The sequence below is a fragment of the Gopherus flavomarginatus genome, chromosome 6 (genome assembly GCF_025201925.1).
Source record: "Gopherus flavomarginatus isolate rGopFla2 chromosome 6, rGopFla2.mat.asm, whole genome shotgun sequence".
NCBI lineage: Eukaryota > Metazoa > Chordata > Testudines > Testudinidae > Gopherus > Gopherus flavomarginatus.
Window position 1 is genome coordinate 121,703,465 of NC_066622.1, and position 288,358 is coordinate 121,991,822.

General features: G+C 40.5%; 1 protein-coding gene across 10 annotated transcripts; it reads left to right on the forward strand.

The window, feature by feature from the left end:
• Nucleotides 1-625: 625 nt before the first annotated feature.
• Nucleotides 626-136,425, forward strand: FGFR2 (fibroblast growth factor receptor 2). Of its 10 annotated transcripts, none has more exons than XM_050958964.1 (18): nucleotides 626-648; nucleotides 38,715-38,972; nucleotides 53,371-53,631; nucleotides 54,366-54,440; nucleotides 62,067-62,236; nucleotides 71,281-71,404; nucleotides 92,570-92,760; nucleotides 95,370-95,514; nucleotides 98,163-98,365; nucleotides 115,302-115,453; nucleotides 119,716-119,837; nucleotides 120,489-120,599; nucleotides 121,406-121,596; nucleotides 125,868-125,990; nucleotides 127,552-127,622; nucleotides 130,082-130,219; nucleotides 132,081-132,186; nucleotides 134,920-136,425. In XM_050958964.1, exons 2-18 carry the CDS (start codon nucleotides 38,798-38,800, stop codon nucleotides 135,082-135,084), a joined length of 2,523 nt encoding a protein of 840 aa, XP_050814921.1. In that variant the 5' UTR covers nucleotides 626-648; nucleotides 38,715-38,797; the 3' UTR covers nucleotides 135,085-136,425. The 10 variants fall into 10 exon arrangements, with proteins under 10 accessions (XP_050814921.1, XP_050814926.1, XP_050814927.1 ...); XM_050958969.1 differs by lacking the exons at nucleotides 626-648; nucleotides 95,370-95,514 and adding exons at nucleotides 33,321-33,795; nucleotides 93,624-93,762; XM_050958970.1 differs by lacking the exons at nucleotides 626-648; nucleotides 95,370-95,514 and adding exons at nucleotides 33,321-33,795; nucleotides 93,624-93,762 and having other exon boundaries at nucleotides 98,163-98,359.
• The last annotated feature ends 151,933 nt before the right edge of the window (nucleotides 136,426-288,358 follow it).

Consider the following 288,358-nt stretch of genomic DNA (forward strand, 5'->3'; position numbering starts at 1 on the left):
AAATTATGCCAGCTATATTTAGGTGCTGAAATATGCATTTAGGAGCCTAACAGTAGTCAGATTTGAAGCTGTTGATCTTCAGAGTATATATTTCTTACACATGCACTCATTGGCATAGGAATGTCTATGTAGATAATGGATTTTAAATGCACTCCATTGGCATAATGGAAAGGGGTGGGGGAAGCAACAAAAATAGCATTCAAATGTGGTTGAAAGAATGAAAGGTCTGATAGTTCAGAGTGCACAATCCATCTCGGAGGGCTAGAAGTTGTATGCCATTTTAAAAAGCTTACTATTTATTGACACACTTCCATCAGTCTGGAACAGCTTGAGTTTTTCCTGTCTTCTCATCAGTCTGGTAAAATGACTAATTTGAATCCTGGAGAATGTGCTTTACCTTCTCCCCTCTTCGTTACACTTGGTCTTGATTTCTGTCTATCTTAGGTTTTTATGCTTTCCAGTCTCAATTCTACCTGATTTATAGCTGGACTGTTTGTAACAGGGTGGTCTGTCCCCTTTAAGGACATGGGAGAAAGCTCATAAAGTTTACTGTTTATGATCTCTTCCAGATTAATCATTGGCCAATTGTTTTTTGTCCAGATTCTGTGTGCGTTGGACATTTGCAAACCACATGATGGCTGCATCCAGGTGAGATGAAAAAAGACAGAGCTGGGTGTCAACATATTGATGGCACTATCATTCTTATTACCTCCCAATCTCCCCTAGTGGCTTCCCAGGGACCCAAAAGGTCTAACAGTATAGTTCAGAGGTGGGAGGAGCAGTTTCCAAAATGTACTCTATGGGATTGCATTGGAAGGAAGGTACGGAACCTTTCCAAGGGTCAGCACTGGCATAGTCCTCAGTAATCTTAATAGTACTGTATGATTAGTGGAACTGCAGGCTACTGAAATGTCAGCAAGAATTGGTGTCAATCTATCACTCTGAGGGAAATGTTGAAGCCTGCAGTTAATGCTCTTCCCATGCCATAATTTGGTGAAGTCTGACTGGAAAATGAGGCAAACAGATGCTTTTATAGCTGATCTGGCATTGGGAAGGTAGATGCCTGCTGTCTTGTTTTATCATTAAGAGCCAGATTCTGACACCCTTATGCCAAAAGATTAACACTTTGTTCCACATGCAGTGCCATTGAAATCAACGGGACTATGCATGGGTAAACTGCTATGCAGTGCAAGTAAGGGTACTAGAATGTCTTTCTAAGGGTATATTGACTGAAAAATAAGATTGCTGGAGAGAGGGGAAGGGGAGACAGGAAGAGCAGACAGCTGATCTTTGAATGCTCCATGTATTTGTCTAATGAGAGTAATAAAGTTGGATGAGCCCGTCAGTTCAGGGTTGATGACTGCAGCGATTTCCAGGTATTCTGTTTTCTTTTGTGAGTCAATGTAAGTTGATGGCACATTGAAATTACTTTTTAAAGTGGATGAGTTGGGTGTGCAGTCTCATCAGCTATCTAACATATCAGGCAAAGACATCACAGGTTTAACTGAAGCCTCAGTCAATTTGTGATTCTTGCAGTAGACTATTTTGTTTCTTCTAAACCTGTTAATATGCTTGTTTTTAGATTTAGATGAAGGCTACTATTTATTTTATTTTATTTTTATTTTATTTTTCTGGTGATGCCTGAAATATGTTAGGTGTGTTTCAGACCAAAATGAAGGCATGGTCCCTGCCCTGAGGATCTTACAATAAAGAGGCAAAGGTTAGGATGAAGGAGTACAACGTATAGTAGAGTGTCCATGTAGTGCTTGGCTGTATCTTCAACTAGTAATGGTTAGTCGGCTAAATTTCCTTTGCAGCCCAGCAAAAGTGGATCTTTGAGAGGGACTTAAATACAGCAATGGTAGGGGCCTAGTTGATTAACTCAAGCCTCAGGGAGCAACATAAAGGAATTAATGAAGTGAGAAGTTGACAGATGGATGGATGAGGCAGGTGAAGGAATGGACGAGGAGAGGGATGTGGTTGTAGAGTATGAATCTATTAATATGTGAAAGGGCTTGAATGTAAATGTTGATATGAAAAATAAGTAATTTCAAATCTATTTACCATTAGGATGTCAAAATCTTAAGGGGTTGTGTTCAACATTCCATCCACAAAAGACCAGTTATTCTTACCTAACTGTAATGTATAGTCAGAGGGAGCTTTAGACATAGCTCTGATAGGTGAGCACATGGAGTATCACATTTCTGGAAGGAGCTCTGCTGAAAGGAGAAGCCATTAAATACTCAGAAGATGTTTGTGCTCTGAGCAGCCTTATCCAGTTCTCACTGAAGTGAATAGAAACTCTCCCCTGTACTTTAATGAGAGTTGGATCAGTTTTGTATTCCCAGAAGCAGTGGCAGGATGGTGGCAGTTGGAAGACTGATTTCTTGTTCTTACAGGGTGGAGGAGAAAACTGTGGGAAGAGAGAGAGAAGGGAAAGTCGAAGGGGTGAGTTGGAGAGGATGGAGATGGTGGCCATGACCTAGCAAATGGGGAAGGGTCCAAGATGGGTGGATCTGCTTGGTTGGCTTGATGGGGCATAATGGTAGCCAAGAAAAGTCACCATATAAAGCTGGTCTTCCTGATCACATTTTTACAATGTTACTTCAACTGTGATGTTTAGTTCTGCTGCTAGTGGTCTTGAATTTTCTGGATGTTATTTCTGCTAAAATCTGAATGGTTCCTCTAGCTGCTGTAATGGATGTGTCATATACTTGAAGGAATAGTATTGTCTTCCAGTGGAGCTATTAAAAAGAGTAACAAAGTGACACCAGTTTTGATGTGAGTCTGAATTGCAGATAGCAACAAAGAGATGGGCTGACAGGTGAAAATCCTTCTCCTTGATCTCACTGAGCTTGTCTTCAGTGCTTTTGGGTTTAAGATACCAAAATAGTTAATTTTGATGACATTTCTGTGGTCAAACTGAGAGCACTGACACCTAGCAGTTGCTCATTTGATGTGTAAGCAAGCATCTTTTTGCAGTGCATGTGTGGAATGGTGCAGTCCTGTTAATTAACTGTTGGCGTTTATTTTGGAAACTGTTAATGGCTTTGTCTGCACACTTATTCCCTACACTCAGAAATACTGCAAACTGTTATTGTGACCTTTTGTACTGAGTCACTACGACATGAAGCTGTTTCAGAAGGAGGTAGCATTTGGTACTCTGCCAAATTCCTCTGGATACCCAGCAGCTTCTGCCAAAGCCTCCAGACCATCTGCTCAGAGATGGGATGATGTTACTTGATGGCTGGAATCAGTAAGATGAGTAATTGGCATGCAGAAATATTTGAATTTGCCTATAACTACAGTGAGTACTAGTTACAACAAAGTAGGTGAGCTGCTTCGGTCCATTGTGACATTTCTATAATAGAATCCTAAAAGTTAGAGATGGAGAAGACTTGTTAATTCATCCAGTCATTTCTCTGAAAATGCAGGACTTGTCCCTACAATTCATTTTCTAGACTTTGGCGCAGTCTCGTTTTAAAAGCCACGAGAAATAGGGCTTCCATCATTGCACTTGGAAGATTGTTTCACAGGTTAACAGTTTTTTCACTGGAACTCTCTCCCCCTCTACTTTACAGCATAATTTTTTCTTAATTTTTTTCTCATTACTCTTATCTAGTCCTCAATGACATTTTTAAGGAAGTCACCCACTGTCGAACTACCTCTGGTGTAGCTCTACTAGTGGTAGCTCTGCTGGAAATGCCAGTGAAAATGGTTTCACTGCCATGTTTTGTGGACTGGCTGAGAAGAAGTGGAAAGATTTAGAGATGGTGTGGGGGTAGTGGAAGAGAAGTCAGAGATGGTTCCCAGGTTAATGGTCTAAGTGACTGGAAAGATGGTGGTATTGTCATCAGTGACAGGACTGACCAGTTTAGGAGGGATAGTCAGGAATTCAGTTTTGTCCATTTCAGGTTGAAGTTAACAGGGGATGCTGGAGAAACATCTGAGATGTGGTAGGGGGTGGTGGGAGACAGTTCAGGGTGGAGATGTGGGATTTGGTAGAAAGGTGAGTCATCTGCAATACAGATAGTAGCTGATGCTGTATGACCAAATGAGATAACCCAGAGAGAGTAAAGGGAAAAGAGGGTAGGGATGAGGGTTGGATCCCTCTTGGGAAAGGAAGGAGGAGGATTCCCTGAAAGAGATGCTGAAGGAACAATCAGAGGTAATAGGGAGAATAAAGGACAGAATCACTGATGTGCGTTGCCAGTGCAAGTGCCCCCTCCTGCAGTGTTGGGAAGGCAGGTCGCAATCCTGCCCTTAGAGATTTATGCCTGTTCTACAGTTGTGTACTCTAAAATGGGCCACATTTTTACTGCACAGTAAAAATAAAATAACCAGAAAGAATAATGAAAATTTCTTCAAATCATGAGGTTCTGAAATGCAACGTAGTTCATTTGAGTACCATCTTGTTGAGGTTAGCTCAGAGACTGACTAGTCATTACAACACGAGTTTCTCTGTTGGATGATGTAGCATATGAGTTGAAGATACTAATTTAGTAGAAAGAGTTAGGTGTGTGGTTCTAAATGAGTGTGGCTGCTCGTTTGTCATGGAAAGTGTGAATTCCATGCTCCTTTGTGTCAACTCTCAACTTTTACTGCAGACTCTATTTTTTAACTATAGTTTCATGATTTATGTCATTTTCACTGACGATTCTATGCCTTTCCTTAAAAATAATCATAACAAAATCACAGACCTATATTCCTAAAGGTTACACATAATGAACTGTACATGTAGTTGCTGGAGATTACTGTTCCTGAGTCTCCAGTCGCGGAGGTGTCATAACCACACCATTCCTAGAAATATGCTAAGTCAGTTTATAGTGGAACACAGACATTTTGTTCTGGGACAGTTTGCCTTACTCTCTTAGTACGTATGGAACTGGAAAAACATAAGATGCCAAAAGGAGATGGGGCGCAGGGTTCATAAAAAGGAGAAACCACCGCGAAGAAGGAGGAGCAATGGAAGACCTCACAGTGTTTTTGCACTTTTTAGACTCTTTTAAACAAAGCTGCTAAAAATTAAATGTTAAATATTAATTTTCCTAGGCAAAACAAACTATGTAAACTGCCTTTTGTTCTTTACTTTGGCACTGAGCTTCAAATAGAGCATACCATGCTGCCTTCTTAAACTAACCCAAAACAATTAGCGCTAATTGACTTTTAGGCTTTCGTAGCATTGGATTCTGTGCAAGTTCCCTGCTTCCAGTAATAAGAAAAGCTTAGTTATATGAAATATAATTTATGAGAGGAAAACCAAAATATGAAGACACACTTACTGAAGGTCCTACGTGGTTTTCACTTGGTAAAATATGTAACCTTAAACCAGCCATTAAAAGAGAGGGGAAAATAGTATTTGTGGCTTTCATGATATGTCTTTTTGGTTCTTGCATATTATAATGTATAAAAGTAACTCATATTTCAATGAGGAGCCATTTTAGAACGAATTAAGTTTATTATTAGCTGTCTAGCCTAGTTTGTTTGATTTGAACTGCAATTAGGGGGATGAGGGCATACTTGACATTTCTATTGAGGTAGAATGTCTAAAGCAATGCCAGTTTGGGATCCATTATAGGAAGCTAGTAAAATCCTCTCAGTATGCTTATGAACAAGAATAGCAACTTTTCATAAACTTACAAAGCATGTAACCGCGTTGGCCACATGTGCTCCATTTCTTTTTAATAATTCTTGTTGTAAAAATGCAATTTTAGGTTGTCATAGGTATGAGAAAATGCAATTTCCACATTCACGTTACACAGCAGTGTCCATTTGTATTCTCTCTCCTAAGGATTATCTGTCCACATGTATACAAAAGAGAGAAAGAATCCTATCTTCAGTTGACTCAGAGCCATGTTGGTAGCAGCATGATACTGAGAGGTTTTTTATTTCTGTGCCTGAATACATAATAAAGGAGAATGGAAGAGGAGGCCCACAGTGAGTGATTTTGCCCTGTGCGATCTTGGACAAGTCATTTAGACCCTGATCCAGCCCAGTATTTGTACACATGCATATATCTATCCCTATTCAAAAATAGAACAGGCATACTTGTGGCACCTTAGAGACTAACAAATTTATTTGAGCATAAGCTTTTGTGGTATGCAAGCTTCTTCAGATGCATAGAATGGAACATAGTAAAGAGATTATATACACATACAGAATGTGAAAAGGTGAAAGTAGCCATATCAACTTTAAGAGGCTAATTAATTAAGATGAGCAATTATCTGCAGGAGAAAAAAAGCTTTTGTGGTGATAATCAAGATGGCCCATTTCAGACAGTTGGCAAGATATGTGAGGCAATGACTTCAGTTGGATTTAAGCATGTACTTAATGATAATGTTAATCTTAATCTTAAATAAGTGCTCTGTTGAACTGAGGCCTTAACTTCTCTGGGCTTTCATTTCCTCATATGTAAAACATGGGTAATGATCCCTGCTCACCTTTCTGGAGTGCTTTGATGTCTAAAGATAAAAACTGTCTCCAGGTATAAAGTATTATTAATTATATGCAGCAAACAAACTGTATTTCTCCTCCTGGATTTCCCAGTGTCTCCTGTCTTCTATGAATGAGATTTTGCCATCCTTGCCTATGTTGAGTAGCATCTTTTTAGTAGTCCCAATGAAGTCAGTGGGACTAGGCATGGAGTAATGTACGACTCAAAGGGTTTCAGACTATGTCCCTGTGACAGGGTGCTGGCTAAGGAAATCAGAGCCAGGCCACTGTCATGCCAGCTCCAATCAAGAGCTGGCTGAGTAAGTCCAGGCCTGACTGGTGAACGGGGAACTGGCAGGAAAGAAGCCAGAGGGAAGAAGGAAAGGGAGGAGCATGGGGGGCGGGTATAGTAGGCACAGGAAAGCATTGCCTTCCCAAAGAGCCTGACATGTGCCCCCATGCTCCACCCCTAAGCCCCATCCTGCCTGCTGTTCCCTGCAGTGCACCCCTGCAGCCATGCCACCCAGCCTCCCGGTGCTGGGGCCACACTGCCTGCCCAGCGCTGGGGCCGGGGCTGCTCCAACTGCGCCACCTGCCTGGGGCTGGAGGCGCTCTGGCCAAGCCACCTGTCCAACACTAGGGCTGGCATCTCGGTTGGGGGATGCCTTCAGGGGAAACTGGGGAATGCTGGCTGGGGTTCGGGCCCAGCGGCGTGGTCCGGGGAGGCTAGGGGTAGGGGGTGAGGGTTGGGGGCGCTAACCTGGGGCAGGGGCCAGTGGTCCCAGTGGGGGCTGGGCTCTGGTGGGTGTGGAAGGGGTGGGGCTGGGGGAGGCTAGCTTCCCCAAGCCAGGAGTTGACCCACTGGCCATGGGGAGGAGCCAGAGAATTAGAGGGAGTTGTGAGCTCTTCTCTGCTGGCTGCAGGAGCTAGCAGTCCTTGAGGCTGTAATACTGAAGCTGTTTGTAGCTAGAAGGTGGTGGGAAAGTGTATTGTGAATAAAGAGCATGGGTGACTGCACCAATGCAGAGGGCTCTGTCTGGTTTGTGGGTGCAGCAGGGGCAGAAGCCTGGGGGCCACACAATGCTCTCTGGCAGTCCCAAATGTCCCTTTCTTTTATATTATAAGATCTTTGGGGGCAGGGACTATTTATTTCCAAGTTTTATGATATGGACACCTGTCCACTAGGAACTGGGATTTCGCACAGAAGCAATCAAATGGCGGCTAAGCATCTATGTAGCATAAAGTAATACCTCATGGAAACGTGAAGCAATTTTTCCTGTTAATTTAACACTAAATTAAAGTAGGAGGCGTATCTTCATACAACAGGGCAACACAGTGAAAGAAATAAAGTGGGCCAGATTTTCTAGTTAGTTGCTGGCCTCTATGTACCTTTGTGACCCAGCCACAAATATCCAGCAGAGGATTATTGTGGCATGGGGAACTCCCTCTTGGTGCACCTGTGCTGTAACTGGGTCTTCTAGCGTATGGAGCAGAGAGAGGGTGTGGTGGAGCTCTCATGCACCATGGCAATTCTCAATCGCCAGGGGTCCATTAGGGATTCTCAGCTGCTGGCGGAAGTTAAAGCTGTCAAGCAGTAGCTCTAAAAGACTTTGGGCCAGGGATTGTGCAGGAGAGAACCCAGCCCAATATCTGAAATGATGAATATGTGACTAGGATGTTATTCTGTAAGTTAGTGATTCGATGGCTGTATCTATTGCTCATTCATCAGTATTAGTCAGACTCTTTCTATATTGCTGCCCATCCTCATTTCTGGATTGATATGAGCTACAAGGTGTTTAGGGCATATAGCTGAGCAAACTAGATATTAGGCTGAATCTTAAGGCATGGCTGAATTGCAGAGAGATGTGTCCAAAGATGGCCTGAAGCTCGCTCACCTATGCAAACTTCTGGTCCTACTACAGCTCTATCCCCATGCTGCGTTTGAAGTAGCCCTCAGCCTTCTCTAACTTACACTGGCTGCAAACAGCTACAAGGGACTGAAAATTCAGCCAAGGATTAGTGTGGCAGGGGTTGTTTTGTCCACCCCCTTTTCCCTTGCTGTGCTGACAGCAGGAGTGGTATTAGAGCTCCTTCAGGGGCTCCATGCTAGAAGATCACACTTTCACCTGGGTATTCAAGTAATGGGCACCCCATGTTAGGACACATTTGGACAATTGGAGAGAGGAGAGCAACAAACATGATAAAAGATTTTAAAAACCTGACCTATGAGAAAAGGTTTAAAAAAAGGCCTTGGCATGTTTAGTCTTGAGAAAAGAAGCCTGACAGGGGACCGGATAAGAGTCTCCAGATATATTAAGGGCTGTTATAAAGAGAAATGTGTTCAATTGATCCCCATGTCCACTGAAGGTAGGACAAAAAATTAATGGGCTTAACGTGCAGCAAAGGAGGTTTAGGTAGATAGCAGGAAAAACTTTTAACTAAGCACTGGAATGGACTTCCTAGGGAGGTTGTGGAATCCCCATCATTGGAGATTTTTAAGAAAAGATTGGACAAACACCTGTCAGAAATGGTCTAGATTTACTTGGTCCTGCCTCAGCCTAGACTAAATGACCTCTTGGGGTCCCTGCCAGCCCTACATTTCTATGATTTGTGATCAGGGCTGGCTCCAGCTTTTTTGCCACCCCAAGCGGCGGGAGAAAAAACCCAAAACCAAACAAACTCGATTGAGCTCCCGCTGAAGTGCCACCAAAGAAGAAGAGTATATGTGCCACCTGTGTATATGTTGAAGAATGAGGAGTTGAAACATACTTTCCTATAGGACAATGGACGAAGCTGGTAAGCTGAGAACATTTATAAAGTGGCCACAGTGTTGTATTAAAGTCTGAATTTTGAATATGAAATTTAAGCGAACTGGTCTGACTTCAGAACACAAATAGCAAGATTTATCTGAATTTTTGTAGCACACCCAGTAAATTAGGGTTCTTAAGCACTGTTAATTATTTTCCTGTTGTTTAGCAACTATCAGTTTGTTTCCTAGCTGACTGGAGAATCCCAAAAGTATTCCTACTTTCTATAGCCACACAATTTTGATGGAAAAAGGACCGAATACTCCCATGCACAATCACTGTAAATTCCTGCTTGCATTCCTTCACCTAAGTCCACACCGTCAAGTCTGTCTGGTATTTTTAAGGTACCTGCTGTCACTCTTATCTCAATGCCAAGAGAGGCTGGAAGTATTTGGGTCTTCATATAATACCTCATTCTTAATGCATGCTGCTAGCTGTACTTTTTCTTGGTCCTGAACTTCAGATGGGATGACCAATATTTTACTATTTATTTATTGGTTTGCTGTCTGGAGGGAAACCAGACCATCCGGAATATGCAGCCCAGGTAATTTGAGGATTCAATTTTCCATAAACAGAATTATGTTTAGAGTTGCTACTTCAAGAGTATTCCCAGCTTTGCTTTGCCTTGCTTTTCTTTATTGCTTTTCCTGGGTTTTCTAAATGACTGAATCCTTCCCCTAAGGGCTTCAGAAATTTTAGCTTGTATGTCACTTTCAGTCTCCATTTCAGTACTATCTACTCATTTTCAGTTTGCAAGTTTTAGTCTGTGTTCAATTTTCCTCAAGTGCAGGAAGCTTTCCAGAGCCCATCTGGTTCTCTTGAGATATTATTTATTATTTGTAATCCTGTAGTGCCTAGTAGTTCTTGTCTTGGACCAGTACCCAATTTGGACCAGGAGCTGTGCAAATACAGAACAAAAAAAAAGGTCTCTGCCCCAAAGAGCTTACAATCTAACTATAAGGTATTGCAGTTCATCTGTAGCCATTCCTTAAGAATGGCTTGTCTGCTGGATTTTGAGTCAAAGTTTTCCAAACAACTGAAGATAAATGCTTGGAATGGAGGTGCCAAACTGGCCTTCACTATAGCATTGATTCACTGCCAGAGCTCTCTTTAGTAAGTGTCCGATGAGGTTAAGAGTGAAGAAATGGTGTGAAATCATGGTCCTATTGAAGTTACTTGCAAAACTCCTACTGACTTCAACAGAGCCAGGATTTCATTCACAGTATTTTAACAGTACAGAAATGCTACATGGGGGATAGTTTTTAATATAGAGCAGCAGTGGTGGGTCCTTGCCCTTCAAATGTGTTCAGTTTTAAGTATTTTTTCCAGTAACTTTAGGGCATTTGGGGAGATGGCATAGGATTTCGTTTTATGTCTGGAAAATGCCTCGCCTTTGTGGGCACTATGAGAAATAAAAAATCATCTCTCTTCAGTTGCTGTTTGGGAAAAGCCAACACGATGCAAACAGGATCAGACCCACAGTGAAGTCAGTGGCAAAACTCCCTTTGACTTCACGAGGGGGCTGGACTGTGTCCTGTATCATCCTGGGAGACATTTGTCTTCTGTTTTAAAAATAAAATAAAAAAAATGAATGACAAGAATGATGAATAGCATGAGTTTTAAAAATGCTTTGTGGTTCAAATGGGGCCTGCTCAAAACCCCACTAAAGTCAATGGAAAGCACATGTTCAGCTTTTCCTTGGTTTGTCTAAAATTGTGTATATATTTAATTTTTTAGCAGTTTTTATACCAATTCATTAATTAGTGCCCTTGGAATGCATTTTCAGCCAAAGGCAATACCGGTGCTATAATTTAGCACTATCTCTCATGTATTCTGCTCTTTGTTACTAATATACTGAGAGCACATAGCAACTAGGAAAACTTTTATTCATATCCCACTAATGTGTCTGTATTTTCTTCCACAACACCCTCCCTGAACTAATTCATACAGCTACTACCCCTCTTGGCCTTCAGATACTGCTGCTATGTTGTCCACAATAAATAGCCAACAAATTATGAAAGCACTTCAGGGCCAGGACTGTCTTTCTGTGGCTTGTACAGAATCAAGCATAACAGAGCCCTGAGCCTGAAGAGGATATCTGGGTGTTACTGCTCTACAAAGAAAATAGTATGGGTGATATATAACTTTACCAGTTCTTTGATCCTTTCAGAAATTCAGATCTGTGCTTTTACGGCCCGTAGCAGAGCGAGAGGGAATTCTGTAACTGATAAAATATGTTGTGGATATGAAATGTAATGGAGGAAAAGGTGACTATTGTAAAACATTTGCCCCAAACGAAAGAGAATGGAGGGCCTGAGCATTAGGTGTTGGAGCACAAAAACCCTTTATGTGAATTGTTCAAATCCAGCCCAAGGTCAGAAATGACTTTTCATTTGTTTCTACCTGATGGCCATTTGGTAGCTCATGTGAACTAACTTTGATGACCTCCTTCCAGTTCCCAGTAGGCAAGGGTCTAATACACAACAGTGGGCTGTTGAAAGGCTAAGGACTGATTGAATATGGTGGGTTAGTTACCCTCTTACACCGAGAGGCATCTCAGTCTGTGTTGAGAGAGGTTGGTATGGCAATGTGGAGAGGTTGGTTCTTTCTGCTGTCCAAGTTGTATCAGATCTCTGGATAACAAGAAAATAAAAACAAGTTTCTAGGGCTTTCAAAAAAGCAGCTTTCACAAGCACTAAACTCTTGTGAAATTATAAGGAAACCCCTCCAAATCCCCCAGAAACATTATGAGTAGCATTGAAAAAGAAAAAGGGATGATTAATATGCCCATCATAATGCAAAAGGCATAGAGAATACAGCCTCCTGAGAAATTGATTGCTTACAATTTTCAAAAGAACTTGCTAGAAGCCACAATGTGTTTTGGAAGGAACAGGGATCATATTTCAGCCTTGGATTTTAGACACACATTGTGACACCCTGTGGCAGACATGCCAGGAACTTCATTCCATAAATCACATTTCTTGAAAAGGAGGCCTCTGTGCTCAGTAGTAGCAGCAGCAGTATTTGTTTCTTCTTTTTCTTGGCTGCCTCACTTGGAAGTGATGTAAAGATTTAACCCTCGTCAGGAGAACCTGCAGAGACATAATGTAGTATGTGAGAGCTCCAACTTTTGCCTTGTTAAATGAATCTTAGTCCATATAAACACCCCCTGGAAAAAAAATAAACGCTGATGGTGCTGCAAAATGGGTGTGCTGTTTTCATTTAGTTTTTTGGCAGCATTTTTAACAAGAACATTTTTGTGACTCTCAAACCAGACCCATCATCTTGGATGGACGACAGTGGCAATAAAAACATCACACATTTTATTCCAAATGCAGGTTTTGTTAGAAACGTCTTACCAGATAAGGAGAAATAATGGACAAGAATATTTATTCCTTTGCTCAGAAATGAGTGAGTTCTAAATCAGGATTCTGTCTTTACCTGCACCCTTGTTTAAGTTCTTGGGTTCCTGGGTTTGTTTTTCATTGTATGCCCCTTTCCTCAAAGTGGTGCTTTTCCTTTTCTTTAATTGTGTTATAGAACTCTTTGGAACTAGACACATTCTTTACCTGGCCTTTTTGTTCTGAAGTGTCTGAAGTTTAGTATGTTTTTTCCTCACAAGCTGAAAATGTTTCTCCATTCTTTTGTGTTTGTATTTAAACCATGTGAGCTGTGGCAACCAATGGAATACTCCTGTGTTTAAAGTTACACATGTGCGTAATTAAGTGCTATGCTGGAATAGGGGATATATGCCCCGTTAACCTAATGTAGAGCACTGCCACATCACTGGTTCTTTTATGAAAGAGAATGATGATCTCACCACAGGGTGGCATCTAGAATGGCAGTTATAGTATAGTGTCTGCAGAGGAAAGTGCTTTCAGTCAGCCACTGAGAATTAAAAAAGCTCTTTGCTGTCAGATACGTTTTCGATCAAAGTTCATTTTGAATCACATTCTTCAAGTATTTTAAAGAAATCAAGTACAACTGCTGATGACATTGCTTATTAAATAAAGTGGAATCCTTTAAATGCATCATTCAAATGTATAGTGAAGTGAGAGATCATGTAAGGTGCTGGATTGACAGTCTGACAATTGAAAGCCTCTGTTTATTTGTGGAACAGCACAGGCAGCTGCAGGTTAAACTGCCCTGCATTTCTGCAGCAATGTGTTTCACCTGGGACTGGAGATCCATCATATAGGAGAGTGCAGCCGTTCAGTTTCCGTACCTATTCATTCCCTGGCCGCCCTTGAGAAAGATCATCAGGGGTGTCAATTTGTACCAATTTTGCTGCCCCACGATGTTGCTATCTGTCCGCTAGAAACTGCAATGTGAGACTGCAAACTTATTGAATGATGTAGGCATGACCTGGAATATAACATCGTTTGACTATTGACCTGGACTGGATTCAAAGGGTATGTCTATGCAGTAACTGGGAGGTGTCATTCCCTCTGTGGGAACAACATACAAGTGCTAGCTCTGCTTGAGAGAACACCTAAAAATAGCGATACACAGTGGTGTCCAGATTTTGGGCAGCTCTTCGGCCCATAGGGCAGTCTTGGGAGGCTGCTAAAGTATGCCACAGGCCTCCTCTTCCCCTGGGGAAGCCCAGGAACAGGAGGGCATAAAGATGTGCCCCTCTCCCCAGGTGCTGGGACTTCTGTGCTGCACCACTTAGAGGTACAACACATCATATCACCTAGTATCTCTACCAATCCCTACAACCATTTGGTCTCTTGAATTATGTCTCATTTCCCCCACAAATGGCTGTCTTCACGCTCTGCGACATCAGGCCAAGAAATACATCTTTTTAACGTTTAAAGTAACATCGACCAGAAATTGTGGAAATCTTGATGTTGTAGCTGCCTCAGGCAGACCCAAACCATGTTTGTGTTATATTGTTTGATAACAAAGAGCAGAGCATGGAAATGAAAGGCAGCTTCCATGCAACAGGTGTGCTTACAACCTTGTCCCCCACTTTCTGTGTTTTAAACACAAGTATGCCGGCACTAAGACCCTGGCCACATTGGGGCTAATTCCCCTTTCCAGCAATCAGTAGCCTGCCATTATTGTAGCGTAATTGGTATATAATACTAGTGCAGACAAGGAAAGATGCAATTTGTGCTTAAGACAGCTTCAGCAAGAAATTATCTCTGTGGGTACAAATCTCATCTCTCTTTGTCCGCATTAGGATTTTGCGCTAGTACATCTGCATGGCGGCTGGAATTGAAGCAAATACCTTGTTGTAGTCGAGACTTAACCCTCCAAATTCTACCTCTTTCTGCACAGAAACCCCGAGGCCAGCCCTTCCAAAAGCCATCCCAATAATATTTTGCACTTCTCACCGTTCACCCATTTCTTCATATGTTAATGACCGAATAACTGTGTTGTAAATTTGATTGCTATGACAAACAAAAGGAAAGAAATGAAAAGTGTTGTTTTGCTGAGCATTACTTGGTGACGTGCAGTCTCAAGGCACTCAGTGAGTTAACTCTGCATTATGATATCATTTCTGAGCTACAAGTCTGCCTCTTTGTGAATGCCACCCACACAAAAAGAGAGAACTGGCAAGCAGCAACATGTATAAGACACCTAGACACACCTATTGAAGCAATGCTTTGCCTGATATAGTATTTGACATTCATTTAGCCTTTGCCTATTCAGTGGAAAAAAGCAAACAGGTATTGTAGAGTTTGTTTTCAAATTTTATTTGTGAAACACCATAGACATTCTGTGAATTGCAATGCATGCACTATCATGGAAAGAGCATCTTCGTAGCACATTTTCCTGCAGGTTCCTAACTGCGTACAATACATCATTCTGCATACTAGGCTTCTGGTGGAAACAGCTGTTGCATGTATATGCTATGCTGAGCTGCTTGCAGCATTTGTGTTTTGCCCAAGTGTTTTGATTTAATGTTTCTTTACTTATACTATGCTTCGTTTTATTTGCTGAGCAGTGGAAGATGTGACAGTGGTTTTCAATGCAAGTTCCAGATGGAAGGCTCTTATAGCAAAGGCTGGTATGAGCACAGTACTGGGAGCCAGGAACTACCAAATTCTAGTTCTGACACTGTAGCCAATTTGCTGCATGGCCTCAGAAAAATCACAACCCCAGTGTCTGTTTCCTGATCTGTCAAATAGGAATAAGGGCTGGTCTATGCTGGAATTTTGCATTGCCATAGCTAGGTCTCTCAGGAGTGGAAAAATCAACCTAACTTCCAGTGTAGACAGTGCTAGGGCGATGGAAGAATTTTTCTGTTGACCTGGCTACCACCTCGTGGGAGGAGTTCTCCCATTGCTGTTGTTAATCCACCTCTCCATTGCTGTACTGCACGTCTACACCGAAGTGTTGCAGCGGCACAGCTGCAGCTCTGCCACGTTTAGTGGTTGAAGTGTAGACATACCCTAAGACTAACCTACCTCACAAGGATGTTGGATGATGTAATGGAAGAAGAAAAGTACTCCAGAAGTGCTAAGTGCTATAGTTATATTATTCTGTAGACATCACAATGTAGAGGGTGAACAGTATTTTGGAAAGCAATGACTGGGATATAGAGTCATGGCAGATAACCAGCTGAACATGAGCTACAATTGTGATGCGGTAACTAAGAGAGCAAATGCAGTTCTTGGGTGTATAAGCAGGGGAATATCAATCAGAAGTAGAGAGGAGATATTTCTTCTTTATATAGTCTTAGTGAGACCATTACTGGAATACTATGTCCAGCTCTGGTGTCATGTTAAAAGGGTATTGAGAAATTGGAAAGGATTCAGAAAAGAGCTACAAGGATGATTTGGCGTCTGCAAGCCTACCTTACAATGAGAACTAAAGAAGTTCAGTATATTTTACTTACCTGAGACAAAGTTGATTTGATCATGGTCAATGAGTCTACACAGGGAAGAGATTTCTGATTATAATGGGATCTTTAATCAAGCAGACTGAGGCATAACAAGATCCAAAGGCCGAAGCTAGACAAGTACAAACCAAACATGCCAAACCCATGAAAAATGCAGAAATTGGGATTATTTTTGGCTTAATTGGCTTATGAGTTGCTTGTTGGCTAGTTTTTGGCTTGTAGCTTGTTCCTTCTTTGGCTTGTTGTAACTTGTTGCTTCTTTTTGTTTTTGATCGGCTCCCGGCAAGCAGGGGTAAGGAGGGGGAGAGAGTCAGGGGTACACAGCTGGCGGGATCTAGTCACGTAGAGTGTTGGAGTTCTTAGAGACTGGCTTGTTTTGGCCTTGTTTTGAAATGAGATTAGCTTGATTTTTGGCTTATTGTGAAAGTCAGGCTGCTTATTTACTGCGTGAAAGTTGGCAACCGTGGTACGGACTAAAAATAAGGTGCACATTTTTAACAGTAAGGTTAATTAACCAATGGGACAATTTTCCTAGCCATGTTGTGGATTCTCCATTGCTTGAAGTGTTTAAATTGAGACTAGATATCTTTCTAAAAGATCTCTCCTACCTCACCCAGAAGTTATGGGCTGAATGCAGTAGTTAATGTGAAAATCTATGTCTCGGGTTATGCTGGAGGACGCACTACGTGATCAAAATGGCCCTTCTGACTTCAGTGGTTTAGATAATGGCATAGAGAGTTCACTTATAAAGTTTGTGGATGATACCAAGCTGGGAGGGATTGCGAGTGCTTTGGAGGATAGGATTAAAATTCAAAATGATCTGGACAAACTGGAGAAATGATTTGAAGTAAATAGGATGAAATTAAATAAGGACAAATGCAAAGTGCTCCACTTTGGGAAGGAACAATAAATTGCACACACACAAAATGGGAAATGACTTCCTAGGAAGGAGTACTGCAGAAAGGGAACTGGGAGTCATAGTGGATCACAAGTTAAATATGAGTGAACAGTGTAACACTGTTGCAAAAAAAAGCAAATATCATTCTGGGATGTATTAGCAGGAGTAATGTAAGTAAGACACGAGAAGTAATTCTTCCACTCTACTCCATGCTGATTAGGCCTCAACTGGAGTATTGTGTCCAGTTCTTGGCACTACATTTCAGGAAAGATGTGGACAAATTGGAGAAAGTCCAGATAAGAGCAACAAAAATAATTAAAGGTCTAGAAAACAAGACCTATGAGAGAAGATTGAAAAAACTGGGTTTGTTTAGTCTGGAGAAGAGAAGACTGAGAGGGGACATAACAGTTTTCAAGTACATAAAAGGTTGTTACAAGGAGGAGGGAGAAGTATTGTTCTCCTTAACCTCTGATGATAGAACAAGAAGGAATGGACTTAAATTGTAGGAAGGCAGTTCAGGTTGGACCTTAGGAAAAACTTCCTACCATCAGGGTGGTTAAGCATTGGAATAAATTACCTAGGGAGGTTGTCCATCTCCATCATTGGAGATTTTTAAGAGCAGGTTGGACAAACACCTGTCAGGGATGGTCTAGATAATACTTAGTCCTCCCATGAGTGCAGGGGACTGGACTATGAAAATCGATGGAATAGTATGTTTTAGATGTTATACTGAAATACCATCTACCATAGTGGTTTGATTATTTTTTGAGGGTCTAATTAAATCCCCCTACATGTAGAAAATGTGTAAATCAGTGTTTAGGGTGAAAAATAAAATAAACTTTTCAAATTATCTGTGGTGATCTTCCTTCCCTACCCATTTCCCCCAACAAACTTGCTGTGAAATTAAATTGCCTCAATTTAGAAGGCATTAAATACAAGCTTTTCTAGACTTTTTTGCAATCCTTTGGTTCCATCTTTTACATGTCAGGTTGGGTGTCTTTATGGTATCATGCCAGGTGGTAGTTTGCCAGGGAATACCATAGATGAAATTGTATAGTGTAATATACTCCAGAACTTCATTCTACTCACTTTCTGCTCACTTAAAATAGTATTTGCAGTCACGGAAAGTGGAGTTTTATTATGAAAATGAGAAAAATTATCCATGTGTTTAAGTATTTGAAGAAAGCAAAATGATTTAATGATTGCTACTGCAGGTTCTTTAGGGGGCAAATGTTTTATTTCCCCAACTGTCTATGTAGTGCCATGTCATATACAATTCTTTTAAAGGCCAGATCTTGGCCTCCACCATGGCTGCTATAATGTATGCTTCACTGACCCGTACAGGCTTCCCTCAGCATGAGGGAATTCTCCAGGTGGCACAGGAGCTCCTTCACTGCTTACCACCTCATTCTCCAGCAATCACTAGCTACCAGAATGGCCTTCTGGAGGTGCAAACAGCTTAAGGATTGGTTAGGGTAGCTCTGAGCAGGATTGAAAATGTCTAAAAGTATCATTCTGTAGATTGTTGACTGAAAATCGTGACTCGTTCATTATAGAAATCTAGCTATTATATTAACCTTTGATATAATCACTGTTCCTTCTGTTGGTTTCCCTCTTCTAGGGGTGATTATCACCTTGATGAGCCTTGGTCTATATTTTTGGTTTTCCTATAGGAACCCCCCCAAAAAAGAAAATGCTATTTAAAATGGGTCACTTTTCTCTGTTACTAATGACAGCAGTGAGTGAATGTATACATGAGCTGTGAATTGTCACACTTAATTGGGTTGTAAATGAATGATCCATGTTTTAATACTCTGGCAGATAAGAAATTGCTTTCTGGAAATCTATATGGTGGTTCTTGCATTTCCCAGGATGAAGATTCTTAAGTTTATTTCTTCTCCCAAATGGTACTGAGTAATCCTTCAACACTTTTCCCCTCTGACTAGACTAGTCAGACTTACTCTTGCTAAATTGGAGAGGGTCCAGAGAAGAGCAACAAGAATGATTAAAGGTCTTGAGAACATGACCTATGAAGGAAGGCTGAAGGAATTGGGTTTGTTTAGTTTGGAAAAGAGAAGACTGAGAGGGGACATGATAGCAGTTTTCAGGTATCTAAAAGGGTGTCATCAGGAGGAGGGAGAAAACTTGTTCACCTTAGCCTCCAATGATAGAACAAGAAGAAATGGGCTTAAACTGCAGCAAGGGAGATTTAGGTTGGACATTAGGAAAAAGTTCCTAACTGTCAGGGTAGTTAAACACTGGAATAGATTGCCTAGGGAAGTTGTGGAATCTCCATCTCTGGAGATATTTAAGAGTAGGTTAGATAAATGTCTATTAGGGATGGTCTAGACAATATTTGGTCCTGCCATGAGGGCAGGGGACTGGACTTGATGACCTCTCGAGGTCCCTTCCAGTCCTGAAGTCTATGAGTCTATGCTTAAAACATATTATTGAACATATTATAGGGGACATTGCTATTTGCTAACTGTAAGTGTCAAACAAGTATTTTGTCTCAAGTATTTTGACTTAAACTTGGGGGGGAGGGAGAAAGGGGAGGGATCAATACGATCAAGTCAAAAGCAAGTTCTCACAGATAATGAACTAGTACACTGGTAGTGAATATATGAAAATGAGTCTCTGACTTAGAATCAGGCTTAAAAGCCAAGGTCTTAGAAGGTTATCTAATCCAATGCTGGATTGTTCCTCACTGCATAGAGAAGAACCTCAGAAATGCACCCTATATTATGAAATCATGAGCCAAATCCCACTGAAGAAGACGACAGACTTTCAAAAACTGACGAAGTTTGAAATAAATTAAAATTTTCTACCAAAAAAAAATCATTTTGGGAAAAAGAGGCCATTTTCTGCTGAAAAATGTTTGAAGGAATTTTTTTTCTCCTGCTCTACCTCTACCTCCCAAAGGAATGAGCTGCACAGCTGTGAGAGAAGAATTTACCTTGAAGAATCTTTCTTGAGGGTGTGCAAGCCAGCAAGGCTTGACTCTGATCACAGGTCGATGTTCAGAGTTGGCAACTGGAACAAGGTATCTTTCTATTTTGTCAACAAAGCACATTTGATATGGAAGCCCATAATGGCATTGTTAGAGTGAGATCTCAGGAAAGAGCTACATATTGAGCAGGGAGGATAGCTATTGGAGCAGATGGGCACTGAGGTACATGAGGAATCTCAAAATGTACATTTAGGAATGTACAGCTTTTTTGTTTTGCTAGAGCAGATATTATATTTGTCTTATACAAGTATAGGCCATTTTTAAAATTGCTTTTTGCTAACCTGCTTCACTGAGTATACCCAGTAAATTATTTAATAAAACAAGCCTTTATTTTGTTATTCTTATACCCACTGTCCCTCCTCCATTTTTCAAGCTTGTACTCACTGCAAAATGAGTTTGCAAAGTGAGCAGTGTCTTCCATTTCTGCTGACAAACAGTACAACAATTCTTGAGCACTGCAGTTTCCTCATTACTTTTTTTTGTAGGTCAGCACTGTAACTTTTTACATATAAAAAAAAATGACAGTCCAATGTAATATATTGATAGCTGACTTTGCCTTACAAACTTAAATCTTCCCTTGCAGGGACAATACCGACTTGAATGGTTTGAAATTGACTAATTAAAAACAAAACAAACTGGGAGTGCTCTATAAATAGTGGTATATCCTGATTTTTTGTTAAATTATATTCTTTTAAATATTTTTTCCTGCTCCCTTCTTAATGTTTATGGGGGGTGGGATGGTTTCAGAAGGGGAAGAACTAACTAAAATCTGGATCCTGCAAAGAAAAACACACAGGAATAACCTTAGTCACATGCTTAAATATTGGTAGGACTAGACCTTTAGCTCATTGGAGAATCTATGCAGGTGTAGGTACACTACAGAGTACCTACACCTGCAATCCTGGCATAGTACAGTCCTTGCAGGGTCCCAGAGCTCAGGCTTCAGCCTGAGCCTGAACTCTACACAGCAATTTTCCAGCCTGAGCCCCGTTAGCCTGAGTCAGCTGACCTTGGTCAGCTGCAGGTCTTTTATCCCTGTGTAGACATACCCTGAGTACCTCAGTTCCCCACCTGTACAATGAGGTAACAGCACTTTCCAATCTAACAGGGAGAGTTTTAAAGATTGTTGATTGCTCTGATACTGCAGTGATGGGGTGCTATACATACCGTATCTAGAGATAATTGAATTCTAACTATCCCTCTTCGAACACATACATGACTGGCATTATTTACTGCACAACCAGGCCCTTCAGATCTGTGGGTGAACCAAAGTCAAATGTTACAATTTGAACAGCAGTTAATTATACTTAACGACCTTGGACCGTCTTGGGCCCCAAAAAGGCAAGTGCGTCTATTTCATCTAATCTAAACCACCAGCACCATCCCTCCCCCCTCTCTGCCTCGCTGCTACCTGCGCCTAAACATGCTGTACATTACTCTTCTGCAGAAATTAATTTCAAATTGTTTTAACCTCTCTGGGACTTCAAAGGGATTTCTATCTGTGTTCACTCCAGCAAGCAGGGTGTATCCTCGCAAACTTCATGTGACAGCAGAGCATAGGTAGGTGGGAATTTGTCAGGGGGTTGCAGGTGCCTCACCATTCTGTCTGAATATGGAGACATCGTACAGCTAGTGAGATCTCCAGAATATCGTTGCAAAAGGCTGCAAATGAAGGGCAAGATTCTGGAGCTGTTGCTTGTATTTTGCCTTTTTAATTCTTGAGTATTAAGACACTACTCAGTGTCAGCAACAGTAGCATAATCTGGACCCAAAATCTTTAAAATAGAGGTTCTCAAGGTTTTTTATTGCACGGACCACATCTTAATATATCATGTCTTGTGGATCTGCCTCCACTCCCACTCATGAGCATCACAGAGAGGAGCAGCTCTTATTGCCTCACTCACATCAGGGCACCTTGTGTACCTCATTTAATAGGAGAGCATGGGAATCTAGCTGTAGAAAGAAGGTGAGATTATCTGGGTTGCCAGCACAACCCAGTGGAGTTCTGGAGTGTTTGGGTCTCAGAATTACTCCCAGAATTACTGGTGTTCCAGTGCATTCCCTTTTATAACCCCAGCACTAGCGATGACACAGCCATGGCTTACATGGAAAAAGGACACTAGGAAAGTACTGAATGGATTTGTAGCTGTTTTTAAATGCAATTTAGCAGCTGGAAACAAGGAGAGGCAGCACCATGTGGCTAGCCAGTTCTCCACAGAGCATCAGCAAGCACTTTGCCGGCCAGTCCACAGGCTATAGTCTGAGAATGGATGATTTGGGGGGGACCCTCTGCAGACACCCTCACAACAGAAAGCCTCCCTCCACTCGGACCCTCTCTGTCCCCACTGAAGATGTCAGAGGGCATGTCTGCACTAGAAATGTAAGTTGGCCCATGTCCAGGCTACCCCCTACAGGAGCTCTTCCACTGACTTAAGAGGAGTAGTGTGGGGGGCTGAAACCTGGGCTCTGAGCTCCACATAGAACTCCCCACCAGGAGCCTGGCTGCCCCCCAGACTCTCAGCTCCCTGCTTCCGGGAGCCCAGCTGTCCCCCTGAGCTGTTGACCCCCTGCTCCCCGCCACAGCCAGGCTCCCGGCTGTGAGCTCTATACCTGGAGTCTGGGAGTCTCCGAGCAGCCTCCAGACTGCACCTGCTCAGCTTCCCACTCCCAGCTCTGAGCTGGGCTGCACCTGCCTGGCTCACCATTCCCAGCCAGGCTGTGCCCTGGGCTCCCCGCTCCCCACAGTTTGTCAACTGGCTGCATCGAGGCTCTCACTCACCGCAGGGAGCCTGGTGGCTGCACTGATGCTCCCTGATGGGAGCACAGGAGCTGCCTGGACTCTGGACTCGGAGCTTTCTGCCAGGAGCCAGCTGCAGCAGGGAGTCAGGAGCCTCTGGGCAGCAGCTCGGCTGGGAGCAGCTGGGCTAGGAGCCAGGAATGGGAAGCTAGGGGGCAGCCAGGCTCTGAGTGGGGAGGAGGGCAGGCACAGCCCGGCTGGGAATGGGGAACCAAGGAGTAGCCGGGCTTTAGCTGGAGCCTCCCACCAGCCCCAGTGACAGCCTGGCTTTCTTGTCAATTTCACAGCATCAGCAGGAGCAAGGCTGTAGTGTGTACACGGACATAAACCAGTAGACATTAGCTGCCTTATGTCAATCTAAATCTGTAGTGTAGACCAACCAGAGTGTCTTTCCCTGGGCAAATCACCTAGCCTCTTTGTGCTTCAGTTCCCAATCTGTAAAATGGGCATAATAATGCTTCCCTACCTCACAGGGATCCTATTGGGTTCCAGGTCATACCTCACAAGGGTGTTGGGAGGATAAATATGTTGCTTTCCCCCTTCTACTCTCAAGTCCCCATGTCACAGCCACTATGCTGCAGAGAGTGTCTCTATTTACTGGAAATCAGAGGTGTTTTTTAACAAGCTGGAAGGGGATCTGTCACAGTTTAAAAAAAAAAAAGAGAGAGCGAGAGAGAGAGAAAATGTGACCTCAGTCCATTCTTTTGAAAAGGGGACTTTATAGATTTAAGACTTCTCTTGTTCCATTCTTTAAGTTACTGAAGTCACTTTATTTTGAAGTTGGAGCTTGAAGCATTTTAGGCTAATTTTAAGATTTGCTGCGCTTAACTCTTCCACCCAACTAAATTTGTAAAAATTAGTGTCAGTGTTAGAAACCTTAATCTGCTTTTTCTTTAGACATCTCTTAATCCAAAAATGAAACAGTTAGTCAAATTGTTCTTCAGGAACTGAAATGTCTGGGGGGAGAGGGAGAAGCAAGAATTTTTAATCTACTGAAAAGCTTGTGGCTTGTGACACTGAAGTTGAGTTCTGGTGGGGCGGGGGGAGGATTCAGTCAAGCAGCACTCCTCGTGTTTATTTGTAAAATGTTTGAGTGAATGTGTGTCTCTGGATGTTTAGAGATTGGCAGCACTGCAAAATTAAGTTTATTTATTCACAAGATATGTATCATACAAACAGCTGCAAATGGCTTCCCCTCACCACTCAGCTAATGTGTACAACTTTGATAGGGACCACCCTATCTGTGGCTAAGAGGTAGTGGAGTCTCTTTGCAGGTTTGTTTACTGGTTTATATTGAGAAGACAATACCAGTTATAATGGCTTTTTGTGCTGACTGCTATCTAACAAGAATCATATTGCTATGCTTATTAGTTCTATAAAGCAACAGGGGAAGTAAGTACTTGTAGCCATGCAGTAGTAAGAAGCTTCCTAAGAATGACTGACTGATACCAGATGCTCAGCTGCTGTGAATTGGTGAACAAATCAATGGAGCTATGTTGATTTGCACCAGCTGAGGATCTGGCCATCAGGCTTTTCTGCAGCACCTGTCACAGTAATAGCTAAGCAGTAGTAGGAAATCTGGTCATGTGCTACACTGAATAAAACATAGTGGTAGCTATCATTCAATGTACTGAAAAGATTCCTCAATGAATGAATTAGCAATGGTGTTACTTGTGACTGGACACCTGGATTTTGGAAGAGATCTACAAATGTTTTCCTTTGGCAGTTTTGTTCCCATCCCAACCCCACTTCTCTTAAAGGAGGATCTCAGACAGGTAGTGGATCTGTCAGTTTTTTAGATGTGAAAGATCGTGGGGATTTTTCTCTGGAATTCTCTCTGTTCTTGGTACCCGAGAAATGGAGAAGTTTTTTTGCCTACATCCTAGGTATAAAATATTAGTGGGCCCTATTTTCTTGTTCTCCAGTAAAACCTGTCAGAGAGCTCAAAAGAGATGGAAGTTACAGCAAGATTTTCCTTTGGGAATTTTCCCTAATTGCTTCATCGGGAAGATGAGGTTTGCCCCGTTCCCTCGCTTCCCCTGCAGAACAAGCTGTTGGGCTGGCCTGACTCCAAACCCAATGGATCCCGCAGGAAGCCCTCAGGAGAACTGAATTATTGTGCAGAAGCCCATGTTTCAATGCAACATGCTGGCTTCATTACGGCTTTGATGCAAGCACCTCCAGGTGTGTCCTTTTGTTATTCGTTACCATTCACCCCAGCCCACCTGCTCCTTCCCAGACTGCCCACTTTTTCTGTGACCCATGCTCAGACCAGCACATAGCCCCCTGCTTGGGAAGTATGTGGTTGCTGAGACTCCTTCTTGCCTGGGGGTGAGGAGTTCCATGTGTTGAGGGTCCTCTCTCTGTGTGGATTTTGGACCCTGTGTTACTATTTTTCCTGTTTCAGAATAGTAGAGAATAATAGGGGTCCTGTCCTGTCCTGGAGTTGAAGGAAGCATTTTTCCATTTTACAGTGAATCCTCTAGCAGACATTTTATCTGATCCTTGATGTGAAGGGTCAAATACTGTCCCTTGTAGCCTCCAAACAAGAGGAGCCAAACCTGTCATTCCTTCCTGCCAACCCCTCCTTCTCTCCCACCCTGAGAATCTCACTTCTGAGATCTCAAGGCAATTTGTACACAATGACAGCTAAATTGCAAAGCAAAGGGACACCACCACCACAGTGACTGACATCAGGGCTTTATGTCTATGTAAATACAATTTCTAAAGTGCAAATGAATTGGTTGTTGCTGACTGGTACTTGCAGTTATTATTCTCTATTTGATTTGGGGTCATAGGCTAGGATAGTGTCACTTCTTACCAGTAAATTATATTTTTCCTCTAGAGGCTTAGAATCACCAATACAGCTACCCTGCTTTAATCTGTATTTTCTTCTACAATTTTCCCCCCGCCCCCTAGTTTTCTCTTCTGTTGTACAGAGAGTTTGTCTTTCTGGAGATTGCAGCAGTTTTTGATGAAGAGGTGTCAGCTTCTCTGTTCTCCAGAATTTAATAGGTAATGGGTTTCTGCATACTGAATGGGTGGGAGAGCTGATTTTTCAGGGAATAGCTTGGTGCATGTAAGGCTTCAAGGGAATATAATTTACCAGCCCTTTTCCTTGCTTCAGTTCCTACTCCTGTATAAATGTTTAGTTAGACCATCATGTTTTGATCCTCTGTGCACCGTGAAGAACTCTTATTAGCTGAAATAGTCTCTGCAGTCCAAAGTTTCTTATTTCTCTCTGCTTCTCTAGTTCTTGACTTAACATCTGTTTATTTTTATGGATCTCTAGTCCTTCACTTTCCTGGATGGCTAAAAACACAAATTAACCACTCTATATTTTTTTGTTTCCCTTATTTAGATTTAATTGGAATAAATATCCTATTAAATATTGGCAGGATAATTTAAAACATTTACTTATTTTCTTCAGTAGATTTTCTGTCTGTCTGTGGGCTAGCAGTTGGATGGGCTCTTCGTACTACTGGTCTGCAGCATAAAATATTTTGAGAAGCATAGAGACTGGAGGAGACTGGGATGTTGGGAGGGGAGCTGGTTCATGAGATGATTTCCCACTTACACAGTGGTCCAATGACTGAAACAACCGGAAAACTCTTGACACAGGATACTGCTGAACTTCCAACTGAGTGCCATGCTGGCAAGTTACCAAGAGTCTGAGGGTTGTCCTTGGATCTAGTCTGAGAAGCACTCTGTGTTGAGTGTCTAATTTGTCTAGTCCCACCTTACATGTCTCAGCATGTTCTTCTTCATCTTAATTAGATTGATTTTATCTGTTGACAACTCTTGGTGTGATCTGTGATTGATGGCTGAAGGCAAAATACTCAATGGCAAAGAGAGGAGTGCAAGTTGGGATAAGCCATTGCTATGCTCCACAACTTCATGCTAAAGTTGGCACTGACTGGATCCATCTGACAACTTTCTGTTATAGGATTCCAATCAGAATTCCTTAGGGTTTCCACATACTCTTAATAGATTTCTCAAAGTCAACAGCTTGTGTGCTACTTACTGTTGCTCTTAGCATTGATGATTATTTCAGATCTAATGATCGCCAGGTCTGAGGCTTGCCACCTGAATCCTTCCCAGGCATGAGATGGAAGGCATGGGCACACACCAGGCTCTGCCATCCCTGTCTGTCATGCTTTTTGCTGGAATGCATACCTTGATCTGTTTCTGTAACTTTGCTTTCTAAGAGGATAGGTAGTTGGCTGATCGCTGCCCCCCTCTGATCTGGAGGACCAGTGGGCCACTTGCATTTGGTCCCTACTCTTTGACCTGGCCAGCCTGGGTGGCACTTCCAGGAGTTAAAACTCCCACCAGTATACTTCTCAGGGTCACTAGAACATGTTAGCCTTCCTGCCATGACAAAGTGCAGCCCCTAGGGAAGGAAAAGCTTGCCATATTGAACTGAATTTTTAAAATTCCCTTAATTGAGGATTAAGCCCAAAGTACACTCTGACAGCCCTGCCCTTGTTAATCTAGTGTTGCGTACTGTGGTCATCAGATAACTCCATACTTGCAGTGTTGGATGTAGAATCTTTGGCTCCAAAAACACAGGCCTGAACTTGGTGAGCTAAAAAAGAAGTGGGTGTATCTCAAAGGAATGTCTGTATATGTGAGCTAATCTGAAATATTCCTTCCACTAGAGGGCAGTGTTACACACCTACCAACATCCATACCTTTTACTACAGAAGCAGTGGTAAAAGAGTCCTGCCCTTCCTGCAGCAACACATACACCTCTAATTTTTTTTTGCATAACTGTCATTCCAATGAATATCTAATTACATTCCCCTGAAATCAAGCTTCTAGCCTGCTTACTTGTATCTACTATGTGAAACATTTCCTGGTCTATTTTACTTTGTGGTCATGGAATCTGTTGAACTATTCGTCTGTCTATCGGGCCCTCATAGCCAGAGTTTTAGCACCTCACAACTGTTATTAAATTGTAACCCCTCTGAATCACTGAATGTACCAGTATTATTCATTAAAAGATTGAGAAGATGGTTAGGTCCTAAAGTTACCTGCTGTCTCATAAGCGGTCTCCTCAGAGTATTGCATCAATAACAGAATATTTATTGGTGTTTACACTGAGCTTTGGTGCAACTTTAAAATATAAACTGCAATGACCTTGTAGTCAGTACTGAAGGACAGTAGTGCATGTGCCCTATGAGTGGAGACTGTGTATATTTGTTTACACAAGATTCCATAATAAAGTGAGGATTTTATTTTATTGAATATTTGTACTATGGGTAGTGCCTAGAAGCTCCATTGTGCTAGGTAGTGTATAAACACATAATAAAAGTTGAAGTGTCTCCAATTTAAACAGACTAGACAGACAAAGGGTGGGAGAAAAGAAGGCTCTATTCTCTATTATCCCCATTAGCCAGGTGAGGACCTGAGTCTCAGAGAGATTCAGGCCATGTCTAAAGCAGTACTGCTACAGTAGCGCCATAGTAAAGATGCTTCCTACATTGATGGAAGGGGATTTTCCATTGATGTAGGTAATCCACCTATTTCAAGAGGCAGTAGCTAGGTCGATGGACGAATTCTTCCACTGACCTAGCTGTTTCTATGCCCAGGGCACAACATTTTTCACAGCCCTGAGCAACATAGGTCGGTCAAGCTAATTTTTAATTCTAGACCAGGCCTAAGTCCAAGGTCGCACAAGACACCTGAGACCTCGAGTTTCTTAATGTAGATCTAGACTACAGCAACAGAAGGGGCTTTTCCATAAGAGTAGGCAAGCCACATTCCCAAATGACAGTAGCTAGATTAATGGAAGCATCCTTTCATTAGCCTAGCGGTGTCTATACCAGGAGTTAGGCTGGCATAGCTATGGCACTTTTATACCTCGGAGCACAGCTATATTGACCTAAATTTTTAGTGTAAATCACTACACCCTTCTTCCTCTTTAAATTTGTCATGCAACAAAGTTATACAAATAATTTTTTAAAATAATTCTGGAATCCTTTAGGTAAAATAAATATACAATATTCAGCAGTTGTCAAGGAAGGTTACATGATTTACAATCTAAAGAATGTATAGCCAGACAGCATCTAGCACAATGGAGCTCTGATCCTTGGCTGAGGTCAGTTGGCATTATAGTGAATGCAGATAAGAAATGATCATTTGTTTTTGTCCAAACTGTCTTAATGCATTAGCTAAAATAATTGTATTTCTCTTAGTAGACTCTGCTGTGGCATAATGAAAATGGAGCAGACCAAAAATTGAAAGGTATAAGCAATTACATTGCCACAAACCGTAGTTTAAAGAAAAACGGGTCTTACTGTTGCTGGATGCTTAGTATAGCTTTATCTTCTTGTGAATGGCAAGCTGGAAAACTCTGACTATGCTCTTGGCATAACCTGCTATTGCATGATAATTTGATACCCAGTCCATTTCATGCTTTGATGTGTAATGACTGGTTCTCCTGGCATTAAAATAAAGAAATTCTTACCACAATTTTTCAGCTGTCCAGCATCTTTATTGATGTTGCAGTCTAATAATTTCAGCCTTATGATGGGCATTGTCATTTAAAGAACAGCTTTAATGATAATCATTTATATCATTTGAAGTGACTTCCATCCCAAAGTATCTTAGAAAACGTATATAGCAATCACTTCACTTACCATTGGAAAAAGAAGGCTGAAGAATGCTGAGGCCAAGATATTAAAAAATGGATGCTTGAGGTTGGGTTCTCAAATCCATACTTAGGCATCTAAAGAAGCTGCTATATTTGCAAAGGTGCTGAGCACCAAAAATGTCCATAGATGTCAGTGGAAGATGCAACTCTCACTGAAGCTGATGGAAGTTGTAGGTGCTTTGAAAAACAGGCATATTATTTAGGTGCTTAAATATGGATTTCGAGGCCTAATTTTAGGTTATATTTAAAACAAATCTTGGCCCAAATGTCTAATAGTGCACAGCATTATTAGACAACATTTTAAGACAAGACGTGAACAACTTACCCAAATTGGAGAAATGGTACGTGGGCAGATTGTAATAGCTGGAGTTGGCCCAGGATACTCACTTAACTGGAACTAACATTCCTACTCATTTGAAAACTGCCACAGGAACTTTTAGGATTAAAGTGGTCCATTTTTAGGTCCTAAGGGCTGTAGTTAGACCACATTTGATGATAGATAGCTTGTAGAGTGTAACTGCATTACTTTTCAAAGTTGGGGTGAGATTTTCAAAGGACCTGAGGGAGTTAGGTGCCCAATTCACATTAGCCTTCAATGGAAGTTGGGCACCTAACTGCCTTTTGGCCTTTGAATGTGAAGGTGTATGGAACCTGTGTTTTGGCTCATCCTGTTATGAACGGTGGAAACCAGGACCAGGTTCAAGTTTAAGTTCAGATCCTAGTTTCCCTAATGTCTGAGTGGCGTTCAGATCTAGAGCTTGGACTCAACTCGTCTCTAATTACAGTTGTGCTTTCATCTGGAATTTGAATCTGAATGTTAATTATATCAATGGCTATTTATGAAGTGGAGAAACAGGGAGGCGGATGACTGAAGTGACAAAGATTTCAGAACACTGAAAGATTCAATTTAACTTTCTCCCTCCTTCCTCCGTTCCTCCCTCCCGCTCCCCTACTCTGCAACTTCCTTCAGTCCATATGCTAGGAGACAGTACAGTTCATGCTTTTGAAACTTATGGTGCAAAGGAGTATTGATGTCCTCATTTTCCTCCTTTTCTATTGAGGTATCATTACCAGGATGTAAGAGCTTTTGAAAAACCGAGTGACTACTCAAGACACTTTCTAAAGGGGCAAGAAAAGGAAAGAAAATAGAACTCGGCAGGGGGTAGAAAGATTCTGAATGTGTGCCTCTTCTGACTTTTCTTTTGCTGGAAACCTGGAGCTGTTGTTCCTATTTCAGCTCAAACTGTCTTTTAGTTGTTGATGGCTTTACTGCTCTTGCTCCTGAACCTCAACAGATTGGGGCTTATTTACCTATTCACACTCCACTGAGGAACCTCGTTAATATGCTTATTAGCCACATCATTCTCCTGCCACAGGGTTGACAAAAAAGATTCCAGCCACTTTGAGAGAGAGAGAGAGAGAGAGGGGTGTGTGTGTGTGGGAGGAGAATTGTAAGGAGATTATGCTTCCATTCAGCAGCCTAACTGGTGTGAAAGGCTCCCTGGGCCCACTGAAATCACTTGAAGCCTAAATATGATGACAGAATTGATTTTTTTTTTTAATTTTACACATGCTTTTGCTTTTCTCAGGTTGAAAAGTTTTGCTATAGTGGGCCAGCTTGCAAATTGACTCATTTAAGAGAATAGGGTGCTGTTGATAGATAGCTGCCGTCTTTTCATCCCTCCCCAAAATAAATTCTGAGACCTGTTTCCGGACATAAAAACAGATGTCCTTATCTGTCATTTTCAGTGGAATGCTTCCTTTTCGTTCTTTCAGAATATGCAAAGGTATTGATGAATGGCGAAACTGCCGTTTCCTGTGTTGCCCAATAATTTATGTGAGAATGCGCTGAGTGTTTTCAATGGGCAATGGACATGCTTGGAGCTGGAGAAATTGGATCTTGACTGTGACATCTCGGCTTCTCAATTAGATCATTCCAATGTCCATTACTTTAGGGAGAAAATTAAGAATTCCAATCAATTACAAACTTGTCACCATCCCTTCCATAGCTTGTCTTAATGATGGTGACAAGGTAAAAATACTTCCTGGGAGACCTGTACATATAGTTGTGAACATCTGAAAATGAGTTTCTGATGTCTCAAAGTATGTGAACAGAGAGATACTGTGTTGTGTGTTCACAGTCTTCAAAGAGCCCATTTGTCAACATTGCATGCAGCTTAGAAAATGTGCGGTAGCGCTGTGCTTAAATAAGCTAATATTAAATTGATCAACGCTCTAATTTAATTTGAGGCAACTACTGCATATTGATCTTGTTGTCAAGCTGATTCCACAGAACAGGCATTACAGAGAATCCATATGAATAACCTTTTTGTTGTTAGTATTTATTTTAGTAGCAGTTTAAGATGTTTGAATTATGCATTGTTGTTAAATCTGTGTGTCCAGGCAAATAACTTCTGCTGAACTATTTGATCAGACTCTTCTTTTTTAGAAATCAGGAGTGCATTTCTTAAAGGGGCACTGTCAGTGAAAACCAGATGCTAATGTTATGTTTCATACAACAAGGCTTTGCAAAATCTAAGGTTGATTATTTATTTATTTTGTTGTGGTAGCTCCCAAAGGCCCCAGTCAGGATTTAGGAGCCCATTATGGGAGAGGCTATACACACAGGTAGATGCAGTTCCTGTCCCCCAAACTTTCTCAATATAAAGTTTTCCATTTATTTTCCTAATTCGCTTTTTTGTTTGAATTTAAACCTTCCTCTGCAGTGTTAGCAACCCAGACTTTTCACACTGTGCTAGTGCATGACAGCCAGAAAGTGAAAGTGACAAAAAGTAGGACTGAAATTAACAGGTCTGTTTTCCTTGGCCAGACTGAGCAAACGAAGTTCATAAACAAACAGCACCAATGGTGGAAAAATACATTTTTTTTTTTACAATTTTCAGTTTTAACCATCAGAAGTGTTCTTGAAAACATAAGTAATGATATTTGTTCAGTGTTATTTTAATGGGTGATGCTAAAAAGTGCTGAAATTGCAAGGGTTGATAGTCCTATGCAAGCTACCTATTTTACTGCTTATTTAGAATACCCCTCAAAGCTCAAATCTTGACATTTAATATGGCTGTTTTTGTGCAAGATTGTTTTCCCATGAAAAGTTAGGGTCCGAAGGTCAGCAAAACCCTTCAGCACGTGCTTAGCTTGAAACAGGTGTCACTGCCCATCGCCTTCAATGAGAGAAGGAGAGCACGTGATACAGTGCGTTGCTGAATCGGGACCTAGCTGGATAATTTTTTTTTTTTAAAAATCAGCTTTTACCCATAAGCTTTCACCTGTGTCTTTTTCACTCTCTTCTTCCCAAGTGCATAAATTCTCCCAGTAATATTATACGTTATGATGGATAGTCCCGGTACAATTCAATACTATTTAGAGCTTGATCTAATTGTCAACTTTCTGTGGACTTCACTGGGTCAGGATCAGTCCCTGTATGAAACAATTAGAAGAGGTTAGGTAGTTTTAAAAAATATCCTAGTATTTTAAACGCGATCGGTTTCCAGCATGAGCTGGGGGAGGACTCGCCTCGCAGACAGTGAGCAGCAGCACAGGAGCCTGTAAGTTTCTTTCTGTGCAGATTTTTAAGGGGGATTTTCTCCCTGCTCATTTATTTGTGCCACTTGGAGGCGTTTTCAGAGAGAATGCTCTAAAAGAGAGAGGGAGGCAGAGAAATCCCCGCTCCGAGTCCCTGTGCATCGAAGGGGGAAGAGTCTGCAGAGTTAAACATTGCCTGGGACGGCTGTGATTGGCAGAGGAAAGTGGAACTGTCCAGGAAATGGCTCGAGTTTCAACGAGGGGGGAGTGACCAGGGGAGGGAGGAAGGGGAGAGAGAGGAGTGTGTAGGGGGAGGAAAAAAAAGGTTTGTAGACTTGACAAAGCTTTAGAGATTACAACCGGAATTCTGAATGGAGTGGACCTGGACCTAGGACTTTTTTAAAAAATCCCAGCTATGCTGTTCTGTTGGATGGAAGTTACTCTTCCCTTTCCCCAAGGCTGGATCTCCTCTCTGAGCCCCTAACTGGAGAAGTGAAGGAAAGAAAGTTTTGCTGATGATTAAATCGAAGCTTATTTCGTTTTAATCTTTTTTTTAAAAATCTCTTTTCTCCCGGCAACTTGCGTGCGAATTGCGCGGCTCAGGCGCGCCTGTCCCACAGCCTGGGTTTGCCACCGAGGGTCCGAGCGCCTGAATGTGGAATAACCAAGGCACGATTGTTTTTCTTTGGAGAAGTTTCCCCCCCAAGGGAGCCTGTCTTCGTTACTTTGATTCATCCTCCGCGCACGCCTGCTGCAGGGGGAAAGCAGATCGCTTACTCGGAGCCTTTTCATTCAAGGTAATTGCACCAGTGGTGGGTGGAGGAAATAGCGCCTTAACGGAGAGGGATTGGGGTCGCAAGGACTCGAAACGCAGCAAGGACGGACTCCGTGGCTCCGGATCCCTTTTCCATCTCTAGCGTGTCCCCTCCCCTTTTATTTTTACTTACAAACGGTCCATGGGCCCCATCCACTCCTGCCTTGCACCCTGTGCAGTCCTGTCCACACCAGCGCAAACCGCTGCGCCGTTCCCACTGACAATAGCTCTGCGCTGGTGACAAGCCGGGCAGCGGCGAATCTGGCTCTGCCCTAGACTCTCAGGAACATGGAGTTCTGGGGGTATCTGCAGACACTCCCTCCCCATCTTAGCCAGCCTGATCTCAGCCCTGCGGGTTTATTTAACGAGGGTGTCTTTTGTTTTGGATTGAGGGAACTGAGGCCAAGCACCTAGAGAAAAAGTCCAATGGAGGGACCCCCCCGCCCGAAGAAGAGGCTTGATTTTGAATCTTTGATCATTTTCGTACAGTGGCCTTTGGCTGTGAGCGCCCGGTAGAGCGTCAGTGAAAATGCGCATCCCTCATGTATCATTTCTGCTACTACAAGTAAAATAAAAGAGATTACCTCATCCACTCCAAGGCTGCATTTTTTGTCTTTATTGCATGTGGACCTGGTCATCTTTGCTGTTAATTACAGGGAAGCCTGACAAACGTTAACACTCCCTTATTGTTTCTATACAGGCTTTATTCCTTGCAATTGAATGCCATTTTTCACACCCAATTCATAGAAATCCACTTCTTAGTATTCAGCGGTTACAACAGGATCTAAATTGGCAGGCCTATCAGTAAATCATTATCATACTGTTAATTAAAGGGGAGCTAATCTTTGGGGGGCAAAATAGAGTACTGGCTTGCAGTAAAAGTGGGGCTAAGTCTTCCAGACCCCTAACAAGTTAAAGCTTGTGTGGCAGTTTTTTAAACCTGTCTGGCTGTAGAAGGCCACAGTGTAAAATCAACACATGGAATCTTTTAGCAATAGTTGCAACAATCTGTGTCAATGGAGAGAAGAATTTTGCATGGAGCTTAGTGAAAATGTGGAGCAAAAGTTATTAAAATCAAAAGTACAAGAGGTTCCTCATCTAGCCAGGCATGATTTAGCTACTTTTTCGTGTTTTTTTTAAGCGATACATAATTTCCCCTTCTTAATGAAATATATATTTAAATGTAAAACTGCCCTTTCAAACGGTGCCTTATTATGAGTTTGGTGTGAAACGCTATCAAACATTTAAAACCTCATTGTCTCCTTTGTACCAAATCCCTGTAAATCTTCCACTAGCCTTTACTCATTTTCATCTGAAAAGCCTGTCTGAGCTGAATAGACAGCAATCAGTAGCCTCTGTACCTCTCTCCCTCTCTGGAATGTCAATTAAAATGCAGCTTCCCCCCACCCCCGGTGGCAAAAGACTCGAGAAAAACAGGATAGTCCAGGAAAGTAAATGAAAAGTTCAAACAATGAAGTACCACCGAAACTGCTAGCCAATTCCCATTAGTCCTCTAGGATTCATGTTTAATAGCTGTGATACTCAGATCTACTTACAGCCTGAATTGAGATGAGTCTTATTTCTATATAATGTATATGACATTAGCTCAATTATACTGTCACTTTTTAACTGCTATACAGCTCATTCCCAGCTGATAGTCATATGATTTTCTGGAAGGAGAGATCCATACTTGATTCAGATTTTGGTATCCCCTGATGCCTAGCTGTTATAGTGTGCAATGTATTGATTTGGATAACATGCTCTGTACAAATTGCAATCTCTCTGGGAAGTGATAAACATCATATACACAACAATGGGACGAGATTAAAAAGAGCTCCGGCGATGGAATTTAATTAAAGCCACTGCTGAACAAGTACTCTGTGTGTGTGTGTGTGTGTTTAAAGTTGAACTACAGCTTGGAGGAATTTGGTTGTGCTCCCAACCCAGGTTGTTTTCCCATGCTTGTCAGTTGGGCAAAGAAATTTGGGCAGGTATGTGACGAGGTGAAAATTGACTTGATGAGCGGGTGGCAAGGAGAGCGATCAATCATTGGAGGCTGACAACTCCTCCCCAAAGTGTAGGCTGAGAAGAGAGACAGAGTTCCCTTTCAAGGGGAAAAATAAACACTACGTGTGGCTTTCACTGAGTCTGAGACTCCAGGAGGGATTATGGTATTGTAGTCAGGAAGCCAGAATTGTAGAGGCCAAAAGCATGCTGGGGCTGTGTTCCAAACATTGAGCTAGAGGTACATAATTATCCAGAGTAGGAGGTCTTTCCAAATTCTGAAGAATTGTCCACCAGCAACAGTGGCAATTGAAGTATGAAAAGAATTTGGTTTCATTTCATTTTTTTCAGGCGGGGAGGACTGCTTTGAGATGGGGGATTCTTGAACGGCTTTAACATTTTTTTGGTACCTGACATGTTGCAATGCAGATTGCTTAATGCCTGGATGCAAATCTCTGATTTCAGCTTTGCTGTTAAATTGTAAGAGAGATCTGCTGCATTTTAAACCTGCCTTTGCACCACAGATTAAGAGAGCCTATTGTCTCCTGGCAAATGTTCAGATGCAGAGACCATGCTAATACTCAGGTGTGAAGGAGTCTTGACAGAAGCCTAGTGTTGCTGGACCGAAGAATGTTTATGATGAGAGCAGGAATAATTTATACACTTTAAAACCTTTTCAGGGGTTTAATGTAGCCTAAAAATCTGTAATGATTAAAATGTGACCAGAGTTAAATTATATTCCAGACCTGTTTTAAATACATTTAACATTTTAATGTGATATGTTTTCTTTCTTGCAATGATAGTTTACTTGCCTGTGATTATAGTTTACATTTCTATATACCCTTTAATCAAGTTCAAATAAGTCTTTATAGAAATTTAGTAAATTAGCCTCACAACCATCCTGTTAAGTCATTAAGTATTGTACCCATTTTACACATGGGTAAACTCACAAAGAAGTGAGTCAAATGGCAGAGTTAGGAAGAGAGCCAAGGTACAGTATTCTGGTTCCTGTGCTCTAATTGCTAGACAGTCAGAGACAAAAGTTACTTGAGCTGGTAGCAAATTCACTCCTGCTTTGCTAGTACTTATTTAAACATTTTTTTCAGATCCTCTTTACAATCATTCCTTGCAGTGATCTAGTGTTTGTTTCATTGAAGGTTTAATGACAGCTGTTACAATATACATTATGAAAACTCATGCAATGTTTAAATTTCATTTCACAGAGTATGGATGTGCATGAGATAAGGAGAAAAAAAGCTGTGGCTTGAAACATCATGTGTTAATTAGCAAAAAGTATCCTGCAATTACATTTTTAAAACGTTTAATACATTTCTGCATCTGAAACCTGAATTACTCTGTGTAGTATCTGAAGGGGCAGAAAATATGATATCAACATTTTCCCCATTTAAGGCAGGATGGTTGGTTTTATGCATTATATAGCTGAAACAGGATATCTGAAGACTGACAGATTCTGAATGAACCCAGTAATACTTATTAAAGGATGAATCCATATGTCAAACTGTTTAAATGCTGAAGAACCAGGGTGCTGAATTTGTTATGGATAGATGTTTTGGAGAAAGTTCCAGTTTAAAAAAAAATATTGGAGGATGGGAATGGGAAGAAGAGAGAGAGGGACAATGAAAAAGGAATTTCTACCTTTTTCATTGTCCCTACCACCACTGAAATTTCAGTTAGGACTTAATACAACTAAGATTAGTCATTAGCCAGGTCACACAGATCAGAATTAATGATGCAGTTACTTGATTTATTCATTCCCTGAGGAGTAGTCTTTGTGTGTTTGGGGGCAGGGGATGGAGGGAGAAGAGAGAAGTTTGTGTCTGGTCCAGTTGTTAAGCAACTCTGTGTTGGTGCCGGCATTTTGATCCATGCCTCCTGATACGTCATTGTGGTGATTACCAGGTCCATTGTGGGAGCTGCAAGTTTCCTTGGCACTCCATTTTTTCCAGTACATTGGTGTTTCATAAAGGGTGCTCTTCATCCTTTTAAGTGGCTTGTTTTAAAAAGATTGAAATAAGCTTATTTTTCTTGCCTATATAACGTCTACTAATGCACATCTATATTCTGTCTCAAGGAAGTCTTTCTAGATACCTGTGTATATATGTACAGTCTGTGTATATATGTATATTTATATGTATACTTTGTGTGTAAACAAATAGAAATGGTAGATCATGTGTGATCTCTAGCAGAAATGTATTTTTGTGGCAAACATTATTCAGATTTTTATTTTCCAAAACATAGTGAAGTTAGCAAGTGCAGCTGCAAAAACTGGACCATTTTAATTGTCCCAGTCATGCAGACATTTGCACTGACAGTGAAGTTAATGCAGAAGAATGTAAATATACAGGAGAGTTGGAATCCCAAACATAAAATAAAATCTCAAGGAAGATCTAAGTAGAAATACAGTATTTTAAAACTTTTTGCCATTATTGGTTTGTTTTAAAACTTAGCTGACCCAACCGCTATATAGGTGGGGGACCAAAAGGCCATGCAAACTCAAACATATGTTCAAACAATAGCAAGAATAGAATTTGTATAATTGTGGTAATTTTCTAGCATTAAGGGTTATGCGTCTGCACATGTGTGCCTTTTGTATTTCTTAGCAAGCTGTATGTTTTTCTGTGATTAAAATAGTTCTTTAAATATGTGCTGAGAAACAATTTTGTGAAATCAAGAAGGGCTTGGTTATGCCCGAGGTGATGATGGAAACTGTTAACAGAAAATGAAAAATCACTCACTTTTCTCATGCTTTCAAAGCTGTAAAACTATTTCCCCCCCCCCCCCCCCCACATCCCTCCACCCCTTGGGTTTTTGTGAAGATTTTCAACTGGCATTCAAGATGATTTCACTGACACTGCTAAATCTCTCTCTTCCCTACAGCAGCAGCAACAGTTTCAAGTGAGAAGCTTTTTATCAAGGCTGAAGGCACTGCTTTCAGCCCATGCTTGTGTAGAAGTGTTCAGATGGGATTAAAGTCCACATGGATATATGGAAAAGGACCAGGAACTGGCACTAAAAAGATGGTCAGCTGCAACTCGGGTTGCCTTATATGCCTGGTGGTGGTCGCCATGGCCGGACTGTCTGTGGCTCGGCCATCATACAATTCAGTTGTTCAAGACACCACTTTGGAACCTGAAGGTAAGGCACTCTAGAATACTTCAGCTTCAAAATAAGTTATCGGTAATTTGAAATGGTGCCTGAAATATAACTACATTAGTTTATTTGCCCAGATAAACATAGGGAAAGTGTCAGGTTAGTCCAGAAATAGTTTCATGTATTCTAATTCTCTCCCTTCCAAATATGGGCTCCGATCCGGCAAACCTGCATATACTAAACTTTATGCAGGTGAGTTGTGTCAGTGACTTCACTGGGACCTTCACTCATGTGTAGTGTTAAGCACGTGAGTATATGATTGCAGGAATGGGTCTGTGGTTTCCTTTATGAGAATTCATCTCCTAGCTGAATGGAGCCACTGTGTTTGTACACATCTGTTACACATTCTGAGCTTTTATTTATATGTATATATAAAAGTAGCATAAATGTTTTTAAAAAATCCCATTTATTTTTCATCATTTGTGCTGATTATGTAATTTTGCAGTTCACTCTGCTAGGAGAATGAAAACGGGTTACTCAGTTTTATTTTTGTTTATGGTCAGTTTCCGTTATTGTTTCTAATGCCCCAGCACAAACTCTGGAGTGTCTGGTCTGCAAATCCTACGGGGGAATGCTTAAATCCAGAGTGTATGTGTGTGTGCGTGTGTGGGATTTGCAAACCAGACACTCCAGAGTTTGTGCTAATATATTTAGTTTGTGTTATAGTGTTATATAGTTATTTAGTTATATATAGTCTGGATTTAAGCATTCCCCTGTAGGATTTGCAAACTACACACTCCAGAGTTTGCGCTAATATATTTAGTTTGTGTTCATACATTAATTCCAGTGAAAACAAAGAGTAATGGGAACATTTCTATTAATAGTATATTTGATACAAACAAGTTCTTATAAAATCTAATATTTTCAGTGTAAATGTATCAGATACTATTTCTTTAGGGATATCCTTGTGCCAAACTGCTTTATTTGTTGAATTTTAAGAAGGTGTTTTTATTATAACATGTTTATTGTATTTTAAGTATATTTTTGTTATGCTGTACAGCACCCTCAGTGGCCCCCTAAGCACCTCAATAGGGATGGTTCTTTCTTAATAAAGTTATCTTGTAATACACTGCACTGATACATTTCTAATAACTGGGCTGTCAAACCAGTGTTTTCAAAATAATTGTGTATTGGCCACTTCCTATTCCACAAGCATTGTTTGAATAATTTGGCCTCTGTCTGTTATATTGTTCACATACAAGAATACAGCTTTGGTTTTCTTCAATGTATTTTAGTGCCGAACTTATTTGTTTCAACCCATTATGTCTAAAAATAGGTTTCACCAGTTAGTGAATTTTAAAAATAAATTCCTAGTACATTCTTATAGAAAAGTGAGGTTGAATTATTTAGCTCTAAGTGCTCTCCCCTTGTGTACATTCATAAAATATTAACAAAGTATTGTAATATTGAAGTCTGTCATCGAAGTCTGTCATCAATAGAGATTATTGGTAGCAAAGTAATTTTGCTCACGGTAATATGAAAATTAAAAAAAAAAAAGGGCCAGACTCTCATCACTGCTTAATGGACCTGTTTGTTTAATAGCCCACTAGGTGCTTTCTTGAATTTTTGGGAGCATGACAAAATCATGAATGATTCTGCTTTCACGTCTGCTGTTTATGGCAAGGCCTTATGGTTTTAGGGTTAATGCAGCAGGAATGTGATTTCATTGCAGGGCAGTATAGGAAGAAGACAAATGTTTTCATCTTACGGTCGTCATCATTTTTCAGTTTTCTAGGGAAGAAATAACCATTATTTTTATTTTAAACTTTCAAATCTAAAATATGTTGCCTACAAAATGAGTATCCACTGGGTGAAATCTGGATCTTATCAGAGTGTAAATTATTGAAAAGAATATCACTTACAATAAAACAATTTCAGATGTGAGAACACTGAATTACTTCCAGCAAAGCGAAAATAGGCTTTTGAATTAATGGCATAATAGCTTTCATGTTGCAGAATAGAGGGAACTGTATGAGATTATATTGGAGATTTGAGAAACAAAAACTCCTTTTTGCTTATTTCCAATATATCTTGGCACTTTGGGAGCTATCTCAGTCTGTTTATAAAGCAACTGGCTCACTGGGGCTCGATTCTGACTGTGGCCTCTAGGCAGTACTGTAATAAATAATATTTACACAGTAGACTACATCTATCAAAAGCAAGCCATTTTATCTTACAGTGTCATGTATACACACTAAGGGCCCGATCCTGCCAGCAGAGTGCTGGAACAATTTGGTAGTGGGGGTGCTGAGAGCTATTGAACTGAACAGTAAACCATGTATATGAGGTAAGCCACTTCAGGCTAGGGGATGCGGCCGTACTCCCAGCAGACCTAGTTCCAGCACCTCTGCCTGCCAACACTTACTGCTGATTGGAGTGCGTCCTACCGCAAGTCCTAGTAAGAACTAACATTAGCAGTGTTTGCAGCAGCAGAATGTTAAGGACTCATTTTAAGCCTGCTTGTGTGTCTATAGAATTATACCCAGCACTAAACGTTACAGGGGAGTAGTTCTGAGCAAGGGGGGGTAACACAATCTCCACTTTCGAATGATTGTGATATTTAGAAATAAGTCTATTCGACAGCATATAATGGAGTTCTTCTGTTATTGCACACTCACACTATGCAGTCTTTTGATTGTAGCCAGCACTTAAAATGCAGGGGTGGGGGGAAGTTGACCGCACACACAGGGTTACTTTGTGAACTGAATAATTAGTTTAGACACAATTTGATAAAGGGCAAGCTAACCCTTGACCTTCCCTCACCCAAGTTGTCTGTTATGAAGCCTGCTGGCTAGCTAATTTAGTCCCCGCCATGCAGGACTTTAACACTGCGCTCTGTATAGCCAGACTCACTATTTCCACCTTTTCCTCACAAATTCAGGAACAATTGTTTTTAATTTTGCTCTGTTTTTAAAGCCCTAGTTTAAACTCTCCATAAGGCACAGCCCAGTTCCAAGCCCTGTGAAAAACACAATAGTTTAAAATGAGTCTTAAAGTATACTCAAGAGAGTCAAGGGAGTAGCAGGGTATACAATCTCTTCAGATGGGTATCACCTGGGGTGGTTATGCTTATGTTAGACACACAAGTGACTAATAATTTGTCATTTGATATTTAACTCAGTAACAGGTATTCACTGATAGTAAATGAATGTAAATACCAGCTGGTGCAATTAAATACCTAAAGCCGTTCATTAATATCTGTAAAGTGTTTCATAATGCACTGGCAAAGAACTGTGCTTAATGTTACTGTCACTTGATTAATACAGTCCAATCACAATTAAATCAAGTAGCACAATCCAATCTAAGTCAGAATTCTTTTCATCACTGCTACCCAACCTTGATTCGCCTGTGGAGGGACCGACATCGGAAATGAAAAGAAGAACAAATAAAAATAAAAAATGAGTTAAAGTCCCCTATTATGCAGGTTGTGAGGGGAATCCAGCAGAAGAACATATTTTAACGTAGCTTTTATTTTTTTCCCTGTGTGAAATCCTCTTCTTATGCTCAGGATTGCAGGAGGTATTCCAGAATGCATAATTTTGTGACACTACAAATACTATTAGTAGCACTGAAACTTTTGGTATGAGTCAAGTCACAGAATGATGCATTTTGGGATGCTTTCTTATCTAAAGAAATAAGAGAATTTCAGAGGGAAGAAAATGAGTTCCAATTTTTCCCTTTTAAATTTTATGCCTGATAGGTGCAAATAAATCTCTGTTTTAAACTCAGTTTTCACCTGAGTTGTGCATAGTGTAACTATAGCACGTTAGAGCAAAATTGCATCTATTTCACTCAGCCCCAGTGGTATGGCAGCTCACCGGGTAAGAAGCACATGTCAGCATGAATAAACTATAATTAAGAGAAAAAAAGGCAATTGGTATTTCTGAGACGAGTGTGCAAGTGGCCATGTTGTGTTTATGTGACACCTTCTGAAACACTCACAGTCATGAAAATGAGCTCCAATATTTAAAGAACAGGTTTAATTTTTAAATATAAGCCATTAGCTTTGACTTCTGTTAAACAATACTAAAGCAGTTTAGAAAATGGTCTGATGGCCTCTTACACTTGAACTCTATGAAAGTCTCACACATATTCTCTAATCACCATGGGTTCTGTTGCTCTGGGAACCCCGGCACCCTGAGTCTTGATTCATATCCTGGGATCTAGTAAGATGATCCTCAGACTCCATGTGTGTGTGCGCCAGCTTGCCACTCCTGAAGTATTGTATTTTTTGGTTGGTTATGGTTACATGGTTCTTGCTCCCAATTTAAAGGCATTGTGGAACGGCATGAAGCGTCAGAATCCTCCTTCCTACTCCTCCTCAACACAGAGAAAGGAGACCAGCTACATGATGTACAGAGATGTGCCCTGTTTGTGAATAGTACTGGGGGATTCCTTTAGGTCCCTGTGCTAGGGATTATGGGATGGCCTAGCATCTTCTCTAAAGGTTATCTTATTTCACTGCAACCTTTGGACCTTTAAAAAGACCAACTTAGTTTTAGTTTTAATCTGCTTCTCTGAGCTCCAAGAAGGATAGTTAAAATTACACTTCAGCATGGCTACAAAGATTTTCTCCTCTGCCAGTGAATTCAGATTGGTGGTCGGTAGGTGATAGGACACTACAAAATACTTCAGTTTGGTCTGCATGCTTTGTAAAAGGCAAGACACTATAGATACGTGAACAAAAATAATTTTGACTTGATAAAACTTTGAGCCATTTATAGTGAAAGTCATGGACATTGAGGTCTTGTCCCCATTAAAGGATTAAACGGTGGTAATAACAGCCCATGGGTTCTTTTTAGTATGGCTCCAAGAAAATCCAATGGCTGGAAGCTGAGCTCAGAAAAATTCAAATTGAAATTACGATGCAAATTTTTAACTGTGGTAATGAACCACTGGAAAAGATTTATCAAGGGATGTGGTAAATTCTCTATGAGAAGTATTCTTTACAGCAAGATTTAGCTATGCTCTAGTTCAACAGCAAGTTCTGAAGCAAGCCTGTTATACAAGAAGTCACACTAGATGATCATGAACATCCATTTTGGACTTAAATCTATGAACCTTAGCATGGATAAGGCCTAAATCTACAGGCATGTGCGTATTAAACTGCTGTATTGATCACACACTAGCATGTGTTAAAACTTCAGCACATCAGCTATATTTGCATTTTTTTCAAAGTATCAGAAACAATTGCACATCGTAGGCTAATTTGCTACATTTTAAATCCTGTCCCTTTTTTATAATCTTGGGGTTTACTTTTTGGTTTTTAGTTTTTTCTGGGCCAAAAACCTTTCAGACTGGTTGAGTTCTTTTTTTTTCTTTAACATATGACTTAAAAACTAAAACAATTCAATGGATGTGCATTTTTCTAATTTTAAAATAGTTACTCCTCAGTAGAGAACTTGTAACTACATTTTAGCCCATACTTAAATTTGTACAGGCAAGATACAAACTCATTAAGACAGAGTTTGCAGTTGTGTCAGGATTTTTATTGAAACTATGTGAGGTTGTAATATATATGAGACAATGGGCTATTATAGCACTGCAATAATAAATGTGGCATGATTTGTAATGAATATTTTCTACACCTAGGTTTCCAACTTCAGTAGAAATAGCTGAATCCTCTGCCTTCTATATACAAATACACAAAGATTAATATTTGCTTAAAATAAATGTTTAGTTTGGAAACAGACGGAAATATAAAGAAAATACTTAACTGTACTCTAGTGCCTTAGTGAATCACCACTCCCTTCTGGTCAGGCTGAGCCTTGCACTGTGTCCTCTCAGCCCAGCTGGGTGCTTAGTCGGCCCTTTTGGTTTGAATCTATACAGTAGCACATCCTTGGGATAAGGACGTTAACTTCTATACCTCTGTGCAAGGGCCTCCCCTTATATATAGTGGGGGGCATGCTGGCTGGTCCTTGCCTTCAAGGATCTTGGAGGCCCCCTTTGATCCTAACTTTCTGTTAAAGGGGAGTTAAGGTGACCCAGGCCCATCCACTGCACTGTCTGCAGCTCAGGGCCGTTAAACCAGGCAGGCAGAATCAATCCTCAGCAATTCTCCTGCTGTGCCCATAGCTCCTGCTTACGTCTAGGCTTCTTCAAATACATTTGCAAGTCTTCACTCACCACTGAAATGCAGATACTTCTGTAATACATTCAGGATTAACATGCAGGTCTTGTTGTAAATCTATAGCACATCACTGCTATGTGGTAGATACAGCATCTTAAGTTAGCAATTAAAGAAAAAATTGACCCAATTCACTAATATTACCTACTGCCAAGGAGAGAGTTCTGGGACAGGGAATCACTTTGATATTTATTTATATTGTATTAAAAATATCCATGCCTTTTAAAATAACTCTGGGACAATCAAGCTGTGCAGATATCTAGACTGTGTAACTGCCTCCTCCTGTTACCTCATCTTCCCTTCCCCCAAGGGCTATTGTTTGTTACTCTCACTGGTTGCATCTTGTTTTAAATTCAGTCCTGACCCTGCTTTGAGAGCTGCAAAGACAGATCCCTATGCTCAGAGCCCCATTGAAGCCCCTGGGGCTGTGCACAGGTGGAGGTGTCTGATCACATGCAGTACATTGCAGGATCAGAATGTGGACTATAAGTTCTCTGGATAAGGAACTATCTTCCTGTGTGCTAATACAGTTCTAGCATATTGGGACCCTGATCCTGACTGGGTCCTCTAGGTACTACAGCGATATGAATACAGATATATGATACCAGGCTTTAATGCCGATTAACCAAAGTAGTTATATTTGATTAAAAGGCCTATGCTGACAGCCTTAGGTAGCATGTCAGGAAAGGGAATGCTCTGAAAAAACAGCCCATCTGGGGAGTAAAGTGGGAGGTAGAAAGACTAGTTTACAGATGCTGCGGCTTAAAATACTTAAAGCAGTGGTTCTCAAACTTTTTTTTTCGCAGACCACTTGAAAATTGCTGAGGGTCTCGGCGAACCACTTAATGATCTTTCCAAATGTTGTCTGTACTGTTAGCTAACTATTATAAAACACTTTGGATAAAAGTGCTATATAAAAAAATTAATAGTTAAATTTTTTTTGTTCTAGAAATAAATAGCACACAACTCATATTTTAATGTCAGTAGTGTTACCTTTCTAATGTGATCGATGTGCCCTCTCTCCCCCACCGCAGCAGCCCCCGAGCTGGAGCTGGGAAGGAGGAGGGTCTCTGCCCTGCCACAGCAGCCACAGAGCTGGGGCCAGGAAGGAGGGCTGGAATTGGAAAGGGTTCAGAAAAGGGCCACAAAAATTATTAGGGATATAGAACGGCTTCCATATGAGAAGAGATTAATAAGACTGGGACTTTTCAGCTTGGAAAAGAGGTGCCTAAGGGGGGGATATGATAGAATTCTATCAAATCATGAGTGGTATAAAGAAAGCAAATAAGAAAGTGTTATTTACTCCTCATAATACAAGAACAAGGTGCCACCAAATGAAATTAATAGGTAGCAGGTTTAAAACAAGCAGAAGAAAGTATTTTTTCATGCAATGCACTGTCAACCTCTGGAACTCCTTGCCAGAGGGTGTTGTGAAGGCAAATACTATAACGAGGTTCAAAAGGGAGCTAGATAGATTCATGGAAGAAGGTCCATCAACAGCTATTAGCCACGATGGGTGGGAATGGTGTAACTAGCCTCTGTTTGCCAGAAGCTGGGATTAGTTGACAGGGCATGGATCACTTGATGATAACCTGTCTGTTCATTCCCTTTGGGGCACCTGCCATTGGCCATTGTTAGAGGGCAAGGTACTGGGCTTGATGGTCCTTTGGTCTGACCCAGTATGGCCATTCTTATGTTAGGATAACAATCTACTAGTGTGTCTAGCTAATGGAGTTATTACTTTGGCTCCAATGATAGGGATCTGTACTCTGGAGCTGAAGGTCATAGGTTCAAGTCCTGCTGATGACATGTCGTTTGGTCACCATAACTGCTGTATAATTAAAGGATACTTAATAATGTAACTGGTGTGACTCACAAGAACACGCAGTGCATAGCTAAACCCAGGAACATGTAAGACTTGGCATTTCCCATGTGTATGGTGTACTCTTGCAGCCATAACTCAAGGGTCACTTCTGTGGTAAGGTTCTTTCTACTGCAGTAAGGTGGACTGTGAATGCTGGGTGAAATTCTCACTCCCTGTGCAAAGTCTGAACAAATAAGCTTTCTCAGGGGACCAACGCAGAGGTTCTGTGAGATGCAGCCATCACTCTCCAACCGGAAGGCAGGACCATGTGACACTGAGGCAGCCACTTTGCAACCACCAGTCCAGTGCCTGAAATAGTTTCTGTGTCCCACTATGCCCTCCCTCATCCTTTTGTAGGATTTGTAGCTAGATACTCTGTGTAGTTTGGCCACACTCCATTACTTCATTGCCTCCCCAAGAGCCTGCTAGGGCATCCTGTGCAGTGGGCCACCCTGTACCGTAATGCCATCACCTGCAGAGCGCTCTGGAGTTCCTTTGCAATACGCTTCATGTTGTCTCGAGCAGTGGAATGGTGTCATCTCTGTTGTATTCTGTCGCCTCCTTAGCCGCGTCGGGAGAAATATGACTTTCACACATGGTGAATAAGAATCCTTGGTAATCAGCTCTTTTACAGAAATTGCAGTTATTTATTTTAAATGCTCTATTCTGCCACACACGATCTACATCCTGGTATTCACTGCCACGACTAAATAGAGCTGAAAGTAGCTGTCTGCAGGAGTATGCAGCATTACTTCTCTCATATTGATAACCAACCGGTTTCCAACCAGTATTACTTGAAATCGAAGTAATCACACAGGGATTCATTTTAGGTGTGTTTCTGAGGCTTTCCTCTTTGCTAGTAGGATCTTCAAATGTTGGAACACTTTGCTATTTCTCCATCTTTTTTTTTTTTTTAAAGTCCTCAGTGCTTAGGAAAACAAGTCAGTGCCGGGTAATATTTTCCCCTTCCCATGATGATGATGGGAAATATTTCTACTGGAGGAGATTCATTTTTTTTTCTCCCTGTCCTAGTGTGTGTAGCATGTGAGAGACATTATTATGGTCCTGTAGGCTCATACTGTAATTACTCACTGTTGCTGTAAAGTATACACTCATTGGAGTATGAGGCGTACAGAACATGACATCATAACTTAACTTGTTTTGCAAGTTTCCTCCACAAGGGCAGAGTAACTTTTCCTTTTGAAATGGCTTCCTAATGTGTATTTTTCATCTCAGAGCTACACTTTTTTTCTTCTTATCTCATTGGTGGTACAGCCCTGCACACCTCAGACTAGCTGAGAAGCCCACTTCTTTATAGACTAAAGATCAAAGGGTTAAAGGATGCCAGAAAATAATCCCTCAATTTATGGGAATCTGTTTCTTAACATATTTTGTAAATGAGGCTATGATTTGAAATACAGTAGTACAAGTAATTTTGTTCAGTAGTTTCTTTGAAAGAGAACTGGAATTTGTCACACTTTTCTTCCGTCTGTAACTATCAGAATGAAGTCCAGTTCCCACTCTTTGGTGCTATTTATTTTTTAAAAACTTTTGCTTCTGATTGTACTGACATATTAATAATTTCTTTTTGAGGAAAAAATTAGTCTTTGTGGTGGAAGGGGGGAAGAGAGAGAGACACAGACAGGATAGGGTGGGATAGCTCAAAGGTTTGAGCATTGGCCTGCTAAACCCAAGGTTGTGAGTTCAGTCCTTGAGGGGGCCATTTGGGGATCTGGGGCAAAAATCTGTCTGGGGATTGATTCTGCTTTGAGCAGGGGGTTGGACTAGATGACCTTCTGAGGTCCCCTCCAACCCTGATATTCTATGACTGCAATGTATTTGGAAAATAAAATATGGCAACAGAACAGCTGGAGAAGTCTAGCTGGTGCCTGGCCTAAGGTTTTGAAAAAAGACTGGGACATGGATGAGAGCTAGCTGGCTAAAGCTCAATCCAGACAAGACTGAAGAGGTTCTGGTAGGTTAGGGGAGGCAAGTGGAAGATGTGGCAAGAATGATCCCCGCACTATTAAGTGAAGGGTGGTGGTGGTGCCCACCCTTTGTGAACTGTGCTTCTTGATCTTTACCTGCTGCCTGTTGGTTTCCGGAGTGCTAAAGTTTTGTTTTTGACCTACGAAGCCCAAATGGTTTGGGACTTTCAATGCCTTATTAGTGTCATAGATTCCAAGGCCAGAAGGGATTACTGTGGTCATCTAGACTGACCTCCATAGAGCCTGGACAATTCCTAGAGCTTATCTTTTAGAAGAACATCTAATATTGATTTTAAAATTGCCAGTGTTGTCGAATCCATCGTGACCCTTGGTTAAGTTCTTCCAATGGTTACTTACTCTGTTAAAAATGTGCACGTTATTTCCAGTTTGAACTCGTCTAGCTTCAACTTCCAGCCAAGTTGGCTCTTTATATCTTTCTCTGTTAGATTAGCCTTAGGATAGCCACTCTTCTCATCCCATAATGACACAGCCCACCTCTCCCCAGTTTAAAAGAGAGGGGGCTGGCAGCAGAGTCTTCTCTGTGAGGGTCTAGCAACCTTGCAACCAGCCTCTCTGATTCATCACTGCAGGCTGGGTCTTTGTGCTGCAGAGAGTGGGAGAGTCTTGACTGGGGGGGAGGGGGATAAGGCTTTTGTGAAGGTGGAGAGCTTTTGGGGAATCTTTGCTGGGACTTATTTTTTTTTTTTTTGGGGGGGTAGGATCTGTTGTTAGCTAATGATTATCTTGTTTAACTCTAAGTAGGATATCCACATTCTTAGCTTGTTAATATTTTAATAAATTTAGAAAACATAATAAAATGCATATATAAATCTCTTGTTTAGATTGGTCATGCCATAAATGGAAATGCTGTTTAGAATATAATTGAATTCATAGTAATATGAAAATGAGCTGTGGGAATTTCCATAGTCCTCTCTTCTGGCCACTTGGCTCTTAAGCAAACAGCATTTACACCATTTGTTCAGGATGGTCGGTTGGCATAAACCATGCTGAGAGACATGGGGAGGGCGGGGTTGGGGGGAAAGACACCCAAGCCTGTTTGTCAAACATTTATCCCAGAGGTGCCCTGTTTTGCAAGGGACTCCCCCTTCCTTTTTCCCCAGCTATGTTGTCATGGATGTGTTCACGCACAGGTCCTTCTTTTCACGTCTGACCTTAAAATATTGATGTAACTGTCAGTAGATGAGTGACGTGAATGTAAAAGAAAAGGAGTCTCTTTTTCAAGAATTAAGAATTGAACTGCACTTCGAAATCCTTAAAAAAAATTTTTTTTTCGAGGGTGGAAGGACAGATAGTTACATTGCTTAATGCAGCACTGGAGGTGCTCAGATACCACGGTGATAGGGGTGATATAAGAACCCGAGTACTATAAGATACAAAGAGTGTTTGGCTGAATCCGTGTTCCACACCCGATTGAGTAAATTGTCAACTTACAAACTTGGCCTTAGGGGCCAAATTGGGCCCATATACTATGGAGCTGTGTTGGAGGGAGGTGCCACCCTCTGCAATTGTGAAGATTTCCTTGATGGTGGGGAGTCATAGCCTTGCCTTTTCCTCACCCCTTTTGGGGTGCCAAATGTCTGGTAGTATTGAGCCGGCCTTGTGCTTGAGGGAACTATAAAGGCTGCAGCTGAGGCAAACTCCAGGATGCAGGCACAAGAGAAGCCAAAGTTCCTTATGCCCTTGTGCACCCATATGAGGTTGGGTTGCAGGAACAGCCCCAATGTGGGCCTAAGGGCCAGCATTAATGGGGTTACACAATGTATGAGTGCAGAAATTGGCCCTGTATTCCTCGCTCTAAATCTCATCTGACTGTAAAAATATTTATTAACTGGGTGCAGAGTACTTGGAGAGGAGGGTAATTTTGTAGACTACTGTAGTTGGCGGGAACAGTTGAAACCTGTTGACCTTTCACTATGAAACTATTGGACAGGATAGTGCTTCAGTGTCCCACCTATTCCCTGTTTGCATTTGGGCACCAATTCAACACCCAAACTGGAAAAGTTTTATAGGCAAACATTATAAAAAGTGGCAGTCTTAAGTGCTGCTATAAACACAAAGCCTTACCTGAAATAGCTCACTCCTTCCAAACACTGCGTATTTCACGACAACTCTTGGTGCTTTACCTGTCTGCAGATGATATTAATAGAGAATAATGCACTAGGTCAAGGATTACTAATTTGAACAGCTCAGTATATGAGCTGACCATTCTTTGTTGGCTTACTAGTAATTTTTCTTTTAGAGCTGTGGTTAAATATGACTTTTGACTTGTGCTGAAAGATTAAGTAGGATAGCCATTTAAAAAGAATTCATTTAGGGATGGAGTTTGAATATGGTTTATCTTTCATGGCATGCAATCACAGCTGGAGTAATCTGTATGGGGAGACATTGCAATGGGATCCAGAAAGCCCGGACTGTTTGCTATCTTGAACTGTTCAGTAAAAAAACCCTGTAACAGAGAAAGGGAAGGCTGAATAATGTTATCAACACCTATATTGGCATTTTAAAAATTTAAACAAAGTCATTTTTAAAGACGTCTGTAAATTGTTGGCATAGAGTAATTCAGTAAAAGAAATTTACTGTGAAGATAGGGCCCACTACAGAAGCTACAGAGAAATCCGTCAACTCTTGTACTGCAGAATAAATTTGTCATCTTGTTTGTTTTGCAATTTCAGGTAACTTATAAAAAATCTTTGGCACTAGGAGGTGAGTTTTCTAGTTTTCTTGGGTTTAATCTTTACTGATATGAAATATATGTAGAAACCACTTGTCCTCCATCTGGAGATCACTTTAGTAATAGCACTATTTGGTGCACTATGTATAACCTGTATAATGGGTCCATGGAATTCTTAATATGCTAGCAAGACTAAAGTGGGTGAGATAAAGTGAGTTTGTAAAAAGTGTCAGGCAGTATTATAGCTCTTTGAAGACTTTGGCTAAAGACTGTTGTTCCCAGAAGTAAGAGTTGACATCACCTGTTTTAAGATGATGCTTGGCTCCCAACTACAAAGTATGTATATTTTATGTATACATATAGGCATACTGCATACTTGGTGTTTGCATGTTGAAGGATATTTGTTGGGGTTCTTAGGAGCTGGAGAGCAGCTGCTCCACATGACACACCCTCCTCAGTATCCATGATGCTCCCCTTCTTTGCTTGCGATTCCGCTCTGGAGAAAAGGAGGAGGAGTACAAGTGTGGAGGAGAGTAGACTGTGGCTACATAACTGCTTCTGGGAGGAGCCCATGGGTACAGAGGGACCAACTCCCTATGCAAATTCCTCCATACAATGAAGCCTTGGGCTTTGTGGGTTTCTAATTCTCATGCTCTAGGTCTCACAAGAACAGGAATCTGTCCCACTTGAGGGGGAAATACTGACGTAACTGTGAAGTGAATTTTCAGTGTTCTTTTGGGTTTTATTTTGGGAGAAGATGATTTCTCTCATAAATATAGAAAAACAATTTGCATATCAAATTTGTTTTAAGAAAACAGCTGCTGAAGTTCTTGTGAAGATATCCTGGTACAGTAAGGGAACAGAAGGGTGAACTGTCTGATCTTGAGTTTGAAAGCTTCACTCACATGTCACTAGGTGTCCACATTCTACTCAGGAGAGAGCGTGAAATAAGAACTGGAGAGAACCAATTCAATGGAAAAAAAATGACTATAAGCTGGAGCAGAGAATGGGCAGTATGGAAAACAAATATAGAAAGTCTGAAAAAGGAGCAGAGAGGTGCCAGAGAGAGGGGATAAATTAGTCATGTATGCTGTGTATAAGCAACGGATTTATGCCAGCTTAGATTTTGTTCTTGTATCACCTTATCACTATTCAGAACCTCTCAGGTAGAAAAATGTTTTGTTTCTATTTCTAAAATGAATGTCTCTTGGGGAAAATATTGATTCATTTAAGTACAGGGATGAAGTAAATGTCCTCAATTTTGAATTAGTTTTGAGAGTCACCTCCCCTCCCCAAAATTGCCTTGAGATCTTCAGAATCTCAGACTCTGAGACATTCACCTGTCCAGAATTAGAATAGTTTGTAGGCAGCTTTTGGTTAACACACAATAAGAATGTTACAGGATTAACATACAATAAGAAACAGTTGTGTGATGTGCCTCTTCATAATCACACGCAAAGCTGTCCCAATGAAGAGAGGAAGGACCACTGCTGCTTTGGCAGGGACTTCCTTTGTGGTTTACTTTTCACAAGTAAAATGTGCTCCATAACTGCATGCCTTTCAATTTTATGAAACAGGTTGCTGGGAGAATCTGATAATTAAACATTTTCTTAACTTAATTTCTGTGGATGAAAGGGACCTTCACTGACTTTTGTTGGCAATTCTCTCCTTTCCCTTTGTCTTTTTCCTCCTTCCTTCCACTTTTGCAGAGCCACCAACCAAATACCAAATCTCTCAGCCAGATGTGTACTCAGCACTTCCAGGCGATCCACTTAAGTTACGTTGTCAGTTGAAAGATGCCATCATTTGGACTAAAGATGGAGTCCAGTTGGGGCCTAATAATAGAACAGTGATTAGTGGGGAATACTTGCAAATTAAAGATGCTGCACCCAGAGATTCGGGCCTCTATGCTTGCACTGCTGTTAGGACTACAGAAAGTGATACTCTATACTTCATTGTAAATATTACAGGTGAGTGAGCTGAACACAGATCTTTCATGTAGTAGTAATTTTCAGTATTAAAAGTGCTATATGAAACTACATTCTGTTCTAATTTGAAGAAGTCCAGTGAGACACAGAGTAGGATACACAGAATAGCCTTTCATATAGTGAAGTTTCTAATATTTTCCCCTTGAGCCAGATCCTGAAAAGGTGTAAATTGGCATAATACTTCATTTACTTCAATGGCCCTATGCTGATTTACACCAGCTGAAGATGTGACCCTTTGCTTTATGTGTAAATTAGTGGATTAGATTACACAGAGTGACCACAATGATAAAACTGGCTGTGTAATGTATTTAAATGATATGATTTTATATGAGAAGTATAAGCATATCCTAGAACCAACCACGCAGTTCTGCATGTTGCTGTGTTACCTGCATCCTATAATCTGTCTAGTGACAAATCATTCCTGAGACAATTAGAGATTTTAAGAAGAAAAGAATCATAATTGGAAAGAAGGAGATTTTCTGTAATTAGCAGCCTTGCTTTGAAATCTTTACAGCAATTTCAGGATTATTACTCAGTTTTAATAGGTTTTTCAAGAATAATACATATTTTATGATAGGGTTTGCTGCTCATTTAACTTCTGCACATTTAAAGAAAATCTAATCCAGATGTACCTTGTTTAGGTGTTCTAAAGTGTAGGAAATTGTGTGTGCTACAAAATGCATCGTATAAAAGATATGATCATCTTTAATATGCAGATACTCTTTCATCTGGAGATGATGAAGATGACAATGATGGCTCAGAGGATTTTGTGAATGACAACAACCATATGAGTAAGTAACAACTGGCTGCTGGAGGTGACTGGCAGGATCCATGTGGAAAGTAGTTGCTTTCTAACCTTTTGCACTGTCAACTACTTGGCTTCTTGGCTCTTAAATGCATGTGATATCAAATAGCAATAACTTTTCCCAACTGTTTTCTCTGTATAACGTATTTCATGACTCTGGAACATGAAAATAAACTAACATCGTTGCATACCCAGTTTGTTTTACTGGTCTGTTCTTTCTATCTTAGCTTATCATTAACTTTTTAGTAGTTTTCCTTCTTCCTAAATTAAAGTTAACCATTTTTGTGTTATGGAGTCCAATTTGTAAACTATCATCCTCTTTCACTTTCTGCTCTTGTGTCTGATTTGAAGTTTAAAGAAAAATAATCTGTTTGAGAATGAGTTAATTAAAAGGTGGTTTGGAACTATTTTTAACTGAACCTTAATGGACCAAATCCTGCAGCCTTTACTCAGGCAGAAGTTCTACTGGAAATAATTAATGGACTTGGAGACAATGGGATTTATTCCTGGAGTGAGGACTGCAGGATTTGATCCCATAGAAAGCACTTTCTCTAATTAGTCCAACTAAACTTGAACATTTATGCTACTCAGTTAATGTGAAAGTGGGTTAAGAGAATCTGAAACCTATGTGGACATTAAACTTCCTTCCCTTTTGGTCATTTAGAGAGTTATTAATATGGCCTAAATGGATCAATCACTAGGAGCAAAAATATATTCATACTGATATCTTATGTGGCTTCACGGAATTATTATCAAAGCCTTGTGGATTACTGGTAGTGTGCCATTGTGCACACTTTTGTAATATCACTGACTTAAAGAACATACACTGTTACATTTCACATTAACTTACTTAAAGATCATGCATTAGAGGTGTCATATTGTTACAGTATGAAGCAGTCAAGCAGTACATTCATTCTTCAGGCTGCTTTGTAATTAGCTCTCCCTTGGCATATAATACGCTGTGAAACGTTAGATGCTATTTAAATTATATAATTTCTTAGCTGACTGTTTGGCCCCTGCCATCTGTCAGTGCGATTAACCCAGTCTAATTCACAGGTGCATCTTAAAGTGGCCGAGATTAAGCAGCTCTAGGCTGCATTGACAAAGGAATGTGGTGGCAAGGATAACTGACAAGTTTGGAAAAGAGACATTTCCTTTAAAAACAGAGTTTCATAGTCAAAGCTGGTGAATATAGCAAATGCATGAGAGCATAATTCTGTGTTGCGTGTTTTAGGGAACGTCCATATTTAAACTACCATCTTCAAGTTTGTTTTACACTTGCTGAAAAGATTTTTGTGGCATTTTTTAACAAGTTAGTCAATACAGTGGAGCTTCTGAACCACACTAATAACTGTGGGAGAGACATTTGATGGAATGAATTTCGTGAATGACTAAAGTCAGCAAAGAGGCAAAGTCCAGACTGCTGCCTCACAAAAGTGCTTTGTTTGCTTATTTAACAAGTTTAATTTACTACTATTATTTATATGTTCTGTAGTGTATTTTGCCACAGTAGTGACATTCTTGTAATATGAGTCTTCATTGTAGGCCACTGCTAACTCTGCTGAGAAGAGGGAGAAAGACCGATGATTTTAGGATGTCCAGATTAGCAAGGTTCATTTGCATTCTTGCTGCTCAAAATGACACTGATGATGTAACCTTAGACTTTGCATATTAAAAACTCATTTTGTGTAGCAAAATAAAAGTTTTTTTAATTTTTAGGTGTAAACACAAAGAAACAGAATCTGTGATAAGACAGACAACTGTTAGAGTTCTCTTTAATAAGGTTTTCACAAACTGCTCTGCCGGCCTGCAAATGGAAGCTCTAGAAAGACACTTCTCCTAGGTCGTCTTCCTGGTTCTTGCAAGGGTGGGGAAGGAAATGGCTGCAGCGCCTTCTCAGGAAACCAAACCTTGGCATTCTCAATCCTGGATGCTTAGAAATAAAGCAAACATTTTATGTGGTTTTATTCACTACTTTTAAAAAATGTCTTTTAAAATACTATTTATACGTTTCTTTGGTTACAAATATATTTTGTATGGCCAAAGTTTTCAAATGAAGCCACCTAAATCTGTAGATAAATGCAGCCTTATTTCAAAGGTGCCAAGAACACACAACTCCCCTTGCCGTTCGTGGGTGCTGCAAGTGCTCAGCAGCTTTGAAACCAGGCTGCTTTTATGTAGGTGACTAAACATGGATTTAGGAGCATAAATGTAGGCAACAAAGTTTGATCATTTTGGCCTATGTGCATTTTTTTAAGTGAAGGGCATGCGTAGCGTATATCATTCTGTGTTTGGTATCCTTACATGTTGACAGATATTTGAACTGTCAGAAAACAGTGGGGTAGATTTGTCCCAGACAGTCTCCTAAATGGGTTTCTATTGCTTCCAGCATTTGTTTAAGTGATTAGTGGCGCTGGGCTGAATGTACTAGAAAATAAAATCCTCTCTCCACGGAATAGCTTTGGTGGCAGTTCAAGCTTCCCCATCACTGACCTGACAGTCTGCCTCCATCCTGGTTTTGAGGGCCACCTCTAAGGGCTACAAGGCTATTGGTCACAGATGCTGATTCTGGGCCCAGTCTTGCAAGTCATAAAATGCCTCCTACATGGTGCTGAGCATCCTCAGCTTCTCTTGGCCTCAATGGGAGTGCATTGCCACCATTTGCTGCTTGGTCACATCATGTTTTAGCTCTTTGTGCTCATTGCTGAGAATGCTGACGTGAGTATCAGTTGGAATGATTTGTGTGATGTGGATGCTTGTCCACAAATAACTGGACTGAGGCCCCCAACTGTCATTTCACATGGACCACTGAACGACCATCAGGCAGGTCACTTCTAACTTGGACTGAATTCTAATATATGAAAGGCATCATATCCCAACGTAGTCCTGTGAACATCCAGTTCCTCCCTCTCCATCTCCTTTTAAACCATTTCCTTTCAGTTAAATAGTAATATATTGGCATAATGAGTGTTTGTTTTAAAACAACCTGTATTTAAACCTGAAGTCTTCCTTTTGAAACTTGAAGAATATCCAGAAGCATAAGCCATATAGTTATAAGCTATGTCTGTCTATAGGGTGATAAGTGATAAAAAGGTGCAAACAATCAAACTGCAGAGAATAGAAACCCTCTCAAGGGAGCAGTGAAAATTGGATGTCTAGTAGAAGTGGTCTTTAAGTAAAGGTCAAATTCAATTGCGCTGGAAACCTTCGGGATACTTTGAGGTGGTCACTTAAAGCGGGGTGTTACCTGCTGGAGGTAGTTTTTAGACAAGCTTCAGTGCAGTTGACGTCTTTTATATTTGTGTTTATTGGATACTTTTTGTAGGACTTTGCAAATCCTGAAGCAAAAGGGTCCTCTACATTGTCTAATTTCAAGTTTGCATGTTTGGGATTTGCCTGATTAGCTTTAATATGTCTGTAGTCAAGGGCAGAGCAGGTCAGCAGAATATTTTCTTAGCTAACATGACTTCTAAAAGTAATCAGTAATTCTCACCAGTTCATCTGTGAACTTTAAACTGATGTACTGTAACTACCTGTATGCATTTAAGTGTCTAGTTAGCAAAGATCATATGTGATCAGTATCGTTCATAAAAAGATCCTGCGGAAGTATTAACGTATTGAGTCTTGGTTTTAGTAGATCTGTGTAGAAGTGCGGACTCACCCCTGCAGCGCCTCCTGCTGGTGACTTCCGGGAATTAACTCGATTTCCAGCCCGGAGCACCCTTTGCAGGCCAGTGATCCACTACTGCTTGGACCCCCATGTCCCTCTCTGGACTCTGGTGCCCTGTTAACTGGGATGCTGCCCCATGGCAGTAACCCCTTTCCCTCAGGTCTCCCCTCCCCAGGAAACCCCCACCCACTATCCCATCCTCACCTCAGTATATAGCGACTGCCATTCATTGTCTAGCCCCCACGCCCTGGGGCAGACTGCAGCATCAGCCTATTCATCACTGGCAAGGTTGGGTTTGGACCCGCTGACTTTGCCTACCCCTGAGCTGCCCTCTGTAACCCCCAGTACCTGTTGGCCTTATACTAGGCCAGGCTTTTCAGGCTGGAGCTCCCCAGCTCCTCTGCCTTTCCCTAGCCCTGCTCCACTCAGGTACCCTGTCTCTAGCTCCTTGCAGCCAGACCCTTCTTCTTCTACAGGCAGAGGGAGACTGCCTGGACTTCTGGCTCACAGCCTTTTATAGGGGCCAGCTGGGTCTGACTGGGGCATGGCCCCAGCTTAGCCTACTTTCCCTCAATCAGCCCAGGCTTCTTGCCCCAGCCACAGCCCTCCCCTGGACTGCTTTAAGCCCCGAAGGGCAGGAGCGGGTAACCACTCTGCTACAATCTGGTTAAAATTATTTTTCCGTAAACTAGTAAAAAGCACAATTGGTCAGAAGTTAATCTAGAAAGGAAGAAAAGCTGCCTTTTTCTTTGATAATTTCTTCTCCTTAATAAACCAAAACAAAATGAAGATGGATATTACAGGTCTGTAAATGCTTCTGTCTCTTTCTTTTTATTTCTGGTTTAAAAAAAAATTGGCATGTTGCTAAAATATTTCTCAATGATTGTCTAAGGAAATACCTTTGAAGGATTGATTATTAACACGAAAACATATGTCTTAGTGCAGTAGAAATATACTAATTAACTAGAAATCTAATTGCCCAAACCGGCATTGTTTTTGGGACCCTTCTTCCAACTAAGGTCTGGATCCTGATTGCCTTGGTTCCACTGTGCTGGGAGGAATATTCTGCAGACAAGCCTCCCAGGAGGACTCAGTCCAGCCCAGTAAATTGTGACATGACAATATGGAAGGGGGAGGAGAGTCTGCAATTATGGGGTTCCACTGGGTAGCTGCAAACCTTCTGCGCACACGAACATGCACCCGCTCTCTCATGTTGTATGCTTGAGTCAGTGCAGGCCGTGGACTTGACTACAGCCCATGTGTAATCATTAGGCTTGGCAGAATTTGATTTTTACTTTTGATAATTTCGATGGATCATATTAATATTTATTTTGAATCTTTTTCCTTTTTATTGATTTTAAAATTTTCACAGTTGCAGAAATTATCGGGAGGTTAGACAATAATTATTTAATGACAGTAGATGCTGTGGTTCAAACACTCAAAGCTTTACAACTGTTAAAACACAAATTTTGAACATCACATCAAAAAATACAAAGTAAATATCCTTAAAACAAACTCTGATAAACTCTCAAGCAGATGCTTATTTTTAAAAGTTGATTATTTTCGATGGAAATATTTTTTCATTGGTTTGTGTGTGTGAAATCAGTGTTTCCTGACATTTACCAGTAAAAATTGAATCCTTCCAAGTCTAGTTATAGTATTGGCATGTGAAGCTGCTGGGTTGGTGCTACACACATGGTAGGAAGGACTGCATGCACTCAGCTCTCTGTAGGTACTCAGATATCTCAGTGAGGAGCCCAGAATAAATAAATGGCCAGGTAGGTAAGTGGATTGCTTGTGAAAATCAAGTTTAATCTGACTTCAGGAATCATGGATTTGGCCCAGTGAGCATATCTGTTTGATCACATTGCGCAACCTTGTTGAATATGTTTAATGGTGTGGAGAAAATATTCTTTTTATGTATTAGTACTTTAATGTAATTCTCCTTTTGCTTGATGTAGTTTTAATGTAATTCACTTTTTGGTAAATGAAGTAAATTCCTTTAGTCTTACGACTTCAATTTGTTGAAGGAGCCTTTGGTGTATAAGGGAAATACTGTTTTTAGCGGATAATTTTAATGGTGTTTTCCTCTGCATCTTTATTCACTTTGGATCATTTAGCAATTTCTTGGTCCTGCAGTTTAATTCCAAATACTTACATGTTACCTGATCTTATGTTTCAACTACATGTGCAAATTTACTTTGCTTTTCTAGTTCATTAATTTTAACACTAATTGCTTCTGCAGGCTAAAAAAACCCCACTTATCGTATCTAGCATCATTTTAAGACTTGCTTTTGGAATGTTTTTCTTTATGGAGGAGAGGTTGTTAAATAAATTATTTCTCTATTTCTGTCCAGTTGTATTTTTATTTTGATGGGGGGGGAGGTCACAGGATTTCTGAGCTTTTACCAATTGTAAAAAGTGCTATAAATATTTGAAGAATGGAAGAGTTTATTTATAGTGGAGTGCTAGACTGTTAATGAAGGAAATGAAGCAGGGCTGTGAGAAGTGGAATTATTTTTCTAGACCCCTTTAGTCCTAAAAATTCCATGCTAATCTGATTGATTTCAGGAAGAAGCCATTGTAAAATAAATTAATATTTCCTACTGTTAAACAGCTATTGATTTTTTTTTAAACAGGTAAGGTGGCTTAATTAAAACTGTGTTATGAAACCACTATGCAGTTTAGCCCAAGTGGTACACACTCTGCTTGCGACAACTAGATCTAGTGTAATAGAGATGTTAGGGCAGTTCAAAATGGAGTTGAACTGACAGTGTGTGGGAAACTGGTACTGTGCATGGCTTATATAGACAGTGCTAATAGACCTCCATGAGTCATGGGCATCAGCTATTATCTATTTATCTATGCGTGTGTGTGTGTGTGTATATATATATAAAAAAACATGTAATTTTTTTTCCAAACGCCGCATTCACAGGGTAAAAACAGACTGGTTTCAATTTTTTTTATCACATTTATGATTTTGGTACATGATATATTAAGGGCCCACTTTTTAGACACCAGAAGCCATCTTGCACATATGCACATATCACATTTATTTATGTGTGTGAGCGCTGACTGTAACTACAGATGGAAATGAGTATCTGGAGGTCTAAACATCCATTTGAGTGCAGTAATGATAGTCATCCATGTAAATGTAGGCTTGCAGATATGTGAGCATTTTTGTACAACCACATTGGGCTTTTCTATCCACTGAAGTTTTGGTCTGAAGGATCTTGACAAACTCATGACAATGAAGAAATCCAAAGGTTGCAACTTTGTCCTTGTATCATCCATTTTTTAAAAATCAGGTAACCTTTAATACAGATGCTGCCAAATTGTGGCTGAATGCTGCACACTCTTCTTCCCATCCCCTCCCCTTCCCCCCCCCCCCCCAAAAAAAAAAAAAAAGGCCATGTCCTGATGAGAAAGCAATTTTGCTGACTTGAGTCTGGCTCTCCTCCAAATCCATAGTGAGACCACCACTCTGCAAACCCTACACAGCAGAGTGTTCTTGGACAGGGTCTGCCTCTTGCTATTGGTGTACTTGACTGATTTGGCCACCCGCATCTTCTCAGATAATTCATATTCCTGACATGGGAAGTTCTGTTAACTGAGCTGTGGCCAGTCAAAACACATATGCAAAAATGAATTGAGTCCAAATTTGCCCTTTGGCATGTAATGTCTCCCACTTTTAGATCCTTGTAACTTCTGAGACTTGGTGAAGTAAATTAGAGGTATAGTTCTCTTAACCATAGTGAGTCAGCAGCAGAACTGTGATTAGAAGTCAGAAGCATGTGGCCCCCACTCATGTGCTAATTCTAAACGACACTGTCTCCCACCGACAATTCTTGCAAAGCCAAAAATGAAAACTTCTGGCAGTGGGAAGGGAGCTCAGAACAGTTTGTAGATACTTATTGTTGAATATTTAATTTTTGGAAACAGGAGCGCCCTACTGGACACACACTGACAAAATGGAGAAAAGATTACATGCAGTCCCAGCAGCTAACACTGTCAAATTTCGTTGCCCGGCTATGGGAAACCCAACACCAACCATGCGATGGTTAAAGAATGGAAAAGAATTTAAACAAGAGCATCGCATTGGTGGATACAAGGTAAGATTGCATTTTATTATATTGCCATTTCTCATCTGCAGTATGGGTCTGATCCAAAGCCTATTAAAGTCAATAGAAAATCTTTCAAAGGACTTTAGATCAGGCTTTGAATCACAAAAAGTGTTCTAAAGAAAATTAGTTCATCTTGCCTTTTTTCTGTCTATTTTGGCCATTATTGAGCTTGCAAGCTCAGTTTTAAAACTTTTTTTTTTTTTAACAGATTCAGTCTCAGAGAATATAAATATATTTGAAGATACTTTTGAGGGCTTATTTGGAAAACTAAGAGAAAAATAACTTTGCAGAACATGTTTTTTACAGATCAGATCTTAGCAGCCCAAGCTTTCACCTCTAGTATCCTGGAATATTCAGTGGCATTGTTAAATACAACAAACTACATTGGTGATTACGGAGAGTTTAATGAACGAAGGGTCGGAAGTCAAAAGTTATTATTTTCTGTGGAGTTTATGGTCTGTGAAACTGAAATGGGAAGCAGAGTTTGAGGGAAAGTAACAGCAATTAGTTACTTACTTACAAGGCTTTGTTTGAATTTTAAATAGTTTAAGATAAGAAGTTTCAGTCTCAACTAGTAGTTACTGATTAAAAGGGAGGTTTAAGGGGGCCAGGTAGTGCACTGGTATAGTGCACTAACCTTTAACCTCTGGAGCAGGTCAGATCAGAAGTCAGAATTTGGTCAGGGTATCCTAGCCTTTGTTGAACATGAATTTGTTCCTACACCGGATTGAATGTGTTTGAGGGGAAGTGTCTGTGCAAGAATCATAATTTCCACCTTGCCCCACAGCTCCAGGCCAGCTCTAATCCAGCATGGCATCTGCCACAGCCATGCTGCCACTGACTTCCTCAGACACTTCTAGAAATCCCACCCCGGCAGAAGAGTTTCCAGACATGCGCAGGAGGCAGTAGTCTACATTATGGCAGAATCCTTGTCTCCTCCCACTCCCGCCAAATCTATATACTGGGACTGCACAGTAGGGTCTTTAACGAATGGGAGGATCATGGCATTTGCCTTTAGCTAGTCTCTTCTCCCCTGCCTTCAAAAAAAAAAAAAAAAAAGCAAAGAAAAAAAGTTGTGATCTGCACACATAAGCAGATGGGAGCATAGAGGAAGCCTTCATTATGGGTGTATTTACAGGTAGACTTATGTAAGGAGTTTACTCGTCCTTAGCACAATCTGTATCCAATTCACGTCAGCATCTCCAGACAAGCTTCTGAAAATTGCTTTGATAAGGAAATGTCTTCATGGATGCAGAGACTTTCTTGAGCATCTAATTAGATTGTTTCATATTTCTTGAGTTGAGAAGTGAATATATTGATTTTGAGTCGTAAAACTTCTGAATTCAGTTTGATTTATGAAATTTAGTGTAAGTAAGCGTACAGCATAACAATGCCAAGGAATGTGGTAAATACTTGTTTCACTTTCTCAGGTTTTTTCCTCCTTTGTCCTCTGGATTCATCATTTAAGGTATTTTTTCCTAAGAATTGAGAGAGATTAGCTTAGCTTTTTGTCCTGGCATTTCATTCTTCTCCTACTTTGTACCTAACACTGTAGCACTTTTTATTTGAGGATCCCAAAGCACTTTCACACATATGAAATAGCTGAGAGAAATTAAATTACTTACTCAAGGTGACACACTGAGATAGGGCTCGTATACATTACCCACAGGATCAGATATTCTAGACATGATAAATTGACCACCGAGCACTCTCCTCTTGACTCTGGTACTCCACCAGAGTGAGAGGCGCGGGCGGAGTCAACGGGGGAGCATCAGCTGTCAACTCACTGCAGTGAAGACACTGTGGTGAGTAGATCTAAGTATGTCGACTTCATCTATGTTGTTCACTTAGCTGAAGTTGTGTAACTTAGATCGATTCCCCGCCCCCCATGTAGACCAGACATTAGAGGCAGAGCCCTGACTAGACAACAAGAGCCCAGATGCCCAGCTCCCTGCTCTAACCACAATGTACTTCTTCCCTACTCAGATTGATGTAATCTTATTACTGCTTTACAGGCTAAAAGATTAAGGTGCTTTGTCTTGAAATGCCCTGCTGTAGCAAGCACGCATATTGCCTCACATGCTGTTGAGTCAGATCATCCCTATTGCAAAAATTTGTTTCCCAGGGCTAAGGAAGTCAGATTCTAGGCTCCCCTTTTTCTTTTCTACCCAGATACCTGTAGAAGGTATCAGTTTTTCCAGTATTTGCATTTCCACAGAGTTAACTCCCAGAAAATTTCCCTAAACAAACATTGTTTCTTCAAGAGTTTTCAATCTGATTTGCTTACTCCATAAATTACTGTTCCTTATTAGTGTACACTTGGCAACACCTTCTGTCTTTCATAGTACTATAGTGTGTTAGTGAATAGGCTATAATTCGGTGGTTTACACCTTTCTTAGAGTTGTTAGAAACTGAAGCCAACTAAGAAACAATTAATCCTGTCTTGGAGCATAACAGTAGCCGTTTTTCAGTACTAACATTGCCATTGTTTGAACACTTTGCTCCATGTGAGGGGGGGGACATAGATATCTAGCCTAAAAATATTAAGTGGGGTCAATTAAATTTTGATCACGTGTATAAAAATATATGTAAAAAATGCATATATACCACCCACCCACACAAATCACAAACACGTATTTTTGAAGCTGATGTAAGACAAAATAAAGTATATTCCTATAAGCTTAAATCATAAAATATCCTACCCATTTTAAGATTAACAGAAGGAAAAAGAGGGCAGTATTATGATTTCTCATAGCAAGCATATATCAAATAAATGCCTCCAGATCATTTCATATTCATCATTGTCCTTCAGTAACCAGTCTTCCTACTTGCCATAATTATCTTAGCCTAGATTATGACTGTGGTCCTAGTAAGCAGAGTAAATTGTGCTGCAAGATTGTGTTACAGTAGAAGTCAAAGCAGATTTTTGGGAGGTATTACACATTTATTCAAAATAATTCCTCGAATCAGAAAAACTTTGTGCTCTACCAACAAATAAGGCTTGGTATGCACTTTGCAACCTCAGTATGAATAATTAAGTAGGGCAGGAAGACATTTAAGACATGACTTTTTTTTTTTTTTAATATATATATTGCTCCATATTCAGCCAGGCATGGCAGCATCTTATGCTGACGTTAGTAAATTGGATTGTATGTAAAGTCTTTCGGGGGCTAAAGTACGTAAAAGCTTTCTGCTGTAGAATTTCCTATGCCAAGGTATCCAGAAAGACTTAACTGATCTAGAATGGTTAGAAGAGAACTTCTGCATCCACCATTGCTACTTGACATGACAGTCTGTGCTTTCTTTCTTCTGGCAGAGCCAATAATCTACACAGATATAAAGAGCAGACAAGAGGAAGGAAAATGTAAAATTGTTTACTGATCCTCCATTCCTCCCCACATGCTTCTTTTTCCTCCCCTCTTGAACTAAGGAAACTATTCTCTTTTCTTTTTGTTCTTGTTATCGCAATCAGATAGCAGTATCTAGTACTTTGTTCATCTGAGGTGTGTGGTGAGTCAGTTTTCACTCAAGCCTGATAGCAGAATGGGTATCTGTGTGAAGGGAGGTAGGCTCCAGAAGGGAATTCCTCCACAGTGAGTAACTTTGCTTTTAAACACCTGGAAATATAACCTTTTATGGTTTTCATTATATCCTCAGAGTTCATATATCAAAGAAAAATGGCCCCTTACTTTTCCAAGCCTTTTTGATCCCCTCTGCCCCTCTGAAATGACTATGGTATTTGCTAGGTCATTTGAAGAGATTTTGTAATTTCTCAGTGTGTACTTTAAAAAGAAAATATACTCTGTGTGAGATCACAAGACCCTTTACTTTTCTGTACACCACCCAGAAAGCAAATTTACTTCTATCTGTTGTTACTGTTTAAGTATTAACAGGTGTTTGTTTTCACCACTGCGTTTTGATAAACTACATCACCACAGCCCTTTTCACACATTTAAGTTCAGCTTGGGTAAATATAGGATAAACAAATAGTTTTAAAACTGTAAGAACTGAAAGAGTATATAGTTTTTGCATGTACCTTTTTGCATTAGCTCTGTGGTACTGAGTATCAGTAGCACAGAAATTGTAAAATACCTTCATGCTATACTATTGATGCATGACTCATTGATCGGTTTCTGATACAGAGCCATGTTAGTTTCAGGGGTTTGGTTCAGACTCCCCTTTAATATTTACATTGTATTTTATTTTTAATCTGTGTATCTGAAACCCCATAAATTTTGGAAGGGTTTAGAATCCCAGTCCAAAACTTAAGTTGCTGACTGGACATCATCTTTATAGTGGGGGCAAACCAAATCCCCAGATCTGAACACTAGGGAGGGGTAAAGTGCTTTGAAATCTGGATCTGAATTTTGTGGCTTTGGTACTAGTCTGAATTCACATCCTATATGAGGAGGTAAAGAAACACAATATGTTTCAGCAATTTAGCTGATCCCTGGAACTCATTGAGGGGCTAAAAAAATTTTATGCTAATGAGTCATCTCAGTTATGTGTCAGCTCTAGTCATGGAAGGGGTTGTTATTAGAACATGGCAAAAACCTATTGAGGGAGCAAGTTTACTCTAAAAAAAAAAACAAAAAACCAAAAGAACATTTGCCTGTTTTCGCAGTCTGGCAAGCATAGTGCAAGTGTAATGAAGAATATAGGGCTTGTCTTTGTGAACAATTTAATTGTGTAGTCACCACTATTGTCTTTTCTCTCTTCTATTTAGTTTCTCTGCTCAATACTTTCAGGGGAAGATAAGCAACTTAAACGATGCTTTCATCTTTTTAGGGCTCAGTGCTCATTTTTCTACCCCTCTGTTTCCCTCCGACACACAGCTGTCTGCTCTCATTTTCACCATGTTACAGCAAACATCGTCTTAATGTTAAATATTTCTCTCAATTTTGTTTTTCAGTGGAAAATTGGATTTTTGACTAACCATTTTTTTCTGTAAAATGACTGCATTTTGCAGATGATTTTGACTTTTTTGTTCAATAAACTAAATACCCCCAAACTGAAAAGCTTTTGATTCAGAAAGGCTGCCGCAGTGCCTCATGGGAGTTGTAGTTCAGTTGGCTCATGCCTCCTATTTAATTTATGGGCTGGATTCATCAGCCAGACTACATCCCTTATGATGCACCATGGCTAGGACCTCCCATGAGGCACGTTAGCAGCATGGCTGAATAGAAGTTTTTGATTTTAATTTTTTTTGCTGAAAACTCAATATTTTCTGTGTATATATGAGTGTGTGTGTCGGGGGGGGAGGGAGCTCATTTTCTGACCAGCTCTACTTAATATTACTTTTGGTTCTATCAGCATTGAAGCAGTTTAGATTTCCTATTAACATAAAGGTGAATTTGTATGGTTTTGATATGGTGCCTTGTGAGATTCTATTTAAAAAAATTGAACTGGCTGTAATAGGACTAGGACATGAATCAAAAACTTGCTGACAGACTGAGCAAAAATAGTACTTCACTGATTTGGTTAGAGTGCTATTGGGAGTCATGCAAGGGTCACTGTTGGATCCTATTTTCATTAATGGTATTGTAAAGAAAATAGAAAAAAATTGATGTTAAGGTAAGGGGAGCTGTAAACACTTGAGCATAGGAAGAAAGTAAATGCAACCTGGAAAAATGCAAGGTGGTGTATGTGGGAGGAAAATACTGCAAAACATGGCTATAAAATGAATAGATGATGCTTGGAAAGCAAAAATACCAAGATAAAACTAAACTGAGTGATGGATCATAAATTATAGACATCGGCTCGCAGTGAGGTCTGGTTGCAAAACATTACAGGCCAGGATGTGATAATCCTTCTGTATACAGCTGCAATTCCAGAGTGTTTGTTTGGAATATTGGGGTACCCCAGGTCAAGAAAAGGCCTTGATAAACTGGATAAAGTGAAGGACAGTAAAGCTGGTATGCTGAAATAACTTGAAGGGACTCAAAGAGAGCTTTATGTTGGCATCACTAGAAATAGTAGGGTGATAATGGACAAGGAAATATTGAGGGTGGACAGTGTAAAAAAAAAAAAAGTTTCCCTAGCTAAAGATTAATAAACGGTGTATGGAATGTTCTTCCAAAGAGAGTTACCAAATCTTTGTTGCTGGAGTTATTCATATTCAGTGGTACAATTCACCCCTGTGAAGGCCAGCACAAGGCTTGTGTCCTACATAAGACCCACATAGGCCCGATTTTAAGTGGAAATTAAGTGCTGTTTAGATCTTGATCTGGCCTCCTCCACAGGGGCCAGTTTCATTCCCTGGTCGCCTTAGCTCTCAGATTAAGATAGGTTACCTAAGAGTGTGTCAAATTTTCTCACCTTCTAGTGTAACAGTGTACAGCACTCAGTAACAAAGTGGGACCACCTCAGAATCATGGCTGACCTGTTAGATTCTAGGGATGATTATAGTTAACCATTCAGGTCAGTAATCTTCATCAGGAGAAATGTCCATCAATGCAGGAGAATAGCTTTCCCCATTCCATTTACAACATGGAGGCAGTGACCCAACAAGATAAATCAAGTTAGCAGCCAAAAATTTGATTCCGTGACAAGATATCATAAATGCTTTGGGCATCTACAGCAACTGATTAGTTTAACTTAAAGAGGCTTGAATTGTGTGTCTAATCTGGAGATACAATATCTCTCCCCTCTGGGATATGAGAGGATATTTCCACTGTTGCTTTTTTATACTGACATCAGTTACATTCACGTTGTAGCTATAAGCCTGATTTTCCTATCAAAAGTTACATAATTGATGGTATTTTCTTCCCAAATTAATTATTTGAATAGGTGTTTGTTTTGTGGACCCACAATCTGTTTGTCCTGTTTTGATATCATCTAGGCTAAAAATTCTTGGTCTATTCTGGGAAATAATCCTAAAAATATAACTTGGAAAGGCAAAAAGCAACGTTTCATGTTTCTTCCTCCCAATAGAGGCCATGAAGTAGTAAAGCATCCAGGATGAATGGTAATTGCCAACATTATTTATTGGCAATATGACAGTAATATTCTTCCGACCCCAGAAACATAATGTGCAAACTGCTAAGCAGCGTAAAAATAGAATATAATATTTATTATAAACTCTTGATACTATGAAAAATTTGTAAATACTTAAGAGAACGTTATTCATATAGAACAAATTAACAATTTTGCATAGAGCCAGCACAGAACCTATAGCAAAGTAACTGTTGTAGGTGTAGCAGCATGTCTGCAAGGTTTGAATTTCACTTGTAGGGGCAAATACTGAGCAGGCTTCATTGCCCATGGTAGTAGGCTCTAAGTACTTTTCCACTGCACTGGCAGATTAAAACAGCAGAGAACCAATGCGTGGGCACTCCATGTTCCCTGAACCTTGTGGAGCAGAGCTCCAAGGTAGTTCTGTGCACAGCACAGGTTGTAGGGGGAAATCTGGGCAGGCCCAGCATGTGGTCACTATATCTATACGTTTTATGAATCCAGAGACCTCAACCCCCACCTGTATGGGAGCAGCAACAGCTGTCCAGATGCATGCTGGTCACTGTAAGCAAGGACTGAAGATTCTGGTCCCATACTCTGTGGCATTTCTGAGTGGTTTGGTTAGTGTCCAGGCCATTCACATAGACTTGGACTTTCTTCCAGGATTTGGCCTTTTTAAAGCACATAACCAAAGCGACTATTTCCTGGTAGATAATAAGTAGCTGTGAAGGTACAAGGCAAGACAAAGAGTCCTTGACTGAGCTGATAGGTCACTTATATAAAATGCCTGAACCCTGGAGGCCATTGGTGCTGTCACCAACTTGAAAGAGCAGAAAGATATAAAGAAAACAAAATACCTTTTCATGTGCTTTAAAGGGCAAAGCTAAACTGTATGGCACCATGGGTACAGTATTGACAACACTAATCTCTTCCTGACAGATGAAGACCAGTATAATAACCGAAAGGAAAGTAGGATTTCATACCTACATATTTTCACTTGAGTCCTTACTAAGCTTCTTTTCTGCTGTATAGTATCTGACAGTATCGCTGTAACCCCTAAAAGTTATTCTTGAACACAAAATTGTGGAAGGGAGAAATCACTGTTTTCCATTTTCCATTTTGCATGATTAAAATTACTCAAATTCATGTTTACAGCACTTGACTTTTCTAAGCATGGCAGGTGAGGCAGGTGGAGGTTGTTGGGGGTCCTGGGTAGTGAAGGGCAGACCTTGGATATAATTTTCATGATATATTTATAGATCTTAGAATTGAACAGAAATGTAATCACTCAATCTAAAAGTCAGAAAGTTTTTGAGTTTATCTAACTATATGGTAATTTCACAATACCACTTTGAGGTTTTTTTTAATTCCAGCGTAATTTCCTTTTTTACCTTCCAAAAGTTGTCATTGCAACATTCAGATGGATTTATATTTTATATCAGACAGGAATTTTTAGAACTGTTTTCTTGAAAAGATTCTCTGTTGATATAAATTAGATTCCTAGAATAATAGATCTACTTGAGTATGAATGTTGCACTTTGGTTTTTTGTTTTGCTCTATAACAACTCTGTATATGTAATGCTATGATCAGTGGGCTATAGAGCCTTTGATATCACTGGAAAAATCCAGCCCGGGCTGCTAAAGTGAGACAGCCAATACCATCAGATAACTGTTGGAGGCAGATGTGAAAATGTCTTGGTAATCTAAATTCAGTTTCTAGTGGACTGGTGTCTATGTCATAAAACCATAATCTGAACTGGTACTAATTGTGGCACCCTTGTTGTCAGTTGAAATAGAATGGCTGAGGACTGAATGTGCATTGAAGACTATTTTTCCAACTTAAGGGTGAAGTATCTTGGTAAAGGAGGATGTGGCAGCATTCACTGCTATTGCCTATGCTGAAGCTGCTCTGTGCATAAATAAAGGATTTTGGTCTCCGGAAATGACAATCCAGCACTGCCGTGGCTTTTTAAAGCATTTGTGTAATGGAAACAAATATCTTCCTTTTATGTGGGAAAGACAAGTACAAAATTGTGCTATCAACTTTTAAAAACACTCTCTTATTGAAATCCTATCAGGTACGAAACCAGCATTGGAGTCTCATTATGGAGAGTGTAGTCCCATCTGACAAAGGAAATTATACTTGTATAGTGGAAAATGAATATGGATCCATCAATCACACGTATCACCTAGATGTTGTCGGTGAGTAAAATTCTGTCAGCTACAAGAATTTTTTTTAAAGTAATGGCTTAATTTTATTTCTTTATTTAAAACTAAATGTAATGGATATTTTTAAATTAATTTTAAGGATGGTTTTAGGGTTGGATATAAGAATGTAACTTCTGTTCTTTGAGGCTATTTCTGCTGCCTTGCAACTACAGCAAAACCACACTGATCACACACCTTATACATAAATTCTCTCTCGCACACACTTATACTCACACAACAGTTTCCTTGCGTCTCAGCAAAGATGTGGTACCCAAGTGTATGAGGTCTTATATTATGAATTTATTATTGTTATACAATATGCTACAGTAGACTTACAAGTGCATTATAAAGTGTAAATAATTCAAATCTCACTGCATTTGTCAGAATTGTCACATGGTTCTCTGAACTACTGTAATTATAGCTGAAAAAAAATCTTCCTGTAAAGGGTCAGATCCTAATCTCTGTTACACCTGTGTAACTCTAGAGTGTTGGACCTGAAGTCAGTATAATTAATCTGGATTTACACTTGTGTAATGAGATCAGAATTTGGTCTGTGAAGTGCTGATATCATTTATTGAAACATAAAGGATAAATGTTGTGAAATCATTTAGCTGATGGAGAATTTTTTTTTTTGAAAATTCTTGTCAGTACTAAGGCCTTCATTTAGGAGAGCACTTAAGCATATGCTTCACTTTAATCATGTGCTTACGGCTTACTGACTTCAATAGGATCGAAGCACATGCTTAAGTGCTTTGTTTAATTAGGACCTAGAATCTCAGGACCCAATTCCGCCACACATACTCATTCTGAGTAGTACATACTTAAGTAAGTAATGGTACTCAACATGACTATGGTGATAGAACTGGGTCCTTAGTTTCTAACATACGTGAAAGTAGCTCATGCTCACACTACATGGTGAAAATGATGTGGCCATCTGAAGCTTGGTGAATAAAACCACTGATCATTCAGCACTGAAAAGTAACTTTGGGCAATTGCAGGCCAGTTCTGACTAGAGACAGGTGGTCTGTTCCATCTCCTGTTAAATCAACAGGAGTCTTAGCATTGACTTTGGATAGGGATCAGACCAGCAGTGACCCATTTTTGTCATTTCTATATTCATTCATTGTATTTATACAAATAATAGTGCACCCATCACATTTTCTCTGGTTACCTGTAAGTGAATTAATAAAAAGCAATGCTGCGTTTAGATCACAACTGTCCAAATCTGCAAAAAATTCAACCCTGCATTCAGCTGTGAATACAAATGCTTTCCAAGAATACTTTGAGGGTGAGATTTTCTAAAGCATCACGAGGGTTTAGGAACATATCCTGTTGATGTGGGGACTTTTGAATTTCCCACCCTGAGAGAACAGAGGAGCTTCACACCTCTTCAACAAACTTGACCTATCCGACCAATAGAGACAGAGAATGCCCTCGAATGAAGATGTCCTTCTCCCAGACATTTAAATTTAAAAAATTAGTTAATCTGAGCTGTTTAGCAGAACACTGCTGTAGCTTTGGTTCATATGAAGGGAGATGCAGTTTCTTATGGAGCTAAGACCCAAACAAATGTCGGGCCTTTTACAGCACTAGCAACACTTCGTAGTCTGCATAGAGAGCACATTCATACAGTTGAGGTGAGCTAACTTAGGGACAAAGCCATTTTTGTTTGAACACTTGTTTAAACAAAGTTTATTGAGGGTGCAGCACCAACGGCTGCCAGGAATTGTAGTAAATTGTATTACACATGGCTCCATCCTTTGCAGACCAGCTGGTGGAAGGGTGCAGTCGAACCACATTAGCTCACCAGGGAATGCTAGCAAAGTAAGAACAGAGTGGTACTGATTTCTGTAGTGATTTTCTTTTCCCTTCAAGTCCTGGCTTTGTTCCGCTTTGCTTGAGGTTACAAAATGTTTGTAGCAAGTCAAGGGGGGAAAAAAAGGACCCTTTTAAAACGCCTGGAATTTTCTTAGCTGAAGTGAAACTGATTAAAAGGCGCCAAAACTGGCCAGTTTCACATTGACTGTGAACCCTTTCACCCAGTTCTCTAGCAAATGTGTTCACCATGGATAATGCTGTCACTTGAGTAAATATTTGCCAGAAACCCCTTACCTCCTCTCCCCTTTAAGCCTTTTCTGAATGTCATGCATTCAGGAATATTATGCAGAAGTTTATTTTTCCTGGCAGTAAATCACAGTGGCCTGCATGAATGAATGGAATGGTAACAAGGATTATGTCATTTATATAAATGTCTATTCCTTTCCTATAGAGAAGCAGAAAAGTAAATAATGAAGCCAAGATTTCAAAAAGTGATTAGTGATTTTTTGGTGCCTCCATGTTTAGGTATTCACTTGAGACACCTCATTTCAGATGATGAGGGCTCAGCACTTTCTGAACACCAGGCCCCTTTCATGTGACTCAGATTGGGCACCCAAAATCAATAGTTACTTTTGAAAGTGGCAGTTCATGTTTTTTGGAAGCTAGACATTTTAGCATTTAAAGTGTGCATATTCATGTTAGTCCCCAATAACTCTGTGTGTGTGTGTGTGTGTGTGTGTGTGTGTGTGTGTGTAAAATGTTTTTTGGGGGATATATGTAACTGCCACATTTCTAGTTTGACATAAAGTCCTATATGTGCATGTACAGACAGACGTTTGATTCAATGTCTGCTGAAGCCACTATGAGTCTTTGAATTGATTAGGACATTGGATTAGGACCCTTGGTTGAATGCATGTGGATGGGATTGTTGGAAGGGAGTCAGGCAGATTTCTGTGGCTGCTGAGGTACTGAAAGCCACCGCTGAGTGTGGTGCTTGGGCAGGAGGCAGAGTGGAGGACTGAATTAAGCCAAGCATAGAAGGTGACCTCTGTCAGCCCTTCTCTATTGTATTGGTGTATTTCTACGGAAGTTTGGTTTGTTCTATTCTGCTGTATACATTTTCAGCTCTCATAGGGTTAAGGAGGGTTGTGGATGTGTGTTGAGAGTCAGTCATACTCCTTGGTATGTTTAGCCATTGGTGATCACCTCTCACAAACTTCAGACCATAATTTTCGGCCAGGTTGTAAGCTCAGAATGTTTGAAAACTGTCAGCTGAAACTCTTTTGAAATAGATTTTCCTAAATGGTTGAACTGGTTCCAGAGTTGATTTTTGGTGTAAGTCATAAGGAATAGTATTAAACATGGCACTCTATTGTAATAAAACGAGCAGCTGACTGTACGGTGTACTGTAGAGAAACCTCTGATTATGTCACACTTTTGGGAGGTATCCCAGCAAAATTCATGCCAAATAATGACACAATGCTAATTGGGAATATCCATTATTACGCGAATCAAATAACTTTCCAAACCCTGAAACCTTTTCACACATAGAAGCCCAGAGCCAGCAGAGGATGAGAGGTTTTCAGTCAAAATGTAGGTGTGAAGTATAGTCATTTTTACTTGTAATTACTTGGAAGAACGTTATAAAATAAGGACTCAGTTGGCTCGGACATTCTCATTCAAATTTACAAACCTGGCACACAGTCAGACTGAATTTCTTACAGCAAGTGGGAATAGAAATAAAAGTAGCGAATTATTAGCCATCCATATATCACAAAAGACTTGGCCATATTTACAATGATAACTTCTAACTGTACAGTAGAGCTGGTCAGGAAACTTTGATGGACAATGTGATTCTTGAAATGTTTTGTGATGCCCCACCTCTACAAATTTTTTACCAGCTCTAATGCAATTCACATCACTGCAGAGGGTCGAGCAAACAGAACAGACACCACATTAGCTTTCACAATGGGACTTAAGTGGTCCCTGGGCTTTGGGTTGGTCTTTTGCCAGTGGGTGAATTTCACCCTGAGAAAATTAGGTTGCAGTATCAGCAGATGCTGAGGATTTATTACAGGCCTGACACATTTTTTAAAAGTTCTAGTATAGCTCAGTTGTTTTACACACACACCTTTTCAACCATCCATCTCACCTTGTAAATCAGGAAGTGTGTTTTCTGGAAACCAGTGCTCTTTCATCTCTGTGTCTCCCACTCTACTGTCTTCACCAGAGCACCAGAAAAACATCAGTGAAAGAGTTAGTTGTATTGTCAAAGGGCTATCATCTTTTATGATCTTCAAGCATTAAATAAAACCCTACATGGTACTTAATGTTACCACAGAGGCGGGAGAAGGCGTTAACATCATGTAAAAAGTGACTCTGCTTATTTTTGTTGATGGCAACAAAAAGTTGAGTCCTGAGGTTTGATAGTGGACACAGAGCTGTATCTCTGGGACTCCATGGCCTGTGGGAAGGATTCCATGCCCCTAGAGATCTCGCAAAACTCCCTGTATAAATCACTATGTTGAGCCTTATCTAGAGGAGAATAATTATATACTTATTTATTATGGTAATGCTTAGAGCCCCAAACAAGATCAAAGATTCACTGTGCTAGGCATCATATGTACAAATAGTAAGAGTTGACAACTGAAATACGTAAAGGATGGAAGAAAGGAAGTATTATCATCCCAGTTTTATAGATTGAGAACTGAGGCACAGAGAGAAATTAATTTACCCTAGGTCTCACAGGAAGCCTGTGGGAAGCCAGGAATTGAATCCAGTTCCAAGTCTCCTAGTCCAGTGCCTTCAATTATAAGACTATCCTTCATTCTTGTAAATTTTAGCTCATCAGCTGTTACTAGAGTTCAGGTGAATTACCTTTTTATTCTGCTGTATTTAATTGCAGGTAGAAACTTTTATTTATAGGAAGCTCACAAAACAGATGCCTTCCATGTACAAAGTCATTCCGTCTAAAGGGAGAATGATTGGAAATTACAGTTATCACGTACCAGTTGTATGTAGCAAATTCAGACTATAGAAAGCAACGTGGGAACACAGCAGCGCTGGGGCTTTTATATAATTACATTGTCATTATCACCAGGGTGTAGCTTGGGTAGCAGTTACTCTCTTTAAGTATGGAAATAATTTTACAACTAATTGAATTTATATTTTAACAGAAAAAAAGAGAGATTCACTGAACATTCAGGCTGTAGGTTGCAATTTGTCCTATGTAATGTAATTATCTAGGGAACCAAAGATTGGTTAGGTTTCAGTTTAAGTGCTTGACATTACCTCATCTACCGGGTGTTATAAGCAGCTAACAACTGATCAACATCCTCAAAGAATGTGTAGGAAGACTATGCCGTTTACTATAAAATTAATAGAATTTGTCAAAAACACTTTTGTTTTTTTTTAAAGGTACTATTGCAACCTGTTTAGCTGGTTATTAATCAGTCCTGAATTATCCAGTTGGCTCATACTTGTGGTTCAGTTTTTGTTTAATAGAATATAAATAGAAATGCAGTTGAGTACCTTTAGCTCTACTCTATTACTGTAATTACTATTTTCAGATGAAAATGGTGGCAGAATAACTTCTCCATGAGGAGCCATTTAAAGGGTTCTGTTAAACACTGTTCTGCTTAAAACCCTTTGCCCTGATCCTGCAAAGACTTATGCCTGTGAGTAGTCCCATTGTTTGATGTGTGTAAAGTTACATACTGAAGTCTTTGCGGGATTAGACCTCTTATTTTTTGAAGCAAATTTTCTTAACTATGTTACGTTATTAGACCATAGAAGATTCTAAATAGCCAATCTGCTTTTCACTGTTGATGATTGTTTTCTTTTTTGTATTTCTCTTTCGGAATGAGAATGAACTTCACTTTTGTTTATAGTCAGGTTCACTTTCAGGTTCTAGTGTGCTGTAATGTTGCAAAAAACACTGCAAGGGTTTTGTTTTTTTTTGTTTTGTTCCTTTTTAAAGAGGCATATTTCCATTTTGTTGTTTCTAAATTCAGGGAAACCTATCCATTGATCTTAGATTTTGTAAACACCTACTTTTCAGAACCTAAGGGCCCATATCCCTTCAATTTTTATTACTTTTAAATTTAGTATTCAGTTTATATGTAGGAGCAATAATGACTTAAATTGTCTAAATTTATAGCTTCCCCTCTGTATCATCCATGTCTGGCAGGAGTTAAATGTATTACAACCAAGGTAAAGGTATTACAACCCAAGCCCAAACTTGCATTTTTGGCAGACATGAATGAAAGTTATTGACTAGATCTTTACATGAGCATGCTTCAGCTTGACATATTCACCTGAGTGCATGCAGCCTGGGACATGATGGGACAGAGACTGAAAGAATGAAGGAATACATACTGCCCTCCGGTATTTGGTTAAAATGAGAAGGAAAGAAGGTTTTATTCACTGTGCTCATAAGCCTGACTGTGGACTTTACACTCAGCATTGGGCTTTTGGCAACACATGTACAACTCTGAGAAGAAATTACACAGATTGTTCACTGCTTGAGGCTGTGTGCTTCACTGTTGAGAATAAAGACTGGGGTGTGATGGTTCAGCAAAGGGAAAGCGAATTGATCTTCGCCCGTCCCCCATCAGCTCCTATTAATAAAGTAAAAATATTCCAAAACTGTAGTTTTATAGCATTGAAGCTTCTGATTTCATTGGAGTAGTCTGGCTAAATGATATTTTATGAACATATATTAGCATCATTACTTCATCTGTTGAGTGAATGCTGAATTTGTCACATTTGAAATGCTTTCTGCTGAATCTTTTGTGAGATGCCTGGCCTCCTTGTTCCACTTCCTGTTTTCTTACCATCTCAAGATAGGTATTTCTTTTTGGTTTGAGGAATGATGAACAGGACATTATTGCAGCTCTTGTGCAGATTATTATCTTTAATCTTGCCTTTTAGTTCATCCAGCTTCACACTCACAGAACTTCAAGTAGAAGTTTGCAAGAGTTGTCTGAAAATACCAATAAACATTTATCCCTAGATGTGCGTTTGGCACTTGCTGAAGTACATTTGTGTAATCAGTTTCTTTGTGACCCTCCATTCCACAGACTTATCTACATAAGAGGTTTATGAGTTTTCTTCTGTGTCCAGCAATGAGTCTGCTATTAGTGCTTTAACTCAAATCACGGGGCGCTCACAATTTTAGCTCTGAAGGTCCCAGGATTCAACTCCTTCTTTTGGTCCATGTGCATTTGTTTACACGAGTACATTATTATATTGCAGTTTATCCACACCTTCATAATTAAAGCTATCAGGAGAAAGAGTTGGTGCTCCATCTTTCTAAGGGTATGGCTACATTTGGAATTTCAAAGCGCTGCCGCGGCAGCTCTGCGGGAGTGCTGCTGCGGCAGTGCTTTGAAGTGTGAGTGTAGTCAGAGCGGCAGCGCTGGGAGAGAGCTCTCCCAGCGCTGCATGTAAACCACATCCCTTACGGGTGTAGCGTGCAGCGCTGGGAGCCGCGCTCCCAGCGCTGCTGCCCTGATTACACTGACGCTTTACAGCGCTGTATCTTGCAGCGCTCAGGGGGGTGTATTTTCACACCCCAGTTGCAGCGCTGTAAAGTGTGAGTGTAGCCAAGCCCTAAGGCAGATGAGTTAAGTACCATGCAGTTTAATGGGTGAGATCTCTTGGATGAGATGTGGAATTCTGTGGGCACTGCAAAGACACTAAAGATATAAAAGGAGGTTTTCCCTGGAAGCCTTCATGCAAATAGCACTCTGCACAACAGGGAGTAGAGGGGACATGTGCCTTTTACTCCAGATGTGGCTGCATTTCAAAAGTGTTGAGGATTTAAAGTCATTAGATTAGATCATCATTGGATTGCTACCATTCCCAAGGTGCTTTAGTAGCAGGTGCTGCATTTTAAGCATGGAAGTACAGTTAAAGCTGGTTTAATTAAACTTTTAAAGCCCCATTTTAATAGCCCTATTAAAAACCATAGTTTGTGAAGAATTTTGGGATTTTTAGGAGGAGAAATGCTCTATAAAGAAAAATTGATTTTTCCCCCAGATTGCTCTTTGAAATATTTCATCCATTCAGGTCTACTGAAGAACAACATTGTTAGTGTTAGAAGTAGAGCTGAATGGAAAACTTATAATGACTGACTACTTGTATGTTTTTCTTTTTGCAAAATGTTGGCAAGCAGATTGCAAAGTTCTCAAATGTATTAGTTATTGGAAATTATTTCTCACCTTCACAAATTATTCTGTCATAACAATAGCCCATGAACAACTTGCTACAAATAGTCTTGTCATAAACAGATAAGAAAAGTTAATAGCACAGAAGTACTTTATATCTCTTTGACTATAGAGGGTTAACAAGTTCAGTGAGCCTGGCTGTCTCCTGACCACAGGACCAATCAGAGGACAGGATACTTTCAAATCTTGAGGGAGGGAAGTTTTTGTGTGTGCTGTTAGAATTTGGTTGTTGTTCACTCTGGGGGCTCAGAGGGATCAGACGTGCAACCAGGTTTCTCTCCAATCTCTCCAATACAGGCTCTTATAAGTTCAGACTAGTGAGTACTAGGTAGATAAAGCGAGTTAGGCTTATGGTTGTTTTCTTTATTTGCAAATGTGTATTTGGCTGAAAGGAGTTCAAATTGGTATTTTTGCTGAAAAGATTTTAATTTGTACTTGTATACTTAGGCTGGGAGGGTGTTCCCAGTGTCTATAACTGAAAGACCCTGTACCTATTCCATTTTAAATTTACAAAGATAATTTTTACTGTTTTTCCTTCTTCAATTAAAAGCTTTCCTTGTTTAAGAACCTAATTGTTTTTTTTTATTCTGGTGAGACCCCAGGGGACTGGGTCTGGATTCACCAGGGAATTGGTGGGGAGAAAGGAGGGAAGAGGGAGAGAGAGGCTGATTTCTCTCTGTGCCAGGATTACTTTCTCTCAGGAAGAGTCTGGGAGGGGGAAAGAGAAGGAGGGAGGAAGGTGAATTGTCCTCTCTGTTTTGTAATTCAAGGAGTTTGACTCACACAGTGATCTTCCAAGGTAATCCAGGGAGGGGAAGCCTGGGAGAGACAACGGTGGGGGAAAGGGTTTACTTTCCTTGTGTTGAGATCCAGAGGGTCTGGGTCTTGGGGGTCCCCGGGCAAGGTTTTGGGGGGACCAGAGTGTACCAGGCACTGGAATTCCTGATTGGTGGCAGCGCTACAGGTTCTAAGCTGGTATTGAGCTTAGAGGAATTCATGCTGGTACCCCATCTTTTGGACGCTAAGGTTCAGAGTAGGGGATTGTACCATGACAAGTCTCTATTTAAATTTTAAAATTCACACTGTTGGTTAGTGCTGTGAGCTAGCTGGTATTGTTTCTCTTCTCTGGTTGGATGAGGCACATTAGTAACCAACGCAACTTAAATTTCAAATGTCAGTTTCAAGTATAAATTTGTTTTCAGTGACTATTTGAGCATTTGATCTTAACTTTTTTTTTTTTGGCTGGGTATTTGTGCTAATATAGGTACTTGGGTTTGAATATATGCAGAATACTTCCATGTCCACATTCACTTTCAAATTCAAACAAACAACTTTTTTCTGCTCTTCACTCAGCTCTACTGAGATGGCATTTCCATCAAATACACTTGACCAGGAGGATGGAGATGATGCTTCTGAACTTCAGGGGAGGAACGTGTACATCTGTCAATTAATGAGCACCTCTAGCATGAGGAATGTAGTTTGTTTGGGTTATTTTTTCGTAAACTCGTAAACAATTGATAGATGTTCAGGTGACTGGAAATAGCTCTGGTGCTTTTTCATGCATCTGGTTACATGTGAAAGCTATGCTGTCCTGCCCATTAGAATGCTTATGTTAAAAGTCAGACAAATCTAGAAGGGAGATTAATAGCTGAAGAAGATTACATGGGAGATTTGTCTTTGGTACATCTATAGTATGTAACAAAGACTTTGTATTTCTTTGGTACATGCTTTGTCTTTGGTACATCTATAGTATGTTTGGGCCCAGACACGGCCAGCTTAAATGTTTTCTATTAAAGCTGCTTCAGTTTTGTTTGTTGAAGCAGTGGAGTTAAGTTAAAGGTGATGAAAAAATACATGTTTGCAGTTGGCCCATCTAGGAGCTGCTGTGCCTTCCCTGATGAGCCACTAGGAACTGTGGACATTTCGCACTTTTCGGGATCTGATCCAATATTTGGAACAGACTATAGATACCACAGTGCAGTACAGTAAGAAGCGGGAGAAATGTGGAAACGTAAAAGAACTCAAAGAGTTTTAGTGGTATTTTCCTGTCTACTTTGAAGGCAGTCACATTTCAGGGAAGGGAGAGTGTGGAGATAGAAAACATGGTGGAGCCACACTAATAATAATTAATACTTTGCATTAAATCTCACAATACCCATGTGAGTTAGGAAAATACTATTATCATCATTTTACTGATGGGGAAACTGAGTCACAGAAAGGTGGTGGTTTGCCAGAGTTCTACAGCAAATCTTTGGCAGAGTCATATATAGAACCCAGCCCTGTGCTTTCTCCACAAGACACTCCCTTCATCTCCACCATCATTGCCATTATTAAGTGGTTGCGTGCTGACTGGGGGCTCACTGCTACCCACAACACAGAACACAAGGAGCTCCCCCAAGGAGCTTAACGAAACATCTGGAAATGGTCTGGACAGTAACATTTTCCCCACTTTCCAGCCTTGTCCATGAGAAGTTACATGCTGCTTTTCACATTCTCTTGAAGTTTTTTAGAAGAAGCAAATCAGAAGTAATTTCAGTGGAAAGCTTGTCATTGTTCTGCTTCAAATGAGGTATTTCTCCTTTGCTCAGATGTGTATAAAGCTGTTGCTTATGCATATAGCCTATCAGGGATACCACATGTGAACTCCTAGGCGTAGTAGGGCAGACGTGAGTCTTTTTCCAGCTAAGACACTCCTTCACTCTGGCAAGGCTGATGAAATGCGTACTGTGGCAGACTAACAATAGGGTGTTGCACTAAGGATAGTCTAATATTAAGTATTACCTTGTGTTGACAACTTAGCATTTCAAACAAGAACATTCATGTTGCATGCTTCAGTTCTTGACTATGTCTTGACCTGTCTTTTTTTTTTAAAACCCTCTGTTACACTCATGATTTAAAAGAACAGAAAATATTTAATTTTGATATGACTTTTATAAGGCCCTGATCCAAAGCCTGTTGAAATCAGTGAGAATTTTTCCCCTGACTTCACTCAGCCCTTATAAAAGCGACATTTTTCCATGTAATGTCAAGTTCCACTTTATTTTGCTACAGCTGTCTTATCCCCACCCTGCAGGGAGCTAGTGAAGTTTTAGGGCTTAATCCTGAAAAAGTTTAGGCACATGGTTAATTGTATGCACCTGAGCAGTCCTTTAGGAGTCAATGGGAGTACTCAGGTGCATACAACTAAGCACATGCATAAGGATTTGCATGACTGAGTCCTTAGTCTTAATTCCCCTTCATGCCCTTACATGTCAGGGCTCCCACCTGGAATAAATCTTGAGAGTTGCAAGCACTGACCAGAGTCTTACATTTAAAAAAAAAAAATGCTTCACTGACTGCTTGAAAAAACACAGCAAGGTGCTGGAAGGTCTATGGTAGGTGTTGCTATTTACACTGAGCCACCACAATTAAATCTAAACACACAGGGTGACATCAGTGGGAGTTTTGTCCACATAGAGAGTGCCAAAGAGGGATCAATATTTCAAGTCTGAGGCGAAAAGTAAAAGGAAGAACAAAAGAGTTGAACACGAGTCATTTTTGTAAAGGGTAGAAAGGTATTGTCATTTTCTCAACTGACCTAGATGTGATTACTTTTAAACCCGGAAGACAGTTTTCAGATGGCACAAAGAAACACGATGATAAATACTTTACTGCATACAGTATATCAAGTGCTCCAAGTTTTTGTAATGACATTATATATTTTAAAACTATAATTGTTTAAAAATCACAGGTAACCCCAGTGAAGCCGTTCAAGCTTTTCTTAAAGTTGTGAGTCTCATAATGTTACCTAGAACTCTTATTCAGGAATCAACTTTAGAGGAACAGTACTGCCCCTAACTCTACAGTGTGGTATTCCAGTTTTATGCCAGTGTTAACTCCATTAGCTAGTGTCAAACCAGAGTACTTCAGTGGATGGTTAGGCCCTGAAATTAGAAATGTCAAAGCAGTGAAACAGCAGCAGAAAGAAACACCCCAGTCTTACAAAACTGGAGCCACTAAACTTTTGCTAGGTTGGAGGAACAAAGAAGATGGTGAAGAAAACGTAGAATAAAGACTTTAGTCTCTGTCAGCACCTACATGGGTAGACCTCTGTGCCTGCATGAAGCCTCTGACTTCATTAGGGCTTCTCGAAGCACAGGGGTCCACCCACATGGAAACAGTTGTGGGATTGGGGTCTTAGGTATTACCTCTTCAAGGAGCGTTGAGCTGATCAGAAATGTTGTATACAGAGAAAAGAGAAGAATATGATCAGAGGATGGAAGGCACATGTTTCTCTAAAAACTTAACAAAACAATAATTACATAATAAAAACATCTTCTAACAAGTCCATACTTATCGTAACTCATAAGAAACTGTTGCTGAACAGTTAAGCTGTTTGAATAATTAGTAAAAATGTATTGAGGAACAATTATTTTATCATAGATGCCAACACTGGTAACAAATTATATGACCAGCTCTGATTAACTAAATTGGTCCAAACCATAATCCATTGTGCAAAATCCGTAGTCCATTCTGCTTATGAGTTGCCTGTGAGTAAACAGCTCTATGGCAGGGATATTCTTTCCAGTGTTGGAAGGTAATATTTTCTTTAGTTTACCATGTGGTTCTCTCCAGTTTAAATTACAGAGTGAATGATTATTTTATATATAAAGATAGAGCATTACAGTTCATCAGAGCTTCTGAATTGGGTATAAACAGAATGCAGTGCTTTGTGAAATGAGAGAAACCAAACTGATACACTGCTGGTCGAAACTACTCAATCCGTGGTTCAGTGTGTATATATACATAATATATGACATTAAGTACTAGAAGTACTTGCCTACACCTGCTTAGTTGTCGCTAGTCTCCTGAAGCAGCAGCCATCCCTCAGCTTTACTTCTGCACATTATTGAGCAAGTGCAATGGAACGAATAGTGTTTTCCTTCTAGCATTTCAATGACACAGGTCCCCATGAAGCATTGCTTAGTTCTGGAGTCAGGAAATTTAGGCATGGATTGCCACTGTATGAGCATACACTGAGGGAGGAAATCTCTGTGGACACTCTGGCCTGGTCTACACTACGCGTTTATACCGAATTTAGCAGCGTTAAACCGAATTAACCCTGCACCAGTCCACACAACGAAGCCCTTTATTTCGATATAAAGGGCTCTTAATATCAATATCTGTACTCCTCCCCGATGAGGAGAGTAGCACTCAAATTGGTATTGCCATTTTGGATTAGGGTTAGTGTGGCTGCAATTCGACGGTATTGGCTTCCGGGAGCTATCCCACAGTGCACCATTGTGACCGCTCTGGACAGCAATCTAGAGTCGGATGCACTGACCAGGTAGACATGAAAAGCCCCGTGGACTTTGAATTTCATTTCCTTTTTGCTCAGAAAGGAGCACTGATCAGCGTGGGCTCTATGGGAGATACTGGATCTGATCGCTTTATGGGGAGACAAATCTGTTCTATCAGAGCTCTGTTCAAGAAGTCAAAATGCCAAAAATCTCCAGAGAGAGGCCACAGCAGGGACTCAACACAGGGCTGCGTGACAAGCATAACGGAAAGCCAAAGAATCAAATGGATGCTCATGGAGGGAGGGAGGAAGAGGGGGACTGAGGACTCCAGCTATCCACAGTCCCCGCAGTCTCCAAAAAGCATTTGCATTCTTGGCTGAGCCCCCAGTGCCTGAAGGGTCAAAAGCATTGTCCCGGGTGGTTCACGGTATATGTCGTCAATTTACCCCACTCCCTCCATGAAAGAAAAGGCAAACAAATCATTTCTCGCCTTTTTTCAGTGTCACCGTATGTCTACTGTATGCTGCTGGTAGACGCGGTGCTGAACAGCAGCATCCTCTCCTCTTCCTTTCCTGATGGTAGACAGTACAAAAGGCTTGGAAACCGTTCTCATCATCCCGTGACTGCTCCTGGCTGGCCTCGGTGAGGTCGGCTGGGGGCACCTGGGCAAAAATGGGAATGACTCATGGTCATTCCCAGCAGATGATGCAAAAGGATTGAAAACTGTCCTCTTCATAGCAACTGGGGGCTGAGCTCCTCACCCCCCCCCCCTTCATGTCTAATGATGATTCTGTATTGCCTGGACTATCATAGCAGCGGGAGGCTGCCTCCCCCTCATTTTATCTCACTAAAAAGTCAGTGTTTCTTATTCCTGCATTCTTTATTACTTCATCACACAAATGGGGGGACACTGCCATGGTAGCCCAGGAGGGGTGTGGGAGGAGAGAAGCAACTGGTAGGGTTGTTGCATGGGCACCCCCTAGAATGGCATGCAGCTCATCATTTCTGCGGGATATCTGGGGCTCTGACCCGGAGTGGCTGTGCTCTGGTTCTCTAGTACACTTGCCCCATATTCTAGGCAGGACTGACTCTATTTTTAGACAAAACATAAAGAAAGGAATAACCTGGGGAGTCATTCCCATTTTTGTCCATGCGTCCCCGGCCGACCTCAGCGAGGCCAGCCAGGAGCACCCATGACAACAGCAGACGATACAAAAGGATTGATAACTGTCATTGCCAATTTCCAATTGCAGATGGTGCAAAAGGATTGATAACCATCGTCACCAGTTTCCAATTGCAGACTGTGATATAGGACTGGTAACTGTCTCTGCTACCTTGCAAAGGCAAATGAATGCTGCTGTGTAGCACTGCAGTACCGCCTCTGTCAGCGGCATCCAGTACACATACAGTGACAGTGACAAAAGGCTAAACAGGCTCCATGGTTGCCATGCTATGGCGTCTGCCAGGGCAATCCAGGGAAAAAGGGCGCGAAATGATTGTCTGCCTTTGCTTTCATGGAGGAATGAGTGATGACATTTACGCAGAATCACCCGCGACACTGTTTTGGCCCCATCGTGCATTCAGATCTCAACCCAGAATTCCAATGGGTGGGCGAGACTGCGGGAACTATGGGATAACTATGGGATAGCTACACACAATGCAGCGCTCCAGAAATCCGCTAGCCTCGGTACATGGACGCATACCGCCGAATTAATGTGCTTAGTTGGCCGCGTGCACTCGACTTTATACAATCTGTTTTAAAAAAAACGGTTTCTGTAAAATCGGAATAATCCCGTAGTGTAGACATACCCTCTGAAGTTTCTCTTAATCATCTTGCTAGTTTGATCCCTCCTATGTCACTCTACCTAGGAATATACAGCCCGTGATCCTGCAGATCAACTTGAGTGCAGCTGGGGACACAGGGCCATCTGAACTCTCCACTGTGGCTGGAACTCCCATGGCCATAGCTTCCCTCAGAGCCCTACTTGAAAGAAGATTCCCCAATCTGCTGGAACAGAGAAGGCTCCAGCAACAATTAATGCAGCCTGAGGCTTCATTAATTTTTGGACAGATTTACCATTGATAGCTGATGTGTTTGGCGATGGACAGTGGACGTCTCCCGTGGCCTTTCTTTTTCATCCCTTTCCTTCACATCCCTGGGGCCCTCTACAGCATCCAGAGTGAGGGGCATAGAGGTGTGGAAATTTGGATGAAAACAGCACCATTCACATGCACCAACCAGCAAATCTGTCCCTGGTGGATCTCCAACCTTCCTCTTGGCCTTTAGAAACTCTTCTGAAAATTCATCAGACCAAGTGAATTGTAGTCATATATCTTAGGGACTCTTTAAACAAAGCTTTCTAATGTCAGTTTTGAGTGCAGAAGATAGGCAACTAGCTTCTGAAAATGAACTGTTAATCAGAATTAATATTTTAAACTATAGCAATAGAGAATTAAAATGATCAGAGGAAACAAGTGCCCACATCACAAAAACTCTGTCAAAGTTGGCAATAAATAGCATGTTTGTTACAAGGTTGGAAAATGAAAGACGGCTAATGAATTCAAGACCAAACATGAGTTTAGGGAGATCCTTGAAAAGGCAGTGAACTAATGTTCTTCTGCAACTTGTAATTAGCAAGCCACATTTAGCAGGTGACTGATCTTACTGAAAATAAAGGTGCTTACATAATGGTGCTGATAATGGCGGGAGCTTTGAGTATCACTCACTCTTGCAGACTCATCTCAATAGCTGCTGCTGAGAAGCTGCAGAGGTACTCACTCCATTGCATGTCCAGGAAAGGAAGAGGCTCCAGCACAGTTAGGGTGACCAGGCAGCAAATGTGAAAAATTGGGATGGGGGTGGGGGGTAATAGGAGCCTATATAAGAAAAAGACCCAAAAAATGGGACTGCTCCTATAAAATCAAGACATCTGGTTACCCTAAGCACAGTCATCTGAAGGGGCAGCTATCTGCAGGACAGATCCTGTATCTGTTGCTCTGTAGAGGGAAGAGATCCGGTGTCCTTCCATCCCCCTCCAACCCCACACCCAGAGCCTCAGGTTCTGCCGGGTCTGGGAGATCTCATTTCCTAACCAACTGCCTTCCAAAGTGATGCTCTGCAGGAAACTCCATAAGGTATATCTCGTGGACTTTTCTGAACTTCCTGGCTCCCTTCTGCAGATTTCTCTGCTGGAGGAAGGCAATCTGACCTGATGCTTTAATGTTAATAGGTTCAGTAATGCATCTGTTAAAATATGACCCTTTCTTATAAATTTGTGGATATTTTTGTTTGTTTCCAAATTGTTTACAATCTCCATCATTTCAGATCTCAGTTCTATTATTCACTTCTATTTAGGCAATCCAACAAACTGGGCAGGGGAAAACAAACTGAACATATTTATATATTGGTATGTAATTTAGATATCTTAACTTTGAAGTAAGGCATTACCTACACTGATGATCATTGTGGCTCTGCCTCTTGTAAAGGAAGTGATTGAACTCTAGTGAATGATTGACTCTTTAGATGTTGACCAGAAACCTACTACTTTGGAAGGAGGAATAGGCTGTTCTTTCTTTCTTTCTTTTTTTTTAACTCTGAGTTACTTATTGCCACATTCTCTTCAGTTACTGAGAATGAGCCATACTTTCTGTTTGTAAAATATTACAGTGTTTGACTTCAAGAGGAATTAGAAGGAAAGTAAAATTTAACATGCTCTTGCTCAAATTTATATTTTTCTAGCATTGGATTTCCCTAGTTCCAGATCATTTTAGAGAAAAATGTATTTTATTATTTCAAAGCGATGTAATGTGAGTTGCTAAAAAACACTTTAAGAAAGCAGAGTTGGTCTTTGAAATACCCTGTAGACCTGAATTTTCTTCAGTAATTAAATATCTGAGGGTTTGAGTTAATGTGTCGGAATAAAACAATTTTTATGGTGCTAGAAATGCAGTGTTTAGTATGCCTGAAAACATTAAGACATCTTTCTACTCTCTAGGGCTTTCCCCCGTGTTATAGCAGATGATGTTGACCTATTTTTTTGCAAGCATGTTATGTTAGCACTGGGAATGGAATGCTATAAAATTTAAATGATCAATTAGCAAAGATTTATTTCCCAAGGGCCTGATTCACCTCTCTATCACACTGGTGTAAAAGGAGGAGGTATACTGAAATCAATGGAATTACAGCAGTGTAAAGCTGGTATAACTGAGAGGACAGTTGGGACCAAGTTGTTTTTATCAAAATATTTACTATTTTGAGTGAAATGATCAAAACCGTATATATTCTCCATAATTTAGTTTATCTAAAATGCTTAGCTACAATTGTTAGATGATAAAAATAAATCTACATTCTTAAGTATCCATCAGACAAGCTCTTTATTTCAAAATTAGTTCCTGTTAACTTTGAGGGATATTTTTGAGAGAGAACTTTCAACTCTTTTGTCTATCCGTATTGAGCAGATTTCATAGCCTCATGATATTTGAGCAGCCAACTGTCAACATGAGGATAGCTGCGTACTAATGTAAGGCTTATGTTTTAAATGCACATATTGACTTGGAATTCATAAATGAGCTCTGAGATAGCATATAAAGATGCACAGTCTCTTTGATTAGTTTTTGCACATTGCATAGAAACAGCATATGAAATTTTAGCACTTTGATGGAGACTTTCCCAGAAATATCCTACACAGAAATATAGTCAGCAACATGGTCACAATTTTTCAATTTTACTAATTTTTCCATAGTTTTCTTTCCTACATTAATAAAATACTCTGTTTCACATGAAGTAATTATCTAATGCCCTGATCTTGCACCTTATTTAATGAACACAGACTCTAGGATTTACACAGAGCCCCCGTGACTTTGTATCATGTAGCTTGACTTCAGCGAGGCTCCATGCATAGTGTGCAACAAGTGGCAGGATCGGTGATTAAGCGTAAGCTGCAAAAGGTCTGAATCATAGAGATCAGTTCTAAATCTGTGTAGTCTGCCTGTCCGGTGGAAGTAAATGAATAGGAGTTGAACAAACACTCATCAGCAGTTTATATCCCAGTGTACAAACTTTAATTTGCTTCTGATTCATTTAACTGAAATGCATTTAAGGACTTAGCAAGATGAAATTTCACAAATCCTTACCCCCATTTGACCTGACTCTTTTAGTAATTTAGGAGCAGGAATATAAACATTGCTTTTACTTCTTTACTTGGCCTTTTTTTTTTGGAGGGGAGAGGGGTTGACAGTCATCAATAAAAAATTAAATTGTTGATGGCTATTGAGATAAACCAAACGTTTTGTGTGTTGATGCTGGCGTGGTAGGAACTTTTCCAAGATATTTCAGGCCTCATTCTCTGGTTTGTTTAAGGGCAGAGAGTAAGGTCACAAAGGAAATCAAACCCTGATGTGGAGAAATGAAACATGAGGCCTACTGACTTTTAAAAAACATTTTAAATAACATTCTCTAAGGTTTCATTTTATACTGAAGGCAGCTGTAATAAGTTTTGGAAGATGGTGTAAGGTTTCTATTAAAGGGAGACCATGCTTGCTGTTTCTGTACCCAGAAGAAGGAGCAGGGGAACATGGAATTAGACCCTATTTAGCATAAGGTGAGAAACTTTATAAGTTCTCTCCTGGACTATAAAATAGTAATTTATACATTCTACTGTAATTTACAAATTAAATATTAAGCTGTTCCTAGGCCTCAGAAAATAACACAGATAGCCATGGAATAATTTAATAACTGCAACACAAATGCACTTTTTCCAAAAGTAAAACAAGACTGCTACTTTGTAGTACACTGCCAGTGTTGCGTCAGTGAATAAATTCCCAGTAGATGCTTGCAGCATGCCAAATATATTGGACTGTATGAAAGATCCCATTGTTCAATGGGCATCATTATTTGCTATTACACTCACAATGTTTGCTTGTGAAACAATTTATTGGAAACTAGTATGTTTAAGAAAGAACAATTGATTTGAAATTCAGTTGATTTGACTTATAACATTTAAGCTCTTATAATGCATTGCCTCTATAAATATTTAGGTCCATTATTCTTTTCTTATCTTTTAAATAAAATGTTTGGAAGGGGCTCTGGATGGCTCAGGAGATTTGGCAATGTGACTTTCACTTCTAATTCATGAGTTCAAATTTGAGCTAGGTCAGTATTAGCTGTAAATATTTACCATCCAACAGCTATTTAATGCCTTAAATGAAGTGAGTTACTGGTCTTAGTCTCATTTCTAATAGGTATCCAGTTTACAAGAAATGTCTCTCACAATTAGTACCACTTGGAACCCCTGTTCATCTCAGAAGAAAGGGCAAGAGGTGGATGGGTATGGAGCGTATACTGCGTTCACTTCTAGACTGCTCAGAGTTGAAATGATATACTGTGAGGAAGTTTTCACTGTTCCTGTCAATTAATTAGGAGATTTCAATGTGCAGGGCTGTCATTAAGAAAACTTTAATTGACACTAGGGTGACCAGACAGCAAATGCGAAAAATCAGGAGAGTGGGTGGGGGGGTAATAGGAGCCTATATAAGAAAAAGACCCAAACATCAGGACTGTCCCTATAAAATCGGGACATCCGGTCACTCTAATTGACACCATATTCAGGTAGAATGGTTTTAAGCTTTGCCAGAGTTCCTTGTCCACCCAGTGTAGCCAATGGAAGCTTTGGGAGGCTGTTCCTGTCACAGAAGTCAATGAGAAGTTTGTCATTGACTCCAGTAAGTACAAGATCAGGCTCTGTGCACGTAAAGAATGTAGAAGCAGGCTCCAAGAGTGAAATCCTGCCTTTGTGGCAGTCAATGGCAAAACATCCATTGACATCAATGGAACCAGGATTTCATCCCAAATCTTTGCATACTTTAACAACTTTCTGCTAGTGACAGTAGTATATTGACTCCACTTGTAGGTTCACAGACTGTAGATGTAATAGTTAACTGACAGTAAACTCATCGCGGTATTGAAGATAATTCCATATTCCCCATAGCCAGAGGCGGCTCTAGCTTTTTTGCTGCCCCAAGCACAGTGCCTGCAGGAGGTCTCTGGTCCCATGGATTCGGCGTACCCCCCGCTGAATTACTGTTGAATCCATGGGGCCGGCAGACCTCCCACAGGCAAGTCGCCGAAGGCAGCCTGACTGCCTCCATCGCAGGGACTGGCGGGCTGCCCCCCGCGGCTTGCCACTCCAGGCATGCGCTTAGAGCACTGGTGCCTGGAGCCGCCACTGCCCATAGCTATATTTAGAATAGGAAGCAACTTTGGTATTTCTGATGCTGTAGTTGATAAAAGTTGACTTTTGTTCACTGTGTTTCAAAAGTCTACTTAATTTTTGTTCATCTTATACCAAGAGTTTGATGCCTATGCAGCTCTTTTAGCGATGCCTATAATAACTTCATTCATTTTAGAGCAATGATTATTTAATTTTAAAACTTTATTTGTTCCTAGTTTTATATTATGTAGAATAAATAAAAACTCAAAAGTCTTTGTTTTGCTGAACTGTAAAGTAAAATTGATTTTCCTTATTCTGTGGTGGCCCAACCTTGAAAAAATGCAAATTTTGTTATGTGGCCTCTTTCCTGTCCCCCCTACCCCGCTTCCTCTCCCACCCTTCTAAATGGGTATTCTTTGTACTACATGTGTAGTACTCAAGTGATCTCCTTTGAAGTGTAATTTTTGTTATACATTTTGGCTGCAATGTTATTTCAGAGGAGTCAGCCAACAGGCTTACAGGGTTTTTTGGCTTGAGTTCATAACAGTGTTCTTGGCAGCACCGCGTATTTATTTATGCATCTTTATTTTTTCTCTGTCTCGCTCCCACTCCCCATCTCAACAGAACGATCACCACACAGGCCTATTCTCCAAGCTGGCCTTCCAGCAAATGCCTCTGCAGTGGTCGGGGGTGATGTGGAGTTTGTCTGTAAAGTGTACAGTGATGCTCAGCCTCATATTCAGTGGATAAAACATATAGAGAAGAATGGCAGTAAATATGGGCCAGATGGATTACCATATCTTCAAGTTTTAAAGGTGAGGCTTTTCAGCACATGAAGTAGCTACTTGGCGCATGGAATATATGTTGTGTGAACCCAAGAGTTTTGAGATCAGGTCTTCTGTTTTCAAACTGATAAGCTTAAAAAAAGAACATATCTTACAAATGCAATATTATGCTGAAATTTGCTGGTTTAAATGCTAATTGCGCTAACTTATGGAAAGTCTGTTGTTCTTCCATGGTTTCTTAAATGCATCTCTAAAATAATTTATGCATGTTTTATTCAAAGAAGTGAAAAGCCGCTAAAAGAACTTCAATGCTATTTATTTGTAGAGAGCATCCAAAGCAAACCAAAGAGAATCTACTCCGTCTCTCACATTTCTTGAGCCTCTTCATTTTAAAGGCCCCTTAGTAATGGTGAGATCTGCTGCCAATGACTGTTGGCAGTGCTGGGTTCTCTGGATGTGGAGCCTGCAGAGATGTCCATTTTTCACCAACTTGATGGGGCATATCAATGGCACAAGGTTATTCTTCTTGGCAGACATTCTAAGGAAGTTCGTTTAAGGAAATTCTCTATTATGAAGTTTTCCAAACTGGTTGGCGATGCCAAGAATCCAACCAGTTGGCTTCCAGACTGGTCAGCTATATACCATGTTATTCCATTGAACTAGTATACCAGCTCTGGTGCTCTTCCTTTCCCCCAACCCGCTTCTATTAACAACTCCTCTTAGTTACTTCTAATTAAAACACCCAAAGAACAAAAAAAAAATGTTTTGACACTGGTGTTTACACTAAATGGAAGGTATGTTCTCATGGAGTGTTGGTGGTGGGACCATAAACAGAGTAATGTCCATATTGGGCAGCAGTTACATTGTTCTCCTATGTTATTGGTCTATTCTAGCATTCGGGGATAAATAGTTCCAATGCTGAAGTGCTGACGCTGTACAATGTGACAGAGGCGGACGCTGGAGAATATATTTGTAAGGTCTCCAATTATATAGGGGAGGCCAACCAGTCTGCCTGGCTCACTGTTACAAAAGGTAACAATGTTTTTTAAAGAAAGCTGGATGTGTAGAAGCTGAAAAAAATGGTGCTTTGGGAGACTGCAGGCAGCTTGTAGGATAACTCTTTGGCCTTGGTATATTTATAATCCTTTGGTGATGCAACTGGTATTACACCAGCAGCCATGGAAAAATTCTCACAATAGTCTCTGTTTGTGCTCTTGTGTTTTCTGAATTTGATCTGTCTTAACCAATTTTATTCTCTCTTGTATTTGATGTCTGTCTCTGCATGCAGGTTTGTTGTTAATGCTGTATATTTCATCAGAAAAAATACAGGGTGGTATTACATAATATTAAGGTCTAATTTTTGCTGCAGCAAATATATAATATTTACATATGTATATATCAAGACACACACACAATTAGCATATTTAGTCATTTCTGACTTTCTACATTACATGCACATAAATTGCATGTGATTGATTCCCCCCCCATTACTTTATTACAAAATAACTATAATTTAAAACACAAAGGCTTGCAGCATCATATTGACAATTTATACCTGAAATGATTGGAAAAAATGATGGATAAAATTTTGCTCAGTCTCTCCTTCATTTACTTTAGTTTCTATTTTTGTTTTAAAATTGTGTTCTCTATATGTCTGGCCTAGTTCCTCCTAGAAGTCAGTGCAGCGCTTTACCCCTTTGAACAGTTTGCAGGATCAAGAGCTAAAAGTTTCTTTCTGAATTCATTCTAGCTGTAAAAGTTTGGATAATCAATTATACAAAAAATGACATGTGACGTGATCAGTGTTGTCAACACGAAACTTTCAAACAACATTGTTCAGGCATCAAAGATCATGAGATTTGTTTACATGTGCTGAGATTTTTACATATATATATATATATATATATACACACACTTGGGTTCTATTTTGTTTGCCTCCTGATTTTTTTAACCTTTAGGGCTTTCGAGCTTTTCTGCACAATCATGGGCTGGTAACATGAGGGGAAAAGAAGAAGTAGCAGCTGAGATTCTCAAATAAATGATTCTAGGAGATGGGGTTGTAAGAAAAGCACATCATGAGGCTAGATAATTGAAAATGGTGAGACTTGGCAGCACAGCATAATGTGCCATGTTTAAATACAATACAATGGAAAAGGAATTCTTAGGGCCATATTCCGCTCAAGAAAGCGAACAAGTTGTTTGTGTGGCTGAGGTCAGAATTTGCCTCTTAGGTTTCATCTGTTCAGTGTTTATTTTTGTTTGGCATTATTCTCTCTGGTAGCTGACTGGTACCAGTTACTGTCCTACTTTGTTTTCTCTCTGTTTTTCTTTCAATCTACTTTTATTCTAAAAAAAGAGGAAAGAAAACTAAGTGTTGTGGGTTAATTTTTCCATGTCATTTGATTGCATGCATGTTTAGGTGGTGAGTTTAGGTCTGGTGAAGGGTGTTGATTACTCTCTGAGGTGAGCTGGGACCTGTCGGTAAACGCCTTTTGGATGAGAGATTTGTGGATGGGGAAGGAACTTTGGATCTGCACACCACTTACTTCACAAAGTGCAAAGCCCTGTGGTTCCATAGCCCTGTCCACAAGAATTCCCACAATGTCTAGCTTTTCTCTTGCTTCCCTTTTTTTTTCTAGGCCGCCGGTGTTAACACCACGGACAAAGAGATTGAGGTTCTCTATATACGGAATGTAACTTTTGAGGATGCTGGGGAATATACATGCTTGGCGGGTAATTCTATTGGGATATCCTTTCACACTGCATGGTTGACAGTTCTGCCAGGTATACACTTCTCTCTTTCAGTGGTTTTTCTCTTTTATTTTCTTTGTTGATTGCTGCAGAATTAGCACAGCTTCTGTCTCAGAACTGGGGGTTTTATTATCCTCAAAGTTCTTAATTATTGTTATTTTTAAAGAAAGTTGCCTTGATAAGTCTGTGAATGTCTTACAGACCTGCACTTAGTCTGCAGCTATAAAAAAAAAATGTAAAGGACAAATTGAACCACTAACAGGCTTAATTTAAACATCTTTGGATTCATCAAACATTAATCAGAAATTTGAAGGAAATATATCTTCTTAGCGCTTAATGAGATACTGAGAATCAACACATTGATCATCACAAACTTTTCCCATGAGATGAAATTCAAAATTACCTTGGTAATTTTGAAACAAATTTGGTCATTATAAAGTATGTTTCAGCAAAATCTCTAAGCCATTTAATATGATTGGGTTCACTTTTATGTATAACCTAAGTCTCTTGTGAGAATCATTGGGTCTAATTTTAAAGCCAGCAGAATGTATACAGAAGCAGTGTATTATATACCTTGGGAATCGGTTCTGTGCCTCTTGCAACATTGCATGTTTTAAGAGAATGAATAGCTAATTTGCTTTTTACTGCAAAGCATGTCCTGGAATGCGGAAATTGATGTTTTTGCTTAGGAGAAACAAACATCAATGTGCTTTATTGCTTGACAATTGTTAGCTATCAGAAAATGTAACCTTTTAGTTTATTTCTATGCTAGTCAAACTTTCTTATGTATAACTGTTAGCTGTAATGTAACTGCCTTGATGTTACCTTTGAGATAACTTGAACTATCTGTGGTTTGCTGGGCCATTATGTACTTGAGCATTAATTAATTCTTAATCCTAAGAAAAAGGTGCAGTTATCTGCATGCGTGTCTTGCATAATTGTGTAGTTATGGTTTGTGCTACACAAGTGAAACGTTCTTAATATCTACTGGCCATTTTGTCTTTATTATTAAAATGCATTGGACAAAACAGTTCCATTATATCTCACTCGCCTCTTGCCCAGTGAACTGACGCCTGCATGGTTCATTCATCACTAAGCAGTCAGACAGTGCTTATGCTGAGCTTGCTTCTGTTAGCAGTGTTTGCATTTTGCAAGTGACTGATTAGCATCTTTTAACCAATTTGCTTGAATGAAATATGACGTTAACTGAAGACAAGGTACAAGAAAATTAAAACTTGGATATGCACTGCTTGCAGAGTGACCACTGATTGCTATGGAATGCCGCTTTTTGGAAGCATATTCCAGATAAAGGCTTAGGTAAAGATGAACTTAGAGTATTTGCATATGTAACTGTCTTGAGGATAACTTCAGAATGGTTTCAGTAAGAATTGCTTACAAAAAGACACACATAGACACAGACACAGACACACGCACACACAAACCTATATCAAACTAAGGACTAATCTTATTGACCTGTAACCACTGATGAGGTTAAAAGAAAAAGTGCTGTGTTAGTATGAAAACTATTATGTAGGTCTGACTGAAGGAGAATCATTAAAGTGTATAGAAAGCAATTCAGTCACCATGTTTGTTTATTTATTCTTTTTAGTCTGAGCCTGGGCTCTTGAAAAGAGCCTAAGGGAATCAGGTACCCAACTGAAATAGAAATTAAGCAGTTGGGCAGCTAATTCCTTTCAATTCATTTAAGAATCCCAGCTTGAGTTAAGAAGCACACATATTGTAAGGGGCTGATGGATCCTGTATTCCTTGTGCACTTCTTTCCAGATGGAAATCTTGGATACACAAGCAACGCAGGCTCATGCCCAAAGTACGTTCTGTTTAGGCATTTATAAGCAGGGGCAGCTCCAAGTATTTTGCTGCCCCAAGCACAGCAGGCAGCCTGCCTTCGGCAGCTTGCATGGGGAAAGTCTCCGGTCCCACGGATTCGGCAGCATGCCTGCGGGAGGTCCGCCGAAGCCATGAGACCAGCGGACCCTCCGCAGGCATACTGCTGAAGGCAACCTGCCTGCTGCCCTCACGGCGGCCGGCAGAGCACCCCCCTGTGGCTTGCCGCCCCAAGCACGCACTTGGCATGCTGGTGCCTCGAGCCGCCTCTGTTTAGAAGCCTTTCTTTTAGCCTAGCTAAATGAATACGTGTTTGTCTGCAAATGTACATTCAGCTGGTTAGCAAAGTTAAATACAGTGCTCCTGTGAATTATTTTGACAAAATCTGTCATTTGTTGCTATCAGAAAATTGGCTTAACTATTTATTCATCTGGAGTGAATTATGTGCCTCCTTGAGAGCTTGTCTTAAAAGTCAGAACTGGAAAACAAATCTAGACGTAGTTTTAATTTTTAGCACTAAATTCACAATGAAGCAAAATGAGTAATCCCAGCAACTATATATATGTGTAGACATACACAGACCGACAGACAGAGAGACAGACACACACACCCTTCAAAATTGTCTTGAACCAGCACTCTGGAGAGGGAGACCCGTGTACTGGTTATGAGATGTTCTAAACAGATTCTTTGGAGACTGACAGTATTCTGTGTTTCATGAAGTCACTGCATGAAGTCCCCATGTAATTTTATGTTGTTCCAATTACTGTACTGATACATGTTTGTGCCGTGTGCTAACTCTGTGGCGTGATTGTTCCTCCTCCAAACTTGCAACCTAGCTCCTGATGAAAAAAAAGAGTATCCGTCATCCCCAGACTACCTGGAGATAGCCATTTACTGCATAGGGGTCTTCTTAATTGCCTGCATGGTGCTGACAGTCATCCTGTGTCGCATGAAGAACATTACCAAGAAGCCGGACTTCAGCAGCCAGCCTGCCGTGCACAAGCTGACTAAGCGCATTCCACTGCGCAGACAGGTAACAGAAAGTAGATAAAGAGTTTAAAAAACTTTTACCCCCTCCTGAAAAGAAAAGAGAGCGAGAGAGCCATGAAATCGATTTGGAAGATCAGAGTTTTGATGTAAATTCAAATCAGTTGTACACAAAATTGCCATACAAGAGTTGGTTTCAGTGCCTAAAACCCTAGGAAGCCAGAATATGGAGAGCCTCATCCTAAACGTAGAGTATATGCCTCAAGGGAAGAAGAAAGCAGGGGGGGTGGCAGGGGAAGGGACATTAAAAATGAAGCATGTTCTATATTAGCAATCCACAGGGGAGAATGCACTTGATGCAATTATGGCCTGATCCAATGCTTGTTGAAGTCAGTGGAAAATTTCCAGCTGGCTTCAAAAATGGGCATCACAACAGATCCTTATTTAATTTTATTTATAATTTTGTTTCTAAGGTACCTATCATTGTAGTAAGTGCATACAAGACAGAAAGAGGAAATTTTTAGGAAGCATTTCCAGAGACTGAGCAGGAAGGAATTTCAGTACATCATAATGCTAACCAAAGACCCAGAAACAGCTTCAGAAATACACAAGAGCATAATCAAATAGTAGGGGAGAGATTAAACAAATTCTCAAAGGCAATTTGATTAAGCTGCGGATGCATTTGGAACCTGGCCGTAGGGAAAAACTAATACCAAATTTGAAACATACATCACAAAAAAATAGTCATGTGAAACATTCGTTGAATCTATTAAAGCAACTTTGGCTCATCATTGGCAATAAAAGTCTCTGGAGAGGGCACTACCAGGAACTGCAAACTAATCGAGCAAGTAATAGGCTTTTTAGCTTTGTCATAAGCCCATCACTTGCCAAACTAGCAAGCCCCCACACTATTGTCTTTTAAAAGACTTGTTTCTTTTGAGGTTGTAGTTTAATATGTTTTGATTTTCTTGCTATAAGTCTTCAGAAGAAATGGGCCTAAGCCACAAAAATTCACTCCCAGATTTCCAGTGCCTCAGGGTTCAGAGGTGTCTGGATTTGGGGGTTTGCTTCATTATAAGAAACATAGGGGCCATTGGCAAAATTTAGATTCAGATTCTGGTTTCTAATGTTGATAGGTGTTTGGATTTGGCCCAGCTATAAGATTAATAGTTTGTACAAAATTCCCATTGTTTTTGCAACCTGTTCAGAATATTATATCATTTGTAATAATGTGTGTCCCTCAGAAAGTTTGGTTTTTCAATGTGGATAAGCATATAGAAGTTTAGATTCTTATTGTGGGAACGAGTCTTAATTTAGTAAGCTACGCTTTTCTGTTTTGTTTTGGGTACATCTACACTACGGGATTATTCCGATTTTACATAAACCGGTTTTGTAAAACAGATTCTATAAAGTTGAGTGCACGTGACCACACTAAGCACATTAATTCGGTGGTGTGCGTCCATGTACCGAGGCTAGCGTCGATTACTGGAGCGTTGCACTGTGGGTAGCTATCTCATATCTATCCCATAGTTCCCGCAGTCTCCCCCGCCCATTGGAATTCTGGGTTGAGATCCCAATGCATGATGGTGCAAAAATAGTGTCGCGGGTGATTCTGGGTAAATGTCGTCACTCATTCCTTCCTCCATGAAAGCAACGGCAGACCATCATTTCGAGCCCTTTTTCCCTGGATTTGTCTGGCAGACGCCATAGCATGGCAACCATGGAGCCCATTTTGCCTTTTGTCACTGTCACCGTATGTGTACTGGATGCCGCTGACAGAGGCGGTACTGCAGCGCTATACAGCAGCATTCATTTGCCTTTGCAAGATAGCAGAGATGGTTATCAGTTGTTCTGTACCATCTGCTTGCGGTTGTAAATTGGCGATGAGATGACGGTTATCAGTCATTCTGTACCATCTGCTGCTGTCATGGGTGCTCCTGGCTGAGGTTGTATCTAAAAATAGAGTCAGTCCTGCCTAGAATATGGGGCAAGTGTGCTAGAGAACCAGTGTACTAGAGAGCACAGCCGCTCCGTGTCAGATCCCGCAGAAATGATGAGCTGCATGCCATTCTAGGGAGTGCCCCTGCAACAACCCCACCCGTTGCTTCCCTGCTCCCCCAACCTTCCTGGGCTACCGTTGCAGTGTCCCCCCCATTTGTGTGATGAAGTAAGAAAGAATGCAGGAATAAGAAACACTGACTTGTTAGTGAGATAAAATGAGGGGGAGGCAGCCTCCAGCTGCTATGATAGTCCAGGCAGGACATTAAATGGTGCGGGGGAGGGGAGCCCAGCATCCCGCTGCTGTGATAGTCCAGGCAGTACAGAATCTTTTCTTTACACATGAAAGGAGGGGGCTGATGAAGCTTAGCCCCCAGTTGCTATGATGAAGATGGTTACCAGCCGTTCTGTACCATTTACTGGGAATGACTGGGAGTCATTCCTATTTTTACCCAGGTGCCCCTGGCCGACCTCACCTGAGGCCAGCCAGGAGCACTCACGGGCTGATGATGACGATGGATAGCAGTCGTATTGTACCGTCTGCCACCGGGGAGGAGAGGGGAGGGGAGGGGACGGGAGAGGGTGCTGCTGTTCAGTGCCGCAGCATCGCGTCTACCAGCAGCATGCAGTAGACTTAGGGTGACATATAAAAAAGTCAAGAAACGATTTTTTTCCCTTTTCTTTCCCGGTGGGGGTGGAGGAGTAAATTGATGAGCTATACCCTGAACCACCCCGGACAATGTGTTTGACCCTACAGGCATTTGGAGCTCAGCCAAGAATGCAAACGCTTTTCGGAGACTGCGGGGACTGTGGGATAGCTGGAATCCTCAGTCCCCCCTTCCTTCCTCCATGAGCGTCCATTTGAATCTTTGGCTTTCCGTTACGCTTGTCACGCAGCACAGTGCTGAGTCCCTGCTGTGGCCTCTGTCTGGAGATTTTTTTCAAATGTTTTGGCATTTTGTCTTCTTGAACGGAGTTCTGATAGAACAGATTTGTCTCCCCATAAAGCGATCAGATCCAGTATTTCCCGTACGGCCTATGCTGGAGCTCTTTTTGGATTTGGGACTGCATCGCCACCCGTGCTGATCAGAGCTCCACGCTGGGCAACCAGGAAATGAAATTCAAAAGTTCGCGGGGCTTTTCCTGTCTACCTGGCCAGTGCATCCAATTTCCAGAGCGGTCACAATGGTGCACTGTGGGATACCGCCCAGAGGCCAATACCGTCGATTTGTGGCCACACTAACCCTAATCCAATATGGTAATACCAATTTCAGCGCTACTCCTCTCGTCGGGAAGGAGTACAGAAACTAGTTTAAAGAGCCCTTTATATCGATGTAAAGGGCCTCGTTGTGTGGATGAGTGCAGAGTTAAATCGGGTTAACGCTGCTAAAATTGGTATAAACGTGTAGTGTAGATCAGGCCTTTGTTTTCGCTGGATTTCTAGTTCTTCTGGGTTACAAACACTGTGAGAGGAACCTTTTATTGCAATATTTTAGTCCTCTGATTCTGAATACAGGAAGTGCAGAGGTTCATAGAATTTGAATAGGGAGGGAAAATGCTCAAACTTTTTTAAACCTTAAATATTTTTGGTTTCCTCTTATGGTCAAAGATGTGTGTCAGTTCTGATTTTGTTTGAATCTCTTTGCTCATCCCTAATCATTGTAATTCTATTTCTAAACTTGCTCGCATTTGCATTTGATTGCAAATGAGGAGAGAGAAAGTTTGGTGTGACCCCCTAAAGCACTGCCAGTTAAGCCTGTGGAACGTGATTGATTGATCAGAAAGAGTCACGACATGTCTCTCTTCACCACACAGATGTATATTAAAAATTCTGTGTCAATTGTTCTTCACAAAGAAGGCCTTTTAAATGTAGCCCCTTATCCAGAGAAGGAGATGTGTATCAGCTCCTACAATAAAAGACATTTATTGGAATGTGGCCTGAATGACAAGAATTGTTCTAAAATGTTGATGACAGAGAAAATGCCATAGGAATCCTCTGCGTGCCTTCACGGTCACCAGCCAGGCTTAAGGCTCATTGTGAACTCATTTTTTTCTGACGGAAAATACTTTTGGACTGGTGGTTTGTTAGGTGTCCTTTCGGTATGTGTGTGACATCCTGTGTCAATAACTGCCCTCAGTTTAATCATTTGTCATCAGTAGTGAATTCTTCATGTGTTATACATTCTCTGCTGATGGGTCAAATTCCCAAGGGGCTGATTTAAGCATGGGAATGAAACTGGCAAAGAGGAGGAATTAGTGAATGGCATCTTCTCTAGGTGGGAAGAGGTATACTGCTGAGTACCATACTGCTTGGTATTATTTAGTGAATTCCACTACATTTTATCCTTCTACACATGTAAGATTTTTTTCCTACCAAAATTCAGCTGTTTCCACATTCCAGAGAAATTATAGGGTCACAATGAAGTTAATCAGAAAAAATTCTTTACCCTGGCCTCACTGTGCTCTGGTACCTTCTTTTTGAACAGGAACTGCCTATGAGCCCAATGCCGTTACTTAGTTACAGCAAATTGGGCCTACAATGTGTTTTTGGCATTCTGTGTGAGAGTAATTATTCACTAGTTTGGGAGGTGAACTGCTTATGGGATTAGGTTTATGACACCAGTCAGAGCATAGATCTCAAATAGTCACTTTGTTGGGCAGAAGAACCAAAGTGGAAGATTGAACATCAGTAAGAACTTTCACTTGTTTTGTGGAACAATTTTATGCCTTTTTAATAAAATAGATGACAGTGTACTTTAATGTTCTGGACGATAGGGTCTCATAGCTTGTGACTTACCAGGGTTACAAACATACTAATGGATAAGTAGGAACGCTCTCATGCCTAGCAAATTTTCCAAGTATTGACTACAGTAATGCATCAGAAGGAAATATTTTCAATCCCTTCTCCTTTGTGTGTTGTGAGAAGGGAAGGTATTTTACAGAGAGACATATTTTAAATCAGGTCCAGCCGATTGCGGCTCCCACTGGCTGCAGTTCACCGCTGCAGGCCAATGGGAGCTGCTGGAAGCGGTGGCCAGTAAGTTCTTGGCCTGCACGGCTTCCAGCAGCTCCCATTGGCCTGCAGCAGCGAAGCACAGCCATTGAGAGCCGCGATCGGCCGGACCTGCGACGGGACAGGTAAACAAACCGGCCCGGCCCACCAGGGGCTTTACCTACACAAGTGGCAATCCCAGTTTGAGAAACACTGGGGGAGGGATAGCTCAGTGATTTGAGCCTTGGCCTGCTAAACCCAGGATTGTGAGTTCAATCCTTGAGGAGGCCATTTAGGGAACTGGGGTAAAAATCTGCCTGGGGATTGGTCCTGCTTTGAGCAGGGGGTTGGACTAGATGACCTCCTAAGGTCCCTTCCAACCCTAATAATCTATGATTCTTTGAAATAGTGTAAATTAATTTGATGAGCTTTTCAGCTGGTCTAGAAGTAGGCTGTTGATTCTAAAACTATGGAGATATAGCAAATGTATTTGTAATGATAAAAAGGATAAATAGGTTAATTGATCTGAGGGAAGACTGAGTTCACCAAATGGAATAACATCATTCAGAACAATGTTATTTGATAGGATTAAAACAGAAGAGAGAGAAAGAAATAGTTCAGATTTAGGAAGCTAAGATTAAGAATAATGGAGGATAGCTGAGGAGTAGAGGAGGTCAAACATAGTATCTGTTTTTGAAAAGGGTACCAAAGAAAACCTGGAGAATTATAGACCAGTCAGCCTAACTGCAATACCTGGAAAGACACTAGAACAAGAACCTCATAGGACAGGATTAGAATTCAAAATAAACTTGACAAATTGGGGAACTTGGTCTAAAATCAACAAGATGAAAGTCAATAAAGACAAGTGCAAAGTACTGCACTTAGAGAGGAAAGCTCAAAGGCATGACTACAAAATGGGGACTAACTGGCTAGGTGGTGGTACTGCTGAAAAGGATCTGGGAGTAATAGTGATCACAAAGTGAATATGAGTCAGCAATGTGATGCAGTTGCAAAAAAGGCTGATATCATTCTGGAGTTTGTAACAGAAGTGTCATATGTAAGATATGGAGGTAATTCTGCTTGACACTGGTGAAGCCTCATCAGGAGTACTGTGTCCAATTCTGGGTACTAGCCTTTAGGAAAGATAAGGATAAATTGAAGAGAGTCCAGAGGCAAGCAATCAAAATGATAAAAGCTTTAGAAAACCTGACCTGTGAGGAAAGGTTAAAAAAACTGGGCATGTTTAGTTCTGAGAAAATAAGACTCTGGGGGAACCTCATAACAATCTTCAAATATGTAAAAGGCTGTTATAAAGAGGGTGGTGATCAATTCTTCTCCATGTCCACTGAAGGTAGGACAAGAAGTAATGGGCTTAATCTGCAGCAGGGAAGATTTAGTTTGGATATTAAGAAAAACCTTTCTAACGTTAAGGTTAGTTAAGCTCTGGAATAGGCTTCCAAGGGAGGTTGTGGAATGCCCCCATCCTTGGAGGTTTTTAAGAACAGGTTGGACAAACATCTGTCAGAGATGGTGTAGGTTGACTTGGTCCTGACTCAGCACAGGGGCCTGTACTTGACCTCTCAAGGTCTCTTCCAGCCCTACATTTCTATGATTCTGTAATATTTCATGTAGTATTGATCTATGAGTTTGGTCTTCAGCCCACAAATACTCACACAAACAGTTCTGGATAGGATATGGCCCAAAATGTTTGTCTTAATATATCATCAGTCATCATCATCATTCCCATAACGGCATAGGTCACTGGGGCACCATCACTGATGAGCAATCAGCCAATTGTCTCCACTCCTGACGATTGTGTGTCAGTGCTTGAGTCTTCACGAAGTCCATTCCTGTCCACTCTTTTATGTTATCAATCCATCTCTTCTTCTGTCTACCTCTTCGCTTTTCCACTGCTGCCGCTGTTTGCACAGTTCTTGCCCAAATTTCGGTCTTGGATCCTTTATCAGCGATGATTGCTCCCAAATACTTGAACTGTTTCACTGTCTCCAGCTCTTGTCCACTGACGGTGATATGTGACCTGATCCCATCACGTTTGTTTGTCATTAGCTTGGTTTTCTCTGCACTGATTTCCATGCCATATTTTTGGAGGTTTCATCCAGTCATTTCACAAGGTTGGCAAGTTCATCTTCGCTGCCTGCCAGGCCATCAAAGTCATCAGCGAACCGAAGATTTGAGATTGTTCACCCCACAATGTAGACTGTGCATATGTGATCTTCTAGGGCTTCAGTCATTATGCACTCCAAGTAGATGTTGAACAGTGTGGGTGAGAGAAGGCAGCCTTGCCGGACTCCGAAGTGGCTTGAAACCACTCTCCTATTGTGTCATTGACAAGAACTGCACCGCTGGCCTTGGCATACAGTTGTTTAATGGTCAGAATAAGCTTACAACCAACATTGTACTACTTTATGGTTGCCCAGAGAGCTTCGGGCCATACTCTGTCAAACGCCTTCTTGAAGTCAACAAAGAGGTGGTAGATGTCCTGCTGGTGTTGTAAGTACTTCTCAGATAGAACATGAAAGTTGAAAATCTGTTCTGTGGTACTTCTTCCAGCATAAAAGCCAGCCTGTTCTTCAGCAATGATAATCTCCACTTGTGGCTTCAATCTGTTCGATTTGACTTTCAACATCACTTTGCTGGGATGGATAAATAAGCTTATGGTCTGGTAATTTTGATCCAATTGCAGGTTGCCTTCTTTGGCAGAGTGATGATTAGTGTCTGTGTCCACATGAAGGGCCACTCACCGGTCTGCCAGATCTTGTTGCAGATCTTGGTGAGTACATCTATTACTATTTCTCCTCCAAATTCATCAGTTCGGCTGGGATGTTGTCTATGCCTGTAGCATTTCTGTTCTTGAGTGATTTCACAGCTGTCTCCACTTCTTCACGTAGTATTGGAAAGTCATTCTCCTCTGTTGAATCTGGGCTGACTAAGACACTGGGATCTCCATTTGTCTGGTGGTTGTACAGATCAGTGCCGTAGTTTTTCTACTTATTGATGATGCCCCTTTCTTCTGTAAGACGGTTCCCTTCTTTGTCTTGAATTGTGTTAGCTTTGGTCCATCTTTCCTTCGTCAGATCTTTTACAACCTGGAAGGCTCATCTGCTATTTTTATTATTGATACACACTTCAATTTTAGAGCATTGTTTTTCAATCCATATCTCCTTGGCCACCTTCATTCCTTTCTTGATCTTTGTGCCAATTGCTCTATATTTATTAACTCCCTCAGTGCCATTCTTGTCTCTCTTAATATCTCTTCTAATGTCACACATTTGCAGTATTTCATTTGTGACCCATGGTTCTGTCTTCTTACGATGTTTCCCAAGAACGTCCATTGCTGTCTCATTCATTACAGCACATTATATACATTACATTCATTGAAATTGTTGATCATTGTTTCTACGTTTTCCTCTAGAGCAAGCAGTGGGACAGATTTTCCACCGATCATTGCTTGGAATGACTCTGCAATGTTTTGGTCTCTGAGAATTTCTAAGTCAAACTTGGTTCTCGTGAACTTTGGCCTGACAATTTTTCTTAGCCTCAGCCAAAAATTTAGCATCACAAGGTCGTGATCACTTCCAATATCAGCCCCATGGAAGCTCCTTGTGTTACCTCTGTTAATCCCAGAACAAAATTGGTTTTGCACTATGATGTCATCAACCTGGCTGTGATGTAGACCATTAGGTGTGTGCCATGTTGATCATCTGGATGCTTTATGTGCTCCTACTATGTTTTCAAGAACCAGATTGTTATAGCTGGCAAACTCCAAAAGTCTCAATCCTTTCTCATTGGTTACCACATTACAGAAAGGGCCACAATAATCTCATCAATCTGCTTGTGCATCAGTACCCACTTTAGCATTCCAGTCTCCTTGTACAATCAGGATATCTTTCTTGTGTACCTTATCGATGATGTCTTGGAGCTTATTGTAAAAATCTTCAATTTGCTCATCATCATAGTCTTTTGTAGGGGCATAGACTTGTACCACTGTGATATTAAACAGTACTACCTATAGACAGATGAAAATAAGCCTGCTGGACATTGGGTAGCATCCTAATACTGAATTCTTAATATTTTTATGCACAAGAAATCCTACTCCATTGACATGTTTGTCCTCTCCACTGTAATAGAGTACATGGCTTTCTGCCGTTACTGCCTCTCCAAAGTTCTTCCATCTGACCTCAGAGATTCCTAGGAGGTTCCAGGTGTATTGTTCCATTTTGTATGCGAGTTCTTCCAACCTCCCTATTTGTCTCAATATTCTTACATTCCATGTGGCCATGGTGATGTTATCTCTTCCACAGATCCTCTTTGTTGGGGTTGCAGCAGAAGTGTACTTGTCACATATGCCCTGGTGGGAGATGGATGGCGCGGTCATTATTAATCCAGGCTGCGATCAACCCAGTATGGACAACATTGACTTGCTCATCATATGGTGTATCTTGGGCAAATTTCTAACCTGGCGGAGCCCATCCCTCTCCATGCAGCTCCGGACCCACAGGGTTGTCTTAATATATACTTTTATTGTAAAAGTATATATTATTTTGGTCTTTCTTTTATATTGTTGGCTGTCTGCAGTTAAAGCTGCCTTGCCTAGTAATGCTGTTCAGGTGATTCTTTGTTATTTCATTGAGCAGAAACTCTTTCTGAAAGTTGTATGGCCGTTTAGTTTTTGTAAATGGCTTGAATGCTTATAACTACAGTAAAACTCCTCACTTAATGAATTTGCTTTGTATTTGCTTAGGTGCAGTTATTCAGATGGAAAGTATCATCAGGATTTCTGTCAATAGCTGATTGCATTGCTTACTTACTAATTATGCATGTGACTTCAGATTAGCTTTTAGAATGAAGCCTTCAAAGAGACAGAAAGTAGACATTCACTGCTATACCCTCACAGTCTGCATTGCAGAACTGACAGATCTAGGCTTTAAATCTGCATAAATCATAAATGCAGGAAAACATCCCTTCATAATCAATTACTGAAAATTACATGCTCTTCCACAGCTAATTTCATCACATTAAACTTGAATTACCATCCAAGATTTATTTATATTTAGATACCACATACAGTATATAAATTATTTTTTTTCTGAACTGATTAAATTCAGTGCATTCAACCCAAGGACAACTACTTCATTATAAAGACTCACTCGGGTAGATGCATAAGGGGTAGAGTGAGTGGAAGACTCCTTGCTCCGCATTTTAAGCTTGCTCGGGGGGGGAGGGGGCTATCCACAAAGTCTAGGGAGTTAAGGGACTATACAAGTTTGATAGTGAAGTTGGTTTTAGAATGATCCTGCAAAGAGAAGAGATGGAGTAAGAGCAAGGTCATAACTGCAATCCCCTGTGTAATATTCAGTGAACCTACTCAAGAAGGAGTGGGGAGAATGTGCACCACGCTAGCCCATTTAAAGGTTGGTGCAGAGGATCCTTTGCATCATGAATTCTGACTGAGTAAGCCAAAATTCTGCCTTGGGTTTTCACTACAGTACAGTTTCTCTACGTCTCCTTAACACTGGTCTTTGCCTTAAAGACACAGTGTAGCCTTTAATATTTACACCATAAATCTCTCAGATCATTACACAATGAAACCAAAACCTTCTGTCTCACATTGCTGAAATGAATTCTCCATTCTGAGCTTTGGGGCATATCTCAGCAAAGCAGCAAGCTCTGGGATGAGGTTGCCCATGACCCCAGAAGCATAGGGTAGCAGTGATCTACTTAAAAAGGGATATATAATATGCAAGAAAATGTGTGTTTCCTACATACTACTTAAAAAATTCAAGTAGGTTAAAGCTGCTGTAATATGTCATTGACCTTCCCCTAGGTGGAATATTCTTCACAGTTATATAGCGCCTGATAAACAAAAACACTTGATGTAGATTTCAAAGGCTTATTTTTGCTATTACAGAAGGAAGGAAAGGCCATTTTAAAATAGTTGACTAACCTCAGAGGGCCTCCTCTGACCAAGGGCCAACTCAGTCTGCCTTCCTCTTTTCTCAAGCAAGACTTTTATAGCCCTTCAGCTCCCATAACTTCTCACAGTGCTCCAATTAATCAATCAAAATTATATTCCCTGCGAGCCTGGTCTATTCCTTTCCTTATGACTAATACTGGGGAATCCCTCTAGTTTTCACTCATCCGTCATACCCAGGCTAATTCACTTTTTATTTTATATAGAGGTTAGTCAATTACATAGTTACTGTATGAATTAAACAGGTTCAGTTATATCGAAATGGAATAATTTCATCTGTTTTTCTGCAACATTATTACAGTTTTCTGATTCAAAATACTTACAGGTTTATAGTTTCTTCCAAGTTTAAATGTAAACATGTTTTTAACCTAGTAAAACCGTGGACTGCAATCCTCTTTTAAGTAGACAAGCAAATAATCAAAGTTAGAGACAGTTGTTTGTACTAATGGCATCCTATCAATGAAATAAAGTTCTGAAAACCCATTTCAGATCATTCTTTGATGTGCATGAGATATTAACTAAGTAACACACCGTTTTATTCACACCTTCATGGCACAGTGTCCATTTAAAACAGCAGTGGCTATGATGATGAAGTAAAATATCTGTTGGCTCACAATAACCTTTACTCAAGAGTTCTGCGAATTGGTGTTTTTAGTGTGGACTGGTTTTGATTGTTAAGTTGCTACTAAAAGTGAACCTGATCATCACCTATGAATAATTCTACCTGCCAAGCATCAAGAGAGTCACTCTTGCTGCATTTACCAAAACACTGGGGACTTAATGGTGCCCAAGCAAATTTGGGTGGAATGTTCCAAATTCCATTTATGCTTTTAAACTACTTCTCTCAGTAACTGCTTGCCACCCTGAGTTCTACCTATTTGTGGTTGTGGAAAATTTTCTGAATTCCTGGACACGTGCCTGATTTTGTGAAGTATGCTGTTCACTTACATGTCATTTCATTGCTTTGTATCAGTTAAGAGCGTCATGCATTTAGGGATTAATAATAAGAAAATAGATATACATTGGGAACACATCAGTTGGAAGCAACAGAGGAGGAGAAGGACCTTGGAGTATTGGTTGATCACAGGATGGCTATGAGCCGCCAATGTGATATGGCCATTAAAAAAGCGAATGCAGTTTTAGGATGCATCAGGCAAGGTATTTCTAGCAAAGATAAGGAGGTGTTAGTACCGTTATATAAGGCACTGGTGAGACCTCATCTAGAATACTGTGTGCAGTTCTGGTCTCCCATGTTTAAGAAGGATGAATTCAAACTGGAACAGGTTCAGAGATGGGTTACTAGGATGATCCGAGGAATGGAAAACCTGCCTTATGAAAGGAGACTCAGAGAGCTTGGCTTGTTTAGCCTAGCCAAAAGAAGGCTGAGGGGGGATATGCTTGCTCTTTATAAATATGTTAGAGGGATTAATATTAGGGACGGAGAGGAATTATTTAAGCTTAGTACCAATGTAGACACAAGAACAAATGGGTATAAACTGGACACTAGGAAGGTTTCTAACCATTAGAGGAGTGAAGTTCTGGAACAGCCTTCCAAGGGGAGTAGTGGGGGCAAAAAACATATCTGGCTTTAAGACTAAGCTTGATAAGTTTATGGAAGGGATGGTATGATGGGATAGCTTAATTTTGGCAATTGATCTTTGATTATCAGCAGATAAGTATGCCCAGTGGTCTGTGATGGGATATTGGATGGGATGGGATTTGAGTTACTGCAGAGAATTCTTTCCTGAGTGCTGGCTGGTGAATCTTGCCCACATGCTCAGGGTTTAGCTGATCGCCATATTTGGGGTCGGGAAGGAATTTTCCTCCGGGGCAGATTGGCAGAGGCCCTGGAGGTTTTTCACCTTCCTCTGTAGCGTGGGGCATGGGTCACTTGCTGGTGGATTCTCTGCAGCTTGAGGTCTTCAAACCACAATTTGAAGACTTCAATAACTTGGACATAGGTTAGGGGTTTGTTATAGAAGTGGATGGGTAGGGTTCTGTAGCCTGCTTTGTGCAGGAGGTCAGACTAGATGATCATATTGGTCCCTTATGACCCTAAAGTCTATGAGTCTATGAGTCTCAGTTAACACAGAAGGGCAGACAGGCATTTGTAAATAGTAAGTGATATAGGGTATGGATATAAAGGGTGAAATCCTGACACCATTTAAGTCGATGAGAGTTTTGCCATAGACTTCAGTGGGGCAAGGATCTCACCTAAGGCATCTACTCCTTGTTGTAGAAGTATAGAAAACAATTAATTTGTGTTGTACTTATAGAGTGCTAGACTCTTGACAGACAAGTATAAAGACAGAATACTGCCCCAAAGATCTTTCAGTCTAAAATAAACAAAGTATAAACGAAGTAAAGGGAACAAAGAGCAGTGTGACTAAATGATGAAGAGGGACTAGCATCTTGTGAGTTTCACAGCTTTTGTTTCTTTCGATTTATGTTTGGTGTTTATCATTCGTTATTTTGATGACTTGGCATTTTGGTCATGACCAGGGATTAAACTGGAGACTTCTAGAGCTAAAAGCATCAGCCCCTACAACTTGAGTTAAAGGTCTAATTTTCTGATCTGGGAGTTGTATACAGAATTGTATCCTCATTGAATCAGGCACTTCTGCTGAATGGACTAGGGTTTATAGGGCCTACGAAGAAGTGTTCTTTAAAGAGGGAAAGGCATAGAGGATGATAGATTGGATCAGGGAGGAATTTTCAGGCACAGAAGGAGGTCTGGAAGCCAGAATGAAGGAAATTAAAGGGCTAGGCAAGGGAGGAGTGAAAGGAGTTGAGAACAGAGGGGCCAAGAGCTAGATTGTGCAGGTCACTGAAGGTCAGCGCAAGGAGGTTTGCATTTGATGTGGAAGACTGTGGGAAGCCTGTAAAAGTGATTTGAAGGACTGGATGTGGTCAGAGTGGCAGGCAAGGTAGATGCCTTGAGAGAGAACATTTTGGGCAGATTGAAGAAGCCTGAGCTGAGAGTATGGAAAGCATAACAGGGAGGGATGAAATGGAAAATAATAGTGGCTTGGGCAAGGGCCTTGGCAGTAGGGATGTAGAGATGTGGGTGGATTCTGAAGATATATGGAAATACTGATGGAAGTGTGAGAAAGAAGGAAAGAGGGGAATCAAGGGTAACATTGAAGTTATGAGCCTGAAGGACATATGGGATAGCGGAGTTGCTGTTTTCTCAGATTGCTCTGTATATTTCCAGTTGTGCTATCAGTTCATTTTACGAAGTATAATTTTTAAAAGGCACTTGTGAAGGGAAATAGATAAGTAAAAGTGGAACTCAAATTCTAATCCTGGGTCTTATACTGACTTGCTTTGTGGCTCTGGGCAAGTTCTTTAACCTCACTGTGTTTGTTTCCATCTGCAAAATGGGGATAATTATCCTTAGCTCACTGTAGTGTTGTGGGGACTCTTTGGTTAAAGTGCATTCACTGTTTAGTATAGCTGTGTAAGCATTATTAATAATGGCCTATTCATATACCAAGTGGGCAAGGTATTTATTATTCCTTAGTGCACAGAGTCCTCTGTGCCATGTATTTGTATCTTCTATAAATGGATAGTGACTTTAATGATGTTGAGGAAGACAGACTCATTTGTGTGTAAAAAGACGACTTTAATTTGAGTTGTCAGAGTCACCTGTACCCATATACACATACCACAGATGCAGAAGTTGGAGTTGATCCATGGCAACCAGATTTCTTTTGAAGGCAAGTTTGTCAATCAGCTGTAAAATGGAATGGTTTCCTAATATGTTAATTTGTTGAAAGCAAACCACAGCACCTCTCACCCTGTTTCTAGACATAGGCAGCCCCCAGGGAGTTGCATCAAGAGGCCAAATCCACCTGATGTCACATCACAGTCATGGGGATCATCCCCTGAAAAAGACATTAAAAACAAAACAAAAGAGAATGTCCCCCTTAGGAGACCCGAAGTCATGATTAGAAATGTATTTCTGAGACCCTTAGTCATATCAAAATATACCATGTTGAGAGTATCATTACACCCACCATATCCTCCACCCACCTTAGAATTCTATTCCTAGGCAGTAAGCAATTTAGTGAGTTTTGGTATTGTAACTATACTGGGGTTTAATATAGGTGGGAACCAAAGTGCAGTAGCCTGATGTCACAGAGGCAGCAAGGATGCTGTGTGTTTTTCAGTGGCATTCACAGGATTATGTTTTTCTCTCTCTGGATGAATCATGATGGTTGGGAGCTGCTTTATCTATAAGAATTTTTACATTTAATTGTGTTGCTGAATATCTGGAACAAATGTGAAATATGAAATATTCCTCCTAATACTATACACCTGCCACATGTTATTCAGCCGCATGTGAACCTTGGGCTGAGGATTGATCTCAAGACTCCTGCTCCCTACTATGATAAAGATCAGGTGTGTTAGTCACATTGATGTGTTCAATCTCTGGCTTGTGATGGGGGCAAGCCATGCCAACCTCGCGGACCTCCTGCCAGCTGATTTGTGAGGATCGATATTGATGGCAGCATTGAAAGAGAACCTCCATCCAACCCTACTAACAAGATACTGGGTTTCCAGGAAGACTGTCAATACCTGGAGGAAAAAAGGTGGACTCAAAACTAAAGACAGACAGGGTGGCAACAACACTAGAGATGCCTGAGACGTGATGAGGTCTGGGGGAGAAAAATCGCTATTTTGTTTTTAAATTATCTTGCAACAGTGAGATTGAACAGCAGTGGGATGCATGCAAGGGAAATGCCATATGTAAGGTGGCATCTTCTCTTTATTTTGTGCAGAAACTATTTTTATCTCACAAATGTAACCTGTGACATTGCTGGTGCTATTTTTGCTTAGAGTGTAGCATTAAAGACCTCTAACATTATACTGTGAATTCCTGAATGTCTGTCATGGATGTTTCTATGCAACAACTGAGGAGCTGTGAATCTAGCCATAGAGCTGGGGAGGGGGGTGAATTAAAACCTGTTTTCATTAAAAAAAATAAAAATAAAAATGCCAGAGTTCCTTTAGTTTTGCAGTGTTTGAAATTGAGTCATTTTTCATCCCCCCCCCCAAAAAAAGTTTAATGGATTGTTTTTAGTATTTTTTAAATAAAAATATTATCAATATGCATATTGAAATTTTTCACAATCCAAAAACTTGTTTTTTAGTAAACCAAAAATATTGATAGCCTTTTTGATATTTTTGATGATCGGTTAGGGAAAAAAACAAAAACAAAAAAAAGCCCTAACAATAAAACACATTACATTTTCCCTTGTCCCCCAAAATGAAACATTTAATCAACGCTGACAAGTTGGTTTTTGTGAAATGGCCCACTGAAATCAATGGCAGTAATTCCATTGACTTCTGTGAGGTCGGAAATTTCCCCTCTTTTGGTTGTGTTTGTTTGGAAGGGGATTGGTATTTTTTAACTTCACATTTATTTATTTTTTTATTTTGTTGCATGCAGCCCTATGCGATCTTATGTGGGATGTGTTATAAATATAATTATTAATTTAATCAGTTGGGGGTATGGCTCTGAATCTGTCCTCACAACAGGATTTCTCTGTATTCTGTTGAGCTCCCAAACTACACTTGCTTAGTGATCCCAGTTGAGCACCAAGTAAATAGAAATTCTTAGAAAATAAAAATGTATTCAGGTGTACATAGAGTAAAAATAATAAAAAGGACAACTAAAATGAATGTCAATGTTTCAATAATTCATCATCTCGGAAATGGAAGAGGAAAACTGATGCCAACTAAATGAATAGTAAGTGTGTTTAAACACTTAGCACTCTCTACAATTTTCTGCTTGTACTACCTACTCATCCTTATTGGCAATTGAATTAGAGTCAGTGCTTTATTTAGAAGGAAAGATAAATATGTCCAAATGAAGTGTGTGATGTCATCCACTTTTCATTTTCTTGAATATCAGCTGGTTTGGTTACAATGTATTGCCATTGTCCAATAGTCGGGCCAATATTACATCTTCTCCTTTTGCATCTTGTATTCCAATAACAGGTGTCTGCAGATTCTAGCTCCTCCATGAACTCCAACACGCCTCTGGTGAGGATAACCACTCGTCTCTCATCAAATGCTGATGCCCCAATGCTGGCAGGTGTCTCAGAGTATGAACTGCCAGAGGATCCAAAATGGGAGTTCCCCAGAGATAAGTAAGTAGGCTATTTTCATTAACACCATTTACAGACATCTGAAAATCACAACATGGTATTTTGAAGAGGTTTTCTTTCCAAATCTCTTCAAGGATTACTTTAGTTGTATGTATTTTCCCTAATATGGTTAAATGAAAATCCCAAATATCTGAACCCTTTCTTAATGTCAAATTCAGTTCAGTTTTATGAATCCTGTATTTATAGTTCTGATTTATTCTAAACTTTTCAGATGTCCCTCAGAGACATTTAGATAACTGTAGTCCACCCTGTAGAAAACTTTAGTAAATCCATATAACTATGACTTGTTAGTAGCAAAGGAGTAAATCTTAATTGTGAGTTAGCAATGAGCCACCAATGTAATATACGCCATCATATGCCAGCAATGCCCCTCTGCTGTGTACATCGGCCAAACTAGACAGTCTCTACGGAAAAGGATAAATGGACACAAATCAGATATTAGGAATGGCAATATACAAAATCCTGTAGGAGAACACTTCAACCTCCCTGGTCACACTATAGCAGACCTTAAGGTGGCCATCCTGCAGCAAAAAAAACTTCAGGACCAGACCTCAAAGAGAAACTGCTGAGCTTCAGTTCATCTGCAAATTTGACACCATCAGCTCAGGATTAAACAAAAACTGTGAATGGCTTGCCAACTACAAACCCAGTTTCTCCTCTCTTGGTTTTCACACCTCAGCTGCTAGAACAGGGCCTCATCCTACATGACTGAACTAACCTCGTTATCTCTAGCTTGCTTCTTGCTTGCATATATATATCTGCCCCTGGAAATTTCCACTACATGCATCCGACGAAGTGGGTATTCACCCACGAAAGCTCATGCTCCAAAACTTCTGTTAGTCTATAAGGTGCCACAGGATTCATTGCTGCTTTTACAGATCCAGACTAACTCGGCTACCTCTCTGATACTTGAGCAATGAGCCAAAAGTTTATACAGTCTGGATCAGTAATAAGTAATATCTCGTTAACAATAGCTATAGTTAATGGGCAATCAGACCCATGGGATTCCTTTCCATTAAACCATGTCTCCTAATCAATTTGGGTAACTAATAAATAGAAAATTTAGTGCAATGCTAATGGAGATAATAATCAGTTTGGGCCTATCTGGAACTTTTTCTTTTTTTGAATAGAGCTATTCTGGAAAATCTATTCTTAGGAGTATAATAAAGCTGAGTATCTACAAGATGAGCTGGAGCATAATCTTTACCATAAATATCATCCAGAGTTTAATTTGTATACCTGAGAACTATGAAATATTAACACAGGTAAAACCAAAAACATAGAGTAAAGTTAGTATTAATTAAAAAAATCATAAGGTTTGTTTGAGAAAACTACTTGTTTTTACCATGAACAGTTTCCTTCGTAAGATCAGGCTAATAACTATTGGATAGAGGAGTTGTAATCATGTATGTTTTGAGAACAGTTATGGAAATTATTTGAATTATGTAGCCAAAACCTGGTGCAATACACTGTAATTGCCACCTGCAATGTTCTGGTCAACAGTGAGGGTCTGTATGCATAATTTTGTCAGCCCTCACCCTGGGGGGATTCACTAAATGTGGAACATTTTAGAGTGCTAAACATTTAAAAACAGTTTTCAGCACAAATATAGGTGGAGCTCGTTTGCAATGAAAGGAGGCTATTTAGAGGCATTTTATTAGGTTGGGGGGCAGCAAGCACACAATGACAGGATTGTTATGCTGGTGCTAGCAGTGCAATAACACATAAATTAACCATTTTCCAATGCAAATGTTTGTTCTCTGCCAAGACCTTAAATTCAATTATAGTTCTGGATAAAATGCAAAATGACCTCAGCATAGCATACCCTGCCTTTCAGTCTTTGTACCTTTTCAAGCTAGCGTGCACACTAAAAACAGATCCAAAGCATGTTGATAAATTTTCACTAGTATTATGGTTCAATTAAAAAACAATATTTGAAGAAAGTCCATCAAATTGCCCCAGCCTGAAATCTCTTTGTATTGCTTTCCCTGTTATATCCAAGGAAATAGGTGAGATTTTTAAATCATTTAGCACTGGTCTAATGTATTATTGTTCACCACTGTGCTAAAACCCCTTTTACTTCAGTGGTAACAGATAGAAACCAATGATCAGCGCTTTCTTCTGAATAGCCCACCCTATATATCTATTATTATGAAATAGATGTTACTTCCAAAAGTGGACACACACAGCTTCAATAGCAGGTTTTATGGCCCTGTATATCAAGAGCCATATTTGGATCAGACATGCCAAACCCATGAAAAAAAACACAGAAATTGGGATTGTTTTTGGCTAAATTGGCTTGTGAGTTGCTTGTTGGCTAGTTTTTGGCTTGTAGCTTCTTGGGTTTTTTTTGTTTTTTGTTTTTGATCGGCTCCCAGCAAGCAGGGGCAAGAGGCAAGCAGAGGCAAGGGTAGGAGAGAGTCAGGGGTGCACAGCGGGCCCACCACAGTCCCAGACTGCACCCAGGGGTATCAAGTCACATGGAGTGTTGGAATTCTTAGGGATTGGCTTGTTTTGGCCTTGTTCTGAAATGAGATTGGCTTGATTTTTGGCTTATTGTGGAAGTCAGGCTGCTTATTTACTGCGTGAAAGTTGGCAGCTGTGATTTGGATCCCTTTATTCACACTGAATAGCAGCAGCAAACTCCACAAGTCGTCTCATTGATGCCAGTGGGGCTGCGTGTGGAATAAAATACTGCTCCATGTGAGTAAAGAGAGCAGAGCATGGCCCTTAAGCATTGATTTTGTAGTTCTGCAGCTTTGGGTAAACACTGATGTTGGCAGTGAACTCTCTCAAATCTCCTAGTTTTGCAATTGTTTTTATTTATTTATTTACTCCCCCGCCCCCAAATTTGAGAATGAAATTTGTCTGTTACAGTTTAGTGGGTACTGCCTCCCGGGTGTCCTACCCACACTGCATTTTACACATGCTGGTGACCTGGATACTGAATGTTCTTGGTAAAATCTTTTGTGGTCAAAGTATCATGATCAAACATTCCTTTTCCCAGCCCCTAGCTAGGACACTCTTTCATATGACATCTGGGGCAGGAGAGAACATACAGCATGGAAATTGTCCCCACAGAGACCATATTGGGACACAGCTCTAGGTAACATCCCAATCTCTTCTCCTAGTGAAAGGGGCTGAAGGAGTGGGAGCAGGCATCCTACGGCTGATTGGAGAGGGCAGATTGCAGGGGAGCACTTTGGGAAGAGGAGGTGCTGCTCCTGAGAGCACTTACACCAGTAACCAGCCAGCCAAGGACAGAGGCTGCTTCTGTGTAAGTGGTGCCAGTGCTCACAAGGGAAGAGCAGAGCCAGGGAGAGCCATCAGCACTGGCAGCTCCTGGCAGTGGTTCAAGACTTAGAGGCATTTAGAGAGAAGCTTTCTGTATGCTCTCACAGCTGCTTTACCCCCACTCTCTCTGGACTAGCTGCTTGGTCGTCACTGGCAGTTTCCACTTTCCATACTCTCTTGCCAATGTCTTCCTTCTCTTTTCCCATAAGCAGAAAGTTGTCTGGCCACCTCATTGTCCCCACCCTGGAGCCTTTAGTGGGAGAAATGGGGGTTGTGACCCAATATGGTGCCTGTGGGGCACTGTCTCTGTGCTGCCTACTCCCTTCAGCTCAAGATGTCATTAGAGAGAAACTTGTTTCTATTGCCTCCAGACGGTGAGTTTATACCACATGATTCACTGATATTTAAAAGAGCCCCAAAGTGTTGATATCACCCTTTAGCACAAGAATCATTCCAACTCCAAGTTAACAAGTAGAGTTGACACCAAACACAGAGCCACACACACAAATAAACTCTTTCTCATCACCCTGCACTCTGGCTGGAAAAGAAGAAAATGACCATATTATAGTGATGTGAAAAGTTCAGCCGCTGTTGGCCAATCTGAAACATTGCATTTTAGTTAAGCAATTTTTAAGGACTACAGCTTGCGAGCCCTGTAGATCCGACCAGCCAGCCATTAGATATAGTTTGTTGTTCTACGTAAAGGGAGATTTCAAAAACTGGTTTAGAAACTGTTCGGGCAGTCTTGGATGCTCACTGTGGTGTCACTAAAAAAAACATGACACAGTGTGCATGAAAACTGGTATGCACCAGGAGTCTCATTTGTTCTTTATGGTAAATGATTCATGCCATAGCAAATTGTTGCAAGCTTTCTATATTTTGCTCTGGAATTTCACTGGCTACATCCCTTAACCAGATGCTGTGTGCTAATCCTCTGTTTATACCTCTAGGCTGACACTGGGTAAACCTCTTGGAGAAGGTTGCTTTGGGCAAGTTGTCATGGCAGAAACAATGGGAATCGACAAGGACAGACCCAAAGAGGCGGTTACTGTGGCAGTGAAGATGCTGAAAGGTAAAGGGGGGGGAGGGGAGATGGTAATTTTTATCAGGAAAGTTCTTTTGTGGCATCTGAACTCTAGCATTATAGGGGGTCAGAGTTCACATAGTTGACCTCAGCCTTCAGTAGTTTTCAGTATAAATCCGTGCCTTTGACAGCCTATTTATCTTCAGCAATCTGTATTTACAAGCAAATCAAAGTCTTGTTAGAATGGTTCAGTTTTCTTGTCTGTTTGTTTCATTCACAGGAGAGACGATATATATTTAGATATACCCATCATTTTCCATTTCCAAGTAGACAGGTACATGTTTGTTATAAACTGAGCTATAAGATTAGCTCTCAGAAAAGATGTAACTGTTAATTGCTTGAGAGTGCAGTTCAGGTTTTGCAGTGTCTTGGCAATCTCCCCATATTTTTTGCTTTTTCCTCTAAACATAGAATATTATTGAAGGGAGGTGGGGGAGGGGGCGGCTGGCCAGCCTGTTTCAAGAGACTGAAACTACTGCTTTTCAGGTCACATGGCTTTGTCACATGACATGAATCCTAGCAGCTCACAACTAAACCTGTGTCCTTTAGATGATGTCACATGAGCTGACAAATGGCTAACTACCCAAGTTAAGCTGGCATGCCAGAAAACGTGAGATGAACTTGTTTTCTCTTCTGCAGATGATGCTACAGAAAAAGACCTATCTGACCTGGTGTCAGAGATGGAGATGATGAAAATGATTGGGAAGCACAAAAATATCATCAATCTTCTTGGAGCCTGTACACAGGATGGTGAGTAAAAAGCAGAAAGCTAGCCACTGTTCTCATTCAAACAGGTCTTGAAGTGTCTCATTTATCATCATTTTTCAATAGTTTTTAAGGAAACAGTCATGCTGTGATGGGATCTGCAGATATTTCTTTAGCTTAGCAGCAATATTTTAACTTCCATATCCGATTATAAACAGGCTTTGCAGCTGTAATGTTAAGAGGAATACTATATAGTGTGAAACCTTCGTAACTTATTTCTGCTATAGGGATAAGTTTTTTTTTTACAGCAGTTTTACACACTTTATTCTGACACTGTCCTGTTTTAGTGAAACTTCTAATGTGTAATTTGGAAGGGGTCACTTTACTCTGTGAATGTTTTACCACTTTGTTGTTATAAGCTAATTTTGAGGTATAAGGGAATCCAGAACTGTGTAAAGTTGACAGGAAAACTAACTTTTTTTTAAAGCAGTGTTATCTTTTGGGGGTTTCATGCAATTTTTGTTCTGCAAATGTTTAAAGTTCAGGAGACAGCATGGTCTGAAAGGAATAAACTCAAGGTTGGGATTTAGGAACTCTGGAGTGCTAATGCTGGCTCCACCACTGACTTGTGGTGTGGCCTTGGGCAAATCACCTAACAATATTACTGCCTCTTTTTCCCTATCTTTAAAATGGTATTTGCCAATTTTGCAGGGCTGCTGTGAAGCTTAGTTGGTGAATGTATGTGTGTACAGTGCTGTGAAGATGGAAAGCACTATATAAGATTCTGTTAAAATCATTTTACCCTTTGTCCCTGTTTCAACTCTCATGCTGCCTGTTCTGTTTATCTAAAGGGCCGTTGTATGTGATAGTTGAATATGCTTCTAAAGGGAATCTGCGGGAGTATCTGCGAGCACGGCGACCCCCTGGAATGGAATATTCGTTTGATATCAACAGAGTGCCAGAAGAGCAGATGACATTCAAAGACTTAGTATCATGCACGTACCAACTGGCAAGGGGCATGGAGTACTTGGCTTCACAGAAAGTAGGTAGAAATAGGCAAATGCTGCACAAACCTTCTGGGAATATTTGTCTGATGCTTTAAACTAATTCACTTCAGTTTTAGTCTGACCCCTTTTGTGTTAGCTAGAGAATGTATTTACCAGCAGAAATGTTAATGGAGGCCTTGTTCCAGCAAGTGCATGACTTTATGCACATGGTAAGTCCCATTGATGTCAATGGTACTCGACTCGTGCTTAAAGTTATGCTTGTGTTTAAGTACCTGGCTAAATCAGGGCTGGGGAACATTCCATTTTAAGTAAACACTGGAGAATATTTCCCTGAAATGAACTATTGAATTCATAAGCACAGGCATTCACCTTATTATGAGAGTTGTGTTCCTCAGTCAGGGAACATAAACATGCCATGTCACCTAAGTTTCCAATTAAATCTATTAACACAGTTTAAATATGCTAAAGAATTGGACTCTGTTTCCAAAATTATTTGGAGAATGATAAAAACCATACTGAGAAAATCTTAAACTGCTCATGGATATTTGTGAACAGAAGAAGAGGTGAAAAAACCCCTGAATACATTATTCACTGCAAATTATGCACTCAACTTTACTTAAAACCAATACTTGTCAACGGAGCAAACTTAGGGAAAGAGCATATTTACCCAGTCCCTAGAGACTTACTTCTGGTAAAAAGCCTTCTCAACCTGTACTTTGGGTTAAATTATAATTAGGAAACTCTTAAATAGTACTAAAGAGTTCTGTGGCACCTTATAGACTAACAAACGACATGCATCCGACGAAGTGGGTATTCACCCACGAAAGCTCATGCTCCAATACGTTTGTTAGTCTGTAAGGTGCCACAGGACTCTTTGCCGCTTTTACAGATCCAGACTAACACGGCTACCCCTCTGATACTTAAATAGTACTGTGTAACCAACCCAGCAAACGCACCATAGTGCTATGCTAATACAGGGCATTAGGAATAAGATGGGTCCTGGCTGAGACCTAGTGCCAGATTCTCTAAGGCTGACAAGGAGATATGGACACCAGGTCCTTTGCATATCCACCCACAAGGACAGCCAGAGTATGAGTCTCCAGTCCTGCTATGCTGACTTTATTGCATCTCTGTGCCTGCACCCCTGTAGATCTGATCTAAATTTGTTTTATCGTTACATTATGAGAGACTAAATGTCCAAATACAACCTTGAAAACTTGGAAGGCACTCAAGCTACAAGTGTGAAATTTACTAATGGAATTCATGTGAGTGCAGGATAAGCAAAACACCCTAGGTGCTGGGGCTGGTATAAATTATTAGTGAAGCATCTGAGGCTAGTGTAAATTATTAGTGAAGCACTTGACTGGATGTGACCCATAGCCTTTTCGTGGAGGGGTCAACTAAAGAAAGCAGGCAACTAGTATGAAAGGAAAAAAATGAACCTCTTGATTGACATGTCTTGTGCAAATGGGTACGTTCTAGGAGCAGACACACCAGAATGCTATTGTAGGATACTGCTAGGAAAGCCATCTTTCCCTTTCGCCCCACACACGTACGCCATTTGACCCTTGAGTTAGTCCCAGTCCTGGAAACACTTGATGAGTGTAGAACTTGACAAAAGGTAAGGCATTGCACAAGGCCAAGAGCAGAGAGAAAACAAAGGGAGTATATAGTAGGATTATGCATTCCAATTCTTCAAAGATCTCACTATTTGTGTTTGTATTTCATTAGCTCGTTTTCCTTCAGGGAGCCATTTGTTGAGCTGCCATAATAAGAGAACTGATTATCTTACAGTGTTTCCACCATCTATGAACTGAGACACTGTGAGATGACCAGATTCCTTGTTATTTCAAACCAAAAAATGGCTCACTGTGGTATTAAAAAAATCCCATGAAAAATGTAAATGCAAATTTTAATCAACATACATAGTATATAGTATTTATGGGTAAAATTTTCAAAAGCATCTAAGAGATTTGGTAGCTCAAGTTGGGTTTTAGGTGTTCACATCCCATTAATCTTTACTGGGACTAAGGTTCCTAAGTACCATCATTACTTTTGAAAAATGGGACTTAGGCACGTCTTAAAATTTTACCTTAGATCCCTTGATGCCTCTTCTCCAAATCTTCCAACCACTCAGTGCATGGTTCTCAGAATGTGTCATTCCATGGACCACAATTTGAGAATTGTCAGGTTCATAGACATGGGCTTGGACCAGATCAAAAGGGACGTGGAGCAAATCGTCACAGCAAGGCAGTCAGTAATGGAAATAATCATATATGGCTATTTATAAGGGCACCATTTTAATGGTGGAAGGCATGCAAGAAGCAGTGTTGGTGAGGGGCTGTTTAGAAAATGAATGGCAAAAAAGGGGCTAGAAGTTGTATTGGCGGAAGGTGTTGGGGCGACTGACACCTGATGTCCCTGATCAGGTTTCCCTAGTCTGTGAAGGAGAGAGGAGAAGGAGAGGTCAGGCCTGCCCAGATTATTCCTTCTGCTGAGGCCTCCTTGGAATAGATAATTTTGAAGCTCTGTCTCTGGAAACTCTGTTTTGATGGCTGATCGTGTGTGTGTGCACAGCTGGGACCTGATGTCCTCTGTCAGGCTTGCTTGCGGAAGAGTACAAGATGGGCAGGCAGGCAAAGAGAGAGAATTACCAGGGTAAACTACAGCATATGAGAGTCACTTAATATATAATATATATATATATACACCCACCCACCTCAAAAACCGTGATCTACTGTATGGAACCTAAACCAATGGTTTTGCTGAGGACATCTGTATAAGGAGGGATGCCCAAAGCTAGAATAAAGAGATCATCCAAAAATAACCCGAAATAATAAGATAAGAGAAAGAGGAGGGATTGAACTTCAGGAGAAGTAGGATATCCTGGCGAGAAATCCAAATGGAATGTTTCTCAACATGTCTCTGCTGCTACCTTGTATTACACGTGACAGAGCTGCTTAAACATAACGTATCAATCAGCAACAAAGACTTCCTTTCAGAGCTGGGAAAGGTCAATTGTAAATTTTCAGGAGGGAGCCTACATGAAGTTACGAGGAGGTAACTTTTAATCTTCAACATGAGGGCCTTCCCAAAGGCAAAACATCCTCCCCAAATTGTATTTTACAAATTAAACTCTTTTAATCCAGTTGATCAAGTAAATGCACACATCCCAGACAACAAACACACACACACCATTTGACAGCCTCAGTTTTTTGTGTTGCATGGTATTTTTTTAATTATTATTATTTTAACAACTTTTATATAAAAAATGGTTGCACTTATTGACTGAAAGGTATTTGACCAATTGTTTGACTATACTCATGGGTCAATTTTAAAAATGTTCAAGAGATGAAATAACTGAACCTAGTCAAATCTACCCTCCTTCTGGGAAGCAATTCTTAGCTCTCAGCATGTTCACCTTACACAGAAGGTGTGCTGCAAAGGTGCACATTTCAGCCAGCAGTATTTATAGTATGATTTTACAAATTGCAAATTTATTTACACATCATTAAAATCCAACCGACCAGTTTGTAACAGTCCTTTACCTTGTTGTTTTGTTATGTACTTTTCTTGTCTCTGTTTTGGATAGTACATTCCAAACCAATTGAGCATAGAGGTACATCCCAACCTGTGCTAGGTCACACCATTCACATGTCTTGGCTTTGACAGGCTTTCTATTTTCTAAAGCCAAAGCTGACTTCAGCCTTGCAAAGTGTTGTGGGATAGTTGACATGGGTGAACAGAATTATGTGAAGAGCTTAATATATTCAGTTAACGTAACCTCACAACACTTACATATAACGTATATCTCATTAATACCATGCATTAATGTGGTGTGCACTATGCCTGACATAAATGCATAGGCTAACACACTGATCCAATGTGCCAGGTTGAAGCTTTGTCAATCCAGTGTAATATGAAAGAGCCAAAATAATTAAACACTTATTATCAGAATTTATATTTAAAAAGCTGGAAGACCTATACCTGTAAGTGGCTCTGATATAATGTGATGAGTGACTCACAGAAGGTTTGGTTCAGTTAAGGTAAGCATCCAAGTCTTTGGATATGGCAAAATTGAGCTGAAAATCTTTTTTAAAAAAACCTGGCTTTTCAAAAAGATTTTTCGAGCAATTCTTCAAACTGGATACACTGAAAAAATAGACATTAAAATTGTGCTTCGTGTTGTTTTTGATTATAGTATAGTAATTATCATGTGCTGAATGCACCTTCTGCTTCAAGAAAATCTTAAGGGAAAATGAAGTCATATATTGAAGCAATTTAATTTTTCTTTTTTCTTTTTCAGTGCATTCATCGAGATTTAGCAGCGAGAAATGTTTTGGTAACTGAAAATAATGTAATGAAAATAGCAGACTTTGGTTTGGCCAGAGACATCAACAATATAGATTATTATAAAAAGACTACTAATGTAAGTAGATTGCAGTCTTATCTCTTGAACCAGTATTTCTTTCAGTGGGTCATTAAAGTAGTGTGATTATAATCCTAATGGACTTCTTGTACACCAGCCTAACTTTTAATCACAGAAAATAAAATAGTAATCAAAGGCATAAGCATCTCTAACCACTTTTACTAAGCAATGAATGTTATCTGTTTACACAACCTGAGAGAATATATATTACATGATTAATTATGATTGATAAAATTCAGTATTGCTTTTTATAGGGCCTGATCCAAAGTCCATGGAATCAATGGAAAGATTCTCATTGTCCTCAATGGGCTTTAGATCAGACCCTGGGGCAGCTGGAAACTTTTAGTAAACAGTAAAATGTTTCCTTCTGGTACCTGAATAATGTACATTACTGTACATATTTTGGGTTATACTTGCATTGTATTCAGGTTTGTAAACACTTTCCTTTGGTGGTAGCAAAGTGGGATTGGAGTCAGGAGAATGAGTTTCATTGCCCACTCTGCTACAGATCTGCAGTGTGATCTTGAGCAAGGCAGTTAGATCAAAACAGTGGTCACCGATTTGGGATACTAATTTGAGATGCCTTGCACCTAGTTTTCAGAGGCCCTGAGCAACTACAATTCCATTTGAAGTCAATGGGAGCATTGCAAAGTGCTTTGTGATCCTCTGATTCAAGTTGCTATATTAGTGCAAAATATTAATATAATGTATTACGTTAAATTGTTAATTCATAAAAATGAGTTTCTAAGCTACCATCCATTGCACTTTTGAGGGCTTTGTGTGGGCAACTCCATGCTCTTTATCATGGAGGGAATAGAATCCATCATCAATCTTGGGGCAAGACATAGCCCCTCTGCAGAGTTGTCATTGGAAATGCCCAGTCTCTATTCCTGTGCAGCTCCACTGTGCCCACCATGCTTGGGTTTGGGCCACTGGAGCAGGATAAATGTGAATCCAGTAGCCCTAACTTCACCTGCCAACTAGTCCCAAAGCTCAATGGTTTGAGCATTGGCCTGCTAAACCCAGGGTTGTGAGTTCAATCCTTGAGGGGGCCATTTAGGGATCTGGGGCAAAAATCTGTCTGGGGATTGGTCCTGCTTTGAGAAGGGGGTTCGACTAGATGACCTCCTGAGGTCCCTTCCAACCCTGATATTCTATGATTTGCTGAAATTCATCTGTTTGCAGAGGTTCCCAGGGGCAAGGCCTTCCCATATGAGGCTATTGACTCTCTTCACCTCTTCCTCCTACTGACAGGCAATATGGGGGATACATGGCATGTAAGGGTTCTTTCTGTGGATCCTCTGTGTCTTAGCTAATTTTGTCTGAAAATTTTACATCTATTTATATGAGCCCGGGGTCTGGAGAATATCGGTCTTTGTTTTCTCTGAGACTACCGAGGTAAACAGTGTGTTGTTTTGTTTTTTCATGCCATTGACCTTTGTTTTTTTATAGTGCAGTTTCAAATATTTTAGAAATCCCATTGCTGAATTTGCCTTGTGAATAACTACAATTTTAATTCAGTGTTTCTTATTTCTCACCCACCTCCCTGTCATGTTTCCAGGGCCGGCTGCCGGTAAAGTGGATGGCTCCAGAAGCCCTGTTTGACAGAGTTTACACACATCAAAGTGATGTGTAAGTAACTTCTTTTTCTGTAGCCTTTTTTTATTTTATTTTTTAGTTATAGTTTTGGGAATCTTTATATCTTTTCCTGCTTTCCTTAAATCTTAACTGCTTGCTTCCTCTGTTTCACACATTAATAGAAGGAGCAGGAGCCGCCCTTGGAAAGTGAGGATTTTATGGTAGACTGCTAACCAATGCTCTGTTACTAATCTGCCTGGCTTCAAAGCACATGAAAGGTGGAGAATGCTAACCTCCTTCTGTCAGTGTGGAAGTTTCCCCCCCCATTGAACTTACTTACGGATCTGCAGCTACAAAGCATGTATCTAATTTGCTTGGCTTTGGGAATATTTGGAACGTTCTTTTATTTTTTTTTAAAAAAGGAAATAATCCTGAAATTTTCACTTGTTGAAATTTGTGCTAAAAATGGCTTTGATTTAGGTAAAACATACGGTGGGCTTAGCTGAAAAGTTCATTCTGCTTTAGAGGTATTACTGCTTTCAGAATCATTCCCTATTTTAAGTATGAGGAATAACTGGAATCACTAATACCTCTAAAATTGGAACAAACTTTTTAAGTTTCCCCACTGTATCTAGCTGGCATAACCTCTTGGGGTTTGCTCTACTTTCTCTGGAAGTTTTCTAGGATAATTGTAGCACTCCTTATAATTCTGGGATTACAGTTTGAAACAAAATAAATTCTTTTATGGTGTACATGTTTACTGTTTTCCAGTTTCTTTGTTTCCTATGCTTTGGTTTGATTTAAGCAGAAGAACTCTCTTTCTGTCACTTTGGGTCTCAGAATCACAGCACTAGTTGACACTACTCGTAAAGATTTAAGCATTGCTTTTGTTGCATAGTCTTTATACAGTGCTGATGGAAATTGCACATTTCTTTATTTTTATATGAAGAGTTATTAACCCCCAAAGGGCTTCATGCTGCACAGCACAGACATGAGGAATTGAGCATATAAGCACAAAGTATAAAAAAAAAAAAAAAAAAGGCAGGATGGGAGGAGTCTGATCCTGCACTAGTCAGAGCACTTGCATCTGTAGATAACCTCCATTTGCACTTACATTGAAGTGCAACAACCATATGCACCTATGAGGAACTGTAGGATTAAGACCAAGAGCCAAGATTTTCAAACATAGATAGTGATTTTTGGGTGCCTTGACGTTTGAGGCATCTGATCTGCAGAGCGTGCTGAGCACTCACCCTGTGAAAATTGGGCCACCTTTAATGTGTGGCAGGCTGGGCTCCCAAAATCGCTTGTCAATTTTGAATAACCTAGTCAATGTGTACTCATTTTAAAAATGTTAATAAAGTATTATGTACGTTTGCTTTTCATGCAGTTTTTTTTCATTATTTGTAAACAATACCATTAACACAAGTTCATGGTACACCTCTACTCCGATATAAGGCTGTCGCGGGAGTCAAAAAATCTTACCGCATTATAGGTGAAACCGCGTTATATCGAACTTGCTTTGTTCTGCCGGAGTGTGCAGCCCTGCACCCCCGGAGCGCTGCTTTACTGCATTATATCTGAATTCGTGTTGTATCGGGTCATGTTATATTGGGGTAGAGGTGTAGCTGATTTAGTTTTTTTGAGAGAGAGTTCATATTTAAAATAGAATTAAATTTTAGCAACTTTTTTGAGCAAACTTGCAATAAAAGTTGCCATATGTCTACATATAGTCCTTACCTTGACAAATATATTTTATCTGTGTATATTTTTAGTAGTCTTCAAGTTTGCCAAGGTTCTGGGACCCTAAAAGCCCAGCTCCATAGCTCCCTGGGGTTTCCTGCCTGGTTTCTTACAAAGATTGGCCAAAAGTGACACATTCTTGTGGAACATTTTGTTTTTAATGAATTGGCATTTTCTGACTGAGAAATGTTCTGTCATAACATTTCCAACCTGTTCTACCATATATGTATTTTATAAATAATTATACCGTAAATTACAATTTCAGTTTTATTTACAACAGCCCTGGAAACTGACAACTTGGGAGTTTGGAGAACATAGAACAGAGGCCTCAATTCAAGGAAACATTCAAGAATGTGCTTAAGAAAATCCCTATTCAGCAAAGCCCTTATGCACATGATTAACTCTAAATATGTGCTTACATCCCATTCAACTCAGCAGATGCATAAAGTGGCAAATACATAAAGTTAATTTCATACTTAGCTATTTTTCTGAATAAGGAGGGGAAGCTGAATTGTGGCCAAATTTAGGACCAGATTCTGCCATTGTTTCTCACATTGAGTAGTTCCTTATCTGATGAGTCATCTCAGTGAAATGAGAAGTATTCGAGGAGTCAGGTTCTACACGGTAAGGCTGGTGGAATCTGGCCCTTAAACACAGAACTACTGTAGAAAGTAACAAGGAATCACTGTTCTCTGTCTCTTTCAGGGATATGCCTATGCTTTTATAGGTAAGATTAATTTAATTATGCACTGTTCCCTTTTATTCTGTAGTTGGTCATTTGGTGTGCTGATGTGGGAGATCTTCACTTTGGGAGGTTCACCCTATCCAGGAATTCCAGTGGAGGAACTTTTTAAGCTGCTTAAAGAAGGGCACAGAATGGATAAGCCTGCCAACTGCACCAATGAACTGTAAGGACCATTATTTACCGAAGTAATACAACACTAGCATAGTCACACAGCTAATACTGATTTGAATCCCATGCAGAATCCAACATTTTGTAACCTACTTAACTCTATAAATGGTAGCATTGCATATAAAAAAGAAATTGTTTCAACATGTTTCCAGGAAATGTCTGACACAGGATAGACATTGACTCACTTAACTTTGGTACTGTTGAAAAACAATTTAAAAAAAAATTCTCAACAAGTCAATCTTTGGTATATTTGTTTGGTATACTCAGTCCTAGCGTATTAAAATCTATTGGCAAACCATTCTCTGCATTTGGTGACAGAGGTATGAATATGACCCTTGACTGTCCTTGCTACACATTTCCCCCTATTTTGTTCTCTCTACCCTCAAGATCCTTTGTAGCATCCATCATTTCTCCAGCCAAAGAGGCGGAGGTGCAAGAGTCTGTTTGCACCACTTATTAATCACCCAGCAGGATAGAATTCTACCAGCCACTTTCCTGTTGTCAAGAGCCCAGTGGGTCACTAGGAGGTACACCTACCCTTTGTCCTCTTAGGAAGCCAGAGACTTGTGGGAGTGCACAGCGTACACACAAGGTCACCCTGTGGCCCCTCAAAATATTTTATTCAGATGAAAGATATCAGAATGCAAAGTTAATGGTACATACCTGCACCATAGCATTTTAGCTCCCCAGTCTAGGCAAAGCCAAGCATTGAATTAACTAGTTCTGGCTGTGTTTTTGTGTACCTGCAGAATGCTGTACGCATGTCCTATATCTGTTAGAGTGCAGTACAAAGGGCAGAGCCATTTGTTAAGTATATAGTTCTATAATAATTTAACATGATTGGTCCAGTCTGGATACGAAATAGACCAGATTTTTAGAAGTGCTGAGCACCTGCAATTCCATTGGCTTCAGCTGGCGATGTGTGTGCTCCTTGCCTGTGAAAGTGGGGCTGTATATGTCAAATGAATTGTCAGGCTTATGACCAAAATCCATACGTGTCATGGCAAATGTCATGCTCTGCTTGCATGCTGTTTTGCTGAAACGAGTAGATCTGCCCTCCAAGCTATACCCTGGGTAATGTCCAAAGGTAGGCATTAAATCAGAGGTCCACAAACTGTGGGGCGTCCCCCGTGCAGGGGGACATGGCAGAAAATTCGGGGGCCACGGCTGGGGCCTGGGCCAACCCCAATGGGAGGGGGAGCACCACCTGGCTCCATTCCTGGCATTGACTGTCGGCCCAAGGCCCCACCTGCCAGCCCCAGCTGCTGATCCCACACCTGGAGCTCTGCTCCCAGTCCCCCCACAGCTGTGGCCCCAGCCTCAGCCCCCTTACCTTTGTCTGAGTCCCCCGCCCAGAGCCGTGGCCCTGTTCCTGGCCTCAGCTCAGAGTGGGGGAGGGGGTAGGGACACAGACAGGGGTAAGGGAGGGGGCACAAGGTAAAAAGTTGGGGCACCACTGCATTAAATTGTACTTCTAGTAGAGGAGAGCAATAATTACCATTCACAGAGACTTAAGTCCCTAATTCAGCATAGTATTTAACCATGTGCTTAACTTTAAGCACCTGATTTAGCTCCATTGAAACTGATGGAATTTAAGTGCTTCCTTGAATCTGGGCCTAAATGCTGTGATCTAGATGTTGGGTTTTCACAGTTATTTGCAGTGGTATAAAACTAGAAATGCAAGCTCATTGCTAAGCCCTAATTTAACAGAAGTGAAGTGTTGTACAATGACCACATTGAGGTCCATCACCAGTGCTCCTAGGCACTGCAGTAATACAAATAATAATAATTGTGGATTAAATGGACAGGCAACAAGGATATATAAGGTTAATTAACCCAGTGAAATATTTATACAGCTATATGATGATGAGAGATTGCTGGCATGCAGTGCCTTCGCAGAGACCAACTTTTAAGCAGTTGGTAGAAGACTTGGATCGAATTCTCACTCTCACAACTAATGAGGTAAGTAAAATGTATTCACTTCCTAACCAGCAGATCAGAACATAAGGTTCACTAGATAAATGTAATGTATTAGAAATAGAGCAGAGTTTCATAGTTTATTATTGTTCTATTTATCAGTTTTCCACTGGGGTCTCACATAGTTAAACTATATGTTTTTTCTTCTAGAGGATTTGATTTATGTAACAAAACACACACAGACACAGACATACACAAGCGTTTTCACTTGTCCCTCTGCATATCTCATCATATTTTCAGCATATCATCCAGGAAAATGTGTGTGTGTCGGGGAGTATATTTATATTTCAACATTACAGTTTTCTGTGTGGGAGAGATTTAGAGTTTATGCTATTCTGAATGTATCAACTTAGTTTGATTCTCAGTTATAGTAGTTAGGTCAGAAAAAGCAGCCAAGGTAAATGGCAGATTTCAAATGATCTGTCTAGGAGTTAATTTGGATAATTGAAATAGTTCTGCTGGGAAAACAAGAACCCAGAGGGGAATATGGAGAAACCATCCAATTCTACAAGGGCAACATCGAGCACTATTCCTGTTAGCAATATACATGACGCTATTTTATTCCTAAACCTTATTTTCAGAGGTCTGAAAATCTATTCGTTGTAGCAAGCAATGCATTAAGATATACAGATAGGGATCATTTCAGTTCTTTTACCACTGTAAAGCTACCAAAAAGTTTGGTGGTTTGGTTTGGATAAATGCTGCATCCCTAAGAGGAAAGAGGAGGCATAAAGCCATCTTTGCACACTCCCGATTCTATGCTGCTCTAGGGGCCACAGAGCCTCCAGAGGCCTATTTGCCTGCTAACCTATGGGCTGCTGAGCTGCCCATAATCTCCACAATGCTATGGCCATGTCCCTCTACCCTCCCTCCCCTGCACACCACCTGCACTGGGGCTTGCCAAGGGGTCTTTGGGAGTATTCCACCAGGCCAGCCCCAGTAATCCTCCTCCAGCTTGATATGAGGCTTGTAGGTCCCTTTACACCACTTTGGCTCTGATATGTGGTGTAAAGAGGCTGGAGTGGGGGGTGAAGATCTCAGCCCAGATGATTAATTGAATTATGTGAAACTCTTGGATCTGCGAAACTGGACTAGAAATCTCATGAGAATGAGTGCTCTCTCTCTCTCTCTCTCTCTCTCTCTCTCTCTCTCTCTCTCTCTCTCTCTCTCTCTCTCTCTCTCTCTCTCTCTCTCTCTCTCTCTCTCTCTCTCTCTCTCTCTCTCTCTCATATATGTTCTGGTACTTCCTGCTTCCATTTGTGTCAGAAATTTCCAGATCATTCTGATGTCCTAGAGCTGTTTCCCTAACATACATGTGTATCCTGTCTTCCGACAGCCACAGAGGCCAGTTTAAAAAAAATTGCATGTGAAATATGAAGTTATATTAGATCAAAACAGCAGTCTAGGAACCATTTTGTTGTCTGCTATGTGTGTGTGTGATTTAAAACCTCCATTGTTGCTCTCATTTTAGAGCTATAACCATAAAGTCCTGACACTTTAAGATATGATTTTGAAAAATAATTTTAATCAGATAATTAAATGAAAGTATCCACTGCAGTATAAAATACTGACTGATAAGATTTGTCTCGTCAGGATGATCATAACTTGTGGTTTAGCAAGATAGCATTAAATGAATACAGCTGCCTTTCAGAAGTTGAAAGAGAAGGAGCATTTCAAGGGAAAAAAAAACTTTATTCTCCTGCCAAAATTGCCGTTTCTAGCAAAAGTTGTTTAACCCAAACCTTGGATTAAACTGAAATTATTTCCTTTTTGTTATACTGGTTTGGTCATGGCTATTCTAGGACAGTGGTTATGAACCTTTCCAGATTGCTGTACCCCTTTCAGGAGTCGGATTTGTCTTGCATATCCCCAAGTTTCACCTCACTTAAAAACTACTTGCTTACAAAAATACAAAAATGTCACAGCACACTAATACTGAAAATACTGGCTTTCTCACTTTGTCTGTATGAAATTTTGGTTTGTACTGACTTTGCTTGGGCTTTTATGTAACCCGTTGTAAAACTAGGCAAATATCTAGATGATTTGATGTACCCCCTGGAAGACCGCTGCATACCCCCAATGGTACACAGAACCTCTGCTATAGGAGGCAACAACAAAGAAAAGAAAAAGAAAGTGGCAGAATATTTAATGTAGAAAACCCAAATTCAGTGAATATGGTTCTGTTATTTTTCATTTCAGTTCTCATAAGTATGCTAGTGCAGTACTTGTTTAAGTCTAAATTTAAAACCAGATAGTCAAACTAACCAAAGGAATATAAAAATGGAAGTATCTTTTTCTCCAAATCATTACCAGATGGTAGAGAAAAATGGTTCTATTTAGAATGAAAATTTCATTTTTATCATTATAAGGAAAAAGTTCTCTTCTGATGTGGTGAGCGTGTTTATTTCTACTGATGCGGTTAATGCTCGTGTTATTGGAAATGACACGTCTGCCTTAGACTGACTGTTTCTTTCTTTCTTTCTTTCTTTCTTTCTTTCTTTCTTTCTTTCTTTCTTTCTTTCTCTCTCTCTCTCTCTCTCTCTCTCTCTCTCATGTATAGTCAACAGTCAATTTTGAATGTAGCTGATCTTTCTTAGCATAGAATTGCCTGAACATTTTTTGTCTGTGAAATATACGTACTGCATGACAACACCAAATCATGTGGCTATGTGCTTTTGTCATTTTTATAAATAATATTCTCTCTTTCTTCCATTACAGGAATACCTGGACCTCAGTGGACCTCTTGAACAGTATTCACCCAGTTATCCTGACACTAGGAGTTCGTGTTCTTCAGGTGATGACTCTGTGTTTTCTCCTGATCCAATGCCTTATGAACCCTGTCTTCCCAAGTACCAGCACATAAATGGTAGTGTTAAAACATGAAAGAAAAGCATTCGTATTCCTTAGAGGAATAAAGAAACAAGAATGCCAACCCATCTACCAAAAGTAAAGAGCTCTTTTCTCCAGGACCCTAATGTTTCTGTTTGTACATATGAAATAGAAGAAGAAGAAAAAATATCTTGGAGGAAGATGGTCAGAACATGTGTAAAGAATTATATACTTCGGAACTCTTAAGCAATTCCAAAAGAAGGAGAATGTTTATGGGCCACGTATGGACGTACCTCACCACGTCAATTTTCTGGCTCACTGCAAGCTGCAATGGACTTTGTACCATGGACCAGTTGGACTTAAGGCAAACTCTGGGTTTGCCTTTTTTGTTTATTTTGTAATATTTGGAGAAAATATATGTTGGCGCACACTTACAGAGCACAAATGCAGTATATAGGTGCTGGATGTATGTAAATATATTCAAAATATGTATAAATATATATTATATATTTACAATGAATTATTTTTTGTATTGATTTAAAAATGGATGTTCCAATCCACCTAGCAAATTAGTTCTTTTTTTTTAACAGCTATTTGCTAAATGCTGTTCTTACACAGAATTTCTTAATTTTCACCATTCAAAGGTGGAAAATACTTTGCTTTCAGGGAAATGGTATATCGTTAATTTATTAACTAATTGGTAATGTACAAAACAATTAATCGTTTATAGGGTTGTTTTTTGTAATTTAAATGGCATTTCTAAGCAGGCAGCACAGAGATCTAGTAGATATATTGCTCAGACTTTAGTAGTTGTCAGATCTTTAAAAAAAGAAATATTTACAGTATATAACTAATTTGGGGAGAATTACGCTTTTGATTTATTTGTGTTTTAAACTTCAGTGCCAGATGATTGTTCTTATCAATATCAAAATTCCCCTATTTTTAAAAAAAATCCTTTAATAAGAAGGTATTCTGTTTTCTGTATGTCTGGTTTTGTAGCTATCACTAAAGCATGTGTGACACTTTGAACAATATTTTCTAAGGCCAAAATAACACAATCGTTCTATGGAGAGAAAAAAGGAGAGTCTTTAATGGGTTCCTAAAGTAAGGAAAGACCTTAACTTGTGTATAACCATAGCAGAATGTACTGCTCTAACGAGAGCTGAGTTTCCACTCTGCCTTGTTCATGCATCAGATTAACTAGTATTGTCTTCATTGACTTGATAATGGGTTCCAGATCTTCTGGCCTGATAGTAGCCTTTCAGGCTGTTCCTGTATTGTAACGTAAGTTAAAAAGAGAGAGATTTTTATAATGACAATTTGCCATAGGAATACTACCATCTTTTTAAGGGATTAGTTCATGCTGGCTCCAGTATATTTTTCCAAACTATTCCTTAATATCAGGCCTAGCGCTGGTGTCAGTCAAAATATTACCGCATTTCTTTCATTTATATATTTTTTTAAGTATTGTGTTTTTACTTTCAAAACACCCATTCACACTGATATAGCCATGCAATACGAATGCAAATTACACTGATTTGCTTATTAAAATTTTGGGGGAAAGTATTAACATCTGTTAACTTTTGTACTGACAATAAAATGTTTCTACAGATATTAATGTTAACATTACAAAATAAATGTCATGCAGCTTATTTTTTTAATCCTATGTGTCTTACAAAATGGTTTCCTGTACTTAAAATGATGGTGCATATTAAGTAATTCTTCTTACTGGCTTTACATTAGATCTCAGACTAGCAAAACATTCTTTTAGTGCAAGGGTTTGTACACAGTCTTTCACACATGTAAGCACGAGTCACTTTACTTACCTGAGTACAGATATATATTGAGCTGAAAATGTTGTATGATTTGCCCAGGTAACAAATTGATGCCAAGAAAATGTTTGGTTTCTGAAAATATCTTGCTGTTTGTTCCAGCCAGCATATATCCATTGCTAGTAAGCATTTATATTAATATTTGAATGGTATTATCCTTTGTGTCAAAGGTTGTTGTGAAAGGAAAGGAAATTGCCGTGAGTCTTTCATTTTTGCCCTACATTCCTGCTTTGATACCTTATGCAGAATTTTAGGAATAATCGGAGCTTCTATCTAACAAACGTAGCAGATGGAAAGAAGGTCTGTCTAAATTAGAATTTTGAATTATTTCCATGGCAAATTATTTCCCCCCTTTATTAGTTAGACTTTTAAATGCTACCTATCAACCCTAGATTCATATACAAAGCGTAAGAGCTAAACAAGTTCTGATGCTTCAATTTAATAAGAAAAGTCTTTGTGCTCTAGGAGAGGAGTTTGCCATAGATGCTGTTTTTTCATAGCTCTTACACACATCACAAAGCAAGTTAATGTTTATGTATAAACCTTCAAACATTTGTTTTGTATTGCACTAGCACCTAGATGCCTCAGTGTTATTGTGCTAGGTACTAGGTATAACCAATAGATGTTCAGTGCCCTAAAGAGCTATTTAGATCCATGAGGCATCCATTGCCATCCACTGCTATGCTTGCTCCAGACCCAAAGAATTCATAAAATGTCCAGTAAATATCCAGTTGTGGCACCTCAGTTCTGTTTTGGAGGGGCTCTTCTTAGGGGCCATGAGAAGAAGCGTTTGTTTTTTTTTTTTTTTAAAGACTCTTCCCCACTTTCAGGCCATCTTTGAAATTAAACCATTCATAGACTCATAGAAATTGAATGGAAAAGATCTATTAGGTCATCAAAACTAGTGCCGGTCAGTACAGGATTTTTCCCTATGGCATATTTGCTGCTGCTTTGTTCATTCTTGCGTAAAATGTCCCAAGGATTTAGGCTTCCACTTCTTACTGTGTGAAATTTTCTACAGTTTCATAAATCTGACTGTCAGGGCTTTTTCTGATGTGTGGAATACATTCTTCTCTTTACCTAATTTCATGCCATGACTTCTATTTACATTCCTTTGTGCTACCCTATTTCTTCTCCATCTCTTGGAGGTAATTACTGCCCTTGGAGGCAGACATTTCTGAAACAGAATGCAGCAGCGCAGAAACAATGCGCAACTCCTACATAAGAGCAAATCTAATTGCAATTGGAGGGGCAGTTTAAGCAGTTAGAATATAAATATTCAAGTTAGAATTTGGCCAGGACACAAGGGCAAGCACCTTTGAATCTTGAAAAAATTGCCACGGCTCTTTCATGAGCAGGTCAGAAATTTGGTTTTACATCTCACGTGAAACATGGGACCACTACCCCTACAATGTCCCCTCACAATAGACTAGAGCATGACTCAAGAAGTGACTCGGATGGAAAAGTTTCATGTACTGAATATCCATCACTATTTGCTGTAGCACCTAATTGTTTCTAGGTTGTCTCCCATCCAAATACTGCTTTAGCCCCACCCCGCTTAGCATGTGAGAAAACAGGATTATGATGCAGGATAATATAACTGCAGTCTATAAGGAGGTTTCCTTCACTTGTTTTCATTTTTACCTCTTGTCTTGTTTTTACCTCACATTCTTTGTTAGAATGTTACACTTCATACTGGTCAAAACCTAATTTAAGACACTGAATACCCAAAATTATGAATGAAGGTCAAAGATGGGGGAAAAGTTCGGTTTCTTGTTCTTTAAAATAATATGAGCACTTGTTCTGGAGATCTTATGGGTTCTAGCATCCATACTTCAGAAAGAAATTTGAAAAAATAGGAAATATTTCAGAAAAGAGCCACAGGAATGATTAAAGTACTGGAGAACATGCTCTATAATGGAAGAGGCTTAAGAACCTTAAGACGGTTAGTTTATACAAGAGAAGGTTAAGAGATGACTTGATTGTGGTCTATTACCTACACATGGAAGAAATTTCTGAGAGTAAAGGGCTCTTTAACCTAACAGAAAAGGACATAACAAAATCAATGGCTGGGAGCTGAAGCTAGACACAACACACACCTTTTTAACAGTGAGGGTTATCAATCTTTGGAACAATTTTCTTTGGGATGTGGTGGATTTGCCATCACTTGAAGTCTTTAAATCAAGACTGGATAGATTGCTAAAGGATATGCCATAGCTGAAACAGAAGTTATGAGCTTGGTGCATAAGCTGCTGGGTGAGGTTCTAAGGCCTATGTTATACAGGAGGTCAGACTAGATGATCACAATTGCTCTTTCTATGAAAGGAAAACCCCCTGTCATGAAGAAACTGAATTGCAAAGCTAATTTCAGCTGCTCAAGTAGTTGCAAGTGAATATCAAGCATCTCATCAAATGGGCAGCTTTCTTGCAGGATTTTGTACATCACATATTGAAACTGTTGAAAAAACTTACTGAGACACAAATCTCTGAGGAGAAGTTCCAGAAACTTTCTTGGTGTTGGTTTTTCTGTTTTTTTGTTTTGTTTTTTGGTTTTGCTATGTTTTATGAAGTGTGTATGGAAACTTAAAAAAAAAATCTATACACAAATGTAAAACTGATTAGGTTACTAGTATCAGAAGAAGAAATAGTAACCAACATTTTTAATATAAAGAAACTTCTTATGAAATGGAAGTTATATAACTCTAATGAGCTGATTGCTATGAATAATTATTTCTATATGGAAAATAGAATTCCTCATGAAATAAATTTGTTCGCCTAAAAAATATGACATGCAGTTACAGCTAACAATTCATGTTAAGAAGGTTGGTTGTTAACCCTGCCTCACCTATAAATATGGATACAGAGCATTGGTTATGAGTTTTCATAATACTCATATGTGGAAATGAAATGCAGGTTAAGACAATTGGTTTTGTTTGTGGAGAAAGTGAGCTTTCTTTCCTCTTCTTTTACAGTTGCAAAATCCTTGGTTAACTGTGTTTTCCATATAACTCCTAGCATGGCTTGTATAATATTACCTCAGTTTTGGAGAGGAAGTCTGGAAAGCTACTCTTTTCCTTCTTGTATTCATCTGTAGGATGCCCTGCACATTGCAGTTTATGCTTTAGGTTTAACAAAAAAGGTCTGATCACCGAAATGAATAGCTGAAAATTAATTTCCTGCTAGTGCTACTAGTAAGGAAACGGAGAAGGTAAAACACCAAATGCAAACATTATAAGAAATTTAAATATTGAAATCACCCAGAACATATTTTTATTGCAGTTGGCAAAATAGGTGGTTGATGGATCCAAGTTAGACCTAATTGACTGTACAAGGGTAGGAGTTCAGGCTGAATCAGATTTTGAAAGTGATGACATCAGAATGTTGTGAGCTGTTCTCAAGGTGTTTTGGATGCATATGAAACAAATCCAGGAAGTAGGCCACTGGACCTGACCTAGAACACAGGGGACATGGTTGAATGTGGGGGGATTTGAATCTGATTCTCTCCCATGACCTCTTATTCCCAGCCCCCTAAACATCTAAGGAGTTCCAAGTTCAAGATTCGGGTTTGGCTTCATTTCTAATGTTTAGAGGTGGCTGGCAATTTTCTGGCAGCACTTTCTGTTGGAAAAACAATTCAGTCGAAATTGAAACTTTGGACAGTGTTGATTTTGATGAAATTTTTGTTTAGAATTTTTTTTAAATGAAGAGTTTCAACCTTATCATAATGGAGCATTTTTAATTCTTGTTTCAAAATGACTTTTCCTTTTAAAATTTATTTTATTTTATAACTTATATGTAACATTTTAAAAAGTAAAAATTAAAACAAGACACCTTTTGTTTTATTGAAACTGTATGCTTTGGCCCAATAAGTTTGTTTGTTGTGTTTTTAAAAATTTCCTTGTGTGGGAAAATTAAAAAAATTATATATTTTCCAATTGGGAATTAAAACAGAATTTCTATTCTGCAGGAATTTCCAACATTCTGAAATTTGAGTTTGAACCTGCTCTAATAATTTTTATATTTCACAGAGCTCCTAAAAAAAAGGGGGGGAGGAGGGCATTTCTGATGTGTGACTGTGGTAATGCATCAGTCATTAAGGAACACGAGACAGATGCTGCCTGAACTGTTGTGAAGGGAAGGTGTAAATTCAGTTCCTCCATGCGTTTCCTGGAACACTACTTCAAATGTGAGTCAGTGGAGAGGAGGCAGGGCCATTCCCCCTTTTCATCAGCCAGCAGAGTGTGCTGAAAGAGTATGCTGTATCCTCTGAAAGGGTCTATTATTGAACAGACTCGCCTGTGCTCTGAGGAAGTCTGGGAAGAGGTCTAGTGCTTTCCTTGGAGCAGGGACTCTGTGCTGCTTCTAAAGTGGTGCAGTGCCTTGAAGCTGTTCTGATGCAATAGGGAGTGGATGGAGGAATAGGAAAGGAGACCAAAGTCTGCTTCCAATGCCCCTGCCATTTGGAGATGTCCATGGCATATTATATCTGAGCAAGAGAAAATGAAAATTGATGGAAAAATCTGAAGTGCCAAAGACTGTGTTTTTAAAGACATTTGAGAGAAGAAGGTAGCCAAGGTGCACTATTTTGTCTAGACATGTTTCCCTGGCACGGCTATAATTTTTTAGGCATATTCTGCAGTATGCAGTACTTTCTCTTCCAAAATTATGTTGCCACAGAGTGGTACAAACAACACTACGTAATGCTAACTGCTGAACTGAAGACAGTGAGGGCTCTTAATTATTGTTTGGCAGTTCACAATACTGGGTTAAATCCAATCCTGGAATAAGTGGGACCAACGCCTTTGACAAGAATGGAGTTGTACCTTCTTGTACCACAGCTGAATTTGGCACATTGTCTTTTAAACCATAAGACATCCATAACATTTGAGGATCTGGAAAAATGAGTTAGTACCAATGGTTCTGAAGAAAGCTCTAACCATTCATGCTTGAGGTTTACATGTGATGATCTTTACTGGGAAAAGAATCAAACTGCAATGGAAGAAGGATGCCTTTCTTTGCTGACCTATGCAGCAGAATTATAAATTGCATCTCTCCGCTTCCTATAATATTAGGTGAGTCTTGGCCCCACTGAAGTCTGGCAATTGACTTCAACAAAGCCAAGATTTTTACCCATGAACTGTACTCGAGAGTTTCTGGTGGTAGTAATGCTGAAGGTAAAAGGAAATGTGACACAATGAGTTAATGGAAAAATTGGGAATATCTTCCCCCCCTTCCTTTCATCTATCCATTCAATTTACAAGATAACATTTGTATTGTGCCACAGATGTCACACTCAGTGGCATGTATATTGTCTATGTAGATGGGTTGTATGAGTCTTAATGGTAGAAACTCGTCCCTTGTGATGAGTAATGATTCCCTGGTGTAACTTAATCTCTGAAGTTCCAACACACACAAATTTGGTACAATATTCATTGAACAATTTACACTGGATTCAAAAAGAGCATAATACAATCTGTTCCTTCTTCCACCCAAGTTAGAAGGAGTTTTTCCCTTGAGCTCAATGCCAATAGGATCAAGTTCATAGCACATTGCTATTGGCTCTGTAAATACTCGTTCAGAGATGGAAAACATTCCAAGTGCAATCGAATCCAGTTGACATGGCCTCAATGGTCACATGCAGCCTGTGTTCCTCTTGACATGCTCTGGAACATGGCAAAAAAAAGATGATAGTTTCAGAGAACAAATTACAAAGCCCCTATAGTAGAAGATGAGTCAGCTCTGCTACTACCTACACTAGAATCTAGAAGAGGAAACTGATGAATATAAAAGTGTGGAAGAAGATCTATCTCCCCCGGGTATTCTGCAAGAAGAGGGATCCAAGGACGTCATCTCAAAGAATAAGTTTTTTCTAAAGATGTCCATTTTGTGGTAAAGAGAGGTGATAGAAGAAAACCTGCACAACTGGTGTTAGCTCTCAGTGTAAAGTTGGTTCTCATTCTCCCCTCTCCCTGTGAAGATGCCAACATGAATGTCTGGATTGTCTGTTGTGAAAGTGCTGGTAAGTATGAAAATTGCCTATAGGCAACTTTTCCAAGGGTTTTCTCTTTACTGTTCATGCCAGCTTTCTTATCTATCTTTCATTTTTTATTTTAAAATATTAGAAACAATTAAAAATGAGTTTATTTCCATTTAAAAAATATAGACATGGGAGGGCAAATTTATGTTTGCTAATTAGCAAAATGTTGCTCGCCTATTTGTAAAAATTGGTTTTAATTTTCAGGAAAATTTTCAGGTGTTTATTTTATGACATTTGTTAGGGCTAGCTCCTTAGCTGGTGTAAATCAGCCTGGTTTCTTTGACTTGAATGGAGCTGTGTTGCTTTATTCTAGTTCTGGATTTTTCCAATAAAGCAGGTTCTAATTTTTTTGAGTGCACAGCAGTGCATTCTGACTAGCTTTCAGAAGGAAAACAAAATTAATATTGGCCCCTTTCCCTTCTGCTGATTGCTAACCATGAGGCTAAATACTTGATAGACATACAACAGACATAAAACACAGGTTAACTACTCAATAGACATAATGAACAATTTTTTTTAAAGTTTCAATATATATATATAACTGGTTGGAGGGAATGGAGTAGAAATGTTTTCATTTGTGAATTAAAAGGTTTCTGTCACATTTGGCAACATTTTGTTTGTTCTTGTTTGATTCTGTGCTCCAGTGTTCATGGATACTGTGTTTGTCCTTGGCTGGTTGAATGATCAGGAAACAACATTTATAGCCCAGGCTAGTTCTAGTAAGTCTTAAAATCGCCCCAGAATATCATATTCAACCTCCTTTTGAGTGTTTGCATTAAATGTGAAGGATGTCACTCAGATCCAACCCAAGCCCTAGTGAAATCATCCAGTTCCTGGACCTTCTAAAAGTCAATAAACTTTATTTGCCATATATACTGCAGATGTGTGAAGTCAAATTGTGAATACGTACTGAGCTGTCTTAATTTTTAATGTTGCAGTATACATAAAGGCAAAATCTGCTGCTGTTTCCCTCATGCTCTGGCTGGCTTGTTGCAGATAGACAAAGAGTGAAGAGGCAATGTGGTTAGTTGCTTTTGATTGTACTATATGTGCTGTCTTTTCGTCTGGGGCCCTTCTCCTCCTCCCACTCCCTGATCTGCCACCAGAGCACACAACACATCAGTAGTTCAGAAACATGCACTGTTAAAGACCTTCATATTTTTCGAGATTTCTTTGTAAGGCTAATGACAGACAGCCGTTGCTCCATTAATCACCTTGTTCTGTTTGACAATTGGTAGATTTATGATACTGCGTTTATGAAACACAGAATGCAATTAAACACAATCAATCAACTCAACTGAAGTTTCCAGATACTGCTCACTGAATCCGTTTCAAACATCACTATAGTTTGGTTAGAGTGGGGCTTTGAGAAAGAATGAGAGAAACAAAGAAAATACTTTAACTGCTGTTTTCAATCACTAAGAAAGAGATCTTAAAAAAACCCACAACTACTTCAGGAAAAGGGCAATGGAATCTTTTTGCTGTTTTAAGTATATTACTTTGATTCAACTCAGGGGAGGTGGGGAGGGCTTGAACTTAACAAAGAAATAAATCCCCAGTGGTTTGTGTGGGCATAATGGCTGTCCCTTTTCTTTTCAGTGGGACTGTAATCATGAATAGTAGGTTCCTTTCTTAATACATACCAGAGAAATGGTCATATGAAAAACCTGTAAAGCCACATGCTAAATTTGTAAACAATTTTGTCTTTTTAAACACCTTTAATTCTTTTGATTTCCAGAGTTTCTCCCTCCCCCCATCCTGAAATATATACAACTTCAAAAAAACCTACCCAAGTAGTATTATTGAATGCTATATTATTTCTTAAAGGATTGCAATAATAGAATAAAATCCTACATTTTTTGCCCTTCTTGCACATTTATCTTTGGAAGAGAAATCCTCATTATTCTTTGAGGTGACATTGTATAATGAAAGCAGTGTCAATATTATCACTGTTAGATCTACTGCAAATATTCAGAGTCTTTACTTCATGGAACAAGTTAGGGAAAAATTGAAGTTACTGGAGAGAGATCCTGTGTTCCTTATCTTTACCTATTGAAGTAACTAAGCAAAGATCAAGGGAGCACTCCTCTACAGATTAGGACTGAGGATGCCCCAGATCCTTGATAACACAATGGAGAACTCCTGGCTACTCTACCAATATTGATGAGAGAAGGTGGAGCTCATACTCCCTGGGTTAGGTCAGTGGCAACTCTCCATGAATTTCTGATTCTGTGTTCAGGAGCAAGGGAAGACAGCCCTGAGAGCTTGAGAATAAATTGAAAACTTATTTACATAAACTTTGCTCAAACACCTTGCCTCCCATCCTAGATATTCCTACATATCAAGTACAGAAACAGAAGTGATTATTAATGTTCAAATAATCAAGTCCAGCTTAGTGAGCAGTAATTGGCTTTGGAAGTGATGCAAGTCTGAAATGCCAATGGCAAAATATCGCAGCGGACTTTGATTTTGCAATGTGGTCTCTCATTTGCAAGTGATGTCTACAATAACATTGTGTGTTGTCTCTCATCTTCCAGAGATGTAAGAGATGACAGCATGTGTCCTGTGATGTTCTGAAACGATTCAAGATGGACCATTGTTTCCAGAGTTGTTTAATGTCTGGAAGCTTTTTTGTGGGGTCTGCAATGAAATGCATGTTTGGAATATTAGCATTGCTCCAGAATTCTTTCCAGTGTCATGTGTCTCAGGATTGAATGAGGATTCTTCAAGAGCCTTAGACTGGACCCAAAAAGGCATGTGAGATTTCAAGTGTGTCTTCAGAAGGTTCTGGAAGTCCTCATGAATTGGTAAATTTAAGCTGGCCATTCTTTGATTGTATTCATATGCTCTGTGTATGTATGTCTCTGGTGGAGCAACCATTGGCTGGGTGTTGATGTTAATGTTCCAGCTGTGATTCTCATCATAATATTAAGCTGCTTGTCCAGAGATCTGGAATGTTAGCAGCCCACCCAGAGTGGTGCACTGTAGTAAGCAGTCAAGTATATTAATGCTAGAGTCACTGTTTGAAGTGTGTGTGTGCACATTAGCACCCGATGTTGTGCCCACAAGTTTTTGGACAAGGCAAGTCCTCACTTTTACCTTTCCAAGTGTCTTTTCCAGATGAGTTTTAAAAGTCAAGCATTGGTCCGAAATGAGCCCTATCCAAAGTACGCGGGTGTAACCTTGGACAGATAGGGATCATTTTGGACCAGTTGACCACAGAAGGTGACATTACATGGTTCCTTGGAGGCTTTGTTGTTTAGGTGAAAGGTTATTACCAAGATTTTGGAAGTAGTAGGGTGAAGCTTCCAATATTGAAAATATTCTGCCATTATCTTGAGATTAATGGAGAGGGTGTTGCTGATAGTGGAGAGGGCTTTGCCTTGTACTGCAAGAGCGATGTCATCAGCATAGATGAACTTGCACAAAATTGTATCAGGGTAAATCACTAATATAGATGTTGAATAGTGAAGGAGTCAGCATGGACATGAAACCTTTGCTGTTTTGGAGCTGCCCAGCTCAGAAGGCCACAGAAGTATGGGCCTAGATAGGCTCAAAAGCGTGTGTATATAGTGAATCCCATTAAAAACAAGATCTTTATCACTTGCCATAGTTAAATTTACCATAGCATTTGTAATCATTCCCATACTAAGTATAGGCAGTGTGATACTAGCAGACAAGGTCAATCCAGGGCCACAGGCGAATTCACTTGTGCATTAGTACAGATCAGAATACATGTATAAGTGTGTATTCATACATTTAAACTTTGTGAATGCTAGTGGAATGTTACTTGTATTGTTTTCACTTATCTGTTCCTATTATAATGTAGTAGCAAACATTTACATTGTGTATAACCCTGTAAGTAAATCACCCATCAAATAAATCTTGTGAAATGCTAATGAAGGACTTAAGGACTTTACCGGAACAAGCTAATTTCAAAGCAAGTGGCCAATATATATGACGGTCAGAGGACAAAGACTGAAGTGCATTTCTCCCTCACTGTCATCAAAGAAAAAAGCCCGCAAGGGTAGAGACACTCTCAGCTTGTCTTCTTTCTCAAGAAACTATACATGCGGATTCAAAGAAAGATCCTTTATCTCTAAACCATTTGGACTCTTACAAGCGACTGTACAACATGCAAAGAAGAGATCCTGAGAGACAATCTGGGTACCCTGAAACACTTTTGGGAAACTGGCATGCATCTGAGGAAGTGGGTATTCACCCACGAAAGCTCATGCTCCAAAACCTCTGTTAGTCTATAAGGTGCCACAGGATTCTTTGCTGCTTTGGCAATTTATTACATCACTGCCACCATTTGGAATTATAAATTGTGACTTACCTCTGCATATATTTTAGCTGATTTAACTTCTCAATAACTCTCATTTCCTTTCCTTAGCTAATAAATCGATAGTTAATTTACTATACAGTTGGCTGCCTGTGTTGTCTTTGGTGTAGGATCTGGAGTACCAATTAATCTAGGGTAAGTGGCTGGTCCCTTGGGACTGGGAACAATCTGGTGCGTGATTTTTTGGTTTAAATAACCTTTTATCACAAAGTTCAGTTTGTCTTGATGGCAAGATAGACTGGAGAAGCTATTGGGACTGTCTGTGACTCCATGGTAAGGCTGGTATAGTGATCCAGGAGCTCACATTTATTGCTGGTATGGTGAAAACTAATTACAGAACCCACCACCAGCTGGGACAGTCTGCCCTGAGATAGGCACTCTCAGTTATGAGCTGCTCCAGACAGCATGACAGGCAGTACTATAAAAAGCATGGTAATGGTATACATTGCAGTACTGTAAAGTTCATTTTAATAACTATCACTATGTTTTCTATTGTTTTTTCCTTTTGAAAGGCAGACGTTTTAAATATGGAATTTCATGCTTTTAGTAAATACATTTTAAAATGTGTATCATGTACACCAGAAACGTTACATATAACATTTCTGTGAATGTGTAACAGTGAAAGTTTCTACACTGTGTACATTCTAAAGCACAAAATTAGCTCAAGAAGTTAGAATGCAGACTCTCCTCCTGAATGTATTTAGATAACACAAGAAGCCTCTCAAATGCCAAAATCCTTAATCTGCAGAGTCTTTATTATCACATATTTATCTCTCATGTATTGGATCATATGGATATATAAAGTAGTTTTGGCTGAATTTCAGAAAAAAGCCATGTTTTGAACCTTAATTATTCACCCACTCATATGATAACAAAGCAGCTACCTGGCTGATTGCTACATGATAGGTAGACATGGTTTTTTTGGTCCACATCTGTTTGGGATACCTGGGGCAACTGGTACAGAATGTTAAGTGTTCACATGCCCTGTGTCTTAATGTTAGAGTCAAAGGAAACTTCTTAATAAGTGCTGGAGTGGCAATCATTTTACCCCCAAAGCATGAGCTTTTAATAATTTTATCTCAGAATTCACAACTACAAATGCTATTATAACTGTGAAATTATCCAGCTTTTTCCCAAATCCAGTTACAGTATTTGACTTTCTGACCTCCTACAGCAGTGAATTTCACCTAATGTGTAAAAGAATTATTTTCTTGGACCTGTTCACATTTACTAACCATTAATTTTGTTAAGTGACTCTCAGGTTGCATATTAAGGGACAGCATACAAAGGAGGAATGGATTAGTGCCCACAATAGCTTTCATTACCTTGAAATATCTGAGTCAAAGTTCCCACTAAAACTTCTGCTTTCCATGTTAGATAATGCTAGTTTTTGTAATCTTTATACATATATGTCTCTATACCTTTTAAACCAGTTTCATTAATCCAGCAAGCATTGTTGGATCACACCAAATCATGATGAAATCACTTAATAGTTGCTCTATGAAAAGCACTTTATTTTCTAAAAAATATTAGTGACAAAGAAATATCAAATGGTGGATTGTGATTTGAGGCACAGGCCTGAGTAATGGATGGTGTGTAAACTACACCAACCTAGGTATAGAGTTAGGAGGCATTGTGATTGAGACACAAGTGTCAGTGCTTCCTCTGCTTCATCCTTGTTTATGGAGGTAATAATTTACTGCTGGCCTATACCACTGGCTCAGCTACTATCCATCAAGAAGCGTGGATGGAACTAACACTCAGCCCATTCCACTGCCCATTCCTGCAACTCCTTATCTTCTTTGTAGAGAGGAAGTGGGTGAATAGTTCCTCTTACTGCTGTGCCCCCGGACCCAAGGTCCATGTAGTTCATTAGGAGAGTTAAGGAATTTAGTCCCTTTGCCTAGAGCAAGTAGTAATCTAGTCTTAAAATGATTATTGTTATTGACAATGCTGGAAGGTTTCCAGGCTTCTATATTTTGGCAAAGTAGGCATGGGAAGGACCCATTTGATGTTAGCTTCGTCTGACCTATTCACATGCTGATGCTATATTTCTCACTGAGATTTGCAGACCTCTAAAGTTTGTGTGAATACTTCTGTTAAAAGTCTTATCAGTGGCGCTGATGGAATACAATGTACTGCATAAAGTGTTCCATTCATCTCTTCTCTGAACAAAAGGACCCAGTTCAATAGAGAATCTACATTCACTTTACTTTTTGTAATGATTTTTACAAAACCATCTGATGGAACAAAATATGTTGAGTTGCTCCACTGATCACAAGGTGTTGCACCTGCTTCTTCACCAAGGCTGAATTTGACCCTTAGTCTGTATTCTCAGCCAGGTATCAAATTAAATAATAACAATAATGATCCATCTACTAATCTCATGGAAGTTTTATTTTTATTTAGATTTGGTTGGAGATGATATTAAGGGGACTTGGATGGTTTGAGAGATTGGTCAGGAGGAGTGTGGAGACTTTTACTTGCATGTCACTACTATGGAACAAATTACCCTGTGATGACTGATAGGTCATTGGCTATGTGAAATGTGATAAAGTTCTCAGTCAAGTTCCTACTAGATAAATGCCAACATCAGAATATCCTTCATCACAACAGAAATTAATTGGTATCATTGTTGGCAGTCTCAACAGAGAGACCAGAGATGGAATCTGTACGGAGAAGAAATTATCCTTTTATTCTAGAAGTAGTCACTCTGTGTCAGAGTAGCCGGTAAAGCTGAGTGAAATTTTTCCAAAAGATAAAAAATGAAGAATGCAGTTTGGGTCAATGGAAAAGTGTTAGTGAATTTGACATGAATATTTTCAGTCATTCACAAAATGGCCCTAGGAGGAGATGACAGTGACGGTGCTGCTGCCACCCCTGCCCCCCATCTCTTAATAAGCATTAGCCCAGTGGATAAGGGACTCATCTGGGATGTGAGAGAGTCAACTCCCTGCTCTGGAACGGACTCAAAATGGACTTTTTTTGATTCACTGAAAATTCTTGAATTCTGATTTGGTTTGATGAAAACCGATTTTTCCTTGTTTTTTTCAGAACTGCCACCGAACCGAAAAATTCATTATTCGCCCAGCTCTAGTAGCTGGCACTATGCACAGCAGCTTCCTGTGCTGTATCCAAAATAAATTGGGCTTCAGACTCCAGCTTGGTCAACCTAACACCTTTTGCATCAAATAAAAAGAAGGGCTTAACTTTTTAAAAGACATTAATTTCAAGAGAAGGGCAGGTGCGTCTATACCAAAGAGGAGATGAATGGAATTCAAAGGCATTACACTAAGGGATAAATGTGGCCTTTGGACTGTTAGTTTGAATTCTGGATATGGTATCAGGATGCCTGTGTCGTGAATTTGAAGTCAGCTTTGCAGAAATTTTAGTATTAAAACTGGAATCAAGATGCAATGGAAATATCACCAGCAATCTTAGTCCTCTTGTGGGTCTAAAAAGTGTGAGCATGTTATGTTGGTCCAAGACAAAGTGTCATGTACCATCTTGGCCTATCTATGCCCGTGCTCTTGGTAATTGTATCATTTAAAGACATAGCAGCTTTGGGTTATTACAACATGTTCATGGCATTAACAAGATTTCTTTTCTGAGAGAAGAATATTATGAATTATGCCAGCAATAGTGCAATAATTCTAGTGCAACCTTTGAAGTTTAAAAAGGCATCCAAAGTGATTTAGGTATTATTTCAGTCCATTAAAAGTGTTGGCACTTTTCAAAAAAAATGCTTCAAGGAAGGAAATTAAAATCTGAGAGCATTAACAATTAAAATAAATGAGAGACTCATTTCAGCTGACTAAAGTAGCATAAACTGAAGTTTTAAGGGTATAAGTCAGGTTCAACTGGCTTTCAGTTTAATTGTTTTAATTACTAAAATACATCCAGCTGATTATCACAAGATAATCTCTTTTAGGGCGATGATGAAATTGGAGGCAGAGCCAGTTTTAATGCACGAAGGAGAAGATTGTCTTGTGGTAATTCATCCCACCCTGGTCAATCTGTAAAGTATCAGAGAATGTAGCATGCACTATATGTGCTTTTAGTTTACTCTTTATTAGGTAATGATGCTTTCACTGGTTGCAAGCAGTATTTTCAGTTATTCTGATGAAGTGAGCTGATTTTTAAGACACATCTCAGCCATTTGTTAGTTGCTCCTTAGACTCCTTATAGGTTAGTGCATAGGTACTATGGACAGACCTATGGCCCTGACTTCTGGACTCAAGTTATCAGATCAGAATCTTAGTTTTCATTTAAAAAGAAAAAGTTTCTGAGCCTCTCAGTTGCAAAGAAAAGTTCAGAAATGTAAATCGAGCAATGTCCATCTGAGTCTGCACGCAGCCTGAAAAAGACGGTTACTCACCTTTGTAACTGTTGTTCCTCGAGATGTGTTGCTCATATCCATTCCAATTAGGTGTGCGCGCTGCGCGTGCACGTTCGTCGGAAACTTTTTACCCTAGCAACTCCAGTGGGCTGGCAGGTCGCCTCCTAGAGTGGCGCCGCCATGGCGCCTGATATATACCCCTGCCGGTCCACCCGCTCCTCAGTTCCTTCTTGCCGGCTACTCCGACAGTGGGGAAGGAGAGTGGGTGTGGAATGGATATGAGCAACACATCTCGAAGAACAACAGTTACAAAGGTGAGTAACCGTCTTTTCTTCTTCGAGTGATTGCTCATATCCATTCCAGTTAGGTGAATCCCAAGCCATACCTAGGCGGTGGGGTCGGAGTGAGAAGTAGCGGCATGGAGCACTGCAGATCCGAAGGCCGCGTCCTCTCTGGACTGCTGGACCAGGGCATAGTGGGAAGCAAAGGTGTGGACCGATGACCAGGTCGCTGCCTGACAGATTTCCTGGATGGGCACACGGGCGAGGAAAGCCAGCGACAACGCCTGCGCCCTGGTAGAGTGCGCAGTCACACAGCCCGTAGGAACGTGAGCCAAGTCATAGCAGGTCCTGATACAGGACGTCACCCACGAGGATAACCTCTGCGAGGAAATGGGAAGCCCCTTAATGTGGTCTGCTACTGCCATGAAAAGCTGGGGGGATTTGCGGAACGGTTTGGTCCTCTCCACATAAAATGCGAGAGCCCGACAGACATCAAGCGAGTGGAGTTGTTGCTCCCTGCGTGAAGAATGAGGCTTCGGGAAAAAAACTGGGAGGAAGATCTCCTGGTTACGTGAAAGGCTGAGACCACCTTGAGGAGAAAGGCAGGGTGCGGTCTCAGCTGCACCTTATCTTTATGGAAAACCGTATACGGGGGATCTACCGTGAGAGCCCGGAGTTCTGACACCCGTCTAGCTGAGGTAATAGGTACTAAAAAGGCAGTCTTCCAAGAAAGATAGAGCAGGGAGCTCTGGAAAATGGGGGGGAAGGATCCATGGGGGACACTGGTACTACGCCCTCGGTCGCACCTTCAAAACGAAGGTTTGGGTCCAGGTGGGGCTTTAGAGGAGCTTTGGTTCTGCCCCCCTTGATTCCTCGACTGCCTGCGCCTGCCATTTCTGCCGCGGCGCCTATTGAGGTCCTGGCGCTGGCGGAACTGGGGGTACGGCCGGCGCTGCTGCTGTTGTTGCGGCCGTAAGGGTCTGCGTTGCGTCCCGGGCGTGTGCATCCCAAGGGAGCGCATAATGACCCAATTGTCCTTCAGACTTTTTAGTCTGGGGTCTGTTTTCTCCGAAAACAGGCCCTGGCCTTCGAACGGGAGGTCCTGGATGGTGTATTGGAGCTCCGGTGGAAGGCCAGAAACCTGAAGCCAGGAGATGCGGCGCATCGTCACCCCCGAGGCGAGGGTACGGGCAGCCGAGTCCGCAGCGTCCAAGGAGGCCTGCAACGAGGTTCTTGTGACCTTCTTGCCCTCGTCAAGAATTGCCGCAAATTCTTGACGTGCCTCCTGTGGCAACAGCTCTTTAAACTTGTCCGCTGCCACCCAAGAGTTAAAGGTGTAGCGGCTAAGAAGGGCTTGCTGGTTGGAAACCTTGAGCTGGAGGGCCCCCGCCGAATAGACCTTGTGGCCGAGGAGGTCCATACGCCTGGCCTCCTTGTATTTGGGAGCTGGGGCTTCTTGTCCATGACGCTCCCTCTCGTTCACCGACTGCACCACGAGGGAGCACGGTGTCGGGTGAACATGGAGGTACTCATAGCCCTTGGAGGGGGCCATGTACTTCCTTTCGACGCCCCGTGCAGTAGGGGGGATGGAGGCCGGCGATTGCCAGATCGTATTGGCATTGGCCTGGATCGTCCGAATAAAGGGCAGGGCGACCCTAGTGGGAGCATCAGAGGAGAGGATGCTGACGACGAGATCCTCGATATCGGAGACCTCCTCAGCTTGCAGGCTCAAGTTCTGCGCTACGCGCCTGAGGAGGTCCTGAGGTGCCCTGAGATCTAGCGGAGGAGGGCTATTGGAAGAGGTGCCTGCCACCGCCTCATCGGGAGAAGACGATGAGGAGACCCCTGGCAAGAGAGTGTCCAGTGGGGGGGTCTGCCTGAGCCCTCACCTCTGACTCCGGGGGGAGCTCAGGGTCTTGTTGTTTTGACCCGTCCTCCCCGTCTGGGGAGGAGGGGGGCGAGACAGTGACGCCTCCGGCGCCCTGTGCCCCGTCGTCGCAGGCCTAGGAGGAAGCTATTGGGGGCCCTGGGCTTGGTGATACGCCCAGGGTGTCCAGAACCCCCACTGCTGCAGTCCCTGGTCCTGTTGCGGAGGGTCTTGGAAAAGGGCCGCCTGCCTGTCTGTGCCCAGCGCATACACACTATCAGCCTGCGACGACACCGACGGCTGTCTGGAAGGCCATGGAGGGGCCGACTGCGGCTGGTAAGAATCTCTGCGTCCTGGCGCCGAAGATGTTCTTGGTGCCGGGGACCGGTACCGGGAGTCATACCGGTGCCGGGATCGGGACCGCGGTCTGTCTTGGACTAGGTGCCGGGATCGGGACCGGTACTGGCCACTGACTCGGTGCCGGGATCGGGACCGGGACCTGCCACCAGCTCGGTGCCGGGAGGTCGACCGGGGAGCCGATCGACGGCGGGAACGGCTCCTAGAGTCCCGGTGCCGGTATTGGTGGCTGGAACCAGACCGGGACTGTCTGGAGGCCGATCGGTGCCGCGAGTGCGACCGGTACCGCCGAGGTGAGCGGTGCTGGGACTGCGAGCGGCGGCGGGATCTGGAGCGACCACGGTGCCGGGATCTCGACAGCGAGTGTGAGTCCCGAGATGGCGCTCTCATCATCGGTTTGCCTCTGGACACCACCCGCACCGGAGGTACCGGGGGTGGAGGCTGAGTTGGCTCAGTCAGGGCAATTAGGTCCCGTGCCGAGGCGAAGGTCTCCGGCGTCGATGGGACCAATAGCTCAACCCCAGATCTTATGGGGGAGCTCGGCGGGACCGGACTCGACGGACCCTCTGGGCCCGGAGTTGACGGGATCCCTGTCGGTAGCGCCGCGGCAGATGCAGGTGCCGGGCGCTCCACTCGAGTCTGCCTGGATGGAGTTGCAGACTTCGAGGGCCTTGCTTCTGGACCAGGTGCCAGGGAAGGTCGGTGCCGGGGAGTCTTCCCGGTGCTGGCGCGGTCCGGTGACGGTGTCGAGGTGAAGGTCTGCGAAGCTGCCGGGTCGAGTGCCACTTCCATGAGGAGAGTCCTAAGTCTCTTGTCTCTCTCCTTCTTTGTTCTAGGCTTAAAAGCCTTACAAATGCGGCACTTGTCCGAGATGTGCGATTCCCAGGCACTTTAGGCACGCGTCGTGGGGGTCGCTGGTCGGCATCGACTTCTTACAGGCCGCACTTTGCTTGAAGCCCGGCGAACCAGGCATGGGCCCGGTGCCGGGTGCCGGGACGGGCTACGGGCCAAACCGGCTAACAAATATTTACAAGTATTATTTACACTATTTACTATATTAGTACTTAACTAACTACACTTAACTACTAACTACAACTATAAACAGTACAACAAGGCGAGCTAGGGACGTGGAGGACAGCTATGCCACGCTCCACAGTTCCAACGACTGACACGGCAGTAAGAAGGAACTGAGGAGCGGGTGGGCCGGCAGGGGTATATATCAGGTGCCATGGCGGCGCCACTCTAGGGGGCCACCTGCCGGCCCACTGGAGTTGCTAGGGTAAAAAGTTTCCGACGAACGTGCACGCGCGGCGTGCACACCTAACTGGAATGGATATGAGCAATCACTCGAAGAAGAATAATGGCTTCACGAGGTGTGAACTGCTCCCTTCAACTTAATGGGTTAACTCTGAAACCCACTCCTCTAAGGATACCACTGACACCACCCCTACAGAGGACTCTGATCCTGATTCAGGAAAGCACCTGAACACATGCTCTAAGTATGCACATCCTTAATTACCATTGAAGTCCAACTGAATTTAAGCATGTTCTTATGTGCTTTCCTGCACTGGGGCCTCTGCACGTGGAGAACCCTTGTTGGTGCCTATATTGCTGTTGTGACAAGTAAAGTGGAGAGCATGGACATGGGCCACAGTGCAGGGGTTGATGCCTGAGGATTCCACAAATGGGGTGTGCCAGAAATCCTGGATTGCTTTAATCTGGCCCTGCCCTCCTGTTGACAAAATACTGCTGACACTGAAGTTCTCCTGATGAAGACTATTCCAGGGCAAACCAATTATGTTTGCTAGTTCCTAGGAATAGCTGTATGGCACACTTTAACCTTGGTAGACTTCTAACTCTCAAGAGCTTTTAATTGTATATTGAACCATAATCCAAATTATGTGTCATATACATGACTTTGTGTATAGCATTGTACACAGCAGGAATGTCTCACCGGTTTTTCAGGGTGACATGGTCAAGATTAGAAATGTACTATAGATTCTATCTGTCTGAATAATTCCCAAAAGGTTCTACTGGTTTTTATTTGAATTTTGAAATGAATTCGCTTTGGCCATGTACCCATCACTTTTGAGTTCAATCTCTAAGAACATTCAAGTGATCAAGTTTCACTGGCACATATGGCTGAGGAAGGCAAATTTACAGTCCCGTGCCATGGTATTTGCAGAAACCAAATTTTATATTACTTACCGCAAGATTTCTCATCTGAAGTGCTTGTGTGCCTCTACAAGAAGGGGAACAGAAACAGTATCATGTGACTTGTCTGACTGATCACAACTATAGCTCAAACGGCAAAAAATGAACACTTTCAAATGTGTAAACAAAACAATGTCACAAATCAAATCCTGGAATGATTTTTAATCAAGGGGATTGCAATCTGTTCATAGATGTTCCAGGATCAGTAAAAAGGCTAAATTTGTAAAATAAATTATCAGCTCAATTGCAGATATAAAGGCATCAGTTGACCAGGTCTCCCCTCCAGGGGAGTTTATTACACTTCTAGTTAAGCGTATGAACCAAGAAATAAATCATTATTTTGGACAAACTGTTGTATGTTTTTTTAATCTTTTTTCCTCTTTTAGTGAAGCTAGCATCCTAAATCACTACTTTGGCACTTACGTCCCTCACCAATCTGAGTTCTTTTTTAAATGTTAGCTGACCTTGTTTATTGGTAATGTTGTAACCCCTTCCTTGTAATCATTTACAATGCTGAGATTAAAAAGAAAACTTTTTTAGGTTTAAAGATTTAAAGAGACAAATGTAGCAGTTAATCATTTGGGAGTCTGTCAGATTGGTGCAGATTGCTCTCTGAGATTGTGCATGGGACATTTTTTAAACAAAATTTTTGAATAATAAAATGGACCAAATTCTCTGCTGGTGTAAATCAATGTCGCTCCATGGAAATTTTACACCAGCTGAGGATCTGATCCATAATTCCTCTACTTTAGACATGTGAGGTAGGAGGTCCAAATGCTGTAAAGGAGGACCAGGATTAGGCTATTATTATGGCAATTATTTGTGGCCACTTGATTAAAATTAATTACATTCTGGACAGGTTGTTTCCAAACGCAAAATGGGATACTCAGTTCAGGATATCCATGCAGAGGAAAAGTTTTTATAATAATATGATCTAGAGGTGGACAAATATATTTTGTGGGATATTTAACCAGTTGAGCATTGTGGGTTTGAAAATTTGATTTATTGGGTTCACATTCTGCTAATAAAACATTTCCTAACTGGGAGATCTATTAGACTGTCACCACTGAGGAAGCACTGAGTTCACCATTGTTCGAATCATTTTATAAGGGTCATGAACAAAGCTTTGAAAAGAATTGGGGACCAATTCTGCATCAGTAGGGTATAGGACCAGACTACCTAATAAGTCTCTTTGCATCTATGATTCTGTGAACAGTATAATGTCCTGAGACACCCTTGTTGGAATTGGCTCATTGGGCTCATTGGAAGAAACTGCCAGCATATTGATGTCTTTCAGGTGATGGATTCAGAGCTCTCTAGACCATATGTCAACATGGGACAGATGACCTCAAAAGAAAACTATAGACGCAGGAGTTGAAGTTGCCATGTTGTGATGTTTAATAATGTTCCCCATATGAGTTTCACAACACTGTTACAAGTGACTTTGTGAACTGCTTGCCATACCCTTTTATTTCCTCTTATTATTAGATTTTTTCCTATTTGAACATCTTTTCCTCACAAAAGAGATTGCTACCTTAATTACTCTTGTAGCAAATGAGAAACGCCTGAACTGCATGCTGCTCCATAAAGAAATGCAAATCCCAAAAGCATTTGCTGAAAGCAGGGCGCTGTAGCTTCAGATTTCAGGAGTTGGGAGACAGGGAGGAAGGAGGAAGGTAGGCTATTGCCACTTCTTGTTGGGCTGGGGAGGAACCTTTCACATTGTTTATCCTGGGATCAGGGACAACAGGGCTTGGGAACCAAATGGAAGGAGGAGCTTTGGTCCTAGAATACGTAATATCAGCAAAGAATACATGGACAACTACCAGTATTTCAGACTAATTTATTTGTTCCATTTGTAAAGGACGAGGTTGTAAATGTTAGGGTTTTCCAAGTATGGATTTAATTTAGATTTCTTTAAAATAACTATTAAATGTTGAGTAAACACCAATTCATTATTAAACAGAATTCATTTGGATGCCCTGCCTTGTTGTTTCAAATTTAAACCATCTTTTCTTTTCTTTATGGCTGGAGGTTTTCACAAGTTTATACCTGACACTGTGTCCTTGCTTTCTGGGCAAGAAAGGTAACTGTTCACTTTTGGTGGCTCAAAATGGCCAAAGGAATAAATCAGACTGCGGTTCATAGCCAAAGGCTTTTTTTTTTTTTTTTTTTTTAATAAAACCCACCTAAAGCTATGGGGACTAAGCTGGTTTGGGGGATACACTGATCCAGCGTATGTTTGCTTCCACCTCCATTGGCCGAGCTTTTATGGAGTGCTCAGTGATATTGCCTTCCTGCAGGGTTCAGTAATCCTCACTGGCTTAGTGTGGTGCTGAGCCAGAGGGATAAATCTTGATGGATAAGAATTTTAACTTTTTTTCCCAATGAACAAAAGGAGCAAAGTGAAAGAATCCAATGGGCAATGTAAAGTAAAACAAAGCTGAGAGGGCTGAGCTTTATGAGAAAATTATAGTAACCAAAGGCAAAGTAGCCAAATCTGCAATTGTTGGCAACCCTTGCATCCTGAACCACTGCCACCAGTACAGTTTGGCCCAGTCCATATATCTTTACTGCCATAAGGAAAGGCAGACCTGTATGACCCCCTTGTGTCTCTATAAGGTCAGAAGGTGGCTTTCACCCCAACCCTGGCAGAGCCTCCTTAATGGGGATGAGGTTGTGGGGTGTCCTAGCCAGGGGCGGCTCTAGGGATTTTGCCGCCCCAAGTACGGCAGGCAGGCTGCCTCCGACGGTTTGCCTGTGGAGGGTCTGAAGCCGTGGGACCAGAGGACCCTCCGCAGGCATGCCTGCGGGAAGTCCACCGAAGCCGCGGGACCAGCGGACCCTCCGTAGGCATACCACCGAAGGCAGTCTGCCTGCCACCCTCGCAGTTCCGGCAGAGCATCCCCTGTGGATTGCCGCCCCACACACACACTTGGCATGCTGGTGCCTGGAGCCACCCCCAGTCCTAGCTCATATAAGTTTCTTTTCACCCATCATTGCTTTCCACGCTCCTCTCATTCCTGTCCCTGGCCTTCCCTATACTCTCTATCCCTCCTACGCACAATGGTAGAGTTTTTGCACCAGTGGCCAAATTTTATCATACCTCTTCCACCTGTGTGAGGTGTCTGCAGCCTTCTATCTAAAATGGCAAGAGAGGTACTGAGAGTGAGTGAGTATTCCTAAGCTGAGGGAATTCAAATGAACTCTCATTCCCTCCATGCCATGTACAATGCCATATTCTGTGGCTTCAGAAGAATGACCGCACAGTCATTAAAATTAAGGCTTTCCACAAACCTGCCCTGGGCCCCATATTAAGTGACAACAGAGACATGTACTGCCCACAAGTTCCAGTGCTCAAAACAGACACTTCTACCACTTAATGAGTAATACTATCTGATGGATACGGGACCCAAATGAGCTCCTGACATTCTGAAGATACTGTTGTGAGCTGGGTTAAACATTATCATGGGTTGAGTTAAAACCTCAGTGAGACTGATGTGTGAATTTACCCTTCATTTTAGGTTGCCAGAAGGGACTGTTAAGGGGCCACACCCAAAATGAGGGCTAAAAGAGTCTCTCCAGGAATTAACACCAGGTGGGCAGAGGGTTCCACTGGGTATTGTTCTGCACAGGAGTGTGTGTGTGTGTGTGTGTGTGTGTGAGAGAGAGAGACAAGCTTTGCGGGGGAGTTTGAGAGGGAGGACATGAACTGAGAGACATTTAGATGGGGCAAGAAAGCCAAACAGCAGCCTTGAAACCATGGTGTAACCTTGAGAGAAGCCTAGAGAAAGGTTGTGGGTTGCGATTGCTGGCTGAAAGCAGCTTGGACCTGTAAGTTAAGAAACTACTCCTTTGTTTTTGGTTCCTCCTGCGATTGTAGAAGCATGACTCTTGTTTACTTGCAAGCAATTCACAGACAACATCAAATACCAGACTCTATTAGCAGTTGCTAGTGCCAAGTGGAACATCTCCAGCACCTCAGCCTTTGACAAGACACTTAAGTCAAAAAAGGGTAACAATATTTTCAAAACCAGCATCCCCTGAGAAGTCAGAGGGGTGAAAGCAGAGGTTTAGGAGACAGGTTGATGTCTGTGATGATGGGAGCCATATAAGAACCTAACCAGACTAGACAATAACCGTGAAAGTGCAGCCAACAGAGTTTGCCGCTTTTGAAAGCTTTGCCGAGATTGGTCCCCTCGCTCCAGAACATTAGAGGGGAAACCTGCCAACAGAAAGCTCACGTATGGTCATTAAAAGCTCTTTTCCACCTCCCCTTGTATTTGTATGTTAAATATAATTAGTACTGAATATCACTGAACCTGCTGAAATGAAGATTAAGGGTAAGCAAACCCTACAAAGTCTGACTCTGATCTCCAAGATTCCAACTAAAGCGGAGCCAAAATGTGTCTTTAATATTATAATCCATTATGCAAAAAGCTTTTTGAGTACTCCAGCCATCCCCTCCAAATATTCCATTCAGCCACAGCTGACTGCAAGGGCTGTCCTCATTACAAACTCATATTTAGCTCTGTCCCAAATCTGGTTTTGATCCTGCCTTTTGTTACTCCCATCTGAAGTGCTGCATTATGAAATGCAGATTAGTAACATTAAAGAGGTTCGTAACTTATAACATCTTGTTTTGTAGTGGATCTTTGTCACAAATTGTATTTACTCTGACATTTCTAACTGAATGTAGAGATCATGAAATTGGTCTTGCTGCAGCCAGCCTAATATAACCTGAATCATAACCTGGAAACCGCTCTCTGATTCAAATCTGAACTTCTTCAGGGTTCTAACTATGCTGATTAGAGTACTGGGTATTCATTGCTGTAACAAATGGGGAATCAAAATGGGAATGATAAATTTATTTTCACTCAAGAATTAAGCAAAAATACAGCTGTGGACTGCCGTGGGTAAGGCTGATGCATGAACTCACTATGCTATCTAGATTCCACCCCACGTTTCAACAACATGTGTTCTACAGGGAGACCCTGGCCAAATCTCCCAGCTTCTCTAAAATCATATCTTTAGTTTGAGCAAACCTACCAGCTTTGGTGAAATGTGCCATTGACCATAATAAACCAATCCTATGAGTAAGTTTCTTTCACTGTGTAATTGGCTAATATACACTACAGTATATAACTGGGGATGTGATAAAGAGCATGTGTGTGACCTTCTGTCCTCACATCTGCATTCAGGGAATTGTATCCTTCAATGATTTATTTTATACAAATCTGCATTCAGTTAATTCTTTGTTTTTACTTTAGTCTGGGTGTTTGCAGAATGAGACTCAGTTACACTGAATGTTCAGAGAGAGTGCTGGCACTCGAGGAACTGTTCCAGTAGGAGTGAATGCACCTTGTCTCAAAGACACTTATATTATTTTTATTAAAACATGAACATTGTTTATGTAAGCCCTGTGGCCTGAAGCCTTAGAACTCTCAGTGGTCACCTGCTGGTGAAATGGGAGAAGAGTGACTCCTTTGGGGAACATGCTCTGTGACAACATCTCTTGGAGAGCAAGGGCCATTCACTGAATGGGCCAGGCCTCATTTGCGTTTTAGGCAGGTGACAATTTGGGGTATTTTGGTTAAAATATAGTTACATTTTTTGTTTGGGGGCAATAGAATGCTATTGACATTGTTGGGAAATGCAAGGATAAAACACCAATATCAAATGTGCTTAGGGTCCTGATGAATGAGATTTCTGTCTGGTACAGGTGGGTAAGGGAGCCTTGATAGAGCTAAAGAAGGAAGAGAGAACGGAAAGAGATTTCTACCATTTGCTGTGAGTGTGTTATTGCTGATAGAGACTCTAAGTGCCCTAAAAGTTACTGATCCCTCCCTAAAAGCGGAGCTCAGACTGCTGGAGAACAGAGGATAGCACAGAGTGACAGGAGCTTCAAGGTGATAGGTGGCGCAAAGCAGTGGTGGCCAAAGCAGAGCTGAGGCAGCTTGGGTTGAAGCCACAGAGAAAGAAGTAGCCTGCTAAGGGACTCTGATGCAGGCTTCTCTACCCAGCAATTAAAATCGCTTAAGTTGGGTCCGGCATTAGAGCAGCCCAGGAGGCAGTACTGGCCTGCCAGTATGTTTGGACTTTTCCAAGCTAAGATGGCTAGCTAAATGAGGTGCTGGGGAGGAGAGGAACTAGAATGTACCAGTCACTATCAATTGCCAGGAGGACTGAGGTTGGGACTGTGGTTAAAGCACCCTGGTGTGGTTTAGAATTTGTTGGTTTGTTAATCGATTGTTTTCCCAGTTTATTCTGTTGTGGCCCCTCCCTCCTCCATAAAGAGCTAAGTGTTTTAAACCTGTGTTCATTGCTTGCAAGGGGGAAAGTCCTGCTCATCAGGGTGCTCAGGTTGGTAGATATAATTTCCTAGGTTTCTGGGTGGAGAGTCACGCCAGTGTAAACTAAACCTTTAAGGAACCCTTAGAAAATGAACCTGCCCTTTTTCGCTGCCATTAGCACCTGGCAGAACAGTTACATTTATGACAATAAATCCTATCATCCCTGAGAATGAGTAAATGAGACATTTTAGGTATTGCTTGGCTGATGATTGAGATTAATATTCCACAGCATACAAGTTCAGTGTCTCATCATTTGACGGTGCCACCCATAAGGCTTTATGAAATATGCTTATGAATATATATATATATATAACATAACTAGAATGTGTTTTATGCTACATATGCCATGTAACATATCCCTGTAAAGGTCATGATCTACTGAATCTATTAATCCTATCTGTATGCATGTATCATTTTTGTATTCAAAGCTATGAATATTGGCTGCATACTTGTTTGATTCCAAGTAGGCTGTAGTGAAGCAGTTGGTCAGCTTCCTGAGAAAAGACTAGTCTCAGTAAGTGTCCAATCAAGAAACACTTAAGCCAACAATGAACTTGGAGACACCAATTCATATCTATGCCTCCCCAGGAATGTGGCTTGGCTGGTAAGGAACTCAGTCATGCATGGACATGTAACTTGCCTAGGTGACTCCAAAACTCCATTTTGTAGCTGGACTTTGCATAGAAGAGAGGAGGGGGTCTCCACCCACAAGAAAGAGTCTATTTAAGCCCATGGGAGACCCCCTCCATTTTGTCTTCAGCTGGCTAAAGAGAGGGCCTCTCCACCCTCAAATATACCTGAAAGAAACTGGAACAAAGGACAGTGACTGCAAGGAGTGTGAGTGTTTGCTGGACCCAGACTAAAAGGAGATTAGTCTGTAAAAGGGAGCATTCTGGAACTGGTGAGGATTTTATCTGTACTTAGTTTCTTAATGTATTAGACATAGATTTGCACATTTTATTATATTTTGCTTGGTAATTCACTTTGTTCTGTCTGTTACTACTTGAAACCACTTAAATCCTACTTTCTGTATTTAATAAAATCACTTTTTACTTATTAATTAACCCAGAATATGTATTAATGCCTGGGGAGGGGCAAACAGCTGTGCATATCTCTCTATCAGTGTTATAGAGGATGAACAATTTATGAGTTTACCCTGTATAAGCTTTATAAATCCTGTAAAACGGATTTATTTGGGTTTAGACCCCATTGGGAGTTGGGCATCTGAGTGTTAAAGATAAGAACACTTCTGTTAGCTGCTTTCAGTCAAGTCTGCAAGTAATTCAGACCCTGGGTCTGTGTTGGAGCAGACTGGCATGTCTGGCTCAGCAAGACAGGGTGCTGGGGTCCCGAGCTGGCAGGGAAAGCAGGGGCAGAAGTAGTCTTGGCATATCAGTTGGCAGTTCCCAAGGAGGTTTCTGTGATATAACTCATCACAGCCATATTTTACTGTTAATACACAAGTATGTTGGGATATGGTCACCGAATTCCATGGAGACTCCTTTGAAAACCCAGCCTAGAAAGATAGTGGGTTAGAATCTGATCTCATTGACACCAGTGCAAATCCTGAGTACCTCTGATTTTCATGGTATTGCTTCCAATCCACCAAACTGAATGTGAATCTAATACAAAATACTGCAATAAATGCTTGCCTGTATTTTTTTCAGATCGATGGTATGGTATTCCCTAAAAGCAAGGAGGCTGGAGACAGGAATACACACTAATACTCTTGTGACAGAATACGCACCTGTATTCATACCCTACATGCTATTGTAATAATCTTTGTGCACAGTATACCTTGTAAAATGTCATCTGAAAACTCATAATTTGTGGGTCAGTATTCTGGTAAAATGTGTGGCAACATTGTATATGAAGTTTTAAGATTCCCCTGTATGGTGGTGGTAACATATGTTCCAAACCCCACAGTCCTGTCCAAGTGGGGAAGGGATAACTCAGTGGTTTGAGCATTGGCCTGCTAAACCCACGGTTGTGAGCTCAATTCTTGAGGGGGCCATTTGGTGATTAGTTCTGCTTTGAGCAGGGGTTGGACTAGATGATCTCTTGAGGTCCCTTCCAACCCTAATAATCTATAATTCTATGAAAACAGAAGTTGGCAAATAGGTCTATTCTAAACAAAGGACTGTGTTCTCTGCTTAATTTGCATTTAAGCAGTAAACAGAATCATCAAGCTGAGAGGGAAACAAAGGAAGCTCAAACAGGTGAGAAAAGGCCATCAGGGAAATCCTTCCAAATAGAGTCTTTGTCTCCTAGCATCCAGCTGGAAATGTTTTTCAAGTGGAGGTCTGAAACTATAGAAAAGAGGGACAAACACTCCAAGGGACACCCCTCTCTCTCTCCCTGCCCATCACATTCACTATACCTGAAGAGACAAAGCAATCATTGGACTCTGGGAGAGGAGTTCTGACCCACAGAGTTTTGTCAGTAAGACTGCTGAAAGCATGTGGTGAGAAACTTTGCTTGAATCTGATATAGTCTGTTAAGTTTGGCTGTAGTAAACATTTTATCTTTATTTTTTTTGTGACCATTTCTGACTTCTATGCTTCATTATTTGTACTCATTTAAAATCTCTCTCTTTGTAGTTAGTAAACTTGTTTTACAGTTTTATGTAATCCAGTGTGGTTAAACTGAAGTGTCTGAATAAATATTTGAGATAATAAGATGGCATATTATTCCCTTAAAAGAATAATGGACATAAATCTGTATACTGTCTAGGAGAGGGTGGGGCAGAACAGAACATACATAATGGGAAGCTGGGGGTGTGTTGGGGTCACCCTGCAGTATAACCAAGGCTGATGAGAGCTGGAGTGTAACCCAGAATGTCTGGCAGGCTGCAGTTATACACAGATACTGAGGGTGTGGCTTGCATGCTGGAATGCTGTTTGTCAGTGGCCCACCTGGGACCTATTTCAGAAAGGTATTGTAAGGCACCCAAGGTAGCAGGACAGGGGTGACACAGCCCTCTAGTCTCGACTGTACTCTGGATATCACAAATCTCTTACAAATTCCTTTTTCTTGGCCACCTACAGATCTTGGGGCTTGCAGGGTGTAAATCTAAAGTCCACTAGCTTGCTGTGTGGACCCTGCTACCATGTGCTAAAAGTTCCCTAATGGATCTGAAACAGCGGTAAATCAACAAGTACTATAGAACTGTTAGTGCACGATATCGTGTCATTACTTAGTGCACAATAGTCTTAGCACTGTACATTGACACTCTGGCTTGCTGCACGCTGAGTTTCTGTGTAAACAAGCCCTTATTCTGATTTGAGTTGCATCTCAACACATGTTGCTTTTTCCAAACTCCTGCTTTAATAATCCAGGCCCAATCTATACATTTTCTGGGTCAAAATTTTAGCTCCTTATGATTAGGTTTTCTCTTCCCTAAATGCTGCCCAATAACTAAGGCCAGAATCTGCAATGAATTCTACATGGCCAACCACGTCCTTGTTCCTGTGGAGAACTCCACTGACATCAATGCTCACGTAGAGCTCATTGCAGGATTGGTGCCTAGGAGCTTAAATCGTGCTCTTTTACATTCTCATTTCAATTGTGCACTGAGACAGCTTAGCCCCTCTTACCTAGCTGGAACATAAGCATTTCCAACTGTAAAGTCATTCATAGGGGTGTAAAAGTAATCTCTTTTCAACCTCAGTATTGTCAAATACTTGACTTGTTGCTTCATACAGGGCTTAGTAAAATGAGATAGTTCAAATTGTGTGGGTGCAAAAACTGACATTACATAGTCGACAAATCATGCAAGGAATTCAGTGATCTGTGTATTTAATCTAAATTTGTTAACACTGGCAAGATAAAGGTCATTTTGACTCCATGCCTACTCCTGAAACTGGGACACTGTTCAGAAATTCTGAGTTTCTGCATCCAGCTGTGTACATGTGCCCTGTTATCTAATACTTTAATTGCTAACAAAACAGTATGTGGCAGCATATATGCTGTTCTGTGTCAATATTTAAGCAGGAGTTTTACTTTGTGGCTCAAATTTATTCACCTTGAGAGAGAATTTTTGTCTTAGTTGAATCAATGGGTAGTAAAATAGCAGGGTTTCATCATGTTCTTGTGGTCTGTGTCACATTGTAGTCAAACAGGTAGACAAACTATGTGAGCTCTTCTCCTTCTGACCCCCCATACCACTTTGAGGGCTATTTCCTGATTCTTCAGGAGACTAAACATGGTTGCTGTAGTTTAAACCTTTTAATGAAAAATTCTGCATTATTAACTGGGCAATTCTACATCACCTACCCTCTTGTGGCTGTATAGAAATGTTAGTGTAGGAGGAAAGGGCCAAGTTTTCTTGGAGGTGGAGTTTATATATAGATTAAATTTTGGCTGGGAGCAAGAGGGTCTTTGCAGAATTAAAGTTAGGAAAATCACAGAAAATATCTAAATTCTCCAAGATTCTTAGTTCCCATCAGAATAAGTTTACTTGCAAATTCTTCCTACTCCTTTGGGGATCTTGCTGCTTCTTGAGGTGTACTGTAAGCTTGAGCTTCCATAAATTAAGACAAGAACAACAACAAACATGACCAACAGCATGTGTAGGGTGAAATAATGTAGAAGGCTAGAGCTGTTCTACAAATATAAAGCTTTAAAATATAGCCACTATACAAGGCTTTCTGTGCCATTTTTATAGATTTTGTGGTTTTTAACTAATGTGATTTTCCATCTGGTGTGTGTATGTGTGCAGAAACTATGGTGAACTATGAAGCAGAAACAGAGTTCTGATCATCTTGCCTAGACACAGTGTTTGAATTAAGAATCTTTTTAGATAAAGGGTGGTCTCTTGTTCCATTGTTTAAGGAACGATTTTTATTTTCATACCTAATGTTCATTATGCCGTGAAAATAATAACAAACAAGATAATTATTAAGTTGCATACTGTGATAATTGATTCCTTTAACTCCCAAACAATGTCCTGGCTTCCCAAATGCTACTCTGATATCAATGCCCTTCGTATCCATTCGGTACTGTGAAAGTCATTCTTCATAAATCTTACCTCTTCTGGACTGCAGAATGTCCCATAGAATAGAACCTTTAGATCAAGGTCCCCAGTTCTGTGCCCTAAGAATACAGGTACATTCTGTTTCCCTCACTGACATAGGACAAAGTTGTAAAATATGTAGCATATCATGTGGTCCTGTTGCGCATCACAAGGTTGTAGACATCAAGGAGTTTATCACTTGGATAAATATGATCTGGGATTTGTGTGTGTACATATACTGTGTGTGTGCATGTGTGTGTGTGTGGTGTTCCTGTATTCCTCAAAATGCTCATTGTCCAGCTTTGGAAATTTATTTCTCCTGTGGAGCAGAAGTTGAACTGATAATTACATTACAATGTTAAGTAACTATATTGGTGGCCAAACTTCTGCTTTTAATACTGGTCTCATTATTAGCTTAAAACTTGACTTATGCATTTATGCCCATAAAAGTTGTTTGAAGTACAGATAATGTGCAAAAAGCACACAGCATAATATTAGGAAATTGAAAGGATATCTGAAGAGATTAAGACAAAGCAGCATGCTCTGAACAAAGATCTCTACTCTTCCATAAGGTATATGCACAAGCCGTGCATCACTTCCAATGCAGCCAAATCTGCTGCTGGCTTATTTGAGATACAGAACAGTGCTCCTCCATGCATCTCATTGTGTGGGAAGAACAGAGCCATAAAATCAATAGGGGGGAAATTTAGCAGACATTATCCAAAGCAAAGGGTTTTTGGGTCAGATTGAGGCTGGCCAGGCATAGAAATAGAAGTTGGGGGTAGGAAGAGAACATTCAAGGAGTCTACAGATAAGCCACCCACAGTCCAGGGGTGTATACGCAGAGGATGTAGAAGGAAGGCACTCAGTCTACAGGCTAGCATTGCCGCTGTGCTAGTCTCTCCAAAGACAGAGGGATTGCCCCATTTTATCAACTCTTCACTAGCCATTAGCAGTACGTCAGCTGAGGCAGCCTGAACCCTTTCAAAAGGTGGTAGAGTTGTTGCTCCAGAGAGAGCTACCCCAGAGCTTAAGTCAGCCAGAATTTCTCTAGGTTTTCCTATGCAACTTTCCATTTCCCCCTCTTTCTCTTCATATAGTCTCTGATGCAAAGACTCCCCAGTCTCAATGGGCTTTAGACCAGGCCCTCTCACTGCCTCCTTGCTGTGTCAAAAGCTGGACTCAGTTCTTTTTCTTCATTTCTTATTCACATATTCTTGTCTCCTCTTGAAATTTTGTCAGAATTTGCTGGTTTGTAAAGCTCAAAACATTCTGGAGAGACAATAAGCTTTCAATGCAGATCAGATGGAACTTTGCCTGGTTTTCAGTCAGCATGCCCACCCACCTCTAGGCAGCCCAGGCTCCCAGGGATTCCCTAGCTTTGGGGCAGCCTGCCAGGTGGACTGCTCACAAGCCAGGCTTCCCTTCCCATTTGTGGAGAATTTTGAAATTTCATTCTGAATCAGAAGGTACCCGAATTTTAAAACATCAAAATCCTTCACAAAACAGAATTATCTTTCTCCACCTAGTTCTAATCAACTTGTTCTATAACCTAGTAACATTCCTTAATGATGATATCCACAGCATCTCTCTCATTGATGTTCGAAAACCCTTTATGAATTCCAGTAGCCTAGTGAAGCATGACTCTTCTATTTATGAAATCAGATGGTTTTCTCTAATCTAGTTTTTCTCTTCTAAATATGTTCTCTTATTTCAGCCCTTAAAAGAGGCCCTCCAACTTTCTTCCATAACTGATGTAAAACCAACTAGCCGTAATTTCCTAGATGTCTCTCAGGTCCTTTTGAAATGAACTCATTTTCCAGTCTTCAGCAGTCTCCTCATTACTGAATGGGTTCTCATTACTGAATGAAATGTTTACTAGTGCTAGTCCAAGTACTTTCCAAACTTTCATTATCATTCTTCCACGAGCCCAAAGTCTGAACTCTTGTTTAAATAGTTTAATTTTTATAATTACTTCAGAAGTTAATCTCATCCATCCATCCATCCATCCAGGATAGTAATTCATCTGTAAATGAGAATTTTGAAACATCATCACAACATGGTCATGAAAGTCTAAAGTCTATTGTGACCGAGTCAGACCAACAAATCTGATCCAGTCTGGTAGTGAAAATGAAGGATGAAAGGATGTGGTCCAATAGTGGCAGCCTCAAATGTTCAGAAACCATGCGCCAAAACTGCCCCCTACCTGTAAAATGATGAGATTTGCTTAAAAGTTATGTGATTTAAAAAAAAAAAATTCTTTTTATTTACCTTCTAGGTTTTCAGCCTTTAAGGTTCACATTTTTCAAGCTTTTCTCTGTAACCATGAGGGCTAAAAACCTCCTTTTCTCTTTAATAAAAGTTGAGATATTTACATATCACCTGATTCTAGAAGCTGAAGCTTTAGGGAACACACACATGATCATTCACATGTAGGTTCTCACTCCTGCAAGAACCTAAGAACTCCAAACTACACATGCTAGGGAACATAGAACTGCAAAAGGCAGCTACATTCCATCATGTGTTTTTAGGGTGGTTTGTTTTTAAGTAATTACTGCATAAAGTGACAGGTCTGGAACAAGAGCTTGCATTACATTAATAATAATGACGACTATTTTATGGGGAACTATAATATGGTGGAAAGGGGTATTTTTTTTTCCTGTATAGCCCATGATAAATGTTTGTTTAAGAAAGACATCTAGGCGGAGAATACAAACCTGTTTTCCAACAGTTAAGGGGGGAAAACCTGTTTGCCTCTAATCCTAGCACTTAACTTCCATCAGTATCAGGGACATCTCTCCTTTCAAAGCCATATTGTCTTAGTCTCACACAAATGCTTATTTTGGACATCAGAAGTGCAGAATCATGGGTCAACAAACTTTTCTACTAATGCAGTTAAATCCGCATTATTTTACATTTCCTATGTTATTAATTTCAATGTGAATTTTTGGGTCTTTTCCTCATATTTGTGTCTTGGCATGCTGAAAAGTACATATATTATACTGCACCCATTGTTCTAGCCTTAATTGTCCTTGTGACAATATTATCCCTGTAATATGGCCAAAGCAGAGTCTACAGGGATTATCTGTTGCTTAATTGCCAATATTACATAATTTAAATATACCTTGGGCAACTTTAAGATGGACACCCAAGTTATTCAAGCATTTTTAAGAAGGCTGCCATTCATGCTTTGTTATTGCTGTTGAATTCTTTCTCATTTCCTCATTCTTTACTGTTTGAAATTTGCCAGCTGCTAAAAATGAAACAGATGTCATGCCTCCATGCCAGTGTGGATTAACATACGCATGAGAGTCACCCGTGGGCTACCATTGGCACCAAGTTAGTCTGGTTTTATGGATTTTCTCATGGCTTTATTATTGCTTACATGAAGGATGTTATCTCTGATGTGGGCCCTTTATATCTACACAGCATTTTGGAGCGAGTGTCCCAGTCTGGGTTGACAGCCTTGGGATGAGAAGGCTCACGCAAGCACTCTCAAAAAACACAGTGGTGTAGACAATGCTTTGATGTTTTAGTTAAGGCCGCCCTCCTCCCTAGGTTTCAGAGCCTGAGCTTCAGCCCAAGCTTCACCGTCAAAGTGCTTGAAGTGCTATTCACACAGCTACTTTTAGAATGCTAGTGCAAGCCCCACTACCCCAAATCTGTCAACCCAAGGTGGGAGGCTCGCTTCAAAATACTGTGTAGGTATATCCTTAGTGTCTTCAGGGTTCTATTTAATTAATCTCTTCTGGCTTATCTCATAGGAACAGAGATGTACTCAGTGTAAACACTCCTGAACTCTGGAGATGTTTGGACCCAAACTTAGCAGCTAGTGCTTATCTCCATAGTGAGCCAAACTCAAACATGGGACATGAATTCTGTGTATGTCATTTCCAAATCTGGACTCCTACTTTGAAGGGTAGGCCCATTTCTAATCAGGACTTGTTTCAGAACATGGCTTGATCTTGTTTGCTAGACCTGTTATACAAGGAAACTACCCTGTAGTAATTCTAGAAATCCCACTACTTGTTCCTGCTTACTCTGCCATTGTTATTTTTCCAGTTTAGGTCAATGTAAATGATACCCTACCCAACAACACATGATACCCTACCCAACAACTGATGCAATAAATGTAACCTCTGTGGTTTTGGGTGAGATCGCTGACGGATTTCCTACATAAAGCCAGAGGATAAGTCATGAAAAAAAAAACCCCAGTTGTAACAGTGGCTGCTACCTAGTCTTCTAATCAGAGCTCTAGGTTTTTGCTGTAATTGGCATAACCATGACAACCTACTGTGACATTATGCCACATATTCTTCACAGAAATATTGTTATGATATGAATATGGCATGATTCAGATATGTTTTATGCAAGATGGGTCATGCGAGGTATCATTGGAAAGGTTATGATTTACTGAAAGTGATTATCCAATTTGTATGCATGTATCATTTATGTATCTGAGGTTAGGAATATTGACTATATAATTTACAAGAGTGTTTGTACTTAAATTACAACTGTGTTTGTACTTGGGGAGCGCCCACCAGACAGTATATGATCAGTCTGGATGGGCCATTAGGAAGGACAACAGGACGTTGAAGATACCAATCTCCCTCTTTCCTGAGAAGTTTCCTAGGATGCTGCTTTGACACTGCAGGGTCATGTGATCACGTCACCTGGTACAGGATATCATCTTGAAATGCTGGTACTTTTCTTGGGAAGGAGACTTGGGGGTCAATCTGGGAAACAAAGGATTCCCGCCATATGCAAGATCTACTTAAGGCTGGGAAGTGAGTTAATCTGGGCTCCTCTCCACTGCCTGCCCGCCCAAGAATGAAGACTGCTGAAAACACCTGAAGAAACAAAGAAACTAAGCTGGGGGTGGCAGGGGCAGTGCCCTGGCAAGAGAAGTCAGCCTGTAAAAGGAATCCCAGCAGGTTTAAGCTGCAAACAGTGCAGTTTACCTTCAAGAAACTCTGCAACCTGCATGAAACAAAATTTAGGGTGAGAAATTATTATTTGTAAGCAGTATTCCTTAGTGTATTAAGCTTAGTTTGCATGTTTTGTTTTATTTGCTCGGTAATCTGCTTCGATCTGTTTGCTATCCCTTATAATCACTTAAAATTACCTTTTGTAGTTAATAAACTTGTTTTTTTGTTTATTCCAAAACCCAGGTTGTGAAATTAATGCCTGGGGAGGGAGATGTGGGGAGAAAGCTGTGCATATCTTCCTCCACATTGAAAGAGGGGTTGAATTTCATCAGCTTACGTTGTATAGATCTCTGTACAGTGGACGAGAATATAATTTTGGGTTTACATTCCAAATGGCGTGTGCACCAGAGTGCTGGGCAATTCCCCAAGCTGAGTCTTCCCACTCAGAGCTGGTTGCAGATGCTGTGTGATTCTACAGCTGGGTGTGTCTCTACCTGTGTGTGCAGCCACAGGGCAAGGGAGCCAAGGCTGGTGGAACGGCTGGGCTCAGGGGTACCCCAGCACATCAGGTGGCACCCCAGAAGTGGGGACCAACCTATCACACCTACCTTGTCAGAAAGTAGCTAATAGAGTCTATGCAAGGTCACCATACACCTTTTGAACCAATCAAAAATTAGCTACTTCCCTCTGGAGGAGTGGGGGAGGAAAAAATGTCTTCCCTGAGTTGGGAGCCAGTTTGGGAACCAAAGGAGAACAGAAGTCTCACACACAGCTTCAAAACTCATCCTCTGTGAACTCCACTACTATCCAGACCTCAGAGCGTATTCCAGGACCAAGGCACTGCCTGATCTTGTGTTTCTCGGAAGCACATAGATTCTTTGCCCCCAGTCAGAAGCAAATAAATAATGAGTGACTTGGGGAACAGCTGACATAGGTTATAGAGCAGGCTTCATAGCCTTGCCTGCACCAAGAAACTCAGTGGTTCCTGAGGGATCCTGACCCTATCATTGTTTGCACCTATTTCCTATTCCATCAGTGGAGCCCTTTGTCTTTGGCAACAGGTCCTGTCACTTGCTAGGGAACCAGCATTTGAGCTGTTAAGATTGAAGCTTTTTCAATAAGTACTCTGCATTCTTAGTTAATTCTTTGTGTCAGGAATTCAGTGGAGAAGGCGGGTTGGGGGAAAAGACTCTTGGTATGTTGCATTTGTTTATCTTAATTATCTAATTATCTAGCCTTTTTTTCTACAATTTCCTAAGTTCAGTCTTCCTACCTTTGTAGTTTAAATAGAGCCTCTCACGTACTACCCATCTTATGTGATTTCACTGTCCACTTCGTGGGTTAACTGGCTCCTATAGACTTTAAATATTGTTCCTTTTAGTTTACGGGGCTTGCATTGATGTTCACGGTAAAGTTTTCCTGGAAAGGAAAAAGTAGAGCTGCTTGGGAGTATGCCATTGGTAGGATTTTCTTATAGAAAATTCACTTTCTGCTAAATCAAAATTTTCAGTGGGAAAATTTCAATTTTGCAGGAAAACTTTGATTTTTCATCAGAAAATAATTCCAGGTTCCATGTCTCCTCTACTTTTCAGCAGTTCACTAGGCAGGATGCCTTGGAGCCAGGGCTATCAGGATCCCCAAGGATTATCCTGGAGTCAAAGCTCCTTGGTTTAATGACAGCCCAGAAATCCTGAGATCCCCAGTTCCCAGGGTCTGTGATCTGCCTACCTCCACTTATGGCAGACTGCTGGAGCATCAGTTTGAGGAGCCTCAGAAACATTCAGAAAAGATCAAGACTAAATGTCAGCTCAACTTCTTTTAAACAAAATTTTGGAATTCCAAATTTTGACATTCTGCTTCTTTTGTTCCATTTTGGAACAAATCTTTTTTTTTTTCAGTTTAGTTTAGAATTTCCCATGGAACAGGAATTCCAGTTGCCAGACACTCTAGATTAAGCTTATATGGCTATGTCTCCATTGACCTTTTTACCTAAAATTTCCCAGCTAACGTAGAACGGCTGCCCGTGCTTTAATCATAATTCTGTCTGACCCTGCTCAGAGCAAGTCTAGATTATATTGCTATTGCAGGACCTTGTCAACATAAGACCTACTACTGCCACCAGCTGATGGAGTTCTCAGACAGCTCAAGTAGTAGAAGCCTGTAGTAAAGATCCCAGGATTCAGTCCCTGCTGATGCCATAGAGTGGAGGATTATTACATAAACATTTTTTTTTCACATTGATCTTTGACTGAATCAGATTTCCTTTTATGTTTGTTAGCTTTGTGATTCAGGTTCTAAATGTCATGCAGAGCATTTCATCTACGACTATCGGTGTATACAATAGATTTGTGGTGAACAGTTTACTGCTTTCTTCTGTCCATAGATGAACATTTATAAAACGGAGACAAGGTGGGTGAAGTAATACCTCTTAGTGGACCAACTTCTGTAGGTGAGGGAGAGACAAGCTTTTGAGCTTATATAGTGCTCTTCTTCAGGTCTGTGTAATCTTGAAAGCTTGTTTCCCTCACCAGTAGAAGTTGATCTAATAAAAGATATTACCTCACCCACCTAGTCTCTCTCATATCCTGGGGCCAACGTGGCGATAACAACACTTCATGCATTTATTAAACAGTTTACAAGGGATAAACCAAACACGTTGCTTGCTTACTGAACTTAAAGTTTAAGATTTCTTTCTCTCTCACATTGCCACATCATTTCTTTCTGCATGTTATTTTCTCTCGGTATAAGGAGAAATTGGTAAGTAGAGTGGTTGCCCTTATAACCCAGCATTTGCTGACAATCACCTTCCATTGCAATCTGAAATATCACAGGTTTTCCCTTATATTACTTCCCTATTACCAATAGGAAATAACTGTGTAGTGACTATTTGCACATGCTGACTATTTAGCGGTGCCTCCTATGCCTGGGTTTTCCAAAAGCTCCTCAGGGTTTGTCTACACTACGAAGTTAGGTTGATGTAATAGAAGTCGATTTTTTAGAAATCAATTTGATACAGTCAATTGTGTGAGTCCCTATTAAGCGCATTAAGCTGGTGGAGTGTGTCCACAGTACCGAGGCTAGCTATCCCACAGTTCCTGCAGTCTCTGCTGGCCATTGGAATTTTCGCTTCCAATGCCTGATGGAGCAAAAACATTGTCGTGGGTGGTTCTGGGTACATGTCATCAGGCCCCCTTCCCTCCTTCCCTCCCTCCTTGAAAGCAAAGGCAAAAAAAATCTCACCTGTTTTCCTGGGTTACCCATGCAGACGACATACCACGGCAAGCATGGAGCCCGCTCAGCTCACTGTCTCCATACGTCTCTTGGGTGCTGCTGACAGACATGGTACTGCATTGCTACACAGCAAAAGCGCCTTGCCTTTGCAAGTTAGAAAAGACAGTTAGCAGCTGTATTGCACTGTCTGCTGCTGTATCCTGGTTGTTCCTGGCCGACCTTGGTGAGGTCAGTTGGGGTGCCCCTGGGCAGACATGGGTGCTCCTGACTGGTCTCGGTGAGGTTGGTCTGGGGTGCCTGGAGATAAACGGGAGTGGCTCCAGGTCATTCTCTTCTTCAAGTTTCGTCTAATGGAGATTCAGTCCTGCCTAGAATATCATGTGAGCTGGAGGCTTTTGCCTCAGGCTGCTCTTCCAGCCAGCAGCACCACATGATCGCATCTACCCAAGCCTACCCCTTGCTCCCATGGCTCATGAAGCCTGGACAGTAGTAAGGAGCAGTTCAGCTGGGCTGAGGAAGTGCAGAATGGTGGTAGCATGTGCCTTTGGATGTTTAAAATCTTGCTGGTGCTATTTGCTGACTAGGCTGTTTGTGATTAGATTAGAGAGCACAGCAAAGCACGTTGCACATCACAGAGGCTTTGAAAACCAGTTTCATGACTGGCCAGGCTTCGGTGTGACAATTGTGTGTGTTTCTCCTTCATGCAAACCCGCCCTCTTTGTTGATTTTATTTCCCTGTAAGCCAACCCTGTAAGCCATGTTGTTAGTCGCCCTCCCTCCGTGACAGCAACTGCAGACAATCTTTTTGTGCCTTTTTTCCATGCAGACGCCATACCTCTGCAAGCATAGAGCCCACTCAGATCACTGTGGCAGTTATGAGCACTGTAAACACCACACGCATTATCCTGCAGTATATGCAGCACCAGAAACTTCAAAAGCAAGTGATGATGCGGGGGCAGCATGGTGATGAGAGTGATGAGGACATGGACACAGACTTCTCTCAAAGTGCGAGTCCTGGCAATGTGGACATCATGGTGGTAATGGGGCAGGTTCATGCCATGGAAAGCCGATTTTGGGCCCAGGAAACAAGCACAGACTGGTAGAACCGAATAGCGTTGCAGGTCTGGGATGATTCCCAATGGCTGCTAAACTTTCACATGCCTAAGGGCACTTTCATGGAACTTTGTGACATGCTTTCCCTTGCCCTGAAGTGCAAGAATACCAAGATGAGAGCAGCCTTCACAGTTCACAAGTGAGTGGCAATAGCCCTCTGGAAGCTTGCAACATCAGACAGCTACCAGTCAGTCGGAAATCAATTAGGAGTGGGTAAATCTACTGTGAGGGCTGCTGTGATCCAAGTAGCCAATGTGATCGCTCAGAGTAGTGACTCTGGAAAATGTGCAGGTCATAGTGGATGGCTTTGCTGCAATGGGGTTCCCTAACTCTGGTAGGGTGATAGATGGAACACACATCCCTATCTTGGGACCGGAGCACCAAGGCAGCCAGTACATAAACCGAAAGGGGTACTTTTCAATAGTGCTGCAAGCACTGGTGGATCACAAGGGACGTTTCCCCAACATCAACGTGGGATGGCTGGGAAAAGTACATGACGCTCGCATCTTCAGGAACTCTGGTCTGTTTGAACAGCTGGAGAAAGGGACTTACTTTCCAGACCAGAAAATAACCATTGGGGATGTTGAAATGCCTATAGTTATCCTTGGGGACCCAGCCTACCGCTTAATGCCATGGCTCATGAAGCCATACACAGGCAGCCTGGACAGTAGTCAGGAGCTGTTCAACTGTAGGCTGGGCAAGTGCAGAATGGTGGTAGAATGTTCATTTGGACATTTAAAAGTGCACTGACTCGGTTAGACCTCAGTGAAACCAATATTCCCATCATTATTCCTGCTTGCTGTCTGCTCCACAATATCTGTGAGAGTAAGGGGGAAACATTTATGGTGGGGTGGGAGGTTGAGACAAATCGCCTGTCCACTGGTTATGCGCAGCCAGACACCAGAGCAGTCAGAAGAGCATAGCAGGGTGCATTGCTCATCTTCAACCTCCTCCTCCTCATCATCATCTTCCTCGTCCCCAGAATCCACATCCCTGTTGCGTGAGAATCCATTGATGGAGTCCACACACAGTGCTGGGGTAGTTGTAGGGGCACCCCTTAGAATGACATGCAGCTCATCACAGAAGCAGCATGTCTGGGGCTCTGACTCAGAGTGGCCGTTTGCCTCTCTGGTTCTTTCATAGGCTTGCCTCAGCTCCTTAAGTTTCATGAGCACTGCTGCGGGTCCCTGTTATAGCCTCTGTCCTTCATGCCCTTGGAGATTTTTTTCAAATGTTTTGGCATTTCGTCTTTTGGAATGGAGATCTGATAGCATGGATTCCTCTCCCCATACAGCGATCAGATCCAGTACCTCCCGTTCGGTCCATGCTGGAGCTCTTCTGCAATTCTGGGACTCCGTGGTCACCTGTGGTGATGAGATCTGCACAGTCACCTCTGAGCTCACCATGCTGGTCAAACAGGAAATGAAATTCAAATGTTTGCTGGGCTTTTCCTGTCTACCTGGCTAGTGCATCTGAGTTGAGAGTGCTGTCCAGAGCGGTCACAATGGAGCACTCTGGGATAGCTCCCGGAGGCCAATACTGTCGAATTGTGTCTACAGCTACCCCAAATTTGACCCAGCAAGGCTGATTTCAGCGTTAATCCCTTTGTCTGGGAGAAGAACAGAAATCGATTTTAAGAGCCCTTAAGTTGACAAAAATGGCTTCGTCGTGTGGATGGGTGCAGGGTTAAATCTATCTAATGCTGCTAAATTTGACCTAAACTTGTAGTGTAGACCAGGGCTAAAGGAGTTAGATGCTCCTCTACCATGGGCACCTAGTTCCCATAGGCTTCTTTGAAAACCCTACTCTATGTCTGCCTTACCTGGAAGATATCATTTTCTCATGCATAATCAATCTAGCAATTCTTTAGCCTTGTTTTGTTTGTTCTTGAATGTCAATAGAAATATTGGTTTTTGTTGGAAAGAATGGATAGGAACAGGAATTAGATTCACTAAAGAAAATAATCTCGCTTATCTTTTTGGCATTAGCTATCTTCCTCTGCCATGTTTTTTTCTCACTCTTGACATCTGCTCTCCACTGAAAACTTGCTGGCCTCTTTTCTTTTTTATGTACCTTCTTATCCCATCAGAAAAATATGATTTAATGATCTCACCCTACTTCTGTTGAGCTATAGTTTCTCTGTCCATCCTCAAACAATTCCATCTCTTCAGTTTTCATACTTTCTAGCTGCTTTATATGAATAAAGCATCATCAGTCTCCATAGCATCTTGCTCTACACATCCCCGACTGCATGTGAGGAGCTCAGGCAAACCTAAGAAGTCCTATGTTAACACTTCTTCCTCCTTTCTTTGTCTAGATAATGCATCTGAATGTTGTCTTTTTAAGTGCAGAATCCTCTTCCTCTCAGTGCTATTGATAGATAAAAGGAGGGGCTTGTGCATTTATTTCCACCTCCTCAGAAGCATTAAAAGAATGTTATTTAGGCTGTACAGTCAAGCACTTGAAAGTTACAGAATGCCAGATTTACAATTGCCCATGCAACCTAATTCAGGCCCCTTTGCAGTTACAATAGTTGCTGTTTTGACAGGCTGTGAAAATTTTCCTGAGAAATGTAAAGAAGAGAAGGGAATTGGTGAGTTTTAACAGTTTATGTTTCAACAGAAGCTTTACAGAATTTGATGGCACAAAGAAAAGGCAGTTATCTAACTTGAGGGTATATCTACTGCCAAGCTTCAAAGGTGGCTGTAAACAATAGAGGTGGGAAAGCTTCTCAAAGGAAAGCATGTAAAAATCCTTTCTAATGTAACAGGCAACCTAAATATTGGGGGGATCTGTGTTAAAATATTTCCCTATAACATTTCTGGCTTTCACTTCATACTGGTGTTCTCTGATCTGTGTTGTAGTGTTAGCTTTTGCCAGTTCAATTGCTATCTGGTTAGCTCTGTCCTCTGACCGAATTTGTCTACTGGAGAGTAAGGCACTAATGTTAATCAAGAAAAAGGTTGGTTCGGTTGTCACTAATATCTGACCTATTTTAAACTTACGCTTAAATGCTGGAAAACTCAGAGGCCGCTATGCCAGTTGGTTACAAAGTACTCTTTGTTTTCTGTTTGCCTTATCTTTAAGCACAATACAATCATAAGGCAGCACACCAATTCTTAAATGTTTTTTTTGAGAGCCGGAAACATGTGCTGTAGAGTATTTATCAATTTCCATGTAAAAGTTGGGTGTATAATATGAAAGCTGGGGTATGGGGCATGCTGTGGTGGTGGCAGAGGAAATTATATTTATACTGAACTTTATTGGATGTAGGAGCCAGCTTGCAAACTGAATTATAACTCTTTGTTATTCCAAAATGAACAGAACTAGCCACAGACCACACCTCGCTAATGGGCAAGCTGTGAGTTCACATTATTTGATGGATTTCTTTTTAAGACTGCTACACCTTGTTCTGCAAATAAATGGAACACTTTAGAACTTAGGCAGCTACACTATTTATTCCTCAAATATTTATGCAATGAGTGCATCTCGTTTGCCTTTTATAACAGACTTATTCTTTTTTCTCAGCTTGCTATCAGTTTACTCCTTATTTATATAATCTGCAATAGTGATATTTTCCCTGTTTGCTTAAATATTTAATCTTGTTTTCCTCTGCATGCTGATTTATCAAGTACTAAGGTCTCTAGAAAACACCAGAGCTTATTCAAGCAATTGTTAACTTCTTTTGACTGGAAGGGTTGATCCTGCACAGTGTGGGTAAGGTACGTTGCCCGTATATGTGCAAGGTGTACAAAGGGATGAGCAGAACAGACTATTTAGGGAAACCTGATCCAGCGTTAATGAGAACTCCATTGTATGCTCACCAAAGTTATTCTTGTATAGGAGCAGAAGTGATACTAAAGATCACGGCTAAGGGGATCACAGCTAAGAGACTCATTTGGACATGTAACCCACTTTAGCGTAGATGTGTGTCATGTCCCCCTCTGGGGCTGATCCAGGGAAGATAGTCTGCCACTGCTACAAGTTAATATAGCTACTCCTTTAGCTCAAAAGGTGGAATTCTGTGCTTCAAAGTTGCCACTCCCAGGTTCAAACCCCTACGGGATTAACCTTACTTACAGGCCTCCTCTTTCACTTGCGTTGGAGCACGACGACTTTGCACTTCTTGTTGCACATTGCATAATGACTTGCAGGACCAAGGCCAAAATTATAAAAAACAATTTCACTGCCCTGCCCCAGTTGTTTTAGTTCATACTGAACTTTACGTAAAAACCATAGATGGGCCAAATCTGGAACTGCAAACTGGAATCCATTCTAATTTTACAAAGGTCCAGGGTTGAAACCTCAAATCCAAGTCTACTGATATTATTTTGGTTTCAGGTCATAATCAAATGGTTCTTGGGTCCAGTTCAGATGCAGCTGCAAACTCAGATGCATGGCTGATTTTCTGAGATCTCTGCTTTTTAGAATAGAAATCTTGTGAAAATAGCTTGTGAGATTTTGGCCCTATGTGAGCAGAAAAACCTAATCCTGATTTCTATTTTAACTCAAATATTTTATAATATTTTAATTTTCAGGTTAATTGTGAAAAGAATGGTTCCCCCCTCCACTTTCTCACACTCATTGTTTTCCATTTGGAAAACAGAAAATATGTCTGAAAAGTGGGTCTCTCCGCTCCCCGCTTTTCCACCTTCCCATCCCTATGGCTCTTTTAGGGAAAAACCATAAATAGGGAGGGAGAAAAAAAAGGAAGAGAATGGGGGACAGAAAATGACATTTGTAATTGGGAATTTTCCAGTAAGAAAACTGAAAAAAAAAATGTGATGGAAATTGCTGATTTCCCACAAAACATTTTGATTTGATAGGAAAATTTTTCACTCAGAAATTTTGAACCAGCTGCATTCTGTGCTGATTAATACTGCAAGAAGTTAAAATCCAGCATTTCAATAAGGTGTTGAACTGTTTAAGCTATGTTCAAACTGTATAATCTTATATTTCAATCCATTTGTCAAAGGGCTTGAAAGTCTCATTGCAAGGCAGGTGAAACAATAAATACGAGCAAAGAAAGTTAAACTCTTTTCAAAGCGTTCTATTAAATATAAAATTAAGAAGAAAAAAAAAAAACCCAAGGTGGATATACAAGTTCTAGCCAACTTTTTCCTTTTGCAGAGTCTTTGCTGCTTTTGGCCATTTACTTATTTTTCTGATCTTTGTTTTTGTTTCATAGATTTTCTTCTTTTTCTATCTGAAAAACATTCAGTTCTCTTCTGATAGAACCTCTTGCTTCAGGAGTTTTCTCTGCAGAAATTACACTTCTTTTGCAAAACTGGTGCAGGAAAAATCATTTTCCTGCATAAAATATATGATTTTGTGATTCACTGCATCTTATTTCTCCTAGATATAAGGGGAGACCCTATATATGCCCTTTGAGTTGTACAGTTTCAAAGGAATGATCTAATTAGAGGGGAAAAGAGTATTTTAAAATATTAGGCATGAAATATGCATATTCATTTAAAAATGGAAATATTACAGTGAGGAAGAGGGAGAGTGCAATACTTCATGGTCCCAGTTCCAAAAATGTACACCGATTATAAGTTATTCACTGTTCTAGAGGATGATCCTTCAGTGGCTTCATATGCTTTCAGAGAGAAAACACAGCACTGGTTTTAAAGAAACACACCCAAACATGTCTTTAATATACATTTTTTTTAATATATTTTACAAGCAACAGAAAAGTAATCCAGCATATGTTTCAAGGAAAAATAATGTCAAACATATGCTGTTCTTTTTTCTCTCCTTAATGGGTGTTTTAAAAAATGTTTTAATTAACCAAATGATGTCAGCCTGCATGAGATGTTTTCCTACACAGTTTTCTGGCTGGTAGGTATGCAGAATGGTGACTACCACTGCTGTCTTAATTAGCGGCTCATGTTGATTCCAGCTGTTGACAACATGGTTATTCTTATTTATAAAACTACAAACATTTTTTGCTCTTGTGAGGTTTTCTGGACTTCGTTGAATTTCTGTGTATCAATGCCTGGAAAATCTTCACTAAACCACACAGGAGAAAGATATTTAGCAACAGCCATTTTGATTTAGGAAAGGAAATCAGACACCAGGGGCATTTAGATGGTGTTATAAATGCTCCCATTTTGGCCCCAGTCCTACAATCAGTTCTGTGAAGGTGAACTTCTGTGCCTGTATCAAACCTTGGTGAGTCCAGCACAGGGCTCTGCCTGGAGAAATCTGATCACAGGATCAGGACCTGCATTTGAGTCTTTGCTACATTTTAGTCCTTAGAGAGTCTCTTTAAAATGGAGATACATGACAATGAGAGCGGCTCAAAAAAATTGCAATTTTGAAATTATCCAGTGCAAAAAGGGACAATTTTTTCATGTATATGTTCATAAAATGTTTGCATTTTGGGGCCAGCTCTAACTGACAACACTTAATCCATAACTGTAGTGGGTCTTAATTAATTAATTATATCTCCAAATTGCTTTGAGAGTCTCATATGAAAAGACAGTATAAAATCTCTCTCTCTCTTGCTCTTAGGGTTTTATGCCGCTGTTCATCATCATACTATTTGAGCACATTCCACATGAAATCACTAGTAATAGCGAAGCCCTTAACAGACTTCATGGAATTTCTGGCATGTCTCCCTTCTTGTGGTTAAAACGCTACTCAGTAGGAGTTTGGGAACAGAAAAGGGATTCATAATATGAGCATTTCTGATGGGGTGGATGGCTTTAAAAATAAAAAAAGGCCCATAATTTAATTATTATTTTTATTATATGTGTTCATATAGTAAATGAATGCTTAAGTGAATGAGATTCTGGTGCAGTTTCAATGATTAAAGCCCCAATCCAACAAGAAATGCTACCCAGGTGTGTAACTTCCAACATGTATCTTGCTAAATCAGGGACTAAGTTGGCTTCAATTTCCAGATGTGCCACGGTGAGAATCTAGTAGGCCGACAGCATATAAACAGTTTTGAGAATCAATAATATGCTTCTTCAGAGCACCATCTGTCATGGCACAGTCAGCAGATGCAAAGGGGTGGTTCATCTTAGCTTCATTTTCTAAGCAGTCATGTGTTCTCATGTCTAGATTAGTGGTTCTCAACCAGGGGTACATGTACCCCTGGAGGGCACACAAAGGTCTTCCAGGGGGTACATCAACTTATCTAGATAGTTGCCTAGTTTTACAACAGGCAGCATAAAAAACACAAGTGAAGTCAGTACAAACTAAAATTTCATACAGACAATGACTTGTTTATACTGCTCTATATACTATACCCTGAAATGTAAGTACAATATTTATATTCCAATTGATTTATTTTAGAATTATATGATAAACATGAGAAAGTATGCAATTTTCCAGTAATATGTGCTGTGACACTTTTGTATATTTTATGTCTGATTTTATAAGCAAATAGTTTTTAAGTGAGGTGAAACTTGGGGGTACGCAAGACAAATCAGACTCCTGAGAGAGGCACAGTAGTCTGGAAAGGCTGAAAGCCACTGGGCTAGATGACTGGTTCATAAAAATAAGTGCAATTACTAAGCACAAAGGACAAAATAACATGTCACTTTTTAAAAAAACTTGGATTTATAGCTCCTTGTTGAAATCAGACATCACAAATTCTTTCATGAGAACAATAAAGCAAGTTTTCTCATGAGAAAACAAAATACAGCACAATAGCTTTCATGAAACAATTGTGAATTTCTAGTCCAGTGCAAGACTGGGGGGAGGAAAGTACCCAGCAATAAATCCTTTGCACAGCTTGAAGAGTCAAAGCTGCTAGGACTTGCTTGGGTGACTTATTCCCAAACAATGGGGATGGAAAAAAGTTTATAATACAGCTGCAAACTTTCACCATCTCTGCGGTGTAGTCATTGTCCCTGTGAAATGTCTTGATATACACATCAAGTTGTTTTAAATACATTGTTTGTCATTATCTTCAGGATCATTTATATTCAGCTCTGCAATTCCAGCTGACTTCAGTCACACTTATTGTACTTTCCTTCCCAGGAACAACCTTGCCATAGGAATGACTTGAGTCCAGCTCCACTGAATATTGCATTAGAGTAGCAGAACCCCCAGATTCCCCTTTAAACTGCATATATTTCCTTTTTCTATTGTCCTTTGCAGAGCAGAAGCAAAACGCTGACAAAGAACAATAGTGCACCAGAGAAACAAAAAGGCAATATTTCCTTCTCCCACCCTATTTGGTGTCTGATGACCTCACACTGGCCACAGAAAGGTCATTTGTAATTGTTTTGATGGGTGTTGGTAAAGGTTAATTATTTTAAGGAAAGAGATATTTGATAATTACTGATATGGTGGTGGTATCAGGGCTGCTGTGGTTAACTTGGGGCCTGATCCAGAGCCCATTAGAGTCAAGAGGAAAGACTCCGGTTGACGTCAGTGGGCTTTGGATCAGTCCCTTGGACATTTTGCTAAGAGAAGTGGAGTGGGCAGTTAGCTAGATATATGGACTGATTGCCATTTTGCATTAAGATTACCTTTAGAGTGTGATAACAATGCCAATAGGCTTGAATGGTGATGGTTATTAACAGGCACTGAAAAGTTCTCCATCATTTTCTGTTTATATATATAATTTACCGTAACTTACGTTTTCTCAGTTATGCTCCTGATACAGTTTGACTGATTATGGTAAGAAACTGTTGTCAGCGTACAACATTTGAAATTCTTACTACTCTGTGCTGTGCACTTCAACTAGCAAGCCGCATTTTCAGAAAGAGATGCAATTTTCCTGCACCAAAAGCAGTTGTGCGTTTGGTGACGAAGTTACCCTTTGCGCACATGATCACAAAACTGTGCATGCTAACATAATGATGTCATTTCATACACAATTCTATTCACTGGGAATTGATTGGCATGACAAACTACACAAATGTTTCCCAAGTATAAAAAAAAGACAAACTCTTTTGGGGTGGTTAGAGACAGGCACATCCCGCCCAAGATAAGGTTCACACTATGCTTGGGGTTTCTTTCTGGATGGAGCACAGATTTGAGATTGGGCCTAAGACCCCTGGTTCTGAATAAAAGCTTGGCGTGTTCTGTATTTTATTGTTTTTGTAGAAGAGCAGCAAGGCATACTGATGTAAGACTGCAGGACTGCTCTTCCTGTTATGAAGAGGTGATGTGTATCTCATCAGGCCATCACAGGGAGCACCATTTTACATAAATGTAAACATGGACGTTATTCCCTGTTGACACAAATCTGTGCTCACTGGCAAGGTCAATTAAGTGTTAAATATATTTGGTATGACTAGCTCCTTGCAAACATGCATGAGATGCTTTCATGAAGTCTAGCTGTGGCTCTTTGGCTTTCCAGCAGAAAGTTGTGGCACTGTCTTTTTAATTGGTGGGGATTTTTTTGGGAACAGGAGGAAGCTGGTGCTTTGCCAGGATTACGTTGCCTTTCCTCTTTTGGATTATTTTCTTTCCTACTCTTTTCCCTGTGTGCTTTGTTATAATAAAGACATACAGTATTCCAGCCCTCTAACAAACGTATAATAGATGAGTATCTTTTAAATTAAATAGAACTTGAGCTGACCTGTCTCTGACTTGGATTTCTTAACAGAATAAAGCAGAGCCTTTCCAACAGTCTGAAACCTGTGGTTCTTCAACCTTAATCTAGGTATGATTAGTGGTTAATGGACCTTGAAAAGTGCCTTTATTTATAACTGCCACAGGTTGCTGTTGTCTAGATACCAATCTCCAGTTTTCTGTTCCGTCTTGAAATGATGTCTATAATAATGGGACACATATAATTATGTACCTATATGTTATATTTTCTTTCAGAAATCACCTTCTTTGGAGAATGATGTCGTATATTTCTTTGACACTGGAAACAATGTGCTTCTTTATTCAAGTCACTACCGATAACACCGTATCTGTTACATAGACAAGATCCAAGTATCAAGTACTCTTCATGGAAGAGAACATCAGAATATGGGACAATTGCTCTGGGTCCAAGGAGGTGAAATCACAGCAAGGGGTAGTAGTGAACATGAGATTGTTTTGCAGCCAGATGTTCTCAAAACGCAGAGAGAATTCTGTGCCACTGCTAGGTGAAATGGACTCTTGCCATTTGTGGCTGGTGAAAGCCACTGAGTAGCCTCTAGGTCAGGGATGGTCAATTATTTTTTGTGAAGGTCCAGATTTCTTGGTCAAGATATGGTCAAAGTCCGGACTCCAGACAAACATTTTTCATGTCAAGTGCACCTGTTAAATGAGCACATACAATGGTGTGTAATGTATCCAGGGCCTATAGCAGGGGTAATCAATAAGAGGACCACTGGCCAAATCTAGACTGCCAGAGGCTTTTGACCAAACCACAAAACTCTGGGGGGCCATGGGCAGTTAGTGTGGGAGGGGCTAGTGTGGGCAGAGGAGTGACTGGCTGTGTGCTGTTTGGCTTGGAAGAGTTGGTGCCTGGGCTAATATATAACTCAGGGGGAGGGAGGTGCTCCCCACCCCTCCTAAATGGAGTCCCATCCCTGTGGGGCTGACAGCAGGAGTCCCGGCAGATGCCCAGGGCTGAGTCCTGGCGCACCTCCCATGGGGCTGAAATCCTGAGTCTCAGGGGGGCTCCTGCTGGGACTCGGGGTTTCAGCCTCACCTGAGGTGTGCTGGGATTCATGGCTTCAGCCGCTTCAGTTCCAGCATGCCTCCTGCAGAGAGAAAGCATTGGTTCCAGGCAGTGCTGAAGCCCTGAGTCCCAGCGTGAATCCCAGGGGGAATAAAGCTCCAAGTCCCAGCCAGCACGCCTTCTGCTCACACCAGGATTTGGGGGTCTGGCCCCCCTGAGGCACACTGAGACTGAAGCACCCCCTTCCCTGGGGCTGAAGCTGCAAGCGCCAGAGTGCCTCAAGCAGGGCTGAAGCCCCGAGTCCCGGCATGCTTCCCACAGTCCACTGAAAAGCCTCTCATGGTCCGGATTTGAACCTCAGGCTGCCTATTGACTACCTGTGCTTGAGCTCATTTTCTTTTTAAGATTGTCTTAGGGCTAGTCTATGCTAGAATTGCTACAGCGGTGTAGCTATGCCGCTGTAGAGCTGCTAATGCAGACACTCTTCCAACGGGAGAGAGCTCTCCCATCAGCATAATTACTCCACCTCCCTAAATGGTGATAGCTATGTTGGCAGGAGATCTTCTCTCATCCACATAGCATTGTCCAAACTGGCTCTTAGGTTGTTGTAATTGACGTTACTCAGGTGGGTGGCTTTTTTACATCCCTGAGTGACATAAGTTATACTAAAGTAAGTGCTAGTGTCAGTTAAGAAATCACTACTAGAGGCTCGATCCAAAATTCCTGGAAGGCAACTGCAGTCTTTCCACTGAAGTCAGCTGGTGTGGATCAGACCTTACGCAGAAATGATCACATCAGATACTACTTGGTGTTAATTGTTTGGGTCAGATAACAGAAACCTGATTGCAACATTACATGATCTCTGCCAATGTTCTTGACACTTCCCAGTCAGGGTTCAACCCAGAATGTGATACAGAATGTGGAATGCGTAGGTGATCTTATGGCTATGGCCAGAAGACAATCATCCCTGCTAATATTGTTGAATCTATAGTTATCTTTTGATATACTAAATCAAGAGTGCTTCTGATTCTTTATATGGTCAGGTAGAGTTGCATTAAGCTGCTATTCATACTCCTCAGGAATAGATTTCAGAAGGCAGCTACTTCTGTCAACCCTGCAATCAGATCTGAATCTAACATTCCCCAAAGTTTGGGGATATCCAGACTTGGTATTATCATTTGGGCCCATTTCTATTTTGCAATATTTATTATGAGTAATATTATAATGGTTGTACCTAGAGATTTCAGTTGTGATTGGGGCCTATTGTGCTAGACACTATGCAAATGTACAATAAGAGACAGTTGATGCTCCAAAGAACTTAAAGCTACATAGATCAGGGTAAGAGAAAGGAAGTACTGTCTCCTTGTTACAGAGGAGGAACTGAGTCACAGAGAGATTAAGCAACTGGCCCAAGATCACATACAGTGTCTGTGGCAGAGCTTGGAAATGATTCCAGAGCTCCTACATCAGTTCACTGTTTTAACCACAAGATCATCCTTTTTTCATATACTATTTTTTATATATATAAAAATCCATCCTTGGATTTTAATTTTACAATAACTGCATATGTAGTTAATTTTATATATAATAGTTATCCATTAATTAGAACTGGAGATGGTCAGGAAATGATTTTTCCTATCTGATTGGGACAAAAAGTAGATATCTCAAAAAATAAAATAAAATAATTGTGAACTGAAATTCAAGAAAAATAATGATTTGCGTCATGTTTCATTTTGTATTTGACCATTTTCTAAACGTTTAAAAAACTATCAATCATTTTAACTTTCTGAACAAAAAGTTGTTTTGAGCAAAAGAAAAAAAAGGAAGCAGAACCACCTTTTATTTTGAAAATGTTAAAAGGGATCATTTTGGCAAAACTTTTTTTTTCAAACAGGTAAATTCATCAAAAACAACCCTTTTCTGTGAAAAATTTCAGTTTTGACAAATCAGTTTTGTCATACAGAAAATGTTTCAATGAAAAATTCCCCACAGCTGTAATTAGACTTCTCAAGGCCGAATGCATACACTTCTATCAACCCATCTGTTTTCTATAGTACCCATCTTCATAGTTTCTAAGTGCTTGTCTTACTATTAACATTTTTAAAGTACTTGCTTAGATTTTTAAACCACCTTAGTTTGAAATATCTTTTCATCAGATTTCTTTTTCCCTTTAAAACTGTAAGCAGAGTGTTATTCTTATCTGGCAGACCTCCATCTCTATCCTGAAAGATGTCTTAATCTACTAGGAGATTAATTCTGCATCAGTGTGTTTTAATCTTGAACACATAACTCAACAGATGAATATTCAAAAGCAAAAATCATTCCTCTGAGTTCTTTTCACATAAGGAAATTAACAGGGCAAGTGCAGTTTTGATGCCAAAAATGGGGGAAAAAGATGGAAGTGGTATATAGCTAGCACATAAAATATAAAGATTTGGTTGAAAAAAACATTAAAATATAATTATGTGATGTTCTTTTTTAGCATATTTTTCTGATGGATCAATTACTTAGAAAAATGCAAATTAGGGTAGATAGGATTCTGATTGTCCTATATTATTTTAATATATTCTCATTTCATTATTTATCTATACATTTATGAGCTTTGCAGTAAAAAATAGCATTAAAGGAAGAGAACCACCTGCACAATTTAATAAATAGTCTTTGAAAGGGATGACTTAACTGATTAACAGTAAACATGTATCCCTACATACAAATGTGCATAGAATAAGACATCCTTTCATAAGGAGTTTTCAGTCTAATGCAGGTAAGACAAAAAACAGAATAATAGTGCAGGCAAAAGAGACCCTTGAGAGATCATAGAGAGTCAGCAGTAGGAAGAATTCATGGAAGAAATGGATAACTGACAGATGAGAGGTGAGAGACACATGGTGCAAGACATGAAGAGTCAGCCCCAATGGTATAAATAATTATCCTTCCATTCTGAGCTTCATGTTTCCATTCCTGGTACCCCTGTGTTTGATGTAGTATCTCATCTATTGTCTACCAACGCTCCCATCTTCCATAAGCACATCTCATACTGATCTGTTATCTGCTCCAATATTTTCTGGCTCAGTTGGTGAAGGAATCAATGTTTTCTGGGGCAAATGGATCCATTCACCTTATTGGTTACTCTGGTGCTTGCTGGTGCCAAAGATTTGGGCACACTGAATCATTAAAAACTAAGTGGGGAAATGGGATACCAAGAGGAAGCACGAGCAGGAGAGTGCAAGAGGGGAGGACTCCTGTATCATACTGAGAAAGCAGGACAATCAGCGAGTTATCTTAAGTGCCTATACACAAATGCAAGAAGCCTGGGAAACAAGCAGGGAGAATTGGAAGTCCTGGCACAGTCAAGGAACTATCATGTGATTGAAATAACAGAGACTTGGTGGGATAACTCACATGACTGGAGTAAGATCATGGATGGATATAAACTGTTCGCCAAGGACAGGCAGGGTAGAAAAGGTGGAGGAGTTGCACTATATGTAAGAGATCAGTATGACTGCTCAGATTTCCAGTATGAAACTGAAGAAAAACTGGAGAGTGTCTGGATTAAGTTTAGAAGTGCGAGCAATAAAGGTGATGTCATGGTGGAGGACTGCTATAGACCACCAGAGCAGGGGGATGAGGTGGATGAGGCTTTCTTCCAGCAGCCAACAGAAGTTACTAGATCACAGGCCCTGGTTCTCATGGGAGACTTCAATCACCCTGATATCTGCTGGGAGCGCAATACAGTTGTGCACAGACAATCCAGGAAGTTTTTGGAAAGTGTAGGGGACAATTTCCTGGTGCAAGTGCTGGAGGAACCAAACAAGGGCAGAGCTCTTCTTGATCTGCTGCTTACAAACCGGGAAGAATTAGTAGGGGAAGCAAAAGTGGATGGCAACCTGGAAGGCAGTGACCATGAGATGGTCGAGTTCAGGATCCTGACACAAGGAAGAAAGGAAAGCAGCAGAATATGGACCCTGGACTTCAGAAAAGAGGACTTTGACTCCCTCAGGGAACTGATGGGCAAGATCCCCTGGAAGAATAACATGAGGGGGAAAGGAGTCCAGGAGAGCTGGCTATATTTTAAAGAATCCTTATTGAGGTTGCAGGAACAAACCATTCCAATGTGTAGAAAGAATAGTAAATATGGCAGGCGATCAGCTTCGCTTAACAGTGAAATACTTGCTGATCTTAAACACAAAAAAGAAGCTTACAAGAAGTGGAAGATTGGACAAATGACCAGGGAGGAGTATAAAAATGTTGCTCAGGCATGCAGGAGTGAAATCAGGAAGGCCAAATCACACTTGGAGTTGCAGCTAGCAAGGGATGTTAAGAGTAACAAGAAGGGTTTCTTCAGGTATGTTAGCAACAAGAAAGGTTCCAGCAGTGCGGAGATGGTGGAGCCCAGTGAGGAAAAGCTCCAGCAGGGAGATTCAGTGAGGAAAGGCTGTAGCAGCTTCCCGCTGGGCCCCTTACTAGTCAAGGAAAGTGTGGGCCCCTTACTAGTGACAGAGGATGTGGAAAAAGCTAATATATTCAATGAGTTTTTTGCCTCTGTCTTCACGAACAAGGTCAGCTCCCAGACTACTGCACTGGGCAGCACAGCATGTGGAGGAGGTGACCAGCCCTCTCTGGAGAAAGAAGTGCTTCAGGACTATTTAGAAAAGCTAAACAAGCACAAGTCCATGGAGCCGGAGGCGCTGCATCTGAGGGTGCTAAAGGAGTTGGCGGATGTGATTGCAGAACCATTGGCTGTTATCTTTGAAAACTAAGGCAATCAGGGGAGGTCCTGGATGACTGGAAAAAGGCTAATGTAGTGCCCATCTTTAAAAAAGGGTAAAAAGAGGATCCAGGGAACTACAGGCCAGCCAGCCTCATCTCAGTCCCTGCAAAAATCATGGAGCAGGTCCTCAGGGAATCAATTCTGAAGCACTTAGGGGAGAGGAAAGTGATCAGGAACAGTCAGCATGGATTCATCAAGGAAAATCATGCCTGACTAACCTAATTGCCTTCTATGATGAGACAACTGGCTCTGTGAATGAGGGGAAAGCAGTGGATGTGTTATTCCTTGACTTTAGCAAAGCTTTTGATACGGTCTCCCACAGTATTCTTGCCCGCAAGTTAAAGTATGGACTATATGAATGGGCTGTAAAGGTGGATAGAAAGCTGGCTATATCACTGGACTCAATGGGTAGTGATCAATGTCTAGCTGGCAGCCAGTATCAAGTGGAGTGCCCCAAGGGTCAGTTCTGGGGCCGGTTTTGTTCACTATCTTCATTAATGATCTGAAGGATAGCGTGGATTGCACCCTCAGCAAGTTTTCAGATAACACTAAACTGGGAGGAGTGGTAGATATGCTGGCAGATAAAGATAGGTTACAGAGGGACCTAGACAAATTAGAGGATTGGGCCAAAAGAAATCTGATCAGGTTCAAGAGGAGAAGTGCAGAGTCCTGCACTTAGGACAAAAGAATCACATGCATTGCTACAGATTAGGGACCGAATGTCTAGGCAGCAGTTCTGCAGAAAAGGATCTAGGGGTTACAGCGGACAAGAAGTTGGATATGAGTCGACAGTGTGCCCTTGTTGCCAAGAAGGCTAATGGCGTTTTGGACTGTATAAGTAGGGGCATTGCCAGCAGATCGAGGGACTTGATCATTCCCCTCTATTCGACATCGGTGAGGCCTCATCTGGAGTACTGTGTCCAGTTTTGGGCCCCACACTACAAGAAGGATGTGGAAAAATTGGAAAGAGTCCAGCGGAGGGCAACAAAAATGATTAGGGGGCTGGAGCACATGACTTATGAGGAGAGGCTGAGGGAACTGGGATTGTTTAGTCTGCAGAAGAGAAGAATGAGAGGGGATTTGATAGCTGCTTTCAACTACCTGAAAGGGGGTTCCAAAGAGGATGGATCTAGACTGTTCTCAGTGGTAGCAGATGACAGAACAAGGAATAATGGTCTCAAGTTGCAGTGGGAGAGGTTTAGGTTGGCTATTAGGAAAAACTTTTTCACTTGGAGGGTGGTGAAGCACTGGAATGAGTTACCTAGGGAGGTGTGGCATCTCCTTCCTTAGAGGTTTTTAAGGTCAGGCTTGACAAAGCCCTGGCTGGGATGATTTAGTTGGGAATTGGTCCTGCTTTGAGCAGGGGGGTGGACTAGATGACTTCCTGAGGTCCCTTCCAACCCTGATATTCTATGATTCTATGTCTACATTGCATACCACTGGCAGTGGTGTGTAGTGTATGCGTAGCTACATGCTGCAGCAAAAACCAGGCTGCATCACACTGTGATGTGTAACTACATGTGGCAGTGAAAGGCACTGGCAGGATGGAGGCAGTGGAGAAAGGCTCTGACAGCGGGAAGCTGCTACAGCCTTTCCTCACTTTCCTGCTGGAGATTTTCCTCACTGGGCTCCAGCATCTCCACACTGCTGGAACCTTTCTCTGCCACAGGGAGATGTCAGAGTCTCCCTGTAGCCTCTCCACTGCCAGAGCCTTTCCTCATTGCCGGAGCCTTTCACTGAGGCAGGAAAGACTCAAGGAGCAGGAAGGCACTGGGACCTACATTGCTAAAAATATCATTGTGGACAGCAGAGGCACTGCTTGGGTGCATGCAGAGCCATGTAGGGTACATCCCATATGAGTTCAGGCATATCTTTACTTACCTGAGAAGTGCCTCACCATCTACACTGCTATTTATACCTTTGCTGAGGGGCGTGCAGTGTCCTTACTCTACACACCACAGTGAGGAGTGTACAGCATAGATGACCCTGAAATGTGGCTAAATACGTTTTGGTGAAGATTCACAATATGAAGGGAGGCAGCATATCTATTGTTCACAGCAGGACAAAGTTGGGCTTGCATGACTTAGTGACCCATGCTGCATATTTCAGGAGTAGCCCAAATAGGTTCCCTGTGGCCTCGTTCATCTAGTCCTCCTTGGCTGAAAGTTGGAAGCTTCAATGCTGCATGGTAAAGGTGGAGGATAATGTGAAAGGAAAGCTCTCATTAGACCAAATGCAGGGAGGGTTCCTAAAAAGATAAGGACTCAATCTCTCAGAGTCTTTATTACAGAAAACAATTAGCTAAGAGACTTCACTTAATGGAATATGCATTGTATTGTAACATGAGCCAAAGATATAATTATAGCCTTCTAATAACAGGAAAAAGGAAACAAACACAATGCTGCATATATTGGATGCTTTATATGGTTTAGTCTATTTTTCAACTGTTGATGTAAAGTATTCGATGCTTTTTGTTGCTCTTTTCTGGTATTTAAGGAATTTGAAGTATGTTTTGTCTCCAGATCTTTAAACTATATTTACTCCAATGTTTACATGGTTTACAGATAAATTACTGACGAGGATAAGGATTTTCTTTTCACAGATTCAGGGAAATAGTTGAATGATTTGACTTTTAATCTAACTATTTAAACCTCCTAAATCCGCTGGTAGGGGGACCATCCCTTCCCACTCCCCCTCCATAGGAGATGCAGGGAGTGCTAGCCAATATATATGGAAAACAAATTACTGGAATCATAGATCCAGATTCCCAGATGGTGCAAGTCCCTATAGCTCCATTAAGGACCCTACACCAATGGTCTGCAATTTAGGACTGCCTGGCATTGTTAGGACTGGTTCAGGCCTAAGAATCAGGGAGTCATAAGTCTCTCTTTTCCTTCTTCGGCTCTAGGTGGTTCTCTCCTGCCGCAGAAAGTCTTTATTAAGTGAGTGTGTAACTCTTTTCAGGATTGATCCTTTGTTAAAGTCACATGTGTTTTAGCTCCATTTAGATTGTGAGATCCTTGGATCTGTCACTGACCATATGTCTGAGGAGCAGCTCGTACAATGTGACCCTGATTCTCACTGGGTTCCTAAGTGCTATACAATACAAATAATCATAATAGCGTTTCCTTGACACACATGAAACAAGTGTTTCACTCTAAGCAGGGCATTTGTTTTTTAAATGTTAATTAGAACTATCCAGACAAATGTGAGCATATTCCAATGGCCAATAGCAGTAATAATGGAGTCAAAGAGTAGAAGATAGTTATGTTTGAATAAGGCAAGTTATGCCCATGCTCCTTGGCAACTCTAGAGAGACCCCCACTTTTCCAGCTGACATCTGAGTTGAACATAAACTTGTTCCAAAAAGCTGTTAAGAATAGAAAAAATCAAATTTGTGGTTTGTTTGATTCAGTTTTAGGGTTTATTTTAGCTAAACAAATGATAAAAATGGAACTCCTCCAATTTTACTATCACACACTTTGACTCCAACATATTGAATAGGGCAGGAACTTTCTAAGAGAATGGAGCACTGAACTCCTGGTGACTTTCATTGAGAATTGGATGCCTAACTCCCTTAGGTCTTTTTGAAAATCCCTGCCTAATGTTGTTTGCCCACTTAAAAAATGAAAATAATCCAGAGAGAAGTGCATCACAGGAAAATTGGAAAAGCTTCATTTTTATCATTTGTTTGTTTAAAAAACTGAAACTGAATCTTTTGTCAGGTTTCAGAGTAGCAGCCGTGTTAGTCTGTATCCGCAAAAAGAACAGGAGTCCTTGTGGCACCTTAGAGACTAATAAATTTATTTGAGCACAAGCTTTCGTGGGCTACAGCCCACTTCATCGGATGCATGCAGTGAAAAATACAGTAGGAAGATACATATATACACAGAAAACATGAAATAATGGGTGTTAACATACACACTCTAACGAGAGTGATCAGTTAAGTTCATAGCTCACCTTAACTGATCACTCTCGTTAGAGTGTGTATGGTAACACCCATTATTTCACGTTCTCTGTGTATATATGTATCTTCCTACTGTATTTTTCACTGCATGCATCCGATGAAGTGAGCTGTAGCCACGAAAGCTTATGCTCAAATAAATTTGTTAGTCTCTAGAGTGCCACAAGGACTCCTGTTCTTTTTGTGAATCTTTTGTCTTCTCCATTCTTAACAAATTTTGGAACAAGTTTATATTCAGTTCAGATGTCAGCTGGAAATGTGTGGGACTCTCCCAAGCTGCCAACAAGCACGGACATGATATGCATTTGCGAGGGAGAGATCACAGCAAATACTCCATTTGGATTGATGCAGCAATAGGGAATCTCAATTGGTTACTAATTAATGATCGTGATTCCTATTTATGTATTAATGTTTTTAATATATATTTTGAGGTCTAAGGGACTCCATTACTCATGGTGAGTAGTATCTTGGTCTTTGAGTAGTCTCATTGATTTCAACTCAATGTAGGTAAAGGTGACATAATCTGGCCCTTAGAGCAGAGATGCAGCCTCTGGAATTTCTCCGTGTTAGGCTGTAGAGGTGTCCAATAATTACCTTGACACTGGCTCCATAAAACAGATGAACACAGATATAACTGTATGTCCCTTGCTGTGTGTTGACTTTGTTAATGATCAATAAACATGGCCCACACAGGTTTGAAGCATCCCACGCCTCTCTGTTTATTTTGCAGTGTTGCTATGCATTATGCTGATTCAAACCTTCTTTGAGGGAGGGACACTCTTACTCAATGATCATATTTAGATGTTATCTGATGCATGGCATTTTCCTGGTTTATATAAACAATTATAAAAAATAACCTGGTCAAAGAGGTGGCATGGTTAACACCTGAAGTGCTGCACTCAGTACATTGCAGTAGCTCTGTTCAGTAGCTCGGATTAGCCATTTCCCAGCATCTGATTTGCTTGTATGTGTGAAAAAACAACAACCCTTCATGCTTTGCAGACCCATAGACTCCTGCATACCTTACCTGTATGGCACCACACTGTATCTATATGTAATGCCAGTGTCTTACTGCCGGACTGATACTCAGATGAGGGTTAAAGGTCACGTGTGACTTCTCATTTATAACTCACCTGCTGAACGATCATTGTGGCTGAAAGGAGCAATGTGTCTTCTTAATTTTTATATTTTTCAGTTTGGCTTCCCCCGAGCCCCCAGGATAATTTCCTAAATGGTCTTGCTGTTTTTTGTGATAGAAGTTCAAAGTGTATATTGGACCCTGCTTTGAACTGTTAGCAGTTCCAATACAATCATAGAATGGAGGCGGTAGAACAGAGCATGTCTCTGCAGTGCCAAAAGGAAAGCTCTCATCAGTTTCAGGTTGAAGTGCAGAAGCAGGGCAGTGAGAGAGCAGTGTTAATAAAAACATTGAAAATGAAACGTTAGCATGGGGTGGTGAAAGAGCTCAATTTTATTTTGTTTTCGCACATTAGGTTTTGCTTAAAACAGACAAGCACCAGGGAGAGCGTTCTGAAAAGGGGCTTTGTATAGGAGCTGGAGTTCTATCCATCAGATTTGTCATTTCAGGAATGTAGCCAGATGTATTGACTTGCTAGCAATTGCACTGGTGCCATCTGGCCTGCTGGAGGCTGTATTAAAGATGGAAAAAACTGAACAGGAGAAATGAAATTTGTTCATCATGCCATTACCCTTGCTGCTTATTTAAAGAGGGGAAAAATGTAACTTCTTGGCAGGAGGTTTACTATCTGAAAATCAAATATATGGTTTTAAGGAACACAAATTCCAAAACTCAGCACCAAGCAATGATGTTTATATGAAGACTTGAAAACTGGCCTCCATTGTTGTCATTTTGTATATTTTTCAGTATAAAACCACTTTCAAATCCTACTGTTCTGAGTGGAATGAAAAAATATCAACCTTAGCCCATTGCAATATCCAAAGTGAGTCACTCTTGATTCTCTTTAATATCTGATGGGTTCACATTCCCTTTTGTAGTTGTCTCCTCTTTTCTGAGGACTGTACTGTATGCACAATATTTACTACTTTAGACAGGAGATTAGCTTTCTATTGTATTCTAACTTAAAATCATTCCTTTGCTGACTAATACAAACTGTTCTCCTGTATAAAACTATACCTATTCCATTCCACTAAACCATTCCTATAAAAAACTAGAATTATACTTAAATTTATTGTTTTTATATCAACACTCTCTCTGATGTTCCTATTTTTAAAGACTAAAATCCAATAAATGTCAGACCTTAAATATTTCCATACATTCTTCCTATCAAGGTGGATCTTTAAAATTAATATTAGAAGAACTAGGAAAAATTTCGCCATGAACTTTCCACCTAGGTACATAGGACCCAATGCAACACTCATTAAAGTAAATGGAAAGGTTTCTTTCACAACAGTGAACATTGGATCAACACCTTGAATGCCCCCGTAACTTAAATATCTGAGCTCTTCACATGCATTGATCAGTTGTTCAACATAAGGAAGCACCATCCTTTTACAGGATGTGGTGTACCCGTCCCTTTGTCCACGGCCAATTCTGTTTATCTGAACCCACTTTTCCCTGGCCATTCCTTCTACTTCTACACTTAGGTCCATACTACCAGAGGATTCCCCAGGAGAATCCTTTAGTAGCCAGGTAGGCTGGGTTTGGAGCTGCAAAAAGCAGCCCCGACATATCAGTGTACCACTAAGCAGAGCCATTGATATGCATTGCATCTCCATTTTTGTCCACTTGCAGTATCCTAGAAATAATTCCAAATAGCTTTGCTTTTAATGAGAAGGGTGTTTCTATAATATGGCAGCTGAAGTGGAAGGGACTGGATTTTCCCCTCAATGCATTCATTGGAGGGAAGTTTTCTATTGCTGAGTTGCTGGGTTTTTGTTGAAAATACAGAATGTTAAAACTTTACTAATGTCATGACAGCAGCAGACTGAGAGTGCTCCATGAGATGAGAAGGAGGACAAAATGCTCCTCTGGCCAGGAACCACACACTGACTAGGTCAAGAGAAGCATAAAACACCACAGAGGAGGAGAAACAGGAGTTTACTGTGCTTGGATGTCTCTCTGCAGGAACTTCCACCCATGCAGAAGTTGTGACCGGAGTTTGGTAGTCATAGGAAAAGTGTAAACTGCCCACGTCAACTACTGAGGGTTATGATGGGGAATGGAGGACAGTGGCCAGTTCTGAAGTTTGAAGGGGGAATGAAAGAGAGATTGGGGGAGAAGGCAGAATTGTATAAATGTGGGTTCAAAAGCAATAATGCTTCTCCTCAGAATTTCTGTCCCTTTTTCTAAATCTCATCCATATGAAAATTACAGACAAGATGTAAAATTATATATTTTCATCCAAAATATTAGAAAAGTCTCAGTGGTACAGACCTTCAGCATAGCAATAGTTTATTTTTTGGAGTCAATATAGAATTATATAAAATATTATGCCAATTAAAAGAACTAAACAAAATTCAAACTAAGTTGCAAGCTTCAACAAAAGAAACAAAAATAGCGTGGATATATATTTTTTGTATAATTTAACATATAATTTCTCATTTATCATACACACAGAGATGTAACCAAGAATTCATTTTACAATTTTTAGTATTTTAGAGCCATTTGAGAGAATACTGATATAGATATATAATTTCTATTTGAACACATGTTATTAATTTAGGTAACATACACATTTTAAATTTTTTTGCTTCTGAAATAAGAATTATTTTTACAATCAAGCCATTATGATATTATTTAATTATATAGGGCTCAAATCTTTTTTTTTTAATTGCAGTATATTATTTTCTTCACAAATCTGTTTTTAAGGGTTTTTCTGTTTTTTGTTTTTGGTAGAAAAAATATGGACAGTTAGTTATTAGAGGAGAAATTTACCCCAATGCAGAGAGTCCGTACAAGACCTATGTGCAGTGTAAGTCCCACTTAAGTCTGTAAATAAGACCTAAATGAGACTCTAGAGATGTATAGCCCTTGCTGTGACCCTCTGCACAGAGGCCATTTATACCTAGGATAGTCTTCATTATGATTTTTTTTCCAATGGAGTTCCTGTTGCTAAGTAATCTTTGGTATGTGTTTAGTACATTCAACATCAGTCTGTATCTAGTCAGGTATATCAAATAGTGTGGATCCATTCATTCTCTGTTTTTGTTGTTGTTATAGCTGATTGGGAATTTTCCAGCTAAATGGTTTTTCATTGGAAAATTCTGATGCATCACAACTGAAATTATTTGTGGGAAAGGGTCAGTTTTGACAAATATTCCAACTGAAAAAAAATTGAATTCTTTTTTCCTGTTTCCGTAGTTTCTAAATGAAGGGTTTTTTTTGTTGTTGTTGACTTTTTTTGGTTTAAAACAACTCCTTGTTTTGAAATTTTAATTAATTTATATTAAAAAAATTAAAAAGGTCAACACTGAAATGAAACTTTTTGAAATAATGAAAACTAAATATTTCTCTTAAACTGATCTGTGATTTTTTTTTCGGATTATCAATTTGTAAAAGCTTTCGAGATTTCAACTTTTCATTCTGATTTAGAATGGGAAAGATTCTCAAAATCTCAGAAATTCTCATGGGGATTGAAAACCCTTTCCCATCCTGCTCTAGAGCCTGCACGGTCTTTTCTGTGGTAAATATGGCACATCCCTTGTGCAGGGTCTCTGCACACCAGTGAATTTCACCCAGAGACATTTGCTTTCAATCAGAAAGATGCTGGTTGAATTTATGGGAAAGTCTGTTTAAAAAGTTGCCTAACTCATTTACACTGCTTGTGGTTAAACAGTTTCACATGGAGCATTAGTATTAAAAATATAACAGCACATCTAATTTCTTACAGTATATTCAATCTGATAGTTTGGGCCAAATTCTACCCTTGGTATAGGCATGTGCAACTCCCATTTAAATCAAAGATTTGCTTATGAATCTGAGGATGGTACTTAGCCTATTATGTTTTAAAATGAATTCAGATGAACAGCAAGTTTTGATGTAAAAGATTAACAAATCTAGTTCACTAAGAGGATAGTGGCTATATGATCCAGAACTGGCTGCAGAGTGTAACATCTATGCAAGACACACTTTTTACATAGATTGATAGATGAAAAAGTCAGAAGGGACCATTGTGATAATCTAGTCCTACCTATATAACAGAGGCCATAGGACTTCTCTGAACTGGAATATATCCTTTAGAAATATTGATTTTTAAATGGTCAGGGATGGAGAATGTATGTATTCTTTTTCTAGTGTATTGTATACCCTTATTTAATAGGTTTATAATTAACCCTACCTGTGTTAGCCAGGACAGCAAGGACTAGATGGCATTACCTGCAGGTCTTTTATATAATGTTCATCAAAGAAGCGCTGATGTTTGGATGTAGTCATCCACTTCTAGACCACTTGTCACGTCAAATCTGGCACAATGTGGTAGTGGCTTTTGGGCACTACCCGCAAATAGCTGTTTGGTAGCCCAAGGGAATGAGTTTGTGGTCTCATTCCTTTTTGTAGTTGACAAGATTCCAGATTATAAACACTGCCATTACGTTTGGCAGCTAGTTAGTAATCTCATTGGCAACTTCAGCAAGGAGTCAAAGGACTGAATGGCATGGGGACTGACTTACTTTTCAAATCAAAGAATGGTCCTCCAGAGGGGGGTAGAGGCTCTTTGATAAGGAATTTGAGGAAGCTTGCACTTTTACTACTTGTGTTGTACCTGCTCCCTGGATAAACAAAGTATTGTGAACTCCAGGGTTAGGTATCATTCATGAGTGCTATGTTCAACCAAAAAATTAAAAACATATTATAATGCGCAGCCAAGATCCTGGCCTTTTGGTTCTTAAACTCACCTAAACATGGCCCAGGATTTACTTTCAGTGGTGTCAGGATTTCACCCCAGATACTTGGAAGATTGCAAATTGGTGCTTTGCTCTACAAAAGGCCTGCTATGAATGCAGTCTCATTTCTTAGGAAATATGTTTTCTTTCAATTCCAGATTTTCCAATATGGAACATCAGCTCAGTGTATTAGGGTTAAAATTAGGAATGTACTATCCAATGAGAAACAGCTGTGAGAAATGGTTCCTCTAGCATTGCATGTCACTTCTGTTATGCTGCCAAACAAAGACAGATCTTGATAACTGAAATGATTGCAACCTTGCTGTTCCCTTCTACAGTTCAGGTTTGTCTGTTGCAAATGTATTGTTGTGCTTGGTAGAAGGTGTCTAATGTGATTCAGAAGAACTAGTTATTGCACACTACTTTGCTAAGGCTGACTGCACTGCTCTTAAGTGCACTTAAAAGTCAGCTGATTAAAAGAAGACATCCTAGGAAATTCTTGAACTGTTGTTCTGATTCTTGTGCTGTCCTTAAGCACCATTCTACTGGCTGTTCCAAAACCCCCATATTAAGTGCAGTAGTAACCTAACTTTGCAATTAAAATGTGCAGTGTGCACACAGTTTGATGGAGCACATATGCTCTCTCACACTAAATGCCCACACATGTACGTGCTCACACAAACACAGATTATTACATGGAGCTCCTTAGTTAAATCACTGTCCAGTCAATAACTCTTACATTAAAAACATTATAGCATATGTCCAGTTTCCTTTAGTAGGTGATAATAACTCTTTATTTTAGTAAACCTGACACAGGAAAGCAATTTTAGTAAACACAATATCCGAAAGCAGTTTCGAAGTTACTTACTGGTATCTAAAGCATAATAATCCCATACAGTTAGATTATTTTCTTTGGGCCTACTCTCCAGCCTGTATTTTGTTTTAATCTTTTGAATACCCCATTATCCATCTACTCAAATGCTGCTGTTTCCTCATTCAGCATAAGGTAGCAGGGTAACCAAGATAGGTTTAGATGGGTTTAACTATCTGGCTATACTTTGTGCACATGCACATTGCCCTGAAAACATGAATAACTGGGGAAAAACTCCAAACACAAAAACAGGCTGGGCTTGAGTGCATTGTAAAGTTGTACCACCCACTCAGAGCTCCCCACAACATGGAGGGGCTGCATGGGTTGCATCTTCCCTGGGAATTGTACCTCACCAGCTTCATATGTTGATACAGTTGGAGAGAAAGCTCATGACCCTGCATCTTCTCACCCTTCCCTGTCCCCTTTTGGATGACGTGCACCTACACTGGGAGTGTTTGTCCCTAACTTTTGTGCATGGCATGGAATACTTTTTTGTGTCCTCCCCTTCCCTGAAACACCCGCAAGGATAAGCTGGCATTTTATTGTTGAAATTACTGTATCAGCCATTCAGTAACAGCAGTATCAATGTCTTTCAAAAAGACACATTTATACTAGCCTGACATAAAGGCTTTAGACTATCAAAACCCTTCTTTAACCATGCCAAGAAAATAATTGAAAGCATATTGAACTATATGAATGTAGAAACCTAGAGGAATTTCACTGGTATTGTGGTTAGTTAAAGACAAATACTGAGAGACATTTAGACCATGGTTTTTACGAGCCACATATTCATATCCCTGAAATCTGAGAGAAAGTCTCTAACAATGATATCCATTTTAAAAGCAGGGTTCAAGGTTCTTTTGAATTGTTCTTGTATGATTTTGGCCACATCAATAATTTTTACTGTGGGAGCACTCCAATCATGAATCTGGCCTTATTCTTTGCAAGCAATTTAAACCTTCTTTAGGCTATTGTGCTTCTTTTTTGACCACACTGGAACGCTCTTCAGCTAGTTTTCCAGCTTGGTGGATATTTTTTTCCCCAAAGACAACCTCTCTCCAAGATTGCAACTGATGCAAACTTTCCCTTCAGATCAGAGCTTATAGGCTGGCTCTGTGTTATCACCTGACAACAGTATCATAGCTGTCAACAGCAGATCTGAAGGAATTATTTACCCAAGCTGCAGTGAATTATAGAGGACAGGAGTCTATCACCCATAAAAGTCTTTCAAAATTTTCTGTCTGTTTCTAGTTCTAATAGCTTCAATCTGTCCTCAAGCTGGATTTCCCTCTTGTTTTAAATCATACTCAAGACACATCCTAATAAATTAGTTACATGATTTGTAACCATTCAACCCATTTATGTATGAATTTATTTTATTTCCTTACATTTTTTGAAGTCTGTATAGGTGTCTACCCAATGTTCTGGGAGTGTAATATCTTTTTGTACTTGTTACTTTGTTGTTACATTCGTGATTAACACTTCTGTGTTTGTGTTGCGTTAACACACACACATTGTTTAACTTGTAATTCTGGGGCGGCACTGAGAGCAAGTTAAAGTGGGACAGGATTAGGATGTAGGAGTATGTCAATGTTAATGCTCAACTAGCGGGATTAAGAGAAGGCTATAATTGAGCAATTCAGCTAACCTGGGATTCATTGGAGGGTTTTCAGAAGTACCATATACTGGCATGTCAATGAAGGGAACTTTTGACTGTCAAGCAAATGTCATATTGAAAGGCTCTAATTGCATGGTAACAGCGTTAAGCACTTATCTCATTCTGCATGTATAAATGTAAGAATCGCAACTGTTTTTGGCAAAAGGTATGCATGAAAATTAGCGTTTCTGAATGTTTAAAGATAATGGGACAACGAGAAATGAAAAAGTGTTTTGTCTGAGGAAGTCAAGAATGGTGGGCAGATGATAGTATTTATGAAATATCTTTAAAGACACACTATCTGGTAGAATTTAAAGAGACTCTGAAGTGATAACTAAGCTCAAGGGACTTTTATAAAGGCATTTTAACAGAATGCCTAGTGCCAGCAATTTACTAGATGAAGATAGATGAAATTTCACATATTTCTGTAATCCCTCTAGTTCATGGACTGAAGTTGGTAAAACTGTGTGGCTTTAATAAATACATCAGAGATGAAAATACTGTGCAGAGGACCCTCAAAATAGGACTTAAGTGGGAGTTAAGTGATATGTATGCCTTGTGCTGGTCCCCTGCACAAGAGTGGATTTCACCCTCAAAGCATAAAGTTATGCCTTTCAGTTGTGTAATATTACAATTTAAAGTTGGTGAACCCACCCTTGATAAATGACCCCAAATCCATACTATTTTAGAGGGTCCGAAAACACAGATAATTTTTTTAATGGTTTTACTTTCTTATATACCTGCACTTCCAGTCATCACATCATTGACTTTAGTTGTTGTGCCTAAAGTGATCATATTGCTTAAAAAGTCGTGCAATTTGTCTTGTGTGTGCTTATATCTGAATAAGTAACGAAACATAGCCTTGTTCTGATGACATCACAGCTATGGGCTAAGACTAAACCTTTCCGCCTCTGGCTGATGGGGTGGGATTTTTACTCTGTCTGAAATATGGTGTGTGTGTATATATATACACATGTACTACACTGGCAATATGCCAGTTTGTATGATTGTTTTATTGGGTGTCCACTGTTATTAAGCCTTCCTGCTTCCCTCCCATGCTTTCACTTTATACTTCTGAACTGCATTTCTGTAACCAATTTGCATTACTCCATATTAAGTTTCACATGCCATGTGTCAGCTAAGTTATACAGCAGAGCCAAAGCTTTGAATTCGTTTAGTTGGCCATGCCATATCTACTACTAACCCAAATGTGTGTCATCAAGGGATTTCACTAGTTTTGAGATTTCTTCTGTGTCTGAGGCCATGTAAGTCCTGGATAGATTAAAAATTAGTAAAGGTTCAAATAATGAACCCTCTGGGACTCCTCACAATACAGTTTCCACAGAGCTCTATAAAGATCCTCTTGTGTTCTGGTTTTTGTGCCCAAGCAGCTATTGAACTATTCTGTCGATGTATGCAGAGACTGGCCATGCCATCCTTTGTGTGCTGTGGTCTTGACTTGGGAGCCTTTGAGGGCTACTGCCCTACACAAATCAGAGCCAGATTGATATCTGTTATATGCTACAGCTGGTAAAAGGTGTATTTTTATTTATAATATTTGTAAATCAAGTACTTTAGAAACCATTTTATGTTAGCTATAGTTAGGTTTTTCTAAAGATTAGTCACGGCACTATAATCTTGTGGACTGCCTAATACTGTGCTGTATCACATTTCCTAATAAGAATCAGATCCTGAAGATTCAGCAATGGCAGTCCACACAACATCTTTTTTTTTTTTTTAGCAGTTCTCTTGGTTTATGTATGGGCCACACAATCAGATATCTGAATACTGTGCTAAGTTTTGCCTATTTGCTTTAAATGTTGCACTCGGCGGTGAGTGGAATGGATACAATGGGCCTTATTCTTTTCTCATATACACCACTGAGCGGAGAGTCAGGCCCAAATGACTTAATTCTGATCTTATACTGATGCAAAACAGGAGTAGTTCAGCTGAAGTCAACAGAGCTAGTCCAGTGTAAAGCTGATGTAAAGAGATCAGAAACAGGCCTATTCAGGCTCTCAGTCAAGGATAAATTTACTCATGCTAGTGGCAATATGTTCACAAAGCTTTGAAGTGCTGGTTTGTCAGAGTTCACAACAGTTCACTTCAGCTCCAAATAAAATATTATCTGACTTGGCTTTCTAGCACCAGTAGATGTAACAGTAGAATGGTTCTAATTCATTTTATGAATCCAGTTTTCTTACACTAGGTTCTTTATTGGCATTCATGCAGCGTTTTCTTTAAACAGCCTTTCACTGAGGAATAACAACAGAGTGTTTGTATAGGACAATAGAGCAGACATCGTTTACTGTACAGGGTTGGATTTTAGCTTATGCAACTAAAACAAAGGGAAATGAACACCCCCATGTGGTATAACCTCTGTACAAGTTTAGATTTGTTATTTTAAAGTCTGAAACTCTGTACTATTTTAAGTTTGAATTTTTGAACCATATACTGTATAACGTTCTGTGTTCTATATGATGCTGGGACACAATGGCTGCCTTATGTTTTTAAATTTAGTATGTGTACAGGAAGACAACTGCCACCTTCTCTGAAACTTTTAACAATGTTTCCTTGTTGCATCCCATCTAGCCTCCTAGTTCTTAATAGGCTGTATTACAAAGCCACCTCACATTTATCAAGTCAGTTTTCCAGTGCTAGCTCAGCAAGGAGTCTGCAATGATTTCTATACATTATATCTACATAGGTTGATCTATGTGGAAGTAAATTGAATCTTTTCAGCCACCAAGCTCATATGGCTTATAAAAGTTATCAGCCAGAAGCTCCAGTAACGGATGGGCCAAAATCAGCACTTCACAAGTGAACCACATCCAATTTTGGGGTGGAATTAGATTCAGATTTCTGCATCCAAACCCTCCTTGATCATTTGGATCTTTGAGGGACCCTAAACTCTCAAGGGCCCTTTTATTTCAGGTTTATACTGGGCCAAAATATTTCAAAACAGCCATTCCCATGCAATTTCAGCCCAAGCAGTAGAAATTTTGTGAAACTAGCTGACTTAGTAAGATTTCCCACATATTGGGGGTGAATTTTTGCAAGAAGAGCTCTCAAGATTGTGGCACTGCCAATCTGAACCTGAACCTTAACCCTGAAATGGGATCCTCTACTCCCTGTGGAATGAGTTTTAGAGCTGGAGGTGTATAGGGATCTTTGTCCCAGTACCACAAATATCACCCCGAATATCACCTGCTCATGTCCCCTCTACTCACCCACTTGCTAGCAGTGCAGTTCCAATAGAGTTGCACTACCCAAGATGCCACTGGGACCCATCCCCTGAAGGTAATCTGCTCCATGGAAAGCGATCAGCAGAACAGGAAGTACAGTTCTATTTCCTTTTCTATTACCTTTCCCAAGAAATCTCCATGAGGCTGGAGGAAGAGAAAATATGCTTTCCCTGGCCTCAGCCCTACTAAATCTCCCCCCCCCCCCCCGCACATATCCCACTCCCCAATAGATCCTACAAAGAGAAGATAGTGTCATGGAAGAGGCTGAGCCATCTTTCTGAATGGAAAAAGTGGGGTGAGATCCATGCTTGAAGGGAATTCTCTGTATGTGGATTGATGGGTCATGATGTGGCTATAAGTGAGGACACCAGTATTTCAGCTGCAATCAGTCCCAACTGCTGAGATATACCCTTAATCTACTTCTGGATATCTCTAAATGCGCATTCTAGCACAGGGGTCGGCAACCTTTCAGAAGTGGTGTGCCGAGTCTTCATTTATTCACTCTAATTTATGGTTTCACGTGTCAGTATTACATTTTAACATTTTTAGAAGGTCTCTTTCTATAAGTCTATAATATATAACTAAACTATTGTTGTATGTAAAGTAAATAAGGTTTTTAAAATGTTTAAGAAGCTTCATTTAAAATTAAATTAAATGCAGAGCCCCCCAGACTGGTGGCCAGGACCTGGGCAGTGTGAGTGCCACTGAAAATCAGCTCATGCCATAGGATGCCTACCCCTGTCCTAGCAGAACAGGGTAAAATTAAGGACCAAATTCTGTTCTCAGGTCCCACTGTAGAGGCAGCTGACAGAGCATGTCCTAGGGCAGTATTTTACTTCCAGTTTGAAAATATTTTATAATAACTATTGGAGTTACACTTATTGATTTGTTGCACTTCTCATGAAGAGTGCTTTTGCTCTGTTTCTGCTGGGGAATATAACCCCCCTTGGAAAAGGATCTGATTTACTAAGGAAATTCAATATTTGTGTGTGAGAGAGACAGAGAGTGAAGTCTATTTCTGTTCTCTTCAGTAATGAATATATTAGGGGAAATTTGAAAGTAATCTGGAGGCTTCCTTGGCAAATCTTTGATTACTAACAATCCAAGCGTGATAGTTATAGAATCAGCAGCAAGTATTTGATATGAAGAAAATGCAATCTGATTTATAATCTGGCTAATATAGCCAATGATTTAGTTTATTATCCATTTATTGTGTGATGTTATGATTAATCAATATATTACATATATTTATTGTACGTAAATTAGAGTTGATTTGCTGGATTATAAAAGTATAAGATTGATCAATATTTACAGGAACTAAGTAGGAGACATGAGTAAGACAAGCTGAAATGCAAGAACCTGTTGGTTGAGGCCTGCAACACTTGAGCTTAGCTAGTTTAAGCCTTGGAAACAAGAAATGATGGCATAAATCAATGACCAGGAAATAACCCCAGAATTATGGGAAAAGAGGTACCAACTGATAATATTGTGAACGTATAGCTGGGAAGATTAAATTTAAATGATAAAGTGCTGTAACAATAAATACTGTCTCCAGCAAGTGCCTTAACTGCAAGATAAAGGTGGTACATCAATGTTCGTGAGAACCTACACATCCTATATAATTCGGGGTCCCTGGTGTTTCTAGAGGACAGAGACCAATAAGAAAGAGAGGGCTAACGCTTTCATGTGCCTGCGCAGAAAGTAGGTATAGACAGAATCAGAGTATAAAAGAAGGGTGCCCAGAGTAGGAAAATTGAGCTTCCTGGGGGAAACTCTAGCAGGAACCTCTCCCGTATTGATAATTAATCCACGAGAGGGCCAACAGAATCTAACACCATCTAGGAGGATGTGAGTATGTCTGTAGGTATACAGACATACTCACATGGTACTTATCTTTAGGAATTATATATTCATTGACATTTATAACGTTGTTAGTAACTTCAGTGAAATTGCTAAAAGATAGATGCTCTTGTAATTGTATGTGATATTTGTCTATGGTTTCATGTCTTCTTAGGGGCTCTAAATCCAGAACAGAGATAACCCTATTGAACTTGAGCCTGTAGCCACCAGAGCCCAACCCACTGAAGTATGATTAACATTAAATAGGATAAAAGGCTACACTAATCATGTGATGTAAGTGATATATTACAGTCAAATGCATAGCTGAGAATGCATGGCTTGAATTCCAGTGGCTCAAAATGTTAACCTCATATTTAAAGTTAGGTGCATAAACCTGTGTTTATGAGCTTACACTGGATATTTATTAGTAGTATTTATTTATATTCCTAAGGAAGTCTTCCCTGTAGTATCTAGACCATGATAGGTGCCCAAGTTTAAATTCTGTGTTTGAAAACTGGACCTTGTGTCTACTAATTACAATATTTAATATGCTGTAGCAGGAGGTGATTATTGAATACCCAACTATTGATTAACAGTTTACATTTGGGGGAAAAGTTGCACTGAGGACACTTTTTGGACTCGGCGTTCATTCTGGAACTATTGCCAGTAGCTTGCTATCTCAGAAATATGTATAAATATATATACAATATATAAATAACAGTGCTTTTGTCAGATTATGCCAATTCGCCAGACTCAAAATGTTTTGCAGAAACTTATCTGGTTTAACAAACTTAGAGTGAACCACAGACAGGATTCCAAGGGAAGCCTGCCTAGTTTCCTGCTAGCTCGTTTGGTGGGCTGCTGGGGAGTTTGAGCTTCCAGCATCTGTGGGTCCAGGAAAAGCCCTGCCAAGCATACTTCCTTGAGGTTGGGGACCCAGACTCCCTGCCACAGAGCCAAGAGCTGGCTGCTTCATTTTGAAAAAATCCAAACAAAGCAGTTCAGTTTTTCCAGAATGAAAAATATCTGAATTTCCTTTCCACAGGAAATGTTGCCATTTCAAATCAGACCAAAAACTCTTTCAAAATGTCAGAATTTTGGAGGGAGCAGAAATTCTGAGTTTCAGACAGCTGCACTCAGCACTTCCAGTTTGGGCCAGACTTTCAAAAGGGCTCAGTACCCAACAATTTGAGCTTTTCTGAAAATCTGGCCCAAAGTCTCATAGAGCACTGACTTCATCTTTGAAAGCTTGAATACAAATTCTCTTATAAGCACAAGTGCAAAATGAATTTAATAGCATTGCCTAGTATGCAGTTTGAATGATTAGCGGTTAGGCACAAGAGAAACCCAGATCTGGAATAGGATAAGTTGTAACAGGTTGAGACTGAGCTACAGTGCTACAAAGGCATGTGTAGCATTTCACAGTGTTTCTCTTTACTATGCCTGGTACAAAGCAGTGATATTAGTCCAATTAAAATAAGTCCAACTGCTATACAGAGACCCCAAATATTGGGCCTTTAAACTTGAACTCTCCTAATTTTGTTGTTGTCGGTGGGGTGGGGGGGAAGGGGGACAGAGGGACTGATCTTTTGATGTCTGCTAAGGTAAGATAGCAGCAGGGATGATGGGTCTTGAATCCTGGTCCACAGGAGTCTTAGGAGCTAGGCCACCCCAACCTGCCACCCAATGCCCTGCTAAGAGCTGCTAGAATAGCAGTTGAACTCTAAAAGAGGACTTTACTCCTGGCATCTGATTGGTGGAACCCAGTGGGTCCTGATTAGTCCCTAGCCTCTATTTAACCCAAGCACAGGAAGTTGTCCATACAATTAGGTTCTCCCTGTTCAGGACTGCTTCCCCTTCGATACCTGCTCTTATTGCGTGCTGCTGATCTCCTGGTAACCTCACCCTGCCTGCCTCCTGACACCTGACTCCCAGTTTGCCCTCTGGCCTATCTTGGACTCTGACTCCTGTTTCTGATCCAGCCTGACTTTCAGCACCTGCTTTGACCACCCAATCATGACAGACTTGATGCTGTAGCATTACTGAGTGCATGGTAACTAGAGTAAAGAAAATGATAAGCCACTCACAGGCATTTTGTGAGTGGGACAAAAAGGGGAAATTCACTGAATAAATGATTTGCTCCAACTCTAATTAGGTTGGCAAGTTTTAAGTGCGATGATCTCATTGCAACACAATTGTGAAGTCAATCTAAAGAAACTAGCGAGTGGTTTCTGCAAAGTTAAAATGTCTGTAGTGAGGCAGAGTGGTCTCCCTCCGAGCCTGACAGTAAGGGCCCACTACATTTCCCCTGGTAGGTGGAGCCAAACCAGCCAGCCCCCCTTCCCCCTCCATGGAAGTGCAAGAATGGAACAGGAATTATAAAGAGGGCCTCACCGCTCAGTTGGCGCCAAGCCAGGGGAGGATGCAGACATCTCAAGTCCTCTTCAGGACTCTGGACCAGGTCCCTAGACACCCCACACCCTGCCACCTGAGGGGACCAAGGACAGAGAGGAGTTACTGGGACTACCGTTGGCTGTCTACCCAGAAGCTGCTGAAGATGTGTGGCCAACAGAGCCATGGCAACAGACTACAGTAGGAAGTAGATGAAGGGAACCAGACATTAGTCCAGTTCTGCTGCCAGGAAGTGAGTCAGCTTGTTGCAGGGAGATCGCTGCTGACCCATGGTCAGTGGTGGGACCACATGCCATTGTTAGGGCCCTGAGCTAGGACCTGATTGAATAGGGTGGGTCTGTGTACCCTTATCTCCTGCCACCAAACCCATCTCTGGGATGGTGTCTTACTCACCCTAAGCCCAGAAGGCCTGTGCCTTGTTTGTGGCCTGTCCCAGCCAGGAGGCAGTTGGCCCTAGTCTGTAATTGCTGTCTGCTCCAGCCCGAAGGCTGAGCCTAAAGACTGCTTGCTGCTTTGCCCCACCCAGAGGGTCAGAGCCCCAGACTGTTATTTGCTATCTGCCCCAGACAGGAGGCTTAGGCTAAATATTGCTGCTTGCTCTGCCCTATATAAATCCAAGGGGCATTTTAGTAAGTGTCCAGGCAGCAGTGTGGAGCTCACACTGAAGCTAGCTATAGATGCTGCTGGGTGGCAGTCTGGAGATGTTAGCTCTCTGATAGCTGGCCTGGGTTCTAGACTCATAGAGCCTTATACTGAGTGAGTGTAAGGCAAGGTGTATTTGTCTTGCAAAGTCTTCCATAGGGGGCCGATCCCACAGACCTACTTCTGTTGGATTACTCACACAAGTAGGGGCTTTTAGGTTTGGATCCTTTATACTATAAAAGCTGTTCCTTATTCCTTAAGTGTTATCTCTAAGGAGTTATGGAGATGTTTCTAAACTGCTTTTTTCATAACCACTGAATGCTCAAACTCTGCCCACGTCAACTGCTTCCTACCCAGATAAAGTGAGGGCAAGTATATCTGTAGCAAATGATAGACTGAATATTTCATTCTGAGAATTTCGAAGTATAAATCAAGATAGTCCAGTGATAAAAATGCTTGGCTGGGAACTCCTATTGGCTTTTCAAGATGAAATATGACATGAGTGTATTGTATTTTTTATGGGCACAAATGTTATTTTTCCCTGGCTGTCAGAGGAGGCCTATTACAGCTTCTTATACCATTCACCATTGAGATAAGTTACCAAATTAATCCATTGTATCCATTAGGCTGAATAAACATTGGGATTTGTTCATCTTTAAATCCATTACATAGGATTTCCCAGGTGAGGTAAGCTGTGTGTTTACTCATGTAGCAAACCTTTAAAGTATGGCATTTGGAGCTATATTTCCCCCTCTCCCCTGTCAAAAGCATACAATTCAGGAAGCGACTATTCAGATCTTCAATATTAATATTTTACAGTTAACAGCACAGCCTCTTCAACAAATGTCAGATGAGTTTCAGGTACAAATTCTCATGAGCAAATGACACTCTCAGGTCTGACCAAAAGAAAAAAAAAAAGGTAAAAGCTAGAGTTTGATTTTATATATGTGTTTAAAGAGCAAACAATAACCTCTAATGTGAAGATTCGAAATATGCTTTAACTTTCTAGAAAATGTGGTTTTATAGATTTAAACTTGCAATGTCTGCAAAACGATGTTGTTTGATTCTCAAATGGTGAAATAAAATAAAAAACAAAAACACAACACTTAATTCATCAAATGGTATTGCATAAAGGAACATCTGAAGACAGATTTAAGGCTTAGTTGACCTTGATGTGAAATAACTTTTGTTCTTAAACTCTTTTAGATGCGTGTTCATGTGACGGGGTCTGCTTACCCCACTCTAGCCCGGACAGGGTTAAGCCCACGTTATTGACAGTGGAAGTCCAGCCTCCCTGGCAAGACTGGGCATGCTCCAAGTGCTCTAGTAGTATAAAGAGAGGGAGCCCAGCTCATTCTGGGCTGGAGGCGGCAGGGGAAGGACCTGCCTGGGAAGCTCCTGTGGAGGGCCAGCCACAGCCCCTGCCTGCACCAGGAATCGGAGCCGCCCACGGCCTGCCTGCACCCCAGTGACTGGAGGAACTCTTGGAGATAACTGGCCCTGCCGAACACAGAGGACCCAACATCTCATGGGAAACCCCAACACAGACTCTGGTAGGAAATGACCCAGGGAGGGTGACGGAGTGGTACCTCCCCCCCCGGGGGAGACTCAGCATGTTTTGGTGGGACCCCCCTGCTGAGTCAGTGGCAAGCCGCTATGCCACTTTTAGGGCCCTGGTTTGGGGCCTGGTGGAATCGGGGGGGCCTGGGCCCCCCTACTGGGACTGCCACACCCCTTAAGGGGTGCCCCAACGCTATAGACTCCGGCCATTAGGCCCTGCTGCCCTGCACCAAAGGGCAGCTCTATAGACTCTGGCTGCTAGGCCACGCTGCCCTGCACCGAAGGGTGGTGCTACAGACTCTGGCGACTAGGCTATGCTGCCCTGCACTGAAGGGCTGCTTTATAGACTGTGACCGATGGGCCACGCTGTCCTGACCCTGGGGCTGTGGACCATCACAGTTCACTATAGAAGTATCTTAGCTTAGCTTAGAGAAATTGGGCTTTTTATTTTCTACACAAAAATTTGAGCTTTCAGGAAAAAAATCAAAATCCAAAATATTTTGGCTGAAAACTGAAATATTCTGAATGAAAACTCAAAATACTTTGTTTCAGAAATACTGCTTTTGTGCCTCATGAGAGTTTTAGTTTGGGAGCATCATGCTCCAATTTTCCTTTATAGGAGAAACTCAGTGGTCAGACTATATTTCCCATGAAGCACCACAGTCTTCCTTAATGGTGTGTGTGTGTGTGTGTGTGTGTGTGTGTGCGCGCGCGCGCGCATCATGGAAGGTGTAATTTGCCTGGGAATCCTGGCTGATAGAGGTGAATGGGGCCATAAGGCACCATGATAGGATACCTGAATAGAAATATTTCCATGTATTTAATGAAAAATTTTCTGTGTAAAAAGACTTTTTTTTAATGTAGTTGAAAACCCAATTTTCCATTGAAAAACAGTTTTAATGGAAATTTTTTGACCCATAGTGTTCACTATGGAGCTTTCTTGTTACTGTTAAGTTTATACATTTTTCAACTTAAATTAGAGACTCAAATGCAAATTATCTTTGGATTCGACACATATCCTAGAAGTATTTGGGGAAAAAACAGATGATGTAGTTATATCATAATACTCTTTCCATTCCACTAAAATCCCAGGAGGATTTAGTTAGGAATTGGTCCTGCTTTTAGCAGGGGGTTGGACTAGATGACCTCCTGAGGTCCCTTCCAGCCCTGATATTCTATGATACTAAATAGCAGCTACTAAATTTACACATTTTTAAATTCACAGGTCCTGATAAATCGTATCTAAGAATTTTTAAATTGCTGGCTAAGGAGCTCACTGGGCCATGAATGACGATTTTCAATAAGTCTTGGAATATGAAGGATGTTGTAGAAGACTGGAAGAACGTTAATGTTGTGCCATTATTATGAAAAGGTAAACGGGATGACCCAGGTAGTTATAGATCTGTCAGTCTCATATCATTTCAGGACAAGATAAATGAGCAGCTTAGCAGGACTCAGTTAATAAAGAATTAAAAGAGGGATAATGTATTTAATGACAATAAACATGGTATTTTTTTTTTGAAAATTGATCCTGTTACCCTAACTTGATAACTTTGTTACAAGTTTGGTTGATAAAAGTATAGCATTAACATAATATATTTAGGCTCCTGTAAGGCATTTGACCTGGTACTGCATGTCATTTTGATTAAAAACTAGAATAATATAAAATTAACCTGGCATACATTAAATGGATTAAAAGATTATTAAAATGTAATTGTAAATGAGGAATAATCACAGAGCAGATCAGTTCTTGGCCCTACACTATCTAATATTTTTATCAATGACCTGGAAAAAACATACTTCATCACTAATAACACAAACATTGAAAAGTGGTAAATAAGAAGAAGACAGATGACTGAACAGAGTGGTACAGGTATATTGCTCATACGCAAACAATATGCATTTTAATATGGCTAAAAGTAAATTAATATATCTAGGAACAAAGAATGCAGGCCATACTTTCAAGATAGGGGACTGTATCCTGGGAAACGATGACTCTGAAAAAGTTTTGGTGCTCAGGGTGGATAATCACATGAATATGATCTCCCATGCAACGCCGTGCCCAAAAGAGCTAATACTATCCTTGAATGCATAAACGGGTATCTTGAGTAGGAGTAGAGAGATTATTTTAGCTCTGTATTTGGCACTGAGGCAACTGCTCCTGCAATACTGTGTCCAGTTGTGGTGTCAACAATTCAAGAAGGATGTTGAAATTGGAGAGGGTTCAGAGAAGAGCCATGAGAATGATTAAAGGATTAGAAAACATGCCTTATGGTGACAGACTCAAGGAGCTCCTTATATTTAGTTTAACAAAGAGAACGTTAAGGGGTGACTTGATTTCAGTCTGTAAGTTCCAACATGGGAAACAAATATTGTATAATGTGCTCTTCAATCTAGCAGAGAAACACGATCCAATGGCTGGAAGTTGAAACTAAACAAATTCAGTGTGGAAATAAGGTGTAAATTTTGAACAATGAGGATAATTTACCAAGGGTCATGGCCATCACTAGCAAGATTGGATGTTTTTCCAAAAAATATGTTCTAAAAATTATTTTGGGGAAGTTCTATGACCAGTGTTATCAGTTTTTCACATTCAAGAACCTTATAATGTTCTCCAAAGTCCCATCCTCCCCCCGGTGAAAAACTCCAGGAAAAAATGCTATAGTGAAATGTTTCCAAGCCCCCAGCTTCCCAAGACACTCAGCTTTGGATTGAACATTTAGCCTGTGTGCTAAAAAGAGCCATGTCTAGGGAGCTAAAAGCAGGATCTTGCCCCCTTAGTCTGTCAGTGTAACTTGCTGAGATTATGGGAGTGTTGAGGGAACTTAAATTAATAACCAGTGAGCTTGGCTCATTTCTCTTCTGGCTGGTGAGGCCAGAAGCATTGTACTGGATCCTTAATTAAAAATAAATGTCAGTGCTTACCTAGGAAGGGCAAGAAATAAGCAATTTGTAGACATTTGCTCAAGAAACTTGATATTGAGGCTGACAAACTCTCCAACTATTCCTTGTAGTGAATCCCCCTTATTCAGGGAGGATTAAGGTTGTGGCAAAGCAATTTGGCAACATTTGGCATCCTCGGGTCTCCTGGACCCCAGACAATTATTTTAAAGGGATGCGTATGGCATGGAATGTGCAATGGTTGTGTTAGTATATATTAGAATATATATTGTATATATACTCTTCGTGATGAAGACCAGGTATTCTTTCTGATTTTCTTAGATCTGTCAGCTGCCTTTGATACCATTGAATGTGAGGGTTTGTTGACACAACGGTGGACCCTTGCTAGGGAACATGGAATTGCTTTTGACTGTCTCTGCTCATTTCTTTGTGAGATTTGGATTATGCCTCACTGGCTGGGACTCATCTTGGGTAAGACTGTGTGTTGGGGAACCCAGCCAAGATTGGTGGTGGGAGAATTTGCCTGCCATTTGTTACACAGGTTCGCATTCTATGGGTTCTGTTGAGTCCCCAGCTGCTTCTGGATGGTGTACTGGGAGCAGTGGTAAGAGCAATGTTTTCCATTTGTCTGTGGCTGGATGGTTGCAGGCATCTTTCAGAAACAGAGCTCATTACAATTAGTTAAATCTTTAGCACCTGAAGACTGAATTACTGCAGTGTGCTCTAAGTGTGGCAATACCCTAATATGACTACAGTTTTCAGAACCTGAAGCTAGCACAGAATGTAGTGGTTTGTGTTGTGAGAGTTCAGCCATTTTTGGCTTGAAGTATGGAGAGAGAAGTGAAATCTGGTAAATTCTGTCTTCTCACTTATTTCACCACCATGGTTCTGATCCAGAAATGGTGGTCGTTTCTGTTGTTGTAGTGCTAATTTTAGAAATAAGGATATTGTACAGTACATTAATGCTTTATGAATCACAATTCTCTGGTACCTGCTGTTTTATATTCAACATCTGTAGTTACTGTTCTGAGAACTAAGAGTAAAAGTTTGCAAAGAGCTTAGGTCACTTAGGAGTCAAAGTCCTACTTAAAAAAAGAAAAAAGCTCCCAGCTTTTCTTGGCCAATCTCATGGTATCCAAAAAAGATAACATAGAGCTGGAAAAAAGGGACAGGTGAACATCTTATGAAAGCAGGACTACATTTCACCAAAAATACAGATTTGGATTGACCAAAAACTTTTGCAAACTTCTGTTGATTTTGCCAGATTGTTTTGGTAACCTCCCCCCCAACCACCCCCAAAATAAAAAAACAAACAAAAAGCATAAAATGAAAAAAAAATGGAAAAAATCCAGAGGTTTTGCTTTGACATTTTCTAAATGAAATGTTTCAAATTTTTATTAAATGATTTGTTGTTTCACAATCTTCTTCAATTTTATCTTTAAAATCACTAAAAACCCATGACATTGAAACAAAATGTTTCATTTCAGGTCACACTTCTTTGCTCTGAAATGGATATTTTTTAAAAACTTTCTAAAACCTTTTGCTTTGCCAATTTTTTTTTGGAAAAAGTTGGTTTCAGGTTGTCCTTTCTTCCCCTGTTATCTGCCACGGGATCAAAAATTTTGTTATTTCACAGCAGTAGATCTTACCCAGTTAGGTGCCTAAAGGTGCAGATATGTCCCTGGTAGGATTTACAAAAGCACCTAAATACCTTTGTATCTCTGGCACTTGGAGCCTAAATACTATTTTCAAAAGGGCCAAAATGATTTAGGAACTTTCATGGGACTTAGGCTCCTAAGACATTAGGTGCTTTTGAAAAAATTACCCTAGGAGACTACTGCCTATCATTTAACTCTTTTCCTCCTCTTCACTGGTCCATAGCTGTTAAAAGTGGGTGTACTTGAGCTTCTAAAATAAGAAGCTAAAATCAGAATAAAAAGTGTGGGTGTAGGCTGTATACCGGCCTCCAGTCCCTTGGTCACATACTTGCCATTCATTAAGTTTGCAAACATTCCATTCTGTTTTTTTCATTTTAAAGTGCTAGAGTAAAAGCTAGGGCATCTGTTGAACTTAACCCAGCAAATATGTTAAATACCAAAATATTTTGAAATAATTAAATCTAACTGAATACATTTCTAATTCAAATATTATTCATATTTAACTTTTCCCTCTCACTGCCCCTCTTAAGTCGGAATCTCATTGTTCTCACTGGTCTGTGATTCTTGTTTTTCTAAATAATTATCTGGGCTACCTGACTTTTGTGCTTGGCTATCAAACTTGCTGAGTTAGGAACACTAAGGAAAGCTTAATGCCTTCTCCTGCTACTGATTATGTTTGAATGGACTACGTCTGTGAACTAAAAATATCAAGCATGCCAAGGCAAATATTCTGATTCTCCTGAACTCATTAAAAGAAGTTTGTTTTAAATTTGAGAGCATCAGGTTATTATACCAGGAAGACATGGCAGTACAAATACATTAGACATGTCAATAATTATCGGAACTTGAAAGAGTTCCTTTAAAAAAAAAAGTCAAAAGCTGTTTCTTATAGACCTACAAATATATTATTCAAATTCCACCACCTATGGGGAGAAACTTTTCTTTTCAATGAAGTGCTTTCCAAGTTTGGACGTTCAGTCTGATACCTTATATGAAAATAAGGTAAATCCATTAACTAGCTCATATTTCATGCTAAAAGGGAGCGATGGCAATAATTCAGCAAACCGAGCATGTAGGGGCATGAACACCATGTAGAAACTCATGTAATTTACTGAGTTTCAGGGTACATCATGATTGGTGCATCAGACTCCAAAGAAACCCTTATGCATTTTTCTCTCTTTCCTTACTGTAAGTCTGGTCTCAGATTTTTTTATGCAGTTAGCTGCCATTCAGTCTCAGTTAAACTGCCAGAGTCTTAAAATAATAAAAGCAGGAAATTCTTGAAAGATAAATTCAATATGGTATCTGCAACTGGGCTTCACTGCACTGATTAAAATTATATCATATTCTGAAGCATATTTACAATGAGACTAAAACACATTTGACATTTATATTAAAATAAGAAACAGAAGAATACATCTTATCTCACTTAATGGCCATGGCATGGCCAATATATTCATCCTCAAACTTATTCTGTTTATAGCCTGCACAGGACAAGGTTTATTTGAACTGATTCTGTTTTGTTCTGTCATATGGGTTTCTTCCGTGAACTGCAGATGTTTTCCACAAGTTCTCGTGTCACTCTGCCTGGTTATTCTTTCTGTTGCCGTGCCAGGGTTTATCACCACTCATTTCTGGATAGTGTTAATGATGCAGTCACTTCCTGTCTGCCAAACAAGTGTAACATTCACCAGACTTTCCTGTACACTACAGAGCAAGTCAGGCATCATTACCTGAAATGGTGAAAAAAAGAAAAGAAAGAAAAAGAAAAATACCCACACCACAGATGCCAAACCTTAAAGGGATGTTAATACTGTTTATAGATGCATTTTGATATATGCTGAACACACTTACGTGAAATGTGAGGAAAAAGTAGTCATTTCTGTAGAAATTTCTGCAGCCTTTCAGATAAATGACACTTATTTCACAGTGTCGTACTTTTAAAAATTTGTTGTGGAAGGGAGCTCTCCATTTTCTTCATTTATGGCAACATATTGTGTATATGGAAGGAGGAAGTTAAGAAATGATGAAGGGGATGAAATCAGTTCCCCCTGTCCAACATGGTGTCAGTTCAGGGAGTGGAATGGTTGAGACTGACAATTAATTGTTCAGTTGACCACAGTTCCCAGACTGTCTCTTTTCCACCACAACAGGAAAGATACATTTCGTTAAGGAGCCCATGTGAGAGAAGATGAGTCACAGAACTTTACATTGAATGCCAGGGCAGGTAGAGGAAACATATCTGGATATAGCTATTTCAAAGTACAGTAACTCCTCACTTAAAGTCATCCCGGTTAACGTTGTTTCGTTGTTACATTGCTGATCATTTAGGGAACATGCTCATTTAGAGTTGTGAAATGCTCCCTTCTAACGTCGTTTGGCAGCCGCCTGCTTTGTTTACTGCTTGCAGGAAGAGCAGCCCATTGCAGCTAGCTGATGGGGACTTGGAACCAGGGTGGACCGGCAGCCCCCCCATCAGCTCCACAATCAGCTCCTCACTTCCCTAAGTTCCCTATGCAGCAGCTGCCCAGCAGGCTAGCAATTGCAGCTGTCCCTCTCCCCATTGCCATGTGCTGCTCCTGCCCTCTGCCTTTGAGCTGCTCCCCAAGACTCCTGCTTGCTGTGTGGGGGGCGGGAGGGGGAGGCGGGAAGGAAGGAAGAGGGAGGCTAATGTCAGGGTGTCTTCCTGCTCCTGTACCCTGCTTACCACATCTTCCATAGAGCAGGGGGGATACACCAGGATTCAGGATGGAGGGAGCTTGCAGCAGCTGCGGTCTCAGCAAGCTGATCTAATTAACAAGGCAGTGTACTTAAAGGGGAAATGCACATATCTCCCTCCATTCCTGCTGCCTTGTAGAGTGAGAGAGTTAACCCTTGAGGGCTCAGCCAATTGCTAGTTCATCATTTAGCAGTAAGTGAAATATCCCACCCTCTGACTCCTCCACCTTAACCAAACTTCACAATCATCATCACTGTGTACCAGTATTAAATTGTTTGTTTAAAACTTCTAGTGTGTGTGTGTGTGTGTGTGTGTGTGTGTGTGTGTGTGTGTGTGTGGTGAAAAAAATGTTTCTGGAACCTAACCCCCTCATTTACATTAATTCTTATGGGGAAATTGGATTCGCTTAACATCATTTCACTTAAAGTCGCATTTTTGAGGAACATAACTACAACGTTAAGTGAGGAGTTACTGTATAAACAAGTATTTCAGTTTGGATAGATCTGCAGGAGAGAAGCAGGGATAAAATGGGAAGGAGGTAGAATTTGTGCCACTTGACAAAACTTGGCAAAACTTGTCCCAGACATTGAGTGTTTCCAGAACTCATTTCTTAGCAAATGTTTTAAAGCCAATCACATTTGTCCTTGGAAACTTCAAACTATGTCAGCTACAATTTATCCATTTCAAACATTTGATCATTTTATAATTCTTACCTAGGAAACTTAAGCTATTATCTCTTGATGTAGGTTACTCTTCCACTTACTGTTTGTAAGGAAAGAAAATAACTAGCACTAGCTACCACTGAGGAGACCAGGGTAAGTCAGAACCTTTCAGTCATCCCTTCCCTGGAATGAATCCAATCCAGTGCACTGAGCCCATTTTTTCCCCCTCCTGTCCTCTACATGGAAGAACAGCAACAGCATTCAAGAAGAACTTGCGGAGGGGCTGACAAAGGAAAGACCCAATTTCTTGGTGTTCCTTTCTCCAAGTATCCAGCTATAGCCAAGGCCATGGATAGGGAGAGGGCAGAAGGAGAATCAGGACCTCTCATTCCCCTTCCCACGCCAAGCCCACTTCACCAGACCTAGATAGACCTGTCTGGGCAACTGAGCCCAATAATCTTACCTTCACATGGAGAATAACAGCATCTGTTGCCAGGAAGATCTTACCAGGGTATAAAAAATATATGTACTATTGCTTTAAAAGTGTATCAGAAAGCCAAGCAGCTGCGGGCTGGAGAAGGTTCTAGGTAGAGATGGTGAGGAATTTTCCACTGGAATAATTTTCATCCACAAAATTCTGATTTTACTGAAATTTTTTGATTTTTTTTTGAGAAAATATAAAGGAATTATTTCATTTTAGCTCAGTTCAACCCAAATTGGAATATTTAATTTTGAACTGACCCAAAACATTTTCTTTATAATTAGTTCAGTAAAAGATTAAACTGCATTTCCTTTGTGGCAGATTACCTTATGGAAGTTTTAGTTCAGGACATCATTCTCTCCAATTTATCAGGTTACTTATAGGACTACATCTCCCATAATGCAATACAGGTTTGAGCTGGGTGATGCATCATGGGACTTACATGGCTGGGTGACTTCTGAGAAATTTAGTCCAATGAGGAAGCTTGAGAGAGTGGAGACATGGGGATCCTGAACCACAACTCCCATCAGACAGTGTGCCTTTTAGGAAAACACAGTTTAATATTGAACTGATCAGAAATGAAGCATTAGGTACAGTACAATAATCCAAAATGAACCATTTTGTTTTCAGAGTGTCAAAATATTAATTTCTATTGAAAATGTTGAAAAATTTTCAATGTTTCTGAATTGAATTTTTTTCAGAAAAAAATCAACTTTTCATCCTAATTTAAGTGGGGGGAGCAAAGGGGACAGAAGGTTGAAATATTGGAATTTTCTGTGGCTTGGAAAATCCAAATTTCATCCAGTATTAGTTCTAGGCAGTAGCTATACAGTGAAGTGGAGTGAGACAAAGGAACTTTAGGAATAATAGAGTTTCTCTTATTCTTACAAAGTTCCTCATTCATCAGTTGAAGAAAGTGACTCTCCTCTCTTGTTCTTAGTCCGCATCGTATTACATCAGGGGATAGACTTTGGAAAGCCCAAGATTCTTCGAACTCCTTCCTGAAAGCATTCCGTACCAGCTACTGCTGAATATAAGGGCTTTCCACATCCCTCTACTGGGCCAGAAGAGACATGTGCTGAAGAAATAGGAATTATCTCTTCCTCTTCCTATTGCTCTGTCCTGAATAGAATGGCTGGCAAACTTAAGGGGAGGTGCCACCCCTTTTTACCTACTTTACCATCTCTTCTATATTTCTGTAAAATTCAGTGCTGATCTCTTGCAAAAATGGTGGTTAATTACTGTTGTAAAATATTTTAACTGTGCTATAGAGATGTGGAAGCTGATAGAAAGTAGGAAATTAATAAAATGCAGACCTGATATAAAAGTTAAGATTAGTGGTGATGGTGTCTTAGGGTTAGTTGCGTGCGAGAGAAAAATCTCTAACTTGCTGTGTTATCTATCAGGACCTGTGATGTGGCCAGACTTAGTAACCCATGACAGTTTTGAACTTCACTGTGATACTTTCCCCCACAGTCTAGATACCCAGTCATGGTCATAATCCTACCATCTCTCCAGCTGGTGACATTGTAAATAAGAAGTGGGCAGCATTATCTCCTGTAAATGTAAACAAACTTGTTTGTTTTAGGAATTGGCTGAACAGGAGTAGGACTGAAATATGGGCCATTTCCTTTTAGAATGGGACTTTTTTCACTCAAAATAGTAGCTTTCCCCCCTAAATGTAATGAAAATTTTGCAAAAATACCACAAGTCCTGATTTTGAAACAGATCCATGCACAGAAACTCCCTTAATTTCCATAGGATTGCCTTTTATTATACACTTGCAGCGTCAATTGAAATATTCCTCCAGATAATCTATTAGTTTTTAAAGATTTTCTAAGAATTAGAGACAAACAACATAATGAGGATCTAGATTTCAAACGGTCCAAACTCTGAATTGTTCAGATATGTGATTTTTGGTTTGAGCTGCTCTTTGATAATGAATTAATATCTTTATTCCCTGGATCCAGCCTATACCTTGCATTGGGTGACAGTGTTTCTCAACCTTTTTGATATCAGAGATTGGCTTGCTGTCTTCCTGAACTGTGTCAGGGAGATCTCAGGGTCTGGAGCTGGTCCACGGGCCGGCTGTGGAGAACACAGGGCTAGAACATATCTTTTAGAAAGAGATATGTAACTATGGGGATCTGCTCCATTTGGAATGTTACAGCTGATCCCCAATCAAAGATGGGGACTCTTAAAAGTCTTTACAACATAAAATGTGGTTTTCAAAAGAAACTAAAGGTGTCCGGTGCCGAGCTTCTATTGAAATATCCAACTCAAATTAAAATTCAATGGAAATTGAACACTTAATGCCCTTAGGCTCCTTTGACATTTCCAGCTTTAAAGAATAAATAAAGCCAAATGCCATGGCTCTACAGTGATCTGACAGTAGAATCTGGCCCTGCATAATTTACAACAACTTGTGGCTTTATTTGGTTATGTTTCACTTTATTTTGTAATTCCAATGTGTATTTAACTTATTAAACAGTTGTTGTTCAGTGGATCCATTTTAAAATACACCTACTGACCTCACTGCCATATTCAAGGATGTAAAACCCTATAAAAGGACACAGTTCCCTTACAACTACAAAACTTTGGTTTGGTGTGTTTGTTATAAAATTGAACAACAGGACAATTGAGGTTTCTCAGTTTCAACCTAAAGTGACATTTTAGTGGTTAGTCCCTGCATTTCATAAACCTCAATTATCCATTTGAGAACAGCACTGTCTTTGGAAGGCAATGCAAGCTTTTATAGAAAACTTTTCAGAATACAGAAAGATGTAAGCAACCTCACCCAGGTCCCATCTCTTCGGCCTCCCTAGCAGAGCAGCTGTGGTGAAAAAGTCCCATTAAGGATTCCCCCACCTATAAACAACCCTGTGTTACCACTTCCCTGCCCCTTCTGCAGTTTCATTGTCGGTTTGGTGGGTGATAGTTATGCATCCTCCATACACACCCTCTTCCTGCCCACATTATCCCATGCCCCACGAAGGGCCTCAGTGAGGCCCACAAGCAGGGGAGTGGTATCATAAAGATGTCTGATTCCCTCTCATTTCCACAAGTAAATGGGAAGAACTGTGTACAGAGGATATCCTTTGTGCGCTGCTGAAGGAGACATCATCTGGCCCTTTATTTTTTAGTATTACAAGCTAGAAAGATAGGAGATGACTTTGCTTATATATAATATTTTACTTTCTGCACACATTTCCCCTTCTTATGCCACTTTATACATCCTTTCTATCTTCTTCTGTCCATATGGACCCCACTGGATGAAGTTATTCAAATGTTGAATATATATACCTTAATGGGTGAGCAGGTGCAGTTTAAAATGAATGAATTATAAACTCAGTATCACCCACTCACATTCTTCAATACCACATTTGTTTCAGTCATGATCTTGGAATTACTGCAGGAAGAATAGACATTTATTGAAAGCCCTGTAACACACAGTGTACAGTTTGGCTGTGAATGTGATCAAGCACTTCTCCAAAGTCCACTGAAGTCAAAGAAAAGGCTCTCATTGATGCCAGGTGGGTCAGGCTCATTTTATTATGGGGCTGAGAAAAGAGAGAGAATTGAGAAGCTGTGTTGGTTTGTCTTTAAAAGTTGGCTTGTGGGAGGTCAGCATAAGGTTGTAGGTTTAGGCTGGGTTTGAAGGGTACGGCCTGCCTGCCAAGTCCCTTTCTCAATTCCAAAGTCTGAGGAACACACACCCAAAATAACCCTAAAAATTGGGTTGGGTAACCAAGCAAGACTTTCAAAATTGCAAAAATTTACCAGTCTGGGTACAAAATTTACTTGTTTGTCCTCTCCTAGGATGGCTGATGAGAAAGAAAATAATGAACTAAAAAGTGGGTAAAAATTGGCTCTAAAATAAAATTATTCACTTTGTGTGAGTAGAATTTTCCAAGGCTGTTCAATAAGAGGACAGGAGATGTCCACCTTTTGTCTCTTGTCCATCCTATACTTAGACTGTAAGCTTCTTGGGGCAGGAACTGTTTTTTTTCCATGGTGCTTATAGTATGATAGGGCTCTGACTGGTTGCTTAGGGCTACTGCAATTCAAATAATTAAAAATAATGAGTGAGTTTGCACTGGGGTGAGAAAAGGTCAGGCTGACCTGAGATGGGGTTGGAATTGGGCAAGAGTATGCTGTGTCATTCCTGATTACTGACCTAAAGATCTTTTCCATTGTCATAATTTTTATAAACCTTTGAATTTGTAGGATTTGTGCGTTTTAATGACACAATATAAGTCTAGTGTTCCATCTTTTGGCTCAAATGCATTGGTGCAGTCCTTGTGAACAGATTATTTTATGGTACCAACAGCAATGCAGCAACCAAACAGCCACTTGGAAAGAGGTGCCAGTGTTAATTTTTGTTGGACTCAGAAGATGAAATGCTTAGCACTGAATAATAGAACGAAACACGTTGACAAAATTATTGTAATCAATTAGCTGAAACCCACGCAGTAGTTTAAAATGTTCTTTGAATGAATCACCTGCTGGTGGTACATTTCCTGGTAGTGATAGGTACATTTTATGGGTTCTTTTATTCATACCGCAGATTGTGTTGGCATGGTATGGAGGAAGCTGGCATGGTATGTGGAAAGCGCATAAAAATGAAAACCTGAAAATGTTAAATTGTGACTCTGCCAGCTTTCCTGTAGGTGTCTGTGCATTGACTGCTATCATACTGACTATTGTTTTGATCTTTATCCTCAGGACTTGTTGTAAGAACAATTCACAAAATGAGTTTTTAAAAACAAGTTGTTGCAAGTTGATGCTTGGATGAGGGGTATGTCACTTAAAAAGAACCCCTCTCCCCTCCCCTCCCAATAAAACCTTAATTTATTCATTCTGAGTAGATCGTGGCAGCATGGTCAGTCATATCACCAGCATGACTCAGGACTCAAATATCTGGATTGGACCTCAAGAAAAGCTTGCACTTTTACTAAGGAAATATTTTTTCATGTGTCTTGCAAAACCTGTGTCTCCTTTCTTTAATTTTTAAAATTGAAAAACAGTGTTTCAGAAGCTGGCGGACACTAAGTTAAATAAATGAGATTTTATTAAATTCAGTTTGATATCCACAAGCCCATATTTTAATTAATGACTGGCATAAATTCTTTGCATAATAATTGAATTGGTCATTTTGAACAATTTGTGGCGCACATGTAGCTTCTTTTATATCAGAAATAGTTTAGAAACCGCGCTTGATTTATTTTGGTTTATAAGTATTTACTGAATTGCTTCAGTTAATTTCCAGCCTGTGGATTTTTTTCAACACTGGATGGCTTTCTGGAAGATATGTTTTAGTTAAACAAATTATTGGGCTCAATACAGGAGAAAGTGGATGAAATTTTATGGTCTGTGGTATACAAGAGGTTCACTAGATGATTTAATGGCCCTCTCTAGCCTTAAAATCTATGACCTGCATGAACGTTGGTCACTTGCATCACATTGTATTGTCTCTATTCCACATACTCTGTGTGTTCCATGACAGGACGGCAAAGCTTTTGAACAAGAGAATAACTATAAGCTTTAATTTATGGGTGGAGCTAGTGGAGGCATTGCCAGAGCGTGTTTATGATTAATCGTACTTCTAAGAGTTTATTCAGGGTGCCCAGAGCTTGTGGTGTATGCTTTTTCAGGTATTTATTATAAATCAAAAGAAATAAATATCAGTCTAGTGCCTTAGGCACAAGTGCATCTCCTTCACCAAGGAAAGAAACACTGTGCAGTGCTTTTATAATATGAAAAGTCATATATAAAAGCCGAATAAATATTTTACTATTATAAATATCAAGACACAGAAATATTCAGTGACTTTCCTAAGGTCAGAAAGTGAATAAATGACTGAGAAAGAAAGAGCACCGAGGAATCCAGTCTCCCTGTTCAATCTTTACACAACATTCTCGCTCTAATTTTTTCTTTCTCCATTCACTTTAATAAGCTCCTGATCTTGGCAAATTTAATCTTTGGGGTTTCTTTTCCAGTGGGTGGGTTTTTCCAAATGGACCTGGATCTGTTCATTATGTTAAAAGCCAGATGCCAAGAGACCAAATAACGGTGTGTGAACTTGCATAAAGCAAGAGAAACGAATGCCATCCTTCCTTTTCCTCTGCTGTAGGATCTGCTATAAAATTCAATGTCTAGTTAGGATTTCTTGTTAAAACAGGATACAGCAAAAGCCTTTTAGATATACAAAACTGCTACTTCTGATGCTGGAAATATGAGAGAAATAAAATTATATACTCCATGGTGAATGTCAGAGCTAGAAGAAAAATAAGACTGTCAAATGCCTTGAGTCCCATTTGGAAGACTATGACAGACTCAAGACAGATGCATGAGAATAAATCTTCTTTTAATGAACTACATTTGGCTCTGCTGGGCTGTATCAAAAGTATTGCCATGGTGTCTGTGCAGCCTCAGCAACAGGAAGCTGAATTGCCAAAGAGGTAATATCCTGAGTCTGATCATTATATCATAATCAAACAGTTTCTAAACAAGAAGTATATAGTGTTTTGTGAGTCTTATTGGACTAAACAAGTTTGCTAAATATCTTAATTTTTGTGGGCTCAAAGAGAAGATTCAAGGGACTGAGAGAAGGAAAATCATAGAATATGTTATTGCAAATTATTGCAATCATCCAACTGCATATTGTTCTTATTTTAATATTGCCGTGCTGAATGTTTCACTGTAGTTAGGATTCCATTATAGATCTCATTTTCCCAGGGTCTATAATTCACCCATAATAATTTGCTGAAGGTTGAAACTTGGCAGGCAAGGCTGAAGACTGGGAATTAATTTTAGTAACACTTTATAATGAATGCTTTACAATTAATGTTAAATGAAAGTGGAATTCCTAAGGAATTACGCACAGCAGTCATGCAACATGCCAAGTGCATTCATCATCATTAATGTTAATAAAATGAATATCAAAAGTAATAATCAGGATTTGCCATTATTAAAAGGTGTTACTATAATTGTTTTACCACTTACATATTACTTTTAAAGGGACACGGTTGGGATTAAAAGTCACATTTTTTAAAAAAATAATTAAAAAAAAAAGGCAGCTAGCTCTTACAAACCCTATTCACGTAAAGAATTCTTTATTCATGCATAGACTTCTGTTGGAATCAACTTGAGTAAGAATTATTCAGGTGAGTAATATGAATACTTAGACTCTGGTCAGGCAAACACTTATGCATATAAGGGAACTTCTCATTACATAAAGTTACTCATGTGTAAGTATTTACAGGATTGGGGTCTTACTTCTAACATGAGTTTTCTTCCCTATATCTCAAAACACTTAAAATAATGCAATTTTCACTATCCTCATATTTCAAATGGGAAAACTAAGGAAAAAAGAGATGCGGTAAAGTTACTGGTTCAACATCATCCAGCAGTTCAGTGTCAGAACTGGGAACATAAGCCATGCCTCCTGAAGCCCAGTGTCTTATACACTGGATTTGGTACCTCCATCAGAATTTACACTGGTGACACTTCTGTTGAGTGTTACATACAGCACCTGAAATTATTAGATCTGAACTTTTTTTTTAAATAGCTGATTTTATTTGTTATTACTTTCTACTGGTTACACTTTGTGTGTGTGCATGACCATACTTTACTCAATTTGGACAATGGATCCAGTGTAGTCAACTTCACCTTTGTCTTTAGCTATTTTTTGAGTAAGTATAGTCAAACAGTATTGCCCAAATACAAATTGTGGTGAATTGTGGCCTTTTTTTGGTGGGTAGGCAGTACAAATCACGAACAAACCAGTAGTGGTCTATAGATTATTCATGAAGTATCCATTTTGGGGGTTCAGAATTCAAGCTTCCAGACTGGTCACTTCAGCAGGCAGATAACACACATTCAGCTAAATCAGTCAGACCATGTTTGAAGCATTTGATATGTACAAATTCAAGATGTAGTCCAGCCAGAAAGTCCACCCCACAGGACATAACAGGGGCATGAAGCACCCAAACTTCAACTCCCAACGGGATCTGTGGCAACATGTAGTTAAATTCAGAACAAAATATTTCAATTCATTTCAACAAACTGAAATATTTTGATTTGGGTCAAAAATAAATATTTAATTTCAATTTTCTATTGAGAAAATTTAAGAAGTTTGGCACAATCAAAATCTTCCTATGGGAAATTTCAATTTTGCAGAAAGTGTATTTTTGGTCAAAAAATAATTTTGACAGAAATTCCTGACCAGCTCTCGTTCTCAGTTACCCAGTCTAGAAATAGAAACTTGTCTTCAGCACACCTCTGTTCTTACTGTACACGCTTAGGAACATGTGGAACACAGAGCTGAGATGAGCAATGGTGCTGCATAAACAGCCTGCTTAATTGGCTGACATTTATAGTAAGCAGTAATGGAAAAGCTCTACAAACCGGATTATGTATTTTGTTCAGGTCATCACAGTAGTTTCTCAGCTACTTACAGTTATTCCTTTACAGTAATTTTCTTCCTCAGTTCAACAAGACTCTTTTTTGCACCATACAAAAATGTGATAATTGCTCTCACTAAGGAACTGTACTCTATCTCCCATCATGTCAATGTTCTCACTCAAGCTTCTCAAATATGGCAAGAAGACATAAAATTAAACATAGACACACTGGTGCCACTCCCCTCCCCCCCATCTTTCTCTGAATTTATGGAATATTTTATATTCATGGTGAGGAACAAGGAAGGCTAGTTTTATTTAAATTAGGGGTGAAGAAGCCTGGAGAACTTTTCCCTTCTGATATAGCATCTGATTTTAAGCCAGAGGATTTGAAATTGCAGGAACCAAATCAGATCACTAACAGTACACTAGTAAATAAAGAAATATGTCAGAGAGAGAGAATAAAAACAAGCTTTCAGACCACATCACCCTTGACACATGACGTTACCAGCTGCACAAAACAATATGGGTTTCCAGAATTCTTTGTCTGCTTTAAGAATTGAAATAGAGCAGATAGAGATCTTTCACTGAGATCTTTCCATATTATACCTGGCCTTGGGAAAGGGAAATTCTGACTTTTTCTTTTCAATGTACATTAAGTATAATTGCCTCAAAGTGTCTGTTACTATGATCCCCTCCCTTCCTCCTTCTCTCTCCTTCTGTACTAGGGATCAGTGACTTGTGATTTCATTAGTTTTTTGTGCTTGATTGAGGCACTGTAGTACAATGATGTGCTAGCACCTTTCTTTCCTTTCATCCTCCCTTTTTGACCACATTGTACACTCCTTTTTCACTCTGGTGAGCTGTTAATCACATGAGTAGATGCCCTGAAATTACAATAAGGCCATTTGGTTGCCCTCATTTACAATCTGAGCCTGATCTGTTATTAGTTAGAATGACTGAAATAAATTGACATGCTTGCAATTTCTTCTTGCATTTTGAAGCTATTCAGAGACAATATTACTTACAGTTTCGTGTGTCTCCACCATACTGCACCATTAATGCTGTCTGTAAATGTCAGTTTCTGTAGCTGCAGTTTCGGTAGGGTGTTTCCCGCTAATGCTCTTTATTATCTCACACTTCTGTCATTTAGGAGAAAAAGTTTCTCGCAATGGTAGCTTGTAGGTTGGCTGCTGTTGCTGTGGTAGGAAGCAAAACTTATGTGAGTTAAACACATCCATTATTTTCCTTATGTATTATTGGGGTTTTATAAATGCTACAAGAAGGAACAACAAATGAGTCACATTACCGACAAATCCACATAGATATCTTTAATATATAAGGTCATTTCAAAATCTCAAGCTTCTTTCGAAAAGGCATTGAGACTAGAGATACTAATACTATTAGATTATACTAATACTATTGCAAATATTGGCTATCAGTGTAATACTTAAGTGTGTCCACATACAATATGTGTACCCTAAATCTGACTTTAACAGAGTACATACAAGAGGTATGGTGAGGAGAGGAGAAAGCCTTTTGCAAAAGCAGCAACATTTTAAATACCATTGAGACAGAATAGCCTACTACATAAATAAAGAATATGATCCATATAATTCCCAATATACTGAGTTTCAAACTTACCTATATAAAGACAAATAGCAAAACATGATAAATTAACTGTAATGGCCTGTAGAGTAACTTTAGTCGGAAAACTCAAAGAACAGAATCAAAATATATGACCATTCATTGAATTTGTCTGAATTTGAAGGTTATACTGAGAATCATTTGTCTTCTTAGTGGTAACATGATTATTAGTATCTTCTTGCAATGTAAAAACATAAGTATAACCTCTAAGGTGAGCACATTATATCACAGGATATCTCAATAGAGGGTCAACCCAATTCCTGTAAAGATCTCAAAAATATTTTGTTCTTCAAAACAAAACACACACACACACACACACACACACACACACACACACACACACACACACAAATCCATAGAGTCAAATTCACGCAAAATTCCTGGTAGGTCATTGTGGTGGTCAAGATTCTGTTTAGTCTTCTCAGTGTTAAGCTGTCATTAGGTATGAATGGTTTATTATTTGACTCCAAAAACTCTCCCCAGATGGGCTGAGAGTGTTTATTTCAGTAGTAACTTTTGGCCATAAGTAAAGTAAAAAAAAATCTATAGATTCAAAGGGTTCCAATTTAGCTCTCTCAGGAGTTCCAGTGTAGCAAATATTTAACTCTGGACTTATTTTCTACCTTTTCTCAGCTTTATTTTCTTGATGCAGTGAGTAGTGAATGTTACCTCACTTATGTATGGTTGAACCCTCCTCAAGATCTGCACTATGAAGCCCTCTGCCCTGCATTGTACTTGGAATTGCCTTTTTGAAAGAAAATAAGTTGTAGTTTGAGACACGTGGATGGAATTGTGACACAGAGGCTCATTGGTGATTGTCACAGGCTGCTCCCTTAGCTACTAGGTGCGCCACGCTGTTTAGCCTGTTTTTATCTCCACATGGCATGAACATACCCAGACGGTTCTCCTTTCACCATGTATATCTTTTATTCCTCTGCAGTTTTGCCCAAGAACATAACACAGGCAGGAGCATTTCACACAGTCTCCCTCCTCAGCAGAGGTCCCCTTGCTTCCTGTTCCTTTCACTTATATACGTCCAATTACTTCATTATCCCAGTACTTACCACCCAGGTGCTCATAATCCCCCCAACAGAAAGTGTTTAATTGCTCACAGCTGAGCCTGCAGCCTTCTTCACACTGCAGTAATGTCGGTGATCAAGGTGCTGCTGCTAGCACTGTCACAGTGGTTCACTATTCTGTCACCAATTCTCGTCAGGTCTGACATACTCACTACACATAACACGCTGTTGTCATGATGTATACCTAAAAGGTGGCATGTAATAGATCCCTGGAAAACTAATAACTCACTGATCATTAATATTCTTTCATGATGTATGATTGGGGTGTGTTCAAAGAGTTGTGGATATGTGTTAGAATTGTGTCCTTAAAATGTATCTGGCAAGCAATGCATAAGCACAATGCATTTGTGCCTGGTCATCAGTCAAAGGCAATGAAGATACATTTACATAAAAGGTAAACAAAGCCATCAACCTAGTGAAGGGGTGGGGAGACATTCTTGCCAGGATCTGAGCTTCAAATTATAGGCAGTTACATAAGAACATTAGAATGGCCATACTGGGTCAGACCAAAGGTCCATCTAGCCCAGTATTCTGTCTTCTGACAGCGGCCAATGCCAGGTGCCCCAGAGGGAATGAACAGGTAATCATCAAGTGATCCATTCCCTGTCACTCATTCCCAGCTTCTGGCAAACAGAAGTTAGGGACACCGTCCTTTCCCATCTTAGCTAATAGCCATTGATGGACCTATCCTCCATGAACTTATCTAGTTCTTTTTTGAACCCTGTTATAGTCTTGGACTTCACAACATTCTCTGGTAAAGAGTTCGAACAATTGACTGTCTGTTGTGTGAAGAAATACTTCCTTTTGTTTGTTTTAAGCCTGCTGCCCTTAATTTCATTTGGTGAACCCTAGTTCTTGTGTTATAAGAAGGAGTAAATAACACTTTCTTATTTCCTTTCTCCATGCCAGTCATGATTTTATAGACCTCAATCATATCCCCCCTTTGTTGTCTCTTTTCCAAGCTGAAAAGTTCCAGTCTTATTAATCTCTCCTCATACGGCAGCCATTCCATACCCCAAATAATTTCCATTGCCCTTTTCTGAACCTTTTCCAATCCTAATATATCTTTTTTTGAGATGGGGTGACCACACCTGAATGCAGTATTCAAGATATGGGTGTACCGTGGATTTATATAGAGGCAATATGATATTTTCTGCCTTATTATCTATCCCAGTCATAATGCAAACAGAATGTTGGGAATCTTTTTTGACTGCCACTGCACATTGAATGGATGTTTTCAGAGAACTATCCACAATGACTCCAAGATCTCTTTCTTGAATTGTAACAGCTAATTTAGACCCCATCATTTTATATGTATAGTTGGGATAACGTTTTCCAATGTGCATTACTTTGCATTTATCAACACTGAATTTCATCTGCCATTTTGTTGCCCAGTCACCCAACTGATCATCAATCAACTGATTATATACAATATTACTGTATTATAAAAGTGTAACAAGTAAGGTATTTTATGAAAACTAATGACACCTTGGTAATTAATATCATTGTGAAATGTATATATTAACACTATATGAGCAACGTGGATACTCAGTTATATTATGCTTTAAAGTCTGTGACCAAACACAGGGAGAAACTGGTCCTCTTTAAAGAAGCAATGGACCTTATTATTCATCTCAATGTTCCAGAAGAGGGCTAGACATTTCAGGGCAAATGGTTTTGGAGAAATTTGGGATGTGGGGTGTATTGGGTCACTTAGCTAGTAGTAACTAAAATAGGTGGAGGCCAGAGTGTGACTGTGGTGTAACCAGTGGGCTGATGGATTCAGAGCTGTTGAACTGGGGCTGCTCAAGACACAAATACTCAGTGAACACTTGTATGTTGGCTAGGAGCCTCCAGACATGGAGCTACAGCAGCAGAGCATATTAGAGCACTCAGGGTTACAGGACAAGCAGCGACACAACCTCTCACTGATCTGGATTGCACTAGACAAGACAACGTGACAAGAATATATTCACTTGGGCAATAGGTTCAGGGTTCCAGACAGAGCCAGGCCACGCTGTGGTTGAAAGAGTGCTAGCAATGGCTTCCAGTTGATGGTTGCATTGCTCTACCACCAATTTCCTGATAAGTGTTGTTAGGTTTATTTTCCCCAAGGTCCAGATCCCCCAATTTCACAGAGAAATGCGAAGCTGGGGCCAGAGAAGCAGGAAACTTGGACTTTTCTGTAACACCTCCTATTCAAGATTGGACTGTGGCATTTTAGGAGGCAGGGCTTCCCAATCTAGTGAAGCCCCATCTAGTGGATGCTCAGGATCCATTAGGAAGGGACATCCTAATTCCACAGAAGCAGGAACACTCCACATGTCTCTGCCATTCTCAATGCATCATCATTGGTCCCTTTCTTACCTGGTAATTTAGCTCTTGGAGTTCTGTTGACTTGGTTAGATCCTCTGCAGCTGCCAGCAGTAACTACTGAAGGATCTCAGAGGGAACTGATACAGTTCTGAGCAGAAATTCAAAGGGTGTGCAGGAGATTACCACAAACTTTCACCAATACCTTGCCCCATCTCTTCATAATCCAGTAGTTCACCTTGAATACATGTGAATTCACAATCTTGGAGGTAAGTTTCTCAGTTAAACAAAAGAGCTCAGATTTTACCAGCTGTCAATTAGCCCCCACCTGAATTCTTCTACCCAGCAACCCATGTGTTTATAGTTCTGCTTTATCTTTGCAATATTCACTTATTTGAACACAGACAGCAGTGATATTTGCCCTTGAACATGAATGCCATATTGTGTGGGATGAAGGAAAGGAAACAAGATGAATAGGGTGTGCAGATCCCAATTAAAAACGAGTGAGAAGTGCACATACTCTGAATTTATGAAACTCAAATTCATAGTATACTGGAAAAATTGCTCTAAGCAAAGCACTTTGGGAGGTTATTATTCAAAAAGCATGCAGGTATTGAAATTTTACCAGCACGTAGGAAGAAAAAGTCTTATAATAGTGTTGAGGTGCCAAAGATGTTGACATGCCCTTCAGTACCACACAGATTGTAACAATAATCAAGGCAAAGTAAGGAGAAAAAGAGCTACGTGTACATATACTGAGTTATATCTTGCCTTTTTATGTAGTTCAGTTGCTAGTGCGAGTTGCCATAATAATTTCTTTCTGGGAAAGGCAACCACATATAATTTGAAACTTTTCCCACCACAATACCACATTTTTGTATCTAAAGTTCTGTATGGTCTGGAAGTGGAAGTGGAATGGCATATGCAATGAATGAAGGAAGGCAAAAAATAAATACAGGAACAAAAATAACTTTGTTCCAGACCGCGTCTGATTTCCCTCACTCAGTATGTTTGGCAGCATTCTGCGTGTCTAGAAAAGTGACACATGTATTAAAATAATCATAATGGTATATGTACTTGGGGGAACTCTCTTTTAAAAGTTTGCTAAAAAAATAGATAATGAATGGCCCTGAGTCTTCAAACCTTTATATCTGAACATTCTGCATTGAAAATAATGGGATTATAGGCCTGTTCCTGCAACATTGACGTTAATGGTTTTTTCCCCCGTTGGCTTCAGGAAGCATAGGCTCAAACTCCACATTCAGGAATTAGACATCTCAGGAGCAGGCCTTAAGAAAGCAATGAGCGCTTTGCAATACATAAGGAGCTGTATTTGTTACACAATGAAAAAATGTCTTCTATTCAAATATGGTAGCTTGGGGCTACAATTCTTGTTGAAGGTGGAGTTAGCATAAGGCAAGACTGGAGAAGACTGGGCTGGCCAGTTACCCTGGGGGGGCACCATCTGTCACAAATGAATAAGGAGAAGAGGAGAATGTAGTTTGAAGTTGAACATAGCTGGAAAAGATCCAGCAATTCAGAGTCATCAGTGTGGAAAATAACAACATACTGACAGGTCTCCAGGACAGAAAAAAAGAAGCTTAATTTAACCCTTTATTATTACAACTGCTTGAGTGATTCTTAATGAACTGCTTGATGTCTGTAAAACACTTTTGAAACAGAAAAGTATTATGTATAATAAATAATGCACCTTTTTTTGTTTTCTGTAATGCTATATAGGATATAGAGCTGTATAGTGGGTGACAAAGGAAACTGGAGCTTTAGGAAAATCAAAAGTTGTATATTACAGTCACAAACTTGAGCACATCTTTAGAGTATTGACCAACTCTTGTACGATGACTTGAACATCTGGATCAAGCCAAAAGGAAGAAACCACAGTGTGAATCAGTTTACACTACAGCACGTACTAAAAAAAAATGAAGACCAGTCACCCAGTTACCTCGAAAAAGAAGGTCAATTCCTTTCCAAATATTAGACACCCAAGGGAAGTGATGAAAGCCCCCTCACTTGAGTCACTTAAAATTGAAGGTAGCACTATAGAATATATGGTTGAGATAATGCATGGCTTATCAAGGAATAAACAATCTAATGGATCTTTGGCTTCCATCATTAGCAGTTCTCTGGGTCACTGATTTTATTTAATATCAGTTTTGGGGACTAGAATATTCAGTGAAATGAGATTTAGGTAATTTTAGTCCTGGTGCCAAGAGCTGCACATTCCACAAGCACCGTCTGAGACTTATCTGGTTTTCCCCTTCAGCATATGATGTATTGCAACTCATAGTGGGCAAATAAAGATAATCCTATCAGTATACTGAAATTATAGTCCTTTTCCATTGGGGCCTATAGGCAATAATCATGTTTATTATCCATTTTTCTGTTTCCCTCTGTGAAGTTTTCAGATTAATTGGCCAGAATAAATTTGAAGAGTCAGTCGTCGTTTCAGGAATCCTGGTGCCAGAGGGCTTCTAACACCTATGGTATTTTTAGCTTTCCTGCCAAACATTTTTTTCCCTTCATTCATTTGCAACTTGGCTGCTATTTGTATTTGATACTCGGAGAGGGTGAGGAAGGCAGCATTATTTAGCCCATGTCCAAGTCCACATTGGAAAGAAACCCTAACAACACTTAATACTGATTTTATATAACTTTGAATGACATCACATCACTGCTTCCAATTCATTCTTCCCTTACAAGGGCAATATTGTATATTCAGCAAACTGTCAGAGATAAGAAAAATGTCTTGGGAGCAACAATAATTGTGAACAGAGTGAGTAGGTTCCCTGTTCTGACTTGTTTCAGGGGCTCAACTGTTGGAAAACAGCCTACAAAAATACCAATTTAAAGGGGGGGGAAAAAAGGAACCTAAGGCATTTGCTAAGGCCAGACATTAGTTCCATTTATGGCTTAAACCATCCCACACTTAATTGTAGGTCTGCTGCATTAGCTTGTAGGAGTAGTAAAAGCATGTAATTTGAGCTAATCAGATCGGCACAGGAACTGGGTACTTAGTGCCAAGTGAGACCACGGAACAAAAGGACAAATGTGATTCCAGAAAAAGTAGCTTTTTGCAGAACACACAAAATCATTGGCAATTTTTGCAAACCAGTCGTTCCGAAAAAGCACAGAAAGAAGTGTAAGAATCAAAGTACCTAAGATGCTTTGGGGTACAATCCCCTTTTGAACTGTGAAACATTTGGTCCAGCCTTTAGGCAGTCCTCACACAGGCAGAACTCCCATTAAACTCGAAGGGTGTGCAGGCACTCTGGGACTGAGCTTTAAAATCAAAAGGCCCATGTCGGTGCCCAGTGATCACTAATAGATAAATTGGATAGTAGGTGGATATGATGAGTGGCAGGGGGAAAGAATCCTTCCCCGGGCTGTGGAGCAGCTGCAGAGTCACTCTATGGAGGCTACTTGAACCTGCTGGTCCAAGTAGTTCTCCATACCCCTTACCTGCTGTCACTTTGGGGTGGATTGATGAAAGATTTCACTGTGATAGATCTTGCACCTCCCCCTCAGATCACCCCACATGAGAATTCAGTACCACTGAAGATATAATGAGGTCTGAGATACAGTGAGACAGTGTCCCTCTGTCCATCCTTAGGGCTGACTTTTGTCCTTGGATATGTATCTCCAATTCCCATGAACATCACTGGAGATGTGCTTTTGTATCTTAGGGCAGAATTTGGTCCTAATTACTTTAATCCTTTCCTGGAAAATATATTGCAAGGGAACTATCTTGGTCCCTGTGGCCTAAAGTGTCTCCTTCTCTAGCCGCTGTAATGAAATGTAGCTTTTATATGAAAATATATTGAGGCAAATAATAAATATCTGTCCGAAACACTTGCTGAGAAGATAGCATGCTTAATAATTTGTGGTCACTCTTGAAAGAGTTCTGTTCTGCCTGTTTTAAATCAAGTTTCCGCTCCCCCCCCCATTGAAATATGATGTGATATGGTTTCAATAAAGACTAATGTGCACAGATTAGCATGATTAATTGTTTTCAAATCACAGTTGTTTCTGGAGTGGTGTTAGCATGAAAAATACTGGTAAATCAGTTAGCCAAATATCAGTCAATTGCTGTTTGTTTATATATGTTTTGCATCCCATTTAACCATGTCTGAACTTACCATTAAAAACATGACTGATAACCACCAGAAAGTGAGGATTCCCTCTCCCTCCAGAGGGAAAACAAGCCAGATTTTTCTTTCAGTTGTATCCCATACAATTCCAGCAATATGCTACATCAGCATAGAATTTGAACCAATGTTACAAAGACTGAGTTGGCCAGAAAATGTTTTTAATTTCCCCATTGAAAAGTTAGACAAAAATGAAAAAATGTTTTGTTTTTGTCCATATTTTCAGTGGAAAATGCTTATTTTTTGTAGAAAAATCAAAACCCAAATATTTTGGTCACCAAACTGAAAATTAAGCAAAAATCAGATTTTTTTTTTCAGGTTGTTGCTGAAAATCTTGAGTTATCTAGTGTTTTCTAACAAACAAATGAAATTTTTTTGAGGAAAGCAGACACTTTCCACAATAAATTAAGTGTAGTAAAAAACCCAACTGAAAACAAGTTTCATTAATGTTTTTTGATAATCCCTATTTATATAGATCCAGGGATCTGAACACCAGAAGGGGCCACAAGGATCACAGGTTTCTTAATGAAAAGGTAAATCACATTTAGGCTTCAGTTAAGTGAACTGGACCAGAACCACATTGGCTGGGTGAGGGCAGTGTCGGATGGTCCCTATCCACCCACTAATAAGCCTTCAGGTGTTCAGCTCAGCCCAGCTCCACTAATTCTCCTTACCAATGTGCTCTGGGATCACTGACTGCATTTTTCTGGCTGATTCCTGCAAGGGAACACTAGGGCTACCTGCACAATCTCCCTTTTTCAGCACATCTATCATCCTTCAACTATAGCATCACAAGGACTAACACAAAAATAAAGTCTGATTGTGTCAGAATATGAAGTGTAAACATTAAATAAAACATTTAAAAACAGAAGAGTTGTATCTGCTAGAAAACAATTATGAGCCTTATACTTAGAGGAACAATGAATGTATTATGAACGCATTATGATTTGTTTGAATCTGCGTGGTTCGTATGAAGATTTGCAATTCTTTTCTCAGGTGATTTCAAAGGGAACTTCTTACTCTATCAGCAGATCATTTTTGTTTTTAAAATTATAAGAAAAACCGTCAACTAGGGGAGAAAATAAAAGGAAAAATCTGGCTTCAATTATCAGGTAGCTTACAAGACAGAGAACAATTCCATCAGTAAAAAGAGTGAGTATAGAATAGAAACATGTTGCTGTGTTTGGTTTAGTCAGATCCTCTTGCTACTTAGAATTTATCTGATATTAAATATTCAAGATTTTAAAGAATCGGACCCTGAGGTTCAACTTTTAAATCTATGTTTAGTTGCCTAAGTGGCCAGATTTTCAAAGTGCCGAGCATCCAACAGGTCTCATTTGAGGTGAAGCTGAAAGATATAAATAAATAAATCAGTTCCGAGTGGGAAATTCTGATTGCAACATTTAAGTCCCAAAATTGCAACTTTTAAGTCCCAAATTTGGATGAAAAGTCAAAACAGAAAACAATTTTTGGAGCAAGAAGTTCTGAAAAATCTCAATTAGGAAATCTCAGAATGTTTTGTTTCAACATTTTTACCAAATCAAAATGTTTTGACTTTCCTAAATTGAACTGCTACATTTTAGTTTGTCCATCTAAAAGGAAAAGTTTAGTTTTGGGTTAATAGACATTAATCTCTGCATCCCTCTAAGCCATCTGGGTTCTTCATGCCCCATTCTTTTCTATTGGCCTTTCTCCCCATACAAACTACATTCCTCATAATGCACTAATGGTCTTTCCTGGTAGCTGAGCTGTCACAGTGCCTCATGGGAATTTATTTGTCAAAACCCTGTTTTCTGATAGAAAAATGTTTCTTTGAAAATTTTCAACCAGCCTTACGTTGATGTCAATGGATTTAGCAACCTAACCTTAGGCATCCTTGCTTGAAAATCTTGGCCTCACATTATAATTGGGTTATTTTCCTGCACTTGAAAACTGTCTTTCACTATAATGTCCAGTTTTCAATTGTTCTTTCAAAGCTACCCATTACCTTGTCTTTGGCCAAAGTTGAATATATCTGGAAAGCTGGAAGTAAATCCTTCAGTTTTTATGGAATTATTGAAGCAATATCCAGTCATCCCTAGTGTACACATCACAGTGTTTGCATGTATAAATTCATGTGCAGTTGTGGGCACATAATTATCAAACTCTGTACAAAATATGACCGATAATGCTTCCACTGAAGTCAACAGTAAAACTACCATTGACTTCAATGGGAGAGTTAAAATAGGCTTTTGGATATATTGCGCCTTTAAGATGCAGCCCTGGTGAGGAAGGAGCCATGCTGCAGCAGAAATGTTATGGAGAAATACTGGCTGATTCAGCTAGAATTCCTTCAGGGGCCCTAGGAAGCACATGCTGATGTGTTAGCTCTGCCAGCCTTTGAAAGGGTGCAGCTTGTGCTCTCCACTGGGTTCAGCCAGCTGCTGCAGATGGAAGGGTTGAGTCACACTGCCCTTCCTCTCTGCCTTGGGGAGGCTGGCACAGGGTCTAATCCTGCACCCATTCAAGTCAATAACAAGACTAACAATGACTTTAATGGGTGAAGAATTAAGCTTGTAATGCCTTTGCTGTCCCACCAAAATGTGGCCAGGATCCGAGCACCAGAATTTGGCCCTTGCTATTTCCTCTGAGTTGTGTTACAGTTGTTCGGCTCAGTGGTTGTTCTGGTAAAGAGTAGCATTGCTCTGTAAGGGTTCTGTCTGCTGGCTGGAGAATTCCTAGATATCATTTGCACAACAATTCTCAGTTTGTTGAAAATTAGATGGTAGATAGAATTTTTTAAATCCATGATCTCTGTTTGTGCATTGGGAAGGAGAATTTGCTGCAGAAATTTAATCCTGGCTTTTATTTGTATTTTCTATTCTCTCCCCTGCACCTTCCACTACTTCCCTCCCCTCCCCCACCCCCGCCCACCCCAAAAGAAAGAAAATCCTTGATAGGAAACACATACCTTCTTAATCTGTATTCTTGTTGAATGATAAGAAGAGGAGCTCTCGTGTCTACAGTTTTTAGACAGCATAAAGTCTATTAGAAACAATGGAAATCATCAAAGCTGAGCCCTAGGGAAAACAAACTCTCCCATCTTGCTGTCTATACATGAAGAAATTCTGATATTAGGTGTTGTAACTGACGCGATTTGACATGCTCACTGAATTTTGAATAATTGCTTCTTGCTGAAAAAATATATTTCCTTTTTACTATGTGGCTGTTGCACTGTGCTTGGCATTTTTAAGAGAGACATAAGGAAACAGTTGCTTTGTGGGTTGAAAATAATAGGCCTCCTGCTCTTTGAAAGACTCAGGCACAATTATGTCCTGGAACCACACTGTGGGGTGGCTCTCTCCTCTGCAATGTGGAGAAGAGCTGAGAATCCGTAGTAGATTTAGACTCAGAATTGGGTTTCTGGGCTGAAAGGCACTGGGGTTCCAGTTTGGATTGACTCTTACCAAAATCTCACAAGTTGTTTTCAAGTAGCAGAAAACTTGGGCAGAAGTCTCACAAGAATGGCTGTTCTTATATGTTTTTGGGTAGATCAGGCACCTGATCCTGCAAAACAGGCATTTTATGACTGTGGATTCAGTGGAAATCCTCACAGGAGTAGTCAGATACTATTCAGTCTGAGTAAAAGAGGGCAGAATTTAGCCCTTAGCCTTGGTCCTATGAGACCAACGATAAAGTAACTGTGGCTGGAAGCTGAAGGTCTGCATGCAAAAACAGCTTTGAGAAATTTGATAGAACATTGATAAACAGGCCTTTGTGGGATATTTTTCCTAGAGATTATACTAAAACCACAGTTTGTGCAAGATGAACTGTACAAGATTAAAAACTCAAACACTGTATGGAAGTGTAAAGTTGAAGTCAGTAAGACTGTACAGTTATTGAAAACATTTTGTGATTCATTGCAATCCAATGAATATTACATACATATGGTATTGGTTCACTATGAGAGCACCAACTTCCCTGTCACTTTGGATTTTGTCTTTTACGATGTTAGGGAAATGTGCCCTCTCAAAAAAATGAATGCCCTATATATCACATAATACACCATAAAGTGTTATATCTTGTGTTATGTATCAGTTAAAAAACACCAGGAATCAATCCATGTTACAAAAGTTCAAGGAGTTTCTTCGTAGTCTATAGCTACCATCCAGCCTCTATGCAAATCTTACTCAAAACTAGTTTGCTGAAGCAAGTCTTTCGTGTTAGAGAATTATAACCCACTTACAATCCAGCAACTGGAGGTATAGTGAAGACACAGCAGTATTATGGAGTACAGAAAAATTAATTAGGTGGGTCCTTAATTTCCCAAACACATTCTTTCATTTTGGACTACAACTTTTTTGGAATTTACTTTATAAAATGAATTCTGGAGCATTAGGCTTTCAGTATAACGTCCCTGGGAAAATGTGTTGCTAATTAATATAGAGAGTTTGGAGAAAATTACAAAGCTTTTTTGCTCCTTGAATATTTGAGAAGATCATCTACACAATGCAATCAAGAATCCCCTTTTGTCATGCTTTTCATATGAGGTATATTATCTTTGTGATGCATGTCTGTAGTGTACTAAATATACTTCTGTCCTTTTTGTATGCTGTCAGCAGGTGTATTGAGGGCCACCCTTTATACTTTGAACTGACAAGCAGTGTTGGAAATTTCAAATTGTGATATTTATATTTGAATTTTAATTGGAGAGAGATTTGTGGATTTGTGTGCACTTAACAACCTGGTCATAGGAGGTAGCATCTTTCCTCACAAGCGGATCCACAAGAGTACCTGGGTATCACCAGCAGGCACGACAGAAAATCAAATAGATCATGTCTGCATTAGCAAGAAGTTTAGAAGATCCTTGCAGGATGTTAGAGTTAGAAGAGGAGCAGACTCGGCGTCCAACCATCACTTAGTGGTGGCCAGATTGAAGCTGAAGCTGAAAAAGAACTGGATAGACGCGTCAGACAGAAGAGTGAAGTACAACGTCAGCCTTCTGAAGGACCATAAGACCAAGGAAGATTTTGGACTGAGGCTGAAGAATAAGTTTTCAGTATTACAGGATCGGTCTGAGGAAGAGGAAGACAGTGCACTAAACAGATGGCAGAAAGTGAGAGAGACACTTAGGTCAGTATGCCAGGAAGTGCTTGGAATTAAGAAACACCAGCAGAAAGAGTGGATCACAGCAGAGACCTTGATCAAGATAGAAGACAGAAAGAAGAAGAAGAAGGCAGCAGTCAACAACAGCAGGACTAGAGCAGCAAAGGCCAAAGCTCAAAAAGAGTAATGCTGAAGCCCACAGAGCAGTGAAGAGGAATATCAGGAAGGACAAGAGAGAGTATGTGGATGAATTGGCAGCAGAAGTGGAGCAGGCAGCATACAGCAGTAATATGAAACAGCTGTATGATACTACCAAGCGACTGTCTGGAAAGTTCAGCAAGCCAGAACGTCCCATTAAAGACAAGCAGGGAAAGTCTATAACAGGAATAGAACAACAGATGAACGGATGGGCAGAGCACTTTGAGGAACTTCTGAACAGACCAGCACCACCAAATCCACCAGATATCAACTCAGCTAACGAGGACCTCCCAATTAATTGCAATAAACCAGCCAGAGTCGAGATCAGAAAAGCCATCACCATGATGAGGAATAGGAAGGTGGCTGGACCTGATGACATCCCAGCAGAGGCCCTGAAAGCAGACCTGGATGCTTCAGTGGAAATGCTGTACCCCCTCTTTGAGAAGATATGGGAAGAAGAAGTGATTCCGGTAGACTGGAAAGAGGGATATCTCATCAAAATCCCCAAGAAAGGAGACCTTAGCAACTGTGCCAATTATAGAGGAATCACACTCCTGTCAGTGCCAGGGAAGGTCTTCAACCGAGTCCTCTTAGAGAAAATGAAGGATGCCGTCAATCCACAGCTACGAGATGAACAGGCAGGTTTCCGGCAGAACAGATCATGCACGGACCAGATAGCAACGCTTCGCATCATAGTCAAGCAGTCTATAGAATGGAACTCCTTGTTGTACATCAGTTTTGTTGACTATGAGAAAGCATTCAATAGCGTGGATCGAGAGAGCCTTTGGAAGCTCCTTCGGCACTACGGCATCCCAGCAAAGGTGGTCAACCTGATCAAGAACTCATATGACGGTATACGCTGTAGAGTGATCCATGGAGGGCAGCTTACTAATAGCTTCCAGGTGCAAACTGGAGTCAGGCAAGGATGCTTGTTGTCACCACTTCTCTTTCTTCCCTTCATCGACTGGATTATGAAGACATCCACCTACGAGCGTAGGAACGGAATCCAGTGGACGTTGTGGACCCAGTTTGATGACCTGGACTTTGCTGACGACCTTGCACTCCTTTCGCACAGTAAACAGAAGATGCAAGAGAAGATCAATGTAGTGGCAGCCACGTCATCACAGGTTGGCCTCAACATTCACAAAGACAAGACCAAGATCCTTAGGATTAACTCCACTAGCAATGACCCAGTCACACTGAATGGAAGCCCCCTGGAAGAAGTGCAGTCCTTCACCTACCTAGGTAGCATCATCGACCAGCAGGGTGGCACAGACGCAGACATCAAAGTAAGGATTGGTAAGGCAAGAGTAGCCTTCTTACAGCTCAAGAACATCTGGAGCTCTAGAGAGCTGTCTTTGGCAATAAAAATTCAACTGTTCAACTCCAATGTGAAATCAGTCCTACTGTATGGAGCTGAAACCTGGAGGACAACCAAAACAACCATCAGGAAGATCCAGACCTTCATAAATAGCTGCCTCAGAAGGATTTTCCAGATCCACTGGCCAGACACCATCAGTAACATCCACCTCTTGGAGAGGACCTGTCAACTCCCAGCAGAGGAAGAAATCAGAAGGAGAAGGTGGGGTTGAATAGGACATACACTACGCAAGCAGCCAACTAACATCACCAGACAGGCACTGCGGTGGAAGCCCCAAGGCAAGCGGAAAAGAGGCCGTCCAAGAAACACCTGGCGACGTGACCTTCAGGCTGATAGCAAAAAAATGGGCTATACCTGGAATCAGTTAGAACGAATGGCCCAGGATAGAGGACTCTGGAGATCTGTTATTGGCAGCCCATACCCCGACTGGGGTGACGGGCATGAGTGAGTTACAAGTCAAAATTCATGCTGCTGTTGGTTTGTTGTGTAAATCATCCAAAAGGGAACAGAAATAATACCAAGTGATTAATTTAAATAGTCTCACAGTGTTGATTCAACTTTCACACCGAGTGGATTTCATGAATACTTGCAGTGAACTGCTCTCAAATGACCTGCAGACCAAGAAAAAAATTGCAATAATTTTGAACAGTGAATAAATCTGAGAATCTCTCAGATGATTCGCAGCAGCACAATCATCAGATAAATTATACATTACAATGTGGATTTTCAAAGTACCCTAAAGGAGCTAGACACCCAGATCCCACTGCATTTTGAATGGAGTTTGGGTGCAAAACTGCCCTCGGCTTTTTGGAAAATCCTAGCATACACATTATTCACTCTGCTCTGGCTCTAAGGACCCTAGGACTACTGTGCCTTTCTATAGCAAAGCTCCTTGGTGAAATCTATCACTATCCCTCATCTTACTACACGCCTGAGAATAACAGGACTAGGTAGCATGGTCCAGCACAGAGAACACTAGAGTGGGAGCTTAGAGTCCTGGATTCTATTCCCATCTTTTTCATGATTTTCTGGGTAATCACAGGTCAGTGACTTAACTTTTCCTTGTGGCTCAGTTTCCCCAGCTCTAAAATGGGATAATGATTAAAGGTCAGAGAATTGCTCCAAACCTGAAATTTCAGCTCTAGTGATGATGCTCATCCACCATTTTAAAGAACTTTAAAATCTCTGAATGGAAAGTGGTGCTGGTATTTATTTTTATTTATTATTTGTATTTTGTTGGTGCCTAGGGCCCCAGCCCCTTTGTGCAAGGTGCTGTACAACTACATAACCAAAAATAGTCCCTGCCCCAAAGAACTTACAATCTACATATTTAAGTAGTATTATTACTTCTCACAGACAGATAAGCCAACCAGTGTCACAATAAAGCAGTCCTGCACACAAGGTTTAGCCTCCTTTGTGCTCATAACTCTTAAAAATATCTAGCACGCAATAATACTACAGTTATACTCTTCACCATCATATTGTGTTTACACTAAGATTATATCAAAAAGTCTGCAGCTGCAAAAATGATGCAACAGTATTTAATATTGACCAAAAAACAAAAAAAAAACAGACAAAAAAAAGGAAAGAGGAGGAGAGAATGGACTCAGATAACATGATATTTGTAGCAACCTATGTAGCACACTACTTATTTGTCGTCTGAACCCTTATAGTAAAATCCTATTAAATATAGCATAGATGAAAACAAGAGTCTTATTGCATTTTAATAGGGTGCTATGTAAATGACTCTTAAAACCTACAGAATTTAACCGTGAATGATATCCTTTCTACAGGTTTTTTGAACCATATGCTAGAATTCTGTAGCATGGCTATTATTGTTTATTAATTCTATAAGATCGTCCAAAAATCTACAGAAAAGTTATACTTTTACATTAAATTCTATAGGATTTTTTCCATAAAGGGAGAATAACGAAAAAAAAATGGCATCCCACAAACATCTGCTAAAATCTGACCGGAAACAACAGACACTCACAAAAGCTTGTATCTATTCTTTAGGAAAGAATTTACCCCTGGCCTGCATATCTCATTAAGTGAATTCTTTGCCAGGCTGTTTACAAAGAAGGATATGGTGACAGATGCTGTAAACAGTCATACATTTTCCAGGGCAGGAAGAAGAAATACTAAAGGAAATTAAGATCACAACAGAATACTGTCAGTAATTTAAAAAGTAGAATGTCTGGAGACTGACAAGCTTTAGCTCCTTATTCAGCAAAGCACATAAGCACAGGCTTGATTATGAGCATATGCTTTAGTCCAGGGATCGCCAACCTTTGGCATGTGGCCCACCAGGGTAAGCCCCCTGGTGGGCTGGTCTGGTTTGTTTACCTGCCATGTCCGCAGGTTCAGCCAATCACAGCTCCCACTGTCTGCGGTTCACTGCTCCAGGCCAATGGGGGCTCCGGGAAGCAGCAGCCAGCACATCCCTTGGCCTGCGCTGCTTCCCGCAGCCCCCATTGGCCTGGAGCGGCAAACCATGGCCAGTGGGAGCCTCGATTGGCTGAACCTGTGGACACAGCAGGTAAACAAAGTGGCCTGGCCCACCAGGGGGCTTACCCTGGCAGGCTGCGTTCCAAAGGTTGTTGATCCCTGCTTTAGTCCATCCCTATTAAGCAAAACTTTGAGCTATGCATAGAATTAACTTTATAATAATCATACCTAGCTCTGATATAGCACCTTTTATCAGTAGATTTCAAAGCACTTTACATAGTAATATAATTATTCCCATTTTACAGATAGAAAAACTGAGGCACAGAGAGATGATATGATTTGCCCAAGGTCACCCAGCTTGCCAGTGGCAGAGATGGGACTAGAACAAGAGTCTTCAGAATCCCACTCCCATTAAATCTGTGCCTGAGAGCTTTGCTTAGTGTGAAAGTCTCTTTCCTCTCCCCCTCTGCACAGAATTCTGAAGGAAGCGGAACAAGGGATACCACAAAAGCAATTTAAATGAATTTGCCTTGCTGTGGTAATGTAAGGGACTCCACTATCAGGAAAGATAAAGAGGAAGCTGTGCACATACTATAATTTATCTGAACTATAGGAATTAGATGGAAAATGGAACACCATAAAAAAATCTAATCAATAAGACAATCAGTGAGGGGGTAATCTGCTTAACTGGATTAAGGTTCAAGAGAAGTACACAATAATAAATCTCATAACAGATCGCTTGCAGAATCAATATTCAGATGTATTTTGATTTCATTTTGTTTGCTTTATGTAGAAGGAAGTGTTTGCCCTAACCTGATAACATGAGTAATAATGAATAAGAGAAGGCAACAATTCAACATGATTTGAAAGATCTTGAAACTGATGGGTTATTTTCATAATTCAGTCTGTTGAAATGACTATAAGGAGACAAAATATTTGCCATAAAACAGAAATAAATATTAATAGTCAAAAACTGCACAAGATTAGGAGAAAATTGAAAAGGAATTAGATTTGTTTCTGGAGAGAAAAATAGTTTGAGGGATTGTAAAAAAGGGATGGCCCTAGCAGAATTTCATAAAAAATTGGATTGACCTCACTGTGTCTAGGGAACTATTGATCCATCTAGTCTGGTGTCCTGTTTCTGGCTCTGACCCACCTTTTGTCCTTGGCAGAAAGGAGGAATAAATCATAGAATCAGGAAATCATAGAAGTGTAGGACTGGAATGGAGCTCAATAGGCCATCTTGCCCAGTCCCTTGCACACAAAGCAGGACTAAGTAATAACTAGATCATTCCTGACAGGTGTTTGTCTAACCTTTTCTTAAAAACCTCCAATGACAGAGATTCCACAGCCTCCCTAGGCAATAATGCTAACAATCACCAAAAGCCAACTGAGTGCTATAATGTATCAATATAAAATCATATATGATGAAAGACTCTACACACCATTGAAGCCTTTAACATGGGTTCTCTGCATTGAGGTGAATTTTTATCATTCAAGAACCTTGTCATTGGAAATCTGATACAAGAAACACATTTTACGCTAAGGTAGTTTGCAAGATTAGTGTTAAAAATTCCAATGTGCCTAGGATTTTTTTTTTTTGAGCAAATGAGAATAATGACCAGCTGCCTCTACAAAGAACATGATTCTGCAAGATGTTGAGTGCGTTGGCCCCAATTCAGCAAAGAACTAAAGTACATGCTTAATTTTAAGCAACGAGTAAATCCATTAACACTAATAAGCATGTATTTAAATGCTTTTCTGGTTTGGAACCAGATTGTTCAACCACTTGCTAGATTAAGATCTCAGTGCATGGAGGGACAAAGTTTTTTTTAACATTTTTAGGGCAACAATGGTCAGTTGCCCATTACCTTGTACAATCCGACTTGTCTGACCCAGTGATGTTGGGGTGACTTTTAGGGTCTGCTAACATATTGCTTGGTTTCTGACAAAGTTCCTAGAAATGAAAGCTCTGAATTGTTTCAAAGGGACTGTGTATCATGGTGAAAAATCACATTTCCTTTATTGTTTACCATCAGACTAGTTTTTGCTTAGCTACCTTCCCTTGTTCGGACTCGAGAGAAACAATCTGTGTAAATATGTTAAGCTAACTTCTGCAGGCATTAATATTTATTATAACTGTACTTCAGTGGAACTCTCCTGTAAGGCCATATCCTGAGTCCAGTGCTGAGTAAAATAGTTAGTGGGAACGGCAGGATTTCAGTTCCTCTTAAAATTTGATCTGCCTTAAAGCAAATTTCTTCACAATACAACTTCAACTAATAGTAGCAGAAATTTGCACACTGCAGCATATTGAAACAATATTGGACTTTATTCTCCTTCCAGTGTAAATAAGATCACTATAAGAAGGTTCTGTTCTAGAATATAAATATATTTTTGTTGGTTCAATTTTTTAAAATGTACTCTGCGTCATTTTTCTCCTAGTGTTTAACAGCTTTTCATTGAATCCATTTTTATAACTGACTCTCAGCAGATTCAACGCACTGTAGCCTCCCTAAGTGTCAGATTGTGGGTGGTCCCTTTCATTTAGGGTATCTCTAGCCAAATGTGAATAGAAAACAGCTTTTGGTTCTGCAGTTTTGGACTTTAACCTTAAATACTTACTAGAATGCAATCATCCACACATTACTGGGTGCCAGTAAATAACCTATTCAATTATTCAGAGCTCCAGTGGAATGGATATATATTTCTTTGGCAATTGGAGGCATTAGAGCAAGATAGTGGCTGTTTTTTGTTGTTGTTGTTGTTCTGTTTTTTCATATTAAACTGAGTTAGAAGTTTTACTGGGAGGGGAGAATTACAAATTGTTTCTCATAGTGAAATAAGAATAATATAAAAGAAGTTCTTTCCTGGTAAACAGGAAGCTAAATTTTACTCTGTTATATATAGTGTAAATGGCAGCAGAATTTGGCCTTCTGTCTTTTTATATGTTTAGGCCAGATTTTGGATAGCATAGAGATTTAGAGTATGTTTACGTTTCAAACTGGAGGTGTTATTCCCTGCTCAAAGAGGCATACCTGCGATAGCTCTGCTCGAGCTGGCATGCTAAAAACAGTATGTTACCATAGCAACACAAGTGGTGGGAGGGGCTAGTTGTCCTGAGTACATGCCCCCTCCCATAGCCTCTGCAGTCATGGCCTCACTCTGTTTTTAGTGAGCTAGCATGGATATGTTTTCTTGAGCTGAGAATTACACCCCCAACCAAGGCCGGCTCCAGCTTTTTTGCCGCCCCAAATGACGAAGAAAAAACAACAACCCCTCGTCCCCCGATTGAGCTGCTGGCGAAGAGGAAGACAGGGAGTGAAGGACCCGCTGCCGAATTGCCAGTGAAGACCAGGACCTGCCTCCCCAACAACGGTCAGACTGCCACCCCTTTCTATTGGCCGCCCCAGGCACCCGTTTCCTTTGCTGGTGCCTGGAGTTGGCCCTGCCCCCAACTCAAAGTGTAGACATACCCCAAATCTGTGCAGAATTTTACTATTATTTTATGGTATTGTCTCAGAATCCTAATAAAGAATTAGGGCTTCACTGTGTTAGGTCCTATACAGGTATTTTTTTTAAAAAAGACAGTCCCTGCCTCTGAGATCTCACAGTCTAGGTGTTGGAGAGGGCAAAACAGGTGGATGAAATAGACAAACGATGGGGAGAGAATTGAAAGATGAACTAACAATGTAACAGAGTTTAGTAGAAAAGTAGAAGTCTTAGCTTGCCACTTCCCTAATCAAAGCCAAACAGGAGTAATATGTAGGAGCTGCAGCAGAGTTTAAAGGAAGGATTTAAAAAAGGATAAAGCTGAATTTGACCTTCAGAATTTCTTTTTTTTTTTCATTCAAATAGTTAGCTGAACAGAATGTGTTTCTTTTGCTCTCTTCGGAAATTGCTATGAGGACATTGACACTGCAGCATGCGGTAGTTTGGTTGGAGTGCTGCAAGAGCTTCTGATCTGAAGGAGTCATGTTTGATTCCATCAGACATTTTCCCTCCTGGAGTACTTTTCTACCATTTTTGTAATACATCAGAGTTATAATGTGCTGCCGCTGCTCCCTTTCTCGTAATCATACAGCTCCAATTTGTGGCTCCCCAGAGAGTCATTAGAATGTGGCGGAAAGGCATTGGGTTAAATCTAGTTTTACTCAGCAACCTGTTTTTTATCATATTTTCTTTATGAATCAAGAATGAATTTTGGCACATTGTACACAAAGAAATGCTGCTCTGGATTGGAGAGTATCTAGTGGTTGAAGCAAAGGATTGTGAGTCAGGAAAGGACTGTGAGGCTGAGGCTTCTGGGTTCTATTCCAGCCTCATCTATGGACTCACTGTGTGATCTTGGACAAGAAACTTATATCTCTGGGATGTGTTTCCATATCTGTAAAATGGGAATAATAACTCCTCACAGAAGTGCTATGAGACTTGGTTATTCTGGGTGAGATCCTCACCCCTGCTTTGGACCCCTTATGATAGTTAAAAGGGCTGGAGCAGTGTACAGGGTCCCTAAAAAGCCTTGTATCAAGCCTGTGGAAGATTTCCTTGGTCCAGGCTCTAAAGAAGGTAGCCATAAGTTTGGATCCCCTTGCAAGCCCTAGTGTAGTGGAAGGCAAAGGGCAGCGCTGCAGACATTTGGGGAAGGACTGTGGCTCATGGGTCAACTCAGGGAGGCTGTCATAACCTCGACAGGCCCCCAGGCCTGTCTAAGTTGCCTGGAGGACAGCCCAGGATTAGAAGCATGCAAAGAAGGTTAAAAGCCAACTTAGTTCCCTTTTTCCCTATGGGCAGCAAATTCTGTGCTGTGCCTCTTAGACAGCATAGAATTTCACCCAGAGTAAATATAAAGAGCTCTGAGATCCCCTGCTGAAAACAGCTTCTCTATGAAAATGAAAAGCGGTTTTTTGTGTGTGTGTGATTTCCTTGATGTCCTGGTATGTGTCATTCTTTTGTCATTCTAAGTTTAGTTATGTGTATAAGGTGTTGCAGGAATCAAGGACTCTGCTCCATTTTACTAAAGCCTCAGCACTGAACTATTTATCATATGCCACAGTAGCTAAGGGTGACCAGGCAAGAAGTGTGAAAATAGGAGACTATATAAGAAAAAGACCCAAAATCGGGCCTGTTCCAATAAAATCGGAACATCTGGTCACCCTACAGTAGCTATTATCGCCATCTGAAGAGAATTGCTTTCATTTTCTAATTCTAAAGGCAGAAAAAAGTCTGGTCTCTTGGGTCCACAGTCTCTGGGCATTTAGGAAAGTGTGAAAATTGTGTAAATCAGAATTTTACTACCTTTAGTGGCAATGGAAGATATGAAATGATTTGTTCTGAAATGAAAGTATGTAATGTTGTATGACAAACAGTTCAATGCTGGGATTTTAGGTAGACAGCGCCATGCAGGGAATAAGGAGCTTGGTTTGGCAGTCACATACATATTTGCACCATTCCTTCATTTTATTTAGATTATTCCTAACACAGAGCAATATGTTAGACTTTCCTCCATGTACATATGTTATAGTGACATGACTGAACATACCCACAGAGTATTGTGTGGTGTATTGTGACTTGGGGAGAACACTTGTTTATACAGGGAAATAGCCTGCACTAGCTAGCTACTCCACATTAACTCCTTGTGTGGACATTCCTCCTGCACACTAAGAATGCCTTTGTGCACAGTAGCTTAATACACTCTGGAAGTGCATTAAGCTAAGCCACCCAAGGGTACTTATAATGTGCAGTAGAGTCTCCAATTGGGGAATTAGTGCGCAATAGCCGGTGTGTTGTAAATTCACACCCTGACTTGCTGCACATTAACTTTCTCCACCCAAACATGCCTCAGGAAAAGGAAGACCTCCTTACAGTCCTTTTTCAAGGGAAAACACACAGACTGATGCCTTTGGACTGTAATAGGAAATCTCTGGCTCATGATGAGAACAACTAACTATTGCACATGGGACAACCAGGCCTTAAGAGAGAGGATTTCTTTAAGTATGTTCAGCATAATCAGGGTATGTCAATGGGCCAAATTCAGTTACAATTGATCATACCAGATCTGAACTTGACCCAATCTGTGAAATCTCTTTCCTGCTCGGAAAGGACACCCATTGATTATTCGACTTTCTCTTTCTTCCAACTAATTGTCCACTTCTTAGGACAAGTATGCTATTGGGCTACATGAAATTCATTCCTGTGTGGCTGCCATGAGCTCACCATAGCAAAATGGCTGTTACATTTTTCCGTGGAAAGTATCTTAAAGGGATGTGTAGTACCAATGTTTTGCTGGTGTCACTGTGTAGGGATATTTGGTCCAATTCTCCACTGTCTTGCAATATTTTTCGTTCTTTGCATTTACTTTGCATAGGTGTAAATTACTATACACCTCTATCCCAATATAACGCTGTCCTCGGGAGCCAAAAAATCTTACCGTGTTATAGGTGAAACCACGTTATATTGAACTTGCTTTGATCGGCTGGAGCGTGCAGCTCCGCCTCCCTGGAATGCTGCTTTACCGTGTTATATTCGAATTCATGTTATATCAGGTCGCATTATATTGGGGTAGAGGTGTACCACCAAAACACCCATGGTTATAATCTGACCCATCTTGTAGACAAAACCCCTACTCTTTCTCTCTTGTCTATTTAGATTGTATGTGCTTTAGGGCAGGGACTGTCTACTACTCTGTGTTTTTACAGTGCCTAGTTCCAGCACAGAAAGACCCCGATCTTGGCTGGTCCATAGACATGACCATCATAAAAATTATTATTAATAACAATAGCAAGACAGGTTGTTTGGTAAAGGTAAATAAATGTTATCCTCATTTACCCTAATAAGAGCCTTTTGACATCAGTGGATTTAGGTTTGGACTTACTATGGTGCTAAGCTACCCCAAAATTGTCCCACTGGGAGCAATAACAATAATATATGAGCCAAATTCTTTCTTAATGTATAGCCACCCTCTTGCCAACCCACTGATTTCAGTGTGTCAAAATCTGCTCTCATTCACACAGGTTCAATTCTCTGTAACTGAGAGATGGATTTAGCTCTTTTACTCTAATGGATCACAAGATAGTGTAATTGAGAACAGAATTTGGTCTCATTATCTGTGAGGAAAATTGACTAATGTTTCACAAGGCACTGAATCCATTTATAGACACTAATTCAGCAAAACACTTAAGCAAATGTTTAACTTCAACAGGCTTAAAGCTAGAAGTCCTATTGACTTTAATGGGACTGAAACTCATGCTTAGAATAAAGTACATGCTTAAGTGTTTTTCTGAATCAGAATTGTTTGCTGAATTGGGGGTTACTCAGTGTGTAGGGATCTGAATTGTTTTCAGACATTAGTAAATAACATGTTAGTAAGTGAAGTGATCTTATTCCAGTCTGAGAGTAACTAGTATGTACACTTTAAATTTTATTTACTAAAATATTCCTTTAAAAAAGTCTTTAATGCAACCATAACCACCTACGATAACACTTTATAGTACCATAGCCACCTATGTTCAGCAAGTCTGGAAAACTATGGTGGAAAAATCCTAAACCTTCAGATTCGCAAAGAAAGCCAAGCAGTTCCTAATGTTGGCTTGTATGTGATGGTATGATTCAGCTGTCTCTGTTATCTTGAAGTTGTTTTTTCAAGAGCTCTAACTAGAGGAGCAAGTGTGAACATCAACTTCCTGACATGCAGTCACCAATTTGTAGCTTTTACTCTAAACAGATTATTTTTAAAATGATAACACTGAATTGATTGACGAAAATTTCCTTTGATTTATTGGCAGTAAGTGCCATAGCATTCCCTAGAAAACAAACAGTTTTCTTAGCTAGATTGGGAGACCAGTTATCCTAGAATGATTTATATTGCTGTGAATGACACTTTCCAGTACTGCTGTGCCCAGACAATGGGACAGCTCAAAAGAGCTAAAGCTGCATATATAAAATACAGTCCCAGGGAAATTACATTCTAATCTCAAGATTGCAGGTTTCTGTTAAAACGGCCCTGGTGACTATTTGTTTTTGCCATTTTAACAGCATTCAGATATAAAAGTTAAATGGAATTTTTTTTGATGGATCTGTATGATATATAGCCTTGAGAAATGCAAACTCAATCAGAACATGTAGTGTTCTCTCCTATATGTCACCATGTACTTGGACTATGTCAGTTTCTAGTGCCACATAACCACTTTAATTTTTGCATGTGGTTGAGCACGAGTTATACAACTTGATTAATTAGTTCTTTGTTGCTGGTCTGAAGTGTATGACAGTTGTCTATGTAGGTGGCTTTGCCACTCCTGAGGGCATTAATTCCATAGGCTAATTGGTCATTGTGTACTGTGCCCCAGAATTATAACTCTCCTTGTATTCTTGCCACTTATGCCATATCTTGGCTTGTTTGTTTGGTGACTGCCATTTTCTAGGAGATGGTATGTGACCTGATCTGTTATAGTGTTCCTCTGTCTTCTTTTGGGTTGTTGGTAAGCTTCCAGATGGTTATCTATGCTTTCTTGCTGCGGTGGGTCATGTCCACACTCTCAGTGAATTTCTGCCATGACTGCTGTTTTTCCTCCTTTATGGCAGAGACCAGTTCTTTGCTGGGTGTGACGGTATCCTCAGCAAATGAGTCTGCTTCAGACCTCTGCTTGTATTTTGTGTACTGATCTAATAACTCAGATGTTAGGCCTGGCACATAATTTGTTCTGCAGCCTTCTGAAATATTCTTATTTTAGATAATAGACCCCACATTGACAAACTGATCATATTTTTCTGGTATTGGCTCCATCTTTCTTACAACGGCGTCGAGGTTGGCAAAATGTTATGGCTGCATTGATCTGGATGTGATGGGACAGTGCTGGAAATGTGGACTCAGAGCCAAACTAAGTTATTACACAAACCAGCTATGTTGCTGCAAACAAATGCCAGATCAGGGCTGTAGCCCCCTCTCCATCAGCTGTATTGAAAGAACTGGGGAGCTTGGGGTCATGAATTAAGCTTAAGTGGTATGCATCTGCCCATGATTCTACTAGTTCACCATTTTTGTCAATTACACTGTAGCCCCATTTGATGCTCTGATTGTTAGTCACAGTGATTACCCATGTTTTATCATGTTTGAGGTTATGTGAGCTAGTGAACTTGAATTGTTTGCACAGCAGTTTGTAGACTGATGTGATGGAAATTCCACTAATGTCTACAGTGAGGATTTCAAAGTCATTATTATCGGTCATAGATATTGTGTGGATGACAAGATCAGATTTGATGAAAATGGCAATACCATATTGCTCGTGCAGTCTTTCAATGGTCAAGTTCATCCCAAATACCTTCTAGAGGCATAACACTTGGCAGTTGTAGTCAGCATACATTTTGGCTATAAAGTCTTGTTTGACATGCAAGAGCTCTTGACATTCTCTGAAATTATATCAGTGCCAGCCCTGGTGAAGACCCTTTTGAATGACAACAACGACTGCATTGACCTTCATGCACAGTTGGTCAGTTATGCTGATGACTGTGTCAGTCTGCAAGCGCAGACATATAATTTGTTTATATTGTATTGGTAGGTGTTCAGCTGGATTCTCAGATTCAGAGAATCTAACAGGGGCCACAATGTGAACACTTCTGCTATAGCCCCAATGGAGCCACAGAACTTCAGGCATATAACACTACTAAATCACCTCTACAAACTGCATGAGCATCTCATCTTAAACCACCTATTACCAAGCACTGAAAAACAGCTAATCCAGGAAAGGCATGCACCAGTCAAGTGCTGATACCACTCAATACACAGAAGATGACCTTGAAAAAAGGGTGTGGTAACAGGAATGGTGTTTGTTGACCTATCAACAGCATGACATAATGAATCGTTGAAGGCTCTTCACTAAAATATACAACATGACAAAAGATCACCACTTTGTATGACTGATACAATCTCTACTAGACAAGTAAGTTTTTTTTTTTGTCAAACTGTTGCAATATTCCATCTCAGAATGTACAACTTTGGCCATACCATCTGCTGTGGAAAATGCCAGGGAGGGAGCTGGGTTTGGAAGATTTTGTGAGGTAGGAAATCATCTTAATTGTAAATTGTCATAGTATCTTTCCCCAATCTGAACCTTAGAGTCCAAAAGTTGGGGTACTAGCATGAATTCTCTAAGCTTAATTACCTGCTTAGATCTGATAAGCTGCCACCAATCAGGAATTCCAGTGCCTGATACACTCTGGTCCCCCCAAAAACCTTCCCTGGGACCCCAAGACCCAAATTCCTTGAGTCTCACGACAAAGGGGAATAAACCATTTCCCTTCCCCCTCCTTCCTCCCTCCCAGCTCTTTCCTGCCTGGGTACACCAGGAGATCACCGTGATTCAAACTCCTTGAATCACCACACAGAGAGGAATGTTACCTTCCCCCCCACCTTTTCCCTTCACCCAGAGGCAATACAGATTCAAACTCCGTGAATCTAAAACAAAGAGGAAATTCCTCTTTCCCTTCTCCCCACCAATTCCCTGATGAGTACAGACTCAGTTCCCTTGAGCCTCAACAAGGGGAAAAATCAGACAGGTCTTAAAAGCAAAACTTTTAATAAAAAGAAAGAAAAAAGGTAAAAGTTATCTCTGCAATTTAGATGGTAAAAGTTACAGGGTCTGTCAGCTTATAGAAATTGGAGAAAAAGCCTCCTCCAGCAGAAATACAATTTAAAATACTTTCAGCCAAATACACATTAGAACTCTACCAGCCCGATACACATTAAATTTCTACCAGCCAGATACACATTTGCAAATAAAGAAAAACAATCAAAAAGACTAAACCGCCTTTCTATCTTTTGTACTTACTAAATTTGAACAGAAGATTGGAGAGCCTGTAGGTACGTGTGGTTACTCTCAGAACCCAGAGAGAACAAAGCCAAACCCAAAAAACACAAACAAAGGCTTCCCTCCACTGAGATTTGAAAGTATCTTGTCTCCTAATTGGTCCCCTGGTCAGGTGTTTGGTTCCCTGTTTGTTAACCCTTTACAGGTAAAAGAGACATTAACCCTTAGCTATCTATTCATGACATAAATATTGGTTTATTAGTAAGTTAACCTTAACACTTTCTTTCCCCAACCCTATTTTCTGTTCACAATAAAGTTTGTCTTCTCCCCATCCCACCTCCCATGATAGTGTTATTTTTGGTGTAGTATCTGTATATACATTGAGGGGTGTCACTTTGAAAGGAGGCACCAAGTGCTAAGAAACAGTAAAACCCGGGACCCACTCCACTTGAGGAGTGGGGAGAAGCTGTTCCAAATGCTGGTGATACCAAGTGCCTGGGAAAGAAAAGGGAAGAGACGTGAGCCACACCTCAGTGAGAGAGCAGCTTAGATCATAGAAACATAGGACTGGAAGTGACCTTGAGAAGTCATTAAGACCAGCCCTCTGAGCAGAGGGAGGACCAAGTAAACCTAGCCCATCCCTGAGAGGTGTTTGTGCAACCTGTTCTTAAAAATCTCTAATGACGAAGTTTCCACAACCTCCTTTGGAAGCCTATTCTAGAACTTAACTACCCTTATAGTGAGAGAGCTTTTTTCTAATAACTAACTTGAATCTCCCTTGCTACAGATTAAGCCCATTACTTTTTGTCCTACCTTCAATGGACAAGCAGAAGAATTTATTGCTGTTCTCTTTATAACAACCCTTAATGACTTTGAAGACTATCAGGTTTTCTCACTGCTAGTCTTCTTTTCTCAGGACAAAACATGCCCAGGTTTTTTTTACCTTTCCTCAGAGGTCAGGTTTTCTAAACCTTTTATCATTTTTTGTTGCTTTCCTCTCTGTCTCTCCAATTTATCCTTTTCTTCTGTAAAGAATGGTGCTCAGAATTGGACTACAGATGAAGGCTCACCAGGGAGAGTAGACTGGGAGAAGTCTATTCTGCATCTGACGAAGTGGGGATTCACCCATGAAAACTTATGCTCCAATATATCTGTTAGTCTTTAAGGTGCCACAGGACTCATTGTTGCTTTAGACTGAGACAGTTACCTCCCATGTCTTACTTACGATACTCCTGTTTATGCACTCCAGAATTATATTAGCCTTTTCCACAACTGCATCACATTGTTGACTCTCATTCAGTTTGTGATACACTATAGTACCCAGATCCTTCTCAGGAATAGTACCACTTAGCCAATTAGTCCCCATTTTGTAGTCGTGCATTTCATTTTTCTTCCCTATGTGAAGTACTTTGCTTTTGTCCTTATTGAATATTATCTTGTTGACTTCAGACCAATTCCAACTTGTCAAAGTCATTTTGAATTCTATTCTGTCCTGCAAAATGTTTGCAAACCCTCCCAGTGTTGTGTCATCTTTACTCCATTATCCAAGTCATTAATGTAAATATTGACTAGTACCAGATTCAGGACTCAGCCTTACGTGACTCCACTAGATACATCTTCCCACTTTCACAGTGAACCATTGATAAATACTCTTTGAGTATGGTCTTTCAACTAATTTTGCAATTACCTTATGGAAACTTCATCTAGACCATGTTTTCTTATGAGAATATCATGTGAACTGTGTCAAAAGTCTTACTAAAATGAAGATATATCATGTCTACTGTTTTCTCTCTATCTACTAGGCCAGTAACCTGATCAGAGATTGCTTTGGCATGATTTGTTCTTGACAAATCCACTTTGGCTCTTCTTTAGAACCCTATTATCCTCTAGGTGCTTACAAACTGATTAATAATTTGTTCCAGTATCTTTCCAGGTATCAAAGTGAGGCTAACTGGTCTATAATTTCCCTGGGCCCTTTTTGTTCCCCTTTTTAAAGACAAGTACTATATTTGCCCTTCTCCAGTCCTCTGGACCATACCCATCCTCCATAAGTTCTCAAAGATAATTGTTAACAGTTCTGTGATTGCCTCAGCTAGTTCCTTAAGTATCCTAGGATGAATTTCATCAGGTCCAGCCAACTTGAATACATCTATTTTATCTAAATATTCTTTAACCTGTTCTTTCTCTATTTTGGCTTGTGTTTGTTTCCCCTTGTTGTTAATTGTGTTGAGTATCTGATCACTATTAACCTTTTTTTTAATGAATACTGAAGCAAAATAGGCATTAAATACCTATGCCTTCTTGATGTCATCAGTTATTAACTCTTCTCCACTAAGTGGAGGACTTACATTTTCCTTCATCTTTATCTTGCTTCCAATGTACCTCTTCTTCATGTCTTATATGTTACATATTTCACTCCTGGGCCAACTATGATACTTTGATTCAGCTGAATCCTGGACAAAGGGGTGGTAAAACCATTCTTTGTTGGCTGAATTAATTGTCCAACACTTTATAACCTTAAGAGTTCCATATAATCTCTGCACTGGAGAGAAGATGCTTCACTGAGAGAAAGGAGCATAGATGGCCCCAAAACTAAAGTCAAAGCAATAGAATCAACCGAACATAGTGTAATTATCATTAATTAAGAAAGCGTCACATCAATAACATTCTTAAAGCGATATTAAGTATTTTTTCTGCCCACTTAGGAGAGATTGTATAGCAAAGCTGATAAGATTATGCTGCCCTATTCAAAGCAATGAATTATGTGTATATCAGATATGCAAGTTTTTCACCTTTGATTTTCAGCCTATCTTACCGAATTCTTCAGAACAGGTAAGGCACAAAAGGAAAAAAAAAGTTTTTTGTCTTAACAAGCTTACAATAACAAGGATATCTTATTCCACAAATCTTTCAACAGCTCTGCACTCTGAATAAAATATGAAGCAGTGTGGAGCAAAGCAGTAGCTCAAAGCTAATGAACAAGCAGTTGCTAAAAATTCTAATATCACAAGAATGTACTTACATGGGTGTATTGGATCAGAAAAAAAAATCTCAGACCTGCCTAAACTGTGGTTCTGGAAGCTTTCCAAATTGATTCAGATCATCTGAAAGGTTCATATAAGTATAAAATAACAGAGGTGGGGTTTTTTTAGGTTGCATCTGGAATTGAGACCTTTCCCTTTCATATTTTTGTGTAGGGATCCCATGAATAGGTCTGCCGAGAGTCCAGATCAAAACTCTGAAAAAAGTTTTCAATTAAATGCAAAGTGATGTGAAACTCATCTGTTTGGGCGGGGGTGTGTGTGTTATAAATCTGAATCTCAGCACAAATTCTCAGAAAATTTCACTGATTTTTATAACACTTTTGAATATAACTGAGTTCAGTTTTGAGTAGGAATGGGCCAAGGAGACAATATTCATATTCACATCTGGGTCAGATTTATATTAGGACTTGGAGTATCCTACTCAATGACAGAGAAATGTTGTAAACTGTTTTTATTGCAAGATTTTTGCCTAAAACAGCAGGAATCTAATGAGAGTGGCTGATTTTTAGGATGTCCTTGTAGTTAAGGTTCAAGCAAGGAACCCTGGGGTCTGTCCCTGATTCTGTGTGATGTTGAGCATATCACTTAATTTTTCTGTGCCTCTGTTTCTTGATCTGTAAAATGGGAATAATAAGCTACCTACTTCACAGGGCTTTTGTGATGTGAATTTCATTAATAATTGAGAAGTGACTGGGGATCCTCAAATGAAAGGCACTAGAAAAGTTAAAAGTACTGCTCATTATTTTCTATATCTTGGGCTGAAATCTTGAATCACCTTGGAAGGCTCAGGGCATAGGTAGTGAGATATAGAACCTTTCACTGTTAGGTGGCCAGTTCAAATCTTCTCCTGTAGATTGTTTCCATCTGATGCTTGTTTGGCCATATTTCCATTGGTTTCTTATGGTCTGTATAGAATGTTTCTTGGTTTCAGTCCAGGTCACAGCATATCAGTGTTGACAACACAAAACTCACCACAATGGGCACCATTGTTGGTAGTCTCGGAAGAGAGTCAAAGAATTGTGTAGGAAGAGAATCTGAACTATCTTCTCACCTGGAGAGATGTTTCCTGCAGATGGAATTGAGACACCATAGTGGTAGTGAGAGAGTTTGCTGTGTACCTTTGCTTATGGACTTAATCTTCAATGATATCAGTTCAACACCTTTATGGAAGTTTCTGGGACTGATGCTTCAAAATCAGATTAAATAAATAACTAAAATTCATACAAATTTTCTTGTGATTCCCTGCAAAGTTACAAAGAATTTGCAAGGGCTCCTGCACTGGAAATTCAACTTCTCACTGCTGAACTAAATAGGAGTTTGCTCATGTTTAGCATAAACCTTTTAAAATTGCTAATCTCACATATATCCATTAGATGTCACAGTACATTCTCTGCTACTGATGTGCATATCCATTTTATTGGCCTCCTTCTGTTCCAGGCCATTAAATACAGCTGCTTTCAGCAGAAAATAAGCTGAAAGGAAAGAGGCATCAAGTGTGATTATATATAGTACACCATCCCAGTGCAACAGAGCGATCCTGGAGGGGGATGCAATCTCCTCTAGGTCGAGGGCTGAGATGGATTACTTCCCCCTGGAGCAAGGGGTGAACTGGGAACCAGGCTGTGACTCTCTCTCACCTATAAACACTGAAAAATAAAACTACTTTCCATAACACCTCTCACATAGGGCTATCACTAAACATAGAGAGCTTGTACTTAAAAATGTCCATAGGGCAATATTAACATAATTTTTTTAGAAATGCAATTGAAAAGTCACTTAATGTTTCTTTTTTTTGGTTTGTGATACCCACATGCACATCACACCAGTGTAATAAACCCCATAGCTAAAAAGGTAACAAAGAAGTCTTTGTTTTGATATATAATATGCTATAATATCTTGAGAATGAGCAAGAGTGATTAGCAGTGCAAAACCAAAATGTTCATGTGTATAAAAATGCTCATCAGAAACAGTGTTCTGTGAGAACTGCGTGAACTCGAAAGGGTTTAAAACATAATCCCTGAAAAATTGATCATTTCCAGTAGTTAATGACCTGCTAGTCTGCTAACCATTAGGAGGGGAAGCTAGGGGCAGTTAACACTTAAAGAAACACTGATGTTGCTAACAATAGTAATAAGCCATATTTTGAGCTTGTTATAGACTATATAGAGAAGTATAAAGTGTGTTTTAAAATGGCAGTGGATAATTAAAAAGAATGAAGACACAGTGCTGAAGAGTGGCTGTAGAAATGATCCAGTAAGAGAAGTTGTATGTCACAAATGTATCAGACAAGAAAAATGGCTTTGGTGCATACCTGTAATTTATTTTAAAACTGAGGTCTAAAGGCTTGTCTCTTACAGAAAAGCACCCAGGAAGGGGAAAGTTATCAAAATTCTCTACAGGGTTCACTTTGTGGGAAGATCACTGGTGCATTCTCCCTGGATGGAGAGGCAGGAGGTTCTGCGCAGCCTTGAAACTCCAGTAAGCCTAAGGGTCTTTGGGGAAATCTGCACCCCTGGGATTCTCCATCATATGCCATGGAAAACGTATCTCTCTGTGTTGCAGCGTGAACATCCTCATGTCCTTGGCAAGAGAGATCACTTAGGAGTCAAACTGCAGTTGGTCCCTTCCCCTATAGCTCTACATGGTCCTTCCTAAAGATGGGATGGGAGAAGGGGCTGAAGCTGTAGATGGAACATGTAGCATAAAACTCCACACAGATTTCTACTGGACAACCTGGAGCATTCTGAGGGAAACAGGTTACTAGGATAAGCAACATTGCACCAGCCATCCAAATCCACTTCTTGGCTGTGGGAAGGAGAAGGGAAAACAAGTTTGGGGTAGAAGTGTCAGGGCAGACCTTACAGCGGTTTACAATGGGAGCAGCTTTTGTCCCTTGTTGGAGGGAAAAATTGGGGACCGGTGTAAAGGTAGTGTAAGCAGAGTCTGACTGAGCTCTCCCCTGACATCTAGTGATAAGCTGTGGAAAACGACTTCAGGAGCTGATCTTGTTTGCATGGGCACACCCACTCTGCCTAGGTGCTCAGCATGATAGGATTGCTTGCCCAAATTATCACTTTTGGATGCTTTTGGATCCCCAGTCCCCTTGTTATTGGGGCAGGAGTAACAAAAGGTTATTATCATTGCTGTGTGAATCAAGGACAACAGAATTTGGCATACTGTGATTGAGGGACTCACCTTCAACTAAATGGCACTTGCTAGGCAGGGGAATGGGTTCCAAAGCCCAGTGTGTGTCAGGCACATGTACCTGGTGTGGGTCCTGCTAAAGGATTTTGGACACATTGTGACCCTACTCTTTCTGCTGTATAATGAAAAAGCTAATATAGAATCAATGGTGAGTCTTGCTACACACCACAGAGCTGAAACTACTGATACTTCAGTCTAAGCATTAGATCTGTTTTGGGACAGTGTCTTTGATGCAAGAGACTGCCCAGTGTGTACCAACAGTGATGCTTCGCCCCACAACAGTTGAAATCACTGAGAGCTGTGTTAAGCGGGGGACCTGAAGACATCCTGGTGGACTGGCCATCAGCTGGCAGGACAGCCAGTGGAGAGGTGTGGCAATCAGCAGCAAGGTGGCTGATGGAGAGGATTGGAGCGGAAAAAAGGAGCGATGAGCGAGTGCCCAGGCAGCGGAGTGAGGACCTTCTTGCTCCCTTCTTGGTCTAGGGTGGGAGGTGAACTCTTCAGGTGCACCTCTGAACTGTGGGTTTGCACTGACCAAGGACAACAACTGTGAGTGGGGTGCAGAGAAGTCCCTTCTCTGTGGGGCATGTTAAAGGGACTTTTGGTTGTTGGATTTAAGAACCTGAGGGGAAAAGGACACTGCCTAACTTACTGGGGGGTGGGTCTTTTGCTCATGGTTTATGTTTAGGAACCCTGTTTGTGGTGTTTTCCCAAATTCATGCCGAGTTACTTCCCTCCTTTAATTAAAAGATTTTTTTCTACACTCAGACTCTGTGCATGCGACAGAGAAAGTATTGCCTCTTAGAGGCACCCAAGAGGTGGTGTGTAATTGTCCCAGGTCACTGGGTGGGGGCTTGAGCTGGTTTTGTGTTGTATTATTGAAAAGGAACCTCTAGATACTGAACCCGGCCCTTGTTGCTGCCAGCTCTGGCTGGCAGAAGGGTTACAGTAGCTTTACCTTTCCCCCAAACTGCAATAAGTGTGACCTCAGTACCATTTAAGACTTAGCCCTATGTGTTCTGAAAGGGAGGGCAACTGAGGCTTTAGGCAGGGAAAAACTGGGTTGTAGGTAGGAAATGGAGAAGAGGAGTTGGAGGAAAGGGGATAGGATTTTGCCACAGAGGTTATAAGATACTTCAGTAGATAGCAAATAGAAGAGTGTGAGCAAAGTGGGGAGGAGATTCTTGGAGAATAAATGTAATCAGGGAGAGCTCGCTGAGTGGTAGATCACAAAGGGGAAATTAATAATGACCAGATCAAGGGCATAGGTATGTTTTCACATGAGGGAAAGGTCACAGAGCTGAGAGGGAGATGAAAATTTAGGTGACAGTAAAGAATTTATTACATACCAGAATAAATATGCTGATGAAAGTCTATGTGGCCAGGGAATCCTGCTTGTGTTTATACAGTGCTCTAGGCTTCTTTTTCTAAAAAAGCAGAAATTTCTTTCCTCTACTACATTCTTTCTGGTTGTGTCCTCCTCCCTTCAAAAGTGATTTAGCCAAAAGTAAAATCATGAATCTATTTCTCCACTTGATAAAAATGTTCCCATTGTGTTCTCTGAGCATATACTCAGACATTTAAGAAATATCTGTGTACAAAATAGATACTTGCCAACAGCCAACCCCAAAGGAAATTCCCCTTTAGCCAAAGCTGGCGGAAGTCAGAGTTACTCTTGGTAGTGTGATACAGCATGGCCAGAGGGCAGCAGGAGAGTGTTAGCAGGGAGCCTTATTCCCTGCAAGGGGAGGAAGGTTTGCTATAGACTAACTAGAGCACCTGAAGCCAATTAGAGCACCAGCAGTCAGTTATGTGATAAAACCCCCCTGCTTCAGTCAGACAGTGTGGGAGTTGGAGTAGGAAGGTTTGGTTGGAGCAGAGAGCAGTTTGAAGGAGTTGGAGAAGAGAACAGTTCGGAAGAGAGACAAAAGGAAAGTTTGGAGGAGTGCTGCGATGGGCTGAGAAATCCAAAAGAAACCCTAGGTAAGGGGCACCTGGATTGTGTAGAAGGAGGGCAAGAAGCTCCTTCCCAAGCTGAAGGGCAGGAGAGGGAAGTAGCTCAGGGGAAGGAACCACTAGTTCAAGTGGTTCGCCACAAACCTCAGGGCCCCTGGGTTGGGACCTGGAGAAGAGGGCGGGCCCAGGTCCCTCCCTCTCCACTCCCCTCCTCAAGGACACTAGTAAGGTAATTAAAATACTGGTTCAGAGGCAAGCAATGGCACCCTGAACCTTCCCCAAAGAAGAGAAAGCGTGAGACCCAACATAACAGTACCGGCAATTTGCCACAGTAGGAACAATGGAAGAAGGGAGATTGAGACTGTTCTCTCTGTTGCTCCATTGAGTGGTGTGATCACAGCTGGGCACTGTTAGCAGAAAGTATCCCAGCTGATCTCAAGTGCTGAGATAGCACCCAGGGGACTGGCAGCTTCTAAGGGCTCAATTAAAGTTTGTCACAAGCCCTGAAGAAGAGGCAGCACATAGTTGTCCATCTCCAAGAATAGACTAAGAATCAGAATGTGATGGTAAAAGTCACAATCTTGGTTTCCACCTCTTGCTCTAGGAGACATATAATATGCACCATCCCTGTAGCTAGCAAAATGTATTTCCTCCACCACACCATCTCAACTGTCAGATATCAGACTGATAGTCCTGTTAGTCTGGATCTGTAAAAGCAGCAAAGAATCCTGTGGCATCTTATAGACTAACAGATGTTTTGGAGCATGAGCTTTCGTGGGTGGATACCCATCCGACAAAGTGGATATTCACCCACGAAAGCTCATGCTCCAAAACGTCTGTTAGTCTATAAGGTGCCACAGGATTCTTTGCTGCTTTTACATCTCAACTGTGTTAGCCAGCATGTAGTTGGGGGCTGGTCTGGGGTCAGAACTAAGGTCCCACTCCTCTCTTGCAGCAAGGTGGCTCACAACTGAGCCCTAAAATAGCTAAGACCCAAAAGTGTATATGTGGAATCCTGGCCTCATTCAAGTCAAGAGGAGCGTTGCCATTGACTTCAATAGGGCCAGGATTTTACCTGTATAGTTCAGCATTTCTCATTTTTTTCAAAATTAACTGCTGAAATGACAGATGTGTTCTTCCATTTTTGGTAGTTGGAAAGTTGCGAATTTTGGAGTCACTTCTACAAATCATTCTTCAGATGATTTCATGGTGATTTATATGCTTTTGAGAGATTTCCCTCTGCTTTCATTCTGTGTAGTGGATTTCGGGTCCCCCCACCCCCGGAGTTCAAAGACAATCTACTGCAGGTTTCTGCTGCCTGTGTGATATACAACTGGTTCAGAAGCTGTCATAGTTTCTGCTTCTAACACTGATCAAGCTTCATTCCTTTAATTTGAAAGGCACCAAAAATAGCCCTACAACAATTGGGAAATAAATTTCACAGAAAGCAAAAGTGATTTTTTTTCATAGGGTGCAAAATGGAGTTAGTGAAAACCAGTGATCTTTAGGAAACGTAACAGGAAAGGGGGAGTCTTTGGTGTGAGGAGTTGGGAGGAAAAGGAGCTGATATAATTTTATATAATTACATTTTTGTCCAACTGCAACATTGAGCTCGAAAAGTGATTTTTTTTAACCATGTACTGTAAAAATTTAGTAGAAACAAATCCAAGTTTTTCCTAGTTCTGCATCTTTTAGGTTTGTATTCCTCAATTTTCAATCTTTTTATTGTTGAAAGTTACTACTCAAGACATGGAAAAAATGACAATATTTAGAGCTTTAGGAACTCATTCCCAGTAGCAACTGATATTACTAACACTGGGAGCAATTCTTCCCTCAGTTATCTCCATCATTGGAGATTTTTAAGAGCAGGTTAGACAAACATCTGTCAGGAAAGGTCTAAATAATACTTAGTCCTGCCTTGAGAGCAGGGGACTGGACTAGATGACCTCTTGAGGTCCCTTCCTATCCTATGAGTCTGATTCTATGTGTCCAACTTCCATTTAAGTGAACAAGGGACAATTGAGGGTATAGGTGGCCCATAGTAAATTTTGTGAAAATACACTATATATGATCATCACTATATATGCACATCACTAACATTTCCAAAATGCTATATTCTAACGCTGCAGGACTGAAAAGTGTGGCCATTTAATTTGTCCCATTCTACTGTCTTGCAAGTATAACAATTCCAGTTATTAGTTGTTTTCAGAGCTGGTCCAAATTTTTTCTATGAAAAGTTTTTTTCATTAAAAAATTGCCACTTTTCAAAATAGAAAATTTTCCCCCAAAATATTTTTAATGAATTCACAAATATTATTGTGATTTTTTTCAATATGCTTGAACTTCTTTTAAAAATGACTAGAGAAAAAAAGAATGGGAGTGTGGGGGGTGGAAAGGAAAGAGGAAAAAAACAAAAAATGATAGATAATATATATAATAATAAAACATCACATGGTCTGCCCACCCATTAGTCCCTTTAAAGTCCTGTGCAATGAAAATAAGTTCAAAAATGTTTCACCAAACTATTTTACATTTTTTTTATTCACCCCCATAAGGCAGCCAGCTATGATTTCCTTTCTTTTTCTTGGTTTGAAGACATGTTGACATTCAAACCTTAGAAACATGTTCTTTTCCTGCAAGAAAGATCTAGAATTGGCAGATTGCACTCGCCTCTCTTCAAGGGATTTCTTTCTCTTGTGATGGCATGGATAATGCCAATAAGGGGTGATGTTTAGCAACCAAGCAAAGCAAAAGTTTTACTGCGTAGAACAAGTGTAAGATCAATTAACAATCTTGAGTTACTTTGTCTTCTTTTCCTACCTAAAAGCTATTGAGGTGCTTGATAATAGCCAGGATGCTACTAATGTGCAGATAGACTTAATTTTCCTCCCTATCCTATTCTTAAGCTACAAGGTGTGGGGACAGTATTTCTATAGTGGGCCAAATAGTTGGACTGCATTAGCATGGAAGAGCCAACCTCTGAGCTGAAATATGAAATGATCAGCTATTTCTTCTGCCTCATTAGGTCTTAATTAAGGTACAGTAGCCCAAGTTTCACCTGCTTGGTGGCAGACAGTCTTCTTAAAAAAAAAAAAAAAAAGTAAAAGAAAAAGAAAAGCATGCACAAAGAAATCTCTGGATAGAAGATAGATAAATACCTCAAACTCCCTGAACAGAGCATCAGCTGGATTTATAAGATGAATGAAGACTAGCAAGGCTGACCTTTTTTGAATTATGATGATCCTAACAGAGAGCGAGATAAGTGAAAACTGATGGAAGGAAAACATGAATCCCATTAACTGATAGAGAGCCAGTCTGGCCTTTTGAAGATCCATGTGTATAACCTGAAAATATCAGTGGATATCCACAAATAATGAGGGTGGAAGAACTTAGTTTAGAATCCAGCCTTTGATTTGACAGCTCGTGTGTGTAGTGCCATGGTCTCTCTATAAGTAGTCTCCATATTTCTTGGTATAAAAAAAAAGAGTCTCTTTACTGCTGTCTTTCATTGTTAATATCAGGGCTTCAAATATCTTCATGAAAAAAACAACAAAACAAAACAATTTTGAAAACTCAGAGAAATAAATCCTCCTTTCTAGTCTATTTGGGTTACTTTGGTTTTTACAATGTGAAGCAGAATTTCCTGTTATATACACATTCCACCCAATTCATTTTATTTTATTTTTGTATCACAATTGTGTCTAGGAACTCCAGTCATGGACCAGAGCCCTATTCTTTCAATATCAGCGTGTGAAGAAAAATGAAATGTTATTCAAGAAAAACACAATCAGCATCGACCACTCTGGAGAACTCCATCAAAGATAAACAAATTCAATGAAAGTCCTAAACATTTGTTAAAGGTAACTGTATTGGAAATTATGTTGCATTTTAACACTTGTTTCTCATCACAAACAGTGGGAATCTAGCTTTAAATTGAAAGCCACTTAGTATTTTTTAATTGAATACTAAAGGCTCAGGTTTTTATTAACGGGACTCCAAATGTTGCATGAAGTCATATTCTGAACATCTGAAATATGTTGCTTCATTGGGTTTCATTGATTCTGTATTTTTATGCTGAGAGTGAATTATTCTAGTGCTAAACTAAACAGAATTATGTTCAAGTTATATAAGATTCCAGAATTAGTTCCACTGCATGACATATGTTTTAAGAAATGGAAAAACACAGCATGCAATATCATGCATATGTTTTCTAGGAAACTTTGAAAAGACCGGAGCAAATTTGGGTTACAATCATTATATTAAAAAATTTTCTTGTTTCTGCTAAGGAAAAAGGTTTAGTGAGTGAAATTTTATGTCCTGTCTGCCATTTTTTTGTACATCTAAATAAGTCATAACTCTAGGAGGTAGTCTCCGAACATGCTTAGCCATTAGAGCAATCACAATATTATGTTGAAGGTCAGGTTTTCATATTGTAACATGAGACTTGATTTGTCAGGCTATGTCATGGAAGTTAGGGCCTCAAGTCCAGACTTCTCTGGCTGTGAACTTCAAGTTAGTTATAATTTATTACTAGCCTGAAACAACTAATGCAGGATTGGTGTATTTTGACTCAAGGCTGATATTTAACTCAAAAGCAAAGCTTCTGCCCATCCACCTCTGGGCTTAGCAATATTAAATTCTTTATCCTTGCAAGCATTCAAGGCGTTTTATAGGGAAAAGTCAAATGTCAACAGTGTAAACTTACTTTAATAAAACTGACCAATATCAAGTTTCCTTGTTGGCTGCTTGCCACCAGGAATCCTTTTGTTAGCTTTGTAAAATTTCCTGTGACAAATAGGACCCTTTCAATTCTCTCTATCAGACTGAACACAGTTTAATTAAAAGGTGAATAGTTTGATTGCAAAATGTCATAACATGGAAACCTCAGGAGCACAGGAATTTTGAACCTAGCTAGTTAAGGGCGTTGCATTATTTTCATGAAAGGTATAAATCTCTCTCTAGTGTGGAATGAATGAAGCATCACGGAAAAAGTTTAATTTCATTACCCAGTTTCAGAGTGACTATATCCTCTCCGTTTCCAGGAGTTTATGATAAAAACATTATGGAAAAACAAATCAAGAGTTATAGTAGACAGAAAAAAATAGATAAATACTGACAATTAAAACAATGAAATCATTAAGTAAATGAAAAGAATATTGTACAGTGGGAATGAACTTGATATGTTGTGGACTGTTAGCTATAGCGAATACTGACTGTTTCCTTAGCTGCCATGCTTGGTGGTACTTATGTCAGCAAATGTAGTAAGCAAATCCAAGAACAGAGCCACAATAAAGGTTGTGCCAGATATTTCACTGAAATATAACAAGAGTTAGGATTTCAGACTTCAGCTGTTTAGAATTGGATTGGGCTACTGCCACAGGGCGCAGTATAAGTTATGGATGTAATTAGTATATACAAATATTTTTTACCCAAACAGTTTGAATCTATTAATATGCCTTCAGTGTATCTTGTGTATTTTTAATTCTCGTGAAAGCAGCCATGAACAAGAGATTAAATACAACTGTAAATAAATACATATTCAGGGAGCAGGTAAATATATGGAGATTGTTAAATTTAACAGGCAAAAAATCTTGCTTGTATTAAGAAGTCTTGTCAGACAGCGTTTTTGGCTTCACTAGCTATTGTGGCTCACAGCAAGGGCAGTTTAAAGAATGGCTGAAGGGTTTGACTTTTGTCTTTTCAGTCGACATCATCCATATTTCTGTACAAGTGCTATGTAGTGCAGAGCTATATTTCAGAAGAGGTGCAACAATCTCTTTTGTCATTCTTGTGTTCTTGAGGGTGGACCCCGGTGTGGTCAGGTGTTCCTATTTTGGAGTTGTTAAAAACATTCTCAGTTGCTGCATATGAATGGAGAGCATATCTCAGCAGAGAAAGCCATGGTCTCTGATGTCACCTCACTGTGAAGATACCCAGGAGAAAAGGTACTTTACAAATACCTACAGAGAGAAGCAGGTAGATAAAGAATCAGCCAGACTGAAGCAGGGAAGGGCTCACTTCCACCCTCACATCCTGTCACCTTCTAATCATTGTTATTTGATTCTGCTCTGTTCCGCTTGTCTCTAATGAAAAAAGATGTCACACCCGTGACAGTTAAATGTTGCAAATTTAAAACTAGGAAAAAAAATCAGTTTAGTAGAACATTCTGCCTTAGGGACTGAAAACAATAAACGGAAGTGGCAGTAGCCGTGTTTAAAGCCAAATCTTGTCTTTTTCTAAAATCCAAATATTCATGCCATTTTAAAAGAAGTATTAGAATAGCCTAGCAAATCTGCTGATTTGACCAAGTATGGATTTAGTAAAAAGTAAGTAAAGACCTCAGGAATTTATACACAGCCATTTGAGCTCAGAACAGAAGAATTAAAAAGACTTTCCCCTGTATCTCTTGAAAGAAATTGACAGTGGGGAGATGAAAATAGCAATAAAACAGATAATCTAAAGAATGCCGTAACAAGTATGACTGGAGCCATCAGTGTCTGGAGATTGTTATTCATATTATTCAATATTTCTGTCCTACAAAGAGACAGGAAATAACGTGATTCAAATATTCTGATGGTGATCGTTCCAGAGAATGACATGGAGAGGTCTTAGGTTAGGGAAGATGCTGATGTTCCAAATCCATCAGGATGACCTTATTCTTGAGATATGGCACTTGAAGAAGGCTTTTTCTCAAAATGCAGGGGCCAGAAGACCATTTTAGTATGGTGTTTTTTATCCTGCATTTTAGTAAGGTAAGGAATGAAGTATCTGACGCTATTGGGGGAGAGGGGCTGAGATGAAGGAGCAGTAAAGAAGGAGAGGAGAGAAAATTTGCTGAGAAGAGTTCTAATGACAGGAAGAAAGAACAACAATGGCATTTTTGACCAATGAGGTTATAATCTGATTTTGGTTTTAGTTTCTGCAGTACCTCGTAGGTTAGGTTTTGCAAATCAAAAAACGGAGGTGCTTTGAATCTAGGTGCCATTTTCTCCGTATAACCCAAGTTCATGTGATACAGCAGGTGGTGATGGGGGAGGTGGGACTTGAATTAAATGTTTACTTTGTCTCATCTCTAGTTTTGACAGACCTTTAGTGTTACCTCCCAGGTAAAAGCAAATAAACAAGCATATCTCTTATATGGAAGCAATAGACCTGTGTACTGAATCACTCAGAAATGGGAAACAGGCTAAAAAATGCTTTGGTTTGGCAGCTCTTTTGAGTAGTGTTATATACAGAAGAGTGAAGTGAATTGTTCATGTGAGTCAGCCCCCTTTGAACACATCAGTGTTTCTAAAGTAGGTACCTAAAATAAGAGGGTTCAAAGCAGGCTGGATGCCTCAATAATTTGTTTAATTCAACTTACCCTTACTGAAGACCTGCCAGATAAATATAGCTTTCTATATATTTATTTATTCTGGCTAATTTGGTGTACATGTGTTTCATGTTTGTTTTGGCTTGACCTAGGCTAACTCTCCCATCCCCCCACTATTATTGGATTTTTTTGTAGAGAAATCAAATTCAATTATTTTCAATTTGCATGTCTCACAGAGCCAGTTCCATACAGGTAGATGACTTTACTCTTTACTGTGCTTTGGTAAGAAAGCAATTAAAAATCATTGCTGGAAGCGGCCAGTACAGTGCTAACAGCAAGAAGGGAGCCTCAAAACTTAGGCCTCCTGCCTTTTCACAGGCATATTAACAAATACATAATATATAGTCAGTGAGTGAATACAAAGCTATAATTCTGCTGAAGAGCTCTTATGTTGATGTCCTGAACAGTAGGGAGGCAGCCCAAGGGCACAATGAATAATATAAATCATCCAGTTTGTTTCTATGCCTTTCCAATACCAGAGGCAGCATGAGTTTATGCACCATCAGTTACATGGGCTCAATGTAATTTACACAGATGTTCAATTAAAATACATATTGTAGGTTCGTAGCGCCATTTGGAATGGTGGGGATTTCTAGTGGGTCATGTAGTTCACCCCTCTGCATCTTGTCAGGGTAGATTTAATTAGTCCCAAATGATCCCTAATAGATGGATTTCCACTCTCGGTCTTGAATACCTCCAGTGAATGTGACTTAACTACTAGCCTTGGCAGTTAGATCTATTTCTTCTCTGTTTTTAGAGATACAAAGGGTCTGATCTTGAGCCCAACCAAACAAAAATGGTTGTGTGTCATCTCTGAAGTTCCCCAATCCCAGGGGCTGCTGGGGCTGGTTTAGTCAGAGCAGTCTCAGGGATTCAGCCCAATGATAATGGCTCCTAAGGGGCTGTTACATGAGCTGAGGCTTGCCAGTCAGTAGCAGCAGTCTGGCCAGGCATCTGGCATGCACTCTGTGCAGGAGGGCCAGGAAGGCAGGTGTAAGGATGACTATGCCCAGCTTCATACCACCTAGGGATTCTTCTGTGCCAGAGGTTGGTTTGGGTAGCTCAGGCCATTTGCCCATAGTTTTCCTTAATATTGAACCCATACAGTCTTTGCTTATTTAACTAATTGAATCTTATGTCCTCACAGATCATGAGACTATTTCATCCTATTTTTTTATGCCATCACCTTTTACATTATGTATAGTTTGGAAATAGAATTGGCCCAAATTGTGACACTTCCAAGCCTATCCTGAACTTTGGAAATGCATATGGATGCAAAATTCATGGCTCAACCTGTCCCAAACTAGATCACCACATCCAAACATACCTGAACTTTGGGGAAGACAGAATTCATTCAAAATCTGGATCTGAACTTGGTAGCTCAGACCCCAAGTCTAATTTAAAGACCATCCTCTCATATCCTCCCTTCATCTTCTACAACTACCAAATGCATCACAGAACAAGCATTATTTAGTGCACTAATGATTTGGGTACAATCCAAATCCCCAAGGAAGTCAATGTGACACTCTTCATGGGCTCCAGTGGACATTGAATCAGATCCATAGAGCATATGCCAGGGAATATCAGGGCATTGTTTGAAACAAATTAAAATTAAAACATACATTCCAGTACAGATACGATTCCCTAGAATGGATATTGCACTTTTATTTACAAGTATTTGTTAATTCGGTGCAATTTCTATTTTAAACCTTTTTGCTATTGTTTAACAAAAATATCATAAAAAGCAAGTGTGGAGGATATTTTTTCTATGTATTTAATTCTCCAAAGGTGTGATCTACACTTACCCATCTTATTAAGTGTTTGTTAATTGCTTGCTTCTATACGTGGCCTTTCGTCTTCAGGGATCTCAAAGCACTTTAAATACACTGAACTTACTCACCTACCAATACAATGTAGTTACAGTATGTCTAACGTACAATGAGGCAGCTGTATAGCAGCACACAGAAATGCTACATACCAGTTTAGGGAGGAAGTAAGAAAGAATACAATATATACAGTTATAAGTTTTAGGAGTATTTAGGTAGGCTAAATATAGTTACCCATACTGAAATTTGGCCACAGAACTAAGATTAACAACTCTACTCTTGTGAAAAGTGGAATAAGGTCTTTAATTTTTCCATCCCTTTGCCATTAATGACCACAAGTGGCATGAGGTTTTCCATCTCAGCCAAAGGACGGCATTTCCAACAGCATACTTCCTTCTTATAATATACTGCTGGGACACTGGTACAAAACTGTTTGAGTTAAGAGTGCCACCTACTGAATTACTGATACAACTTCCTACAGCATCTAGATGTTCCAGGTCTGTCAGCCATTTACTGACCAGCACTGATCATCCAAGTACTGAACCCTGTTGACCTTGTGAGACCTGCCGAGATCACAGCCTGAGTCTTTAAACTGTCTTTATGAAAAGTGTTAGCGGGATCTGCATCTCTAATGCGGAATGGTAATTTACATAGTCCTCTGTAATTTTCTGTCTATTGAAACTCTTTAGGAATTGAATATTAAGCATTCAAATGAAGATGTGCCCAAGATACAAAGTCTGGACCCAGAGCCAAACTTCTCTAAGGTTCTAGGAGGGATGGGTTGAATCTAATTAGAGTCTATCTCTACAGTAAAGAAAAAAGTCAAGCAAAATGATAAAATCCTCTCCTGTACAATGAATGTTGAAATTCCATGTCAAAGAATAACTTGGTATACAGTTTGGAGGCCGGACTCAAAGGCTGATGGTATGTGATGTGACAAAGAAGGGTCTCTTTGCATTTGAAGCAGGGCATAAGGAATTATAGTAAATGTGATAAAAATGAGGAGGAATATCTTATTGTGAAATGAAGTCTCTGTGAATATCTTGTTTTCCAGATGCTACATTTAATCAAGATGGCTTGCACAGCAAGGCCTTTCATTTTTCCAATTAAAGTATAGTGGTTATACTTCTATCCAGAGGGATCGATATTCTATAGCATTCAGAATAATTACTGGTGCTTAATTTAAAGGGTGCCCCGAATTGATCAGCTCTGTGAACAGGGTTAAAATTATCAATTGGTATCCTGTGTCTGCTCCAGTTAGAGAATATTAAGGTCACCCTGAATCCTGGCACTACTGACTGTCATTTCAGACATCTATCAGAGCTTGTTTACTATATATAACCATACACATTTAAAATAGCATATTTATGAGTAAACAGTTGGTATTTGAAATGAGATAGTAACTATGAACTACTATAATAGAGTATCTTACTAACTTACGGAAATACAGTAATGTAGAAACTAAAGGATAAATATAACCTTTTGTAGATAAAGACTAATAACTAGATCATTTAAAACAGGCTACCTTTGACAAGAGTTTTTTATTTTACTTAAATGATTCCAAACAGATATACCTGTTGTTGATCATGTCATTTGGAAAGACGAGTGAAGGAGAATGTAACTTCCCACTTTTGGAATAAATTCTCATTCTCACTTCCCACTGCATCATCATGATTTTTATTTGTATTAGCTAGAGGTCTAAACAAAGAACAGGCCCTGTTGTGCAAACACATACTGAAAGATAATCCCTACCCTGAAGAGCTTACAGTCTCAATAAACAAGACAGACAAGGGGTGGAGTTAGACACAGAGGTGAAGTGAGCATAGTTTCACAGTATTTCCACAGCAGAGCCTGAAACCAGTGGAATGATTCACTGGGGGCCCAATCCTTGAGCTTGGCTGAGCTCTCCCTCAGCTGTGCACCACCTTTACAACCCTCCCCTATCCTGGGTCTGCTCTAAGTTACTCCTGGCTAATAGCAGCTGCAGGAACTGCTTTTGCAATTGGGAATTATCAGAGCACAGCAATTTTCTGTCTGTACCCTCGTTCCCTGAACATGTCCCTGATGCCTCCCTATGCCAGTTTAGCCAGCCCTATGCAACTGGGGAATTCACCTGTGCCAGAGGAACGCTCCACTAGCCAGTTAGTCTTTTTTGTGTCACCAGAGAGTCACAAAGCAGACATAATGAGGGCCAAACTCTGCACTTAGAAGTCAATAGCAACTGCATGTAGACACCTATCTCCCCCAAATGCCCCAGAATGGTATTTGGCTTTAAACAGGACAAATCCAAGACAAACATTACAAGTGACAGGCATTCCTGTCTGGCATTCAACCTTTTCTCAGGGTACTCCTGAAATAAAATGTATTGGTAAACAGTACTAGTAGTGATGCAGTTTTCTGAAGCAAAATTAAAATAAAGCTCTACAGCTCAAATGATACAAAACACCATTAATGTCACTTTCTCTGGGTATTTGTTAAAAGAAATGGAAAAGATGGATTTGCTGAGGACAGATAGAAATGAGGCATTTTAATCACTGGAGAAAATGACCATTCACTTTTCTATTCCATGGTCTCTATGAAGATTGGCTAATTATATTGCAAGTGAATGGTTTGAGCAGACATTCATGCTGGTAAATGTGATTGATGTAAATTATTAAGGTCAATATTTTTAAACACTGGAGCTTGCACTGGCCTCACTGGGAATTGTGGGGGCTCAGCACCTCTGAAGATCAGGATTCTTTTATAGTAGGTCCCTCATTAAGGATTCCAAATAACTGTAGCTCCCAAGCTGAAAATTGTGGGCATGAACTTTTGTTTCTCTAATACATACTTACCTTAGTTTCCAGGTGCACTTTGTGCCTGATCCACATCCATTGAGGTGAATACAAAGGTTCCTATTGACTTCAGTGGGCCCTCGCCATGCAATCATTTAAAAATCCATATACAAATTGTCTGACCCAATGCCACTTCTAAATCATTTCCAGTTCACTAATAATAATTTGAAATCTGCTCCTTTCATGCTGTGCCTCCCTTGATGTTGCTGAGTTGCCCTGCCCAAGGTCTCCTCCCCGTAGCCTGGATTCTCCCATAGCAGTAGCGTGGTGCCTCTTGTGCCGGGGAGAAAGCGGGCAGGAACAGAATTTGGCCTTGAATAAATATGCTCTGCAGCTGCTTTCCTCAATGAGAACACAGAAGTCCATTTAAATGGAAGTTTTTGAAAATGTTTCTGTTTTGATTTAGCCTGGGTGTTTAGCTATGGCCCACTGCACTCCTAACTCAGGCAAAAGTCAGAGAAGTTTTGTCTGAGACAGCACTGCGGGATTGGGTCAGTATTATTCTTACATGAGCTTGAAGTTTTACCTGTTTGCCAATTTTGCAGTGAATGAGTAGGGGACGGAGGGGGAATGTAGGATGGAGACTAATGTTTTTATTTCTTACTGTAAGTAGAATGGGAGGGATGGTAGGGCCAGCAGAAAGGGTTAATCCATCACTGACTCTTTTGTGCAGGGCTTTCTCTCAGCAGGAAAAAATATCCTCTGTAATGTGAAAGGAAGGTACATGGCCGAGGGCTCTTTTCATCAGATAAGATGGTTGCTGATACCTTGTTCACACTGTTGCTAGCAGAAGTGAACTTACACTCACACCTAGTGCCTCCAAAGATAACACGTTCCTCAGATAAGAGCATGGACCTTCTGTCATGTATATTAATATTCATTTTTCTCTTTTTCAAGGCCACCATTGTGATAGTGGGCGGAAATCAGATCCTCAGAAGAAATATACATTTCTTGGGTCACTGGCAGCTTGCAGAGGTTACAATCTTCCTTCTGTCATGATTGGCACAGAGATGCTCCTGGAGCCTACACAAGCACTAGTGTTTTGTAACAGGAGAAAGAGGTGGTACAATCATTCTTCTCCCATGTTATCTTGGAGCAAGATGCTCCCCAAGAGTAGCCAGCTTGAATGGATTGTTTTGTAGCTCACGAAGTAGAAGCACTCTTGATTCCATTGTGTCTATGCCAAGAAGTGGCTTCCAGTTAGATCATTGTTTTGACAGTTTGACAAAAAAACAAAAACAGTCAGAAGTAAACAGTCGTCCATTTCTGACAACTGGGGACACTTGTAAGGGAAAATGAATCGTATCCAAAACTTATTTTAAAACACTGGTACATGACTGAATATTCAGCTTTTATGAAAAGGTAAAGGGTCACAAACCCAGTATTGTTAGCCAGTGATTCAAATTCCAATGGGCTTTGTAGCTGTTGTTCTTAACCTCTCTGCCATCATAATTATATGATTGGGGGAAAAAATAATTTCAAACTTCAACAACTGTTTGCTCTATTTAGGATACTCTTGGTGAAGTGCAGGTTGCTTTTCTTGGAATACTTGGACTTTTTTAACAGGTTCTAAGATTGTGCCTGTATCAGTCAATGTAGATCTGTGTGAAACATTCACAGTGAACTCTGAACCCACTGAAATTTAGCTTGGGTTCAATGTTCACTGCAATGTTCCCTAGACTTCACCCTAGTCATGAAGGTTGCGTTCTTCCTACCCCTCCAGTCCATCTCCCTGCTTCCACCCTTCCCTTTCCTCACACATCCATCAAAGTTATTTTCTTTCCCTCAACAAACCCTTTCCCCTCCTTTCATTTTTATATCTACCCTCCACCCCTTCTTGTGCCTGGTGGCCACTGATCTCTCCCTGGTCTTTAGAAAGTGCTGGGTGGCCACTCTTTGCCAACAAGCTTTTTACATTCCTGACATTATTCTTGTACTACTATGGGACAAAGACAACCTTCAGTCTCTTTCATGTGGTTGCATCTCATCAGTGGATTGGAATCTCCTGATGATTCTCTGTTGACCACATGCTGGGGAAGGATTATGGCTTGCATTTCATCTGCTGCACTACAAAGAGGTTGACTGCATCCTGCATATCAGAAGACTTTATTAGCTGTAACAGTCAGGGTCTGAGTGGCACTTAAGTGATGCATAGGTCCAATGCTGGTCCACTGCACAGAAGTGAATTTCACTCTTATTGAGCTAATAAAGTCTCACATTACAGATATGAGTTATGATGTCATCTTAATAGAGCATATTATCATAGTTTTGGATTTCAGTGAAAAGTTCTACTTGGCATGTGCAGAACTTAGATTTCAAATGCTACAAATAAATCTTTTAAAAGACATCTCTCCAGTGGGAATTTCCTGCCTGTGAAGTGTCACATTTAAAAGTCAAGAACTTTATAACACAAAAATAGTTAAATAGTATTTTCTCAAACTTTCCAGCAATGCTCACCTAGAGCTGAGACCAAGTGTTTCAGCTCAAAATGCTCATTCAGACTGAGAAGCAGTGAAGCTAAAGATCATATAGCGGAAAGAGAAGAGAGTGGGCGAAAATTAAAAGAAACAAAACAAACTTCCTGAAAGGATAAATAGTACTGGCTCTGTGTTAGATTATAGTAGTATCAAGTAAACCTAACAGCTGTTTGCAGCTATGGTCACATGCAATCCTGTTTCTTTCTTTGGTCATGATCTACACAATGCTAAACATTTTCTGCAAGGTTCCAACCACTCTCGACGCTCACTGATTTTAGCACCTTGCAGGATCATCCACTTTGAATCAACCACATTTCATACTAAAATAACACTGTTTAAATGGGGACTAAAGTCCAAGGGGAGAGAAGGGGATTTTCACCTTTTTTTCCACTGATAACGTAGTGTTACTAGGTAACCCAGCCTACATGATGTCAGGAACACAGTACCAGGGTCCGAGAAATAGGAATGTCCACATCTAAAATATTTGTTTTTTTATTTTAAAATTTGACTGACTATAATGGCCTCTACAGATATGCAGTTCCAGTTATCAATTCCATAAGGGCCTTAGGAACAAGGGGAGTCTCAGATGCAATAGTCAGAGTCATAGAATCATAGAACATCAGGGTTGGAAGGGACCTCAGGAGGTCATCTAGTCCAACCCCCTGCTCAAAGCAGGGCCAATCCCCAGATAGATTTTTACCCCAGTTCCCCAAATGGCCCCCTCAAGGGTTGAACTCACAACCCTGGATTTAGTAGGCTTATGCTCAAACCACTGAGCTATCCCTCCCCTCTTAAGACCTAAAGCTGAATCCAGAATTGGCTGCCTCACCTTCCATCTAATTATGAGCAATTTGCCTGTCTCAATGTTTCTAGCACCAAGTTCTGTTCCAGCTATTGTCCTATGCAATTCCATTGAATCCATGGAGCTGCACAGGATACAAGTCAAAGGACAAACTGGTCTCTGGTGTCCAAATTACCTTGAGCCCAATTGTTTCTTCCCATGTAAAAAGTAAAACCCCCAGGAGTTTGGTCAGGAGGAGTTGGGGGAGATGCCTTCTGCAGACTTGTTATCCAAGAGGGGAAGAGGGTATGCACCCACCCTGGAATGAACAAGAAGTTGTGAACCTAGAATCCATAGGTTCTGGCTGGCCTTAAGGATGGGCAATCAGAGCGGTCATCCTGGATGCCACCATTTGGAGGTACCAAATCCATGTTTGCTGCTTTTTTTCTTATGACTTTTGACCTGGTGGCAGGAGAGGGTGCCAAAAACATTTTCCGCTCTGGGTGACAAAAGACCTAGGGCTGGCCCTTTGCTGATATCTGTGCTGATCACAAGGGATCTGCAGGAGGCCAAGGCCACCTGGAAATAGTCCCTTTGTTTCTACCCCAGTTCTGGGACCTTGTTCCTTTCCTGTTCCTTCCATGCATCCATTAAGGCAGAGGTGAGCAAACTATGGCCTGCGGGACCCTCCTGCCCGGTCCCTGAGCTCCTGGCCCAGGAGGCTAGCCCCTGGCTCCTCCCCTGCTGTTCCCTCTCCCCCACAGCCTCAGCTCACTGTACTGCCGGTGCAATGCTCTGAGCGGCGGGACTGCGAGCTCCTGTCAGGCAGCGCAACTGCAGAGCCCAGCCTGAGCCGGTGCTCTGTGCTGCGCGGTGGCGTGGCTGTCTCCAGCTGGGCAGCACAGCTGCCTGTCCTGGTGCTTTGGGTGGTGCGACTATAGCGCCGCCAGCCACCAGTGCTTCAGGCAGCACGGTAAGGGGGCAGGGAGCAGGGGGGTTGGATAGAAGGCAGGGGAGTTTGGGGTAGTTGTCAAGGGACAGCGGTCTGGAAAGAGGTCGGGGCGGTCAGAGGATGAGGAACAGGAGGGTTGAATGGAGGTGGGGGTCTTGGGGGGGAGGCAGTCAGGAAGGAGAGGAGGGGTTCGATGAGGAGGCTGGGGGGCAGTCGGGGCAAGGGTTCAGGGGGCGGTCGGGGAGAAGGGGTGGTTGGATGGGGCAGGAGTCCCAGGGGGGCAGTCAGGAATGAGAGGAGGGGTTGGATGAGGTGGGGGGGGCAGTCGGGCGGGAGGTCTGGGGGCGGTCAGGGGATGGGGGCAGGGTTGGATGGGGCAGAGGTCCCAGGGGGGCTGTGAGAGGGCAAGAAGCTAGGGGGAGTCAGATAGGAGGTGGGGGCCGGGTCACGCCTGGCTGTTTGTGGGTGTACAGACTCCCCTAACTGGTCCTCCACACAGTTTCAGAACCCCGATGTGGCCCTCAGGCCAAAAATTTTGCCCACCCCTGCTTTACAGCATAGGTGGGGAGCTGCAGAAAACTTAACTTAGTGTCAGCCTATACTAACCTTTCTGCAGGTTCTAGAGAATAGCGTGTCCCCTCTTAGACCACCTTCTTCCTCTGCCATTAAGACTAAAGCATCAGGAACCTGGACATTTTATGAAACTATATAATGACCCAATCTGTGTATTTTATGCATATGCCTTGCCTTATTTACATATATGACAGCACGTTTCCTGATTATTAAAACTTAAGACTGATGAGGCTGTAGCATGAATATTGGGAGCATAGGAATTTCCATGCTCCTGGCTGGCTCTGATATCTCAGTGGGCTGGTGCCCAAGTAACTTTCAGCTCTCTGAGGCTCTGCCTTTGCTTACTTCTTGTCTTGGACTGGGTTGAGGACTGGGATCAGGTTGCTTGCTCCTGGTGCTGGCTGCCGCTTGCCCTGGGCTGGTGGATCAGACTGACTCCCGCTATCAGCTGAGTCCTAGAGAGCTAGTTTAGAGTATTAATTGGCAACCAATTATTAAGCATGAAAGACTCAGGCTACACAGCTGGGGCTGTTCTTATACCTGGGCGCTCCTTGCCCCTTGGCTAATGGGGCAGGGTGGTTCTTTCAGGCTCACATGCCATCTCTGTGGCACTGCAAAGTAGTGCCAGCTGCTGCCAAGCCCAATTACATTTTTTGTACTTCATAGTGTTTCATTCTGAAAAACTGTTTTGGAAAAATGTGCTGAGTTTAAAGTCTTGTTGCAAATTATGCCAGCTGGCAAGGTCCCTTTCCTGCAAACAAACCTGACTTGAAAAGGGCTGGGTTTTAGTAGGTGCTCTCTGTCCGAGCCACAAGTTTGGAACAAAACTGAGCAAGAGTGGAGGAAAGAAATGGAGTCAACCAAAACTAGGTCACCTATGTGTAGGTGTGTTACTCACCTAGACATACCACTGCTCTCACTTCAACCACCACCAAGTCTGGAAGACCTCCTCTAACTCTGTCCCTTTTGTTTGATTAATGGTACCTGGCCATTTTAATTGGTAGTAATTTTTCAGTTTTGTTTGCAGTCTCAACAAAGAAGTCATGGAGGCTGAACTGCTCAAAATGTTTCCATACTACCAAAGGTCCAGGTGCTATGGTGTTGGCCACACAGTTCTCTCTTGTAACTCAGTGTCCTCTCTGAGTCAGTACCCAGTGAATTTGCCAGTACTCAAGTAATCGCTGGAGGGCACTGTGTTTTTGGATGTGCTGAGACCTAAACCTCAGGTCCTGCTAACTACTTGTGGTCATTAAAAGGTCCTGCAGTCACATTTTTCAAGAGTAAGAATGTTAGATTGAATGTTCTGGCTACATCCCCTGGTGCCTCTACCTAAATTCCCACTACTTTTTCAACTGGATGAGTTATTCTGTATTTCCTCTCTAAAAACAATGTGGTGTGATTGCTTCAGTTAGTAACTGCTGTGTAAGCACCCCACGGATTAATGCGTATCAGTAGTGAGTGAGGTCATCCCCATAAGTGTAGTCTTTAAAGCCTCTGAGAAGCAAGGCATGTTGTAATGTAAGCTGGTCTTGTTATTTTTTCTACCCCTTGACATCTGAAAATTGAAAATAAACAAACAAACAAAACGAACTCAACAACAACCAAAACCAGTAATTTCTTCTTTTCACTTAGCACATTTAAGGTGGTGCGCTTAACTTCAGAAGTCTGTAAAATACTAGGCTTAGTACTTCCAAATTCTGGCACGGTTTATTTTCAGCCTGCTTGTTTCAGATCTATTCAGTGCTGCATGTGTAAAATGAGAATGATTAAAATAAACAAGCTGATTCATTTTACTTGCTTTTAAACTATTTAAAGAGTTTTCTGGATTTATAACTAGAGCAGCAACAATTTCTGCTTTTTGTCATGACAGGTAAAGTTATTGCTATGTTTGAAACTGTCAGCCCTGGAGAAGAAGTATTAGCGACATTAGGTCAAGAAGTCTAAAGTTGGGATCCTGATTTTCAGTGGGATTTTCAAAAGGGCCTAAGTATGTTAAGGGCACAAGTCCCATGGTTTTCAATGGGACGTATGTGCCTAAATCACTTAAGTTCTTCTGAAAATCCTATCTTTAGGGTCCTAAAGAGCTTGGCTGATTTTCAAAAGTGCTAAGCACCTAGTAACTTCCATTGATATCAACATACTACACTTTTCAAAATCAACCCACTTACGTTGAAGCCTAAGTCAGGATTTAGGAGCCTCAATTTAAGCTCCTATTTTTCAAAATCTTGATGCTAACTCTCACAGTGAAGTGTCACTGTCATAATCTCATGTGAACCACTGTCTCCCCACTCCATTACTGGCCTGATGGAAGAAAGGAGAGGTGGAGAATCAAGGAGAAACCAATTCTCATCTTGCAATGGTGTACTAAGTTGCATACTCTACTATGCAAGCTACAATATATTGTGCTTGGATTTGGCAATGCTTCTCTATAGAAAATGATAGAGGGAGTATCTTAGTCTGAATATTGCTGTTTTAATACCAAATGTATTTTTTCTTTAAATTGATTATAAATGTACTTTTAAAATATTTTAGTTTGTAAGTGTGTGTGTGTGTGTGTGTATGTATGTATGTATGTATATTTCATAGAGGCTTTCCAGTGAGTGGTATTTTCCAACCAGTCAAATGCAGTTAATTCCCCTTTTACATAGTCCTGGAATGATTTTTCAGATCTTGATTGTATCCTTTAGCACAATGTCCTATATGAAAGAATGCAAGTTAATTCTAGCAGTGATCACCCCTAAGTGAAAGGTGAGCTCTCTTGTTCGGAGGAGTGCAGATAACCATCATCCCAGCCTGAGATTTGGGAGATACTCTGGCCCCAGGAACATAGTGGATGCACGGTGGCTATGGCACAGTTTGAAAGGTGTTACATGTGCCTGCTACACTGCAGGGCGAGCAATGTGGGCCTTTGTGGTGGCAGGGCAGGGTCATGGTTACATGAGAAGGATGTAGGATTCATGAGAAGTTATCCCCATGGAAAAGATGACTATAGAAATAACACACTGCACAGGGCTGTGATCTGAGAATCTCACAACAGTTTAGTATATATGC

Excerpts from the sequence above, each read along its gene's own strand:
- FGFR2 (XM_050958964.1), top strand. The coding sequence starts at position 38,798 with ATGGGATTAAAGTCCACATGGATATATGGAAAAGGACCAGGAACTGGC. Across the intron at positions 125,991-127,551 it reads ATTATAAAAAGACTACTAAT|GGCCGGCTGCCGGTAAAGTG; the intron begins GTAAGTAGATTG and ends TCATGTTTCCAG. Across the intron at positions 132,187-134,919 it reads TCACTCTCACAACTAATGAG|GAATACCTGGACCTCAGTGG; the intron begins GTAAGTAAAATG and ends CTTCCATTACAG.